Here is a 207643-nt window from a genome sequence, read left to right on the forward strand (position 1 = left end):
ATGACGTAATACTTTAGGAAGAGAGCTCTGTGGGTCAGTCAAAAATACAAGGACATCATCCGCGAATGCTGAAAGTTTGAGCGTTTGACGCATGTGAGAGAAACCATGAATCGTTGGGTCTTGTTCTATTTTTCGTAATAAGGGATCAATTGATAAGATATATAATAGAGGCGATAATGGACATCCTTGACGTGTCCCTCTGTATAATTGAAAATTTTCCGATGTTTGTCCATTCGCAAGTATAGCCGACATTGGTCGTTGATATAACAGAGTTATACTCTGCAAGATTTCCCCTTGGAATCCATATCTTCCTAGTACAGAGAACAGGTAAGGCCATGAGACTCTGTCAAAAGCCTTCTCCGAGTCAAATGCTACTATCACTGCCCCTTGTTCTCGGGCCTTGCATTCTTCCATTGCAATGAGCAGTTTTGTCAGGTTAATAGAAATAGAACGGCCTCTGACAAATCCGACTTGTTGTTCTGATATAAGAGATGGGAGGACCAAACTTAGACGATCCGCTATAATTTTAGCAAATAACTTCGCTTCACAGTTGAGTAGAGAGATTGGCCTGTACGATGCGGGAGAGGCCAAATCTTTCCCAGGCTTCTCCAACACTGTGATATACGCATTTGTTATTCCATCGGGAAACTTGCGATTCTTTTGGACTGCTTGAAAGAATTTTAAGAGAGCCTCGGCCGCATGCGTTTGCAAAATCTGATAGTATTCTGCACAGAGGCCATCGGGACCTGGTGCCTTGTTGGGTTTACTACTTTTTATTACTGAAAAGAGCTCCACTAATGTTATAGGAGCATTTAACATTGTCAGTTGTTCCTGAGTAAGTCGAGGAAGTGTTATGTCCGCCATAAATTCCTCTTCTTCCATCTCGCCCCCTTTCCTGTCTTCGGTGTATAGGGATTTGTAGAATTGGCGAAAAGTGGCACACACCTCTGCTCCTGAAGTAATGGGTATACCCTTGGAATTTTTTAGCTTGTCAATATAGGTTTTCCCACGTTGTGCGCGTACCAGATTTGCCAAAAGTTTTCCCGCTTTGTTACCAAAACGATACAATTGGTGTGATCCCCGCAGTAGTACTCTTTGCGCCCTGACATGTAATGCCGCATTTAAGGCCCGTAAGCATTCATTATATTTGGCTAAATGGGCTCTAGACTTAGAAGAGGCCAATTTTCTCTTGGCATCCTGCAATTCCAGTTCTAATGTAATTATCTGTTTATGCAAAGCCTTGGAGCGGGCAATCGTATAAGAGGTTATTTCCCCCCTTAATACTGCCTTACTCGTTTCCCAGTATAAGCAGGGGTCGTTTTCATGTTCTTTGTTGCTCTTGGCAAAATCTTGCCATTTTGCTATCAGAAATTCCTTGAATTTAATATCTCCCGCTAGAGAATGTGGGAATCTCCATAGCTTTGCCCCGGAATCCTCTCTTTCTCCCAAGAGATCCACCCAAATCATGGCATGATCAGATAAAGCCACATCTCCGATGTGAGCCTTTTGTGTTCTAGCAAAGAATATATCGTCAATAAGTATATAGTCTATGCGTGACATTGTAGCGTGAGCTCTTGACACATGCGTAAAGTCTTTTTCTGTTGGGTGTAACGTTCTCCAGATGTCCATTACTTTAAGTTCAGTACACAGGTATAATATCCCTTTAGGGTTTGCTGTTTGACTCACTGTAGGTGGGTTTGATCTATCCAAGACAGGATCATGTACACAATTAAAATCGCCTAGAAGAATCAGGGGGCCACTTTGCACCTCTAAAATCTGACCAACTAGTTGTTGGAAAAAGAGATGGGAGTATTGGTTCGGCGCATAAACTGAACAAATAGTCACATCCCTGCCATTCAGTTTACCTGTTACAATAAGACTCCGGCCATTTGGATCAGATACCTGTCTCTTGCATTCAAATCTGACATTTTTGTGGATTAATAGAGCCGTGCCTGCTTTCTTTCCCAACGCTGGAGTAAAAAAACATTGGCCGACCCAACCTCTTTTTAGTTTTTTGCTTTCCCCCTCTGTAAGATGTGTTTCTTGAAGCCCAATAATATCGATACGTTTTCTATTAATGGCGCTCAATACTTTCTGCCGTTTAATTGGGGAACCCAAGCCCCCCACATTCCACGAACTAATCCGAAGATTATTCATCCAATCATCCGATGGTAGCCTTTGTGATACTGTAGCTCTTTTCTCGCTGACAGACCGCCCAGCTCAGCCCCCAGCGGGAATCCTCTCAGCCGCAATAAACAGTATGTCTCTAGTCCTCTGTTTGTGCTTCTTTTTCCAGTGATCTGCGATTTTCCCCTCTTTCTCCATCCTCTCCTCATGTGCCGTGCCCATATTATTTGTTCCTTTCCCCTTCCCATCCCAGTGAATGTACTACGAATAACCATCTATTCCAGTATCCCCGGAACCCTAAATCCCTATCCCCTCCCCTTATGGAATCACTCCCTAATAAGGAGTAGCCCCTCTCTTTAATAAAAAAAACGGGGCTGGAGATCCGTGTAGATGCGTTCGGGTGTGGACTCCCGCTGTAAGAGAATGTTGCCGGTTAAATAAACAGAGCCCATGCCAAAACGGGGCGTATGCCACTGTCCGGAGCCCAGGATGGCGTATGTCCTACTAGTGTAGTATTAAGACAGCTTAAATGCCGTCTGAGCCATGAAAAGTATAAGTGAACAATCTCCCCTTTAGACAAGTCCCAGCATGTTAAAAGGAAGAAAAATTAATAATAAAAAAAAAGACAAAAAAAAAACCCCACAGACCGTAACAATAGAAACTGAGGCATTTCTGCATGCCTGTATAATAACTTTTATCTCTGTAAAGAAGAAAACCCACGTGGCAATGGGTAACCTTTAGTCTTCATGGGTTGGTATTATTCAGCCAGGCGACTGCCTTTTCTGGCGTATCAAAATTATGTACTTTCCCATCTTTCCAGACCCTTAGATTGGCGGGGAACTGCAGGGCAAACCGTATATTTTTGTTGAACATATCGCTACACGTGGATGAGAAAAGCTTTCTTTTGGCCGCAACAGCCGCCGAGAAGTCTTGAAATATAATAATTTTTTGGTCTTGATATTTTAGGCCCTTCGCTTTTTTAAAAGCGGCATGAATTAAGGATTTTTGAGTCCAATCCAGAAATTTTGCTATAACTAAGCGGGGTCTTGTCTCAGAATCCTTTCTCGGGCCAAGTCTATGCGCTCGTTCCACTGTTAGTTTCCCCCGTAAGCCCTCCAGTTTCAGCGCCTCAGGCAGCCACTGTTCAAGTAGGGATTTTAATTCCCCGTCCTGTATGTTTTCGGGGAATCCCATAAATTTTAAATTATTTCGTCTCGCACGATTTTCAAGATCTTCAATTTTACTCACGGCCGTTTTGACTTCCTGCTCTAGCACTCCTAACCGCGTGGTTGCCGCCATCACATCTTCTTCCACCGCGGAAATGCGCCCCTCTGCAATATCTATGCGGTGTCCTATATCTCCCAACGCTTCTTTTATAGTCGTGTAATTTTCTTGTAGAGTGGCGAACTTTGGATCCAATCCCCGAATCACCGCTTCGGTAAGGCGCATTACCGCGGTCTCATCTAGCCCCATGCAGTCAGGCTCTTCACGGGTCTCCGCCATCTTAGCTGCCGTATCAGCTGCTTTTGGTTTTTCTTTCCTCACGAGACGTGTGGTCATTGTTTGCAGTAATGGGTCACCGTCGGCGATCGCCGGCCGTCTCTAGCAGGAGTGCCTCTGCGGTGAAACGACAAGATAAAGGTTGTACAGTCTATTTGTTAGCTTTTGTAGGGGCCCACACCCGGAACAGGGAACTGTGCGACCGTCCCCGATCACCGCATCACGTGGTCTCCTAGTCTACCTTCTTAAGAGAAAACTTTTAAGGTTGCCACTGCATAGCCAGCGTTGACCAAGGTAATCCAGCTTTTAACGGGCACTTAAATTAGGCGCTCCTAGGTCTAGAGCTTTCCCAAAGATGGTTTTGAAACCTGTTTTCATGCGTCTGGGATCTTCAGTGAGGTTGAAATGCATTTGAGGTGACCTGCACCTTTCTACCACAATGGTGGAGGTTTCTTAAAAAAAGCTTGGATAGGCCACTGCATACGCACTTCAGATTAAATTTGAGGGAAGGCTGAAAGCACTGCTTAGCTAAGGGAGTTTAAGAGTGAGTGCAGCGTCTTAAAATGCGCCCGCCCTGGCCTCCCAGAAGACCTCAGTGTTTCACTACTGCCATTAATTTAAACTTTTACAGTGCAACGGAGAAACATTTACTGGTGCACAGATTTACGAGAACCGAAACACCAGGGAATCATCTCTGAGGAAACCAGGGAACATACCTTATTAATGCCTTTCTGAGAAGCCATGAACTCTTCTTTTAAAAGGAAAGAAAGAATCACAAATAGCTGCTACACAAAGAGCTTTAAAGGGCGTTAATAGCTGAATGCTTAAATCATTCTCAGTTCCAGATGTTTACTTTTGTAGACATTCCACATGTTATATGACACAATCTGCAAATTAGGCCATCTACTGGATACTATTGATCCCATTTCTGACACACTTTCTGTTCAAGATTTGATTTTTATTTCTACTTTTGAATAACAATATGATGTTACACTTTGGTGTTTTTTGAATATTTGTTAAGCTTTGAATATTTCTTCTTTTGAGCCATTGCATTTTCTTCAATAAAAATTAAAAAAATAAAGCTGAGTACTGAAGAACAGTGTTCTGATAAAAGTGAGATGGGTTATGTATTTTTTCCCTTGAGACATTCAATGTCCTCATGTCCCATGGAACAGAAACAGAGGTTTAGGCATAGACTAAGCTCTCTCCTGAAAGAAAATTTCATTTTTAATGCTCCTGTTGTTAATTTTCCCCATAACACGGTAGTAAATCAGGAACACGCATATTTTAAAGTTAGACTTAATGGATTCCTATTGACCTTCGAAACAGGAGGATGCCCCATCTTCTGAGCAGACCTGTAACATACAAAGAAACTATTAGTGCATCCTGACTGGGCAGAACCTCCACCTCACTGCTGAATTACCTCCAGATGATCTCCTCCTCAGCCTGCCACGCGGGCTGAGGTTTCCTATGTAAAAAAAAACTCTTCCAAGTTGCTAATTCTGGATCCAGTGTTCTTCATCTAACACCGCATGCAGAATGGTGGCAATAGTATATACTTACTCTAGACACTTTCCAGATGTTTCCCATCAGGACCGACATCTCCACTTGGCATCAGACTTGCGTTTATTGATCGGATGAGGAATTTTTTTTTTCTGGGAAACAGAGAGTGTTCTGGTGATCCTCAGAAGATGAAACGGGAAATGTTATGAAGTGCTGACCGCCGCGCGCCAGGAATGTTGGGCAGAAGACACAATCGTTAATAATCTCCTCCACATACCATACAGTTGACTATATGCAAATACTGACAACTAATCCAGAACAGAAAAAAAAAAAATGGCACGGACGAAGATTTCTCTAATTTTATCTTCTCCGAGCACCAGGTAACATTTTATTTATTTATTTATTTATTTATTTAACAGCTTCTTTTTTTTTTATACCGATGTTCGTGGGTACATCTTATTGGTTTACATAGAACTAAATGAAAAACAATAAAACAGGGGAGGGGAAGGGGGAGCAGATGGTGAAAAAGAAGATATGCATAGGAGGAGAGGCCAGAAATAAAAGGGAAGAATAAATTAACAATCGAGGCAAACAGTAACTGCAATAGAAACATAGAAATGACGGCAGAAGAAGACCAAACGGCCCATCCAGTCTGCCCAGCAAGTTTCACACCTTTTTTTTTTCTCATACTTATCTGTTTCTCTTGGCTCTTAGTAACCTTTTGGTTCTATTTCCCGTCCACCCCCACCATTAATGTAGAGAGCAGTGTTGGAACTGCATCTAAGTGAATATCTAGCTTAATTAGTTAGGGGTGGTAACCGCCGCAATAAGCAATAAACAATAAGCAATAAACAATATAAAATAGAGAGAATAACTTAATGGGGGGATAGAAGGGAGAGGGGAGCGTCTAAAGTAGTTAGTAAATGGGGCGAACAGGAATCTGCATTACACAATGTATCACGATAAATATTTAATAAGGGGGAGAGAGAAGGTACTAAGGAAAGAACACTAAAAGGAAGGTAATGGAAAAAAGGAAGGTAAGGAAAGATAAAAAGGTGAGAAAATATAAGAAAGCAAGGAAAAATGTAAAGAGGTAAAGGGGGAGATAGGAATATGGGAAAATATATGAAAGTGAAGGAAGAGTGTAAAGGGCAGAAATGAAAAATGGAAAGGTGAGAATAAGAATGTAAAGGCACAAATGGAGAGGTTGGATGCAGGGTGGAGTCAAAGGGTGGGGTGGAGGGGTAAGCTGAACCGGTGAGATTAATGTTGTAAAAGCACAACTGGAGAAAGTGGAAGCAGGGATAGTCAAGAAAGGGGGGGGGGGGGAGAATAATAAGGAAAAGTAAGGAGTGTCTAGAATCAGGTGAAGAGGGAGAAACGCCTTAAATAGGATAAACTTAGAAGCCCTATTCTGGATATGCCTGGCAAGCCCTATTCTGGATATGCCTGTTTAAAAAGCCAAGTCTTAAGCTTTTGCTTAAATTTCAATATGCAAGGCTCGAGGCGGAGATCCAAGGGCATGGTGTTCCAGAGGGCAGGGCCAGCGACGGAAAATGCTCGCTCCCTGGTGGAGGTGAGGTGGGCGTTCTTAAGGGAGGGAATGTGGAGGGCACCTTTGTGGGCAGTTCTGGTGGGGCGGTTGGAGGGGAGGAAGCAGAGCGGCCCTTCAAGCCAATGGGAAGTGTGATTGTAAAGGGTTTTGTGGAAGATAGTGAGGGTTTTGAAAAGGATACGAGAGGCTATGGGGAGCCAATGAAGTTCTTTGAGGACAGGGGTTATGTGGTCGGATTTGCGGGTAGTAGTTAAGGATTCTAGCCACAGCATTTTGCAACATTTGGAGCGGTTTTGATGGTGGAGTACGGGAGGCCTAGGAGTAAAGAGCTGCAGTAATCTATTTTCGGGCAGATAATTGTTTGTAAGACTATACGGAAGTCTTGAGCCTTGTAGTAAGGGTTTGAGTTTTTTAAGACCATGGAGCTTAAAGAACCATGCTTTTAGGATTGTATTAATATGTTTTTTAAAGTTTAATTTCTGGTCAAACAGGACACCAAGATAATGCACAAAGGGCGAGATAGAGTTGATGTGGAGGGCTGGAGCACTGGGAGGGAGAGGCGTTGAGTTATGGTGATTAGAAATGTAGTTCAGTTTTAGTTGAGTTGAGAGCTAGGTGGAGATTTGTGAAGAGGGAATTTATGGATAAGAGGCAGTTTCCCCAAAATTTTAGAGATTTGGGGATGGATTTTTGTATTGGTATGAGGATTGGACATCGTCCGCAGTTATGAAAAATTTGAGTCCAAGATCAGAGAGATGTTGGCAAAGGGGCAAAATGTATATGTTAAAAAGGGTGGAGGATAGGGAGGAGCCTTGGGGACACCTTGGGTAAGATGGAAATGTAAGGATTCAGAATTTCCAATTTTGACAGAGTAGTCTCTTTTGGCCAGGTAGGATTTAAACCAGAGGAGGGCTGTGCCTGAGATACCTATTTCAGATAGCCGAGAAAGGAGGATATTGTGACTTATGGTGTCGAAAGCTGCAGAGATATCGAGGAGTGCAAGGATATAGCATTGCCCATGGTCAAGGCCTTTGAGGAGGGTATCTGTAAGAGAAAGTGAAAGGGTTTCCGTATTGAAATGCTTGCGAAAGCCAAATTGGGATGGGTGGAGTGTGTTGTGATCGTCAAGGTAATCAGAGAGTTGGGAGTTAACCACCTTTTCCATAATTTTACCTAAAAAGGGAAGGTTGGAAATAGGGCGGTAGTTGGCTGGGTCAATGGGGGTCGAGGGTGTTTTTTTTTTAGGAGAGGTTTGAATACGGCAAGATTTGATAACTCAGTCTCTACCATTTTGACACTCAGCAAATATTGGGTTCAACTGCAAGGCAATGTTCTATCACCCCCTTCCCAAAGTTTGCTATGCTAAATTTCAAGAGCCTTCTTTTCCAAGAAGACAGGGCCTCGCATTCTTCTATCACCTAGCTCAAGGACCTGGATGTCGATGGCCATTTGAACCTCAGGAACCCTTTGAACAACTAAAGAAAAAAGAGCAAATTGGAAATTTAGAGTCTGATTTACAAAAGCATTTACAAGCTTAAGCCTGAGTTTTACAAGTGTAAGTTGCTACGTTTGGCCGGCTGTGGGACAACCCTGTGACCGGCTGCGCTTACCCCAGACGCCGCCAGGCCACGTGTTTGTGATGGGATGCTGCCGGACTCCTCCTGCGGTAGAACACAGCCAGTGCTGCCGCCTCCTAACTCCCTCCAGAGGCACGCGCGTGCCAGGTGTTGCATCATTTATAGGGTCTGCTGAGGAAAAGACCACAACACCTATTGGTGACATCACATGCCTTGGCCATATATTAGGGCTTGCCTGATGTCCATGTCTCGCCTCAGCAACGGGTCCCCTGTCTAGCAATGCATGTTGCAGCATTCCTGATTTCCTGCCTTGTCCAGCCTGGTCTTCTCATCCAGTCTTGCCTTCCTGCCCAGTCTCGTCCAGCTTTGCCTTCTTTATTTGTCCTTTCCAGTGTGTCTTTGTCCACCCTTGATCTGACACTCCAGACTTGGCCTCTTGCTTGGACCTGACCCCTCTTCCTGGATCTCGCTCTTCTTACCTGCAGCCTGCCCCGACCTTGGCCCTACTCTGACTCTGATGTGTCTCTGGACTCCAGTTACTACCTCTGCCCTAGGGACCTGCTTAAGTCCTGCCGGAATCCAAGGACTCAACTTGCGGAGGAGACAGCTGGAAAAGGTGAACTCCAGAGTGTCCCGCTACAAGGTGTGTTCAACAGCTGCAGGTGTGGGCCTCAGGGTTTCACCCTCGAGGCTGCGTCAACTATGCCGCAGCACTAGGGGCTCACATACCCGCTACTCCTTACATAAATGCACTTTACCCGTATATGTGGGCTTTTGAAAATTGCTACAGTCTATGCCATTGAATTGTCAATAGGTCTTACTGCATTATGTGCTCTTAACGTGGGTAAATGGCTTTTGAAAATTGCTGCAACAGTATGTTACATTTACATACATGACTTCTTTGAAAATTCACCTTTTTTTTTGTGACAGCAGCATGCAAGGATATAATCTGAAATGATAGAAACGTCACTTCTATGGATTTTTCTATTCCTGGAGCTGACATCCTGCAACAGTGATCAGCTTCTTGTCCGATGCTGGCACGTAAGAAAAGGCCCGTCCTGGGTTTTCCTATCTGCTGTCATCCTTACATAAATGGTTCCCAGGCAGCTACCCAGCTCTGGCCCGAGGTAGGGCAGCAAGACAAATCCACTTCTTATATGCCTGCCAAAATTCAAAAGCTCACAACTGTGACATTTTAGGAAGTACAGTAGGGAATTGGGGGGGGGGGGGACATCTCAACGTGTGTGTGTGTGTAAGAGGAGCGGGTAAAATGCACTTTGCATATATAATCTGCCGCTTGTATAAAGTGCTATGTGAAAAGCTTGAAGAATAATAATAACTAAATCCCCCACGTCTGTAAACGCTGCACTTCTTGTTTACCAAAACTGATGATTGCCAGCGGATGGGGCCCTTCCTCACTGAATACCCTTCACTCATTCTTTCCTAAATCTCACCGCCAAAAGGCAGGCTTTGCTTTTCTTGAAATCGATTACTGCTCTTAGGCTTCCTCCTGCTGCTTCCGAAATCTTCTGTTGGAATAGCACAGACCAACAGTGTCTCCCAGTGGATGTTACGGGCACTGTTTCTTTACTGCTGTTGATTTATCCAAAGACCATACAGTAAAATTTTATTTTTATTTGCTGCCCAAGGAACAACTACTACAAGGTATTGAAAGGTACTTGTGGTCAATATAAGACATGTTTAGTTATCCAAAATCTATTTCACTTTTTATGACAGGAATTGTGTGAAAGAATCCATCCCATACTACAAACGACCTGGGGAGGTGGCGGAGCCAGGCCTGGAGAGGGAGGGATTGGTGGTTACTGCTACTGTGCTGGCCCCTAGTGGCCAAAAATCAGTACTGTGGCTGTGTATTGAAGGAGGCGTCCCACCATCCCCCCTCGGGCTGGAAAGGGGTTCCCAGTGCTGACCAGATGTGGCTCTGGGGAGGAGTTTGGGTGGAGTTGAAGATGGAGGATGATTAAAAGGAAAAATAAATAAGCACCAACATGCCAAAGGAAAAAAAAAAAAAGGGAGATTTATACAGAAATTTTGCATTTCAACACCATTCCAGGGTGTTTTTTTTATCATGATGAAAAATTGCTCAGAGGCTCTGAAAGCTTTTAATCAAGACAGGGCATTGTCAGTAAAAGACCCATCAAGAAGGGACTATTGTTATAAGCTAACGTTTATTTCACAATGTTTTAGACGTAACCCTCCTTCTCATGGCAAGGGCTTAGCTTGGGGGTACACTCAATACCAGGGCTTAATCCCAACTCAAGTCCTGAATCCTGGTATGGATTCTCTGAAAGGGGGGTGGGGGGGAAGAGTTTAGGCTCCAGGACTCAAGGAATATTATATGTAATATATTTTATTGAATGAAACCGCACAAGTTATAGATGAACAAAGGCAGCATATAAACAAAAAGATACAAGAAGTCACAACAAAAATGCACAAACTGCTGATTAAAAAACTGTCACTTTTTTTGGGGGGGGGGAATGATCAATCAATACCTAGATTCCCCTCAATCCAACCCCCCCGAACTACCTACCCCTATCCCCCCCACCTCTTGGAGACGTAGGCGAAACACAAAGAAAGTCCATGTACTCTCCAAAAATACATTGTCAATCATTGAGAGCCAGACTCCTAGCTCTGTGGGGCAAAGTCTGTAGATAAGATTCCCAGGTGTGAAGAAAAAATTTTCGTCGTTTGGGCGAACCGCGGGCGAAGAGCTGCTCCATCTGCATGATTTTGTGAAAGTGGATCCGCCAGGTCCAAAAAGAGGGCGGTTCGATGTCACGCCAATGGATGAGAAGGACCTTTTCCCCACCAGCCCAGCCTTTCTGAGCAAAATTCATAGACCTGGATTCACCACTAGGTAACGAGTGACACAGTGAAACAGTCAAAGATATGGTGATAGCGGTAAACGCACCCCCACTAATGGTTCTAAATAGCCAACAATTTGTCACCAATAATTTTGAATTACAAAGCACTCCCAAAAAACATGAGACAGGGTCCCCGTCCACTTCCAGCAGCGTATACATTTATCAGTGTTGCAATGCCCGCTTTAAAGGCAATCTGGGGAGAAAGATAGGCCCTAGCAAAAATTTTAGATGCATCTCCCTAAGATACATATTGCCAGTAATAGAGAGTATACTCCTCATACTAAAGGAAAAAAATGGGAGGAGTTAACTAGAATGCAGCAATGCAAATACTACACCAGGCCCTAGAACATTAATACATCACCTACGGGAATAACAGAACAAGCTGGACTACTACAGAGAAACTGAAGATCGGTGTATATACAAAGAGCCCTTTATTGAAAATAGCCTGACTCTGGCTGAGTTTCGATTTGCGGCTGTACCGGTAACAATACAAACCACAGTCATATACATTTCTTCAGTGCTCTGAAGATGTAATTGGAATGAAGTACACTTCACTAATGGTGATACATGTCTTTACTACATGTTTAAAAGAACAGGAAAACAGGCAAAAGATCCTGTATAATTGTGACCTCAGCCCTGCAGGCGTGTGATTAGTCCTGCTACAATTTATTGCCCCTGAGGCAGCTCTTGACTACAGGGCGAAACTCGGTCAGAGTCGGGCTATTTTCAATAAAGGGCTTTTTGTATATACACCGATCTTCGCTTCTTTTACTGCTATACAGCCAACTGGATCGGCTTCCGATTTGTTTTCTGGGTCCATCCCTACTACAGAGAAACTACACGCTAGCAGAAATACTGCATTTCAGTCACACACACAGGCAAAACAGAGAAGAATCTTTACCTAATATAGAAATAAGAGACCACAGATTAGAAACAGAAACATGCAGATAAAACCAAAATAGAAAGCCTGAGAAACTAAAGTCTCTGAACAGTGGAATATTGAAGAAAGAGCAAAATACAAAATAAGAAATGCACATTCCCAAAGATGGCATATCTAACATCTCAAAATAATTTTTTTTTTTTTTTTACATTTGTTGTCTGATCTTTGTATTTTTCTAATCAGTTGGTCCTGGTCTCTTTTTCCTATTTTTTTCCCTTGTCGCTCATTTCCTAATTCCTTTTCAGTGTCTTTCTTCTACTATTGTCTTCTTCCCTTACACACACACACATACACACACACACAGACGCTTTCTCTCACAGACTCCCTCACACACTCAAGCTCTCACTCTCATATGCTCTCCCCCCCCCCCCCCCCACACACACACACACAAACTCACATTCTCTGCAGACACACATACAATTTCTCACCCCTTCCCAGGCTTACATTCTTATGCACACACAGACGCACATTCAAGCTCCCATTCTCACCCACACACACACATTCAAGCTCCCATTCTCACCCACACATACACACATTCAAGCTCCCATTCTCACCCACACATTCAAGCTCCCATTCTCACCCACACATTCAAGCTTCCATTCTCACCCACTCACAAACCCAGACTCCCATTCTTACCCACACATACACACATTCAAACTCCCATTCTCACCCACACATACACACATTCAAGCTCCCATTCTCACCCACACATACACACATTCAAGCTCCCATTCTTACCCACACATACACACATTCAAGCTCCCATTCTTACCCACATATACACATTCAAGCACCCATTCTTACCCACATATTCAATCTTCCATTCTCACCCACTCACAAACCCAGACTCCCATTCTTACCCACACATACACACATTCAAACTCCCATTCTCACCCACACATACACACATTCAAGCTCCCATTCTCACCCACACTCCCATTCTCACCCACATATACAAACATTCAAGCACCCATTCTTACCCACATAGTCAAGCTTCCATTCTCATCCATATACAAACCCAGGCTCCCATTCTCACCCATATATACACACATTCAAGCTCCCATTCTCACCCACACATACATACATTCAAGCTCCCATTCTCACACACACACACCCAGGCTCCTGGTCTCACCCACACATACACATTCAAGCCCACGCACAGCTTCCGCTTCCTCCCCCTCCCAAGCAGGAAGATCAGTTGGCCTCTCCTGCTGCTACCAGCCTCCTGCTATCTTTGGGCCATACAGCCCACCTGATCTTCCTGCTTGGGGGGGGGGGGGTAGAGTGAGGAAGCAGGATCTGTGTGCAGTGCTTCTGCTGTCTCCCCCCAAAATAGGAAGATCGGTGGGCCTTAGGGCCGCAGGATTGCTTCCCCATGTGTGCCGTGCAAATGTACGGAATGATGCGCCGGCCCTGGGTCCTCCTCTTTGCCGTGTGGAGATGGGATCCCATGACGGCCTTGCAGGTTCAGTGCTCCACTTCCGGTTCCAGTCGGGTGGGCAGCTGCCCACCCAATTTGGACCCAGGCCCACCTGAGGCATAGCCACGGGTGTGTGTGTATTCGTGTATCTGAGCTACTGGTTGGTAGTGTAATTGCCTCCTGCTTGGCAATTGGTTAAAGAGCAAGTTGGTTGGCAACACCAGGCCACAAATCTAGGATTTAAATTTATACATGAAAGATTTAACCAAATGGATATGGGGCCAACCAACTGAATGGATGGACGGGGGACTGAAGTTCAGTTTGCTCAGCCCTGGTCTAGGGTGTGCTCTAATTCTTACTTATTTAGGATAAAATGTGAAATTTATGATAGAGATATTTTGGTTCCAGGTCACATGATGGACCTCTCAAAGGTTGGCTTGGCATGCTTTTGGGAATTGTTGAAACATGTGCTGCATAGAAAACTCACAAGGGTATCAGACATATAATCCGTGGGCCTGTTTTGAAAGAAGCCCCCAGGCCCATATTTTCCTATAGCCCACTCCTGCCTCCAGCTGTTCCTTTGAACTATTAGCTTGGTGTGCTTTTGGGAGTTGTTGAAGCACATGCTGGACAGAAAGTGCTTGAGTGAGTCACAGATACCCCCTGGGCCAGTTTTGAAAAAAAATCCCCTGGGCTATTTGCCCACAATCCGCCCCTGTCCAAAGCCCTGGACTTGTGGCATTGTGCTCAGTCCTAGAGGGGAACGCCCTTAACAAATGGTTCAGACCACTGAATAATTTATATATGTCCTGTGCTGGGAGGAGCATAGAACCAGTGAATGGACCTTAATATAAGTTCAGAACAACAGGAATAAGGCGCCATTCAATTCACCTTTCTCTCAGATGAACATCCCATTGTAAATAATTATCATCAATTGTACTTATAAGCCTCCCCCCCTATTCCAAATATACAGTATTCAAGATGAGTTTACAACATTATAAAATTAATTATCTCAAAGTCAGAGTGGTCTTAAAGCATGCAAAACCAATTATGTTTTTCTTGTTAAATTTTTGTAAAATATAACAAATAGCCACTTTGTGACTACATCTTTACTCCCAAAATAATGAGTTTAATGCACATAATAAATGTACACACAAATGCGTGTAAAGAATTGTGTGCGCAATTTAGCATGCCGCCATACAAACCACAGGGGTTGGGTTTTCTTTTTTTTAATGTGAAAGAAATGTTTATCAAAGATTATATTGATAAAACAACAATGAAACATTTTAGTAAAACATTTAACCTTCACATCACAATATGACATTAACACTTCCCCACCACACCATCATGCTTGGAGAATTCACGTTAAATAATAAATCAGTTAAAAAGTGAACACAAATAGATATAATTAATTACGATAGGATACAATTTCCTCATATATACTCAGTCAGAAAACTTTGATCCAGAGGAGCTATACTCAAGCAACTAGGACAGAGACTCCCATCTTGCTACTCCATTGTAAAAATGGCTTCCAGATTTCATGAACTTTCCTTGTATTGTTCAGGTTTACACCATTACAGAGAGGTGCGTAGGCTTCAGTCAGGTTTTCTTAATGCTGGAAATGGAACTCCTGGTCAGAGGGTAGAGTAGAGTTTCTGGGGCTAGTGTTAGCCTGTGGGGGCTGATCCTGGGAGTTTGTGGTGTGGGAGGGGGTCCTGTAATCAGGATTCGTATTTGTGCACAAATTCTGATAGAGACCAGTCGTGCCTGGGAAAATTGCTACATCAGCAAGCGCCTGAAGTCAGTCTGAAAACTAGGGATGTGAATCGTGTCCTCGATCGTCTTAACGATCGATTTCGGCTGGGAGGGGGAGGGAATCGTATTGTTGCCGTTTGGGGGGGTAAAATATCGTGAAAAATCGTTAAAAATCGAAAAATCGAAAAACCGGCACATTAAAACCCCCTAAAACCCACCCCCGACCCTTTAAATTAAATCCCCCACCAAATAACTTAAATAACCTGCGGGTCCAGCGGCGGTCCGGAACGGCAGCGGTCCGGAACGGGCTCCTGCTCTGAATCTTGTCGTCTTCAGCCGGCGCCATTTTCCAAAATGGCGCCGAAAAATGGCGGCGGCCATAGACGAAAAAGATTGGACGGCAGGAGGTCCTTCCGGACCCCCGCTGGACTTTTGGCAAGTCTCGTGGGGGTCAGGAGGCCCCCCACAAGCTGGCCAAAAGTTCCTGGAGGTCCAGCGGGGGTCAGGGAGCGATTTCCCGCCGCGAATCGTTTTCGTACGGAAAATGGCGCCGGCAGGAGATCGACTGCAGGAGGTCGTTCAGCGAGGGTTCCGGCGCCTCGCTGAACGACCTCCTGCAGTCGATCTCCTGCCGGCGCCATTTTCCGTACGAAAACGATTCGCGGCGGGAAATCGCTCCCTGACCCCCGCTGGACCTCCAGGAACTTTTGGCCAGCTTGTGGGGGGCCTCCTGACCCCCACGAGACTTGCCAAAAGTCCAGCGAGGGTCCGGAAGGACCTCCTGCCGTCCAATCTTTTTCGTCTATGGCCGCCGCCATTTTCGGCGCCATTTTGGAAAATGGCGCCGGCTGAAGACGACAAGATTCAGAGCAGGAGCCCGTTCCGGACCGCTGCCGTTCCGGACCGCCGCTGGACCCGCAGGTTATTTAAGTTATTTGGGGGGGGGTTCGGGAGGGTGGGGGATTTAATTTAAAGGGTCGGGGGTGGGTTTTAGGGGGTTTTAGTGTGCCGGCTCACGATTCTAACGATTTATAACGATAAATCGTTAGAATCTGTATTGTATTGTGTTCCATAACGGTTTAAGACGATATTAAAATTATCGGACGATAATTTTAATCGTCCTAAAACGATTCACATCCCTACTGAAAACCCTTTCCAATCGCTGGTCAAAAGATGCTAGACGTAATGCTGTGGACGCTATGCTACAATCTACCTTCCTTAGACTTCGAGAGTGGTCCGGTAATATTTTGTTGCTAGAACTACACCACAGCTTTTTGAGACGTGCTTCTATTTCTCAGATTGAAGCAGCCCGGGCTGGCTTGCAGACTCTGCTTGCTGCATCCTCTGCAGAACGGAGGCAGGAACTTTATTTCATCCCTTCTGGTCTTCCAGAAATCTCTCTCTTTTTGGTCTCGATTGATTGGAGGTGCTTCTACTCTTCTGGGTTACTCAAGTCCAATGCGCCCAGAGCTTGTTCTTTTTGAACATTTCCCATTATCAACCTTTAAAAAATAGGGGAGAGGCCTTATTTTTCAGGAACACCTGGCTGCTGGGTAAGAAAGCTGTTTGATTGACCTGGAGGGAATCTAAAAGAGTAAAACAATAGGAATCAGATGATCACACGAAGCCCTTTATTATGTGCCCGACTCTGGCTGAGTTTCGCTCATAGAGCTGCCTCAGGGGCAATTCAATTGGCAGGATTTGAAAAAATGCCTGCTGGGCTGCTGTCACATATCACACTGTCACAAAGTCACGTAAAGATATAGATTAGTTCCTGCGCTTATCTTATAAAATCCGGGATTGGCGTGCGCAAGGCTGCCGATTTTGGGCAGCCTGCGTGCGCCGAGCCGCGCAGCCTGCCTCCGTTCCTTCCGAGGCCGCTCCGAAATCGGAGCGGCCTCGGAGGGAACTTTCTTTCGCCCTCCCCTCACCTTCCCCTCCCTAACCCACCCCCCCGGCCCTATCTAAACCCCCCCCCCCCTACCTTTATACATGGATTTACGTCTACCGGAGGCAGATGTAAATCTGCGCGCGCCAGCGGGCTGCTGGCGCGCCAAGACCCGACCCAGGGGCTGTTCTGGAGGGCACGGCCACACCCCCGGAACGCCCCCGGGCCGGCGCCATGCCCCTGGGCCCGCCCCCCAAACACCACGTCACGCCCCCGAAACACCGCGTCATTTGGCGAGCCCCTAACATGCCCCTTTTTAAAAGCCCCGGGACTTGCGCGCGCCAGCGGCCTATGCAAAATAGGTGCGCCGGCGCGCGAGGGCCCTGCTCGTGTAAATCCGGCCGGATTTACGCGGGCAGGGCATTTAAAATCCACCTGTTATTGCACTTTGTTAGGCATGAGGTGTGTAAGAAAACAACACACTTCGCTTGTTTGTTTTCACTTTTGTGAATGCTAAAATAAAAATATATAGAACACAAATTATGTTTTATGCACAGAACACTGTTTGTACACAAAGCATGATTGTTATGTGCATAATCCGTGTTTTATGTGCACTAAGCATGTCCTTTTGGGTCAGCATGCTTTTTCTAACCTCCTGGTGCATTAGCAAATGCTTAGGGGCTTCGGACTTTAAATTTGAACTGATAAACACCCCCACCTCCTCCAACCTAATGCAAAAAAATAAAATAGATGCTTATTGGATAAACATTGGAAAAACACCACGTGCCCTAGTGCTTTCTCACCCCTCTGTTTACTTGCTTCCAGATGGCACAAATGTATGCATTTAATTCAACCGGCAAAAAGTAGGCAGCAATAATACCTGTGCTACAAAACCCCTAATTGTTTGGGAAATAAAGACCTAAATTTACAATTTATAAGCAGCTAAGATTATAATAGAAGCCCCACCTAATATTAGCTTACAGCATCAGCACTTAACTCTTTTTTAAGTGAGCAAGTAAAGAAAGTTCAGTGTGCCTTTTACTCACATCTTGTTACAGAAGTTAGATCCACACTCAATAGTTATAAAAAAAAACAAACAAAACAAACAACCCACAGAATTCTAAAACACATACATAAATATTTACGCTAGCCATGAAACTACCTTGACAAATACAAACATGTTTGATAGTATTTTGATTATAAATTTAACACTGCATATTTAAGATAAGGCTTCTCACCTCTGACGCTGGGCAACAGAGGGATGTGGCATACCGCACTATCTGCGCCGTGAACCGTGGCACGCCTCGCCACGCTGCAGTGTGCGCAGGGATCAGAAGTGATCGGCCGGTTAGATACCACAGATTTATTTCTGCCCTTTATCAGCCTTTCCTTCGTTTGCATCATTTGCAGGGAAGCGAGAGAGATTAATTTCATCCTTCTCAGCTGGCCCTGTATTGCTCGCAGTATAAAAAGGGATCTACACACAGGTTTATGACACTGATGTAGCTCCAATGTGAACCATGCTATTTACTGACGGGCATAGAAAGTGATTCATATGGGCACGCCAGCTGACTCTGGTAAAGATAACCATAGGGACTGCCAGTGGTGGGTGATATATAGGCACGGTGGCTTCGTAAGTCGTCATAAAGGATAGCAGTTCCCTGGAAGCTCCAGCTGCTGTTTCGGGGTGGAGAAGGGATGATCCAATGACTCACTGACAGTGCTGGCATTCAGGCTGAATTCAAGATCCTGGTTTCTACCCCTCAGGGTGTTTGGAGATCCGGCCGAAGCAGCATTCACCAACCCCAGGGTGGCATGGGTAGGGGAAAGAGGAGGTTGTTTCAGCCCAATAGTGACAGCTAGGGGCCAGACTCAGAATGGGCATGGACCAGGTTCTTCAGAGTGGTGCAGAGTAGCTACAATGGCTGGGAGACAGGGCCTGGGAAAAACTGAGAGACGAAGGAGGCCTAACATCCTAGCAATAGAAGCAAGGTGGAGAGAATGAGATGCTTCCAATATTAACCCTATAATGGAATGCACGCATAAGAAAGATGAAATCTATCATAATTCTGGGGGGAGGGGGTGGAGAAATGTAATTTTAAGACTCGGCTCGAATGAATTCACTTTTACTATAGCGATTCTGAGTAGTTTGTTTCACATACCAAAGAACTTAGTGCTCGGGGTGAAAGCCTCCAGAACGTTCTTTTTTGGCAGGGGTTCCCGTGGAGCTGTTACTCACTGATAGATATTTTAACACAACACTGAAAGTATGCTTTTGTAAGTTATAAAAGAGACCGCACTCCAAAGTGACTCACAGCTCACCCCGCCCTTGCGACCAAGGTTCGGGAGCGCTGGTAGGAATCCAGGTTAGCCTTTGGCCCTTGGCCTGCTTTAAAGTCAGAGACTGCAGCTGGCACCGGCCCATGTGAGCAAATGGAAGCAGTGCCAGGAACCTTTTGCCCGATTCTTACCGTTAAGAACACTGGCATCTACTCCAATGTTTGTACTTTCTACTGCTGTCCTGAAAAATTCCAGAAAACAAAAACAGGCATATGACCTGCTACTTCAAAATCTGAGCAAGGACTTCCTTTGCCCTAAATTTAAGTCCGATCCTGGCAGCATGCAACACACTGCATATATTAGATGAATGTGCGCAAAATGCTGCGCTCATAACGGTAACTTTTAAACAGCCGCATGGGTGTACACGTACGTGCATATGATATAAAATCGGTGTACGCATGTACCCGTGGGCACAATTTTGTATGGACGCGGGCTTGTGCGAACAAATGCCAGCTCTACCACATAAGTGGGGGGGATTTTATTAGATAGGTGCGCTGACACATTTACCAGTTTTCCCAGTCCACCCAGATAAAGGTTCCCAACTTCCTAACACCCTCATTAACTTTCTTCTTTTTACCCTATTAGCCCCAACCCTTCAAACCCCACTAACTAGCCCTGATTTTATTTTAAAACTTACTCGGCTCTGCATAGCAGGAGTAAAGTTATCCAGTAGGGGGCGCAGGAGTGCACTTGCCTTTCAAGTGACCTTCCCGGAACACCCATGTCCCGCCCATGCTCTGTCCAGACCACACGCAACCCCTCTCTTAACTTTTTGATTTGTGTGCATACTCGGGCCCTTCTTAAAATCCACACCACGTGCGGCAGCCCAAGACCCGCATGTATCTCCCAGCTTTGGTACATGTAGGACTTTTAAAATTCATCTTATAGGTGCCAGCGTTGAGGGTGCTTGAGCACCCCCACTACATTTAGATTGTAAGCCCTTTGGTGAGAGGGAAATACCTACAGTACCTGAATGTAATGCACTTTGAAGTGCTTAAAAAAGTGCAAAAAGTGGAATATAAAAAAAAAATCTAAATAATTATTGAGCAAATGTTAACTGTGCCTGTTTTCATTCTGAGTCCCCTCCCACCCCTTCTGTTTCAGAGTAAGGCATTTGTAAGACTTCTCCCATACACCCCAGGGCTATACCTCATGCAGGGTTTGCAACACTATCTGTGAACTTTTTTTTTTTCCTAGAAGAGAGAGGGATTAGGTCACTGAAACTTAAGCAAGAAAACCAGAGCCCTGCGCAGCTCTGCAAAAGTGAAATCCAAGTTGAGAGTCTGCAGAAGCCTCCGGCTTTGTGCCGCTTTGTTGGCTACAGACCTCGGCTGGGTAAGCCCTTGCATTCAGAAGGGGAGTCGTGCCAGGACGGCGCACAAGGAGAGGCGCTGGCTGAAATACATGCTGCGTACGCCCTCTGCTGGAGGAGGTTAGGCTTAGATGCCACAAGGTCTATTTTGGTCCTTACTTTTAAGGTTTTGTCAGGCCAAGGGCCTAATTATTTGTGAAACAAGTTAGTCCAGTCCGTTTCCACATACAGTGTAAGATCCTCTCCAAAAGGAGTTTCTAGTTATTCCGAGCTCTTCGAAAACCCATCTAGTTGCAATTTCAGAGCAGGCCTTTTCAGTAGTGCCCTCCATCATAATTGAATTCCCTTCCGGATGAAGTCTGTTTACAAATGGACTAGATAGCCTTTAGGGAGTCTCAAGGCAGGGCTATTTAGAAAATATCCGATTACATGGTTAATTGTTATAATGTATGGTGGCAGAATTTATTTTATCATGAAGTTATTAGGTGGTTTTATTTTATATTATATATCTGGAAATTTATGATTTTTTTGTATTTTGAAAGTTTTATTAATGTTTGTATTATTTATTGTATTTGTTGCTTTTCTATATCAACATTAGTTATGATATATGTGCTTAATATTTGTAAATTGCCTCAGGCTATTTTTGGAGGAGATATATAAATCAATAATCCCCACCCCCAGGCAACATCTCCTCACTGGGTTTTTTGTTTTTTTTATTTAAACCACTTCTCCCAACAAGGTTACAAAGCGATGCACAAATAAAACACCTCAGGAAGAGCACAGACACCCTGCGCCTGCACTTCTACCCAGTATAAGATAAGCAATTTTCCTAAAGCCATTTTCCTCTGTTTTATCTGTGGACAATGGCTTTGAAAGTTACATTCTTCTAGACTTTGTTTTGGGAGCTGACATTCCCAGCTCCTGAAAGTTACTCAAGAGGGTTATGTGCTTCGTTCTATCATAATGATTGGGGGAGGGGGGGTGCTAAATACAACACTGATTACCCCTCCAAGGACACAATAAAGGTGTAGGCTCAGTATGGGGGGGGGGGGGGGTGCTCAAATACCCACAGCGCAGCTGGCACTCGTCAGTCCTAGGGAAAGCTCTTCCCTGCAGCTCGCTTCTTGACCCCTTTTTTACATCTATCCAAGTAGGACTACCACACCAAGCAAACTACTTTAGATAAATTATATGTAAAGAATTTTATTCTATGGAGACGTGAATATGGGAGAGAGACCACGCATTCGTGCTTTCACATTCGGCAGCTCGCATACCTTGATCAGGAGTAAAGAAAAACCACCAACAAATCCTCTGCCTTTTTTTTTTGTACAAATTTAATCAAGAACTTTTTTTCAAACAATTTTAAAAAAACGTGGACAAGAACAAATATTTCACAGTTAGTATGGCAGAATATTTTTTCTTCTCATGTTGTGCTGACATTATAACTTAACTGGGGGGTGGGTAGGAGGGAAATAGAAAACGAAAAGTCTGTAGAGAAGCAGAGGAGAACGTACAACACAGATTCATCTGAAATGCATGTAAGTAGCCAAAAGAGGCCATGTGCTCTGTTGGCATGGCTAGTAATATTGCTTAACACCCCCTTGTGCATTCCACTTATATCTCTTTACACAGCATACAGTTCAGTCAGTGCCAAACACTGGGGTCAACGCAAGGGTTAAAAATGAATTCTTTAAATGCCATGAGATGCTTGACCAGAAGAGTGGTTTGCATTGGGGTAGATTGGAAGCAGCTTTGGTAGTGCATTGTCTCTCTAAACAAGAATTTTGCAGATCCTTTGTTTTCAATGATCATGCGTATTCCTAAATTCACAAAGGGGGGAGATGTGAACCTGTGGTTGCTTTGATGTAATGTTACATACATGAGAAAGGCACTATCTTAATAAATGATCTTGACAATAACTCTCTAATGATTTCAGGACTCTGTTTTACTATGTGTTATTCGGGGGGCCTATATTAATTTAAAATAATTCTCAATTGCACCCTTTTTCTTTTTTTGCATCATTTCCAGCAAGTATGTCCTTTATGTTCCTGAATTGTGCTGCTTTTTTTTTTTTTTTTTTTGCAGGGGCTGGTTTGAAAGATACATGCGCCACAATGCTCAGGAATTGTGCAATTCACTGAAGTCTGAGGAGTGTTGATACGAGGCTACGATTATGTAAAGGTCTTAACTGCAAGAACTTGGCATTATCTTAGGTACCATGTTTTCTCTTTTTTTTTTTCTTTCAAGGACCATGCAGAAGTTTCATTTAAGAACTGAGACACACTGAATCTTTTCTCCTTTGCTTGGAAGTTTTGGAGCCCTGTTGAGAATATCTATATTATATATGCGGGTTGATCTATCTTGTTCACTTCCCTTATTGTAAGAGACAGACATACTGCTCAAAAATTGCATATCGGTCATTTGCAAGATTTTAAGAATATACATTTTTTTGAATAAAAATACCTCAATGGACTATTTTTAAGGATGGATGATCAGAGCACAGTGAAGCACAGTCTAAAATGGAAAGTGTATGGAACGCAGTATGACCCCCTGTTTAACTGTATATGGCTTTTTCCCACATTTTGGAAATAGGATCTGTGGATATGGGTTAATAATGCACTTTCCTCAATGTGCTCTTTTCGGAAACCTGCCGTTTTAGTGTGCTCTCTGAACCTGCTTATAAAAGGGCTGTAGAGAACCCCTTCAGGTTTTTATAAAGATCCTCCTCCAAGGTGCCTGCCAGGGATGAAGCTAAGCAATGTCCTTTTCAGACCAGGCAGTACATACAGGGAACCTCCCAGCTGCCATACTGAGCACAAGACAAGTTGCTAAAATTACTATTCTCCCGTTACAGAAGGGAGACCCCAATGGCTGCACACTGGTTTTAATGCTTTTGCTGCTCCATCTTTAACAATGGAAAAACAAAAATGGATTTTGAAGGGAAAAGAATTATGAACCAAGCTTCCTCTTTCCCCTTCTTTCATACCCATAATTCATTCGCATTGTGTGAAGATTTAAACAAAAAAAAAAAGAACTCGCTCAAACGCCAAGCAAGTTTCTACCTGCTGGTGAAGATTAAGCCATTAACTGTATCCAGTCCAAGGTAAATTGATGGAGGCGCCACAATTAGGCCCACTACACTAACCTTACTGAAAATGTTTAGTAGTAGAAAAACAATACGTTTTTTGGTTCATTGGTTACACTCATCGTAATCCTGCCATTCTCTTAACATACAAGGTGCAGCTGGCAATAGGTAGAGGTTTAGTCCACTGTAATGGTAAAGATGATCGGAGATAATCCAACTGGCACCATAACAGGTGAGATGCAGGTGTAATATTCCTCATTTTGCATTTTTCACACTAAATTGAATATAAAAACTCCCCTGAGAACATTAAACCAATTTCACTGGAAATAGATTGTGAAGGCTTTGACACATAGCAGTGTTCTAGACATGACACCTTGAAGCCCAGAGTTCTCCAAGGTAGCTGGTGAATATCGATATTACACAAAGTCCAGAGCACTCTCTCTCTGTATGTACACACATACACAGCAACTTGTTTATATTTTGCAAACTTTAGATTTCAATTACAAAATCATTTCCTACAGAGGAGAGGGCTCTGTTTCTTAGACTTCCACAATGTATTTATGACACAAATTTCAGATCCCACAGGCTGTGAAGAATTGTTTCAAACTGAAAATGTAGGGCCCTTATACACTAAGCATTTTTGGTCTATAGACAAAAATTGAAGGAAGAACATAAGTTCCTTACTGCACAAAAGGCTGCTCTGAAGGTCAAAGAAACCCTTGTGTGTAAGGGACAAGGAATGATCTACCTCAGGTCTGGTAATACCTCAAAACAAAAGTCCTAGTTACATGGCTCCCAACGGCCATCAGCCTGGATGGGGGATCATTTGCTTTAGACAATAGCACCCCAAGGAATTCAACTGCATTGCACTGGCCCAACACATTTGGCTGGCTGGAATAGAAAACTTACTACTGTTATTTGCAAACTATTGCTGCTCTGGCCCTTATAAAAGGGGCTGAGTGGAGAACACTGTATTTGCAAATATATTTTAAGTCCTCATCCTTTTATCCCTTTCTTTGTTACACAAGGGTTACATTCTTTCTCAGCCTTAACACAGACTTTGAAATGCTCTGGAGGAAACTAGGTCCTCCCTTAGCTTTTGGGGTCTTTTAGGACTGGTCAGTATAGAGTTCTTTATTTTTCATCTTTAGTGTAGCTTCCTCCCCATTCCCCCTTTCTTGGGATCCCGTTCAGGACCTCTTATTCTCTGAGCCTCCCCTGTGCTCATGGAAGCCTTAAGATGATGGCCTGTCATGATGTCACATCAGAAGACGTCAGAATGCCAAGATTGATCAAACACACAATAATCAGCATTGACAGGACTGTCCCAAGAGAAGTGGATTGGTCTCTGATAATGGAGAGGGCTTGTTCTGTGCTACTTTGCTTTGCAGTATCATCCCCCTGTATATCTGCATTTAAAAGAAATGCAAAAAGAAAAAAGTTATGCACAAACTCAGCGTAATTACAATTTTAACACAATTAAAGAACTCTTTCTGTGTACCCCACTCCAGCTGGTATGAGTGTCCATGAAGCAGACACAAAGCTTGCTTTAAATATTTCACCCACAGCAGCATGGGTCTCCCTAATACCATGGGTGCAGCTTGGCTCAAAGGAAGGGATCCCTCATAATAAATCTTTTTACATAAATAATCTGCTCACTTCAAAAAAAAAAAAAAAAAAAAAAACCCCAAAAAAAAAAACCACCCCACAGGTTCTGACCTAAGATCTCACAGGGCCAGAGTTCAAGATGGTGTGGCTGCGGGCTTTTTGTATAGAACTTTCATACCATCCACAAAAGGAGAGCTGTACTTTTGGACTTCTGAGAGAAAATTAAGTGAATCCTAACCTTACCTCATTATACAGCTAACAAGTAAAAAGGTTAAACTTGTGCAAGAAATGTGTTTTCCCAGTCACTAACAGGTTTTAAGCTCACAGCCAGCAGTCCAGAAAATTAGTGCAACACCAGAGTCACTTGATGAAGGTTAGAAGAATGAGATGACGTGGAAATGAGACAGTGAACAGACAAAGAACATGAGCATTGCATCGAAAACGTTATCTAGCTCTCACACCGAGCCTGACGTACCAGTCAAAGATCACCGCTCAGCAAGTCATTTGCAAAGTGCAAGTAAAGAAAACGTTGAATGAAACCCCAAATTTATTGGTTCAAAGACCTTCGCTGCACTAACTTAAGAGCTAGAAGAAACAATACTGCTATACCATTTGATATTGGAAAACTAGAGTAACACTACGAAGGTGCATCCATCTTTCAAGCAAAGAGTAGGGTCTACAGAATGGCAGGAAAAACCACAAGGAGCATAAATCAATAAAGGACATGGGTGGAGGAAAAAAAAAACCAGGGAGAAGGTACGGAATTACAGCCAGCAGCTGAGTACCAAAATTAGTAACGCCTGGGGTGGTCTACTCCAGTCTTCAGGATATCCATAATGAATATGCATGAGATTGATTTGCATACAATAGAAGCAGAGCATGCAAATCTCTCATATGCATATTCATTGTGGATATTCTGAAAACTAGGCTTGTTTATGGCTCTTGAGGCCTGGAGTTGGCCACCCCTGAACTAGGCCTATCAACATTGCAAGAGCAATATTCCATACCATTGGCATTATTCTGGCTATGAAGCACAAGTTACTAGGGCACATTTTATAGTCTAGAAGGAAGTGTGCGTTAGGGCTGTGCATGCTCCCTTTTTGTCATTTCATTTGAGCTTAGGAGGTGTTTTTTTTTTCTACCAGTGCACACTAAAAATGGATTAAGCACTGCTATTTCAAAAAAAGCTAAAACAATGCCCACCCCTCCCTAAAAAAGGGTTGGTGTTTTTTTGTCTAGTTTCAGAAACACAACATTTGAAATATTGTTGATGTTTATGTGGCTTCATATGATTGGACAGTCCTCTTAGCTCTGCCATCTGAAGGTGCGACAACCTATGCCAAGAAGTGCAAAACTGAGGGAACTATAACTTAGGGACCTAAGTTTTCCTAGATTGAGGAACCAAAGTTATGTACTTTGCAATAAAAATCTGTGCTGGGCACCTAACATTTTCCTCCCTGACCTACCTCGATCCTCACAGCTGCCTACATTTTAGAGAGCTACGTTCTGTTTCCTAATGAAAAACCAGGAGCCTAAAATCTAGTGACTCAACTTTAGTGAGTTTTCAAAAAAGGGACCAATTGGGGTTAACTCCTAAAAGTTAGGGCACTTAACCCCTTTGAAAACTGATCACACATTTTTTAATATTGGGATGATCTCAGGATAAGCATTAAGAATGAGGGGTCATCAAGACCTAAACATGATTTTGTTAACAGCTGCATTTACTCTGATGCATGCTTGCTTGGGCAGGTGTCCTAATCCAATAAAAGAAAGAACAGGATGACCTGCTGAGGCCCATTTCCTAATTCCTGTTACCCTTGTTGCTGCAGACTTCATGAGCTGCATATCTGGGAGATCCCCTAACAGCAGGCGAAGCAACAGGTATGGGGCGGGGAACAGGGCAGTTCTTTTACGCTGCAAAAATGCGATTCGGCCCAAGTCAAGAGAAGCCGGGCTGCGTCTACCAAGATTTATTTTCCCCACACCTCTGAATTTTGCTGATTTGGAGCTTTTCTAAACACAAGGTGCCTTACAGGCCCGCATAATCACTGACTTGCCCAATGAAGTTTTGTGACGGCATGTGTGCACAAGACGGTAGCAAAGTTGACAGCTTGGCACGTGAGCAACATGTAAAGATAAAAATAAAAGCTTGCAAAATATGCTATGTAAACTAAGTTACATTAGTAACTGAGCCGCGTTAGTATGACAAAACAAAACAAACTTTAGCACTAAAAAACGAATGTTAGTGTAAACTGGAAACAGCTTATATGTATCCATTTCATTAACAGATCAGAAAATGTTTTATTTAAAAGTTTAACCAGATATTTTAATAAAAAGAAAAAGAGAAGCAGTGATTATAACATTTAAAGAATTTACTGTTTAGAGAGCGTTCTCTTGAGTTTTACCGTATACCCACCTACAAACTGGCTTCTTGTAGCACTATCCCATTAGGTGCAGAAATCAGATTTTCCGAATGGGGCTGATTGACCTCCTTACTTTCTTTGCCCTTTTTATTATTACTCCAAAATAAAAAGTTTCTGCCCTAGAAGACAATCAGGCTAATTTAACTTATACAAAGTGAAATTGTACACCAAAAAAAACAGTTCACTTTAAGTCGCCATTTAAAAAAAAAAAATCCAAACGCTTCATTTTCTTACCATTAGGTGATATTTCTATGGATTGGTACTGGTTCAGTATTTTTAAGATTAATTTCTGTATTAATTAGGATGCACTTCCCAATCTGTAGCACTTTGGTTGTGTTGATTATCTAGTTCCAGAGGAAGTTTATTTTCATGTTTAAGCATGAAGACAACTCTTCAAATTGTTGATCTGCATCAGCTGCACAGTCAATTAAGCAATATTTTGTTTTAAATATATATATTTTTTTAATTTAGTATCTTTGTGCACATGCAAGTGCTTATGTAGAACAGTGTTCTTAGGGGTCTATCTAGTCAAAATGTTGTGCAAGGCTCTACTTACATGATCACTACATTCTTGCCCAAAGCCAGGCAGAAAATGGAATCAGTGACACTAGTAGACAGTCTATGACCTCCAATGCCGGGGCATGGACAAAGGCTTTTATTGGCCAATTTCAGCCAATCAAGCAAATGGAGAAGGGAGACTAGATAGGAAAATTGATTCTTACCTGCTAATATTCGTTCCTGTAGTACCATAGATCAGTCCAGACTCCTGGGTTTTGCATCCCTACCAGCAGATGGAGACAGAGAAAGTTTTACTGCCACTGCTACTTAACATGAAGTGCCACCTGTAGTCCCTCAATATTGATCTGCACCCAAGCTAAAATAGAAACCAATACCAGTACAATAGCTAACATCCCCTGAACAAGTAGTGGGAAGTGGAAACCTGGAACAGATAACCGCACCCACACAAAAAACGTGTAGGCCTAACAAAACCTGTGCCATTCTTCAGAGTAATTATAAAACACAGATCAAGCAGACTCTCCGAATATCCCTTTCCTCCAGTGGGTGGGACTCTGGACTGATCTGTGGTACTACAGCAATGAAAGTTAGCAGGTAAGAACCTATTTTCCTTTCCCAGTATGTACCCAGATCAGTCCAGGCTCCTGGGAAGTACCAAAGCTTCCCTAAATGGGGTAAGGACTGCGAGAGTCCCGTTCGAAGCACACTTTCACCAAAGCCCATGGCCTCTGGAGTCTGGACATCCAAATGGTAGTGCCTGGCGAAAGTGTGCAATGATTTCCACATAGCCACCCTGCAGATCTCCTGCAGCGAAACTTGCTAACACTTGGCCCAGGAGGCCGCCTGAGAACGAGTAGAATGAGCTCTTAGCCCCTCTGGACAGGGCGACTGACAGACAGATATACACAGAGCCAATAGCCTCTTTCAACCACCTTGCAATTGTGGCTCTTGACGCTTTATGCACCTTTTTTGCACCACTCCAAAGCACAAAGAGATGATCCGACAAGTGGAAGCCATTCGTGACCTTCAGGTACTGCAGCAATGCACGCTTTACGTCTAGATGCAACTCCTTTGCCTGAGGCGCCGAAGGATCCAAACTTGGGAAGGACGAGAGCTCCACTGACTGATTTAAGTGAAATAACACCACCACTTTTGGCATAAAGGAAGAGACCATCCTCAAGGAAACTCCCGAATCTGAAAACCTCAAAAAAGGCTCCCTGCAAGACAAGGCATGAAGCTCCGAGATCCTTCGAGCCAAACAAATTGTCACCAAGAAAACACCCTTCAAAGTGAGATCCTTCATGGTAGCTCTTCTCAGAGGTTCGAACGGGGCCGCACACATGCTCTTTAGGACTACATTAAGGCTCCAGGAGGGACAAGGCTTCCAGACCAAAGGACACAAATGCTTTGCTCCCCGGAGAAAATGTACCACATCCGGATGTGTAGCTAAAGATGCCCCTCAAACCTTACCTCAAAGACTGCCTAAAGCCACCACCTGAACCCAGAGGGAATGAAAGGATAAACCCTTTACCAAACCGTTTTGTAGAAAGACCAGAATATGAACCACTGAGGCTCGCATAGGATCCACTCCTTGCTCTTTACACCAGGTCTCAAAAACTCTCCATACGCTCACATATGCTAAAGAGTTGGAAGTCTTCCTAGACTGTAAGAGTAGTGATGACCCCTTCCGAGTAACCCTTATTTCTCAAACACCGCCTCTCAAAAGCCAGGCTGCTAGACAAAAGCAAGCTGCCTAATCTAAAAATAAGGGACCTTGATGCAGATTTGGCAGATGAGCTAGCCACACCAGAGCATCCACCACTAGGTTGATTAAGTCTGCAAACCACAGACATCTCGGCCACACTGGTGCAACAAGGATCACATTGCCTGGATAGACCTTTATGCGTCACAAGACCTTGCCCACCAGCAGCCAAGGCAGAAACACACACAGCAGGACGTCTGTCAGCCAAGGTAGAACTAAGGCATCTACTCCCTCTGCTCCTCATTCTCTTCTTTGACTGAAGAACCACAGGGCCTTGGCAGTCCAGTAAGTTGCCCATTAGATCCATGTACGGCATGCCCATCTGCATCTGATGAGGGACATCGCTTCCTCTGACAGCTCCCTCTCTCTGGGGTCTAGCTGTGGGCTCAGAAAATCTGCTTGCATACTGTCCATTCTCACTATGGGAGAGGTTGCTAACAGTGCTAGATGCTGTTCTGCCCAACTGATTAGGTCCAGGGCTTCTTGAACCATGCCAGATTCTTGGTTCCACCCTGTCGGTTGATGTAAGCCACCATTGTTGCATTGTCTTGACAATGCTCTCACCGGCTCCCCCCTCACCAGGGGCAGAAAAGCATGAAGAGCCAAACTTACTGCTCTTGTCTATGCGATTGATGGACCATAAGGTTTCCTCCATTGACCACTGGCCATGTATGGACAGGTCCTGACACATCGCTCCCCAGCCGAAGAGACTGGCATTGGTGGTGACAATAGTCCAGACTGGGATATCGAGGTCCCACTCCTTGTCTCAGATTGTCTGGAAGGAGCCACCATGAGAGACTGGACCTGGCAAACTCTGTAAGTGGAAGTGGAAGCTGAAACTGCTCTGATATCGGGTCCCAGCGGGTAGTAAGGCCAACTGTACAGGCCTCATATGAGCAAATGCCTATGGAACCAACTCCAAAGTGGAGGCCATAGACCCCAAAACTTGCAAGTAATCCCAGACCTTGGGAACCCGCTTCCTCAATTTGTGAACTTAAGCTTGCAATTTGGTAATCTATTCTTCGGTGAGGAATACCTTCCCTGCCTTGGTATTGAAATGCAGTCCCAGGAATTCTAAAACCTGGAAAGGGAAAAGAGGATGGATAGTCAATCTATCCAAGAGTCATAACGATCGCAGGCACCGGAGGACCAAGTCCACTGCCTCCCGGCAACAGACTTCTGACTTCGCTTGAAATCAACCAGTCATCCAGATAGGGGTGAACCAAGACCCCGTTCCTCTGGAGGACCGCAGCCACCACGACCACCACCTTGGTGAAGGTCCTGGACGCCGTTGCCAGACTGAAGGGGTAGGGCGCAAAACTGAAAATGTTCCCCCAGAACCATGAACCTCAGGTATCTTTGATGATCGGGCTGGATTCCTATGTGAAAGTAAGCTTTGATCAAATCCAGAGATGCCAAGTACTCCCCCTTGTGAACTGAGGCAATCATCGATCGCAGAGTCTCCATACAAAACCAAGGAACCTTTAGAGCCACGTTCACCTTTTTTAAATCTAGGATCGGGCGGAATGTGCCCTCTTTCTTGGGAACTATGAAATAAATGGAATAGCGGCCTGTCCCCTGCTCCTCCAGTGGGACAGGAACAATGGCTACTAGCATGCAAAGGCGACAAACTGTTTCCCATACTGCCAATTTCTTTTCTTCATTAAGTACACAGGGAGACCAAAAACAAATCTTAGTGGCCAAACAAATTCTAAAGCGTAACCTTGTTTTATCACACAAGACCCACTAGTCTGGTGTGATCCTGGCCCACTCCTTGTAAAACAGAGCCAACCAGCCTCCTATGACTGGCATCAAGGAATGGCCCAGCCTGGCATTATTGGGCGGACATGGCTCCATCATCACTCTGGGAGGAGCCATCTGTTCCCGGTCTCCCTCAAAAGGACTGGTTCCAGGACATCTGCCTTCCCGAGGATTGTCGCTAGGTGCTTCCTAACACTCTGGTAGGCTGAAAACATCTATTTCCTCTGAAACGGGAACGTTTCCTTTCCCCTTCAGCTTATCTTCAGGCAGTTTATGAACCTTGCTCTCCCCGAGAAGTTTGATCATCTTCTCCAATTCGCAACCAAAGAACAATTTCCCCTTGAAGGACAAGGCTCCCATCTGAGACTTGGATGAGACGTCGGCCACCCAATTCCTCAACCAGAGGAGCCTGCACCTGAAACCACCAACATCATTGTCCTAGAAGAGGTCCTAACAAGATCATATAGTGCATTAGTGCCATAGGCCACCACCGCTTCTAGCCGCTCCACCTGCTACATTTCAGATTCAGACAAGGACCTGTCTGATTGTAACTGTTAAACCCAGCACAAGCCCACTCTCAACATGAAACTGCTACACACAGCAGCTTGAATGCCAAGAGCAGACACCTCAAATATCTTGAGGTGCACTTCCAATTTCCTATCCTGAAGGTCTTTAGGGCTGTAGAACTGGTAACTGGAATAGTAGTCTTCTTAATAACAGCCGAAATTGATACATCCATCTTTGGGACCTTCAGGAACTCAAGTGTATCCTCTGGCAAAGGATACAATTTATCCATGGTTCTGCTGACCTTCAGGCCTGTCTCAGGTGTATCCCACTCCCTAAACACCAACGTGCTGACTGGTGAAAAGTAAGAGACCTTGTTGGATCCTGGAGGCCAGTCATGACCAGGTCCACGTCTTCCAGCCCCGATTCCTCTCATGGGATCTTTATACCCAGTTCTTCCAGAACCGTGGGAATCAAAGGATCCAGCTCCTCCTTGTGGAACAGCTGTACCTCCTTGGAATCATCCTCATCCACCACCTGGCTTTTGGTCCATGCCTGATCCAGATCCTGGTCCGCCAAACCCGTATCTGACCCTGATGGACCCTTTGCCTGCAGATTCTCCAGTTCTGAAGCCTCAGAGAAGGTGTCCGGAGTGGTAGTCCATATTGAGGCCCCTGGGACCCACCGGACCCTCATAGCTCCCTCAGCCTGGGAGGGCCTGGCCCTCTTTGCCGGTCCTGAGCGTACCAAAGTCACCTGCGCATTTTAAACTGACCCACGGCTTTCCTGGCTTTATAAGCTTTGTGCAATAGGAGAACAAAGTCAGATGAAAAAGTAGAAGCATATGAATCTTCCTCACCTCCTGTTGATTCTCACTAGCCTCTGGACCTCCCCCGGAGGCCCTAACCACTGGGGATAACAGAGGAGGGAAATCCCCCTCCCTGGCTCGTGAAGCAGCTGAAAATGTGGACAAAAAGGCCACCATTCCAGCACTCAGCGGGAAGGGGTCGTCCATAGACTGCCTCGCTGAAGAGAGCCTCCCAGGCTCATGGCGCCCGGTAGAAGTAGCTGCCACCTTCCCCGAGGTTTCCTCTCTCCTGGAGCGGGAGCATAGGCCATCACGCTTTCTACACCAACTGAGCAGCACAAACCACTCGGCATGAAAACGTGGCACAGAGCCACAACAAAATAAAAAACCTCCAAAGAACAGGAAATTAAGATCAGAGGCGCTCGATTGCCTGTGAGGAAGAACCAGGGCAAAGTTTGCCATCCCACGGCAACCCCTTTTCCTCTTAAAAAAAAACAAAACAAACAAAAAAACCAACTTTAAATAGGCAGATAAATAAAATAACACTTCTCTTGAAAGAAGGCCAGCAGCAGGCTCTGTTCCTCCTTCAGGGTGAGGGAACTGGGACCCCCAGCTTTCTATCCTGTCTGGCTATTGCTTTGTCCTCTATTAAGGATCCCCAACCCCCTGCTCATCCGCCTCACAGACCAGGGGGGATGGCCCCACCAGGACCTAACAACCCCCTGGGAGGCAAGCAATCTTGGATGTTCTAGGCTTTTAAAGCTTTCTTTTTTTTTTCCCCCAGAACCTCAGACTGCAAGCTTTATACCTCCACCATCTGCTGGAGACAGAAAAATACTGAGCGACTGCAGGTGGCATCTCAGGTTAAGTGGCAGTAAAACTTTCTCTGTCTCCATCTGCTGGAGGGGAGGCAAAACCCAGGAGTCTGGACTGATCTGGGTATGGACAAGGAACTGAAAAAGCTTTTTTCTCTTTTAAGACTCCAACTTTCAAAAATGCACATGGAATACCATTTGCACATATAAGGGAGCCAGTGGAGATTTTTGCTAATATTTTATAAAACCATGTGGCAGGAGCCATACAGTTTATAAAACCACCACATATTTCAGCCCCCAAACCATGCACATACATTTCAGTATGCATGTACATTTGTAATGCACACCCTCTCTACCCATTTTATAAAACTGCACACGCATCTTAAGTGCATATTTTAAAAAGTAGGAGTATACTCCACTTATGAAAAAATACTTGTGTGCAGACTTGGAATCATCAGCTCACGATACCTCCACCAATTAAATACCCAGCACGTCATCCTGAGCTCCCACCAGTTTACCCGGACCTCCCACCCAAGAACTACAAACATAGGATAAGTGCGATTATAACAGCGCACGTCAGTTAGCAGGTATAAAATCATATGGACAAATTCGTAACATACGCGCATATCCCACGTACAAAATGGCAACTTGGGCACAAACTCTTGAACCCAGCCCTCTGATGCGCCCCCCCCTTTAAATATTTGTGCATGACCGTACTGGTACACATAGGCTTCCTGCTTTTCCAAAAATACTACTTACGTGTACATATGCCATTTGCACATGTAACTTCCGTTTGAAAATTCACCCCTAATGCAGGATTAGAACAAAAATATGGAAGGCAAGAAGCCTTGAAATGACATTAGGAATTTAGGTATAACTGAATCACAGGTAAACCTAATCTACTTGTAGAAGATGTAAGATAATTATTCAGTGGGAACCCCCTCTCCCACCCCAATGCAACTCAATTGTGACAAGCAATACAGCTTGTGCAGTCTTGGGCCTCTTCTGAAATGAATCAGCCCTACAATTCTAGTTAACAGTAGTTTTGCTTGCTTGCTACTGCTCTAAAGGGTTTGGTCTTCCCAAATCTGTCCTGGGGCTCCACAGCCAGTCGGGTTTTCAGGATATCCACAATGAATATGCATGAGATGCATTTCCATATACTGATATGCAAATTGAGCTCATGCATATTCATTGTGGATATCCTGAAAACCCGACTGGCTGTGGAGTCCCCAGGACAGATTTGGGAAGCTCTGCTCTAGGGCCTATGTTATGACTCGTACCTATGTCAGAGTCCCATCCTTCTGTCTAGAGTTGAAATGCTATCATTCAACTTCATTGGGTGTCTCAGAAAAGTTCTGTAAACATTTTGTCAGTGTTTTGGAATTGTGGAGGTGCAACAAAGTGCATCATCGTATCTTATAAGCAGAGAAGTTGCATCTTATGATGTATAAAATGCCAATAGTGACCATAAAAATCACAGGGGAAGTGTAGGGTTTCAAACTGAGCAAATCAACAATTTAAAGCATGGCTCCAAATTTACTGCATAGAATTTAAATTATTTATTTTATCAAATATTTATTATGCATCACTTGAGTTTAACTTTTTAAATTACATTTAATCATGGTCTAAAAACAATGAACAGGAATACTCATGTGAGCACACCATATGCATAGTTAATTGTATTTATTCTGGAAATGTGGTAAGAAGCTTTTGAAGCTGGTGGAGCTCTTCGGTGTTTTACTTAGGAAGCTCAATATATATATATTTAGATTCTTTAACCACTAGAAAAGGTGTAAAGGAGAGTGAAAAGAAGAGAGGTTACACAGATTAGGGCTCTTCAGCTTGAAAAAAAAGAGACAGCTAAGAGGGGTCATGATAGAAGTTTATAAACTCATTACTGGGGTGCAATGGGTAAATACTAAAACAAGGGGATGCTCCACGAAACCAATCACCAGCAGATTTCAAACAAATTGTAGAAAGTACTTTCACTCAGCACACAATCAAGCTGTGGAATTGGTTGCCAGAGGATATGATGAAGGCATCTAGCATAGTAGGGTTTAAAAGTTCCTAGAAGAAAAGCCCAGAAGACATTAGAGAGATAGATTAAAGGCACTAGGCTATCCCCGGGAGTAGCAAGAAATAGATCTACTTTATAGGACTGGCCAGGTATTTGCAACTTGCATTGGGCACTTTTGGAGACAAGATGCTGGGCTCGATGGACCTTGGTCTCACCCAGCCTAGCACTTATGTTCTTTATTAGTACCTGCTTCTGGTCTCTGCATATGTGGCTCTGACGGCGACCAGATATCATTACGAGTCACAGAATATTGGCTCCTGGTATGCAAGCTGGAACTTTTGACATGTAGGCCATCTTCTTTATGTAGTTAAGCATACGAGAATCCAAAGAGGTCTAGAGAGCTAAACATGCTTTTGAAATTTGTGGCGAGAAAGAATGGGCATGGGGGGGACGACGACACACAATCCCTGGTATTTTATGGTGGTTTATTTTTAAGCCTTCTTCCTGAGTATTGTAAGGTTTCATTTTCTCCCGGCTCCCATCCTCCATTCCGAATGCTCCACACTGTTCATCCTCCCCCATCCCCTTTCACCTATGCCGAATGGAAGAGCACCCTACTAGAAGCTATGCTGTTTTAAGATACAAGAAATACATTTCTTTTGGCTTTGCTTCTCTCTTTTTGAAGTCCGTTGAGTTGTTTGATGGGGTGTTTATCCTTTCTGGAAAATTTGCTACACTTTGTAATGTATCCATTAATTTTAAAGGAATTAAAAAATTTGTAGTCCGTCTTTCTTTTCGACTCTGCTTTCATGTTTTTCCTACTTTAATTTCATTTCTTTATATTTTACAATTTTTTGGTTATTAAAAAAAACAAAAAAAAAAGGGGGGGGAGGGGGGTGCATCTTATTAACACCACACCACCTGTTTAGAACAATCTCCTTCCCTGAGTTCATGCTGATGTAACCATGTAGTATTCATTCTCTACCCGACTTGGTGCGGTACCCGTATGGGGTCTGCGGAGCAGTCTCCAAATTTACCAAGACTTATCGGGGGTGGTTAAATAGGAGGAACTTTCAAACATCCCAACACCTTAATATCAAGGATAGGCAACCTCCAGCTTACAATCTGCTCAGAGATTCAGGACATCTCTAATTAAATAGCACAAGACAGGTTTGCCTACAATTGAAATTGAGTGCCTGCAAATCTTAGGCCTATTCCTCAGGAATATCCTGAAAACCCAAACTGATTGCTGTCAGAGGACTGGAAGCTGCTCTCCCCTATTAATTTTACCCTAGAAATTAAATTTGAGCCAGAAAACGTGGAATGTCAATGCTTCCGTTCAGCTGAATCTGCGGCATTGCAGAAGGTAAAGAAAGGCTCCACGGACTGAAGAAGCGATGATCTGCCATCGTTGTCCGGGCTCCTACAATTTAAATGCCAGCTCAGTTTTCTAAAGGTACTTCTGCTGATACTGCTGCTTTTCTCTCCTCTCACCCTAACGCCCCTGGAAGAAGAATGCTCTAAGAGAACCTCCACAGCAGACTGCGGACAGGAGTTGAGATGTAAAACCTCAGGTTCTCTAGTACTGGCATTACTCCATTTGTTATCTATACAGCCCTAGCCAAAATGTAAAGAGACTCAACAAAAGCTTAAGGATGAGACACCAATGAGTAAAGCATGAACCCACAATGAATCATGGAATGATAAAGGATATGAATTCAGGTCAAGTGAAGTTATCAACCTTTAAGAGAATTGGGTCAGGAAAAGTAAAACCACTTTATATCTCTGATCTATGGTAAGTATTCTGACAGCAGGCTCTCTTTAAGGATTGAGGCTTCTCAAGCTAAAGTTAAAAAAAAACAACCCAAAACCCCACACCTCAAGAGCCATGCAAACAGTTGAACAGTTTGGGAGAATTACTAAAGTCTCAGGCTTGTTTGTTGGTCTGGTTTGTTTATATGTACTATCTTCTGTTTATTTATATTGTTAGGTTTTTAATTCAGTTTTTATTGTACATTGCTCTTGTTTTTGGACAGAATTTTATTTAAAATATACTGCTTATTAAATAAAACTGGTTACCTGACTGAGGGTTTTCACATTGTTTAAATCTACAGAAGCCTGAATCCTCAGCAGTTCTACCTTGATTAATAAAGAGCCCTACTACATGCAATTAAACACATCCTAGCCCTCTCTTCCCCTAAAGGGAATGCTTGGTCATACACTAGCAGTTCTGCTTGGCAATGGTACAAATGAGAAGACAGCAGGAATAGCACTAATTATAATCATTAGGGATGAGCAACCCACAACAGCAGTCGTATGATCGTACTGCGCTTCCAAGGGGTCAGGGCCAGCTTTTGGGAGTGTGCTATTCAGAACGATGCAACATCGGCGCGCATTAAACGGGCGTTCATGTTTGAGCATCCGCTCCCTTAACATGCGCCGATCCACCTCTCCCCAGGTGCCCAAATTTAATATTTAAATCAGGTGCCGCAGTAAAAAGGAGGCGCTAAGGGGAAATCGCATACCCCAGGGCCTCCTCGGCCACGGGCGCCTGGGAGAGGTGGCTGTACACGAGTTAGGAAAACGGACGCTCAATTTTAGGAGCATCTCTTTTCCTAACCTGACCGCCAGCATGCTTTTTTTTTTTTTTTTTTTAATTCTATTTCGGTTCCTCCGACTTAATATCGCAAGGATATTAAGTCAGAGGAACTGATAAAAGGGACAGAAAAGCAGTATTTTCCGCTCTTGTTATCCGATTGGACTCTTCAAGAATTAACGCCTGCTCCGAACAGACGTTAATTTTTGCAAGTTAAAATGTGCGCGTTGGGTGACTTTTTTTTGCTTTGGGACAGAATAGCTAATAGTCTCATCGACATGCAGCGCTATTACCTTTGCGGGGGGGTCGTGCAACGGGTGCTCGATTTAGTGTGGTGGGCTCAGTATAGGAATATCCCATCAGTTCTTCTGACTGACGCAAAAAAAAAAAAAAAAGCTTTTGATATGGTTCATTGGGACTTTTTATTTGCAGTGATAGGAAAAACGGGCCTGGGAGGGAATTATTAAATTTGGCTTAAGAAGCTTGCATCAAAATCAACGGGGTTCCTCGTCAACTTTCCCTCTCTGTAGGGTACGAGGCAGGCATGTCCCTCAGTTCCCCTTTAGCAGCGTGGATTAGACGCTCACCAGAGATTCAGGGTATCCGAGTAGGGGAGGGGGGTATTCAAGCTATCATTTGCAGGTGACATTTTGTTCACGATAGTTCACCCAGAGGCTTCATTAAATCCATTGTTACTAGAAAAAGAAGTTTGGCAAGGTATGGAGTTATGAAATAAATGAGAAGTTTCCTGTTCAGGAACACCACATGGCAGAGATCAGATATAGGTGGTGCCCATTTAAGGCAGTAAAGGAGGGGGGGGGGGTAATATCTTGGGTTTCAAATTGGAGCGCAGATGGATCAACTATTCAAGCTGAATTATATGGCTTTATTGAAGAGAATCGAACAAGACTTACATCGCTGGGATAGAGGAGAGAGACTTCATATGTTTTGGCAGAACAACAATTATAAAAATGAATATTCTGCCAAAATTCAACTCTCTTTCAAATGCTCACGATAAGTATCCCAGAAGAATCCCTTCAACTATGGCAGAAAAAATGGTTTAGATTTGGGAAAATAACAGGTGAGGAGTAGGAGGGGTCTGGGAGTACCACATACTTTCAATGGTATTATGTGGCAGCTCAACTGCGAGCAAGTGACTGGCAGAAGAGAAAGGAGATTAAAAGGTAGGTCCAACTGGAAAAAGATATGACGAGAGGAAAGAAAGAAAAATGGTAAAGAGTCGTGTTGTAAGCACCCGATTTATATCAAATCATTTATTTATTTTTATTTATTTAAAATCTTGTCTATACCGTCGCTAAGTCATATACCATCGCAACGGTTTACATGTAGGCACATAAATTAATGGAATCAGAGAATCACGAAGAGGAAATATATTTAGTAATACAAGTAGTCTTACCTTCCCCGTGACTTTGACAATACCAATCACAATCGGAAGACCACCCAGGGCAATCCCTCAACTACCCTTGCATCCCGAAAAAGGCTAGATATCCATCAGCGGTGATGCCACCCCTTCTGGTCTGACATTAGAGATATGGGATAAATGGAAAGCTGTAATAATAGAATATAAGAAGTGTTCTCAAACATCTTTCCATTTTAATAGAGAATTTGAACCAGGGACCACCATGTCTGCTTTTGCTAGATGGAAGGAGAGGGGATGTACCAGGCTAGAATAGATGTTGGAGAGTAAAGGGATGAAACAGTTTGATTCAATCCAAAGCACATTTTCATACTTTCTGGACTTGAAATGTTTAACCTCTGTTTAATATGCACATTGTTATACTTTTTCCACAATTGTTAAGAGAATTACAATTTAAATTTTGTAAACCGTTATGATGGCTTTACCGAATGACGGTATATAAAACTCAACAAATAAATAAATAACACTATATGAAGCAGAAAGAGGTAGATAGGGACTTATTAAAAGGAAAACTTTTTGAAGTGTTTTGTGATCACGCTGAATGGATCAAGAGGGTAACATCCAAGATCTTTACCATCCTTAATGCTGCATTTAAGGAAAAACCTAGATACATGATAGCATAAGAGCATGGCCTGGGGCAGATACCGGATAAGACTTGGGAATATTGCTTCCAGTATACCAGGAAGAGTTCTATTTTGGCTCTCTTAATGGAGAGTAGTTATAAAGTAAAGTACTGTGTCATTGGTATACGACACCAGAGCAGACGCACAAGCTATATCCAGAAGTGGAGGATAAATGTCAGAGGCAATGTGGTGTAAAGGGTTATTTTCTACATATTTGGTGGGAGTGTCTGGAGGTGGTAGTATAGTGGGACACCATATTAGATTTAATGTACGATATAACCAGGATAAGAATGGTACAAGACCCTAAGTTTTTGTTATTAAATGTTCCTATCACACATCAGGACTCATCCAAGATAGCACTATTGTAACAAATCAAGGTGATGGCCAGGTGCAAATTAGCATATAATCGGAGGAAACCCATAGTGCCTCAGGAAGAACAAGTATGCAAGCGACTGGAGAGAATATACTACCTGAGTAAACCAATAGTGTTAGAGACAGGAAAGAAAGCTTTGAAAAGATCTGGAAACCAGATGAAGTCATCAGCTGGGTTCACTCAGACTGAAGAACAGTGACCCAAGATATTTTTTGGTCATAAGTAGACATTTTAAAAGAGGAATATGGTAGGCTGTTAAAGTGAGGGTATAGGAAAATTACAGTAAAAAAGTGAGCTAAACATGCTTTTGTATTACTGTTTGGCAATATGTATTGGTTCATTGTATATTGTAGTCAAGGTTGTTGGAACGCTATTATGTTATGTTGTGGTGTGTAATCATATTGTTGGTTCAATAAAAATTACAAAAAAAAAAATTGAGATATTCCAATGTCACTCTGCTTGCATTTCATACATATCTTAGCTTATTTGCTACCATTAGACCTTAAAACACAATGAGGTTGTTATTCTGAGGGCCAGCAACTGGTAAAGTTACTCAGGTAACTTTAGATATTCAGTGGTACTTAGCCAGACTTACTCAGCTAAGCTGAGTATCGGCACTAGCCAGATGCATTTTAGCTATGCCATACCTCTTTTTATCCGGTTAAAAAACTGTAGCCTGGTCATGACTTACCCAAAGTAAAAAATGTCACCCGTGAGAGGAATGGGAAATTGAAATCTCAGGGTTTGTCCAACTAATTTGAGAAGTTACCCAGATGAACCCTTTGAATATCAGCCTCTTGGATTGTTTTCTTAAAAATGGTATGTCAATGTGTGTAAAGGCAAGTGTACAATGGAAGATTAGTCCATCACCAGGAAAGAAAGAAAAAAAGGTACAAAGCCTTATTGAAAGCACCCGATTTATATCGAATCATGAAGAGTAAATATATTTAGTAGTACATGTAGTCTTACCTTCCCTGTGACTATGATAATGCCGATCACAATCAGAAGACCACCCAGGGCAATCAGGATATACTGAAGGTATTCAAAAATGGATGGCATCAACACCAGTTGAGTATAGTAAGTAGACAGGATAGGGCCGTCAATGTATCCACTCTATACAGAAAAGAAAGGAAAATTGGTTCTTACCTGCTAATTTTTGTTCCTGTAGTACCACGGATCAGTCCAGACAGTGGGGTTGAGCCTCCTGTCCAGCAGAGGGAGACAGAGAAAAACTGAAAAGGTATCCTATATCAGGACAGTGCTCACCCTGCATCCCTTCAGTATAATAGATATCAAAGCAGCCAAAATAGCATAGAGAACCAGGAGAAGATCAAGTAAACTGTAACTATCAAAATCAAACATGCATATATAGCAGATACCTCTGGTGCCTTACAATTCGGATGAACTTCCAGTGTCTTAAAGCTCAAATAGGAAGTAGAAAATCCCAAAAAGAACCTGTGAAAGAAAAACTCCGAGCGGACGTAGCAATGTAGATGTAGTCAGGGCGGGAGTCTGGACTGATCCGTGGTACTACAGGAACAAAAATTAGCAGGTAAGATCCAAATTTTCCTTTCCCTGTACGTACCCGGATCAGTCCAGACAGTGGGATGTACCAAAGCTTCCCTAAACAGGGTGGGACCGAGACAGTCCCGTTCAAAGTACCTGTCTGCAGAAAGAGCCAAAGACTGGCGCCTGAACAAGGAGGCAATGACGCGCAAAAGTATGTAGGAATTTACAAGTAGCTGCTCTGCAGATTTCTTGCGACAAGTCTGACCGACTCTCCGCCCAAGAGGTAGCCTGAGAACGTAAAGAGTGAGCTTTTAAGTCCTCCAGAACAGACCGGCCTTGACAAATATACGCCGACGCAATTGCCTTTTTTTTAGCCAGCGAGCAATAGCTTTAGAAGCCTTATTCCCTTTACTCGGCCTGCTCCTTAAGGCAAATAGATGATCAGAGACTCGAAAATCATTCGTCACCTGCAAATATTGCAGTAGGACCCTCTTCACATCAAGGCACCGTAGATCTACGCCAGGCGTGTTCGCAATGTCCTCTGGAGAAAAAGCAGGGAGCTCCACTGACTGATTTACATGAAAGGAGGACACAACCTTTGGCAGGAAGGATGGGACTGTTTGGAGGGAAACACCTAAATCAGAAAAGCGAAGGAAAGGCTCCCTACAAGACAGGGCTTGGAGCTTGGACACTCTCCCGGCTGAGGAAATAGAGACCAGAAAGACAGTCTTAAGGGTCAGATCCTTAAGTGTGGCTCGCCAAAGGGGTTCGAAGGGCACCTCGCAAAGAACGAGGAGAACCAAGTTAAGGCTCCATGACGGACAAGTAGCCCGGACAGGCGGGTTCAAGTGCTTAGCCCCCCCTGAGAAACCGAATGACATCCAGATGGGTAGCCAACGCGTAACCATCGACCCGCCCAAGTAGGGAACCGAACGCTGAAACCTGTACCCACAAGGAATTGAAAGACAAACCTTTGGAGAGACCATTCTGCAGGAAGGAGAGAACCTGGGACACCAAAACCTTATGCGCCGGAACTCCGGACTCAGCGCACATAGTCTCAAACAAACACTCTCCATACCCGAATATAAGTCAGAGAGGTAGAAGTCTTATGGGCCCGCAACAGAGTGGAGATAACCTCCTCCTTATAACCCTTCTTCCTTAGTTGCCACCGCTCAAAAGCCAGGCCGCTAGACAAAAGCGATCCGCTTGATTGAAAAATACTGAACCCTGTCAGAGCAGGTTTGGCAGATGGCCGAGGCGGAGAGGACCGTCCGTAGCGAAGTTCACCAGATCCGTGAACCACGGTCTTCAAGGCCACTCTGGCGCCACGAGGATGACTGGCCCCCTGTGGAGTTCTATTCTTATGAGTAACTTTCCCAGCAGAGACCAAGGAGGGAACACGTAAAGGAGGACATCGTGAGGCCAGGGTAGGACCAGTGCATCCACTCCTTCTGAGCAGTGCTCCCTTCTGCGGCTGAAGAATCTGGGGGGCCTTTGCATTGCTCAGAGTAGTCATCAGGTCTAAGTGAGGGACCCCCCCCCCACTTGTGCACGATCAAATCCATCGCCTCTCCGGACCACTCCCACTCGCCGGGGTCTAGATGCTGACGACTCAGGAAGTCTGCTTGAGTGTTCTCCTTCCCCGCAATGTGGGAGGCCGCTAGCAGTTCCAGATGGCGCTCCGCCCAGGCTAGCAGCTTGCTGGCTTCCAGGGCAACCTGACGACTCCTGTTGCCCCCCTGGCGATTGATGTTAGCTACCGTGGTGGAATTGTCGGAGAAGACTCGCACAGCTTTGCGATTGATCAAGGGCAGAAAAGTCTTGAGAGCCAGAAGGACCGCTCGGGTCTCCAGACGATTGATGTGTCACTGAGACTGGATTGGGGTCCATTATCCCTGGGTAGACTGATTCTGACACACCACTCCCCAGCCAGAGAGGCTGGCATCTGTTGTCACAACAATCCACTGAGGTATCTGCAAAGGTATCCCCTTCAACAGGAGGGCGAGAGAGAGCCACCACTGCATGCTGTCGATTATAACATCGGAAAGTGGTAAGGGTGTCAAACTCCTCCAAGACCGGCTTCCAGCGGGATAGCAAAACTTTCTGCAAAGGACACATATGCGCAAAGGCCCAGGGAACCAAATCTATAGTTGAAGCCATAGTGCCCAGAATCTGGAGATAATCCCAGGACGTGGGGACCATGAGAGATAATAGATGTTGGACTTGACCCATGAGCTTGAGAGCACAGGCCTCGGGCAACAGAACTTTGCCCACACGAGTGTCGAAGCGTGCTCCTAAGAATTAAGAGGACCTGAGAGGGCTTAAGGTTGCTCTTTGAAAAACTGACTATCCACCTGCGGGAGGTGAGAACCGACAAGACCCGGTTGGCCACTATCATGCACAGGTCCTCCGACTTTGCCCAAATGAGCCAGTCGTCCAGGTAAGAGTGGACTAGGACTCCCTCCCACCGGAAGGCCGCCACTACCACCATGATCTTGGTAAACGTGCATGGCACGGTGGCGAGACAGAATGGGAGAGCTTGAAACTGAAAATGTCGTTCCAGGATGCTGAGACGAAGAAATCTCTGGTGTTCCTAGCGGATCGGGATGTGAAGGTAGGCCTCCATCAGGTCGAGAGAGGCAAGGAACTCTCCTGTAAAAACCGTCGCTATGACCGCCCCTCAAGGTCTCCATCCAAAAATTGGGAACCTTGAGGGCCTTGTTGACTCTTGAGGTCCAGGATCGGTCGAAAGGAGCCGTCCTTTTTGGGGACGACGAAGTAGATGGAATACTGGCCAGATCCCTGTTCCTGGAAGAGGACCGGGACTAGGGCACAGAGTGCTTGAAGCCTGTCGAGAGTCTGGCACACCGCTGAGCGCTTCCAAGTTCCGCAGGGAGAGATCAAGTAGAGGTCCGGGAGATCCCGAGCAAACTAATGCGTAACCTCTTTCAATTACTTCGAGGATCCACCGAGCCAAAGTAATTTTGGCTCATTCCTCGAGAAATAGGGACAGCTGACCACCTAAGTCTGGAACAGAGGAATGGGCCAGCCGTATCTCATTGTGAGGACTTTGCGGCGGTGCCTTGATGGGTATTTTTTATCTCTTATTAATTTTCTCATTTTTTATCTGTTATTTTTTAACTTTGTATTTTTATTTTAGTGTATACATCCCTTATTCATATATGGCACCCAGAGATGTACCCTTTATTTAGCTTGAATTAAGGCAATGTTTAAAGTCTTGTCTCTGCTCTTGAATCTATTATGTAACCTGTCAGCCTCCTTGCTCATTAATTTTTAAATGTATTTAACTATTTTCTTTAATTCAATTATTGATGTTTAAAACATCCCCTAACTGTTATCATTGTTTTATACTTATTACAAGCCGTTAAGCCCGTCACAACGGGCTACATTACATTTTTGTTTTCGGTCCATTTTCGAAAACAGCACCCTCCTACACTTTTTCTCCCTCATTCCCCCTTCCCCTCAGTCACTCACCCCCTTCCCACCCCTCAGTCTTACTCACTCTCTGTCTCCCACTGCCTCCTTCCCCTCACTCTCACCTCCCTCCCCTTCCCTCAGTCACTCCCACCTCTCTCCCCTTCCCTCAGTCACTCCCCACCTCTCTCCCCTTCCCTCAGTCACTCCCCACCCTGTCTCAATCCCATCCCCTCTCCCTCAGCTCTCCTCCACTCCCTTTTTCTCTGCTCCACAACTTCTTACCCTTCCACCTACTCACATCCCTGTCTCTCACCTCTCCCTCATTCTCCCTCTCCCCTCACTCTTCCCCACCCCCTTAGTCCCTCCCCCTCACTCAGTCCCTCCCTCCCCCTCACTCAGTCCGTCCCAGTCCCTCCCTCTCCCTCCCTCCCCCTCATTCTCCCTCTCCCCTCACTCTTCCCCACCCCCTCCCTCCCCCCTTAGTCCTCCCCCTCCCTCAGTCCCTCCCTCCCTCCCCCTCACTCAGTCCGTCCCAGTCCCTCCCTCTCTCTCCCTCCCTCCCCCTCCCTCAGTCCGTCCCAGTCCCTCCCTCTCTCTCCCTCCCTCCCCCTCCCTCAGTCCGTCCCAGTCCCTCCCTCTCTCTCCCTCCCTCAGTCCGTCCCAGTCCCTCCCTCTCTCTCCCTCCCTCCCCCTCCCTCAGTCCGTCCCAGTCCCTCCCTCTCCCTCCCTCCCCCTCCCTCAGTCCATCCCAGTCCCTCCCCTCTCCCTCCCTCCCCCTCCCTCAGTCCGTCCCAGTCCCTCCCCCCCCTCAGTCCCTCCCTCCCCCACTCAGTCCCTCCCACTCAGTCCCTCCCACTCAGTCCCTCCCTCCCTCGCTACTGGCCGCCGCTGCTCCTCGTCGTCATTCGCTGCCGCTGCCACCCGCCGCCATCGCCACCCGCCGCCACCATGTTTTGTTTTTTTTACGCTGGCTAAGACCGACGTCCTTGCCCGCGCATTTGCGGGCCGTCGGTCATGGCCCATTTATAAGGTAGATTATTTATTTCTAATATTAAAAACCTTTACTTTCCTAGAGCCCCTGATGCAGCCTTAAAAAGGCGAAACTTTGGCCAGAGTCGGGCCATACACAACCAATCAATAAATCTTCTTCTTTCCAAGGCTCCGGTCTTGCTTTGTTTTTTCACACCCCCCCTGGAAGGCATCTCGAGCAAATCCCAGTCCTAGAAAGCCGCACGGCCGATTCCCCACATGCTATACACCAGGATGGCCGCAGCATGGTGGGGGGGAAAACGGCTCAAAAAACACAAAGAAATCGGCCAAAAACGCGGGCAATTCAGGTGATCAGGGGTCCTGGATTGCAGCTGACCAAAAAAGAAAATTTTTCAAAAAAATTTTTTTTTTTAAACACAGTGCTCAGACACACACAGGTGAAGAGAGGGACTGGACCACCAGTAATCACTTCGCCAGCTGCTTACCTTGCTGGAGCCTGCAATGAAAAGCGTGGGTAAGCTTATGGTCCCTTTTTTTTTTCTTCAAAGAAACAAGCAGAGGAATGAGAGCCTCTCTGTTAAAAGACCTAAGGCAGGCACGAAAAGAGGGAGTGACTGGACCACCAGTATCACCCCTTTAAGCCAGGCAAGTGGTCACCGGGAAGAGGGGTCCCAGGCTGAGTACTCAAGGGTAAAATCCCCCTGGGACCCTGTAAGAGCTGTGAGACAGAGCTGTCTTACATAGACAAGAAGTTTGATTTCCTTCAAATTCTTTTTTTTTTTTTTACATATAGAAAAAAAATCAATACCAACTTGATCCTGGAAACAATCAGAAGGAGAAAGAAAGAAATCATCGCAGTGTGGAAAACAGAGAAAGCTAGGGAACCACAGGTTCAACTGTCTGCCTCTGCTGGGAGATAGAGAAATACTGGAGGGACGCAGAGTGAGCACTGTCCTGACATAGGATACCTTTTCAGTTTCTCTCCGTCTCCCTCTGCTGGACAGGAGGTTCAACCCCACTGTCTGGACTGATCCGGGTACATACAGGGAAACACACAGAATCTGAAATTCAAAAGAAATTTCAACTAAACGACCTTAGTGAAATCTGCAAAAAGACAAATTTTTCCTTCACTGCAATATCAATCACGAAGATACTGAACAGAATCAGCAGCAGGACAAACCTCTGAAGCATACCATCAATCACCTCACTCTCTTCAGTATGTAAAGATTTTCTCCACCATTTTTTTTTTAAAATGAAGTTTTGATGTCACATGAAGGAAGCCAAGCCAGTCAGGATATGGGCAGGCATTCCGGGGTCAGCATTGAAAAGGGGAGAACGGGGGGGGGGGGGGGGGGTTTGTGAGCTGAGGAGTGCTGGTGAGATCGTGCTGGCAGAGATTTGAAAAACTGAGCAGCTGGAAAGAATGTGGTGAGCTGCCCCTCCCCCACCCTGAGATCATCAGCGAGGGCCCGACTGCCGCATGGCGCAGCTTTGTTTGTATGGGAAAGAAGAGAAAACCTAAAAGATTTTTACATAGTCTCCAGCTCCTTCTTTGATTCGTGGCCCTATGGATAGTCACCTTTTGAGAATAGGTACATTGCCACTGAATGACTGCAGTGGGGGGGGGGGGGGGAGGGGTGTTCTTCTGGAGCCTCTGAGCCCTTGCACAAGCCAATCACCTCCACAACTGATGGGCACTACGTCCTGTGAGCAGAGACTAGTGAAAGTGCCAGAATCTACTAGTGGGACTGAGTCCTCCACTAGCACCTGTGACTTTTACATCACATTCCGTGAGTAGTCAACAATTGTTAGACAAACTCACCATTGGTGATGAAGAATTATTAGAACCTGCTAATGTGACTCAGACCTTTGGAGGTTAAGAACCAAGCTAAATAAGAATCTCTCTCAATCAATTTCACAGCAAAGTTCCTTCCTGCTAGAAGCTCTCTCTCTCTGAGGGAAAGAAACTGGAAGATGTGGAAAAATCTGAATTCAAGTCTCTGTTACAAAATGCAGAGCTAGCTCGCATTAAAGATAGTTTGTCTATGCATAATAAAGTTGAATTATTAGAAAATTTACTTAGAGCTAAAAATCTATGTTTTGTTAATTTTCCTTGTACCAGGTTAATGTCAGCTGTTGAAATGCTTCAAAAATTCTTAAAAAAAGAATTTAGCCTTTCAAGAAGAGAATTTGCCATCTTTACCTAAAGTATTCTACTTACCTAGTCATAGGAATTTGGATAATATAGATCAGGGTAGAAATTAAATTCCAGTGGATAGTCCTGTATTACTAAAAACTAACAGCTCTACGCCAATGTATCTCGCTGTGCAGAACAAGATAAAAATCTAATTTTCTCCAAATATTTTAGAAATAAAGAAGTTTTCTTTTTGTGGGCAGAAAGTCTATGTATTTCCTGAAGTCTCCAGTGCTACTCAAGCTCATAAGAGACATTTCCTTTCTTAGGAAATAAGACATCTACAGGGAAATTTCAAAAAGAGGCTCCGAGAGCCAACACTTCACTTTTCAAAATCAGTCTAATAAGTTTGTCTTCATACATCCACTCACTTGGAGACTTTTATACTAAAAAAATTGAAAAAAAAACACTTCGCGCTGAAACTGAGAATGCTGTGAACTCAGGGATGAAGAGACCCCCCCCCCCCCCCGACGTCATCACGCTCAGCGGCGAGCCGGTAAACGGCCATATTCCACCAGGCGTTGTGTGCCGAAGAGGTGCGCCAAAGGGGCACTCACCTTTGTGCACCCCTTCGTGCAATCCTTTGTGCTACGCTTATTTTAATTCCCTTAAGTTTTCCTTTGTTAATTAACCTTTTTCATAGTGTTTAGTAATCCTTTGTTTATTAAATATGTTCAATGTATTTGACTTAGGAAAACTATTTTCCTGCATACTCTGTTTTTAATGTAAACCGGTATGATTTGTATCTGATACAAGAATGTCGGTATATAAAAATGCAAAATAAATAAATAAATAAAAATGTAGAGCAGGAGTTAGTAAGCTTAGCTTTTAGGTGAATCAATTTAGACTAGAATTGTATTTAAACCGAAGAACGCCTTGTTTTATTATATTCTTGTTTTGATTTTTTTTTATCTTCTCCTATGAAACTCTCCCTACTATCTGATATAGGATACATGACAGCACTGATTGGTTTCCTTTATAAATATATGTGATTGCTGTAAATGTAAATTTCTTATTTTTCATTAAACATGAAAAATGTAATAAAGATATAAATTATAAAAAAAACCAAAAGACAATGAAGAGGGAACAAATAATTCTTTTGGGTTGAGAAGCGCACATGCCCATGATAAAGTAACCAAAAATGCGTGGCGTGTTGGCTTGCGTGCGCCATCTGTGATCTCAGCTACCGCCAACATGAGTTTTTCTATGGACAGCACTCACCCACATCTTTGTACTCCAATTATGAGATAAGTTGTTTCAAGTTTTTAAATATCCAGCAAGCATTTGCTTCTTACTTACATTTCAAAAAATTAGTTTAAAAAAAAAAGTTGCCTATAATAATGAGACTGATTTAAAATTTTAGCTCAAATCATAGGGGCAGTTAGTTACTTTTTTTCAGTAAAGTGACTGTGAACTGATGCCCTATTCTATTGTGCATTTGTACGAAAGTCTGCTCTTGATTTTGGTGGTTCTTGACTATTTTGTAATTTAATAAGCCACCCATTATAGGGTTTTCCTTTTCAGTTTTCATACACCCATTCACCTTACCTCTGTAAACCATAGAACAGGCAGCAAAACAGGCTTGATCTTGCCGGTTTGTCTAGAAGAAAGCAAACAGCAAGGGATTAACCTTGACGAGACATTTTAAAGCCTTCTCCGTGCTCAGCCTGAGGAGATGTCTTCCAAAACAGTTTCTGAAGGTGAGCACGTGTTTACCTACGTACGAACTCCTTTTGGAAATAAATAAACAAACAAAACCTGTCCCTGTCCTCTCGCCCACGTATACGGCTTAAAATAAAGTGGATGTGCTGCATGATGGCGCGCACGCTAACCATGCCAGTAAAGCAGCGTGGAAAGGAAAATGAAATCCCACACACGCATTTTATCCACATATGGTTTGCAACCGTGTATTACAGGGGAATAAAGAAGTATCTGCATTACATGCCTGACCCCCCCAAATTTTCAAAGAGAAACCCCACCAGGGAGGTTCTCTACTGAAATCTCCATGGAGACACTGAAAATCACGTATCCCCCCTCTCCCCTGTCACGGAGAGAGACTTTCAAAGCCCCAGGGCATTACCCGTGGAAAAGCGGCTTTTAGAGACCTGCCCTATGTGTGGGTAAACCTATTCACCTACTGCCACTATCAAGAGGCAGTCCAGGGGAGGAGCTAAAACTTTCATGCATATTTTTGTTTATTTTAAAATACTTCTATCCCACCTGCTCCAGGAAAAATTCGCAGCACTTTACAAAAATAACATGCATAATAAAAAGTGCAGTCTGTCAAAATCTGGGGGCAAGGAGGGAAAACATTTCCTGCTCCCCCTGCATGCCTTGCAAGGCTCTCCTTCCATTGCTGTTGCCACTGCCTCCTCCCTGGACCTCGGATTTAGAGGTGACCTCAAAAGACTGCAGCAAACCTCCAAGATATGAGCAGTGCCTCCTGACCTCGTCTCTAGCAGCAACCCTCCAATTCACAGTGAGTGCTGCTCTAAGCATGTGTTGACAGGTCCTGCCCCCCCCCCCCCCCAAGGAAAACAGAGAGGGGGCGGGGCCTGTGAACATGTCTAGAATGGTTCTTGCTGTGCTTTGAAGGATGGTATGTTTTATTGATTTTTATATATTACTGTATTGTTATTTTAGTACTATTTTTTTAGACCTTAATTTTTAATTTTTCTGATCAGTTAACAAGCATATACTTGGCAAGAAATGATATACGGAGAAAGAAAACTTTCACATATTATTCAATACATAATAAAGCAAATGTCATATCCCTAACATTGAATCTCTGTAATATCCTGTCAGACCACATAGTTAAGGGTATTCCAATTGCAAATATGTAGGAAAAATATTAAACTATAAATAACTAGGAATAAACCACAATAGCTAGTGTTACTTATTCTTTTCTATGGTCGGTTTACTGGGAGCTAGTTCTAGGGATTGGAGAACCCAAATTTACTTTACTATTCAAAAAGGAATTTAACTGAAGGGGGGGTTTAAAAAAAACCATTTAATCCCAGCATGTTTAATCACACACTTGCAAGAATAATACAACCAAAAAGAAGTGCATAAGTCAATAACAGCCAGGCGCATCATTAGGAAATGCTTTCTTTTAGCTTGTGTTGATTTAGCAATATCTGGAAATATACAAAATTTTTTTCCCCAGAAATAGAATATCTCTTTTCCTAAAAAACATTAAGAACAAACTCCCTATCCGAGTCCAGAGCTAATGAAACAATTAAAGTTGATGTTTTCGCTTTTTCTTCTGTTGAAGTCTCTAGAAACGAAGAGAGATGTGAAGTATCTATAATGGGAGAGTCTGCCAGCCTTGTATTCAATTGTATAGATGACTTTATCGGCAAGTAATAAGCTTTAGAAATAGGTGGTAACATTTCTTCTTTTATTAGAAGTATTTCCGAAGCATCTCTATTGGGGAGACTAACTTCTTCTTAGGAAAGTTCAACATCCTAAGGTTACAGTGGCGTATGCTGTTTTCCAGATTTTCCAGCTTATTTTGTAACAATCGTGTCCACAGATTTTTGCATGTTAATTTCCAAAGCTTCATTTTGAACTTTCATCTTGGAGATTTGAGATTTTATAGTATTAACTTGACCAGTTAATTCTTGTTGTTGAGAAACAAAACAAGATAGCTGGCTTGTGAGATTTGTAATTGCCTCCCATATATTTTCTAAGGTTATTTGTGAAGGTTTTAAGATCTTGAAATTTATTACCTCCATTCCAAGTTGTAGACATGTTTGTGATTCAATTGTTTCAAATCCAGCGCTCTCTCTCCAGTCTCTGTCCGGCTAACAGCTCCAGCAGTTTGCCCTTCCATCACGGCTCCACCCGATGCTGAGGCAGCCGGCTGCCTCCGATCATCTGTGTGTGACGGACAAGGGCTGGTCACATCAGCGCTCTCCGCGGGGGGGGGGCAGGTTAAGGAGGGACCCGACTCAGCTCCGGCGATAGCAATGATTTCATGTCCGGACCAGGCTGCGTTGGAACACCACACGTCTCACTGCCCATGGACTTCATAATGGTTTATGGAAATTACTTGAAATAGGCAACTCTTATAAAAGTATTGAGGAAGTCCGGAGCTCCAGACACTAGCGTGCGGCCATCTTGGAATCTTAGCACTATTTTTTTTTTTTTACACTATTTTTTCTTTTTATTGTACATGAATTTGATAAGACCCCATGGGCTTTGCAGCAATCGGGACAGCTCTGATAAATACCCCAACACCATCTTTCCCAGGATTGTTCCTGCACACTACAGGGATCTCCTGTTTAGTTTCTCTTCCAGCTGCCTTCCCCCTTCCCTTTTGGTAGAGGATCAGGACGTTATTTGTCCCAGTAATCCCCTGCCTAAAAAAAAAAAAGTCTCAGATCTTGCTTAAAACCTTTATCTTCAGCTTCTTGCTTTTCCAGGTCCTCTAAGCTGGGTTTCTTCAGCAAGTTGCCACTTCCTATCTATTCTATTCTTTGTTTTGATCTACAGGAAAAAAATCATATATCATCTACATGTTATACCAAAAATCAATTACCTGATTAAATACAAATCACATCAACAAAATATAAAATACTACAACACAAAAATCATAATCCCAACCCATATACCTATTTGTAAAACAATACAACTATTTTAACAAGATATGGAAAATCGATCTAGATTTCTTCATTTTTCAAAAAGAAGCCATACAGCAAAAAAATAAAATAAAGTTATAATGCAAGTAATTTTAATATTTCATAAGAACTTTATGGCATTGTAAAGTAGCAAGGTCTTCTATTTCTGGTGCATTGTAAATGCTGACAGGGGGAGGAGGAGTGCCCTTACCGCAATAAAATGGAGAATTGCAGGCACCTTTTCCATAATCTTTTTAAATTGAATATCAACCAAGTTGTAATAAAACCCAAGTGGAAGGCAAGGAGGAGGTAAATGAGCAAGTTTTTCTCCCTCTGACCACCAGCCAAGTACCACTTTCAAAACAGAAGTACAAAAACTCGTAATCTTGAAGTGTCATCAAAAGCAGAGAGAAGATTTTTGGTTAATCCCATGACTAGTATTACAGTAATACTGCACACTGGCAGTTCTGTGATGCCGTGTACTAGTGATGGGTCAGGGGAGTAGTGGTTTCACATTGCTAGTTTTTGGGTTTTTTTTTTGGTCAAAATCATTTTTATTAGTGGAAACGTGTGAGTACAAACACAGCAGCCTCTTAAAGAGGTCAACAATGGAAACAGAAAACAATTACACAATGTCAGACAGTTCAAAAATCTGGTGTATAAACCGTCATGTGGTTGCTGTAGCCTGGAGGGTGTTACTTCGTTGTTCATGCCACTCCTGGGCAATAAGAAATTCTTGCCTGGCTTGGACTGCTGGGCCATTTTTCGTGATTGGCTCCAAAAAGGACTACCTTTCATCTTCCACTTTTACCTTCAGGATGCTCAGACTGTGATTGACTTTACATCTTTAGCCCGGGATTACAAACTCCCGTCCAAACACTTCTTCGCATATTTACAAACCCGCCATTACCTCCAGTCGTTTAAGTGGATAGCAAACAGCTTTCGTCGGAAGTCCAATTTCGCCCAACACTTCTTTGATACTGCTCTTCTTAAAAACTCTATAAAAGGATGACTGAGATCTATGACCACGCCCCCCCCCCGACGTCACTGGGAGCTCCGGCGACTGTTGAAGAGCGCCTCACCATCAGGCGCCGTGCGTCGCGCGCCCTCCCCTTTGTGCAACCCTTGTGCTTGTGTAAAAAAAAAAAACTTTTATATTTTTCTTTTATTTAAACTTTATTCCAATTCTTTACCTTTCCTTTTCGCTTGTTAATAATTTTAATTAGAAATGTTCTTTGTATTAGACTATGGAAATTTATTTCCTGCTATTCTGTTTAATGTAAACCGGTATGATTTACATCGGATGTAAGAATGTCTGTATATAAAAATTAAAAATAAATAAATAAAGGATGGAGCATTCTGGGGAAGGGATATAGAGATCCTCGACATCTTTGTTCAATGGCAAGTTATTGGACGGAGGCTTGCGGGCAGAATATCTCTCCTGCTGACATACTTACTTGTTTCAAAACTATGTCTAGATCTGTGCCGGATCTTACACTGCGTGAACTTCAATTCCGGATTTTACATCATGTCATTTGTGATGATGTTTGCCACTACCGTATGGGTCGCCTACCCTCACCTCTGTGCGTTAAGTGTGGTGGAGATCTTGGCATGCTGGCTCATCGGCTGTTTCAGTGCCCCACTCTTCAGGGGTTCTGGGACGGCGTTCTTGCCCATATTGCTTGATGTCTAACTTCCACCATATCTTGGACGGGCAGATTGCTTGTCTGGAATGCGAGGCAACATGTCCCACTACACTGCTGCTGATCGATTTGGTCATACTGCAATCCTGTTGGCCTGCCGAACGATACTGACCTCCTGGATTGAGCCCACGGCACAGCCCGCCTTGCAAGCTTGGTATTATAGACTTGCGTCTTCTATGCAAATGGAACGCTTGGACACTCTTACGAATGCTTGCACCTTGGACGCCTCCTATTGTGCATATTGGGCTGCCTGTTTTGCTCTACTATCTCTGGACATACAAACTCAACTCCTGACTACTGGATACCACCCCACATGGAAACGATAGTGAAGTTTCGACTAACCTAGTGCTATAATACTCTCCTGGATTGGAATATATCTCGGTTTTGAGTCACTGTCGAAATCTGTATAATCTATGGTTGCTCTCAATGCACTATCCCTGGTGGTGAGGGGTGTGGAATTGTAAGGGGAATGTATGGCTGGGTGTGCTTGCGTGCGTATGGGTTTGGTTCGAGTGATTGGGGTGCTATGCAGAATAAATTCTGTAAAAATGGAGGCATGCGTGCAGTTACAGCAACCACACACTGCTAGCTTTAATTTTGGGGGATTAGAAGGGATGTTATGTGGCCACAGAAACTAGCATGGCAAAAGTTTAAAAATAGTTTGGATGATTTGCTGAAGGAAAAACCCATTAAACAGTTATTAACTAGGCAACTTGGGGAAATCCAGTACTTGTTGCTGGGTGCGAGCAACGAGAAATTTTAATCTACTTTTTGTGATGGGTTACCAGAGAGACAGGATGCTTGGTCTGACCCAGCATAACACTTCTTATGCTCGTGTCTGGCAGTTAGGCAACTGTTTTGATGACTATATTACTCTGTAACACTGTTTGCAGTTTGAACAGCTTTGGACATTAAGAGACCAATTTTCATAAGCATTTACATGCTCAAAACTGGGAATTTACAAGCGTGTACAGTGCATTCAGACCCCTTCACTTTGTCCACATTTTGTTAGGTTACAGCCTTATTCTAAAATGGATAATATGCATTTTTTTCCCTCCTCAATTTACACAATACTCCCTTAATGGCAAAGTGAAATCAGGTTTGTACAAATTTGTGCAAATTAATAAAAAACTGAACTATCACATTTACATAAGTATTAGGCCTTTTGCACTCAGAGCTCAGGTGCATCCTTTCCCATTGATCATCCCAGAGACGTTTCTCCAACTTGATTGGCGTCCACCTGTGGTAAATTCAATTGACTGGACAGGATTTGGAAAGGCACACATCTGTCTACATAAAGTGCCACAGCTGACACTGCATGTCGGAGCAAAATCAAAGCCATGAAGTCAAAGGAAATGACTGTAGACCTCTGGGACAGGATTGTGTTGATGCACAAATCTGGGGACGGGGTCAAAAAAAAATTGTTGCACAATTGAAGGTCCCAAAGAATACAGTAGCCTCCATCATTCTTAAACAGAAGAAGTTCGGAACTACCCGGAGGACTCTTCTTTGAGGTGACCACCCGCCCAAAAGGAAAATTGGTTTTTACCGGCTAATTTTCATTCCTGAAGTACCACAGATCAGTCCAGACAGGTGGGTTTATGCATCCCTTCCAGCAGATGGAGGCAGAGAACAAAACTTTGAGGCACTGCTACATAACAGAGTGCCACCTGCAGTCCCTCAGTATTAACCTGTACCCAAGCCAAGATGTCCATCTTAATAAACCTTGGGCGAACAGAGACAAAGCTGGAGCCCCCTACAAAACTAAGCTCCCTTGATTTTAACAAAACTTATAACCCCAACTATGTACAGTTTTAGTCACTCTGAGCAAATCAAATGCTGACTCAATCAGCTTAACCATATCCAGAAGCAAGGAAGTCTTTTGTCAGAAGGGGACGGGTCTCTGGACTGATTCGTGGTACTTCAGGAACAAAAATTATCAGGTAAGAAACCAAATTTTCCTTTCCTGTTCATACCGTGGGATCAGTACAGACGAGTGAGATGTGCCCGACTCTGGCAGAGTTTCGCTCACACAGGAGCTGCCTCAGGGGCTACTGTATAGATGGATTGCTGATTACAGATACTTCAGGGCAAAACCATCATACTTTGTACGTAGTGATTCTGTGTGTAGTCAGTTTTAAAGATCAGAGCAGAGACAGTGTGTGCCGGGATGGTGATACAAGGAAAGACCATAAAATATAATCTGGCATACGAGACTGATCTTGATGGACTTGTTGGACCCTTGGTCTGACCCAATATGGCAACTTCTTATGTTCTTAAGTGGCTTTTGAAAATTGCTACAAGAGTGTTACATATGTAAATGTAACTCCTTTGAAAATTCACCTGTAATTGAATAAAATAATCATTTTCAACAAATTACAATTGGTGGCTACTTTTCTCAGTGGATTACAACTCTCAAAGCATTAAAAAAAAAGTATTTACTCATGAAGTAGGGAAAGCAAAAGAGAGGATACTTACGCTATGTGTGAAATGCTCTTTATGTATATGTTCAGTTGCAATTTGATGGAACAATTCATAGGAATACCGGTGAGCTGCATTAAAAGAAAGGTTAAGATTACATGAAAAAAAAAAAAAAGCAATGTTCAAGGATAGTGCAGACTTTTTTTGTTGCAGAGTTCCTCCCTCCTACTGCTCATTGCAGCGATGGTCCAGATTTACATTTATTACAGTTTATGAATCGCCCAACACATCAGGCCTAGGCGATGAACAAAGGGTATATATATAATAAAAACACAAATAGACAAATTCATAAAAAATAGCCAAAACAATAAAAGTAACATTATAACACAATAAGATAAAAGAAAAATCAAATAAAAATTGAGCATTACAATAAAAAAAAAAAAAAAAAAAAAAAAAGGATAAAATGAAATACAAGGAAAAAAATTGCTCTGCACCTCAAAAGTATGCTAATTTAAATACATAAGTCTTAATTTGCTTCCTGAAGCTCTTTACTGTGTCAATCTCTGATGCCAAATGGGAAGGAATTCCATAAGGTCGGCCTAGCAATGGAAGATGCACATTCATAGGTTATGTGTGTTCGCGCAGCTTTTGGGGATGGGATCTCAAGAAGCCCTCATTGGAAAGAGTGAAGAATTCTAGCTGGTGGATAAAGCATCAAGATTGAATTAGCCCAATGACATGATTGATCGTTTAATAACTTGAAGATTAGCTTACCTACTTTATATTTAACTCGTTCTTGTATAGGTAGCCATTGCAGCTCGATTAAAATTGGTGTAATATGATCATGTCTCTTTAAACCTGAAAGCAATCATGCAGCAGCATTTAGCAATTATTGTAATGGGCGTAAGGAAGTAGCCGGAATACCTAAAAGAAGGCTGTTACAATAATCAAAAGGAAAGATGGAAGCTTGTAAAACCACTCGAAAATAGTCAAGAAAGAGAAGCTTTTTGAGACCAGCAAGAACACAAAGCCTAAAGAATCCTTGCGAAATCATGTGTTTGATTTATGGACAAAAAGATAGCGTGCTATCAAGAAGACTTTTGATATGGGTATTGGTTGAGAAGGAGGAGGAGTTGTTCAGGGTAATAGTTCTATTGGTAACGGGCGAGAAAGGACTGTGAATACAGAGGAGTTTTGTTTTAGCAATGGTTAAAACGAGTTTGTTGTGGTGTAACCACTTTTGAATGGTGGAGATGCAAATATTCAATAGTTTCAAAGTCTCTTGCCATGTTGGGCGAATATGAACAACAAACCTAATATCACCAGCATATAATTTCTAACAATCTGTTAAGGTTGATAACATTTTGCAGATAGAGACCAGATAGATATTGAAAAGTGTTGCTGAAAGCGCAAAGCTTTGGGGGCATTCCAGTTGTAACAGAGGAGGATGAAGAAACAGAATTCTTAAATTTGACCCACTGGGTATGTTCAGCGAGGTAAGAACTAAACCAGTTTAAAACAGTGCCAAATATACCACATTCTTGTAGATGAAAGAGAAGGACGTTGTGGTCAATGGTGTCGAAAGCTGCAGAAATGTCAAGAAAAATGAGAAGAAATTGTTGCCCTGAGTCAATACCTCTTCTGAGAAAGTCAGTAAGGGAGAGAAGTAGAATTTCTGTGCTTAAGGAGCGGCGGAACCCATATTGATGAGGGTTTAAAAGTTCGTATTTTTCCAGGTGGTCATTCAATTGAGATAAGACTACTGATTCAAGAATCTTAGAGAAATAAGGCAAGAAGAAAATAGGCTGGTAGTTGCTTGGGTCTGTGGGGTCAAGAGAACTCTTTTTCAGGAATGGGCACACCACTGCTTTCTTCAAACACGGAGGAATAAGACTCATTTAGGGAGAGAATAATCAGCTTGGAAAAAATAGATGCACACATTTCTAGAAGATTTAAAAAGTGAAGAAGAGCAGAGAGATAGAGGGGAAAAAAGTATCGTTCGATTTGACAATTAATTTTTCAACCTCTGGAGGAAATAGATTCAAAAATTTCCCAGGGTGAATTGATATGACAAACTGGATTAAAGAACCAATCAGGAAGAAAGACAAACAGATGTTTTCTATTTTCATGTTAAAGAAAAGAGAGAAAGATTCAGCAATAGGAGCATTCAGAGAGGTCTTGTGGATGGAGTCTCTTAGTTAATCTTTGATATATTGAATAAAATCCAAGAAATCCAAGAAAATTTGCGTACTTTCATGGTTAGATTAATAAGATTTTGAAATTCAAGGAGCAAACTCTGAAATTTTTGAGTGTGCTCAGAAGTAGGGGACTTCTTCCAGCTTCATTCTGTCTTCCTAACAGCTTGTTGAGCAGTTTTAATAGTAGGAGATTTAAGCCAAGAGGAGGAAGTTTTCTTATGAAGGTTGATGTATTTCAGTGGAGCTATATTATCAAGAACAGAATTAAAAATAGAGATCCATAACTCTAGAGCATCAGAGAAGTTATCTATAAAGTTTGATCAACGAGGAGCAAAAGAATTATGGAGTAGAGAGGTATCAATGAATCCTCAGCAAAGACAAGATAGAGAGTCTTGCGGGGAGGGCTCATGGTCCTGAACAATGGGGAGACAATTTTATGTAAAAATGGTCTGACCAAGGCACAGGTGATATGTCCATGACTTCTCAGGCCCTAAGCATAATAGAATTGTTGATGAAAACTAGGTCTAGAGTGTGGCAGAGCTTGTTAGTGAGCGCAGTAATACTTTAAGATCAGCCAAGTGAGGATAGAATGTTTAGAAACATGTAACATTGAGAAGATAAAGGAGAGGCATCTATATACAGATTAAAATCGCCTCTCAAACTGAGAGGAGATGTTATTCAAAGAAGAGAGAGAGATTGGAAGATAAAAGTTTGGGTGGGTCATAGACTAAGCATATGGAAAACTGTTTTAAAGGAAAAAAATCTATTTCTAGGGAAGCCTCTCAAAGTACATTATTAAAAAGTGTATTAGGCTGCATGAATTTTATAATGTGCAATGCAATGTACTGCATAGATTTATAATGTTAAGATGTTAAATGAATAATTTATGTGTTCTGATGTGAATTACATAAGAACATAACATAAGAACATAACATAAGAACACGCCATACTGGGTCAGACCAAGAGTCCATCAAGCCCAGTATCCTGTTTCCAACAATGGCCAATCCAAGTCACAAATACCTAGCAAGTACCCAAACATTAGACAGATCACAAGCTACTGTTGCTTATTAATTACCGTAATAGTAGTTCATGAATTTAACCTTTAGGAACTTATCCAAACCTGTTTGAAACCCAGAAACACTAACTACTGAAACCACTTCATCAAAACTAACTTCATGGAGTGCCCCTGGTCCTATTATTTGAGAGAGTAAATAACCGATTTACATTAACTTGTTCAAGTCCTTTCATGATTTTGTCGACTATCATATCCCCCCCTCAGCTTATCTTCTCCAAACTGAACAGCCCTAACTTCTTTAGCCTTACCTCGCCCCTTATTTTGGTCGCCCTTTTATATAAACATTGGTATGTAATGGGGGAAAAAAATATTGTGGCCAATTAAAGTAAGATTTTTGATAAGTTGATTTAGGGTTATATTGAATTAGTTAGTGGTGATTTTTATTTAGAGGAATTTCAAAGAAACTCCTCCCACAGAGGATTGTTTCAGAAATAATCCATTGCATACCACACCTTTTTCAATTTAAACAGATTTTCACCAATAAACTCCCAGGTTTTTGCAACGGTTAATTCCGTTTAAACTGATTTTCATCCTAAATTACAGAAGCCACAGCTGCTGCCCCGTGGTGCTTTCCAGAATCTCCTCCCCTAGAAGGCGAACAGTGCGGCATGCACAGGGATTGGGCCCGGACCATCTGGGCAGCAACAAAATTTAAGAAGAGCAAGCCCATAGCCGTGTGCCCACACTGCAGGAGAAAGAACGGACCATCGCCAAAACCGGAGTCGCTGATGGAGACGCACCGGAGGAAGGAGGCCAGAGCCGCTGCTACCGCAGTGGCTGAAGGAAAAACTCAAAACACTAAACTACCAGAGCTGCGCCGGAAGGCCAAAGCTAATCGCCAAAGCTGCTGCTGAGTGAGGCAGGCAAAGGGTACTGAATACCCTTCTGGGAGGAGGGGAGACAGCTTACGTGGCCCTCTTCATAAGAAGCTTGATAAAAACCGTTCTAGGATTCCAATCTGCTCAATAGGAGGTAGATTTTAAGCCTTGCTCGTGCAAAAAAAAAAAAAACGGCCACATACACGCACGTGAATTTTAAATAGCCAGGACGGATGCACATACATGGATATGCGCGTGTCCAAAAAAAAAAAAAAAGGCGGACAACCCCTAATTTTCCTCTGCCAGCGCGCATATGTTACTGGCGTAACTTTGCTACAGCTCCTCAGTAGGCGAGAGAGCAGCTGACTTTATAAGGCTCAGCCTGATACTCAATATATGCACCATTGTAAGGTGGGTTGGGTTAGGGGGGGTGTCTTACAGACACAATTAGAGGTATTCATTGTAAAATTGACTTCATTAGAGAATTTGAGACCTTAAAAGCAATGAAAATTCTAATAAGAGGGGTTGATTTGTACACTGCAGTCTCTGCTAGCTGCATCCTACAAATCAACTCCTTTTTATCGCTTTTAAAGTCTAAAATTTGTTAGTGATGTCAATTTTAGAATGGATACCTCTGAATGTTTCTGTAACACCCCTTCCCTAACCCAACCCTCCTCCAGAAAACTCACCCCAATTCAAAATGCCCCCTTACAATGGTCCATATATTGAGCATCAGGCTGAGCCTTATAGAGAGGAGCTCTCGCTCCCCCCCCCCAAGTGTGTAAGATGTGCGTAAAGGCTGCAGACATACGCGCGTGAAGAGCATTTTAAAACCTACACGAATACTTTATAATACAGAGCGTATCTTGGGTGTTTATGGGCGCACGTGCGGCCCTTTTAAAATCTACCCACAAGTTTGTTTTTACTGTCCTGGCTTCTGTCCAGCAAAATAAACTAAATATCTAGCCAGAAAAATGCTAAAGTCAGCCACTGATAAATTCCCAGGAAAAAAAAAAACAAACCAACCCAAAATAAAGGTCCCTACACACAGTCCAGCCATTAGACCTCGAGGCGAGAGGGGTCAGCAGAAAGTTAAAGGGAAAAACCAAAACAATTCTACAAAGTCTAACCCTGAACTGGGGGGGGGGGGGGGGGGAATCCCTTAAAATTCACAGGGTCAGTCACAAAAGATATGGGGGGATAAGCCACAATCCACTCTTCAAGCTGCATACAGTGGATTCTTCATTGGTGGGATTTCCTCCAGGACCCAAGGTAAGTATCAACCCTGCCTGTTGGAAGCCTTTCCTCACTTAAAGGCTCCTCCGTCCAGCATCCCTTTCTCCCACTTCCATTAAAGCCCCCCACCAAGCATGTAATCTTTTCCCTTCTCCCATCCATTCCTTTCTCTTGCTTCCACCCCCCCAGCATCATGCCCTTCCCCCATCTCTCGCTCTACTCTTTCCCCCTGTCCCAGAGCTGTGAGCTTGCCTCCCCACTCGTGGCGCAGAGTCCGTGTTACACTAACTGGCGGCACTGCTACAGCGGAATTCCATGGTGCTCATGCCGTTATACTGGTGCCACACGGTCATGATCCAAAATTCCCCAGTTTCGGCCTGGTGCCACAGAAACCGGTAAGGAGGACAAAAACTGCAGGAATGCAGAAAGGTGTCGGCATTTAAAATCAGGACTTCTGCACATATGTGGGACCAACTGCTGTTGAGTCACCAAGAGGGACCTCTTAACTGAGATCAGGCTGCTGGCAAGCGGCACCCTCAAAAATAAATATCTGTGCCTGTGGGAAAATCCTGGCCTCTCTGCATGGCAGTGTGATTACTGAGCCACCGGGCCCCCTAGTGCAGAGTAGCTTTCGAAATATGAACATTCAGAAAAGGAAACATTCCTGGCAACTCGAAGGCTGTCCAGTTCTACTTCTATGGAACCTGGGCCCTCGGGCTTGGCCACATTTGTCTAACTTGGCCCTGCTTTGCACCAGGACCGGCCTGGCCGCCTGCAAATACTGAAGCTTGACTCAATGTGTTAGCTACTAGTTCACTATTGCTGACCCATTTCCCTTGTTCACTGAGCAAGTTGCTCTTATCTGTGCCCATTTTCCCCATCGCCAACTCTCAACTCAGTGCTTTCCACCTTGCTGTGATATACGCCTGGAACAGGACTTCCCAAGTCGGTGAGTCATGCTTTTCCTCTGGTGTATTCAAATCCATTCTAGGCTGGATGAGGCTGCTTTCAAATCCTAACCACTTCCCTACAATAAATGTACTTCCCATACTCTTGCTCAACTTCATTAGAGAGATTGCAAGCCCCATGGATAAGAGACTATCTGTACAGTGCTATGTATGTCTAGTAGCATTTTAGAAATGAAACTAGTAGCAGTATTAGTTACGTTATAACTCAAACTAAAGTCCTACATTCGTACCTGGCCTGCTTGTCTGGTTTTCTAGTAGTCTGAGAGGCCACCCCACCAGCAGGCCGATTCAATAAAAGATGTGGGAGAGCCGGCGCTCGAATTGAGCACCCGCTGTCCCGAAGCATGCCCAGGTACCTTGCCTGGGCGCACGGTTTTCTATTTAAATGAGGCAGTGCGCTAATAAGGAGGAGCTAGGGACAATAGCGCGTCCTGAGCACCTCCTTATTAGCAGAAGAGGCGGCTGCCAATGGGTGAGACAACAGACACTTAATTTTACCGGTGTGTTTTTGAATCCGCTGACAGCCACGGATTAGAAAAACGGATGCCGGTAAAATTGAATGTCCGTTTTTCTACCCCGCTGACCGGTGGGCTGATTTTTTTTTTTTTTTTAAATTTTTATTTTTGGTGCCTCCAACTTAATATCACTAGCACAAGTTGGAGGGTTTACAGAAAAGCAGTATTTTCTGCTTTTCTGTACACTTTTCAGAGTTGCTTAGAACTTAACGTCTGCCCTTGGGCAGGCGTTAATTTCTGAGAGTAAAATGTGAGGCTTGGCCACATATTTTATTTTCTGTAATTTGGGTGACTAATAAGCTCATCAACATGCATTTGCATGTGATGAGCGCTATTAGTTTCGGCGGGAGGGGGGTGTTGGCCGCATGTTTTCCACACGCTATTACAGTATTAAAGGGTAATAAGACCACATCTAAAACGCGCGGCCAAACAGGGGCTAAATGGTACGCTTGGCGGAGCACACCGTTCGTTATAGTCCTGCAGGTATTTTACAGGCATGTGTATTTGTTTCAAATAAAAAAGGAAGTCGCAATAAAAGTGTCCTATTTCATTTTTTAAATGAAACTAGAGAAAACTAAACAAAATTTCATTAGTTTTTCATTTGGTTATTAGGGATATCCATTTGTTGCTCCATTCGTTTCAGTAGTAGGCACACATCTCACAAATGGGTAGTAGATGGGCCAAAATGAATGGTTGGTGCAAACATACATGCACACCATAAGATATGCACCTACTGTCGAAATGAATGAATAGTAGGCATTCCAAAATGATTGGTGTACGTGTATGTATGTACACACCATTTGTTTTGGTGTGCCTACTGCCAAATGAAGGAAGCAACAAATGCACATCCCTAATAGTTCTAAAAAGTAAAGCAGCACGTCCTGGGTCAGCTCCTCCCCCATCCCTGCTGGAAATAACATGCCACTATCATTTTAACATTACCTACCTGGGCCTGCTCCAATTTCTTACCCCATCTGTGGGTCTAAACGGGACAGATGCAGTCTCAAGTACCATATTTCAAGATGGGCCAGGGGACTGAGGGCGGAGGAGAGCAGGATGGCAGGATATTAAATATTGCCAGCATATTTTTTTTTTTTTTAAACGGCAGGCTGGTGACCAGTTTTTAGTGAACACTTGAAAAATACTATGCACTAAAAAAAGCAGCAAAACAAAAAATACAAACATCAAATACAAAATATATACAAAACTAAAGAAATTAAACACAAGAAAACCTCCCCCCCCACAAAAAACTCTGCTCACCTGTACATAATATTGTGTGTACACAGTGAAGTCAGATATAGAAATGGATGTTAAAGAAGCATCAGGGCTGGGATGCCAAGACAGATGGGGCGAGTGGGGTGTAGAGAAATGCCTCCAGGCTGCCCTTTTGATTCTGTCTAAAAGCCTGCCAGCATGCAAACCCAAAAGGGAACTCGGCAGGGCGGTGCTGAAAGCAACCCTTGTCCTGGGTGCCATTTTATCCCGAGACTGCTCTGGAAAGCACCAGTATGATCATAAAACAATTTTTTTTTTATTGATGTTAACTTATTTAGTTTAAATCATCATAATATGCCTGATCGCAGACTGGGAGAGAACTTATTTTATGGGATCTTATGTACAGTGTTTTTCTTTGCAAATCTTTCTACCTCTTATCAGTCATTACTGTAGATTTATTTTTTAGATACAAATGAAAAACAAAACACAAACAAACAGAACCTTTGATTTAAAAGCTGCCTGATTATTTTATGGAGCCTCCCTTTAGTACTTTCCTGGTCTGACAGCAAGACCAGGCCACCAGCATGGCTCCATCCTGAGGCTGCCTTAATCAGGCTAAATGCTGATTATCCTGGAAAACTAAGGAGCAGATATTCACTCTAAGCTCCCAAGGATATTAGACAAATGATGATCCACCTGTCTGATGTTGGCTAGGAGTTTTCTCTGCCTTTATTTTTTCATGTGCGGCCATCTGTGTGTGCTTGTGTTGGGGGAGGGGAGGCAGCTAGATCAGAGACTTGCCCAGGCAATGCAAAGTACAATGAGGAACTTGATCTCTTGTGGCTCAATAGCAATTTAACCCCCTTCCTCTTCTTTCCCCAGAAACGTTTTCCTCAAGTTTCTCCAAAATGATACCTACTTTACGGTTGATCACATCACTCTTGTAATCTAACTACAGCACCAAACATCTGGGGAATGCAGACAATATTTATTGGTAAAACATCAGGCTGCCAATATTATAAAGCCTAGGGACAATCACGCCTAATTAATTTATGACTTTACTGCACTCTTATCTAACCCCTTTATGGGAATATAATTCTATTGGAAATCTTTGTACTATGGAGTTTGCTGTTGCAACAATTAAAAGTAGCTCAAACATGCAAGTCACTTCATTGGCAAACTTTGGTCATGACTGCCATGAAATGCCAAATAGCTCTTCTACCTCTCAAGCTTAAAATAAGAACAAGACCTTTCTCCTTTGGGCATGGGAGTTCTCTCAGGTTTATCCAGTTACCTACACCTTCAGAGCAGTGGCGTAGCCAGAATTGATTTTTTGGGTGGGCACAAGGTTCACATAGGTGGGCACAAGGCATGCAGGTCTACTACCGTATTTCCACGACAATAACCCGCCCACGTATATAACCCGCCCACACACATAACCCGCAGGTTTTCAAGATTTATGAAAAAAAGTTTTAATATACCCCGCCTCCTCATATAACCCGCAATTCAAAAAAAAAATAAATTTTTAAATACCTGTCGGAGGGCCGCGTGGGTCCAGGCGGGCGGCGGGAGCCGGGTGGTCGCGTGTTAAATCTAGGCCGCGGGCGGGTGGGCGCTTGTTCCAGGCGGGGGCGGGTGGACGCGCGTTAGTTCGAGACGGCCGGCGGGTGGTCGCGTGTTAAATCTAGGCCGGGTCGCACAGGCGCGCATTCATTCACTGCCGGTGGGGGCTGCGGCAGCCCCCACCGGCAGTGAATGAATGCGCGCCGAAAGCAGCTTGTTCCAGGCGGCGGTGGCGGGTGGACGCGCGTTAGTTCGAGGCGGGTGGTCGCGTGTTAAATCTAGGCCGGGTCGCTCAAGGCAATCTAGGCCGGGTCGCTCAAGGCAGTCACATGCCGTGACGTCACGGCATGTGACTGCCTTGAGCATCGAATCGCAGGGGTCGCATTCATTCATCCAGGCGGAGGAGCCGGCTGCTTTCGCCGCTACTGCCTTGAGCGCCGAAAGCAGCCGGCAGCGGCAGCTGAAAGCAGCCGGCTCCTCCGCCTGGATGAATGAATTCATTCACTGCCGGTGGGGGCTGCCCCAGCCCCCACCGGCAGTGAATGAATGCGACCCCTGCGATTCGATGCTCAAGGCAGTCACATGCCGTGACGTCACGGCATGTGACTGCCTTGAGCGACCCGGCCTAGATTGCCTTGAGCGACCCGGCCTAGATTTAACACGCGACCACCCGCCTCGAACTAACGCGCGTCCACCCGCCACCGCCGCCTGGAACAAGCTGCTTTCGGCGCGCATTCATTCACTGCCGGTGGGGGCTGCCCCCATCGGCAGTGAATGAATGCGCGCCTGTGCGACCCGGCCTAGATTTAACACGCGACCACCCGCCGGCCGTCTCGAACTAACGCGCGTCCACCCGCCCCCGCCGCCGCCTGGAACAAGCGCCCACCCGCCTGCGGCCTAGATTTAACACGCGACCAATCAGGAAGCGGCCGGGCGCAGGGATAGGACGGACTCCTCTCAGCTGCAGCCTATTCAGAGTCGGGAAACTTTATTGGTTGTAAAATTTTTTCTGGATAACCCGCCCACGTTTATACCCCGCGGGGGGCATGCGGGGTAGGTAAAAACGCACATTACCCGCGGGTTATATGCGTGGAAATACGGTAGTTGTTTTCTTACTGATAAATAATGCCATATATACTGCACCCTAGAATGGCTTTCTAAGTAGTTTGCAACAGCCATTATGTGTCATGTATGAAACTTTAAAATAATTTACTTCAATTATTTCAAGTATAGAAAACAATCAAATCCAATCATATAATAAAACAAAAATTAATGTATTCTTTCATGAACCATCTTTGCAGAAACCCAGAAATCTTCATAAACACAATAAAATATAATTAATCATCAGAACAGGTGCAGCGCAGAGCTAGGGCAATTCACATTACAAGTAACATGAAAAAAAAAATTCAAATTCTGGTGTAATCTCAGCAAAAAATAACCCTCCACTGCTATTTTGTGAAGTAACAAACTCTTGCAAAGAAAGAGGCATCTGGAACCTTGCCAAACAATCACAGCACTGACTCTCAGGATTCAAACAGCAACCTTATGAAAAAGCAGCAATGCAAATACTACACCAGGCCCTAGAACATTAATACATCACCTACGGGAATAACAGAACAGGCTGGACTACTACTACAGAGAAACTATATGCCAGAAATACTCATTTCTGTCACAAACAGGCAAAACTGAGACCGACCCTTACCTAATATAGAAATAATAGACTATAAATTAGAAACAGAAACATGTAGATAAAGCCAAAATAGAAAGCCTGAGAAACTAAAATGTCTGAACAGCGGAATACTTAAGAAAGAGCAAAATTCAAAAATATAAGAATGCACATTCCCAAAGATGACATATTTAAATTGCTAACATCTCTCTCTCTCTCTCTCTATATATATATATATATTTATTTTTTTTTACCTTTGTTGTCTGATCTTTGTATTTTTCTAATCAGTTGGTCCTGGTCTCTCTTTCCCATTTTTTCCCTTGTCGCTCATTTCCTAATTCCTCTTCAGTGTCTTTTCTACTACTGTCTTCTTCCCTTCCACACACACACACATATATACATAAATGCTTTCTCTCACAGACTCCCTCACACACTCAGGCTCTCACTCTCATATGCTCTCCCCCCCCCCCCCCCCAAGCTCACATTCTCTGCAGACACACATACAAGCTCTCACTTTCTCACCCCTCCCCAGGCTTATATTCTTATGCACACACAGACGCACATCCAGGCACCCATTCTCATCCACACACACACAAACCCATTCTCCCATTCTCACCCACACATACACACATTTAAGGTCCCATTCTCACCCACACATACACACTTTCAAGCACCCATTCTTACCCACATATTCAAGCTTCCATTCTCACCCACACACACAAACCCAGGCTCCCATTCTCACCCATATATATACACATTCAAGCTTCCATCCTCACCCACATATTCAAGCTTCCATTCTCACCCACATATTCAAGCTTCCATTCTCACCCACACACACAAACCCAGGCTCCCATTCTCACCCATATATACACACATTCAAGCTTCCAACCTCACCCACATATTCAAGCTTCCATCCTCACCCACACACATTCAAGACTCCATTCTCACTCCCATACACACCCAGGGTCCGATTTTCACCCACACACACACACAACAAGGCTCCCATTCTCATCCTCACATACACATTCAAGCCTGTGCACAGTTTCCGCTTCCTCCCCCCAGAGCAGGAAGATCAGCTGGCCTCTCCTGCTGCCACTAGCCTCCTGCTATCTTCGGGCGTATGGCCGACCGATCTTCCTGTTTGGGGGGGGGGGGGAGGAGAGCGGAAGCGCCGCGCACAGTTTCCGCTTCCTCCCCCCAGAGCAGGAAGATCAGCTGGCCTCTCCTGCTATCTTCAAGCCATACGGCCGACCGATCTTCCTGTTTGGGGGGGGGGCGGGGAGGAGAGCGGAAGCGCCGCGCACAGTTTCCGCTTCCTCCCCCCAGAGCAGGAAGATCAGCTGGCCTCTCCTGCTATCTTCAAGCCATACAGCCGACCGATCTTCCTGCTTGGGGGGGGGGGGAGGAAGCGGAAACTGTGCGTGGCGCTTCCACTCTCCTCCCCGCCCCCCCCCCCCCCCAAACAGGAAGATCGGTCGGCCGTATGGCTTGAAGATAGCAGGAGAGGCCAGCTGATCTTCCTGCTCTGGGGGGAGGAAGCGGAAACTGTGCGCGGCGCTTCCGCTCTCCTCCCCGCCCCCCAAACAGGAAGATCGGTCGGCCATATGGTTGTAGGACCGCTTCCCCACGTGTGCCGTGATGGCGTGCCAAGCATGGGTTCTCCTCTTCACTGTCGCGGGGATGGGATCCCGCGACAGCCTTGCAGTTCTGGTGTCAGTTGGGTGGGCCTGGGTCTAAATTGGGTGGGCAGCTGCCCACCCAGGCCCACCCGTGGCTACGCCACTGCTTCAGAGGCCGTAGGGCTGCAATATCTAAGTTAACAGCACTGTAGAAAAACTCACTCTCATATACCCTAGTGAATTTTGAAATGAGAAAATCCAGGAGTGCGAAGCTGCAGTAACCATGTAAAGGCTTTTACCAAAAGACAGAGTCCTGATCCAGGTGTGACGGAGCTAAAGGGGAGCAGAGGGTGGCTCCATATCTCACCAAGTCCCTAATCAACTGGACAGACTGACAGAATGCTCAATAGTGCTACGCAGTTTTTCGGGGTTTTTTTCATGTGAACAAACAGGCATCAACTTATCAGTTGTTTCAGACCTTTGTTCCTCTTTCCTCTTGGTCAGCATCTAAAAAAGGTTCTGCAGGGAACATTCCCCAGCAGCCATTCCCAGGTTCTTACTGTCCTAAAATGCTGGGCATTCAGCAGTGGTGCCCTCTGGGCACCGGATACCATGAGCGCAGGAAGTGAAGAAGGGTTTCTATTCCCAAGCGCATTCTTTCTATAGAAAGAGAGCCAAAAGCAATTTACCTCGCCCAAAAAGCTTTGAGCAGCAACAAGGTTGGTTGTGCAGTCCAATCTCAAATGAAGAGGAGAAAATACGAGAACTTACTGGATGCAGGTCAAGGAAGAGGGCGTGCAAGGAGGCGCTGGGATTTATGCCCTTCACAGCCTGCACGAACACCGGGTCAGCGTTGTAAAAATGGGGAAAAGACATAAAGACTGGAGCATCTAGGAAAAAATTATTAAAAAAAAAAAAAAAGAGTGGATGAGAAGCAAATCGAAAGGAATACAAAAAAAAAAAAAAAATTATCCAATTTAATTCCATAACACATTTGCTATACACACAAGTCACCGATATGCCACATTAGCTGTTAAAATCAGTTAAAAAGATAGCAAAATTAGTCAGGTAGGCAGGGTATCTTCAGTGAGCCAATGAATGAACGTTTAACAGATGCAAGCTTTAGGGTTACGACTGCTCCATGCCCCGACAGAGTACCAGACATAGGCAAAGGACAAATCTTATTCAAAGACGGCCACGTTTTAATTTTTAGGGGCTTTGTATTAAGAACTGCAGGAACCAAAACCATACGAGTACAAAACACCCACAAAAGGCTGACGCAGAATCACTGAACTGGATACTTGAGATGGTAAAGATGAGAAAATGGAGTTGCTTAGTTTTAAATTTCAGCATCTAAAACAGAAATTTCTTATGAGGATGAGTTAAAAGAATTTCTGGCTGCATAAACTCTGGAGAAGGGCTCAGTGCACCAGAAAAAAGGGAAAAATCAGCCAAGCCGATTAAGCAACCCGACTCTTTACCACATTGAGTTGTTCAATAGGGGTGGGGGTGACACGTGGAGCCAGATTAGACACACGGCATCCAAACTTGAATTCCCACGGCGGGGCGGTCAAAACTTTGTAAGCCAAAAGTGTGAAGTAGACAGACAAGGGGGGGGGGAGGGGAGGGGGGGCGCTACTAAAAAAAAAAAAAAAAACCAAAACAAAACAACCCACCTTCTGCCTAAATTCAAGTTTTCCAAATTGGACAAGAAGAAAACCAGAAATAGATCACAGGTAACATGCAAGGCTCCTAGTGCCAATACAATACCAGCAAGTTAAATTTCTACAAATCCACAGCATTAGAAAACATTTATAACTAGCATTCCAAGAATAAGACCCCCCCCCGGCACTCACATGTATTACTATCCTGGGGCTTGATGGTGCCCCATCACTTCCCAAAATAAAAATAATGGGATTTGACAACCGAATGGAGGAAGAGGTAATGAGAAAGCTCTGCAAACTGCACAAAACTTCTGTTTTAGGAAACCAGAAAGAGGACTTTTTCTAGCAGGAGCTGTTAGGCCCCCCCCCCCCCCCCCAAGTCCTACAGATACTCTGTGAAAAGTAAAATCATTAGAAAGTTAATACAGCCCTGCCTCCCAACTTACTGAAGCGACATGAACTGACGTTCTGGACTCCCGATTCCAAGCAGGGGCAGAAACCTTCGTTGGGAGGATAAGACGTCCCATTGGCAAACAAGGTGTTAGGGGCCACGAAGCGGTACGTCGGAATGCCCTTGAACTCGCCAGACTTCTCGTATACTAAGCTCATGGACCTGTCATCATCAACAATAAAATACAAAATTTAAAAAAACAAAACAAAAAACTTGTTACGTCAGGGGAACGCATCTCCCACTTCAACATAATGCATCCGCCCCACCCCCGCTATGCACATCACAGGTGCATACGCGCTACCGTGGCTAGATAAAATTCAAAATAAGTCTGCACTCATTGCACTCCACCAAGACCAAAAAGAATAAACAATATTTTATGCCGGCTTTCTGCAGATAAAAAAAAAAAAAAAAAGAGACAGCATTTACCCCACCGAGCTGTTATTTTCCACAAGCTAAAGACCAAAATGACCAGCAGTTTATCTGCCATTGTTTCCAAGGTTACTGGGATTTTCTTTCTAGGAAGCCACATACATACAAACATAGCATTTCCTGCACTGTAACGAAGAAGGGTGTGCAGGGGGAAAAAAAGGCTTTGTTTACACTTCTTTTCCATTGCATTTGCTTTGTTTTACATGTGCTAAAAGCATTTGATGTGTGCTAAACAGGTGAAGCCAGCAGAGTCTGCATGCTGCCTGTGGATACAGAGACATTGGAGGCTGTTGTGCCGACGAAACCCTGCGCCGTCCACAACCCTGGGATCCTGGCAATGCAGTATGCAAACTCCCCTTCCAATAGGATATCCCCAGCTACTATGAAGCAGAGGAGAACAAAAGCCCTTGCTCACAACCAGCTGAATGAAAAACAGCCTTGCCATGTCGATGTAGGATGTTAACACCTTAGCAGGCCATAGGACCCGTCCGAGAAGGCTCAATCAAAAACAAGCAACACTAACAGGTCGGTATAGTTAATTGTTTTACTAAAGGCAACAGACCAAAACATTTGCCCCAGGGGAGAAAAAAAAAAAAAAAAAAAAAAAGGTCCATATTTCTAGGTGGCCAGAGACCCTGTCCTTCCCTGATAGAAAACTTTAAATATAGTAATGTGTGCAATATTAAGAAAAAAGATTCTAGTGGTATACAGCACTGTATTTTAGCATTATTCACTCACAGGCCACATTTTAAGCCCAAAGAATTTCAGATCACTAGGCTGAAATGCACAGATTGATCTTCTTGCATTTTGAAAGAGCTGCAAAGCTGAAAATAATCTTAGCAAACAATCAATCGCTATAAAAAAATATCTTTAGCAGATAAAACAAATTGTCAGGTGACAATAAATCCTGAAGCCATTTACTTTCATGATGTGTCCTTTGCAACACATGAAGCAGGGAGATTGCATTTTGGTTTACAGCCCTCACAACACGCAAAGAAAAACAACCCCAGGGCCATTGAAGGATATGGAAAAAAAGAAAAAAGGTTTCTGAACTCTGAGATGCAACATGTCCTGACAGTGAAAAAGTCAGCATGAGCAGATCTAAAGGTCTGTCCAAGACTTGCTTCAATAGGCAGAATCCCTTCTCTGGAACTCAATGAGTCAGCCAGATAACTTGTCCCGTATAGTCAATCCGGCTAAAATCAGCCAGTTATGATTTAAAAAATCATCGAGATTGTCCAGATAACTTAATTCCTCCTCAAAACACCTTTTTGTCTGGTTGAATTATAGCCAGATGACTTATCCGGCTATGAATATAGCTAAACTTGCCATTTAGACTATCCTGTGAGTTATCCATCCAAATGGCTTTTGAATATTAGCCAGGGATGTTCCAGCTGTTTCCCTCTGTGAGACCAGGTCAAGTGTGGGTCCAGCAGCTCCGCCCAATTCCTCGCTAGCTAGGGTCTGCCTTGGAGGACTGGATCTAGGGGGGGCGGGGGTTGGATATTATGATGTATTTATTTTGCTTATGCTTTAAGTTCAGCCTTTTGGTACCATGCCAACTAAGGAAGGAGTAGCCTAGTGTTAGTGGAGTGAGCTGAGAACCAGAGAAGTCAGGGTTCAAATGCTAATGACACTCCTTGTGACCTTGGGCAAGTCACTTCAGCCTCTATTGCCTCACATACAAAGTTAGAGCCCGATTTACTTTTCTCCTAGTCTGTGTCTATAGGAAAACTGCTTACTAAATGAAATACTCAGATTGTAAGTCCTTTGGAGACAGGGAAATACCTATAGTACCCAAATGTAATGCATCTTGAGCTAAATCTAAAAATAAAACTACTTAAAATACAAAACAAAACAAAAAAGTGAAAAAACCTCTTATCCTTAAAACAAAACACATCAGACCCTAACAACACCACTTCATAAGCAAGGGCCCACTTTTGGGACCTGTTGGGGTTTTTTCTCCCTCTTTCTTTAAAAGCATTGCACATATTGAGCTTCTATCAACCCTACATCAAGCTCTTGATCCCAACCAATCAAAATTTTGTCATATCCAATACACTGGTTTTTCCCCATCAAAACACGGTACAAAGAGGACAATGAGTCGGATCTTCCACATCAAACCTATCTGATAGAGATTCGCTGATGCACATAAGCAAAGACGTGCCTTTAATCCAAACCAAATGCAGTTAGACCATCATTTCAGCACATATTATGCGTCCCTCATCCAGGAACTGTTAGATCACCTTCAATCCCTGTAGTACCACGGATCAGTCCAGAGGCCCACCCGTTGAGTCTGTCAGATAAAGGAGAGTCTGCTCGTTTAGTATTATTTTTGATTCACAGAATTCAGTGGTTTTCTACTGGTTCTAATGTGGGTTGAGGAGCCAGTTTTGTTATGGTGTTACTATATATAGTTAGTTTGGTTTTTGAGCCATTCTGCCGGACTGTAGGTGGCACCCTGGTATATAAGGCAGAGTTTTGTTTAAAAAACTTTTGTCTCCATCTGCTGGAAGGGAGGCAAAACCCAGGAGTCTGGACTGATACGGGTACGTACAGGGAACCGGTTTTAATCTCCGGATATAAAATATTTCCCACAATAGGCAAGAATTTAGAAATGGAACTACTTAATTTAAGTAGACACCATAAATATTTCCAAGTTTGGACCAAGGGAGTTACCAATGGACTTGCTCTAAGGTTACCAGGCAAGGTAGCCAAAGAAAAATAAAAAATATATTCCGGATTAAAACAGAAAGAGAAGCCCCTTCTCTAATTAGTGGGGGTATAAAGAGGAGTCCCCAGTAGCCAATCAGCATCATGACGCAAGTTAACATGCAATGTTCTATATCCTCCCCTTCTTCCATTTACCTATCAGCTTAGCTAAAACTATTCTCTGTTTTGTATTCTTCCAAAGATACCTCCTTAAACTGGACCAGATCTTTCTTCGATAGCATGCATCATTTGAAGCATATACAGCCACTTGGGTAAAATCATTTGAAAGAGATACACCCTGCCCACTGGAGATATTGGAATTAATTGGGTGTTGGTCCTTATGTAGCACTATCCCCAAGTAGGTAAATGAGTCCATTACCCATCTCATTGGAAAATCTGCCCCTCACATGGTAGCGCTTCAGATTTATCAAAATTTAATTTCAATCCAGCTAATTGACCAGACTGGGTGTCCAAATGGCAGATGAAATTTAATGTGGACAAGTACAAGGTGTTGCATATAGGGAAAAATAACCCTTGCTGTAATTACACAATGTTAGGTTTTATATTAGGAGTTACTACCCAGGAAAGAGATCTAGGCGTCATAGTGGATAATACATTGACATTGTCAGCTCAGTGTGCTGTGACAATCAAAAAAGCAAACAATGTTAGGAATTATTAGGAAGGGAATGGTGAATACAATGGAAAATGTCATAATGACTATCGCTCCATGGTGAGACCGCACCTTGAGTAATGTGTACAATTCTGGTCACCACATCTCAAAAAAAAAAAAAAAAAAAGATATAGCTGTATTAGAGAAGGTACAGAGAAGAATGACCAAAATGACAAAGGGGATGGAATAGCCCCCCATGAGGAAAGGCTAAAGAGGTTAGAGCTGCTCTGCTTAGAGAAGAGGTGGCTGAGAGGGGATATGATAGAGGTCTTGAACAGGTAAATGTGAATTGGTTATTTACTCTTTCAGATAATAAAAGGACTAGAAGGAATTCCATGAAGTTTGCAAGTAGCACATTTAAAACAAATCTGAGAAAATTCTCTCACTCAACACACAATTAGGCTCTGGAATTTATCGCCAGAGGACGTAGTTAAGGCAGTTAGTGTAGGTTAATTTAAAAAAAGGTTGGGATAAGATCCTGGAGGAGAAGTCCATAAACTGCTATTTTATCAAGCTGACTTGGGGAATAGCCACTGCTATTACTGATATTAGTGGCATGGGATCTATTTAAAATTTGGATACTTGCAACCTGGATTGGCCACTGTTGGAAACAGCATGCTGGGCTCGATGGATCCTCTATCTGACCCCCGTAAGGCAACTTACATTCTGTTCTTATTCTTCCATAAGAGCTTGTAAAGAAGCTACTGGGTTCGCTTTATGAAGGAGCTATTTTCTCTGACAATATTCTATCTTGAAAAAAGTGTGGGGTCGGCACACTCATTGGGATTCTCTTAATATGGACATTTTCACTTATTTTTAATAGAGGCTCCAGGGGCAAAATAAAAAGTAACGGGGATGGGGGCGATCTCTGTCTGGTTTCCCGTACAAACCTGCATTTTTAATCAAGTTTATGACTTGACTTTTGTCATCTGTCAGGGAGTTATATTCATTACTGGAAACTGTTGAATGAATAAGCACAGGAAATTTACTTTTTTTGGTTTTACATTGATTTAACTCCTGCCTTACTGAATGCAGGTTAGTGTTTTATTTCTTGCTAGATTTTGTATTTTGAGAATTTGATTTGCATCATATAGTTTTTATTAGCATACGCTGCTTTTTATTTATGGCCTTTTATGCTTGTGCCTTTATTTTCTTTTTTTTTTATTATTATTAACTAGGTTATGTATTTAATTTACATTTAGGATTTGGGTTGGGTTTTTTTTTTTTTTTTTTTAATTCTTTATTTATGAATTTCCATTACAAAGTAAATCCACTCATTTTGTATCCAATTTTACATTGAATTCTTTAGGAAAAACTAGGTACATAAGATGAACAAATTAACAAATAAAACCTTTATTCTTAATTTTCCTAGTTTATCCAATTACCAAACTATATTGGGAGCCTGAAGAGCAAGCCAAAAATCAGGAAACAAAGGAAGATCCTTATATACACTTATATACAACTTATATATATACAACTTATATATCCTTATATACACTTATATACAACTACACCTTGGTTATCCATTCTATTGTTTTACATATTTAAATTAATAACCTATCCTTTCTCTTCCTTCTCATCCAAGTTCTTATCACCCTGTTATATGTAACTGCCTTTTCAGCACCTTTGTTATAGTTATGTTTACTATGCACCCCTGTTTTATGTGAACCAGCATGATGTGACTGCTGTCTCGAATGCCGGTATATAAAAATTTGAAATAAATAAATAAATAAATAATATAACTATATGACAGAAGTAACACAGACTTTTTCAATATTTCCAACTAAATTCAGTTTGAGGATTCCGCCCCCCCCCCCCCCCTCCCTGGGTTCTACGTTCTTCCAAGAACCTTTCTAGATCTACGGGGTCAGAGCACACATATTTTATACCTTCCACCTTCATAATGCATTTGCACAGGAATCTTATAATAATCTGTATACCAAACATTCTGGCCAAGCTAGCTAACGTAATACATTTCTTTCTTCTAAGTTGAGTATCCTTTGCTACGTCTGGATAGACCCATAATTTCTGACCCAGATAGAGAGCGGATCTATTTTGCATAAAATGTTTTAATACTTTATCCCTATCCGAAGAGAGGGCAAATTTAACAATTAAAGTTCCTCTTCTCTCTATCTGGGCACTGTATGACGTTGCTATCAGATCTGTAACATTCAAAGTTATTTCTTGTGGTGGTAAACTTAAATTCACATTTTGATTTCCTTCACTCAAAAAATATGCACTCTTAATTAACGGGAGATTATCAGAAGGAAGTAGCAAAACTTCAGTAAAATAATTTCTAAGCTGTTCTATTGAAGAAGTCATCTTACATTTAGGAAAGTTTACAAATCTAAGATTAGAGTAGCGAACTACACTTTCTAAATTTTCAACTTTCCTAGATAAAATATTTTCCCCTTTTATTATTGATGTCTAAACCTCTTTTATCTTATTTATATCTGTTTCTACTTTAAGAGTTACCCCATTATTTGTTACCATAGGACTTAAACTCAATAATGTAGACTGCATATCTTTGATATTAACATTCAAATTTTCAACATTTTTCTGTAAAGACATTATTGCTGATCATAGCATTTCCAGCACTGCAATCTTTTTACCATGAACTTCCTCTAACGGGCTCACCCCTATAAACGCAGTCCGTAATATTGGTGAGCCTAGGACATTGGTATCTGCAATGCTCATTGGTGGTGCGGGTATTGTTGGGACCCCGGGACTAAGGCTTACATCTCCCGACAAGGGGGATACTTGCTCAAAATCCCCCATTGTAATGGGACACTCCGGGGTCATATTGTCTGTGAGTGAGTAAAAACCAGTTAAAGTTGTTTGAACAGGACCCGGCCTTGCAGGGGTAGAGGCATCCTGCCTGACTTTACCTTTTCTCTTTGTATGAGGCATAAATGTTCACTCAATAAACAATAAAACACTTTAATGGCTTTACTCACGCTTCCATCGCTAAAGAATTAAACCAGTTTGAAGCAGGAGGGGATCTCAGTCCATTAACCAAAATTCAGTGGCAGCCTTCCAGCCTAAGCCGGCCTAAGCCGGACCAAGCCACGCGCCCCTTACGGAGCGAGCGGCTTAGGCAGCGTGCCGTCCGCTACTCAATTTGTAGGAGCGGACGCTCTGTTGACGTCACTCCAGCCTCGTTCTGGGTCCCGGGAGCTGGGTCCCCTCTGTTGTTCCGGGGCTTCAACCCACGATGTCACAGGGTCTCTGGGAATGGTGGCAGGCCTGGTAGCCCCTCTCACCTCCAACTCAGGCTCTCTACATTTAGGATTTGTATCTTTAAATATTGTTGGTATGGCATACATCTTTCCACATATTTGCACAAGCTGCATGCCAAACAGTTATATTATGTAGGCGATGGGAAACTATTGCTACACTTGGTGCAGAGGCCACATATTGTAAAACTGATGTGTGATGTTATCCAATTGGGAAAAATGAGAAGAGCAGGAGATTAAACAGGGGAGGTACAGTCTTGATCTTTAGCGAGTAAGTTTCCAAAATGTTTCTGTGTGCAAATATTTTGCAAGAGCTTGAAGCATGCATGCACTAGCAGCATTGCACAAAATGTTAACATTTTAAAATAATTAAAGGTGGGGGGGTTTTGAGAAGTTTTGTGCACTAGTTACTATTTTGTCAGCATATATCCTCTGACTTGTCCACAGGCTTTTTCAACCTAATTAAGTTGTGGAAGTGAAATTGTATTTGTGTCTGCAGTTTTTGGGTGGGAGTTCTGGGTAAACCGATGGAGCTGTTTGTGACCTGGTGCTTGCATGCACGTGCACGAGTATTTCGGAAGCAGAGAACATGCTGTACAAAATACCTGCCTCCACGTTTAACTTGTGATTTATTATGCACGTTACAATTTTGTGTGTGTAAAATACACACATATACTTTTATAAAATGGCTAAGTATACAGTTTGGGGCAGCAATGTAGGGTATTTTAAGGAACACTGCATCTTTCATCACACAGTTTATAAAAAAAAAAAAAAATTCTGCTGTAATTTTAGATGCACTGACTCACGCAGCCTATTGAAAATGACCCTCTTAGAGCTAACTTTGATTATTTTGATGTTTTGAGATCAGAGCTGCAAAGCTATTTCAATGGGTTAGGCCTTTGGAACCACCATTGTCATAAAAAAAACAAAAAAAACACCCTTCTGAAATTCCAGGATCAATGAACATGTTCAGATCTTTCAGATAGGTTTAGGTTCCCCATTTTTTTGCATTTTCCATGTTCTGTAGAATGTGTGTTAGTTTTTAAGAGGTTCTTTATTTCATTTTAAATATGTTAAGTGCCCACTGCTGTTCCCTTAAGACTAAGGGAACAGCAATGGGCGCCACTATGGCACCGTCCTTAGCTTGTTTATATGTGGGTTAGTTTGAAGAAACTTACAATTATCTGTCGGAATATTGGGCCCATACAGTGCCATAGGTCCAGTTCATTGATATTTTTTCTTATGGAAAGGATCTCAAGACACGGTAAGTTTGTTTTCTACTTAGCTCAATACATACAACCTAATCTCCAATTTGCCATTTAGTTCCACAGTCATAACATTTCCTTTTTGGATTTAATAGTTATTAAGAATCAGGGCATATTAAGCACTTCAATTTTTACTAAAACGTACAGATAGGAACAATTTGCTACATTTCCAGAGTTTTCATCCACAGAATTTAAGGAGCAATGTACTAGTGGGCCAGTTTCTTCAGCGTAGAAGACTTTGTGACTCGGTTGATGAATACAAGAAACAAGCAGTTTTCTTGTTTAGCAAGTTCAAGGCTAGGGGTTATCCCCATGTTATTCAAGAGAGCTTATAAATGTGCTCTATACACCAATAGACAATTCTTGTTGCAGACCAGTCATCATCCTACTGATCGTGTGGTTTATGTTCTACCATTTTCCCCATACGCTCTAACCTGAGAGCGCAAATAATTTTGAAATATTGGGCACATTTTATCTATCAGGAATTCAAGGACAAACCCATATTCGCATGTGCCAGGGGCAAGAAACTCCAGGATTCCTTAGTCTCGATTACCCCTCATATGCAACACACATTTAGTATCAAAGGACAGTACAGATGTAATACATGCTCTGTTTGTATCAATGAATACATGATTCAAGCGTTCTGACACTTTACCTATTAAACCTATACTAAATGGTTATTTTGAGTGTAAAACCACTCAGGTAATTTATGCGATCTTGTGTCCTTGCAATAAGTTGTACATTGGTCAGACTTCTCTATTAAAACCTGTATTGTTCAACACAAAAGTTGCATTAGAACTTGTAAGCAGGAAGCAACCATGTTAAACATTGGCTTGAACAAGCACATACTTTGGAACAGTTAAGATTCTTTGTTGTCCAATATGTAGACATCGGGGGGGCAGCAATCTGTCTTTACAATTACGTCAATGAGAACAATATTGTCTCTGCAATTGGCAGACAGTATCCCCTGAGCGACTGAATTCACCTATTGAATGGGAAGCCTTTATATGATATCTAGCTGCATTAGGCTTAGCTTTTCGGTTTACACATTGTTGATGGTAGCCCTAAATATAATAGTTATCTGACTGGTTTTTGTGGTTAATTTTTATGATGAGTACTGATAGCCATAGATTTGGCTGTTGTGAGTCACATATTTACACTAACTTTGCACTTGGCAAGATATGGGCTTTGTACAATACAACACATAGGGCAACATTATTCAGCATATAGAGTGTTCTGTCTGATTTTGTTTTTTTTGTGTATCTGGTTTACTGGATTGTGGTGGGCAGTAAAGGGCCATGGCAATATTATCTACGCTGTCTGTCCCTTCTTTGGTGATTATAGGAAAATTGGTTCTTACCTACTAATTTTCGTTCCTGTAGTACCACAAATCAGTCCAGACTCCTGGGTTTTGCCTCCCTTCCAGCAGATGGAGACAATGTTTTACTAATGCTGCTACTTAACCACATGTGCCAACTGCAGTTCCTCAGTATTATCTGTACCCAAGCCAAAAGAAAACCCAAGCAACCAAAAAATCTATTCAAAACTTCAAAAAAAAAAAAAAACAAAACCCAAAAGAAAAAACCTCTTCAACTAGTTAGCTTTATTTAAACAATCCTATATTTCATATTATACAAACAGATAGAGAGGGAGAGACTTCCGCTCAACCAAATGGGCGGGTTCTGGACTAATCTGTGGTACTACAGGAATGAAAAATAGCAGGTAAGAACCAAAAATGTTCCTTTCCCTGTACGTACCCAGATCAATCCAGACTCCTAGGACATACCAAAGCTTCCCTACTCAGGGCAAGACCTGGAGAGTCTCACTCACAGAACACTTTCACCAAAAGATGGGGCATCCATGTCCCCCGCATCCAGCCAATAGTGCCTTGCAAAACTTATGCAACGATTTCCACGTCGCCGCTCTGAAAATCTCTTGCAGAGAAACTAGTTGAGCCTCCACCCTCAAGGCCACCTGAGGACGCGTAGAATGAGCACACAAGCCCTCAGAAACAGACGACCCTTAGTAAAGTAAGTGGATCCAATAGCTTCCTTAAGTCATCGTGCAATAGTAATCTTAAATGTCTTCAAACCTGTTTTCAGTCCGTTCCACAGAATTGATCAGACTGAAGTCATTAGTCGCATGAGGAGTGGAGGCATCCACCTCAGGAAGAGCCGGCTAGCTCACTGTCCGATTTATGTGAAACGTGGTCACCACCTTAGGTAAAAAGGAAAGTAACGTCTGCAACGGTACCTCTGAGTCCAAAATCTGAAAGAATGGATCATGACAAGATAAAGCGTGCAATTCAAAAAATTCGAGCCGAACATATAGCCACCAGAAAAACCACTTTGAGTCAAGTCCTTAGGGTAGCTCTTCTAAATCTGTTCAAAAGGATCCTCACACAACCCTCTAAGGACCAGATTAAGATTCCAAGTTGGACAAACTTTCTGCACCGGATGTAAATTCTTCGTCCCCCGAAAGAACCGGACCATATCTGGAAGAGCTGATAAAGTAGGGCGCTCCATTTTGCCCCAAAGACTACCCAGAGTTGCCATCTGGACCTTAAGCGAGCTCAGACAATCCTTTCACCAAGTCTTCTTGCAGAAAAGATAAAGTATTAGATACTGACGATTTGAGAGGCTGAATCGTCTTAGAGCAACACCAGGACTCAAAAACCTTCCACACATGCACATTGAAAGATTAGTAGATGTTCTCCTAGCTTGTAAAAATGTAGAAATGACTGACTCCGGATAACCCTTATGTCTCAAAATACCACTTCTCAAAAGCCATGCCACTAGACAAAAGCAAATGGCCTGGTCTGAAAATATGGGTCCCTGACGAAGAAGGCCCGTTAGAAGATCAAAGCGAATTGGGCCGTCCACTGCCAAGTTGATCAGATCCACGAACCACAGGCGACATGGCCACTCCGGAGCCACTAACACCACCTCACCTTGATGCCTCTCTATGCGCTGCAACACTTTGCCCACAAGCAGCCAAGGAGGTAAAACAAAGTAGAATCTCCCAAGGCCAAGGCATTACTAAAGCATAGAAGCCCTTGGCCCCGTGCTCCCTTTTCCAACTGAAAAACCGAAACGCCTTGGCATTTTGACAAGTCGCCATTAGATCCACATGAGGGAACTCCCCACATTTCGTTAATGAGCTGCATCACAGATTCCAACTCCCACTCATCTGGATCCAATATCCTGCGGCTCAAATAATTCACTTGAACGTTTTCGGCCCTGGCAATGTGCGATGCCGCTATCCTCTCCAGGTGTTGTTCCGCCCAAAGAATAAACTCCTGTGCCTCCTTGGCTACTGCTCAACTCTTGGGTCTGCCCTGCCAATTTATGGACACTACCGTTGTCGCACTATCCAAAAGGATCCACATCGAACAACCTCTTACCAATGGCAGAAAGGCCTGTAAGGCTAAGCAGACCGCCCTGGTCTCTAACAGATTGATAGAACATGCAGACTCTTTCATGGACCAGCAACCTTGAGCTGACTAATGCGGACAAACTGCTCCTCAACCATACAGACTGGTATTTGTAGTAATTACCACCTAAACCGTGACTTCAAGGTCTATCCCCCAAAGGAATCATAGAAACATAGAAATGATGGATAAACAGATAAAGGAGATCGAGAGTTAGAAGCCACCATGACAGACTTTTATTTATTTATTTAAAAGCTTTTCTATACCGTTGTTCATAATCACACTTCCCCACAACTCCCTCAAGTGGCAAAAGAAAGATAAAACTCCTGGGATCGGGTTCCACCATGCCAACAGAGCCTCTACAAGGGTCTCATATGAGCAAATGCCCATGGCACCAAATCCAGGGTCGAAGCCATAGAACCCAGAACCTGCAAATAGTCCCAGACCTTGGGCATCATCAACTCTAACAAGCGCCGAATCTGCCCTTGCAGCTTCTGAACACACTCCTCCGAAAGGAACACCTAGCCTATCAGAGTGTTGAATTGAGCTCCCAGATACTCCAGGAACAGTGATGGCTGTAGGTGACTCTTTGCCAAATGACTTGAGAATATCAATAACCTTCTGAACCAACTGGCGCAAAGAACCTCTGACTTTGTCCAGATAAGGATGCACCAGAACTCCTTCCTGACAACGCATGGGTGAAGATGAATGGAACCATGGCCAACCTGAAACTGGAAATGTTGACCTAGAATCACGAACCAAAGAAAACGCTGAGAGTCTGGCCAAATGGGAATGTGCAGATAAGCTTCGTTTAGATCTAGAGTCGCCAGAAATTCTTCCTTGTGAACCACTGCAACAGACCTCAATGTCTCCACAAGGAAACACTGTACCGAGTGCTACATTTACTTTTTTCAGATCTAGAATTGGACGGAAAGTCCCTTCTTTCTTTGGAACCACGAAGTAAACAGAATACCTTCCCAATCCCAGCTGCTCGTGTGGAACCGGAATTACCACCCCCAGCTGTCACAGAGGGTTCAGCGTATCTCGAACCTCCACTTGTTTGTCTACAGAACCGCAAAGGGAAACTAGAAATGAATCTCGAACCGGCCGAGAAAATTCTAAAGCGTAACCATCTCTTACCACACTGAGAACCCATTGGTCCTGAGTAATCTTGGCCCACTCCACTTAAAACCATGCTGGGCAACCCCCTATAATAGGAATGATGGAGTGGACCAGCCTCGCCTCATTGTGATGACTTAACTCCTGCTGCACTATCCCCAGCAGTGTCTCTGAAAGGTCTCCAGGTGCCCTGAAAGAAGTGACCCCGCATGGAAAACTGCTTTTGCGGACCTTGTGCTGCCCTTGCTGGACGAGACCTTCGACCATCCCAAGATCGGACCTGAAAAAGTCTCTTGCCCTCAGGCTTAACTTCCGGAAAACTGAGGACCTTATTATCACCTAGAGACTGCATCAGCCGCTCCAGGTCCTCAAACAGGAGCCAGCCCTTAAAAGGAAGATAACCTAACTGAGAAGATACGTCCGCCGACCAGTTCTGCAACCAAAGCAACCTTCTAATGGAGATAACAGACCCCATAATTCGGGACGACATGCGAACCAAATCATACAGGGCATCTGCCCTGTAAGCCACTGCTGCCTCAACCCGTTCAGCCCTGGCCACCTCGCCTGATCTCGGGAGACCTTCCTGCATCTGCTGTACCCAGCGCAGACAGGCACGCACATTGCATAAAGCTAGTACATATAGCAGCGCACAAATTTAGGGCTGAAACCTGAAAATTCCTCTTGAGGTGTACCTCCAGTTTACACATCTTTCAATGCAGCAGAACCAACCACTGGGAGGACAGTCTTTTTAGTCACTGCCGAAACCGCAGCATCAACCTTAGGAAGGAAAAAAAGCATCTGCTCCAGCAGTGGTAGAGCTTTGCCATGGCCCTTCCCACGTTTAAACCTGAATCGGGAGTCTCCCACTCTCTCTTAACCAACCTCTTTACCAACTTGTGATAAGGGAAGGCAGTCTGGGGACCCCACAGCCCATCAAGGACCGGGTCTACCCCCTCCAAATCAGAATCTTCCTGAGGGACTTTAACTCCCAACACTTGACTAGCCTGAGGAATTAAGGAACAGAGTTCCTCTTTTCTAAAAAGATGGACTATCGTCGGGTCATCCCCCTCGGAGGCAAGGAGTTCTTTCGCATCATCCCCCAGGCCCATATCTCCTGCTGCCTGACTGACAAGTCATCACCTGAAAGGTCCCCTGTCTCCATACGGGCCTCCTCCGCATCATCTCCACCTGGTCCAGAACCCAAAGGAGGACCCAATAACTTCTGAACAGAGGGAATGTGTTTTCTGACAGAGCCATCCGGCTTGGTCTCCAACGCATGTCTATTCAACGACTGGGAGCGGGAATCCAGATGAGAAAATGCTGCCTGCTGCTTGGCTAAATAAGCCTCATGCAGCAGCAGCAGCAGCAATACAAAGTCAGCCAAAAATGGCTTAGATCTCCTGGCTCCAGCAGCAGAGGAACTAGGACCGGGCAGCAATGGAAAGCTTTCCTCCTCTGAGGCTCCCTGATCAACCCCGGAGCCTGAACATGCCAGCGACAGTTGCGGAGGGACATCCCCCCTCCGTCGATAATGCGGGAACGGCCGAAAAAGAATTCAAAATGGCCGCTGTTCCCATGCTGAGCGGGAAGGGGTCTTCCCCCCCAGAAGCGGAAGCCCTCTGTGCCTTTTTCGCTCCCACTCAGCCATCCGATGAGCCCTCCTTGCCCGCTAAACAGCCGGAGCACAAACTACGCCTATTAAGGCGCAAATGCGCCGAAGAACATGCCAACCCCTGGCCCATCACTAAAGGCAGGTAACCTACCTCAAAGCAGGAGACAAACTGGCTCTAAAAACTACAGCCAAACAGCCCAGCCATCAATTAGAAGAGGAGAAAGTCGCCCGCATAGCAGAGAACTATGCTGCTGCTGCCTGAGACTTTTTTTACCCCCAACTTTATTGAAAACTCCTCTAAGGCTGGAAAACACAGCCAAAAACAGAGGAACAAAAAATAGTGTCCCTCAGAATAAAAATTGTTACCCTAAGCCTGCAGCCACCTGAGCAGCCTCATGAAGGGGAGAGATCTGGACCACCAGATTTACACTCTATGGGCGCAAGGAGCAAGCGTACTAAAGGGTCACCAACCCCCAGCTCGTCCACCTCAACCAGTAAAGGAAGGACCCACCAGGATCCAAAAAACCCCCGAGAGGAAGGCTCAAAAACACAAAAAAAAATTGTGCTGACTGCAGGTTTTGCACCATTTACTGGAGACAGAAATACTGAGGAACTGTAGGTGGCACACGTGGTTAAGTAGCAGTATTAGTAAAACTTTCTGTGTCTCCATCTGCTGGAAGGGAGGCAAAACCCAGCAGTCTGGACTGACCTGGGTACATACAGGGAAATTTTATTTGGTTATTTTACATCTTTCATGCAACACCCTAATAGTGTCATCTAGTGTACCCCTATTTTAGTTATGTGAATAATTTTCATTTCACATTTTTATCAGTTATCAAGCCGGGGCTACAGTGAAACCCTTATGGAAGGTGTGCTCACAATTTATGTTTACAACATGCTACCATGAACTTAGGGCCAGACACGCGCATTACATATTGTAATATAAATAACAGGATGAGACTGTGCATCACACGCCTTGTTTCTGGTTCCTGTGAAAGTGGCCAGTCTGGTGACAGCAGGGAGTAAGGCAAGGTAAGGCAACTTAAATATAAGAAAATTATTCCTTACCTGCTAATTTTCGTTCCTGTAGTACCATGGACCAGTCCAGACGGTGGGTTATGTCCCCCGTCCAGCAGATGGAGTCAGAACAGAGCTCGAGAGTGGCACCTCATAGGCTAGATGCTGGAGCTCAGTATCATGAATAACAAAGCTGAAAATAGCCAGGTAAAGAAACAAGTTGGATCAAGAACCTGAAGTGAAACATCAAGAACAATAACAGGTGCGACCAGCAACCCAGGTCGCAACAGGCAAACTTGTGAGGAGCTGCAACCTCGAACAAAACAAGGTAGACGAGGAAAAATAGACAATAAGACAGTTATACAGTCAAAACCCGAGCAGGAGCTTAAAATCCCAGAGTGGTGGGCGTCTGGACTGGTCCATGGTACTACAGGAACGAAAATTAGCAGGTAAGGAATAATTTTCTTTTCCCTGTACGTACCAGGACCAGTCCAGACGGTGGGATGTACCAAAGCTTCCCTAAACCGGGTGGGCCCCCGAAAGCCCTGCTCGGAGGACCTGATCGCCAAAGTGGCCAGATCCCGAAGGAGCCAGGTGCAACCGATAGTGCCTGGCAAACGTATGCAGCGACTTCCATGTCGCCGCCCGGCAGATCTCCTGTGGCGAGACGGAACGAGGCTCAGCCCAGGAAGTTGCCTGCGAGCGAGTAGAGTGAGCACGGACGCCCCTGGGTGGATCCCGACCAGAACCAATGTAGGCCGCCGAGATGGCATCCTTGAGCCAGCGGGCAATGGTCGTCTTTGATGCGGCGGCACCCTTCTTAGGTCCCGACCAGAGGACAAACAGATGATCGGAGACCCGGAAGTCATTGGTAACCTCCAAGTAGTGGAGGAGCACTCGCTTCACGTCCAGGTGTCGGAGAGCCCGAGACTCCTCTGGAGAGAATGCCGGGAGTTCAATTGTCTGGTTCAAATGAAACGGAGAAACCACCTTCGGCAGGAAGGCAGGCACTGTACGAAGCGAGATCCCGGCATCCGAAATACGTAGGTAGGGCTCCCTGCAGGATAGCGCTTGCAGTTCCGAGATACGATGGGCGGAGCATATCGCTAAGAGTAAGACCGTCTTCATGGTGAGATCCTTGAGAGTAGAACCTTGGAGAGGTTCGAAGGGAGCACCCGCCAGGGCCCGGAGCACTAGATTAAGATTCCACGACGGGCAGGGATCCCTGACCGGAGGCCGGACATGCTGAACTCCTTTCAGAAATCGGGCGATGTCCGGATGTTGAAGGAGAGAAGTCGTGGTCCGTACCAGGACATTCAAGGCCGCCACTTGCACTCAGAGAATTATACGCGAGGCCCTTATCCAAACCATCCTGTAAGAACTGAAGGATTAGAGAAACCGTCGCCTCCGTGGGCCGGGCCTCATGAGTGGAACACCAGGACTCGAAGACTTTCCACACTCGAACATAGGCAACCGAAGTGGAAGCCTTGCGGGCCTTAAGCATCGTCGAGATCACCGCCTCCGGATAGCCCCTGCGGCGGAGGCGGCGCCGCTCAAAAGCCATGCCGCAAGACAAAAGAGTTCTGCCTGGTCGAAAAATACCGGACCCTGGTGCAGGAGCCGGGGAAGGTGACCCAGACGAATCGGTCCGTCCACCGCCAGGAGTAGCAGGTCCGCGAACCAGGGACGTCGCGCCCATTCCGGAGCCACGAGAATCACGAGGCCCGTGTGGTTCTCTATCCTGCGAATGACCTTGCCCACTAAGGGCCAGGGAGGAAAGACATAGAGCAACTGGTCCGCTGGCCACGGCAGCACGAGAGCATCTACTCCCTCCGTGCCACGCTCCCGTCTGCGACTGAAGAAGCGCGGGGCCTTGGTGTTGGCAGCCGTCGCCATTAAATCCAGTCGCGGCGTCCCCCAGCGGTGAACAAGGAGTTCCATCGCGTCGTCGGAGAGAGACCACTCGCCGGGGTCCAGCCGCTGCCGACTGAGGTAATCCGCTTGGATATTGTCCACCCCGGCAATGTGCGAGGCCGCGAGCCGGGCGAGATGGAGTTCCGCCCATGCCATCAGGAGAGTGGTTTCGGCGGAGACGTGCTCGCTCCTCGTTCCGCCCTGACGATTGATGTAAGCCACGGTGGTCGCGTTGTCGGAAAGAATTCGCACCTCCCTGTTCCGAATCAAAGGAAGAAAACGCTGGAGAGCTAGACGTACCGCCCTGGTCTCCAATCGATTGATCGGCCACCGAGACTCCTCCGAGGTCCACAGTCCCTGTGTGGCGCTGCGGTCGCAGACGGCGCCCCAGCCCATGAGGCTGGCATCCGTGGTCACCACCACCCAAGTGGGAATTTCGAGCGAAACGCCGCGAGCCAGGTGGGCCGGCACCAACCACCACTTGAGGCTGTCCCGAGCCGCCTGAGGAAGAGGCAGAATCACTTGATACTCCTGTGAGACCGGTTTCCAACGGGAAAGCAGCGACGCCTGCAGGGGACGCAGGTGTGCAAATGCCCAGGGCACCATGTCGATCGTGGAAGCCATCACACCCAGGAGCTGCAAATAATTCCAAGCGGTGGGGTCCCCCAAGGACGCGAACTGACGTATGTGCTCCCTTAAGGAGAGGGCCTTGTCTGACCGCAGGAACACCATGCCCTGTTGTGTGTCGAAGGTCGCGCCCAGGAAGTCCAAGCGTTGAGACGGCACGAGGGAACTCTTGTGGAGGTTCACGACCCAACCCAGGGAGCGCAGGACGTCTAAGACCCTGGCCACCGAGGCCTGTCCATGCGAGAAGGACTTTGCCCTCACCAGCCAGTCGTCCAGGTAGGGATGCACTAAGATCCCCTCCTTTCGAAGGGCCGCCGCCACTACCACCATGATCTTGGTGAAGGTCCGAGGAGCCGTCGCAAGTCCGAAGGGTAGGGCCCGAAACTGGAAATGCTGTCCGAGAATCTTGAAGCGAAGGTAACGCCGGTGGTCCGGACGTATGGGAATGTGTAGATACGCCTCCGTCAGATCCAAGGAAGCCAGGAACTCCCCCCGATGCACTGCGGCAATTACCGACCGCAGTGTCTCCATGCGAAAACGGCTGACCCGCAGGGACCGGTTGACCTCCTTCAAATCCAATATGGGCCGGAACGATCCGTCCTTTTTGGGAACTACGAAGTAGATGGAATAATGTCCCGAGCCCACCTCGGCGAAGGGGACGGGCACAATAGCCTCTATATCCTGGAGTCGGTCTAGAATCTGCTGGACCGCCATTCTCTTGAGCTCGGAGCCGCATGGGGAGAAGAGGAACTTGTCCCATGGCGGACGGACAAACTCCAAGGCGTAGCCGTGCTGGATAGTGTCCAGGACCCACTGATCTGCGGTAATATTTGCCCACTCCTCGAAGAATTCCGTGAGTCGACCCCCGATGGGTGGACCGGAGGAGTGGGCCGCTCTGGCATCATTGGGTGGATTTGGCGGGGGGATTCCCCTGCCCCGAGCCCTCTCTCGCGGGCCTCCGCCCGCGAAAGGACCGCAACCAAGGCTGTGGCCTGCTGGGGGCTGCGCGAGGGCCCGGCTGCCGGTACGACCTGTAACGTCGCTGTGCCCTAGCTCTGGTTCTGGTGGAGGCAAACGCCCGATAGGGTCGCTGTCTATCCTCGGGTAAACGATGCACTGAGTTTTCTCCCAGCGATTTGATGATTTCATCCAGATCATTGCCAAAGAGAAACTTCCCCCGAAAAGGCAGGGATCCTAAACTCGACTTAGAAGAGGCGTCCGCCGACCAATTTCGAAGCCATAACAACCTCCGAGCGGCCACCACCGAGACCATGGACCGGGCCAGCACACGGAAGAGGTCATACAGAGCATCCGCCCCGTATGCAATGGCAGATTCTAGACTGTCGGCCTGAGCGGCCTCATCCGGAGGCAACTGCTGAGACGTCAGGAGCTGCTGAACCCAGAGTAGACTAGCCCTCTGAGTCAACGAAGTACACATGACGGCACGCATGCCTAGGGCCGAGACTTCAAACACTCGTTTGAGGAACGTTTCCAGCTTGCGGTCTTGCGTGTCCCGCAGGGCCGTCCCGCCAGTGACCGGGATCGTCGTCCTCTTCGTCACCGCTGATACCGCCGAGTCCACCTTAGGAAACCGGACGAGATCCAAGAAATCCTCCGGCAGCGGATACAATTTTTCCATGGCACGGGAGACCCTCAATGACGCTTCGGGGGCGTCCCATTCCCCCGTAAGTAGCTGCAGGAAGGATTCATGTACCGGGAAAGCCTTCGCCCGAGGCCTGAGGGCGGCTAGAACTGGATCTCCTTTCTTGGAACACGTCGCAACTGCCGGAGCCACCGGTGCCGGAGGGTCCGGCGGCGGATCCAAATCCAGCTCTTGCAGAGTCTGTTGGAGCAGATCCTGCAGCTCTTCCCTGTGGAAGATTCGTAGGGCGCGCGGGTCGCCGCCTTCCGCTTGGCCATCCAGTTGCGCCGGATCCGGAGGGTCCGAGGGGTCACATGCCGTCGAGGGAGCCGCTCCCACAGCACGAGGCGGGGATGGTAGAGCAGAGGTCCCTGGAACCGCCCCAGCCGGACTCCGAGGCCCGGAGGGTGGTAAAGCTAGCTTAGGGATCTTGGGAGGAGCCGGTCCTGCTGCAGCGCCCCCCGGATCAGACAGGCCCTGTAAATATGCCATGTGCATTTTTAAAATAAAATCTGGTGAGAAAAACGGCAGACCGGGGGGCGCGCCCGAAGTAGATGACTCTTGAGGCAGACGCGCCGGCAGGCCCTCCTCGGAGCTACGAGGGAGGCGAGGTACGCCCCGAGCTGCAGAATTCTCCTCCTGGCCGTTTGCCGCGCCAGGGTCCCCCTCCAAAATGGCCGCCATTCCCGCCCTCGGCGGGGAAATGGCCGGCCCACGCTTCCCGGGCTGCGGGGAGGGGGGCGTCGGGAGAGACCCCGAGCCGTGCGCGGCGTCTTCCTCTCCTGGAAGGCAGCGCGGGCAAACCCCCTCCCTCGAGAGACGCGACCCCTGCTCTCCGCAGGACTCGCAACGAGCGAAGCGCGGCATCGGAACGCCGCGACGAGAAGGACGCCTCGGGGGGGGGCTGAAAAAGGATCGCACCGCGGGGGGGCCGAAATGGCCTGCACAACCCGCCCAAACAGTCCTCAGGCACCGGCGGGAAAAACCCCCTGCCGGCGCGCCCAGGCCCGAGAGAGATGTGCCGGGCCGCGGGACTGACAGCAAAAGAATGCCGAAGCCGGCTCCACCGGCTGAAGAGCGCTGAAAGGCAAAAGTACAAAAATTCAACCCTTACCCAAAACGTGAGTAGAGAACAGCAGGAGGAGGCAGAATAGAAATCGGAAGGCACGCCTCCTCAAAAATTTGCAGTGAAAACTTTTTTTTTTTTTTTTTAAACTTGATCCAACCTGTTACCAGAATAAAGAAATGACAGGAAGAGAACTCAAAGAAGAGCAAAAACAAGTACGAAAACCTGTCACTCTGGGGAAGCTCTGGTTTCCCCAACTCACATCTGCTGGAGTCAGAAAGATACTGAGCTCCAGCAGAGGGTGCGCTAGCCTATGAGGTGCCACTCTCGAGCTCTGTTCTGACTCCATCTGCTGGACGGGGGACATAACCCACCGTCTGGACTGGTCCTGGTACGTACAGGGAAATAATCTTATCCTCTGATGGGGTCATTTTTCATGGTTTTACTATACATCTTGGTCTTTGATGAATCAGGTTCAGTTGTTTGTGAACCATATGGTATTTAAAAAGAGCTGAGTCAGTTGACCGCCAGAGGAATGCCACATCAAGTGAAGTTATGAGCGTTCAGACAAACTTAAGGTATTCGTTTGGGTTACAAAGTAAAATAAATAACTATATATAAATAGAATGTTAAGCATATGTATTAAGTAGTTGAGTGTGGTTAGTAATTTTTGTTTTGGTATAGTGAATATCCTGTGCATTACATATTGAAAGCGCTCTTGGCACAAGAGAATTTTTTTTGAAATAAACATATTTCACATCATTTAAGTAAGTTCGCTTTTTATAATATTTAAACTGGCTATTGGGTATCTATTAACATTTATTTTTTATTTTTAGAAAAATCAGTTATAAAGATTTCTTCTGGTTTTGTACAAGTACAGTTTAAGACAGACCGCATTTTTCTAATCTCGTTCAGGTAAATTGTTTAGATTTTTTGAACAAACATACATATCAAGTAGTTGTTAAATATGTTGTCTTTTCTATATAGAACAATGTCTCTCATGTGGTTACAGATTTGACACTTCTACATGTTCAAATTCCCCCCAGAAGAAGCCATCAGGTGAAATGAGGATCCTTGTCTGGGTTTTTCATGGTTGAATTTCAACATTGGGTTATGTAATAAAAACAACATTTTTTGGTGGAGTTTGCTAGCTTTATTTCAGGTTTGTTAAAAAGGACACGTTATCTTTAATATAATTAGAAAATGAGTGTGGTATGTGTGCATCTTATGCTGAAAAAAATCCTGCATAATGCTTGCAAAAAAGTTTAATTGTATGTATTTAATTACTTTGGGGCCGATACAGTAAAGCGCGGCTGTGGTTACCCGGTTTTTAACCCGCTTTGGACGCGTAAGGCGTACCAGAGATTCAGTATCGGCTTTTACGCATCCTTACCGCTTGCCGAAAAGGACACGTATCCCTTTCCGCCCGCCGCATGTATACGACATGTTAATGATCGGATTAGCTATTTCCTCCGATACAGTAAAGTGCACCCAAATTATCGCCGTTAACCAGCTCATTTACCGCGTCTAACCTGAATATTTACCGCCTACCCTGTCCCTGGCATTAGTGTGGTGTTCAGTCAGTTTCGTACCGGACAGCGGTTGAAAAATGCTCGAAATGCGAGGCCCGCCTGTGTGCGTAGTGGTGCGTGAGCATGCCGACTTGATCGCCCAGCATCCCTAATACTTTTATAATAGAGAGAGACTAGCGGATTCGCTCGCCAACCCTCGGCTTGGACGTCCGAGGTCGGGCGCTCAAGGCAGAGGTGCCTACAGCGGTGCCTACAGCGGCTTGGATGTCCACTGCCTTGAGCACCTGCCAAGGTCACGGCTTGGACGTCCGGCCGGGCGCTCAAGGCAGCGGTGCCTACAGGCGGGAAAGGTCCATGAACGGAAGCCACGACCTCGGACGTCCAAGGTGCGGCATCCGTTCATGGACCTTCCCGCCTGTATCCAGGCATCCATGATTGAAGGCACCGCTGCCTTGAGCGCCCGGCCGGACATCCAAGGTCGCAGCTTGGACGTCCGGCTGGGCGCTCAAGGCAGCGGGGTCTGTAGAAAAGAACCATCCACTTACCTGGTGGAATGACATTTCAAAGGACAGGTACCAGAGCACCCTGGATACTGTATAGGCGCTGCATACCGCTCTATGTAGTAAAATGGATTGAGAGCGCCTACCGCTTCATTGACGTATTTTGGACGCCACTTGGATTTGCGTCTAATTTGAATACTGAATCGAGCGGTATGTGAATCAAAATAAATGCAATTTATATATATGTTATGTTATGATTTATGATATTTTCTCATTAGTTCATATTGTCTGTAAAGCCTGTTGCTATTTACTATTCATAATGATATATATGTGTCACTGTATTTCATATTGTCTGTAAAGCCTGTTGCTAATTTACTGTTGATTGTGAACCGAGGTGATGTTATTAACGTGCCGCGGTATATAAAAAACCACTAAATAAATAAATAAATAAATGCGTGCGGCAAACGAGCGGGCGCCCAGCATTGCCGCACTGTTTCTTATGCGTCCTTACTGTATCGGCCCGTTTATTGTATAATATAATTAGTTCATGCATTTTTAAGTAGTGTGCTCTTTGAACATGTTCTTAATAAAGATTGAGTTATGTTTTGTGAACGATCTTGGAGTACTGATTTACTATATATACATTAATAAGGCTTACAAAGATATACCAATAACCTAAGCATAAGACAAATCTATCTGAAGATGCATTAAAAACCAGCAGGACCTTACCTGCAAGCATCAGGGCTATAGAACGCCAGATCGGTGGAAGGGGTCACGAATGGAGCCCACATCTCTCCAGCTGTGCCATTAATCATATTGCACTGTTTGGAGTTCCAGAACTTCAGCTATAGCAAAGTATTAAAGGAGGGAGGAAAATAAGAAGATCAAGAACACCCTCATAACTGAAATCCAAAAGTCCACCTCAAAGGGATGAGTAATTTTGGGTACTCTATGTCCCTTCTACTGCCATTCCCTTTCTGAATGGCTTGTGCATTTCCATATTGTTGGGTTATTTCCCTGTGAATGTAATATAATATATATCCTTGCACAATACTGACACCTTGTCGCTTTTATTAGCAGTACTGACCTCTGACACAAAGAACATTTTACCTTGGAACAATCTGATATTTGTTACGGTGCAAAAATTGTTGTCCTGCTTGTTGGATACTCTGGGGGCAAGTTTTCATTAAGGCATGGAGCAGCACTCTAGCCCGCTACGTCATAACTGGCAAGGCTTGAGCAGATTTACAGGATGAAACTTAGCCAGCTAGAGCTGAAAGTGTTGACACGAGTCCTCCCCTTCCCCCGGGGACTGCTCTGAATTTGTAAACTAGGTGGCTGTAAGTCAGTCCCTCAGCGGCATGGCTTTCACACCCTCTGCTCTAGCTGGCTAGCTTGGGTCCCACTACATGGAGTTAAAAGATGCATCAGGGCCGCTGGCTGTCCTTGTACACAGTCGATGGAGTAATTGGAATGTCACCAGCCCTGCTGCCAAATGAGGAGCTGGGCATAGCTGTACAAAGCTGGTTTTCGACACACTGCTTGTGCAAAAGGGGTCATTATCAGTGGGACTATGACCTCAGGCAATGTTTGCAGTACTGGATCTCTGCCCTGGGAGTTTGGTTTTTTTTTTTTTATTCTCCTTTCCCCCTATTTTTTTTTTTTTTTTGCTTATTTTCCATGTGTGGCTTTGGTGTGACCCCCAAGCCTGCATTTCTCTGATCTTCCTTCTCACAGCCCACTACAAAGTCCAGAATCTTGACTCGTGTTCTGACCACTACATCTCAGCATGCCAGACACACCAGAGAAATCCGTCTGCCTGCCATGAACTCCAGACTTGAGCTTTCAACCACACGAGCACCCACACTTATGAAAAAGGACAGAAAAAGCTACAAAACCAGTAAAGAACTCTAGAGATGAGCCTGACATGGGCAACTGACCAAAGCAAAATTTAGGCCTCCTGAAGTAAATGTTCTAGTTGAACAGAGTTAGAATATTAACTGAGCAGGGGCGAGCATGACTTCCCGCCCTCTTAATAGCTGCATCGCAGAACCCAACAGAATCTGGTGGTCCTAACTCATACCTAGGATTTGGAAGTCTAAATGTGGATTCAGTATGCTGGGACTGGAAAAGCTTCGCTCTACAGGGAAATTAAGTCATATGCATCTCTTGATGGAAGATACAGGGTTGGATACGAAGAGAACTGCAGAAAATGCAGTAATCTTTCAGTATGATTGACCACGCAGTGCTTCACAAGCTAGAAATGTATTAAAACTCGAACCAGACCTGCCTTTAAAAAGATCAAGCTACTCCCAGCAAGTCTGACAAATAAACAGGTTTGCTTACATTCTAGAAGACCAACCGGGAATTAGCAAAGGGGATAAACAACTGATAATTGCAAGGCAGCATCCTTGCAAGTATGGGAGTGCCACAGAACCAAACAGCGGTTCACTTCCAGCTGTAATAAGGGGCTTCAACGTTAAGAAAACCAGGAACAACCCACACAGAGGTCACAAGCTCAAATCCCAGTCCCCTTCCCGGTGTCACAGGTCTGTGTGCTGCTCTGCTAAGGGCCAGGGCCCTTATAAAGCCCCACCCTCTCCTATGCAACGTGTCCCTCCAAGTAACACCCCCCCCCCCCCCACAGAAACGACATAAATAGAAGTCATCCTGGAGACAAAGTTTCCCCGGGGAGTCTCCATCCACTGCTTTCACCACAGGATGCTGTTTTAATGGAAAAAATGTTTCTGGTTCTGGTGGCATTTTGTTGCATAAGCAATTTAACAAAAAAACAAAAAAAAATCCAAAACAAGAAGTTAAAATTAATGGTTGGGAAGTGGTGAATCCTGAGGAATTTAAAAAAAAAAAAAAAAAGCATAGAATTCCACTGTAACAAAAACTTACAGTAGAATTTGCTAATAACAGGAAGAGAAAGTATTCGCTGTATCCGTCATGCACTTCACTGCAGTAAACCTCTTATTACAGAGAGAGTCTCTGTAATATTATAGTAAGCCATTTCAGGTCATGATGGGCTGTTTTTATGGAAACCCTGTTTGCCAGAGCCAGGGCATGGGTTTTCAAGTATAATTATATCTACAGCAGAAGAAAAGTTTGCAGATATCACAGAGGACAAATGCCTGCACCTATTTACAAATGTTTTCCACTATTCGTGCTTCACTCAGAAGACAGCAATGGTTCACATCAAAACTAAGGGAGTTTTGTCTCCAGGAATAAAATAACTGACTTTATTAGGAGGGTCACCCCTTTTGAGCTGAGTGTCCATTTTCTCGGTACCTCTTTCTGTCCGTTCCAGGAATCCACCATGTGCACCTTCTTAATGTCATCCATCCCAGTGAAGACCGAGAACAGTCCTGTGTTGGAGTTATTAAACTGTGATGGGATAAAGAAAGACACCCAGTTCGTTACCAGTACTGGACCTCTTAGCAAAAGTCACTTGGACTAAAAGTGCAGAAGACAGTGGCAGGAAATGTAAAAAACAAAACAAAAAAAAAAAAAAAACACAAACCAAACCCAAAAACCCACACAAACCCAAAAACCCACCATACAACATTTTGTGCAATTCCATATTTCAACCCAAAATATTGCACTTGTGCATGAATACCATCCATTGCTCTGTGCACTAAGGGGTCGATTTTTAAAGGCGTTTAAGGATCCCGGCGCACGCACGTTATAAAACAGATGATACCCGCGCGCACATGCATGCCTGATTTTATATTGGTGCAAGCATATGTGGGCGGTTGCGACTCACTCGCGCAAGAGAAGGTGATTTAAAAAAAAGAAGTGCTGCAACGCAAATCTGCCCATTCCCAGTTCCCTCCTAATCCACACCAATTAAGGTGCAGACTGGGAGGGAACTTCCCTATCTTCTCTTTACCCCTCTCCTCCATCCTCTTTTTTTTTTTAAACTCACCTGCTGCTTTGAGCCGCAGCCGGCCATCGCATGCTTCCCCGGGACAAGGCCCAATGGCTGCTGTCCCGGCCGGCCCCCGTCTTGCCCCTTTCATAGAGCCCGGCACTTCCACGTGTGGCCAGGCTGTTTTCAAAATGTGCTGGGCGCGCACCCGGCCACACACGTATCTCCCGGTATTTGCGCATGCTGGGCTTTTAAAATTAACCCTTAAGAGCACAGATGCAATAGGCAAAGTGGGAGGTGGCGAGGTTCAAAGGAAACCCCACAAGGACACGAAAGGAAAATGGAGCAGGCCAAAGAAGTCTTCAGCACATAAGAAATTGCCATGCTGGGTCAGACCAAGGGTCCATCAAGCCCAGCATCCTGTTTCCAACAGTGGCCAAACCAGGCCACAAGAACCTGGCAAGTACCCAAACACTAAGAAGATCCCATGCTACTGATGCAATTAATAGCAGTGGCTATTCCCTAAGTAAACTTGATTAATAGCCATTAATGGACTTCTCCTCCAAGAACTTATCCAAACCTTTTTTGAACCCAGCTACACTATCTGCACTAACCACATCCTCTGGCAACAAATTCCAGAGCTTTATTGTGCATTGAGTGAAAAAGAATTTTCTCCGATTAGTCTTAAATGTGCTAATTGCTAACTTCATGGAATGCCCCCTAGTCCTTCTATTATTCAAAAGTGTAAAGAACCAATTCACATCTACTCGTTCAAGACCTCTCATGATTTTAAACACCTCTATCATATCCCCTCCTCAGCCAACTCCTCTCCAAGCTGAACAGCCCTAACCTCTTCAGCCTTTCATCATAGGGGAGCTGTTCCATCCCCTTTATCATTTTGGTTTCCCTTCTCTGTACCTTCTCCATTGCAACTATATCTGGAGCCTCATTTATTTATGGAAGGGAGGCTGCTGTATCCCTGTTGGGGGTGCGATGCTTTTTAAACAAAAAGACCAACAAAGCGTATACGTTCAGGTCCTGACAGGCGTCCCCCTTCTGTTCTGTTGGTCCGTTAACAAAAACAACCTCCTACAAAGAGTGCAGTTTTCTCTAGGAACAATTCCAAGAGAGAGAGGATTTTCATGCCTCAGAAGTGCAAAATATCACACACTGAAGGTGCAACACAAACCGGGCAATTCTGGCAGGTAAGGCAAGGCTTCCGACGGAGCTTGGCTCCCAAGTCTTTCAGCAGAGATTGGAGTCTCGGGTCTGCGCTATGAACAGAGGATGCCCTCTTCCTGGTCTTTTGGCAGCGTGAACTGAATAACTGGACAAGCAGGGTGGGCAGTTGCCTTACGACTCATGGGGGGGTGGGGGGGGAAGAGAGGGGACAGACATCCTGCCACCCAACCAGAGACAAAGCAGGAGAACCGAACCTCCTGCTAAGAAAACAAAGCTACCAACCCATTTTCCCTCTAACACTTAATCTTCGGGATGCAAAACAAGTTCGCTCAAAATAAAAAAAACAAAAAACAAAAACAAGTTTGCCCTAAAAAACCACTTTCCATTCTTGTTTCCTACATTTGCCTCAGTTGTTACTTGGCCCTTTACCGTGCTCTCCCCCATGAACTATGACTGTATTTACTCAGCATTTACTTATAAAAGAGGATTAAAACATTTTATTTCAGTATAAATTTTTGTTTAGCATGATGGGAAGGTTGTGGCCACCAATTTCTGCTGCAGAGTTTATGGAGGTCTCTACTCGATGACCACTAATGCTGTCTCGGACAAGATTTCATTTCAGGGAAATGGATTCGCTTACCTCTGAAAACAGCCCAATTTTCCCCTTAAAAGGCAGGACGCCTGGCAGAATGCTGTTCAGAAAGTCGACAAGCGGGTCATTATATCCCCAGAGCATCTCGCCCACTGTCCGATTCATGAAGGCTTTCTCACCGAAGGTGCTGAATGCTCCACTGAGGAGCCACTGCAGGGCACCGCTGGAATGCTCCACCATTGAAGACGCAGTCTACAAGGAAACAAAACAAGAATTAGAACAAAGCAGAACTAAAAACGTCACGAGATGCCACCCCTGGACTCAAAAGTGCTAGAGATGGCAAAGCAGATCTTACTATTGCACCTCAGAAGGGTGTAATGCCAGGTTCATTGACTCTTACCAGTTATGAGCTTGCTATCTGTTGCCAGCACACCTCATTCTTTCCTATTAAGTGTACCAAATATCCAGATTTTCTTAAAAATTGTTTTATTAATGCACATTGTGGCAACTATTGATCCCTGATGCAGGCATTATTGCCAAAATATGGCCATGTCAAGTCTTAATGTGTTCTTAAAATTAATATGCATATATTAAAACCTTATAAAGTAGTGTGTCTTTATCCATTTATTGTATATTTTTATATATTTGCTTTTTTTTTTTAATTTCTTGAATAGCATATTTTGTCTATTATTCCTCATTGCCACTAGCATCTACCACAGTCCAACACTCTGCCTGTGTTCCTGCACATGCTACTTCTATTTCATGGCTGGAAAAAAAAATGGAGTAGACAGCACCAGCAGAGCCCTTTTTTTTTTTTTTTTTTTTTTTAATAGAAAATGGGAGGGGGACCCCACTTTGTACTACCGACATGTATGCCATTCATCAATGGCAAAACTAAGCCTATACCATTTTTTTCTACTTTCATTATGCCATCAAGACCTGGCACCCAAAGTACTCTACAGGCGAATGGGGCCTTCCCTAACATGAGTCTCAACATCGAAGATCCTGGTGCAATTTACTGCAGAAGAAATTCTACATTATCTTAACTAACGCCACATCACCTGCATTCTTAGATGCTGAGAATCGGGACATGAGGCTGGCTGAAACTTTTCTTTTTCCTGGATTTTTTTACCCTGCTCTCTGATGCCCCATCAGCTCTTGATGATCAGCAGTACCCAAGGCTCCTTCGTACACGTGTGAGCTACCTCAGGTTCAAGGCAGAGAAGGCATTCAGACAGCCAATATCGTCCATCGTGATTTACAGTCACAAAAGATATGCACAATGAAGACCATTCTACACCGTCTCCCCAAAAAAGGTAATGTCATTTTTATGAAATAGTGAGCATAAGAGGGTAAGCGGCAGTGCATTACTCTTTGAAGGTAAATTGATTTTTGGTGCACGCCTGCAGATGTGGTCTGATTGTTCTTACCAGCACCAACATGTTTGGGACAACAATGTAATCCTGCTCCGTTCCATTAGACTTCTCCGGCACAAAGTAAAAATGACGGAATCCCAGGAAGGAAACAGTGTCATTGTGGAAAGAAATATTTGTTTTTTGCTTGTACTCCCTGTCAAAACAAGAAAGAAAAATAAAAAGGTGGGTAAACCCAAGGTTAGTGCATTCTTTGCCTCGTGTCCACATGCCCAAGGTGTTTTCAATAGCAGTGGTCACATCTAAGGACCTGTAGTGAAAGGGGCACTAATCGGACAACTCTTTGCTCCCTGCTCCTGCTATACTGAAAAAGTATTGCACACAGGAGTTGAGGAAAGATACTGGAACTTGGTTCGTAGACGGGGCTGGGGTTTAAAGCCCATGAATTGTGGAGCTCTGGTAACCATCTGAGCCTGGAGATATTACAGTTCTCCATAGGTTGTGGTCCCTTTGAAGGGCCAATGAAAGGATTATCCAGAGATGGTATATACGAGCTAGCAAATCCATGAGGCCCATGGGCACATCTGAACAAAAGGAGCCACAAGGTCTCATATGGGCACAGAGCCATACTGTAACTTTTTCTTTTTTATGCATAGAGTCAGCAAATGCACACGTAAAATTTATACCCATTTTCAAAGTGGACTAGCACGCATAAGTCTGCTCTGGAAATTATTCCACCAAATCTACCCTGCACAAGTTACACCTGCTAAATTCATCTGCAGCAATGTTCCGTGGGGGGGGGGGGGGGGGGGGGGGGAAGTGTTACATGCACACTTTTCAGAAATCAAACACATTTGTGTGAAATGTGCAGAACACCTCCATTGAGTCTGGGTAAAAGTAGATGCACACATGACATGCGCATGGAAGTTTAATAGTATATCGGGCAGAGAATTGTGTAAAACCTTTTGCATGCACAAAAGTTATCCAGATTAAAAAAAGAAAAAAAAAAGGGCATTGATGGGATGGGTTCTGGCTAATTTTTAGCCAGCGAGCACACATGTGCTCTCCGGATTCAGATATGTGCACAGGTCTGGCTGGAAAAAAATCAGAGTCCTAACTTTATTTACATATACTCGGCAGATTTATCTGGGCAAGTCCTGTTGAATATCTGTGAAAAGTTATGTGCGTACCCTTTACCTGGGTAAACTTACCACCATCAGTTTTCTGAGAAAAAAATGCTTTACTGAGAAGGCAGTAGATGCCTGGAATAACCACCAAGAAGAAGTGGTAGAAACCATTCCTATGATGAATCCATACATGCTCGGGTCAGATATGCATTAGATATAGAGGAAGCAGGCTGGGAGGCTGCAGCATTGCGTGCAATTCACGCTTTACTCCCCAGAGCAGAGGCAAGGGGACAGGTGATAAGGATCAGATAAAAGGAAGCTCAACCTAGTGACGCCACAGGCCTAGAAACAGATTACAATTCTCCAGAAACTAACAGGTCCATGCCGGCAGGCTGGTGATAGCAGAATAATTGTCCAGGAAAGCCATGGTGACCTAGATGGCTGAATGTTCAAGCAACTGCCTCTTAGTAGCTGTTTCAATTATTACAAAAGCTTGGTAGTAGGGGGAAAGACAGGAGAGGAGTCGGATTAACTATGGGAGCTTGTATGCTCATCTGTTCAGGATAAGAGAACAAAAAAACCAAACTACACGTGACTTAGATAAGGAGCAATATACAGCTTAGCAGTGCAGACTGAAATAACTAGATGGGCTAATTGATCATTACCAATTTCTACTCTGCTGTATGCTATACTTGTGATGTACATAATACATAATGTACATAATAAATATAACAGGGAGTGGATGAGATGGGCCATTTCTAGCTTCATAAAATGCAATATTCTAATACAGTACCACAGATTGTGGGTACCATCGCATGTCTGTGTGAGCATGACCAGCTGAGACAAATAGAAAGAAATCCAAGAGAAGTCTGGAATTAGTTATTTTGTGGATGATGGACTGGTAAAAAAACATTCGCTCTTTGCTCCTTTGGGACGGGGGAACGGTCCAATCAGCAGTAACCTTAAGCATGCCAGATTCCCGCAGACATGGACAGATACGGCAGCGAGAGTCCCGGTAACGCCACAGCAAGCAGCGCAGTGAATGCCCTAAGAAGCACAATTCCAGACTTCATTTGTACATGGGACTGTGACTTCAACTCCTGATTTTGTTTCATGAAACACTAATCTCATTCATCTGGAGAAAGAGAGGCATTTTTAAAGTTTCTTTCTAAAATTCATAAGCATGATCTTCAGCGGGAGGAATGTACATTCTGCAGAGTACAGAAAATCACAACCCACTTTACCTAGAAGGGCAGGCAATATTATCCAAGCATAGTATGCACAAAGTTAACAATTTACCTTTACTTAAACAAAAAAAGAAAAAAGAATCCCCTTATCTGACAATCTGTGGCCTAATGTCCTACACCGCCCTGCTCTTCTGTAAACCTCATTCTGGGAATTTTGCATGGGACCCTTTCATCCCCCTGACACAGGCTGCAGGCCTCACTACTGCAGCTTTTGATAGCCAGTAACCGGTAAGCATTTCAAACAACAAACTACTCCCTCCCCCAGCTAGGGGTTTGATTTTGCAATATCCTCTGGCTTTTCAGCCTGGAACGGAGGGGGGGGGGGGGGGGGATGCAGCCCAAGTTCTCCCTGGGACCTTGAAAGAGTGGAAAGTAAGGCCCCGACCAGTGAGTATACAGGTAGGCAGAGGGCATTCCTGCCCCAAGATGCCTATAAACCACAGGAGGCACATGGATGCATATCCATAGAGTAAATACTGGACCTGTAGACGTAGGGACCCCGCTGGGCAAGGTGTGGCTTTTCTCCTGCCAGGATCTCCTTCTCGTTCAATATCTCAAATACATAGACGGAGAAATGGAAAGGGACGGGAAGGTCTTTCCACATCTCAAAGGCGAAGCCGGATGGATCGATCCGTACATTCTGCAAAAAAAAAAAAAAAAAGGAGGGAGAATGAAAGGGAAGCCTTCAGCCAGACCTGTATTTCTATTGAGGAAATCTCTCCGCTGCCACCCATTCCCTCTCTCCCAGCCACAGTCTTGTATATATTTGCATTATAATGCATCTGATTTCATTCTAACAGTACTTAAGACTTTTTTCCCCCCCTTTGCAGCAAAGGGTTTTCTCTTTCTGGACAGCAATCCTCGCAAACAATGCATCCAAACATTCGGAACGTCAGCAAGAGAGAAACACACAGGCCCGCGCCCAGTGACAAGTTAACAGTTAACGTTCCAGTCAGCTGTGGGGAGGGTCTACGAGGGGGCCACGGAGCGGAGCCCCAGCGCTCTTCAGCAAAGCTGGGAGGAGAGCTCCTGCTGTTGCTGGCCAGGAGGAGAAGTTTGCGGATTTTAAGAAAACTCGTTGTGCACAGCTTGCCTGCAAGGGGTTAAGGTGAAACAGACTGCTGCCTTTCTGCCTGCAGGGTGCTATGCTGCCATTCCTGTGTAATATTACACAATCATGCCAGCTATAAACCATGCCAGCTATAAATCAACCGGATCTGGAAGTGACACAGGTTGCTAAATCAAGAAAAATTAAAAAAAAAAAAGCACATTAAATATTTAAAAAACCCTCTATAGCGATGAACATTCAAAAACTTTTATTCACGCTGACCAGGAAAGCGGCATCAAGACCCCACTCCTGTCACTGACACTGAGGAGCACCCTAATGAGCGTTTCAGAGGCGTTTGTCTCTCTGTGCTGTCCCTTTTTAGAGAGGCTGAACGGTCAGTGAGGTGCCTTCAGGGCGAGCAGGGCCTATTTGGGTGGGGTTTGGTTTGCCCTGGCCATTCAGGCTTGCGTTTTTTGGGTTTTTAGTTTAGAGCTTGTATCATGCTGATAAACTGAATTCCAGCTTTTCCAAGCCCCCGTGAGTAACGAGTGTGACTCAGTTGGGGGTTATGGCTATTTATTATTGATTTTTATTCACACTGTAAATGTGATCCCCACAGTAAGTTATTTGAACTGTAATTGATTGAATTAAAGTTTGTTGCAATCCACCTTCCTAAGCAGGTCAGATTCAAGTACTGTAAGCATTTCCCCTTCCCCAGGGGGTTGGGTCCTGATTTCCTAAGGCTTTTCTCCCATTCTGTGTCTATGGGAAAAATGCTTAGTAAATGAGGTCCTGAGTTTGTAGCTGAAGCAATGGAGGGTGAAGGGAGGTGCCCAAGGAGAGTCAGTGGGATTCCAACCCCTGCTGCTCTAACCACTTTGCATGGTGTTTTGATATTGTATTTCCGATTTATTACAATGTACTATATTCTTATAATTTGGAAAACTGCTTTGAACAGGTCTACATCTAAGGAAGAAGATATACCAATATAAAACATTGGGCAGGTTTGCCCTTGATAAGCTGGTCATTCCCTTGTCTAGATGCTGGAAAAAGGTCAGTGACCTCGGCTATCTAATCTTACCAGTTAACCTGACATTTTAGTCTTTTGTTCCCTCTTTGATATCAAAAGCAGACCGCACCATCCATGCTGCTGCAGCTCGAAGTCTCATCACAGCCGAGCTCCCGCATCCAGGGCAGAATTCCACCAGTTAGCAGTGGTGAAGCGACACGTTACAGTAACCATCTCATTTACGAAGCACTAGATCTGTCAAGCCTGAAAATGGCTGGCTTTTAGAAGAGAGTTTTAAGCCACAGGAGGAAACACTATTAGGAGAGTCTGCGGCTAGAAGATCAACAACTGCTTTTTATTTTAACCTAAATTAAAAGCTTTCCAGCTCTAGCAGCAGTGCTGATGGAACGCCTAGAAGGAGCTTAACGGTATTAAGACAGCTGCTAGGAAGGATTGGTTGGTTGCGAGGTCCTGGGATTCTCTCAACTTCAGTTATGGGCCCCCCTCCCCGAAGAGAACCAGACCGTAAGGTCCAAGTGTTGAGGATTCAAGTGCAGCAACGCTGTGGGCAATGCCGGATCTTTGGATGCACAGAAGTCGCAGGACACGGGACCTCAGAAGGCAGCAGAGCTCAGATGGAGAAAGAAGCTGGGGGTAATGCAAAAAAAACACAAAACCCACCACCTCAAGTAATATCATTCTGCAGGGGAGTTTGAACCATGAAAAAGGCAATTACAACCCAGGTGAGATCGGTGTACAGGATACAGACTTCGAGAACAGGACAAAGTTTATACAGTTGGACGTTGGAGAAGCCTGCCAGCCATAAAGAGAGACTTCCATCAGGATGCTTAGCTCACAGCGCTGGGCAACAAATTGATACCTGAGAAAAAAGGGAGCTGGAGGACGTTGTACTTTGCAAGGCTCTGGTAAAGCCCTATCTGGAATATGTGGTGGCGTCTGTACTGCAAGGATAGGAGTAAGGGACATTAACATTTTAAAAAGGTGGATGAGGCTAGAAAGGCTTCAGAGATATTTATTTAATGAGTTTTACATACAGTCATTCGGAAACATCAAAATAACGCCATAACGGTTTACAAAATAAGGTTACAGGGATAAGGGGGGGGGCGGGTTAAACAAGGGATGCAAAGTGGAAACTTATTAAGCATAGGGGATAACATGTGTAAGGATTTAGTTCAGTTTTTTTTGTTTCATTTCTTATTTATGAAAACCTGGATGTGATGAATGTCATTTATTTATTCATGAGGTTGGATTGGAGGGCGATGATGTTGTGTCGTTCACTGGAAGAAAAAAAGATGCGGAGGGGGCAGGAGATATATGAGGCATTTAAGTTTCATTTAGGATTTCAGCCACTCCGAAGCAGAACTTGCAAGTGTTCAAAGTTTGCATAAATTCACAAAAATATCACACAAAAAAAAAAAAACCTCTCACAAACAGCCTAACAGGGACAGGATTACAAATGATCCCACGTGCTAAACCAGCATTTAAATGGGCCATGCAGAGAATGCCATAAAGACAGCCGAGGAAAGAAGCTGGAACTAGCACCGGATTTTCTGGAGCAGAAAGGGGAAGACAGATCCCCCCCCCACCTTGTGCAACACAGCCCAGCCCCTGTCCCATGCACAGAACACGAGACTCAAGATTTGATACTATAAGGGGGTGCCCGATTCTCTCTGAAGCCATGAACTACAACAGCGCAGAACGAAAGGCCCGTGGAAATATCTTCAGGCCTGACTCGGTGCTACGTGACAGCAGCCCGGTTACTCCCCCGGTACCTTCACAAGCAGCAAGTAACAGGAGACGGCGACCAAGGGACATGGGAAAGGAGGTAGGACTCACTTCTGCAACCCTGGCAGGGATTCTCCAGAAGTGGGGGGGGGGGGGTTTTTTAGCCTCCAAGACCCAAGGATTATTACTGGAACAGCTCCAAGGAGAAACTCGACACAAGGTCTGGTGTTCCAAAATTAATTAAATAAATAAATAGAAGTTTTACTGAACAATTGTGCAATACAGCCTGTAAGCAGCTGAGAATCCAGAGAGGTGGGCAGTGAATTCTAGCCAGGGGTTATTGCTCCTTGCTGTTTCACTCGCCTGGGATCCCCTCCCTCTTTTGGAGTTTAAGGCTCCCTTGAAGCCACACTCTCCACTGCTTGAATCTTCCCTACCTATGCTCCGACTCCTTTGGGCTCCTGAACACTGCATGCCGAGCCCTGGATAGGCCACTCTCCTCTCCACATGCTAGTCACCTCTGGACAAGTAGCTGACACTCGCTTCTTTGTTCATCATCAGGGGCTTCCTTCCCCCATAGGACAGACTCAGGGTGAGAGGATTAATCCCTCGCAGCAGGGATACTCTCTACCCCACTCCTGGATTCCCCAGGAAGTTACTTATAATGAACTGTCTGGGGAGGGAAGGCCCTCTATACTTACTATACAGTGAAGCAACAGGGGAAAAAAGCAGGATTTACCCTTTCCCAAAATCATCACACTGTCAGAAAGAGACCAGAGGCTTGCTCCCTTCTCAGCTTCTTGACTCCTAACCCTTCTGAACAGTCCAGCGCTCTCCAAATCCCTGGACTGCACCACTGTGGCCATTCCTATTGGGATACACAAATGGTTTCATCCACTCACTACTCTACCAACTTCGGGATGTCCTGCACGGAGAAGAGCGCACCCACTGGTGAAAAGATCCTAGGCCCCCGTTTACGTGTATATAAAACTAACAAGGCTGTCTAAATTATCTGTCAGTCTAAGATTCCCTCTGTGGCTCCTCCAATGTGTGCAAGACCCAGACGCCAAAATAAATACAGAGCCAGCACAAAGCCCTTGACCACAGCAGAATTACAGGGGGGGGGGGGGGTGATAAGAAAGGGAGAGCTGCCTACCTAAAAGATACTGGATCCATGAACTGTGCTTTTCATTACAAGGATCTCATTTTATATCAACTTTCATCCAACCATACACCTACCCCTCAACTCTTCACCTATGAAGCAGACGAGCAGCCTCTTGACGAAAAAGATAGCCTTGGGGGTTTATCTTATTGCTTGCATAGTGCTAGAGGGCTGCTTGTGTGTGTGTGGGGCAAACCAATGCCATGTGCGCTACCGAGCCAGAGGCGGTCAAGGTGACCCTCCCAGAGAGCCAATGGCAGACCAGGGACTGAAGGCCACAGGGCTCCCAAATTTACGGTACTGCCTTTTTTTCCCCCCTTGTCATAAATAATTGCTCCAGACATTTCCAGGAAAACTCCACAGCCTGCATGCATTCAGATAAATAAATATCTCTCTCTCTTCACCAGTTCAAACACCTCAGGAAAAATGGCTGCATTTGATGACTCCTATCGGGGACTGGTGGTGCGAGGTCCATAAAATGCTGTCATTTTGTCTGGGTTTGATGTTTAGCAAAGTCCTGGAAAACAGAAGGGAAACAGCAGTCTACTATTTATGGGGTCTCCTTAAAAGAAGAGAGAGACACGCAATGCGTATTTTAATTCTAACTCACCCCCCATAGCAACCTTTATTCTAGTGTCCAGCAGTGGAGGGCTGGAGAGGCCCAGCCTATGCTTCAAGCAGCTGGAAGTGGCAGACTTTGTTGGACCCAGCTAAGTCCCTTCCCAAGTCGTCACCGTTCCACTTCCCCATACCCCGCCAGCCCTGAGGACCAAGAAAGCCAAACTCTGATCCCCTGCGCTGTCACATAGCAAAGCATTGCAAATCTCAAGCTTTCCCCTTAAATTCTGAAGATAACCTGTAAAAAGAAATTCTTCAATTCAATATAAAACTCATGCCACATTTATTTGAAAAACACTTGCGCAGATATCTTTTAAACTCTCCATAATCCACAGCACCTGTAATGAGCATGCATGAGATATTTCCATGCATTGCCTCCACAGTAGGCAAATACAGTCTCAGGCATAGTCATTGTGGAGGTCCTGAAAACCAGGCCTGTTTGTGGCACTTGAGGACTGAGTTGGCCATCCCTGCTTTGTGATGTGGGAGTTAAAAGGCTGCAAGACTGATTCACCTGAGTTACCCAGACAAACCCAAAAGATTTGAATATTTCTCATCTCTCCCCCACCCAGCTAAAGTTACCAGATTAAAATGGGCGGTGATGGAAACATTCCAGCGCATGCTGATATTAGTTGGGCTGGGCAAGTATCTTTACCCGGTTATATTCAGCAGAACATTAAAGGGCAGTAGCTTTAGACATTTTCTTAATGCTGGAAATTTAACTCCTGGGTCTGAGATGGAGTACACTCACGTTTCTGGTGCCAAAGTTATTCCATTGCTGTGCCCATGCGGTAGTATCTAGCTTCTTCTACACAAGAAAACAAAGGCACCAGAAATTGAGTTTACTCCATCTCAGAGCCAGGAGTTAAATTTCCAGCCTTGTGCCAGCCAAAGGATAAACAGTGGGATCATCATTGTAGGGACCCCTGGCGATGGCAAAGAGGCGGGTGGGGTTTCTAGGCCCCACCAGCAGAAGAGAAAAAAAGGAGCAGCAGTGGTAAACACCACATGCTACCCCCAGACACGCTAGCACATTCTCCCCTACCCCTCCCACAGGTGAGGATAGAGAGGCCAAAAGTGGAGTGCGCAAAGTCACACACAACCCCACCATGCCCCTTCCACACATCCTGCACCAATGAGGTTAGTGAATGAAGCAAGAAAGGGTACAGCTTCACGGTAGGTCCCCAGTTGTGCCATCCACCCCCTCGACCCACCTGGTCGGACGGACGACCCACGCAGGCCTCAGCCCAGACCTACCTCCACAGTAGGCCCCAGTCGCGACACCCGCCTCCCAGACACACCCAGACAGACGTACCGCGGCCAGGAACGCTCGGTCTGCCTGCTGCCGCCTCTGGACCGCTGCACCCTCCTGCCGCCGATGGACCGCCGCCACCATCGACCGCCGCCACAATGCACCTGCAGGCCCAACAGAGAGCCACTGAGCCCTCCCATCGCCAGCCCTCCTTAGACTCTGCCCACCTACGTTCCCAAGGCGGTGATGTGGGACAGGACTGGACTGATCCTATAAAAGGCGACAGAGCGCCTCTGGCGCCGCTTGCCTAAGGAGCACAACAAAGGGGCCTGCCCTTTTGTGTGCCCCTTCGTGCTGCCACTGAAGGGTGCCACAACCTCACCATCCCCTAAGATCCCCCGCATAAATCTCCACTCAGGCGGCCTCAATAGCACCTTCGTTACTGCACACAGCAATGAACAGGACTGCCTCACCATCCGACTTCATCCGCAGCGACACCGCCAACACTCTCAAAGTGAGTCCCTCCTTAAGCCTGGTCATTTCTTCACCACTCCTTCCAGCCCTCGCCTCGACACTCCACGCTTTCGCCGCCCGACCCACCGGGGTCAGGAGCCCTGCCGGTCCCAACTGCCGCCTCCCCAACACCTTCGTGATCGCCCTCACGTGACTTACAGGACCGCCCACAACATGAAGTACACCCAACCAATCCCAAAACTGTTGTATACCAATTTCGACAAAAGATCTTACCCATACCTTCTCACACACCAAAGCTCCCCCTCCTTCATCCCTATCAACCTCAACAACATAGCTGCCCTGACAGTATTCACCCTTTTCCTACTTAATGCCCAATCCATAACGAAAAAAATCTCCATTCTTCACGACCTCCTACTGGACCAACGCCCTGACATATTCTGCCTAACTGAACCCTGGCTCAAAAGCTCAGACACTGCCCTCAGTCAACTTCCCAAAGATATCTACAACAACTTTTACTCCATCCACAGACCAAAAAAGAAAGGAGTTGGACTACTTTTCCTGGCCCGAAAAACATTCAGATTTGCAATCCAACCACTCAAAGTTTCACCCCCTCTCGAGCTTTGTCTATTCGAATCAAAGAACCTCCAAATTCTCCTGCTATATTCTCCCTCGACTGCAACTTATCCCCCCTAATCGAAGCTAACACCAACCACACAAACTCAACCACCCCCACAATCATTCTAGGTGATTTCAACCTTCACTTTGACAAAACACCCCCCTCACCCACCTGTGAGCTTCTCATCAACACCATCGGATTCAATCAAATCATCAATTCCTCCACACAGAAGGCAGGCCTAACCCTGGACCTAATCTTCATTAATCAACATCTCAAATAAAAACCCTCCCACAACCACAGCCATCCCCTGGTCCGATCACAAGCTCATCCAGTCCGAGCTTTTTCTAAAAAAAACCCAACAGTTGCCGACCCCCCCCCCAAGAAATACATACATTTCACCAATCCATGCACATCTGAAGATCTCAGAATGGTGCAAACACCACAGCCGACTCTTGGATCTCAACCATTGCTGAAACAGCAAAGATCATACGCCCTACCATTATAAAAGAAATCAAAACCCCCAGCAAAACCAAATCCCCATGGTACACACCTGAGCTGAAAAACTCTAAACACATTCTTAGACAAACAGAAAAAGCATGGAGAAGAAATCAATCTACCGAACTAAAAAACAAATACAAAACCCTCCTCCACACCTATAAACGCTGACATTAACACCACAAGTGCCTCTTCTACGCAAAAAGGATCCACAACTAGCAATACAATCCCAAAAAACTATTTGCCTATGTATCCAACCTAACCAGCCCCACCCACAACCCTCCCCCAAATGACAACCCAGACAAAATCTGCGAAGATTTAGCGCAATTCTTCAGCAACAAAACCATCAGCCTGATTGCAAACATCCCTAACACCAACGCAAAAACATCCGAACCACCAAACATATCCTTTCCCTCCTGGGCTCATTTCAATCTCATTGCATCAAAGGAAGTGGAGCCAATCATACGAAGATCAAACCCAGCCACATACCCCCTTGACCTCATTCCAATAAAATTCTTTAAAACAAGTCTCAATCATCATTGCCAAGCCAATAGCCGACATCATTAACCTCTCCCTGGAACAGGGCATCTTCCCAGACAGTCTCAAATCTGCAATCAAACCTATCCCCAAAAAACCGAATCTAGACATCTCAGACCCTGCCAACTACAGACTAATCTCCAACCTGCCCTTCATTGCCAAGATCCTGGAAAAAAAAAAAACTGTCAAACATCTCTCTGAACATCTAGATCATAACATTCTAAACCCAGCTCAACACTGTTTCAGAAAACTCCTCAGCACAGAGACACTCCTTCTTTCCCTCACCGACTTCATTCTCAGAGGCCTGAACAAGAACACATCATACATCCTGATACTCCTTGACATTTCCGCCACATTCGATACTATCAACCACAACACCCTGCTAACCAGACTAAAAGAAATTGGTCTATGTGACACCACACTCTAATGGTTTGACTCATATCTCTCCGGCAGATCCTACTAGGTAAGAATAGAATCTCAATCCAAACAAATCCCCCTACCACACTGCATATCCCAAGGTTCATCCCCTCTCCTCCACCCTGTTTAACATCTACATGCTGCCCCTCTGCAACCTTCTTTCCAAAAAAGGCCTTACATATTACATATATGCAGATGACGTACAGATTCTGCTCCCCCTCAAATCATCCTTCAAACACTCTAAAAACCTGGGACACCCACCTGTCTGATATAACTCAACTCCTCGCTTAGCTGTCACTCTCCCTCAACCACAAAAAAACTGAAATCCTACATATCACCAACAACACCAACCGCAATCTCAAACATCAAAGCACAACAACCCTCCCAAACCAACAACTAACCCTTTCAGCAAGAAACCTCGGAGTCACTCTGGATACGGAAATCAACCTCAAAAAGCACATCAACACCATCAAAGACAGATTCTTCAAACTCCAGACCCTCAAAAGACTCAAACCGCTCCTCTTCCCTCACGACTATAGAACAGTCCTCCAGACCTTACTATTCTCAAAGCTTGACTATTGTAACTCCCTTCTGCTCAGCCTCCCTGCCGCTGCAACTACTACAAAATACAGCAGCCAGATCCCTCAAAACAGAAAGAAAATCGGACCACATCACTCCCATCCTCAAGGACCTCCACTGGCTACCCATTATCTTCCGAATACAACACAAAGTCCTATCACTCATCCATAAGTCACTCCACAACGACAAGTTGAATTGGTTAAGCACGCCCGTACGATACCACACACCGCAACGAAACCTCCGATCCATAACAAGAGAACGCGCACTGTCCATAGCCAGACCCTCACTTTGGGACAACCTTCTAGCACAACTAAGATCTGAACCCTCAACACAGCTCTTCAAAAACACACCTAAAAACCTGGCTCTTCAGACAAGCCTTCCCTCAATGATCCTATCCCCCCCCCCACCTTTCTTTTTAGCACCATATTCCTGTCCGACCCTTGTTACACATTTTTCTGCTTTCAAGTCCCATGTCGCATGCTGATTATGTTCATTACTTTTCGTTATAAGAACTCAAGTCTCATTAAGTTGCATTAGAAGAGATTCATATCAACTTATATTATATTTTTTTATCATGTTGCCTCGTTAGAAATACACAAGAATTTAAGTTTCATTACTTCGACCAACAGATATAGTTGTAAAATCTGGACACATTTCCATTATCCAGCCATGAACCCCTTTCCACAATTGTTGGACCAAAGGACAGTACCACCACATATGTATATACGTACCGACTTGCTGACACCCCTTCCAGCAATTTTCAGACCTAGACGGATATATTTTATGTAAGTATGATGGGCTTCTATGCCACCTGTATAATAACTTGTAACAATTTTCTGTTAAGTGTGAAGCTATCAACCCTCTACCCATGCGTGAATAAATGGCTTTCCAATCATCCAAGTCTCCTGTCGTTCCTAGATCGGTTTCCCAAGATTGAACAAAATGGGGTTTTTGTGTCATATCGGAATTGAAAAACCCATACATCCTAGAGACTGCTCTTTGTACTTTGTTGGCTCCCCTGCAAAGTCCCTCAAAAAAGGTAGCCCCTGTCCGCAGGTCAACTTGAGGAGCTCTTTCTCCTAAATTATACCCCCCTGTTAAGTAACATCTACAAGGACATGGAAGAATGGGACAGATATCATATTTCCTGGCTAGGACGAATAGCAGTGGTGAAAATGAACATCCTACCCCGTATATTATATCTTTTTCAAACTTTACCACTCCTGCTCCCATAAAGGCAAATCGCAAAGTGGCAAGTCCGATTGCAGAAATATATATGGCAGGGGCGCCACCCCAGGGTATCTAGGGCCATCTTGTATAGATCCAAAGGGCAGGGGGGCCTGGGAGTTCCAAATTTATCATGGTATTATGCTTTGGCTCAGCTTCGAGGTATTTTGGAATGGCATAAGACTCCTATAATCAAGACTTGGGTGAAATTGGAACAAGCAATGGTGGGGATTATGCCATTAACGGCTCTACCTTGGCAACCTGCTAGTACATGGCTCCCTTTCAATTTGCAGCCCCTCCCTCTGCAGACCACTTTAGCTATATGGGATAAGTGGAGGAAGCTTTTGATAGGTGGCAAGAAATACTCCATATTATCGCATCTTTTTTCTAACCTTAAATTTTTGCCGGGGTTAGGGACACGGGCTTTTACAATGTGGAAAGATAAGAAAATATAGAAACATAGAAACATAGAAATGACGGCAGAAGAAGACCAAACGGCCCATCCAGTCTGCCCAGCAAGCTTCACACATTTTTTCTCTCATACTTATCTGTTTCTTTTAGCTCTTGGTTCTATTTCCCTTCCTCCCCCACCATTAATGTAGAGAGCAGTGATGGAGCTGCATCCAAGTGAAATATCTAGCTTGATTAGTTAGGGAGTAGTAGGGGTAGTAACCGCCGCAATAAGCAAGCTACACCCATGCTTATTTGTTTTAACCCAGACTATGTTATACAGCCCTTATTGGTTGTTTTTCTTCTCCCCTGCCGTTGAAGCAGAGAGCTATGCTGGATATGCGTGAAGTATCAGTTTTTTCTTCTCCCCTGCCGTTGAAGCAGAGAGCTATGCTGGATATGCATCGAAAGTGAAGTATCAGGCACATTTGGTTTGGGGTAGTAACCGCCGTAACAAGCCAGCTACTCCCCGCTTTGTGAGTGTGATTCCTTTTTTCTTCTCCCCTGCCGTTGAAGCTATGCTGGGTATGCGTGAAGTATCAGTTTTTCTTTTCCCCTGCCGTTGAAGCAGAGAGCTATGCTGGATATGCGTGAAGTATCAGTTTTTCTTCTCCCCTGCCGTTGGAGCAGAGAGCTATGCTGGATGTGCATCGAAAGTGAAGTATCAGGCACATTTGATTTGGGGTAGTAACCGCCGTAACAAGCCAGCTACTCCCGGCTTTGTGAGTGCAAATCCTTTTTTCCACATTTCCTCTTGCTGTTGAAGCTTAGAGTGATGTTGGAGTCACAGTAACCATGTGTATGTTTATTGAATAAGGGTATTGTGTCCAGGCAGTAGCCATCATTCTGGCGAGTCACCCACTCTTCATTGGCGGCCTCTTGACTTTATGGATCCACAGTGTTTATCCCACGCCCCTTTGAAGTCCTTCACAGTTCTGGTCTTCACCACTTCCTCCGGAAGGGCATTCCAGGCATCCACCACCCTCTCCGTGAAGAAATACTTCCTGACATTGGTTCTGAATCTTCCTCCCTGGAGCTTCAAATCGTGACCCCTGGTTCTGCTGATTTTTTTCTTATGGTAAAGGTTTGTCGTTGCCTTTGGATCATTAAAACCTTTCAAGTATCTGAAAGTCTGTATCATATCTCCTCTGCTCCTCCTTTCCTCCAGGGTGTACATATTTAGATTCTTCAATCTCTCCTCGTACGTCATCCGATGAAGATCCTCCACCTTCCTGGTCGCCCTTCTCTGTACCACTTCCATCTTGTCTTTGTCTTTTTGTAGATACGGTCTCCAGAACTGAACACAGTACTCCAGGTGAGGCCTCACCAAGGACCTGTACAAGGGAATAATCACTTCCCTTTTCTTACTCGATATTCCTCTCTCTATGCAGCCCACATCTGGGGATCCCAGAAGGTGATACCTTTCTCTGACTTATGCAGTAGATATGATCTTCCCCAAAGTGAATATTACCACTACTTACAAATTAGACACTTTTTGGCTACCTCAGAGATCCAAGAGCTTGCACTTCTATTGTACTTAGAGATCAGTGAAAATAACTCCTACTTTAATGCATTTTGATTTGTATTTTTTAGACACCAGTACAAAAATGTTCCAGGGTGTGAAGACATTTGGAAGATACTGTAGTTGGTTTGTTATGCATCGTATTTTTTTGAAACTTATTTTAAGAGCTTTGAGTCATATTTTTAAGAATAAGGTAGTCTATCAATATGGAATGAGAACGAGACTACTTGGGTAGTTTTGCTTTGTGGTAAAACCTACCCATAGGATTTGACAGACCCTCCCCAAATGTAAATAAATATATATTATATGCACCCAAACCCCACACTGTTGGGAAAAATAAATAGATGTACGGCCAATAATCAATATGGCCCAGTGGGGACAGGTATGATCCCTACTCACTCCTTTGTCCTGCACAAGAGGGGAAAAGGAGTGCATAGGAGGGGTAGCAGGCATCAGCCACCACCATTTTGAAAGATGCACTGAAAGGGGGGGGGGGGGAATCATTCCTGCCTCCAATAGCCCACAGAGATTCAAAGTAAGCCTTGGCTGGGGGGGGGGGGGGGGTGTCTTTTTTTTTTTTTTTTTTTTTTTTACACAATTGGTACCAGGAGGGGTCACTAAGCCCTGCCCCTTTAAAAGGTGGTAGCACCAGATCGAGAGGGGGAGGGGGAGGGCACTTCCATCACGTTACCACAGCTGATAATGTGCAAAGTCCTAGAACCAGCAATGCCAGCATAAAAAAAAATGTACTAAGCCGCAGTACTTGGCTACCACAGTTTAGTAAATCCTGCGGTAAAACAGCACTGAAGTATGTGGTTTTACCACAGCTTACTAAATCGGTCCCTTAAAAGTCAATTAAAATCTCATTATTGTGCACCATTCTGGACGGGTTGGTCAGGGAAATGGCACAAAAATTGATTACAATTATGGACTATAACCTTGTATTACATTAAATATGTGCTGCGTACATAAATATGCACATGGACGCCCACAGGGCTTCATGTAAAAAGGTCTCTTGTAGCTGATGAGAAGCAGAGCAAAGTGTTAAATCTTGAGAAGGCAAATCAGGCCTGAGGTGCACCAAGATCCTTTTCCCCCTGCAGTCTGGAAAAAGCCACCCCCAAGAGCTTGGCTCCCTCTTCCTGGCACTTTGGGCCACTCAACTCGAATCCTTCCCCTCCCAGATGGCCAGCAGCCACTCCATTTACTTGGATTTGTTTTTTTTTTTATAATGGATATCACATTTTGGGCAAAAACAAATCTATATTATTTATTCGATTTTTATATTCCTCTTTTCGGCACTCCAAAGCAGATTGCATTCAGGTGCTGTCGTTATTCCTCTGTCCTCAAACTGCTCACAATCTACACGTTCTGTGCTGGAATTTGACATTTCAGTCATACGATTATGACAACAGTAAGCGTCCTATGACATGATCCACGTATAACCCAAGTTTGCTAATAGTATATAGATGAATGGGAAGGGAGAGTGAGATCTAGGAGTCAGGATTCAGTAGTATAACTGCTTTTGAAATAGCTACTGATGAGCCAGCCAACTATTTTTTTGCAAAGGCTGGAAAATACCTTAAAAAACCCTTTTGGATTCTTGCTGCAGTATATTTAACTGACCTTGCTTCAGGGTAAGAACTGGAACCCCATTATTTTTGGTAAGCTATCTGCAGTGCAGGCAGCCCTCATTTATTTATCTATTGCGTGGATTGGCCACTGTTGGAACAGGATGCTGGGCTTGATGGACCCTTGGTCTGACCCAGTATGGCATGTTCTTATATACCGTCTGTTTTGCCATCACAATGGTTTACAAAAGTTTCAATGTTTAACAGAGCGTTCAAAAGATTCGTGCGAGTGTTAACATAGTTATTGTAGGCATTATAAACGTAGTTCGGATATATTACGTGCTTACATTGGTTCCACATGATTGCATAATTACTCAAGATTATTGCAACAGAATTAACCAGGTGTACTGCAATCCAAAAATCTGCTTCCAATTCTACAAGAAAAACAAACCTATGGCTCCTTGTCTGGCAAGTCTTCATCTACCCTAAATTAGCTTATGAGTTTTGCAAGACTAGAAGATTTGCCATCAGGGAAAGTTAAACTTGTATTGTTTACAAACCCAGAAAAGAAAGTAAGATCAGATGAGTGGAGAAAAACTCATACTCGCAGTTTATCATCCACAACAAGGCTTAAACCGGAAAACACACTACATGAACTCGCCAAACGTTGATGTAGTAGATAATTTTTAAACAAAATGAACCTCTTGGCTAAAAAACAGACTTAAAATTACATGAACTTAATTATCAATCAGTATATGTTTAAACTACTGTTATCGTTGTCAAAAGCCTTCAGAGGGATAGCCATATTAGTCTGGTGCAGAAAAAAACAAAAACAAAAACACGACATGAGTCAGTTGACACCTTATAGACTAACAAATTTATTGGAGCACAAGCTTTCCAGGACAGCGTCCACTTTGTCAGATGCATGACTACATGGATGCTGTCCTCGAAAGCTCATGCGCCAATAAATTGGTTAGACTATAAGATGTCACCCGACTCCTGTCATTTTTCTATGTCAATTTAAAAAAAAAAAAGAACATTATTAACATAAGAACATACTGATTCAGACCAAGGGTCCATCAAACCCAGTCTCCTGTTTCCAACAGTGGCCAAGCCAAGTCACAAATACCTGGCAAGTACCCAAACATTAGATAATTAATAAGCAATAGTAGCTTGTGATTTCCTGTAATAGCAGTTGATGAATTTTTCCTCTAGGAACTTATCCAAATCCAGTTACACTAACTGCTGTAACCACATCATCTGGCAATGAATTCCAGAGCTTAACTATGCGCTGAGTGAAAAACAATTTTCTTTGATTTGTTTAAAATGACTTACTTGCTAACTTCATGGAGTGCCCCGTGGTCCTTCTATTATCTGAGAGAGAGTAAATAACCGATTTACATTAACTTGTTCAAGTCCTTTCATGATTTTGTGGAGATCTATCATATCCCCCCTCAGTCGTCTCCTCTCCAAACCGAGCAGCCCTAACTTCCTTAGCCTTACCTTATAGGGCAGCCGTTCCATGCCCCTTATTATTTTGGTCGCCCTTCTCTGCACTTTCTCCAGTGCAGCTATGTCCTTTTTGAGATGCGGTGACCAGAATTGCACACAGTATTCCTCCCTCCTAACAGTCACAGCTCATTCCTTCAGTACAATACACCCTCATTCCTCACATTGCCGACATCCCCCCCCCTCTTCCCCCCCCCCCATGTCTCTGTCTTTACAGAGTCCCCTCCCACCCTCAACTGATTCCTCCTAGCCCAGCTATATCCCCTCCTGCTGATACCACCAAGCTTCACTTCCTTCCTGATCTGAGGTCAAATTCAATATTTGCACATTTTTAGCTGTGATTAATACATGTTGCATGGTGTCTGTATGTGTGTTAATTCCATTCAGTTTAAAAAAAAAAAAAGAAAATAGTTTCTGTAAATGAGTGTGTTTGATAATCTAGTGTTTCTCTTTAAATATTGACATAGGAAACATACTAGGAGATGCATCAAGCTGTGGTTAATGCTCTAATGCATAAAACATGCAATATTTTGCATGCTCCTGCCTGGCACCCTTCCCTATTATAATGACATTCTATACATGCGATTTGCAATTTGATACAAATAATTTATCATGGCTGATTGAGATTGTGGTCAGCTGCCATAAAATAACACCTCTTTGAAATGCGGTAAATGTCCAAGACTCTAACATGGGTTCCAAGACACCCGGCCAAAAAGAAAGTCCTGTGGTAAAACGAGAAAGCCGAGTGGGAGGTCATCTTAATTCAAAATTAAGACGAGAACTATAGCTTGCTCCTTAGACGTTTGTGCCTGAAGCACTAGCAGCCGGTCATAGAAGAGTGAATTTACGACTGGGCGTCTCAACTTCAAGGAGTACAAAAATACATTTTAGAACCGCTCAACCCCCAATCTGTTTTCAAACCACAAGGTGCCTGCACACATTGCACTTGAAGATCGGCTTATTAAGACTTACTGCCACTTAACATTTCTATAGTACTTGTAGGCAAGTGTACACAGCACTGTACAGATACATAAATACAGGCCCTGCTCCATGGAGCTTGCAATCTAGATGTGAGATCAACAAGAAAAAGTTTTCTAGCAAGAGCTTACAGTAAAACATGTTTTAATGTGAAAGGGTCATGACCAGGAAGAGTCAGGGGTTTTTGCCTGCCAAAATATTGTTTGAAAGCCTTACGAATATTACAAAATTCTGCGGCTCATCCAGTTTGCGATCATATTATGCCTGCTCAAAAGGAGCTTCACCGGTTACCTGTTGTCCAGCAAATCTTTTTGGTTTTACAGTGTACCACAATGAGGGTCCTTCTTATATAGTGGATCGGTAAGCATTCTTCTCGTTGTCCTCTGCAAGTGGCTGCTAAGCATTTGCTTGTAGCTCTTCCATTTAAAGAGCTACATCTTCTCTTGACCCGTGACTGAGCTCTTTCGGAGGCAGCACCGCCGATGTTATGGAACGCACTTCCAATGGAGCTTTGTGAAATTAGTGATTGCGTGATCTTCCATAAGACTCTAAAAGCCTTTTTTTTTTTTTTAGAATGGCTTTCAAATGATTTTATTCCTGTTCTTACAGTTGTGATGTGAGAGTGTCACTCAGTTCATGTCAGTCCTCTTTTATGTGTTTTGTTTTCCATGATGTAAAAATTGTAAACCGCCTGAAAGGGGGTTCTCCATGATAGGTGGTATAAGAAACCAATCTCAATCTCAGAGAGGTGGGCCTTAAAACATGGCCAGAGATGGAGCAAAATGCAGCAATTCAGGAAGGCCGTTTTAGGCACAGGGTGCCACCCGATAGCGTCTGGAGTTAGCCTTGGAGGAGAAGGGCACAGATAGGAGCAACTTGCCCAACAAACACGAGGAGGGCGATAAGAGATGAGCGATAACGTAGAGCTAGAGAGCGAATACACTTGTAGGTGAGGAGAAGTCCTCTGAACTGAACGCAGAAGCAGACAGGGAGCCAATGTAGAACCAAGAGAAGAGGAGGAGGGCAACATGGTTGTAACATTCAGAGGTGTTGGAACAGGGTGGATCACCTGAGCCCTAACCCCACTCTCAAGCTACAGCCATGTGGGTGCCTGTATTCCCATGCAGTGTCTTACCAGAACAGTGCCAGAGTACAGGCCCCAGCGCGGCTCACACCTGCAAAGACCTGTGTGGTGTCCGCAGCAGCACAACGAGTCACTTGCTAGGGCAGAGGAAGGAAGCAGGCTGGCACGGAAGGTGTCAGAGACTCAAGGTTAGGAATCTGAGGTTGGAGGGGGGGTCAGAGAGTGGATCAAGGCTGAAAGTGGAATTGGACAGAGCTTGACTGCTTTGTCCTGACTGAAGGAAAAAAAAAAAAAAAGTGTTCCACTGCCCCCAATGGTGCTGGAGGTATATAAAAGTCACGTAGCAGAGAGGCAGTTTAGCAGCAGAGCTGTGAAGAGGCTGAATAATCCAAAACGAGAGAATGGCTATGGATCAGACTGACTCGGCTATAGTAACCAGCCTCTTCCCTATTTCCAGCAAGGGACAACATTTGCCTGTTTCCTAAGAATAACTGAACATGACAGTCCGAGTAGCCTCCAGAACCTCTAATTATTCCTTCAGATCCTGGATACCTCCCATCCGGCTCACAGCCTTGGCCACCTTCAACTTTGCTAGTTCTGGTAGCTAAATTTATTTATTTATTTATTTATTTATTTAAAGTCTCTTTTATACCGATGACCGTTCACACATCGCATCGGTTTACAATTAAACAGTAACAGATGGGCGGAAACCCTTACATATAACATTGTAAAACAGTGTAACTTTTGGGCGGGGCCCTTACATGTAACTGATAAAAAGGAGGCTAAAACTTGGAAGGGTATAGAGCTGACTATACTGGGCAGAGTCCATGTAGTCAATAAATAGATACAGCATAATCACTATATACATATAAGAACAAAACTATATACAATAGATAATGACATAAATAGCAGATTCAAAAGTACCAAATCGAAGGGCATAATACAGATTCCACAGGGTCGAATTCCTTAGTCATATAGTAGGATTATTAGTTAAAAAGAGTTTTAGTAGAACAGGGGGGTTTAAGTAATGGCTGGTGAAATCTGGTAAGCTTGCTGGAAGAGCCATGTTTTCAGTTTTTTTTTGAAGGTAGGAGTGTATGTTTCCAGGCGTATATCAGAGGGCAGGGAGTTCCAAATAGATGGGCCGGCGAGAGAGAAAGCTCTGCTTATGGTGGAGGATAATTTAAAAGATTTGATAGGTTGGGCGCGTAGGGTTCCTTGGAGGGCTGTACGTGTTGGTCTATTCGAAGTACGGGGGAGGAGTGGGGGGTTAATCCAGTTAAGGTTAGAGTTCAGCAGACTTTTGTGGATGATAGAAAGGGCTTTATAGCGAATTCGGAAATGTATAGGGAGCCAGTGAAGTTCGATAAGTGTGGGGGTGATGTGATCTCTTTTTTTTTAATTAGTTAGAATCCTAGCGGCAGCATTTTGTAATAGTTGTAAGGGTTTAGTATGAGTAACGGGAATGCCTAGCAAGAGTGCATTACAATAGTCTACCTTAGATAAAATGATAGACTGGAGTACAGTGCGGAAATCAGAAAAGTGTAGCATAGGTCTAAGTTTTTTTATGGTTTGGAGCTTAAAATAGCATTCCTTGATGATGGATTTAATAAAGGGTTTGAAAGTAAGATGGTTATCAATAAGAACCCCAAGGTTGCGAACGTGTGATGGGAAAGATGTGGAAGAGTATGCAGGTGGGATGTCTGGGAGCGGGGGCCCATTTGATATGATTAAGAGTTCAGTCTTACTGGGATTTAGAGCTAGTTGCATGTCGTTTAGTAATGTTTTGATAGAGGAGAGACAGGATTCCCATTTAAGAAGAGCAGTTTGAAGAGAGTCAGAGAAAGGGAAAATGAGTTGCACATCGTCCGCATATATGAAATGCTTGATGTGGAGGTTAGTGAGGAGAGTAGTGAGGGGGAGCATGTATATATTAAAGAGGGTGGAAGAGAGGGAGGAACCTTGGGGAACACCTTGGGGCAGACTAATGGGGTCCGATTCATTGTTATCAACTAAAACAGTGAAAAGACGGTCCTGGAGATATGATCGTATCCAGGATAGGGCATTGCCAGTGATCCCGATACTCCTGAGGATGTCGAGGAGGACATCATGATTGACTGTATCGAATGCCGCTGAGATGTCAAGCATGGCAATCAAATAGGAGGAGCCTGAGTCAGTTCCTTTAATGAGGGTGTCATGTAGGGAGAGTAGTAGGGTTTCAGTACTTAAGTGCTTTCTGAAACCGTGCTGTGTAGAAGGGAGAATATTGTTTTGTTCCAGGTGATCGGAGAGGCGTGAGTTGACTATTTTTTCAAGGACTTTAGCTAGGAGGGGTAGGTTGGAGACGGGTCTGTAATTAGATAAAGTGTCAGGGTCAAGATTAGGTTTTTTGAGTAGTGGTTTAACTACTGCTTGTTTAAGAAATTTAGGGACCGTGCCATGCTCTAAGGAACAATTAAGGATATTTGAGAGAGGTTTGGAAATCACTTCGGGAATGGCTAGCAGGAGTTTAGTGGGGATAGTTTCGGAAGGATGAGATGAGGGTTTTAATTTTTTAAGGATATTTTGTACTTCAAGGGAGGATGAAGAGTCAAAAATTGAGAGGGAGGCTGTCGAGTTGATGGCGGGCAGGCAGATATTGATGTTCTTATGTGAGAAATGTGCAGTGATGGAAGAGACTTTGTTTTTGAAAAATTGAGCTAATTCATTGCAGCGATTTTTAGAGTGATTAACTGGGAGTTGTGTGGTAGCAGGAGAGGTGAGGTCCGCAACCATAGTGAATAGGGCCTTGGGGTTATCTTGCATGCCATGTATTTTTTTAGCATAGTAATTACGTTTAGTATGGAGGATAGAATTTCTATATTCATGCATTGTTTGGTAGTATAAGGTTTTATTTGCAGGGGATTGGTCTTTGCGCCATAACCTCTCAGCTGTCCTGAGTTGGATTTTGAGATTCCTGAGATCAGGTGTGTACCATGGTTTTCTGTTTCTACAGTTAGGGTTGATAATTTTTGTTGTAAGTGGGCAATGTTTGTCAGCAATGCTAAGGGTAAGGTTGAGCCAGGTAGAGAAGGCATTGTTTGGGGATGAGACGTCGATTTGGCTGTCTAAGTCAGCGCATGCTTGTGAGATGGTATCAATATCGCATGGTTTGCGAAATTTAAATGAAATGGGCTGTTGTGGCGTGGTGGGGGACATTTGCGGGAGTGAGAGTTTTGTCTGAATCAAGGAGTGGTCAGACCAGGGTACTGCAATGCATGAAGGGGGATTGCTTATGCTAACGTGGGAGTTGACAAAGATCAGATCAAGTGTGTGACCTGCTTTGTGTGTGGGCGAGTTCACGATTTGTTGGAAGCCCATAGCTTCAAGGGAGGAGAGGAATGCTTCACATGCTGGGGATTGTGGGGAGGTATCCACGTGTAAGTTAAAGTCTCCTAGTAGAATTGTGGGTATGTCAGAGGATAGGGAGTTTGCAAAAAATTCAATAAGTGGGGATGAGTCTTTCTCGAGGAGACCTGGGGGTGTATAGATGAGACACAGTTGGAGTGAGTTAGATTTAAAAAAGCCAATTTCGTATTGGTTTGGAATATCACATTTCTGGGATAGTAGTTTAAATTCCTTTTTTACAGCCAAGAGTATGCCGCCACCTCTTTTCTTTTTCCGAGGGATAGAGAATACATCGTAGATTTCTAAGGGTAGCTGGTTGATGAGGGGAGAGTCATGTTGTTTGAACCAAGTTTCCGTTACAGCACATATTTCTGGTTTAGAATCTGTAAGGATGTCATGTAAGAGATGTGATTTCTTTTGGAGTGATTGTGCGTTAAATAAAATAATGGAAATGAGTGATAAACTGATGGCTTGAGTGCGTGTGAGGGTGTGTATTGGGATAAGCCTTCTTTTGCTGAGGGTGGACTTGCGTTGTGTGGCCTGATGGGAGAATGTCAAGGGAGAAAATGGGTTGTGTCCCAGGTGGCAGGATAGAGACCAGTTGCCATTTAAAGGAGGCATAGTTGACCTACAGGGTATTGGGAATATGGAGTTGGGTGAGACAGATGTAATGCAGAAAACTACCAAGAACTAATATTATGTACTTTACCGCCAAAAAACACTGATCTAATATAGTTTAAGGCAAAGTGATGAAGCAGGATTGTACAGCCGTTGTACAGTGATGACAGAGTATAAGTTATTTTTAGGGTGTCTGGAACGCAAATAAGGTAAACAGATATTTCTAACATATATATACAATGACATTTAGCAAAAAAGGCATGGTGGTGGTTTGCTCCTGAAAAGGTCCTGATGAGGCGCATAACACACTTAAACCAATTAAAGTACCGAGAGTTAGGGACACTTCAGATATTAAGCAATATTGATAATTGGCAATTCAAGAAATTCAGATTACCAGTGAATCACTGAACAGCATTACATACTTTTCTAGTCTTATTGTTAGGTGTTGTTAAATGCCCGAAATGTTAAGCTTGCCTAGACTTGTGTTGAGCCCCGCCACACTAAACGTAGTTCTTTTGGCCTGTCGAACGGGACTGCTCGAAGGGGCGCTCAAAGGGGCAGGCCCCTTTGACATGCTCCTTAGACGCGCGACGCCGGGGAGAGCAGGGTTTTAGACGTTACGGGGACGCCCCTGGATGACGTCAGCTCGTGGCTCGGAGGACGCTTCGGATGCCGCTTCGGAGGAGGGCCCTGGGGATCGGCGAGGTAAGAACTGGACCTCGTGGTCGACGGTAGGGCCCGCGGGGGGCAAGGGTGAATTTAATGGCCTTACCCCAACGGGCTTTAGCGCCGACCGCGCAGGCCTTCACCGACTTCCCGTGCCGTCTGCAGAAAAGAGAAGGAGCCGCCGGGAGGAGCAGGCTTTTAAACACTGCACTGCGGGGACGCCCCTGGATGACGTCAGCTCGTGACTCGGAGGACGCTTCGGATGCCGCTTCGGAGGAGGGCCCTGGGGATCGGCGAGGTAAGAACTGGACCTCGTGGTCGACGGTAGGGCCCGCGGGGGGCAAGGGTGAATTTAATGGCCTTACCCCGACGGGCTTTAGCGCCGACCGCGCAGGCCTTCACCGACTTCCCGTGCCGTCTGCAGAAAAGTCATAGCTTGTGCATTAAAAAGAGAGGGCCAGTGCCTCTGCTAAAAACCTGTAAGCACTGATGATGCCAGAACGTGTGACGGGCTGCCCTAATTACACTACTCCAGTAGAACATCCTGGGCCAAAAAGGTACGCGCAGGTTTTTCCTATTTCAGGTCTTATGGGCAAAAATGCCCACCATGTAGGCCCCGGTATTATTTCATATTAACAATGAAGAGGTGAAGCAAAAAGCAAGAACAGATTCAATAAACTTAACAGAGAGCAGCTGGAGGAAAATGAGTTTTAGGACGAGATGTCTATCTGCTTGACGTATGGTGCAGAGAAACGGATGGTTTTCTGCAGCTCTCTAAGGCTTTGGGTAGGCTGAAGCTTGAGGGCAGAACATAAAAAGCCGGCTACCAAAGAACATGAAAGAGCTGGGAGGGAAAAAAAAAAAAAAAAAAGGCAGAGGCCTGCGAGCAAGCTGTAATCTGAGGCCTGCAGCCACCGGCTTCTGAGAGAGACTTCAGCTTTGTAGTTGTTGTTTGGCAAGCGCAGACACGTGGGAAGTTAAATAACAGACTAAAACTGTGCTGGCACAGGCGTAAGGCCTGACCAAGCCCAGTGTGAAAATAAAGAGCAGACATGAGATCTGCAAAAAGAGAAGAAGAAGTCCCGAACACATCACAAGGAATTTTTAATACACAGCTAAGCTACTGAACATCTGGTCAAGGCAGGTAGGTAAGGTACATACAGCACCTGTTCCCATTCTGCGGGCGCATTGCTCAGATTTCATTACACAGGCAGCCGAGCCCTTTACTCTCCCCCTGGCTTGTTCAGGCACAGGAAAACGGACACTCGACAACCTCGTGCCTACACCCAACTCTTCTGCCAGCCACCTGGCCCTATCCATGTTCTGAGGGAAAAGCATCCCCTCTGACTCTCTTGCCAAGGTCTCACGCAAGCCCTGGCCCAAGATCTTCTCTTATCGCCACCTTTTGAATGTTTAGAAATGGGACAGAGGAAATAGAGAAACACAGAAATGATGGCAAAAAAGGACCAAAATGGTCCATCCAGTCTGCCCAGTGTCTGCCGCACTGTGCAGGTTACCCCATGTTTCTCTTACCAACTGCTGCTCTGTGCAGTTATCCCCGAGCCTTATGACAACCCATAAAAATTTACTGCTAGCAACATTTGTATTGGGTGAGGAGCCTTCCTGAAAATTTGGACAGTGCTGCCTCACGTGCTTTGCTTATGGACTTGGCCATAGAAGCAGTCCTGTGTTTTTTTTCCCTTTATGTCTGCACATCAGCTCCAGACCGTAAAAGTCGGGGCCCTCGTTGGTTGCTGTACGAATCCAATTCCCCTTTTCCCCCTGCCATTGAAGCAGAGACTAATGATGGAATTGCATCAACAGTATCAAGACTTATTGGTTAAGGACACCAGCAAGTTACTCCCATGCACTCTTGTCTTCATTTTCATCCTTTAGCCTTTAGGGATCCATAGTATTTGTCTCATGCCCCTTTGAATTCTTTCACTGGTTTGATCTTCACCATCCCTCCAGAAGTCAATTCCAGGCATTCACCACCCTCTCCGTGAAGAAATATTTTCTGACATTGGTTCTGAGACGTCCTCCCTAGAGTTTCATTTTTTGACCCCTAAATTCTACTGATTTCTTTCCAATGGAAAAGGTTTGTTTGCAGATCATGAAAACTTTTCAGGTATCTGAAGGTCTGTATCCTATCTTCCAGGGTATACACATTCATATCCTTTAGTCTCTCTTTGTAGGTTTTCTGATACCCCACAGCATTTTGCTAGCCCTTCTCTGGATCACCTCCGTCCTGTCTCTATCCCTTTTGAGATAAGGGCTCCAGAACTGGACACAGTACTCCAAGTGAGGCCTCACCAAAGACCTGTACAAGGGCATCACTATCTCCATTTTCTTACTGGTTGTTCTTCTCCCTATGCAGCCCAGCATCTTCTATCTTTAGCTACTGCTTTGTCACACTGGTGATCTGAAGATGGCAAAGTAGACACTATCACCCCAAGATACCATTCTTGATCTGTGCGCATCAGTTTTTCGCTCCCCATCACATACAGCTCTTTTGGATTACCACATCCCAGATGCATGACTCTGCACTTCTTGGCATTGAATCCCAGCTGCCAAATCTTTGATCACTCTTCAAAGTTTTTGTAAATTACTTTTCATTCTCTACTCCTTCAGGCATGTCCACTCTGTTGCAGATCTTGGTATTATCTGCAAATAGACAAAACTATCTATCCCTTCCACAATATCGCTCAAAGACATTGAGCAGAACCGGTCCCAAAACTGAACCCTGTGGCACTCCACTTAACACTTTTCTCTTCAGAGTAGGTTCCATTTACCATTACACACTGTCTCCTATCAGTCAACCAGTTTATAACCCATGCCACCAACTTGGCGCTCACTCCCAAGCTTCTCATTTTGTTCACGAGCCTCCTACGTGGAACCATATTGAGTTTTGCCGAAATCCAAGTAGATGACAGAGTGCTCTTCCTCAATCCAATTCTTAGTCACCCAATCAAAAAAAAAAAATTATCAGGATTTGTCTGACAGGACCTTCCTCTGATGAATCCATACCGCCTGGGATCCAGCAACTTACTGGATTGTAGACAGTTCAGTATCCTTTCTTTCAGCAGCATCTCCATTAATATTCATACCACAGAGGTGAGACTAAACATGAATGGCAGTTCATAAAAATGTATTGCCTTCTACCCACAGTGGTGGTCTTTGTCTGCTACTCATTCCCTTATCCTCCAGTTGGACATTGTGGACAGCATCTTAACCTCCCCTTGACTCGTGCCCTTGAATTCTAAAAATCTGCCATCGGGCCGTGCTAAGTTACTCTAAGGAAGTCCGAGCTACTCGAATATACACTGCAGGCTCCACACTCTCCACATGCATCACTAAATCATCCCTATCGGCAAGACCTTTTCCACCACAGGAGTGAGGCCATGAGATTGGAGAAAAGCAGCTGTGGGCCTGTTTCATAAGAGTGGTAGTAGAGAGGGGGCTGGAAACTACAGGCGGTTAGATTTCACCTTGAGCACCCATTAGTATGGCAAGGGATAAACAAATAAATATAATTTCATTTCTGGAAAAAAAGGTTAATTCTAATGATCTGCTGTGTACAGATATCTTAGTCTCCCTACTCTTGGCACATCCCAAGTTTTGGATTTACCAGTTGTACCTCACTGTTTCTTTGGCGCAGCAGTCATTGGGCCTTACTGTTCTGAACATGTACATGTCTTCAACTATACTAAGTACCAAAATTAGCAATACACAGCCCCTCTCCTGGGAATAGGGGCTCATGGCCTAGGGCAAGCCCCATGACTTCCCGGAGTTCCTGCTTCTCTCTGGAGCAGGCAACTGTATCACAATGAATGCTCTTTTGGGGCAGGCACTTACAGTAGCACACCTATCATGCTTCTCCAGATTCATCTGTGTGCAAGAACTGAACAGCAAGCTGCAGAACCTTTCACCAGGCAGGCTGGCCCACCGCAATGTGATTAATCCAGAGAAGCTGGAGGTGACCCCAATGGACAGCTGTATATTGGAGACAACTATGCTACTGTAAATGCCTTCCCCAAAGGGTTTACACAATGATAGACAGTTTCACATACAATTCTGCATAGCTGGCTTGGGGGTCCTAGAGCAGAGTCCCTCTGGCTTGGAGGACCAGACTTTGGTACCCCAATGTTTAGCCTGCTTTCTTGGGGGGGGGGGGGGGGGGGGGGGGGGGGGGGGGAAGTTTGGTTGGCTTGCTAAGTTTACTCCTAGCTCCTAGGTCAGAGGTGGAGTAAAATTCACATTTCTAGGGCCACTCTTTTACTCCCAGACCTGGGTTTCCCAGATGGAATGGTCCACCCTAGACCCCAGGAGACCAGAGTCTAAAACCCTGGCACCAAGAACGTGAGATCCACAACACAGTACAACAATAACCCTATAAATGAGAGCCAAACTGTCACTCTACTTCTGACCAAGAATTACATTTCCAGCATTTAAAAAAAAAAAAAAAAGTGTTTTGCTAAGCCTTCAGGGCTTGAATACAGTGTAACAGCTAATGCCTTCATTAACATGCGATTTGATGGAGGCATGCTAACATGCAGGCATATATTTCTGTGCAACATTCCTCGTTAAATCAGGAGTAAGGTTATAGCATGTGTGTACAGTCAGACACACCTCATTACGTCTCTGTCCAAATTAAGCTTCAGCATCAAGAATACATCGAAGGAAAAAAATTTACAAAAAACTGAAATTAGACTATCTTCCCAATAAAGCTCATAGAAACATGACAGCAAAAAGCTAAATAGCCCATCTAGTCAGACCATCCACACCTATTGCTCAGCTCTACAATCCCTACAACTCTCTCAGAGAAACCCCCAGCCCAGACTAGCATACAAAGAGACAGAAATAATTTAAGAAATGTCAAAGACTAATAACCATGCATCACCACAAAAGAAAGGGAGCAACTAATGAAAGTGGAGTGGGGAGGAAAACTCTGAAAATACACAAATCTCAACCCTTCACGCCTTCCAGTTGGGGCAGCTTGATCTTTCCGCAAACTCCCCATCGGTTCCAGCAGTCAAAAGGGAAGTCCCACACGTACACCAGGCATCGCTGGGGTGCATGCTGCTACCACCAGCACGTCAACCTTCAGACTCAGTGTACTAAAACGTTTCCACGCGAGAACTTAAGACCAGGAGGGAAAGGAGCCAAGCACTACGAAAAGACCCGAGAGCTTCCCTTGAGCCGAGGCAGAACCTTGCAGCAAATGGTTTCGGCTTCTATCGCTTAGTAGGCGGAGCCATTTTAGCTTTGATCAACTTTATAATTAGGTGTTCCTGCACAACCGTAGCCCATAGCTTCCTACCTGCAATAGACTTAGTTTCTGGGTACCTGCCAGGTTCTTATGGCCTGGATTGGCCACTGTTGGAAACAGGATGCTGGGCTTGATGGACCCTTGATCTGACCCAGTATGACATTTTCTTATGTTCTTATGGCTGAACTAGGCAGCAGCAACAGCACGAGGATGAAAAGAAAAGCTGCCAGGGCCATCAAAATCTGTCCCACTTCCTTCCCTACCACAATACTGCAAAGCCCACCTGATCTCAGACATCCCCTTCACCTCCTTGCATCTAAGGAGCCTCAGTGCTTATTCTTGGATTCTGATAGTCAAAAAAAAGAAAAGATTAACTGAGAGTCAATCATGGAACCCAAGCATTGCTATCTTCAGGGATCTCAGTAGCTTGACACTGAAACTACTAAGCCTTGGGAACCTGAAAGTGTTTCAAAGGACCCTGCACATCTTGCAAAGAAATCTGAGTGCACAGATCTCCTGTAATTTTCAGTAAGTGCCCCTCCCGCCAAGAAAGTTATAAGAAATAGCCAAAGTCTGAAGCAACAATATTAGGGTTGGTATAAGATTATTTCATAAGAATGATCGTGGTCTCTGTAATGTCCTTTTGAAAGCATGCTTTATTTTTAGCATCTGGAAGGTGGGGGTTTTTTTCAGTTTTTGAAATACATTTGAAGATGTTGCTAGAGTGAAATTAATTAATTTCATCATCAAGAGCATAGTCATCAATCCTGAAAATTAATAACCCTTTATTCCCTTCTCAAGCTCTAACTAGCAGTTTTATCAACCAGATAGAATCAAACAAAAATTTTCCAGTGTGCTCAAGACAGACAAAAATGCACTAGGGACTGGTTAACTTCTAAGGGATTAACAGACTCTAAAGGGCATTTAGGAGGACAAAGGCAGCCTGCCTGGAGCCTGGCCTTGCACCACACTTGCAGGCATTTCGTAACTATTACAATGGCCTCCTGTCAAGCTAGGGATAGGCTTTTCACCCAGATGCCTGTTCTGGGACGGCACATGACAGCACACTGCGTCTGTTCTGGGAGAGGGCGAGCAGCTCAGCTCCATCACAAATCTGATCAGAGAAACACAAGAGGAGAAAGTGTGGGGGTGGTGGGGGCCCACACTGCACAGAGTGCATTGCTGTTTGATGTGGTTTTTAAACTGCTTTTGGTTATAGAATTAACATAATAGGAAACAAAAAAAAAAATGATATGCATACACACACCTCCAATCAGTACCCGCAATGTAGCTCCATAAGAAAAATAGCACTCAGATTTAAAATATGCCTAGCCCCCGTCAGCAGTAACACGAGGAAGGGTTAGTCGCGGATTGTTCCTTAGGACTTGTCGGCTTTTGCATGCACAAGCGAGCACATTTTAAAACATGCAACACGTGAATGAAATGACCAGTTTCACCAATTAGTCCACTGGTTTGCCCAGTCTCTCTCTAGATTCTTTAATCTACACTCTCCCCCCCCCCCCCCCCCCCAGTTTACCCCGACCCCTCACCCAGTCAGCTTTCGGCTACAATGAGTTTTATTCCAACTTTCACCTGAAAAAGGAGCAGCAGAAGTAAATATGCGCAGGTAACAGCCCAATGCGTGCTGGGTCCCTGGTTATAACATTGGGATTTATGCATGTAAACGTAAGTCCTGCCCCCGAACCCATCGGGTTTTATTTTTTAGGAAAAAGACATTCATGCATTGGTACTTGCGCGTTCATGCATGAGGTTTACAAAATAGCGCGCGCATCTGTGACTTTCTGCACACACATCAACTTTATACACTTAAAGGTGAATTTTAAAAAGTAACTATGAAACGCATTTCAAGAAAATTGCTAAGTCCAGATGGCTAGGAATAAAGATGAAGATGCTGCTTCCAAGATCAGGTCCAATCCAGGGTCTTTGTTCGGAGCCTAATGTTGACATTCGGCCTGTGGCACGTTCCTACAGCAATGGGTCTCAAACAATCGTAAAACACAACCGGGTGTACATTTAAGGATTGCGACCTTAGCATCTGCCTTGAGAACCAGAGAAGAAAAGCAGAACTCCTTGGATATGCCCTGGATTGTGCTTTTGTTTTTATAAAGTGTCCCGAGAACAAATCTGCACTTTTGGTTTAAAATCAAAGCTAACTTTTAGAATCCCATCCCCACTGTTTGCGAGTGTCCTTCAAACAAAAGTCTCAGTAAGGATAAACTCATTGTGAAAGCTGCCTTGCCAGTGGTCAACGAGATGGGTTAAATCGATCAATTATTTATGGCAGACTTATCCAGCTTAGGGGCCAATGCAATATTTGTGCGTGGAAAAAAAAAAAAGTACCCATTTTCCTAACGCGCACCCAGTCACCTCTCCTGGGCGCGATGCACTATTTAAGTTAGGGGTCATGCAAAAAAGGCGGCACTAGGGAAAGAGTCTGTGCATCCCTAGCACCTCCTCAGCATCGGGTGCACAGAAGAGGAGGCTGTCAAGAGGGTTGGGAAAATAGATGCACAATCTACGAGCACCCATCTTCTCCAGCTACCGGCATAGACACAATCAAGATGCACGGCCTGCACCATGTATCTTGTGTGTATTGGGTGTCCAGAATTTTCTCTAAAAAAGCTGCTTCATTTGGTGCCTCCTTCTTAGTATTGCAACAATAGCCTCATCTACGTGGAATTTACATATTATGAGCACTATTAGCTACACGATGATTTGGACATGCTAATTCCTGTATTGCATCAGGGGATATGGATGCGCGTATTGCGTTGGCCCCTTAGAGAGCTCAACAACAGCAGGTCGACATTTACATTCTTATGTCTCACAAGTAGATGAAGGCGCATTAGTCACCTCAGGAATATAGCACAAGGGCAGCAAGATAGGTAAGAGAAAATACAGACGCACGTTAGGGTAAAGCACGGTGGGGCAAAGCGAAAAAAGAAAAGCATACAGATGCTAGGTTAACAGCCTTTGATATCTATCAGGCTCTTAAAGGAATTTCCTGCAGTATTTTAATGAGTACAGCATGAGAGAGGGGCTAACTTAGGTTTAAGCACAGTAATTTTATGAAGATTTTATTCTTAGCTGCCAAGAGTTGCTTGAGCAGGATATAAAGTTTTAAATAAAGAGTACATGATGGCAAAAAGACCAAACAGGTTTTACTGACAGTACAGCAAATCCCCACGTGGAACCCAATCCCCAATCTTACTGTGTCCCCTTCAAGGTTGAAAGTGGGGCTGTCTGCAGGTTACCCCTGGCCTGAAAGCCACCTCAAACAGCTAGACTTTTGGTTACAAGATGTGGCCTGATAAATCAACAATTGTCTTTCTCTAAAACTCTCAGGACTACATCTTGATTGCCCAAATGAATGAACTTTTTTTCTGAGGCAATTGAACTATTTTGAGGTGTCCACGGGCTACTGTAGTTCAGCTCTTTGACATCCTATTGCCAGAACTTCCACCAATTGTTCATGCTTCTTGTCAATCTGACCTAATTTCACAAACCTCAGACTATATACTACACCTTGCATTTTTATCCCTGTTTCCCCAAACTACTGCCACTAACATCAGCTATACTGCGATATGCCCTTCCAGGCACATTGCTGAAGTTCATAACTTATCCCAAATAAACTTTTCCACTGATCATTTGTACACAAGCCCAACGTGAACAAAAATAGGAATGTTTGTTTGCATTTTCTCAATCTCTAATCTGTTTTTAGTCTGCACTACCAATTTAAAAAAAACTTTTCATGTTGTCATCTGACAGACTTTCATGACTCATTGGTATGATATTAAAATAGTTTCCCCACTTCACAGATGACTTCTGTGTAGCCTTATGACTTCCAAATTCACAAAAATAAGGAAGTACCCCCCCCAAATAAAACCAAACACAACCCACTCACAATCATGCCTGCGCCTCTGAACAAAACTGAATCCAATATGACCCTATAAGGAAGTTACAAACAGGTACTGAAAATGGTAACAGTCTTGTAGGTTTGGACAAGGTTAACTCTGTAGGTGGCACTCTCTACTGTGTTGATTTCAAAAATTAGAGAAAAAGTCCATTGGGGTAGGTCTTACAAGAGTTTTCTCCATTGTCACAATGTATGGTACAAGAGAATGTCTTTCATCTTCAGTCATATCCGTTCAAAAATGCACAAAATTGTAAGCTGAGTCGGACCAATGGTCGATCTAGCCTATCCTGGCTCCAACAGGGGCTCTGGTGTTCTTAAGTAACACAAACTGATCAAACCAGAGTTGATCCAAGGGCTACCTGTAGATACACAGACGCATAGCATTCCAGACCCCATCCAAATCTCTAATATCTGCTTATGTCCTTGTCTCCTAGGCATGTGTCGAGATCCTTCTTGAATCCCTGCTATAATGTTTGCTGCTACTATATCCCGCAGCAACAGACTGGAAATGCAACTTTAGTGTGTTCATCTTAAAACTTCTAGCATGTACATATAGCCATCGGTGCACACATCTACCAGACATCCAAACAAGGCTTGGCTCAAAGAGATAAAGATATAACATTTCGGTATTATACGATTAATGTTAAAAAAAAAAAAAAAAAGGCCCGGGGGGGTTGTTTCAGTAGGCATACTAAGGTCAGGGAGGACCCCCCCTCCAAGCAGCCTCCATAAAAGATCAGGTACAAAATATGCAAGAGTTTTAGACACTGGCCTGCTCCCTGCGTTTGTAAAGATTTTAGATTTATTACGTTTTATATACCATTACTAAGGGCCCATCGTAACTGTTCACAACAATCATAAAACATCATGCTATAGAGTAGCAGAATTTCTGAAGGAAAACGACACGGGTGAAGTACCACTCGCACAGCTGGGAGCTCTTTGAAAAATGTTTAAGCCCATCATTCCTCATGCCTTTCTTTCGATAAGGAAGATTGGAAAGGATATTGGAAAGCTCTGTGGCCAGTTTCCTCCAGCACCATCGCAGAACTTTAAAAATCAGAGTTCGCCATTTGCTTCCTAAGGCTTTTCTACCTTTCTGGCTCTATGGGAAAGATGCCGAGTAAATCAGGTCCAGAGTTGACCTTTGGCACCAGAGGCCTGATCTACTCTTGCAAGTAAACTGAAAAGGATTTGGGAGGAGAGAGAATACCTACACAGCTGTGACAGTGTGGAGGGACGAACCGGCTGAAGAACAAGAGTCATCCCCTTTGAAAGTAATTCCATCTGACAGTGTTATGCCAATGAGCACAGAGGCTGAGAGGCTTTGCAGACAGAGTAACCGGATTTCACTGTGAATCCTCCCAGTCAAGAGACTCCGAGCCAGTCACTGCAGAAGACAAGAAAGTGCTGCCTAAGGTGTTTGGATTTCATGTTTTATTGGCAGCAATCAGGTCTTTACTTTAGCACACATTGCCTTTAAATATTTATGTCAGCGTGTGTATATGCCGGTTCTCTTAACCTTACCTGAGCTGAAGGCTCTCAAAAGCTCGTCGCAGATGTATTAAGTTCTTGTTTATTTGTCTCTCGCCTACAACTTTCAGGCCTATTCAGTAAAAGTCGCGGGAGAGCGCACAGGCCACTCTCCTGTGCGCGCGATTCAGAATTTAAATGCGGGCCCGCGGTAAGAAGAGGTGCTAGGGACACTAGCGCGTCCCTAGCACCTCTTTTTTGGACAAGAGCGGCGGCTGTCAGCAAGTTTGACAGCCGATGCTCAATTTTGCCAGCGTCTGTTCTCAAACCCGCTGACAGCCACAGGTTCAGAAACCGGACGCCGGCAAAATTGAGTGTCTGGTTTTCAATCCGCGGACCGATTTTAAATTTTTTATTTTTTAATTATTTTTTACTTTTGGGACCTCCGACTTAATATCGCCATGATATTAAGTCGGAGGGTGTACAGAAAAGCAGTTTTTACTGCTTTTCTGTGCACTTTCCTGGTGCCGGCAGAACTTAACACCTACCTTTGGATAGGCGCTAATTTCTGAAAGTAAAATGTGCGGCTTGGCTGCACATTTTACTTACTGAATCGCGTGGGAATAACTAATAGGGCCATCAACATGCATTTGCATGTTGCGGGCGCTTATTAGTTTCGGGGGGGGGGGGGGGGGGGGGGGGGGGGGGGTTGGACACGCGTTTTCAACCCCTTACTGAATAAGGGGTAAAGCTAGCGCGTCGAAAATGCACGTTCAAACGCGGGCTAATAGTGCGCTCCACCAGAGCGCACTGTACTGTATCGGCCTGTTGGTTTGTTGACCCCTTAATATTTCCTGAGAGGACATGAATATTTCTTCCCAAACATGTACACTGAACTTTGTCACAGTCACTGTAAAAGTTGTACATACAGAATTCTATGTCGGGCATATTTTCTATATGTAGTTTGAGCCTAAGCTTGTACAAACCTGCATTTATCCCCAAATTCTAACTTCTCTTCCCACTGGACTCCAGAAGATGTTTTCAAAGAGAGAGAGAGAAAGAGGGAACTTAGACAAGCAGATCTCATGGAAAAGACTTAACCCTCAACATAATATAAAAGTGTTAATTTACGGTTTGTCTTTTCATTGGCAGACAAAATATTTGTGCCAATTTTAAGCCTTCAAAAGGCCCAGACCAGTGCAATTACAGAAGGGATATATCCACGTTGGCAGATGGCTGGGTAAAACGCAAACCATCCAGAACTATATTTTCATTACATCAAAACAAACATCAAGCAAAGAACATGGTATCACTTTACAGTGAACGCTGTGGCCTGGTGGAGGACCTCTGCAATTCCCACTGTGGTTGAGATTACTTGGGATAAAGGTTGTCCAAGAACTAAATGTAACCAGTACCTTTCCCTGAAAGGAGGAAGCAGCTTTTGGCATAGGCATTTATAGTATCTTCTGGTATTCATGACAATGCCAAGTCAGAGATGTGCCTTACCCTCAAATATTTGTCTAGGGCATAGTCAAACAGATAAGGGAGCTGGCAAAGACCGCTGGGAGTCCTGCACAGTTGGCGAAGCTCTTCCTGTTCCCTTAGCTACTGAGCAATTTGCTCTGGATGAAATAGGAAAGAACAGAGATATCTTTCTTAACCAGCCAGTTATCAAGCACACCTCTCTATGGGAAAAAAAAAAAAAAGAGACCCCCGAGACCATAACAAGGGGAACAAAATGTCTCGACAATTTGAAGCAGAGAAATACTGCATTATGATTTTCTAACAGTTTACCATGTTTGCATACTTCTCCACATTAAGTCAGACCATCTGCGATGATTCACTGCAAACAGAGTGTGAAACTCTAGTGTGTGTCCTGGAGACAAGAACACCGAAGCCTTTGAATGTTGGTTTACCCTTTCAAAAAGGAGCAACGTAAGAACGTGCAAGATGAGCTACTGAAACCATGACATCTGAAGTAGAGAGATCAGAGTGCCCTTGAAAGCCGATGCACTGCAACATCCTTTTTGTTAGTCCTTTTAAAAAAAAAATGTAATCACCACCTACAAAAGTCTTCCCTGAAAATATCAAATATTTGCTCCATGGTTGAACAGCATTTCTTTAACTACGGAAAGACTATACAGAGAAAGATCGGTTATTCCTCATCTCATTTCCACCTTTGTGTCTAAGAGAAAAAAATGCTTAGTACAACCGGCCCATACTTAAGTCAATCTTAGGGCTACTTTTTTTTTTTTTTAATAATTCATAAAAAGTCTGCATTCCATTAATTTTGTGGAATTTGGATTTTTCTCTTCCATAATCTCTAGCATCCATTCGCTGCTTTACCCAAATGTATCTTAAATCACTAGACAGATTTTAGACCAGCATGAGCCAGTCTCAATTGTACAAACTGCAGTTCCTTTTAGATGTGAAGCTTTAGGATGGTATCACACCAGCTTTGAAACCTTTACTCTCGCTCCCTGCAGAACATTTGGTTTAAAGATCTCGAATATCCTTGGGCCCTGTTATTTAAAAGGAAACATCTGATGTTCTGCAAAAGCAAAAGAAGGAAGAGGCCATCTTTGCTTTTCTCAGGCACTTCTTGCAGAGGCTCCCCATTTAAAGGGAGCGAAACCCATGGAAACATACGGAAGGCTTTTTCTCGTTTGGGAGCTGGTTATGCATGCAACTCTAGGCTGAAGAAATGCCAGGCAAAGAAGGCGGGAAAGAGCGCTTCTAAGTTATTTTGCTTGGGAATTTCTGTGTTATAATAAAACAATTTTAAAAAGTTGGTGGAAAAATGATTTTGATATAACATACAAGAGAAAAATTAGTGGAAGAGTCATTTTTCTAGCGATTTCTTTTTTTGTTCTAACACTGACATTCCCAGGCAAAATAAAAGTTGAAAAAGAAAGTCCTAATTTCTGTAAAGCCGAATGGATTCGTCAGCTTTTTGTTGATCTTAGGCTGCTGCTTGGGACTTATTTTTATTTAAATTGTTTATCCTTTACTGTGCTCATTCAGTAGTTTGCGGCTGCTCCAATTGATATCTTTGTAATTAATTTTTGTAAATATCGTAGCCCACCTGGAGCCTTTGGCCGGAAAGAATTGCAAGAAATAAGAAGTGTGTGCAGGGGAGGCAGGATTTCCATTTCATGTCTTTATGTGGAAATGCCTAAATAAGATGCTCAGAATAGAACACTCCCACAAAAAAGAAAAATATAGGATACACAGAGGATAATGAGCCCAAATGCTTATAGCTATAATTATTACTACAGCAATGGAGGCACCATGCAAAGAATTCATCTTGGCAAGCTAGCCTGCCTTTTCAGGGCTACCGCTCTGGCTCACATCCCTGGGATGATTATGATTAAAAAAAAAAAGGACAAAATAAGCAGTCATGTATATGTAAAACAGAGTAAAGACAGACTGTAAGGAAATGAACCATGAACTGAATGTAGGTGTTCAAGAGGCCCACACCTTATGGATACAGCACAAGCTGGTTTAAGTTAGCGATTTGGGTTTCTCTCTTACAAGTGACCAGACCGAGCTAGCCAATGCTAGTGTGAAAATCAGAACTACATCTCCCAGCATCCAATAGGGTAAAACCAGGTCTGACTGTACCTTAGGATAGGGAGCTATCTGATCACTAATTATTTCCTACCTTTTTTTTTCTGCAACCACTCTGATCACATGGTTTCCTCAAAAAAGCCGTACTTACTGGCAGGACTTATGTGCGTGAAGGAAAAAGCAGGTCCAACTCACTTTATCCAATGGTCTAGGGTTGCCAACTGTCAGTACATTTACTGACAGTCAGTAAACATATGGACCTTCAGTAAAAAGGGAATTACAAAATGACATGCCTATAAAAACAATCAGGAGGGACAAGGCCTGCTTTTCTGGTGCCATAGGCTCAGGGTTTGCAAGGCTGCAGTTCTTGGGGACTACATACTACATTGCCAAAATTATTGAAAAAGTCGTCCACTCCCAACTCAGCGACCACTTAGAAAGGAACATCCTACTCCCCATGCAATTCGGCTTCAGGAAACACCTGAACACGGAGTCACTACTCCTATCATTAAACGACACCATGCTCAAAGGCTTTGCCAATGGCCACAGCTACCTCCTAGTCCTACTAGACCTTTCAGTCTTCGACATGGTAAACCACTCAATATTGATTGACCGTCTCTCTGAAATTGGTGCAAATGAAAAAAATCCTACAATGGTTCTCATCCTATCACAAAGAACCTACCAGGTATCAAAGATACCCTTTCAAAGAAAATAAACCTAGACACCGGAGTTCCCCAAGGCTCTGCTATCTGTGACACTCTTCAACATTTATATCCTCCCGATATGTCACCTCCTCTCAAACCTGAAACTGACCCACTTCATATATGCCGATGACATCGAAATATTAATCCCAATACACACCACTCTGGAAGATACCTACAAAAAAAAAAAAAAAAACAGCCACTTACCTCACCAAAATAAAACTATTAACCAACATGAAACTCATCCTAAACATTGGTAAGACAGAAATAATCATGCTGGATAGAAAGAACATCCCTCCGCACCTACCACCACTCAACATAATGAACCAATAGGCGGAAATCTCCCCCGTCACCCATGCCCGCAACCTAGGAGTCATAATTGACAAGAACTATCCTTCAAGAACGACATCACTGCAAAAATCAAAGACAGATATCACAAACTCCTAACCCTTCGACATCTAAAACGTTTCCTTTCCCCCAAAGATTTCAAGAACAGTCCTTCAACTCCTCATCTTCTCCAACCTGGACTACTGCAACTCCCTGCTATTCAATTTACCTCTCCCCACCATCCGACCACTCCAAATCCTTCAAAATACAGCCGCCAGAATACTCACAGGAACTAAAAAAATACGATCACATACTCCAACACTCATATTGCTACACTGGCTCCCAATAAAATACCGGATAGACTACAAAATACTATCCATAATACACAAAATAGTATACAAAAAACAAACAAACAAACTGGCTAAGTACATCTATAAAACTCCACTCACCAAACCGAAACCTCCATTCAGCTAACAAAGGTCTATTAAAAAATTCCACCTGCTCGCCCCAAACAACTTACCTCAACTCGGAAGAGAGCCATATCTCTAGGAAGTCCCGAACTCTGGAACAACCTCCCAACCAAACTGAGAACACAGAAAAATTTAAAAACCTTCAAAAAGGATATTCACCAAAGCCTAACAAAACACCCAATGACGATGTTATAATTTCCCTCCCTACTGGCCCATAGAAACATGTAGAATCAACAGAAGCAAGTAATACAACCAGTACAGCTTGACAACCGAACTATGTTTATAATGCCTTCAATAACTATGTTAACAAGCGCTGGAATTTTTTGAACACTCTGTTAAACATCGAAACTTTGTAAACCATTGTGATGGTGAAACTGAACGACGGTATATAAAACTCGATAAATAAATAAACACTGGTGCACAGAGGGGCAAATCTCAGTGCAACAAGTCCAGCTGTGCCCAAAATGGAGATGAAATGTCCATAAAAAGGTTTAGTTTATGAATAAAAACCTGGTAGACTGTCAGCAGAAAAACAAAACAAAGTTTAATGACTTGCAACCCTGCAACCACAAGTTGTGTGGGTCTGGTTTCTAGCTTAGTTTCCTAATCGCAAAAAGAAAACTGGACTCTTGGGGATTTCATCTGTGCCCACAAAAGATAAGAAAACCATCCCTTTCCAGTCCCAGAATACCTGCCTTATGCAAGCTTTTGCTTCATCTGAAGAGGACTTACAAATGCAGCCAGGAGGGGGGTGTGGGTGGCTTTAGTTCTAGGAGGGGCATCATTCCTGCTGATTTACTGCCTCACGGCCTATTTCCTCTTTCTAGCAGAAAAACAAAAAACCCACAGTATCCCAAGAACAGCTTTGTGCATGCTGAAGTTTTCTTTAGAGAGTTTCTTATGCTTTGTCAAACATACATGCTAAGGGCATGAAAGACTGTTATACAAGCGTTGTGAAACCAAAATTTAACTGCCATCTCTGGTGACTAAGCCTATTGCAACCCCTCTACTACTGTCACACCTCTCTTCTCCTCTACCACCTTAGCACAGTCTAAGAGGCAGTGTCTCTTACTACCACCTGCTCCTCCCATCACCTTATCCTTCATTACCCCTCCCATCATGTGCCAAACCCAAATCTTTGCTCACCCCCAAAATCCATTTCCTCCATTCAATCTGTAGGGCATACCTGCCTAAAATCCTATTTACATGCCAACTTCCTACATTTCAGATTCATGCTCGCTTCCTTCCAGACTATCACATTCGCTAAACTGGCCTACTTTGTCCACCCGACCATAGATGACTGAATGGGCTGGGCTATTACACCCCAACCAACTCGGAGACAGGGAAGGGCCGCAAAATCTGGCCCTTGCCATAGAATCGCTGCAGGAGACCCGGAGCAGAGTTGAGCAGGCAGCAGCACGTTTTAACCACCTCCCTTGCTAATCAGCAGCAGGAGAGTAGTTGTGCATCCAACTGTCCCCCCCTGCCCCCCTCCATGTCCTATCCCTCTGTAGTTCTGGGCCCAAGTGCTGCTCTGAACCACAGGAGACACTGTACTGCATCGCGGCTCAAAGGGGTAGTTGAACCAGCTGGCAGGAGGAAATGGATGCAGCCGAGGCACCTCTGCTCTCCCCCAGCCACTGACCAGTGTGAGGGGCAAAAAGGGGGAGGTGACTAGACAAGATGGATTTTAAAAAACTTTTACATACTACTTAATCAATGTGGGTAGGCCTAAGATGTTTACATATCGAAACATTCCTAATAAAAACACAGTGTAACATAAAATAGGTAGGGGCGGAGCTTGGTTGGCTTGGACCTTCCCCCCCCCCCCCCCCCCCAAATGAAAAGTATTGCACTATCCCTGCATCTGTCAGATCGGCCACCAACCCTACCATCTTCATGATGCTTGCCTCAAGCCCCTTTGCTCTCTGCCCAGTCAGTGGCAGATTTCTTTCAGGACGAGGGTCACAAGATTAATCTTTAATTCATCACCAGAACCACCCCCAAATCATTCTTTCTGAAGTCGCAGACAAGAAAAAAAAATGCTCATCTCTCTGGACTCCCAATTCCCTATTTCTTCCATTGACCCTCCCCATTTCCCCATCTCTGTATCTCTCCTTCACTGCCAATTCTGGACTCTGTCTTGTGAACCATAGGTCTGGAACAGCCTTCCCCAAGTAGGTTCATCTTGCTCCCTCTGGCTATATTAGAGTTCCATCTAAGAAGCCACCTTTTTGAGAGTTAGAACTCCACTTATATTAGAAATCTATTTTTAAAGCCAAAACCTTCCCAACTCATCTGAAATATAAAGCCTTCGCGTGTTAAATGTGTTAACTGTGATAGTTACGTGATTACTAGAAATATATTAGTAGTGTCTGTTTCAACCAGGCTGCAACCTCCACGCAGGAGGAACCGTCTCTTGTGTTATAGGTATAGCACCTCATACCCTAGTACTGCCAATGTCAGATTTGGCACCCCAGAGGGGACAACAGCACCAACCACTCCCTCTTTCCTTCTTCCACCCCTGAGGTTGAACAGGAAGCAGAAGGTCTAAGGCACATTCCCTAGTTTCCTGTAGCAGATCAGGGGGTAGATCCTGTTGCAAAAAAATAAAAAATTCTTAAGCAAATTGGCAAACATTTCCATCTTTTATATTACATTATAAAAATTGTTTTAGATTATAATTAACTGTGTGAACTCAAGTACCAGTACAGAGGAGAGAGGCGGATCGGGAATGGGATGAGGAGAGAAAGAATTGCAGTGGGTAGGGAGCTAGTAGTGTTAGCCATTCCCCATATTCTTTTATATCCCTTGTTAACAATCCCCATATTTAAATGTTTAATGTATTTGCCAAAGGTAACGCATAAGTTCCTGCAAATTTTGTTTAAATGTAAACCGATGTGATATGTAAAATCGAACACCGGTATATAAAAGTAAATAAATAAATGCTCTGGTTCTGCTCCTCTTTGCATCCCTTTCTAAGCATCACGCCCAAACCCACTTATCACACATGAACACTACCCCCCAGCCAATCCCCCTCTCTCATCCTCCAGCCTCTCTTCCCTCCCTCCAATGATGTCTACTCAGGCCCTCCTAATTTCCCCAAAGTGATCTCCCTTTTCTCTGTCTGCTGCAGGCTCCCCTGTTCCCTCCATGCTGCCTGGGGAAGAAGGACTGGATCAGGAAACACAAGGCTGTTCTCTGCTGAGTGAGATTCAACATAGCTGAAAGCCAACAAAACTTCAATCAGTCTGCTGCCCCCCAGGTTTCTGCAGTCCTAGGCATAGGCCTAGTGTGCCTACTGGCAACTCCAGGCCAGATTACTGTTATCAGAAACACTAAACGAGTAGAATTAGTATTGGCACATTAACTTAAGAAAATACTCTCATCCCACTGAATGCTGCTGTACAGGACTTACTTTTAGTCTAGGTCCATAGGACCATTACGAAGTGGAGAAGTAGCCTAATGCTTACTCTTAATTCCAACTCACTTAGCAACCTAAACTTAACTAGGAACTCAACAAAATTAAGATGAAGGCAGCAGTCTAGAAGCAAGAGGGGGGCTTTCAAGTCTTTTGCATCGAGTGCCACATGTATGATTTTTTACCCACCAGCGAGAGATTGTATGTGCGTACCCAGTGCAAAGAGCTCCTGGCGCTCATAGAATGAGTCAGATCTCTGGAGGCTAGAGTGGCAGATCTGGAGGAACTGAGGCACATAGAGAGGTATATTGATGAGACCTTCAGGGACATAGTAACCAAGTCCCAAATACAGTCTGGTAGCCCTGGTGCTGCCTTGGATCAGAAAGGTCTCCCGGTTGGAAAGCATCACCCTCATGTAGCAGGAAGTGATCCTGTAGTAAGGAACTGCTCTCCGGGAGGTGCATTGTCCTCTTGCACTGCACCACACATTTTCCAGGGCTACTGCCCAGGAAGGAAGGGTTAGGTTGGCCATGATAGTTGGCTGATAGACATGAAGACTGCTTTAACTTGCCTGCCTGGTATGACGCTGGTGGACTTCAAACATCACCTAGATAGGATTACAGACAGTGCTGGGGAGGAGCCAGCTGTTGAGGTACATGTGGGCACCAACGACATAAGAAAATGTGGGAGAGAGGTTCTGGAAGCCAAAATTTACGATTTTAGGTAGAAAACTAAAATCCAAAACCTCCAGGGAGGCATTCTCTGAAATGCTCCCTGTTCCACGTGCAGGTCCCCAGAGGCAGGCTGAGCTCTAGAGTCTCAATGCATGGATGAGAATGGTGCAGGGAAGAAAGATTCAGTTTTGTAAGGAACTGGAAAACCTTTTGGGAAAGGGGGGAGACTTTTCCAAAAGGACAGGCTCCCACCTTAACCACAGTGGAACCAGGCTGCTGGCACTAACTTTTAAAAAGGAGACAGAGCAGCTTTAAACTAGAACAAATGGGGAAAGCCGACAGTCACTCAGCAGTGCATGGTTTGGAGGAATGATTCCCAACAGAGCGGTTCCAATAAAAGCAAAAAAAGTAGTCCATGTGACTATAAGTAAAGAATCACCCGAGTTAAAGAATTCCAAATTATCCTTATTAACTGAAAAGCAGGTTGTTCATACAAACAAAAACAATTTGAAATGTCTGTATGCCAATGCCAGATGGGAGAATCTACCTTATAAATGGGCTCTGACCGACGGCCCGCAAATGCGCAGTAGAGCGCAGCTCTACTGCGCATGTGCGGGCAAGGACGTCGGTCTTAGCCAGCGTAAAAAACAAAAAACATGGCGGTGTCGGGCGGCAGCGGCGATGGCGGCGGGTGGCAGCGAACGACGAGGAGCAGCGGCGGCCAGTAGTGAGAGAGGGAGGGACGGAGGGAGTGGGTGGGGGAAGAGTGAGGGGAGAGGGAGAGGTGAGAGACAGGGATGTGAGTAAGTGGAAGGGTAAGAAGTTGTGGAGCAGACAAAAAGGGAGTGGAGGAGGGCTGAGGGAGAGGGGATGGGATTGAGACAGGGTGGGGAGTGACTGAGGGAAGGGGAGAGAGGTGGGAGTGAGGGGAAGGAGGCAGTGGGAGACAGAGAGTGAGTAAGACTGAGGGGTGGGAAGGGGGTGAGTGACGGAGGGGAAGGGGGAATGAGAGAGAAAAAGTGTAGGAGGGTGCTGTTTTCGAAAATGGACCGAAAACAAAAATGTAATGTAGCCCGTTGTGACGGGCTTAACGGCTTGTTAGAGTATATAGCACTAAATGAGAAAGACATAATTGGCATCTCAGAGATCTGGTGGAAGGAGGATAACCAATGGGACAGTGCTATATCAGGATACAAATTATATCGCAATAATGATCAACTGGGTGGGGGTGTGGCACTTTTATGTCCAGGAGGGTAGAGTGTCCAACAGGATAAAGATCAAACAAGAGACTAAATGCTCAGTAGAATCTATATGGGTAGAAATCCCATTTGAGTTGGGTAAGAGTATAGTGATAGGAGTATACTACCGTTCAAATAGCCAAAATGTTCAGATAGGTGATGAAATGCTAAGAAATCAAGGAAGCTAACCAATTTCGCAGTGCAGTAATAATGGGAGATTTCAATTACCCCAATATTGACTGGGTAAAATGTAACATCAGGACATGCTAGAGAGGAAAGTTCCTGGGTAGAATAAATGACTGTTTCATGGAGCAATTGGTTCAGAAACAAAAACGAGAGAAGAAGCTATTTTAGATTGAATTTTTAGTGGAATGTAGGATTTGGTCAGAGATGTAACTGTGGTGGGGACACTTGGAAACAGTGATCATAACATGATCAAATTACAATATGTAAATTTACCGCTCTAACACTAAAATTTCAAAAGGTGAAATGATAAAAAGAGGAAAACAAAAAAATGAAAGGTGCAGCTGCAAAGGCTAAAATGTACAACAGACATGGACATTGTATTTTTAAACAATCTTAGAAGCGCATTAAGAAAGGTGGAAGAAGGCAAAACAATTACCAGCATGGTTAGAGGTGAAGTGAAAGACTATTTTAGCCAAAATAACTCCAAAACATCCTTCAAAAATTGGAAGAAGAATCCATCTTAAGAAAATAGGAAAGCATAAGTATCATCAAGTTAAGTGTAAAACATTGATAAGGCAAACTAAGAGAGAATTTGAAATGAAGTTGGCCATAGAGGCAAAAACTAATAAAAACTTTTAAATATATCTGAAGCAAGAAACTTGTAAGGGATTTGGTTGGACCATTAATGACCGAGGGGGTTAAAGGAGCTCTTAGGAAAGATAAGGCCAATGCAGAAAGATTAAATGAGTTATTTGCTTCTGCATTTACTAATGAGGATGTTGGGGAGATATCTGTTCTGGAGATGATTTTCAAGGGTGATGAGTCAGATGAACTGAACCAAATCACTGTGAACTGTTGCGACTGACGCTGCCCGACGTCTCCACTCCGCCCACCTTACCTCTTTGTTTGATGGAAGTTTGGCTGCCGTGGAGTCATCTTGCTGACCTCCTCCGGCGTTCCCGGACTGGCTGGACACTGCCTTCTGCCATGCTTTCCTGAGGCCTAAGGGTGCGCGCGTGGCCCTGACTCAAGTACCAGCTGTGATGCGAACCTCAGGGGCGTCCCCCTGAGATGACGTCATCATCGCCAGATATTTAAGGTCTCTTGTTTTGCTAGCTAATCGAGTTAGCAAAGGGTTTCCTACCTAGCTGCCTCCAGGTATCACTGCGAATGGGATTCGCTCTCCGCTTACCTTGCTACTCTGCCTCCTCAGACTTTACCAGGGGTACCTGCTCCTCTGGGACCTCGCTCTCTCTCTTGCTTTCAGGTCGCAGTCTGGAACCGGTGCTCGCTCCTTGAGGGCCCACGTTCCCGGACCTGCTACTGAATATAACTTCTTCCAGGAAGTCACTGCTGCCTACAACACCAGTGAGTTACCATCTCTCTCTCAGAGCTTTCCCTGGAACCAGGTACTCGCTCCTCGAGGGCCTACTTCATTCCAGCTCCTGGGCTGTTCCAAGAGACTGTTGTGTGAGTGTTCCTGAACTCTGCATACTCTGCCTACTCACTATCTCAGTTTCTCTACAGCTCAGCCATCCTGGGATCGCTGTTCCTGTGCCTGAGGGACTACAGCCCAGCCGGGCTCTTCCAGCTCACTACTGCCATCTCTGGTGGTTCTCTAAAACAGTTTAATAAAAGAATGTGTGTGTCTGTCTCCCAACTCTGAGCCTGACCGGTGGTCCCTCTCGGGATCTTCCCCCATGGACGTGGTCATCTGCCACCGGCCCAAGGATCCACCCACAACTATCACAAATAATAATATGAACTTGGAAGATGTAGTAGGCCAGATTGACAAACTAAAAAGTAGCAAATCACCTGGACCGGATGGTATGCATCCCCAGGGTTCTGAAGGAACTAAAAAATGAAATTTCACATCTATTAGTTAAAATTTATAACCTATCATTAAAATCATTCATTGCACCTGAAGACTGGAGGGTGGTCAATGTAACCCCAATATTTAAAAACGGCTCCAGGGGCAATATGGGAAACTATAGACCAGTGAGCCTGACTTCAGTGCTAGGAAAATAGTGGAAACTATTCTAAAGATCAAAAATCACAGAGCATATATTTATTTATTTATTTTTAACTTTTATATACCGACATTCTTGCATTAAATGCAAATCATGCCTTGATATATATATAGAAAGACATGGTTTAATGGAACACAGTCAGCATGGATTTACCCAAGGGAAGTCTTGCCTCACAAATCTGATTCTCTTTTTTATTTGAAGAGGTTAATAAACATCTGGATAAAGGTGAACCAGTAGATGTAGCATATTTGTCAGACACCTTCTGAAAATCAAAAATCCCACATAGGAGGCTTCTAAGAAAAATTAAAAAGTTATGGGATAGAAGGTAATATCCCTTTGTGGATTACAAACTGGTTAAAAAAAAGACAGGAAACAGAGAGAGTACGATTAAATGGTCAATTTTCTCAGTGAAAAAGGGTAAACAGTGGAGTGCCTCAGGGATCTGTATTTGTACTGGTGCTTTTCAATATATTTATAAATGATCTGGAAAGGAATAAGACGAGTGAGGTTATCAAATTTGCAGATGATACAAAATTATTCAGAGTAGTTAAATCACAAGCAGATTGTGATAAATTGGAGGAGGACCTTGCGAGACTGGAAGATTGAGTATCCAAATGGCAGATGAAATTTAATGTGGAGAAGTACAAGGTGATGCACATAGGGAAAAATAACCTATGCTATAGTTGCATGATGTTAGGTTCCATATTAGGAGCTACCACCCAGGAAAAAGATCTAGGCATCATGTGGATAATACATTAAAAATCGGCACAGCATGATGTGGCAGTCAAAAAAGCAAACAAACAATGTTAGGAATTATTAGGAAGGAAATGGTGAATAAAATGGAAAATGTCATAATGCCTCTGTACCGCTCCATGGTGAGACCACACCTTGAGTACTGTGTACAATTTTGGTTGCTGCATCTAAAAAAAAAAAAAAAAAAAGATAGTTGCACTGGAGAAAATACAGAGAAGGGCAACCAAAATGTTAAAGGGGATTGAATAGCTCCCCCTTGAGGAAAGGCAAAAGATGTTACGGCTGTTCAGCTTGGAGAAGAGCAGCTGAGGGTGGATATGATAGAGGTCTATAAAATCATAAGAAGTCTAGAACAGGTAAATACGAATTGGTTATTTACTCTTTCGGATAATAGAAGGACTAAGCGGCATGACATGAAATTAACAAGTAGCATATTTAAAACTGATCAGAGAAAATTCTGTCACTCAACGCACAACTAAGCTCTGAAATTTGTTGCCATAGGGTGTGGTTAGTGCAGATGGGTTTAAAAAAAGGTTTAGATGAGTTCTTGCCGGAGAAGTCCATTACCTGCTATTAATCAAGTTGACAGAGAATAGCCACTGCTGTTACTGGCATCAGTAGCATGGGATTTACTTAGTGTTTGGGTACTTGCCAGGTACTTGTAGCCTGGATTGGCCAATGTTGGAAACAGGATGCTGGGCTTGATGGACCCTTGGTCTGACCCAGTATGGCGATTTCTTATGTAACCAGAGAAGTCAGGGTTCCAATCCCACTGATGCTCTTTGTGACCTTAGGTAAGTCACTTCACCCTCCCTTGATCTAGGTACAAACTTGGGGGCTGATTTACTAAAAGGTTCTCTCTTTTTGTGTCTATGGGAAAAAATGCTTAGTAAAAGGAGTCTCTTATAGGCCAATACTGTAAGAAGTGCAGGAGAGCCTGTGTGCTCTCCCAAAGTGCCCAGGCACCTTTCCTGGGCGGGCAATTCCCTATTTAAATTAGGTGTCACGCTAATAAGGAGGCGCCAGGCACAATAGTGCGTCCCTAGCCCCTCATTAGCTGTAGAGGTCGCTGTCAGCCGGTCCGATAACAAGACGCTCAATTTTAATGGCATCGGTTTTTGAATCCACTGACAACCACGGGTTAGGAAAAGCAGACGCTGGTAAAACTGAGTGTCCATTTCTCTAACCTGCTGACTGGCGGGCAGATTTTTTTTGTAATTTTTGGTTCCTCCGACTTAATATCGCTAGGATATTAAGTCAGAGGGCGTACAGAAAAAGCAGTATTTCCTACTTTTATGTACACTTTTCCGAGTTGCTTAGATTTTAAACGCCTGCCCTTGGGCAGGCATTACTTTCAGTATCCCGGGTGACTAACTAATAGGCTCATCAACATGCATTTGATGAGTACTATTAGTTTTCGGGGAGTTGGCCACACATTTTCGAAAATGCGCGACTAAAATGGGTGCTAAACAGTGCGCTCGGCTGAGCACACCGTACTGTATCCGCCTGTCAGTTTGTGAACCCTCTGGGGGACAGGGACCTACCTACAGTACCTGAATGTAATCATTTAAGCGGCCAACCAGTCACAAAAAAGGCAGAATATAAAAATCAGAAATGAAATTTTAATTAAGGATCAAGATAACAACAGACTTTGGTACAAACTGTGGGCAAATAAGGAGCTGATTTTATAGATGTCATTACATTGTACCCTGCTGGGTTCAAGGTCTAAAGCAGTATTAAAGCTACAGAGAAGAACTTCCAGGTTCCTTGTGCTGATACAGAATATGCACTAAATGTCCTTATTAACATTCATAATACCACACCCCTTAGTTGTGTAAAAAGGTGTTAGTCTTGCACGATTTATTCTGACAGTCACTGATAAAATTATTCAAGCTTTTATATCTTCTCCTATACCATACAAGTTGTATAGCAAGATCATGTGTTTATAGAGCATAGGTAAGGTCCTATATGCTGGGTGTAATAAACCAGCTACAACCGACACATAAAAAGCCAGTGAACATATTGGCAGCTTAGCACAAAATGTAACTGTAGCACAGTCGTCATCCTCATATCAGGGCATGGAGAACAGACTGGGCAGTTATCTGGTTTCTGGGACTGCAGTGGGGTAAGTAAACTGTCCTACAATTCACAGCAAGAGAAAGTGTATTTATTCCATATTACAAGGAAAAAAAAAACAAAAACCCCACACAAACACACCATGCATGCTGATGGGATTCTAAGTCAAATCTATTTTCAGCTACTGGTCTCTTCTACTATTTTATAAAAGTATGCAAAAATTTGGCAAGCATGCAATTTTTAGAGGAAAAAAAAAAAAGACAAAAAAACAACCCACAAACAAAAAACCAGAAAGCCACAAATTGGGACGTCCCCCCAGCCCATTGCTGTCAGAAATCAGCCTGAAGATGCATGAAATAGCATTCATTCTGTCCTTCAGTGACAAGCTCTGAGCAAACCTGAACAACTAAGGAAGCTCAATCAGAATGCCTGCCCTGCTCCACGAGTCTTCCTGCAGGCTTCGATGTTTGAGATGTTCGATTTGTGCTTTCAAAATCCTCACTAATTTCCACACTGCCTCATCGTTTTATATGCTTGGGCCATAAAAAGCAGTAAGGAAGAAGGAGAAATTACTATTTACCTGGAATTAAGACAGGTTAATCCATGACCGGTGAGTTATGCACTTCTACCAGCAGATGGAGACAGAGCAAAGCTAATGTCATGGTATATATACCCCTGCACTGACATCAACCCACCAGTATTCTCTACAAAAACCAATGGTGGACAACTAAATACATGATCGCAACTATTATGAACAGACAACCATTAAAGTACTCAGTTAACAAGAAAACATTGAGCTCAAAGAGTGCAATATCACTAATCTAGGGACTGGATCTGACACTTACCAGTAGTCCCCAGAAATGCAGCCACTCAGGACAACAGTACCACCATCTGGCAGCCAAGGGCAGGAAGATAATTTCCTTTTCTTTAATGAAGACAGGTTAATCTATCAGGTAAGCAGTAATTTCTCCTTTCTTAGCATTCAGACAGGTTAATCCACGACCAGTGGGATACACCAAAGCTACTCCCAAACAGGTTGGGAGGCTGCCTGCAGTGTGTTCAACACCACATGTATGAAGGCGGTGACCTCCCGGACCTGCACATCCAGGTGGCAATGCCTGGAAAAGCTGTGTAAGGAGGACCACGTCGCAGCTCAGCAATCTCAACGGGAGACAATCTAATCTCCGCCCAATGCACTGCCTTAGCCCTGGTAGAATGAGCCCTAACCTGACTAAGCAATGACTGCTTAGCATCCACATGTGTGGCCGCAATAACCACCTTAATCCAGAAGGCTATTGTAGCCCACAACACTGGCTCACCCTGTTTACCCCCACCGTGGAGTATAAACAGCCGGTCCGTCTTCCTGAGAGATTTAGAAACCTCCAAATACCTCATATGATGCCGCTTGACATCCAAGGTCCCTAACAGTTGACATTCATCTACATCTCTCCCCCTGTCCAGTGATGGCAGGGAAAGTAACTGATGCAGAGAAAATCCAAGACTACCTTCAGCAAAAAAGGACAGAAGAGTTTCCAGCTGGACCACCCCTGGAGTCATGTGCAGGAATGGTTTCTAGCAAGACGGAGCTTGCAGTTCGTAAACTATGCGCAGAACACAGTCCTCAAGTAAGTAGCCTGAAGGAGAGGCTACACAGTGATCGAAAGGTGGGACCCGCCAGAAAATCTAGAACCAGAGTAAGACTCCACTAGGGAACCAGCAACCGTCAGAGGGGACAAAGATGCTTCACCCCTTTCAAGAACCGGGCCACATCTGGATGGGCCACTAAGGGATCACCATTCAACTGACCTCTGAAATAGATAAGAGCCGCCACCTGTCCTTCAAGGAATTAAGGGCCAAGCCTTCACTCAATCCATCCTGCAAAAAAAAAAAAAAAATCCAAAATGAGCGGGATCTTAACTGAACGAGGATGAACCCCTCGTTCCTCACACCAAGCCTCAAACACTCAAACAGAACAGAGGCTAAGGAAGTAGAAAATGCACTTGAAACAAGGTGGAAATCACAGCAGTGGAATATCCACGCTTCAGCAACAGAGCCCTCTCAAGGATCATATCTATAAGACAAAATAGAGCCTGATCTTTGTCAAGAATAGGCCCCTGCCATAGCAGATCCCTGTGGACTGGAATTCAGAAAAGCGTTCACCAGGAATCTTCGCAATCTGCATACCACGGTCTCCTGGGCCAATCTGGCACCAACAGAAGCACCAACCCCATGTGCCTCGATCCTCTGAATCATTCTGCCCAACATGGGCCACAGAGAAAAGGCATATAGCATTTACCTTCCAGCCACTCCTGCATGAGGGCATCGATGTCCAAAGACATCATATCTCTCCTGCAATTGAAGTAAGGAACCTTTGGATTGTGTGATGTCACCAGGAAGTCTAGAAACGGGAAATCCCAGCAGCCCACTACAAGCTGGAATGCTTCGTTTGACAATTCCCATTCTCCTGGATCCAGATTGTCTGCTGAGAAAGTCTGCTTTTATATTGTCTTTTCCTGCCATATGCGAGGCTGAGATCTGCTGAAGATGCACTTCCACCCATTCCCTAAGTTGGACTATTTCCTGCGACACTTGCTGGCTCTTGGTTCCTCCCTGGCAATTGATGTAAGCTACCATTGTTGCATTGTCCAACATCATTCAGACCTCTCGATCTTGCAAGTGGCCAATGAAATCGCAAGCATGCCAACCAAATGGTTCGGGCTTCCAGCAGAATGATGCTCCTGAGACTCCTCTATACTTCTGCGCCGCTGCACTGTCAACTAATAGTGAGTACTAGCCAGTCTGATGTTCGTAGGAGAACGCCCTTCCTTAGATTATCCGCTTGCAACCACCACTACAGTTGCACTTACAACCACCACTGCAGCTGTACTGAGTCCTGAGACTGTGTGCTCTAACGTGCAAGCAGTGTGCGCTGAAGAGGATGCATATGTGCCCTTGCCCACAGAACCATCTCTAAGCAACTGTAGATAAGACCATACCGTCTGGCAATGAAACTAAAATGGGATTTTTCTTTGGCTCAGACATGGAATCAGCACCTGGCACCCCCAGCATCTTCAGGGTCTGGGAGATCAGAGCAAGCAACTCATCTCTGTGAAAGAAACACAACATTGTTCTATATGGCTCCAACACCAGAGGAATTTCCTATCCTCCAGGGAGTAAGGATCGGCTTTATTATCCGTGCCATCTGGGTGCCTATCAGCGTGAGCCAAAGCAGACGTGCGGGGAGCCACAGTCTGCAATCCTGAATTCTTAGAAGTGGCTGGCTCCTCCAACTGTGCCTGAAGAAAGGACTGCAGCCCTTGAAAAAAAAGGTTTCACCCAAGAAAGGGTAGAAGGATCCATACCAGAAATCAGAGGGAGTCAGTCCTGCGCCCACTGAGTTGCCTTCCCCTGCTGATGAACCAGTTAGGGGAGTCCCAAAACCAGGCGAAACCTCCGACAGATCCCCCACCGGTCCCATTCCTGCATCATGTTGGGAAGGGCCGGGCTCGGCAAAGTCAGCCAGGGATAACCCTCCCTGAGCCTCCAAGCAGCGCTGACGCAAGTTAGGAGGGGACACCAGGCTAAGATGACCGAATATGGCAAGCAGCACAGAGGGCAAGGCGCTTAGGCTTCTTTGCTACCAGTGCCATGGATTAACACCCACTAGCAGCAGGCTCCCAAAGGCGTCTGACAATTGTGTGCCCAACTGCGTGTCCGCACAAGTAAGCCTGGACAGGACGCCCAAACACAAGCTCTGCCAACAAGCACACACTACAGACCCCCCCCCCCCAATTTAGGTGCCCACGCGACATCAAACTGTTTCATGGCAGGCTTGCGGGTAGAAAAGCGCGCAAATGCTTCCGCAGCCTATCCCTTTTTTTTTTTTTAAATATATATTTACTCTTTACCTGAGCTCAGCCAGTCCCAGCCGAGTATAGAGTTGGTCTCCGACTGCAGGAGGAGAGGGCAAAGGCCTTCACCACCGCGCTCGGCTTCCTGCATCCGCTAGCCTCTCACCTATTTCTCTGTCTACAGCTAAGTCCACACTGGAAAACCAGCTACCAGACCGAGGCCCTCAACTGAGGGAGGGATCCACAGATCCTCGGGAAAACTCAACTGAGGGAGAGACCATGAAGTTTCACCACAGGAGAGTGGAGTGAATTAATTTCCTTCTTTTCTCCTTCTAAAACTTCTTTTTTTTAAGCAGTCCCCAATAGGGAGAAACATGTCCATCTGTTGGACACAGAGAATACTAGCAGGCTGATGACAGAGCTGTGGTATATATACCGTGACATCAGCTTTGCTCAGTCTCCATCTGCTGGTAGAGGTGCATAACCCACTGGTCGTGGATTAACCTGTCTGAATGCTTAGAAACAAACAGGATTATGTCAAAAAAGTGTATATGGATTTTTTTTTTTTTTTACCACATTTTCTATAGTGCCTGCCATTTCAGAATGGCAGATGCCAAAATTTTAGGGAAAAAACAAAAAAAAACCTCACAGCCTTACAACGGTAAAGCTTGTGCTGAATAGCTGGGGAAGAACAAAGCTCCAATTTCAAGCGACTTCTATAAGAAAAGCAGAATTACATCTGCTTGCATGCAACAGAGTAAAACCAGGTCTAGACCAGCTTGCTCCCCTGTACAGCCCACTGTGATGCCACATGAGCACCTGAGAACTCTAACCCTGAAATCATCCTCCTGCGTATTTTTCCCTCTATAGCACTTAGGAAATCAGAAGTGTGGCCTGTTCCCAGAGGGCACATACAGCAAAGGAATAGCAGAGGTGTGCACAGGATTAAATTGCTTTAACAGGCCAATTGCCATGCACGTTAGCTTTCGTGCCCTAGTCCGGTACAGACAGACCGCCCCCAACTCCCGCACCCCGATTATCCAGTGGCACATTCAGACGTGGCAGGATGGCTTATACTGCTGCCGAAGAAATTGGGCTTTTTTTTTTTTAAAGCAAAGTTTGTGATGCTTAGGGCTACGGTGACCTGGCTGGTTTTATGGGATGGGTACAAGGTAACTTTTCGCTGGCTGGCGAGCTGTTGGATGTGCAGCTAAGGAGGTGGTTGCAGGTTGTTTCAGGCAGGATCTTTTGTTAGGGTCGGTTTAGGAGTGGAGGGAGGAAGAGTAGAGAAGTAGCCTGGTGGTTAGAGCAGCAGGGTTCAAATCCCACCACCTTGGGCAGGTCACGTCCCCCCCTCCAGTGCCTCAGGTACAAACAGAGGGCTGAATTTTGAAAGAGAGTTAAAGGCACATATACCGAGTATCTGGGCTGAGCGCAAGCAACTTGTAATTTTTTTAAAAAACGGCCCAATTATGTGCAAGCAACCCAAAGTGCGGCAGAGGCGGGGCCAACATTTACACAGGTGAATACGGATTTTTAAACAGCCCAAGGTGCGCTGCACGTGTGGGGTTTATCTGCGTGCATTTACTTCTGCTCACGGACGAGGGGCAAGTCTGAAGAAAATTCATTTTAATCCTAAAGAGACTGAGTGAGGGGTCTGGGTAAACCGGGGGGGCAGGCAGGCTGATGAACCAGTGGGGTCTGGATGACCTACAGATAGAGACTGGGCAAACTGGTGGACTCCGTGGTCCAACTGGCTATTTCCTCCACACGCACGGTTTAAAGTCGGCTTAGCTGTGCGCGATAAAGCCAGATTCGTGAATTATACGTGCACGCGGGTGCACGCACACTCGCCAAGGTTACTGACCCTGATGGTATGCCCTCCCTGGAATAGGGAAATACCTACAGGACCTTAATATTATCCATTTTCAAGTGCCATAAAAGGCAAAATATAAAATGAAAATGAGGATGTTTAATTGTAGGAGGCGAGCTGGTCGGCTGATATGGCACGGGAGTTCTGCTGGAGTAGCTGGGTAGGTGCGGGGAGGGGATGACATGGTAGTTGGACACTCTGGCTGGTTCTTTGAATAATGTATTTAGTTAGGCAAGATTGCTTTTTCTATGTAGTTGATTTGTTTGTAAGTTTGAGTGTTACAGCTCTGGTCTCAATGTGAAAACTGCAATTTTATGTTTGCTGAGATTTTTACGGAGAGAGAGAGAGAGAGAGAGAGAGAGAGATCCAATAGATAAAAACTCTCCTTCTACCACCACCCCCATTTATACAAACACCCCTCCTCCCAAAAAAAAAAAAAAAAGCCAACCCAGAAGAGTTAATCATTCACAGCTCCTCTTACAAACTAAGAAACGTACCTACAGCACACTGGGAATATTTGCGGTTTGGACCAACAAATCAGCAGTCAAGCTACTCACAGAAAAATGCTTGTGCATATATGAGACACATGGAAGCAGACACGCAAAGGGATTATTTTATTTATTTAAAAAATGTTCTATACCGTCGTTAAGTTAAATACCATTACAACGTTTACAGAAGGGCACAATAAAGAGAAATATGGGTGGTATAGATTACAAATTACTCATGTGCCAACATAGTACGGTAACAATTTAAAATAATAAACTAGGTGTGTAAGTTAGCACAAAGCATCCAAGGCTGTGCCGAATGCTTCTGCCAAGGACCCATTCTATAAAGCACCACGTTTGACCCGCAGCTCTGCCAAGTGACTGCTTCTTCTCAGAAGAAAGAAGGAAAGGAGCCTAATTTCTTAAAAATTACCTTTTAAGTGCTCTGTGCTTCCTAGGTTTAATGTATAACCTGTCCCTGGGAGAATGAGGCAGAACGCCAGGATGGACCATGGAAAGTGCCAGGGGCAGAAGAGACCTCTCCTGCCTCCATCCCCCTCCCCCCCCCCGAAGTCACTGTCTGGGATTTCATTGAGTCCCAAGCAATGTGGGTGCCTTGCATAGGCAGAAATAAAGATCAGGTAGAGTGACCCTATTTTGCTGGGCTAGTCTAGGAGAAATGCGCAGTCAGGCCCCTGTAGAGTGGTGCTGGAATATGCCAGAAAATGATAGCGTGCGGTGGGGATGGGGGCTGAAACAAGCTACGGCTCGCAAACAAAAGGCCAGGCCACCTCTTTCCAGCCGAGCACAAATGAAGAGTAGCACTCATTTGATTTGCACTAGAGCACAGACTGCCAGTTATCCCGATCCCTAGGGTTGGAAAGTTAAGTGATGGGTAGGGGCAATCTGCATTTTGAAATCAGACACAAACAGGGACTTAACGCCACTAGTTTCGTCACCCAGTAGGAGACCTAGCTGTCAAAAGTCTGGCACAAACGTAACTTAAAAAGGTATCGCGTACAGCTTGTTTGTTGACCTGCCTCCCTACGTTTAAAATTACAATGCCCTGGCACTGCTTAAAAAGAGCCACCAGCTCCTTTGACTTTGCCTGTGGTAATCCTTGTCCTCATGCTCTGCGCAAAGGATAAGATGGGGCTATGTTAAAGCAGCAGAAATAGGTTTTCAGCCATGCTTTTCTGCTCCTAGACTGCAGCATCTGAAAACCTTCTGCTGGGTTTTTGTTTTCCCCGTGCTGGAAATAGTGTGTGTTTGTGCCAGCTCGGGGGACACACAGCTCTGGCTCAGAGGTTTACTCCTGCAAAGAACTTTTCCCCACACACCCCAAGTTCTGCATATTTAAATCTCACTGGCCAAGGCTTGCCAAATCTGTCCTGGTACTCTGACAGGTTTTCAGGATATCCTTGGGATGGAGACCAAAGATAGGCCTTGGGCATAAATCACTGCGACACAGGTCAGCCCTGATCCAGAACACTGTCCAACGTCAGTTTGTAAAAATAAGTCACCCCATGTGATGCCACATCAGGACAGTGCTAACGGGAAGCCTGAACGAGCAGACAAATCCCATTGCTCTCACTCAGGCTGGAGGGAGCGAGCTGTTCCGCGAGTTTGATAATTATACAGAAGCCTTCGTGCTCCCTTGCATGCCACAGAGAATGACTCCAGTCATTCTGCTAAATTGAAGCTCATGCTCTAGTTCTCAGGCAAGCAAATCTCGGATGCTAACCCTCAGGTTTTCCCCTGAAAGGATCCTTTATAGGGAGCCTTGTTGGCGTCTACAGGCAGGCCTGGGATTACAGGCACGGGGGCTGCTCCACGCCGAAGTCCCATAGAGCATTTCTAATGGTTTGTGCTGCCCACTACAATTTTCTTATCTAATCTTTTTAAATGTAGGCTTTGTACATGTCGCTGAACTCCACCAAATGTTGCAAAAGGCTGGAGGAGATTTAGCTAGTAACAGAAAAGGGTCTGAGCTAGCATTTCTGACGGATTGCACTACTTATGTAAATTCCGGACACAGTTTTCCTAACTTTTTTTTAATTTATTTTATATTTATTGAAGTTTCCATTTTAATACATTGAAAAATCCAATGCATACAGAAAAAAGGAAATTAAAACTGAAATATTACATCTTTCAACAATTAAACAAAGAAATATATATAACTAGCTTTTTTCTTTCCATATTATAAGTATAATGGGAGATCCAAATTACATAGCGGTTCAAAGGCAAATTATCAAAACAAATTTAATTAACACCATGCTATGCAGCCTTAATTTTAAACCAACACCGCTTGGATCCTATTGGGAGTGTGAGTCCAGGTACACGCGTAGTAGTTCTATCACTGTGATATATCAGAATACGACGACAAGGAATCCGTAAAATTTGGCTCCTCTTGAAACTACATCATTCTTCATTGAAAGAAAAGCTTTCCTTTTTTCCTGCATCCTCTTTGTTATGTCTGGGAAGACTCTGATTTGATATCCATAAAAAGACAGACTGCTTCCGAAAGGATAACCTCAATATATTGTCTCTATCTGACATTTGCATAAACGTCACTAATAACGTTGCTCTTTCCTGTATTTTTCCTTCATACGACTTCTCCAGAAAATCTGTAAGATTATCAGTTGGAATATTCTTATCCTGTTCTTGTAAATTTACTTGTCTTCCCGGTAGATAGTACAATTTTGAAAACAATGGAATTGATGTTTCAGAAAAGGCTAAGATATTTGTAAGATAACTTAAGTAAATCTTTCGGTGTCATCCATTTTTTTGGGGGAAATTCAAGAATCTTAAATTATTTCGTCGCAAATCATTTTCAAAGAAGTCTATCTTCCGTGTAGTCAGATTCTCAGATTTTATTAAGTTAGTCTGCACATCTTTTATATTCTTAATCTTTTTCCACCTTTTCAAAGAATTTTCAACAGTCTGAACTCTATTTTCCAACTTGTGAGTCTTTTCCATATTCTGTTTCACTACATTTGTTAAAATCAACAATAGCCATGTTCATTGTGGTTAAAGCTTCCCAAATTTCCTCAGGGGTTATCTTTTCTGGCTTTTTCAATGGATAGTTCAAAACCACTTGTATACCTTTCTAAGAGGCCTTCCTTATCTGGCTCTACTTGCCGCGTTTCAGCTTCTCCCCTCCTGGAGCCTGAAATCACCAGGCTCTCCTAAGAAGACAGATTCCATGTCTCTACTCTGGAGGTCAAGAGATAATGCCGTTGGCTGATATTCAGTCCCCTCTTCCATCGGGGGCTTATAGATTAAGGAAGGAACTGTTGGCGCTCCGGGGCTCAATGACGCTTCTTCGGCCTTGGCGTGTGGCATCTGCTCTCCGCCATTCACGTCACCGGCCACGCTCTCCGGTGTTTGCTGCACAGCTCGGAAAACTCTCTCGATCCAGAAGTGCCTTTGCGGCAAACATGGAGTTGAGGTAAAAATCTCGCGGATCCTTGCCTCTTTTAGTGTGCGGCATGTGGAAAACAGAATAGAAAATTTAGTAAAGAATGGCAAGGCTTTAGAAATCTCACGGAGCTAGGTTGTTTCCATGTTCATGGTGCAGCAGCCATCTTGGATCCCCCCTCCCAGTTTTCCTAACTTAATTCTACAAGTTGTGGTCAAGTGGACTATGGTACCCTCCTCAGTCAGTGAAACCACTCAAATCTGACTGTTCTTTTCTTAAAGAAAAAATATAATTTTAAGAACAGGGAGAAAGCAAGTACACAAGATCCACAGTGGTGGAGATGTGATGGTAAAACTGGAAATCAAGTAGAATCTGTGGTATTGCAGAAGGGAGGGTGTGGTACTTCAAGCAGTGCGTGGCTTGGCGACCACCAGAGAAAACAAGTAGACTGGCTGTGGCTTAAGTGCACTTTTATTTAGATTGGAAAACAAAATGGCAGCAGATCTTCACTTCAGATATTTCAAAACAGGCAGTGTAAACAGAAAGCAAGCTTCAGGCAGTTCACTTTTATCTCAGGCAACACAGTCTTTAAACAGTAAGTCTTTAGGAGGTCATGTGATGTGGTGAGAGCGTGCAGATGTGGTTGTGTGTTACTCCGGGGCCCCACTCCCTTAACTTACCCCCCCCCCCCCGCGACAGCGACCACCGTTATTGCGGTGTACTACCTCATTAGTGTCAGTTGTGGACATGCTGGTGGCTCTTCTGAGCATTAATAACTGTGGATGGCAACAAAAACGATTCGCAGAAACAAGCAGAAACCTGGCCTAGTAAACAAGATGGCTGACACCATGAGCACTCCCCCCGTCACTGCAGAAGGCCACAAGCGAGTCAGGAGATCTAGCAGAAGTCATCTTAGCAGCCATGGATGACAAATTGGGTAAGCTGCATTCCCTTTTTGATGAGATCCGGTCTCTACTTACTAGCACGCGGAGGCTGAATTGCGCATCGACGGTGTGGAGGAGCGGGTGCATGCCCTTGAACGCAACTTGGCTGCGGCTCAAGTAGAGGTGGCGAAGCACGAATCTAATTAGATGATTTGGAAAATCGTTCTCATAGGACCAGTCTTCGCTTTATTGGTGTTGCGACCATCGCTGCCCGTCTCCTCCACACCACCCACCTTACCACATTGGTGACTCCCTCCGGGGTTGATGGAAGGCTGGCTGCCGCACCGTCTTTCGGCCGTCCTCATCCGGCGTCCCCAGGCCAGCTCAACGCTGCAATCCACCATGTTGACCTGATGCCTAGGGGTGCACGCGCGGCGTGGCCCCGCCTCAAGTACCAGAAGTGGTGCGAACCTCAGGGGTATCCCCCTGAGATGATGTCATCCGCTTCAGATATTTAAAGGTCTCTGAATTGCTAACAACTCAAGTTAGCAAGCATAACGGATAAGGACAAGGATTCGTTCTATCTACGCTACTCTGCCTCCTCGGACTAACCAGGGGTACCCGCTCCTCGGGGGGCCTCGTTCTCTCTTACGTTGTAGGTTGCAGTCTGGAACCGGTACTCGCTCCTCGAGGGCCCTCGTTCCCGGACTTCTTCGGAATTCACTTCTGCCTGGAAGTCATCGCTGCCTACTACATCTGTGAGTTACCATCACTCTCTGAGCTTTCCCTGGAACCAAGTACTCGCTCCACGAGGACCTACTTCATTCCAGCTCCTGGGCTTCTATGAGACATTGTATGAGTGTTACCATCCAGTTCTGTCCATGAACCCTGTATACCCTGCCCACTCACTATATTTCAGTTTCTCTACAGCTCAGCCTCCAGGGATCGCTGTTCCAGAATCTGAGGGACTGCAGCCCAGCCGGGCATTCCAGCTCACTACTGCCACCTCTGGTGGTTCAGTATACTGTCTAATAAAAGAACTAGTATGTGTCTGTCGCCTAACTCTGAGCCTGACCGGTGGTCCCTCTCGGGATCTTCCCCCAGGGACGTGGTCATCTGCCACCGGTCCAAGCATCCACCCACAACTCTCCTAAATAATAATTGGGTTCCCCGAGGAACACTTTGGAGTGGTGGCTACCACGAGCTCTGGATTCCTTGGAAGCACTAACAGACATCCAAGCTGAGCATGCACACCGCATGGAGATATGGCCTAGCGGGCAGGGAGGCCTAGACCTATACTTGTCAAGATTTTACATTTTCAGCATAAAGATGAGATCTTGCGGGTGTACTGACAGCAGAGGGCCCTGGAATATGAAGGACAGAAAATTTTTAATATTCCCAGACTATTCCCTGGCGGTCTCAGCACTTCTATGATATGGCTGCGGAGGTACAAGCTTTCTTTCATGCCAAGCTAGCAGTACTTAAATACAGAGAGAGGCACTATTCTTTGGCCTTCTAGGGTTGCGATTATGGCAAATCCTAACCAACTTTCTGCTGAACTGGCGACCATGCGTTTGTACTTTTTTGTTGTGGGACTCCTTCGTGACCTATCCCAGGCTTGAGTGGTGGGGAGACCAAGGGAGTGTTAGATATGCCTGATTTTTCTTCTCCTTGCTGGGGGAGTGGGGTCCTAGCACATAATACAGTTGTCCTTCATAGCTCATGGTTAAGCAAAAGTTACTGGGTGTTTGGATGTTTCTTTTGAGGATGGGAGGGGGAGAGAAGGCAAGGGAGTATATAATGGAAGACTGTGGAGGGTATTTTAATCAGGTTATATTTCAGGTCCCATTACCACAGCTTGGACAGGATTTTATTGTGGAAGGAGAGGTGAACCGTCAGGGTTTAGGCTGAAAGGCCTTGACCAGCATGCAGTTATGATAGGGAAATATTCTCATTCTTTTATGTATCTATTTGAAGACGAGTAAATGGCTACCCCACAAGATGTACCACGTGGAGTGTGTGTGGTAGAGGATAAGTGGTTAAACGTTTTAAGGTACTGCAAGCATTACAAAGATGGGGGTTACATATAGCGTTGCTACAGGAGACTCATCTTGTTGCCACTGAACATAGCAAGCTGGGTAAGGTGTACGCCACCCAATCGGACTCTAAGGAGGCAGGGGTAGCTGTCTTAATTGGCAAAACTGTTCCTTTCCAGGAAACTAAGGTAACCTCCGATAGTGATGGCTGTTATGTAATTGTGGAAGGTGTCTTGTTTGGGAAGCCAGTTGTAATATGTAATATATATGCGCCCAATGATTATGATCATACTTTCTTTGTGCATCTTGTAAAAATTGTGTCACTACTTTCAGGTATCCCATTGGTAGTTGGTGGGGATTTTAATTGTGTACTAGATGACAGTTTAGACAACTCACATCCTGGGGCAAACACGTCACAGGATTCGAATAAGGGGATCCCATATTTGTGCCAGGTACTAGCTCTGGTGGATGCCTGGCGGAAACTACATCCGTTAGGGAATTTACACGTCTCTAGAGCTCATGGCACACAATCTCGGTTAGATAGTCTCTTCATGGATGGGGGGGGGGGAACCTGACTCTCTCTAGGGTCTCTGCATCACATATTGGACCTTTGCTAACCTCTGATAATGCACCTGTCCGGTTTCACCTGGAGGGCTTCTGGCCTGATGAGATGAGGCATACTTGGAGCTTTCTCAAATTCTTATATAATGAGCTTCACTTTAGGGCCTATTTGCTAAAGAAATGGGAAGACTATGCGCTATTTAATTGGGACCATTGAGCTTCCCCTGTAGTATCCTGGGAAACTGCCAAAGAGGTGTTTGGGGGGATATTATTTCTTATGTAGCTGCTAGAAGGAAAGCCCAAACAATGGAAATAGTCTCTATGGAAAAGCACCTCTATACCGCCAAGAAAAACTGTGATCAAAGCCCAAGTGCAGATACTCTGTGCCAGTTCTTTGAAATACAAGTTGCTCTAAATATGCTCCTTCAAAGGGCGAAAAAGGGCCTGATGTACTATAAAAGGGAAATTGTTTTGGCATGGAAACAAATTGGTAGAACACTGGCCAACATGACAAAAAGTTGGGTGGGCATGAAATATATATCCACGCCGTGAGAGAAGGCTGGGAAATTCTGGGAAAGACATTAGTAATGTTTTTAAGGCGTTTTATCAGGAACTTTCCACAGCATCTCCGGGTTCTGAGCCAGAGGTTCTGGATTATCCTCGCTCTGCGGGACTGTCCCGCTCAACGGAGGGGCAGCTGCAACAGCTGAACCAACCATTCAGTTGCAAGAAATTAAGGAGGCCAAGCTTCTAAAGGTGCCCGGACCTGAGGGGTTTCCGGCCAAATTTTACAAATTGGCGGCGATGAAGCTGGTTGTAACTCTGGGAAATATATTGATACATTTAATTAAGCTACAGAGATTTCCTTTAAACAGCAAATCATGCCACAATAACTGTACTGCCAAAGGCGGGGCGTGATTTGACTTCTCCTACTTATCGTCCCATCTCTCATTAATTTTTTGACAAAGCTTTTAGCAAAAATCATGGCTAACAGGCTAGCGAAATTTCTTCCAGGGCTCATAGGGTCAGAGCAGGTAGGTTTTGTAACCGGCCGTTACACTACAATGAACATTCGTAAGATTATTGCTTCTTTAGTCAGCAGTAAATCTAAGCAACTTCCTGCCTTACTTCTGAGTTTAGTTGCTGAGAAGGCATTTGACAGGATAGAACGGAGTTTTATGTTAAGGGCCTTGTAGTTTTTTGGGATATTTCCTTCAGGTGATACGTTCCTTATTTCATGACCCATGGGCTTATGGGTCAGTTTATGGTTATAATTCGGAGGAATTCTGTCTGGTCATGGGGACAAGGCAGGGATGCCCTCTCTCTCTCCGCTGGTATTTGTCTCTTTAGAAACTTTTTTGTGCAAGGTTTGGAACAGTGGGGATATTGTTGGTATTCCTGTTGGGGACCGCTCGAGAGTATGTTTTAAGCTGTCTGTTTTTGCAGACGATATTTTCCTCCATATTGCTGACCCACAAGAGTCTGACAGCTTTCCTCCGAGAAGTAGAGGTCTATGGGAAGCTAGCGGGTTTTAAATTGAACCTAAACAAAACATGAGGCCCTCCCGATAGATCAGATTGCAAGACAAATCTGGGGAGGGAATTTTCCGATGCGGTGGGTCAATGACTCCTTTACGTACCTGGATATTATTTTAACCAGTGTGGTGGCAAACTTACACAGGGTCAACTTTCAGAAGATGCTCCATTTCACTAGTACCTTGTTGCAGGCCTAGAGGGATTCTCCTCTCCCCTTGTCGGATAAAATTAGTTTGTTTCAAATTATTCCTTTCCCAGAATGGCTCTACTTGTTCCAAACCATTCCCTGCTATCTGTCGAATCACGAGGTGTTTCAGCTGAAATTTTTGGTATGATGTTATCTTTGTGGAAAAATAAGAAACCCCGAGTAACCTGGGTTAAGTTGATGCACAAGTGGGAACATGGGGGACTAGATTTAGCGGATCTGAAATGATATAACGTGGCATGCAATCTACGCCATGTGGCAGACTGGCTGCTGGGGACTAGATTCTATAGTCCCTTCGAGTTCAAGCAAGAACTTGGGATCTCTCTCTTACATTCCTCTTTGATGGTAATTCAAAAGTATTTCAAAGAGGGCTTCTTGGTCACTCCTTTGATTTTATCTTGGCGCTATTTCTGTACCTCTTTAAAGCTAGAGAGCAACATTTCCCAAATTTTTACCTTTGATTGGTAATGAGACGTTTCTAACGGGTGTCCATAATGTGACTTTCAAAACATGGGCAACCAAAAGGGCTAGGCGCGACTGCACAGTTTTTAGAAGAAGACTGAGATATCAAAAACGTTTCCAACCTTGGTTGAGGAATTTGGGCTAGATGATAAACATTGTTTTGCTCATTTGCAAGTTACAAGTTACATTAGATCCCTAAAGGTACAAGACTGGGTTGGGGAAAATAGAGCATGGTTATCAGATATTTTTGATATAGAGGACCCACCTCGCCATTCCATTTCTTATTTTTACTGATATATTTTAGGTCTAAAGCCTCCTATTGATTTTGGGCCCATCTTGTCTAACTGGAAGACTGAAATTGTCTTAGACCTTTACTGAGCCTCAATATGCTCTTTGCTTTAAACGCATAAAACCTATTACCTGTAATGTCGATTTAAGGGAGGTGCGTAACAAGTTTCTTATGCAATACTATTATTCTCAAGTGCAGGCCTTCCATATGAATATTGCTTTATCTGCAGTTTGTGAAAAATGTAACCAAATGCCAGGCACTTTGTGGCACCAGTTTTGGGGAGGTCTTGAAATAGTTTCTTTTTGGAAATCTGTAATCAAATATATTCGACAAATTACAGGCATAGAGTTGCCACTAGATACAAGCGCACTCCTATTTGATAATATGCGAGAGACAGCCATGGGGCAGAGGTTTACAGGACTTTGGTTGAGGAAGGTTTTGCTATTTGCAAAAAACTCCATCCTGCAGTATTGGATGGGAAAGGATCTCCTGAATTAGATGCACTGGAAAAATCAAATACATCTGATGTGTATTAATGAGAAATAAGTTGATTTGGCCAGGAATTGAAAACAATTTTCTTGCTTATTTGGAATGCATTCTTGCAGTCGTTGTCCCACCAGGCTAGGAACTTATCCTGAATGATTGCTAACTTTAAGTTGACTTGATGTTCAGTTGTTTGATTGGGACAAACAGGATTCTGGGAGGGGGGAGGGAGTAGGTTTGTCTGATTCTGGGAGTGTTACAGTACATGGTCAATTCTGGGGACACTGGGAAGAGTCAATCAGTGTATCCTTTTTTTCTATTTGTACTATTGTATATTTTCTTGTTCCATGTACTTTTTGTTGAAATTAATAAATTAATAAACAGAGTTCTTTAAGCAGAGAGTCTTAACCAACCTTAGACGTAGCAGGTCTTTGCATAGAAGAAAAGATCTTAACATATGCAAATAGTATTTTAAAACAAATATCACTCAAGGGTTCCTTCCTTTGGTGCATGCCCTATGCAAAGTGCTTCCACTGGACTCCCCCTTCTAAAGATAAAAAGCCTTGATACAAGGATGAGCGGCGGTATATAAAAATCAATAAATAATAATAATAATCTTCCCTGGCCCCTTAACTCGCCAGAGATCTAAAACATAGAAATGTGGCTATTTCAACCTCCCCTCACCAACTCCAAGCATTACTATGTGCCCAGTAGATGCAGTGTATATCGTATTGGCTTATGCATTCCCTGCCCAATCATTTCCCCGTCTTCAGGGTATGATCCCCGTTTTATCAGACCAAGATGAGTCACACAAAAACTTGCAATATAGTTGATATTTTCTGGATCAATTTCTCTCTCTGAGAACAATACAGTCTGGTCTGGTCAATTCAATATTATTATTAATGAACATCTGATATTCTGCTTTGTCTCCCAAAGTTGGATATAGAACAAGTATATTAAAAAAAAAAAAAAGAATTTCTACCAACAATACAATGATAACACAAAAAAAGGCTTGTTTAATTAAGGCCATGAAGAGCACAAACGCCACTTTCCCCCCCCCCCCCCAATGTTATCAATGCTCAGCCTACCATTAAACTCAAAGTAACAGACCAACTCCGATACAAATCCAGTTTTGTGCAGAACCAAGGAAGCCCCTTGGTGTGATAATTACATTTTTTTCCAATTATCTTTCATATTATGATAAGGATTTGGCAACTGTGAACAACTACACACAAGTGCTAAGAATATCAATAAAAGGTTTATCAAAACACTTTTTGGATAAAGCATGGTAAATTCCTCTATCATTAACAACAATTCAATGTAGTCAGTTGAATTGAGACACAAACTTTAAATTGACAAAACATTTACTTTGGCAACATACAAGCAGATGTAAGCTAGGATTGGCAGTTATTGTAATTTATTTTTAGGGAAAGGAGAAAATGCCTAATGAGTAGATTGTGTCTGCAACCTCATTCCTACAGTTACAGCAGAAAACCGGTCTCACCTGCTAATAGAGGAGTGGGGAAGCCCATAGATTCCAATCCGACAGGTGAAAAGGCTTGGAAAGGGAAGGGTTTGCCTTACAATTGGGTTCATTTTGGACACAATGACAGACATTAATGCCCACTGCTCTCTGGAGCACTTTGCAACCCATTAATGGATGGGAAAATTATTTTGTATGTGCTACACAAGAGGGAAGCCAAGGATGCAAAATGCAATTCTTCCACATAATTCCAGCAGGAGAGGACACCTTTTAAACGTTTTTATTTCATATCTTGAACTAAATTTTACCTATTCTACCTATTTGCAGGATATTTTAATGTAAAATATAAATGCAGCTGACAGGGAGGGTAAGCAAGCACAGTGGGGGTAGTCTCCAGTAGTGTTTAGGTGCAGCATCCATGGGTATCCTATGTTCTTATGTTATTCATGGACTTAGTAGATAATTCTTAAATAAAGCTATGCAGATTATTTTTCTTTTGAAAATTCACTTAAAGGGGTGCATAGACAAGAGCCCCCAGAGACTCTGCCCTGTTTGTTTCTGCTAAGCACATGCACAAATCTGAACATGCCACTCTGCCTGGGCACTTTACTCCCCCCAACCTAAACATGGGAACGCAACTAGAAGTGCCGGCAGTATGAACCCAATGTGAACTCTTCAGGTGCTTTGAGGTGGGAGATTTTCTGACAGACCTGAGCAAATTGCTTTGAAAATGGTCCCTAGAACATTCAAACAAGATTCAGTCTGAAAAACTACTGTGGGTGCCAGCTTTGTGTATGGATCCTCAGCACATTCTTCGTGGACACCCGGAAAACCAGAGCGGTCCTTAGCCTCCAAGGGGACGGAGAGCCGCTGCACTCCCAGACCAGGTATTCTCTGCAGCTGGAGAGGCAGAAACCAGCCCAGCATTCTGCTTTAACTTGAAAATCCATTTTTTTTTATTTTGTTGTATTTCAGGCACTCGAGAGGGCAGGGGAAAAAAAAAATCTGTAGAAGCAGTCCTTTGACATCACGAAGGATAAGGGAGATTCTTTACTTTATAGAATCCCTTACCCAGCTGATCCGAAATGAAAGGAAAGCTCAGATCTGCTTATTGACATAAGTTTTACAGAGGTTTAAAAGTAAAGTAGTTATTTTTTTTTCTTTTTAAAGACAGTGACAATAAGAGTAACTTCACGGTCACCCAGGAAACTTGGCATAATGTTTGCACAATATTAAGGAATTAAATTGAATCCATCAATAAAAGAAGCAGCCCAGGCACATGCCAGCACTCCGGCTTCGAGTAGCCTGTTTGCTAGTCCAGTTCAATTCACGGAAATAAAGAGTAACACAAGTTAAATTTATAAAACACAAATTAAATTTATAAAACTTAGAAAAAATAAATAAAACGTTGATCACTTTTTATTGGACTAACAAGACATTTCTTGAGCAGATTCGGGAGCCGAGCTCCTCTTACCTTCTCTACCTGATCGTTGATAATCTTTGGTAACAAGAAGACCAGGAGGGTTCCGAAGGCGGCCAGTATCAGCCCGAATCCCACCAGAATGATAGTGGCCCTGCTCTGCTTTGACACCGCCATGGGACACCCGGCGAAGACGGATAGGAGGAAGGCTCGGGGGGGCTGCGATCCAACAAGAAAAGCAGCCAGCAGGCGCCCCGTCCTCCAAGCAGCCTCTCGGCATCACTCGTCCGCTTTTATTTGGCAGGATCCGCCCCCCCCCCTCACTGCACCGCCCGGGCAGTAAGGAAGCGCCGCTCTCCCCGGGAGCAGAAAATCCCCCCTCCCCATCCCGGAGTGTGGGCAGCCGGGAGATGTAGTTTCTCGCTCCGGAGCTGGAGCTAGCCTGCTCCGGGCGGCCGCTAGAGGGAGAAGTGCGCGAGAGTCGCTCCTATTACGGGGGGGCGGTGCAGGCTTCTTCAGAGTGAGGGGAGGGAATCAATTCCCCAAAGGCCCAGCACTGAACACGGAGAGCAGAGTCGGTGCACATCTAGGACAGTTTTTCACGTGGAATCAAAACTTGGAAGAAAAAAAAAGCTGCACCTTTGCTGAACAGTTCATAGCAAAGCGCTTTAGCTTTGTGGGGGAATTTTGTTGCAAACTCCAATGCGTTTTAGCAAGGGCGATTCTACCGTTAGGCAGTATGAGGGCGGCGCGGGGTGTTGACGTACCTGGCAGGGAGAGTTCCGCGCGGGTGCGGCGGCGGCGCCATTTGATGTCGTAACAAGAGGGCGTTCCTAGGTCCCACGTCAAAAAGAAAAACGGCAAATAAGAGAGGGGGAATATGTGAGAGATGGAGGGAGCATGTGTGTACATCTGTTCGAAAATGTGAATATAAAATGTGTGCATCCCCACCCTCGCTCATAAATCCACAACAGAAACCAAGTTCCCACGTATGGATAATATTTTTTATCATTATTAGTTTTAATTATGGGGGATTATTTGATGTGGTTGCTGTTTGGAAATTTAAAACAAATTTTTATGAGTCACCTGTTCTAAAATATGTATTCTTTGTTGGTATGGTTTTACATTTCTTTATGAGGAATAGTAATGTTTAAGTTCCCTGTAGTACCCACATCAGTCCAGACCGTGGGTTGAGCCTCCTTTCCAGCAGGTGGAGACAGACCAAAACTGAAAGGGTATCCTATATGAGGACAGAGCCTACCCTGCAACCCTTCAGTATTTGTCTGTCTCCAGCAGGTGGATCAGCTTACCCTTGGGTCTCCTGATTTAGGCTAGTCAGCATTCTTTTTTCTTCTGGGATCAAGCAAGTACTTATTCCTTAGGGATTAAAAAGAAAAAGTTTAAATTTTTAGTCTGTGCAGGAGATGGTCCCATCTCTTGACTCTTGCCGGACTCAGGGGGGCTTCGCCCCTTGTGCTGTGCATAAGCCTGAGTCTGTGATTGCTTCCAGGTGTGGGGACCGAGGCTGGTGGTCCAGTCGGTCTCCCCCCCCGGCTGCCTAAGGAGCATAGTCCTCCATCGTTGTGCTCAGTTTTGGGTTTAAAAAAAATAAAAAATAAATAAGAATACTTAAAACCTCCCTGGGATTTGAACCGGTAGCCAGCCAGACAGAAGCGTGCAGGCTTCACGCTCCTGCCGGCAGGGCTGCCAATCATTTCTATTTTTAACTTTTTTTTCTTCAGTGTGCAGCTCCTCTTCACAGCGGATGCTGTGGCCAGCAGCCTGCCTTGCTTGTGGGGAGCCCTCGTTGTGCCTATCACGTGAGGGGCTGTGCTCAGCCTGCTTGCCGGGTGAGGAAGGCTCATCCTCGCAGGGCAGGCAAATTTGGCCTGGGGACGGAACCCCCAGTGCGTGGCAAAGCCCGGGAACGGTTGTCAGTTTGGGTTTTTCTGCAGCTCCCAATTCGGAGCTGTCTGGGGCCGGGAAGCTAGAATTTCGCGATTTTCCCCCCACGATGTGGTCCCTGGACCCCCCCCCCCCCCTCAGGAAACCCAAAGCTCGTTTTTCCTCAGAATTTGTTCCTCCTCCTCCATAAATCCTATTTGACTAGCTTGCAGGAGGAGGAGGAGGAGGACCCTTCCACAGGCCCCCCCCTGCTGAAAATTCCACGCCCCACGCCGTTACCTGTTTGCCCTGCCGCAGAACCCCCGGGGTCTGTTCAGGTGCGGGTGGTTCTGGGGGTGGCCCCCATCCCTGACCCCAGTTATTCCGGATCCCGATCCCACGTCAGATTTAGCGAGCACCCTCCCGCCCCTGGAGGGAGACGATCCTGGAGTTCTCCGCATGTTTCAGCGTGAGGAGTTGGAGCCCCTCATCCCCTTTGTTCTCCAGGAATTGGGGCTGGAGGGGCCCCCTGCGGATACCCTTACAGCCTCCTTGCCCAAGAATTTTGACCCGGTCCTGGAGGGACTCAGGGCTCCGGCAAGCACTTTTCCCCTTCATCCTATGCACAAGTTGCTGCTCTTGCGTGAATGGGAGGCTCCAGAAGCGGGACTCTGGGTGGGGCAGGCTATGGATAAGCTATACTCCCTCCCAAAGGAATGCTTAGACATGTTGAAGATCCCCACCATGGACTCCTCGGTCTCGGTGGTCACCAAGCACACCACTATCCCTGTGGTGGGATAGACAGCTCTGAAGGACGGACAGGACCATAAGCTCGAGGCCCATATGAAACGTATATTTGAAGTCCTGGCCCTGGGGGTCCAAGCGACTATCTGCAGCAGTCTCATGCAGCGAGCAGGTCTCAGGTAGGTTCAACAATTACTCGGCACCCAGGACCTCAGTCTGCAGAGGCAGAGGAGGCTGAACGGCTGGAAGCCGTCATCGCATATGGGGCTGATGCACTTTACGACCTACTCCGCGTCCAGGCGAAGGCGATGGTCTCGGCGGTAGACTGCTCCTCTGGCTGAGCAATTGGTTGGCTGACCCGTCCTCCATGGCACGGCTAGGCACGTTGCCTTTCAAATGTAAGTTGCTTTTTGGAGAGGACCTTGAGAAAATTGACTCCTTGGGAGAAAATAAGGTTCATAAGCTTCCAGAGGATCGTCCGAAACAATCTCGATCCTTTACGCCCTCCCGTCCTCGCTTCCGGGGACAGAGGAGATATACGGCCCACAGACAAAGTGGCTCTTCTAGGGGCTATTCTTCTTGGTCTCAGCCCTTTCGTGGGTGTCGCTCCTTTCACGAGGGCCAGTCTCAGCACCCCACCCCAAAGCCTGCCACACAATGAAGTTCAGTTGACCCATTCCTCAGTCCCCTTTCTGGTCAGTCGCCTCTCCATGTTCTTCGAGGAGCGGGTCAAAATTACGTCGGACCAGTGGGTCCTCAACATTGTGCAAGATGGTTATGCTTTCAAACTTGTTCACAACCTACTGGATCTCTTCGTTTTCTCCCCTTGCGGTCGTCTCAAGCAGGACATGGTAGAGCAAACCCTCATCAGACTACTGAGTCTGGGCGCAGTTATCCCGGTTCCGAAAGAGGAGCTCGGCGCAGGCCAGTATTCTATTTACTTTGTGGTTCCCAAGAAGGACGGGGCTTCTCGGCTGATCTTGGACCTCAAGACGGTCAACCGGGCCCTCAAGATCCCACATTTTCGCATGGAAACCTGGCGAGCAGTCATCGCGGCGGTTCAGTCCGGAGAGTTCCTCGCCTCGCTCGATTTGGCAGAGGCATACTTCCATATTCCGATTCACCGCAATTACCAGAAGTATCTTCGCTTCCCCATCCTTAACCGGGATTTCCAGTTTCAGGCGCTGCCTTTCGACCTCGCAACCGCACCACGCACCTTCACCAAGGTATTGGTGGTGGTGGCAGCGGCCCTTCACCGGGAAGTCCACCCCGATCTGGCGACTGGCTTGTAAGGGCCAAGTCGGAGGATCTTTGCAGACAGGCGGTGGATCGGGTATTAATTCTCCTTGCTTCTCTTGGTTGGATAGTGAATTTTTCCAAGAGCAAGCTTCAGCCCTCCCAGCTGTTAGAGTTCCTGGGAGCCTACTTTGACACTCAAGTAGGCAAGGTATTCTTACCTTGTGTGCGGGCCCTCACCTGCTCTCGCTGCCTCTCCCAACGGCCTGGGACTACCTGCAGGTCTTAGGTTCCATGTCTTCCACAATCGACCTAGTTCCCTGGGCTTTTGCTCATATGCAACCATTACAGAAAGCTTTACTATCCCATTGGCAGCCAGTGTCTGAATGGTTTCACATAATCCTCCCTCTTTTGGACTCTACCATCACCACCTTGCAGTGGTGGCTCTCGCTTCCTCATCTTCTCCAGGGAATGCCCCTCCAATCCCCATAGTGGATGATAGTAACCACGGACGCCAGTCTCCTCGGGCTGGGGTGCGGTCTGCCTGTCCCAGTCCACTCAGGGAATCTGGTCCCAGTTCAGACTTGCTGGCACATCAATCGGTTGGAGGCCCGGGCGGTGTGTCTGGCTCTGTAGGAGTTTCTGCCCTTAATACGCGGCAAAGCGGTGAGGGTTCTTTCCGACAACTCCACCACCGTGGCTTACATAAACCGTCAGGGCGGCACTCGCAGTCGCCTGGTGGCCCTAGAAGCCAGCCGTCTCTTCGATTGGGCGGAACGACATCTGGATTGCCTGGCAGCCTCCCACATCCCGGGCAAGGAGAATGTTCAGGCCGATTTTCTCAGTCGTCAATCGCTTGATTGGGGAGAGTGGGAACTCTCAGAAGAAGCCATTGATCGGATCGTCGACAGGTGGGATCCCCCTCACCTGGACCTCATGGCGACCTTGCGCAATACCAAGGCCAATCGGTTCTTCAGTCGCTGGAGGGAGCACGGCTCGGAGGGTGTGGATGCTCTGGCTCTCCCTTGGCTCACGGACGTCTTTCTGTATGTGTTCCCTCTGTGGCCCCTGGTGGGAAAAGTTCTCAGGAGAATAGAACTACACTGAGGGCCTGTGGTTCTGGTAACACCCGAATGGCCTCACAGACCATGGTTCGCGGATCTAGTCAACCTGGCGATGGACGGACCCCTTCGGCTAGGCCTTCTTCCTAGTCTACTTCAGCAGGGGCCTGTATTTTTCGACCAGGCCGATCGCTTTTGTCTAGCAGCCTGGCTTTTGAACGGAGACGCCTAAGGAGTAAGGGCTATAAGGAGGAGGTTATCTCCACTTTGCTGCGAGTCGGAAGCAGTCGACTTCTTTAGCGTACGTGTGCCTTTGGAAGGTCTTTGAGACTGTTTGTGAGGAGTCGGGTGTTGCAGCATGCTCCGCCCCGGTCTCGTTGGTTCTTTCTTTTCTACAGAAGGGTCTCTCCAAGGGCCTTTCCTTCAGTTCCTTGCGTGTGCAAGTTTCCACTCTTGGCTCTCTCCTTGGATGGGTCGAGGATCATCCCCTAGCGGGCCAACTGGACGTGGTTCGGTTCCTGAAGGGAGTCCAGCACCTGCGTCCGCCTGCTCACATTACTTGCCCGTCGTGGAGTCTTAATCTGGTCCTCCAGGCCCTCTGTGCTGCCCTGTTCGAACCTCTCCCTCGGGCTACAGTAAAGGACCTCACACTCAAAACAGTCTTTCTGGTTTCTATCTCCTCCGCTCGGTGGGTTTCCGAGATCCAAGCATTGTCCTGTCGGGAACCTTTTTTTGCATTTCTCCGATTCTGGTGTTTCTCTCAAGAAAGTACCTTCTTTCTTGCCGAAGGTTGTCTCCACCTTCCATGTCAACCAGTCGGTGGAGCTTCCAGCGTTCTCCCCAGAGGAGATTACAGGTACCGCTGGAGGTGATCTTTGTAAACTAGATGTCAAACTGTTTTTGTGTAGAGATCTCCGCAAGAATTCAGCATTGCTGCTTGAAAAACTTTCTTACCAAAGTCATCTAGGTATTTGTTGTCTTTTCCCGGTGCTGTATTCGAATGAAGGCATGTCTTCTTTGCTTTTTTCATGGCTGACTCGATCACTACTGATGCGTAAAGTAGCTGTACCAATCCATAGTGTGAAGATTTGTGCATCCTGTATTTCAAATCAGACTTCCCTGCAATGGGAGGACCCGAGAAAGGAGATTCCCATGATTTGTCCATTAGGCCATCTAGGACTCCATGAGATGGAAGTGCCGTTGGCTCCTCCGGGATGTCAAAGATCTTGAGGAATGCATGAACCTCAGACTTTGGACCTGGCAACTTTTTCATCTTTATTTTTAAGAAGGAGCCCACCTATTCAATGAACTTTGAATATAATAAGTCTGCTGGAGGTGAGGAAGGTACTAGTGATGACTCCCCACCAAGTCTTTATCAGGTTCCGAAGGTCCTGGACTTATGCCTTGGCAATAGTCTTCCTCTACCTCCACATTTTAAGGGGGGAGAAGGGAATGAATGTAACAAATTATCTTGCAAGGCAGTAGAAGATAGCCTAGCAGGGTGGGAAAGAGGCAAAGAAGGTCTGTAGAATGTCTGAAATGTGGTACATGGCCTGTGAGGCCTCACTACCCAATTTAGGGTTGGGAGGAGAATGTTTCTTTGGCAGAGGCGGAATTATATCTTCACTCTTTCCTGAAAGGGCCGACTTTCTAGTTTTGGAGGATGGTAATGTCTCCAAAAGAATGGAGGAGTCCAGTCCCCTGATTCTGTCTGCTTGAACCTGGACCTCATGAGACTTTTGCCTCTTGACCAGTGGCTTCTGGAGTTGAAGTTGCTTCTGTCCACCCAGGGAACCTGGTCGCCGGCTCAGTCTCGCTGGCACATCAATCGACTGGAAACCTTGACGGTACGCCTGACTCTTCAGGAGTTCCTTCCCCTAATCCGCGGCAAGGCGGTAAGAGTCCTGACTGACAACTCCACCACTGCTTATACATCTTCATCATATTCGTTTTTGTAGTATTCCCGCACAGGTTTCATCTACAACACTTCCACCTACTGCAAAGATATAGTTGGTGCCTACTGAGAAGAGAGATGGTACAACTGCCACTAATCCCCAATATTCACATTGGTACCGATTTATCTGCTCTACTGGAAGAGTCAGGAGGAGCCCAACTAGAGTATAGAGATACATTTGTGAATTTTGGTTTTCCTCAAGACCTTGATTTAGTATTGAGGCTTTTTCTTCAGAATAGGAATGTTATTCTATGAACAGAAAATATGGATTATACCCAGACATAACCAAATCTCAAGATCGTAGGAGAAAATGTCTATTGATGCGGCAGAAGCCTTGGATTTAGGGGCCCAGTTCACTGTAAGAATACAGTTGCATGGATAATGTAAAATAAATAACATTTACTTTGAGCCAGCTCAGTTGAGATTCCTTTTAGATTAATTTTTCTTTTTCACTTTTTCCTGTTTACTTCCTCTTTGTAAACCTTGGATCATTCCCCCCCGCCCCTTTCCTATTACTGACTATGTTATTTTCCATTATTTTGTTTATTTAATGTTGTGTTAAATCTCATGAAATTGCAATTTAAAAAAAAAAAAGAACTGCACGCTCCCCAGACCTTATCCATGATCACCTGTTAATATGACAATTGTAAGTTCCATCATCGATACAATTCCAATATCTTGTTCAACAAGCAAGAAGAGAATGGACAGAAGAATCTAAGGCACTGCATGACAGGCCCAATGGTTCTTTCCATGGTTTCAAAAGACTGAAGGCTGTTCTGGGTAGAACATAGCATCTGCCTTTACATAAAAGGATGCAGCAACTCTCTCTTGGTGTATGGAAAACAATGCTATGGCATGTTAAATCAATTAGCAGCTAATCATCAGGCACCTCCTTCCCTCTAACCCAACTCCTTAAATTACACCAAAACAGATTGTCATGCTGTAAGTGTCATTCCTTCTCACTGTTAACATACCTCTGATTTTACATATCAATCGTTACAACTAAAGTAATGGTAAGCCACATCTTATATGGTTTATATAATGAGTGTAGGAATAACCTAGTGGTTAGATGATTCAGGGCTCAAATCCCGCTGTCACTCCTTGTGACCTTGGGCAAGCCACTTTACTCTCCATTGCTTCAGGTACAAAGTTTTTATCTCCTGCGGGATAGGGAAATACCTATAATACCCGAATGTAATCCACTTTGATGTACACTTTGAAGTGCCGAAAAGTGGAATCTAAATTAACCAAAACTATTTAGCACTTTGTGAAATAGGCAAAGATTCTGGAACTGCACTAACTTTATTGAAAATAATACAAAGAAATCTTAAATTTAAATGCCAGCACTGCAGTTACCCCCTCAGTTGTGGACAGCACAAATGCAAGGTGGAACTCTCTGGATAATGTAGTAAGATAAGGTGTGACCATCCTTCAGCCGCTGCCAACAAAATCAAACTCTGGTGATTGAAGACCAATCAGGCATTCTATCCAATCTGGTCCTTTACCTCCTCAAATGTGTCACTGAATTTAACTTCCAGTTTGAAGGTCTTGTCATAAGTCTGTATAAATATGGATTGTCTAAAAAAAAAAAAAAATGTAAAGCAGAACATATTTTAGATAGATTTGCCAGGAAAAGTGCTACATCTACCATGGTCCTTACAAAGTCTTGGAGAAATCAAATCCAAATTAGAAGCTAAGGACCTTGGATATATCAGACATCACCCCTTGGCATACTGGTATAATTTGCTTGGATTTTAGTCATAAATCTATGCACTAATTAAGACATCCAACCTGCATACCAGATGGAAAAACAAAAATCTTTAAAAACAAAATCCTACACCTAACTTCATGGGGAGAAAAGAAAACAAAAACAGCAACTGCCTAATAGGTGGATTGTGTCCCATTTGCAACTTCATTCCTGTAACAGCAGAGAACCCGTCTGACTTAAGAACATGCCATAATGGGTCAGACTAAGCATCCATCAAGGCCAGTATCCTGTCTCCAACAGAGGCTAATTCAAGTTACAAGTACCCAACCAATTTCTGTTAGAGGAATGGGGAGCTGGTAGATCCAGTCTGACAGGTGTAAAGATTTAGCCTTCCAAATGGGTTCATTTGAACCAGTAAAAGGTGTTAAATCTATGCTATTCTACTGTGCAGGTTGCAACCCATTAATGGGTAGGGAAATTTTGAACACGCTACACAGGAGAGAAAGCTCAGGATGTCAGAGGCAGCACTTCCTGGACAAATGCACTACACTTTCACATAATTACAGAAAGTGAGAGGATGCCTTTGTTGCATCCGTCGCTGCTTGACGCCCGCACTCCGCCTTCCTTATCTCTGTGGCAACTCCCTCCGGGTCTGATGGACGGCTGGCTGCCGCAGCGTCTCCATGCCGTCTCCCTCCGGCGTCCCCGGACCGGCTCGACGTTGCAGATCCGCCACCTTGCCTGATGACCTAGGGCGCGCGTGCTCAGATTGAAGTACCAGCAAGGGCGCGAACCTCAGGGGCATCCCCCTGAGATGACGTCATCCGCTTCCAATATTTAAAGGTCTCTAATTCACTATCTAATCAAGTTAGCAAGGAGAGGATTCGGATATGGAATCGGCTACGTTTCCTCCAAGCTACTCTGCCTCCTCGGACTTACCAGAGGTCCCGCTCCTCGGGGGCCTCGCTCTTTTCTTTACTTTCAGATTACAGATAGGAACCGGTACTCGCTCCTCGAGGGCCCATGTTCCTGGACACTCTGAAGATTCTCTACTGCCTGGAAGCTATTGCTACTACAAACAATTGTGAGTTACCATCGCTTTCTCAGAGCTTTCCCTGGAACAAAGTACTCTCTCCTCGAGGGCCTAAACCTTTCCAGCTCCTGAGCTTCCTTGAGACCTTATGTGAGTTTGTCATCTAGTTCTGTTCATGAACCTTGTCTACTCTGTCTACTCACTTTCTACAGTTTCTCAACAGCTCAGCCATCCTGGGATCACGGTTCCAGTGCCTGAGGGAATACAGCCCTGCCGGGCATATCAGCTCACTACTGCCACCTCTGGTGGTTTCAAAAACCTGTTTAATAAAAGAACTAATGTGTGTCTGTCTCCATACTCAAGCCTAGCCAGTGGTCCCTCTCAGGATATCCTCCCGGGGGCGTGGTCATCTGCCACCAGCCCAGGGATCCACCCACTCTATATCAGATTTAACAAATTGCTAACTCCCAGCTCTAACACAGAGCTTTCACATCAGCCTTTTAGACTTATTTCACACCTTGAACTAAGCATTATCTATCTGTTTACAGAATATTTTAATCTGAAAAATAATACCATCTGATTGGTGGTAAACACAGAGGAGGTGATTTTCAAAGGAGTTACACATGTAAATGTAACATACTATTAGGCTGATACAGTAAAAGTTGCGGGAGAGCGGGCGAGCACTTGCAAAGGCCACTCTCCTGTGCGCAATTTAGTATTGGCCCCGCATGCAAATGAGGGCCCCCGGTAAAAAGAGGTGCTAGGGACACTAGCGCGTCCCTAGCACCTCTTTTTTGACAGGAGTGGCGGCTGTCAGCAAGTTTGACAGCCAACGCTCAATTTTGCCGGCATCGGTTCTCAAACCCGCTGACAGCCACGGGTTCGGAAACTGGATGCTGGCATAATTGAACATCTGGTTTTCAAACTGCGAGCTGATTTAAAATTTATTTATTTTTTTATTATTTTTAACTTTTCAGACTTCCGACTTAATATCGCCATGATAATAAGTCTGAGCATGTACAGAAAAGCAGTTTTTTTCTGCTTTTCTGTACACTTCCCCGGTGCTGGCAGAAATTAATGCCAGCAAATTTCTGAAAATAAAATGTGCTTCTTGGCCTCACATTTTACTTACTGAATCGCGCGGAAATAACTAAATAGGGCCATCAACATGCATTTGCATGTTGCGGGCGCTATTAGTTTTGGGGGGGGGGGGGGTTGGACGCGCATTTTCGACACAGCTATTACCCCTTACTGAATAAGGGGTAAAGCTAGCTCGTTGAAAACGCGCGTCCAAACGTGGGTTAACAGTGCGTTCCGCTGGAGCGCACTGTACTATATCAGCCTATAATCTTCAAAAACCATTTGCCCACGTAAGTGCACTTAATGCGGGTAAATCCTATGGGCAATTCGATGGCATATATTGTAGCAAGTTTCAAAAGCCCCTTATATGCCTAAAGTACATACACATGCAAAACCCAGGTTTCGATAAGTTCTTGGAGGAGAAGTCCATTAACGGCTATTAATCAAGTTTACTTAGGGAATAGCCACTGCTATTAATTGCATCATTAGCATGGGATCTTCTTGGTGTTTGTGTAATTGCCAGGTTCTTGTGGCCTGGTTTGGCCTCTGTTGTAAACAGGATGCTGGGCTTGATGGACCCTTGGTCTGACCCAGCATGGCAATTTCTTATATTCTTATGTTCTAATCGTGTAAATGCTTTTGAAAATCAGGCCTACGGGGAGCAATTTCCAGTAGCGCCTTGGTGCAGAGTCTGTTGGTAGTAGCCAATTCTCAAACAAAGCTATGCAGATTATTTTTCTTTTGAAAATGTTCTTATGGAGGTGCACAGACACAGGAGCCCCCAGAAACTCTGCCCCTGCTTTTTCTGCTGAGTACACACCTAGATCTGAAAATGCCACTCTGTATGGGTACCTTATTCCCCCGGCACACAGCTAGAAGCGCCTGCGGTGTGAACAGGGGCGAATTGACCTATCGGGGGATCAGGCTTCCTCCAGTGGGCTGGTCACTCCTGTCACGTGATTTATTTTTTTTTTGTATTATAAAGTTTCCAGCCAAAGTGAAGTGGGGCTTCTGTGGCCCGAAGAGAAACTTGTGGAGCCGGGAGAATGGCCTGCAAGGCCGCGGCAGAGCCCATCTTGCCGTGGCAGAAGAAAGCCATGCAGGCCGGGAGAGAACCTGCAAAGCCGCGGCAGAGCCCATCCTGCCGCGGCCAGAAGAAAGCCATTCCGAGGCCAGGAGAAAGGACTGTAAGGTCACGGCAGAGCCCATTCTGCCGCGGCCAGAAGAAAGTCATTCCGGGGCCAGGAGAAAGAACTGTAAGCAGGGCCGGTGGAAGCACTAGGCCATTGCCTAGGGCGCTGAGCCGCTGATGGACCTCATCCCACTGGCAGCTGAGCGGTTAACTACTGCTGTGCTGTGTGCCGGATACATACAGCAAGAAGATCGGCAGGGCCATGGTGGAGCTCACGACACCACGGCCTGAAGAAAACAGTCACGTCTAAACATGCAGGTGCTCCTCCTCCTTCCTGCCCGCGCGGCCCCGGAAGAAAAATGTTGCCGGAGCCGCACGGGCAGGAAGGAGGAGGAGCATCAGCAGCATGCAGAAGAGGAGCAGTGCGGCCCGAGAAGATCAGGGCCACTGCAGAGCCCATCCTGCGGCGACCCGCGAAGAGGAGGCCCAAAAGTGAGAGAGAGGCTGAGGGTCTGTAGAGTGTGACTGTGTGCGTGTATGAGATGAGTTGAGAGACTGTGTGTGGGAGTGAAAACCTGAATGTTTGCAGAGACAGCATGTGCTAGTGAGAGACTGTGTGTATTAATGATTGTATGAGAGAGAGAGCATGTGACAGTGAGAGCCTGTGTTTGCGCAAGATAGCATGTGGGAGTGAGAGAGAGCCTGTGTGTGTGAGAGTCAGACAGTATGTGCAAGAGAGACTGTGTATGAATGATTGTATGAGAGAGAGCATGAGCCTGTGTGTGTGTGTGTGAGAGAGAGAGAATGAGAACCTGACTGTGTGTTTGAGGGAAGAAGACAGATGGAGAGAAGAGAAATAGAAAAAAAGACAATATAAAAGGAATTGGAAAAAAAATAAGAAAGGGAAGGTGGGAAAAAAAAGCCTGTGACCAACCAATTAGAAAACTAAGATCAGACAGCAAAGTTAAAAAAAAAAAATAGATTACTTTACACGGATTGGCACATGTAATCTTTGGGAATGTGCAAGTGTAGCACTTTCTCTATGCGGATCTCACAATGTATGAGATCAGCATGGAGGAACTGGAAGCCCACGGGGCCTGCACAGGGGAGGCAGCAGAATGGGCTTCAGTGCCAATAGCAGCAATCAGCACCTCCCCAATAGCCACACAGCAGCAGTGACAGTGGCAGCAGAGGAATGAGAGAGGCTCTGAGGTTGCTGGCAAAAGAAAGAGAGGGGGTCTCTGCCTTTAGTGCGTGCATGTGTATGAATGGGAGTCTGCCTGGGGGTGTATGTGTGTGAATGCATGGGTGCCTGCCTGAGGGTATGTCTGTGTATGAGAATGAATGGGTATCTTCCTGGGCTTTGTATGTGTGAGAATAGGTGCCTGCCTGTGTGTGATGTGTATGTGTGTGTGTGTGACTAAATTGGTGCCTGCCTGGGGGTCTGTGTGTGTGAGAATGAATGTGTGCATGCCTGGGGGATGGGGAAGGAGTGGTGGGAAAATGAATGGGAGCCTGCCTGGGGTTCAGTGTGAGAATGACTGGGAGCTTGCCTGTGTGTGTATATGTGAGAGAGCCAGTGAGAGTGAGAGCATGAGTGTGTATGAGAAAATCCAGGGGAGTAAGAGAGAGAGTGTGTGTGGGGGGGGGGGGGGGGGAGGAATGTCTTACAGCCTGAGAGTGTGTCAGTGTCTGTGAGAGCGACAGGTTATGGCTGCATATAAGAGCATGAATATGTATGTATGTGACAGTGTATGTGTGAGAGAGAGAGAGGATAACCTCCTAATCCTCGACAATATCAGGGTGACTGGAAATCAAGAGCTCCCATGTATGGACAGCAGGGGCTTTTTAAAATCCTTATTAGTTTTAATTGGTTGTGTGTTATTTGATATATGTGCTGTTTTGAAATATTTTATTGGTGTTTGGGAAATTGTAAAAATGTATATGATTTTAATTAATAGAAATTCTATTTATCAGTAGTTTTAAAGTATTCTTTTATTAGTATGGTTTTACTATTATAACTGATGCTTTATGTTTCTTGATTTTATTTGTTTTATGAGGAATGGTGGTTCTGTTTTTCCATTGTTAATACCCAGAGTCTTGCTTCTTGGTTTCCATTTCAGTTTTTTCTAATTTGTGCTCCTTTATTTTGTATTCTGTATTTGGTGAGAGTCTGTCTCTGCTCTGAGTGTGACCATGATGAGAGATTCTGCTAGCATAGGGATCTATAGCAATCGGGTTTGTTTTGTTTCCTCAGTAGGTGGTGTATTGTTATCCTAGGACCCAGTGTAATATTTACCCTTGCATATTCACAGGTAAGGTTATTGTTGTTTGAGTTCTTGGCGTTATTACTGTTATGTTGCGATGGGATTGCAGTATAGATTTTGAGTGTCTTTTTTGCGGGGTTTTGTGTTAGTTCACAATGTGTCTGGCAGTGGAAGGTGTTTGTGCTGCTGTTACTGTGAGGTGACACCAGAATTTGAAAATATCTTAGTATGATGAGCTGTAAGGGAAACATTCAAGCTCCATTGTTTGGGGGAATTTCAGTGGATGCACAGAGTTACAGAACTGGAGGTGCAGGATTTATATTGACATTCTGTCCCTTCCTATATATTCCAGACTTCACTCTCATAGCCATATAGAATTAGTTGAATGAGGCTATCAAATAATTATATAGTGTGAAACTGGCCAGCTTTTTAAAATTACACAGAAGACCCTTTGGACTTTTTTATAATCAATTTTAAAGCAGGATCCATGCTATAGAGGTGGGTGTGATGAAAAAATGTCATTTTGGCTCCCCCCCAAATTCTTCTGTCTAGAGACACCACTGATTTTCGGTGACCTTAAGCATTAGTACAAGAAGGATTATGGGGGGAATGCTGGAGAGGCACACACATGCATTGGCCCCCGGGCGCCGGAGACCCTTGGTGCACCACTGGGAGGGTGTGAGTCATATGGGGCCGCAAGTGGTGGTAAAGAGGAGTGGAGAACCTGCTCACGACCCAGAAAACCACACAGTCAGCGGGCGTGATCGAGAATGAGGTAGGAGTCGGGGCCGAGACCGGGGGGGGGGGGTGGCGGCGCAAGGGTGAAGGCTCGCCTAGGGCGCCAAATCCCCTTGCACCGGCCCTGACTGTAAGGTCCCGGCAGAGCCCGATCTGCGGGGCTGCTGAAGAGGACCTGCGTGCAGGGCCGGTGCGCCACCAGTCTGGGGGCGGCGATAGCATGACTTCTCCTTCTTCCTGTCCGCACAGCCCGGAAGAGGAAGGGGTGGGTCCACGTGGGCGGGAAGAAGAAGAGCGCTGGTCGGTGCAGGAAGAGGCAGCATTGGCTCAAAGTTCGCGCAGCGTCCAAGAAGCAGCAGCAGCAACAGCGCCTCAGCCTCCACCTCTACGCAAGCGCATCCCCCGGGCCATCTCAGGAAGAGGCATCAAGGGCCAGAGGAAAATCAACAGCGATACCTCCCTCTCCCCCCACGGCCTCAAGAAAAATTAAGAGGTCCTCTGCCATGGGGGCTGAAAGAGGAGGCTGCTGCTGTACTTCTACTGGGGAGGGGGGAGGAAGTGAATGAGTGAGAGCATGTATGTGTGGGTGAAAGAGCATATCTGTCTGTGAGAGCATGTGCTTGTGCATGTGTGTGTGAGAGCATGCATGACTGTGTGTATCTGTGAGATTATATGTGTGTGTGTGTTGCTGTGCCTGAGAGCATGTTTGTGTGTGTGTGTGAGAGCATGCGTGTTTATATGAGAGAGAGAGATTGGGAGGAACAACCCCTCACCTCTCCCCTGCTAATCCACAACAATCTCAGGGCATCTGGAAATCAAAAGATTCCAGGTATGAACAACCAGGGATTTTGTTATCCTTTTAAAGTTTTAAGTATTGCATAGTGTTTGAAATATTTTATTGGTCTGGAAAATGTATACGAGTTTTCAATTATTAGATGTTGTTCTATTTGTCAGCTGTTTTGAAATATTCTTCTTATTAGTATGGTTTTACTTCTATTGATCCTTTATATTTACTGATTTTGATGTTTTTTATGGTATTGTAATATTTCTGTTTTTCCGTTGTTGCACTGCACAATGGTCTGGCCTGTTGCGGTTAACAGTTCAATTTTTGTCTGAATGTTTGTAATAATACTTTATGGTTACTTTATTCTGCATTTTTGTGAGGGTCTGATTGTATTTTGCATCTGTGACTGAGCTGACCTATTCTTCTAGTGTGGAAGCTCTGTGTAGGGATCTGTAACAGTTTGGATTTTTCTGTTTTCCTAACAGTAGGTGTATTGGCTTTTTAGGGTCTGGTGTACTAATCCCAGTGTTGCCTTTTCATAAGTAGGGTTGTTACTGTTTGCGTGCTGGCAGTTATTGCAGTTTTGATATGGAGATTTATTGTATTTAAATTGTAATCCATTTTACTTGTGGCTTTCTGAGGGCAAAGCTCATACCCAATGCACATTACAATAGACCTAATACCAATTCCAAGGGTCTTTTTTTTACTTTTTTGCAGGGTTTTTCAGCACTCCATACAAGTATAATATACATGTTGTAAGCAATATTTTTACCTCACAAGATGTTTATTTTGGAGATATTTTAGCTCAATTCCATCAGGTTCCAGAATTAATATGGCATGCTTTTGGGAGCTGTTGACATGTGCTGCAGGGAAAGGGCTGGTTTTGAAAAAATCCCCCAGGCCTATATTTTCCTGCAATCCACCACTGGTGCATATATATGTAAATTATAATATGTGTGTAATTGGGTACCCAAGGGCCAGTTGGAGAAAAATCCCTCGGGCCACTACTTTCCCACAATCCGTCCCTGGGTGTGAACCCCACCTGGAAGCTTCAGGTGCTCTGAGGTGGGAGATTTTCAGACAGGTTAATTTGCCTGAGCAAATAGCTTTGAAAATGGTCCCCGGGACATACAAACAACATTCAGGCTGAAAACTTACCGCGGCGCCACATTTGTGTACGGATCCCCTGTGCATGCATCGCAGACATCCGGAAAACCAGAGCCTCTAGGAGAGGGTTGGGAGCCGCTGCATTCCCAAACCTGAAATTCTTTGCAGCTGGAGAGGCAGAAAACCACACAATATTCTGCTTTAACTTGAAAATCCATTTCTCTTTTTGTTATATTTCAGGCACTTGCGAGATGGGGAGGGGAGAAGTTGCAATCAGTAAAATCGTTTCTCTGTCATACGTCTAATCTTTACTTAATCCCTTACCCACCGGATCCGAAATACAAGGAAAGCTGTTTCCCTTATTGGAACGTCAGTTTTTCCATATTTTGTAACCCCTGGAAACTTGGCCTTATCTTTGCACAAGATCATGGAATTAAATGGAGTCCATGAATAAAAGTAAAAGCCCAAGCATGTGCCAGCACTGTGTGGTTGCATTGGTCCCCTTTATGGCAATAAAGGAGAACCCAAGTATTAGAGAGAGAGAGAGAAATCTCGAGATAGAGCTGAGCTGATCCTTTTATCTGCACTTTCCGAAGACGTTTCTTGTCCATTCTTTAACCCCCCCTCTTACCTTCTCTACCTGACCGCTGATAATAGTTGGTAGCAGCAGGCGCCCGGCACCGGGAGACGCTGCTTGGAGACCGCCGTCCACCCCCGGCAGAAACGGATCCGGGGGGGCTGTGATACAACTGGAAAAGCAGCTTCTCGGCATCGTTCGCCCGCTTTTTATTTGTCAGGGAATCGCCCTCCCCCGTACCGCCCGGACAGTGTGGAAGCTACGTTCTGACAGAACCGAGAAGATCCACCCCCAGGTCAGAGAGGGGGCAGCCGGGAGATGTAGTTCCCAGCTCCGGAGCCGGGGCTGTCCTGCTCCCGACGGCCGCTAGAGGGTGAGGGAGAAGCGCGAGAGCAGCTCCTGCTGCTAGTTTTAGATCCCAGTAGCTAAGCGTGAAGAGTACTGGAGGAGTTCAGTTTAGGCCACTTGAAACTGAACTACAGATCGAAGTTAATGCAAAACAAGCAGCCAGTATCTTCTGCCCCCCCCACACGCCGAATCAATGCACTCTGTTGGTAACCCATCGACCTCTGCATTTAATTTGTTGATTTTTAAACTACCTTTTCGCATCGATGATTTATTTATTTATTTGTAAACATTTATATGCCGCATTATCCAGTGTCCTAGGCAGTTTATAACCAATCATGAAAAAAACACAGTAAAAATAAACGATTACAATTGACCCGATAATGTGGTTAAACTAAATTCCTGGTACAGTAGTATATTCTGACACGAAAACAGTCTCATGTTATTTATAACGGTGTCTATGGTCCTTTTTTTTCAAAATAAAAAGCTTCTCTGAACAAGTGAACATTCAATTGTTCCCTGAATGTGGATCGACATGCCTGCTTTCTTAATGTTATTGGAATGTGATTCCATAATAGTGAACCTGATACTGCTAACAACCGTTGACATATCTAGTAAGCACTGATTTTCGGATCTTAGGCTCCTAGATGGCCAATAGATTTTTAAGAAAGTGCTAATGCATAGTGGAGTAGCATCATTCATGGCATTATGTACCATGCAGATGATTTTGTATTGCATGCATCGCTCTGCTGGGAGCCAATGCAAGGTGCATAGCACTGGACTAATGTGTTCAGATCTGCTGGTACTGATTAGAATCCTGGCTGCCTAATTTTGGATCATTTGTGATGATTGCAGAACATAGTGTGGTAATACCAAGTAAATTGATCATCTGTACTCGATATCACGAGAGCCTAAAGTATTGAGCAAAAATCTGGAATGTCTAAATAAGGTTTGAGACTGTGTAACATTCTAACTTCCAATATGATTTTTGAATTATCCCTTTCATGTGAATCTGAAATGAGAGCATTCTATCAAACACAACTCCTAAGTTTCTTGCGTGACTCAGTATAGGAATATCCTGTGTATGAAAGGAAAAAGTGGAAGGAATTTACAAATTTGAGTTTCTACTCAGATATACTGTTTTGATTTTGGAAGCATTTAATGCTAGTTGATTGTGGGAAAGCTCAAGTATTAATTGCTAATAAGTTATGGAAAGTAATCCCCAGGTAGTTGAGGGATCTGATGAGACAGGGAAGAAAAACTGTATCAGCGTAAATGCGATATTGTAATTCTAAACCCGCCAGAAGTTTACGTAGCGAACATAAATATATATTGACTAGGAGAGCAGAGAGAGAGGAGCTCTCGGGAACTCCTGTCTCTAATGGGAACCATGACTTTAGGGTTATGGACCCTTGGGCCGGCTGAGACAGTGGATGTTACGCTGTGGGAACCCACAGGAAGCGTCACAACCGGGAGACGGCACGGAAGAGACTCTGGAGGAGCTTCACCACTGGAAGCCCGAGGTGAAAAAGTGAACAAGCTGTGTGTCCCTCAGGTCCACTTTTACTTTATTTATTCATTTATATTCTTATTTCATTTTTTAATTTCTTAAAAATAGAGTTGAAAGAAGTGTTTCTGCTGACAAAGCTATCACTTTACAAAGGATATGCTGCAGAAGATCCAATTTTCCAGCCAGCATACTTTAAATGTATACTACAGACATATACAAGCCAATTAACATACCCTAACGATCATGGTCATTTAAAACTCAGATTTGACATTAAACACCCAAATACCAACCCCACAATTGTGTTCAAATACATTATTAAGCTCTCCCCACCATCCCATGCAAGGTCATCTGTTACAATGTGGACTGTGGGTTCCATCATAACTTCAGTTCCAAGATCGTGTTAAACAAGCAGGAACAGAATGGGCAGACAAATGTAAGGCACTGCATGACAATCATTGGTTATTTCCATGGTTTCTAAAGACTGAAGGCTGCTCTGGGTAAATCGATTTTAAACACAAACATCCCTGCCATGAACATAACCTGCACCTTTACCTAATAGGATGCAGCAACTTCCACTTGGTGTCGAGAATATGAAGATAGACCCAAAAAACAAAGCGGAAGCCGATCCAATATTGCTGGAGCAAAAAACCAAAAGAGATGATCGGTGTATCGAATGACTTTTACTAGACTTGCCTGACTCTGGCCGAGTTTCGCTCACATAGGAGCTGCCTCAGGGGCTACTGAGAACAAAATTAAAAACAAAATCAGACCACACATATATAAGACATATCAAACATAAATGTATGTACACCTATAAAATTAAACTGTCATGTCTTTATTTATTTAAAATCTTTTCTATACCGTCATTCAGTATATTACAGTCACAACGGTTTACATAGAAGCACATATAGTAAATTGTACATGCATCTGTTCCTATTATTAGTAATGGAGGTGCCTGATAGGCTTGGTAACATAGTTTCACAATAATGGCTATGTGTTGAGTGTTGTCTAATCTGACCTGTGACTACAATAAAGACAGTTAGATTAGACATTCAATTATTTATTTATTTATTTATTTTTAATTCTTATATACCGACATTCCTATATGAGATACAGATCACACCGGTTTACAGTAAAACAGAACAGACGCGAGTGAGCGATACATTAAACAATAAGTTAAACATTAAGTTAAGTTACATTAAACAAGAGAAACTTTCAAAGGAAAAACAATTGGGAGTTCCAATTAAAACATTAGAAACATTAGAGCGTTGAAACATGGGGAGATTAAATCTTGGATCATTGAACTTTAGAGACATTTGTTAACTTCAGCGATGGGTTAAAGGAATGATAACAATAAAATTAGATGTGAAAAACAAGGGGAAAATTAAACAGGGGGTCAGGGAAAAAGATGTATTAATAAGAGCAGGAAGAAGGGGAAGGCATGGGCAGGAAGTCATGAGATAGGGGGTGGTAAGCACGAGTAGAAGTTTGAGCCCTGGTTGAGTCCTTTGAACGGTGTCAGGGAGCTCTTATGTTTCCGGGAAAGCTTGTCTGAAGAGCCACGTTTTTAGGTATTTCTTAAATGTTTGATGGCAGCGTTCAAGGCGTAAATCCGGTGGCAAGGTATTCCAAAGAGTAGGCCCTGCAGTCAATAATGCCCGTTTTCTTAGAGTGGACTTGGCTGGAGGGGCATACAGGGAGCCTTTATACGCTCTTCTAATTGGTCTATCTGAGACATGTGGACGTAATTGAGAACTAAGTTTAAGTGGGGCGATGTTATTTAAGTCCTTGTGGATCATCATGAGGACTTTAAAAGAGATCCTAAATTTGACGGGTAGCCAGTGAAGGGAGTGAAGGATGGGAGTGATATGGTCTCTTTTATTTGAATTGGTAAGTATCCTAGCAGCGGCATTCTGGACCATCTGTAAGAGTTTGATAATTATCGCAGGGAGGCCAAGTAAGAGCGATTTGCAATAGTCTAGGGAGGAAGAATAGCCTAGTGGTTAGAGCAGTGGACTATATACCAGGAGACCTTGGGCAAGTCACTTTACCCTCCATTGCCTCAGGTACAAAAACTTAGATTGTAAGCCCTCTGGGGATAGAGAAATACCTACAGTACCTGAATGTAAACCGGTGTGATATCTTGATTGAGATTGAATGTCGGTATATAAAAATAATAAATAAATAAATAGTCTAATTTAGCAAAGATAATAGATTGTAGTACCAAACGGAAATCTCTAAAATGCAAGAGAGGTTTCAGTTTTTTAAGTACTTGGAGTTTAAAGAAACATTCTTTCGTAGAGTTGTTGACGAATGATTTTAAGTTGAATTTGTTGTCAAGCCAAACCCCTAAGTCTCTGACAGAAGGGGAGAGGTTGATAACTGTTTTGGCGAATTGAGAAGCGCTGGGTGAATTGAGGAGAGCTTGGTTTTCATCTGGTGAAATGATGAGGATCTCGGTCTTATTTGAATTGAGGATGAGGTTTAGGCTAGAGAGAAGAATGTTGATCGATTGTAGACAACTGTTCCAGTAGGCCCAGGTTTTTTGAAGTGAATCTGTAATTGGGAGAAGAATCTGGACGTCATCAGCGTATAGGTAAAACGTTAATTTTAGATTGGATAGTAAATGGCAAAGTGGAAGCAGATAAATGTTAAAGAGGGTGGGCGAGAGGGATGATCCTTGTGGGACTTCCAGTTTGGATTTGATGGCGTGTGATTCCTTATTATTGATCCTGACCTTATACGATCTATTCTCAAGGAACGACTTGAACCAGCTGTGTGCCACTCCTTGGATACCAATGTTTGATAGATACTCCAGAAGGATAGAGTGATTAACAGTATCAAATGCTGCCGATAGGTCGAGTAATGCCAGAAGGTATGTTTGTTTTCTTTCCAGATTAAGAAGGATGGTGTCCGATAGAGAGGTTAAAAGGGCTTCAGTGTTTTGGGATTTTCGGAATCCAAACTGGAATGGGGAAAGAATGTTGTTCTTCTCCAGGTATTCTGACAATTGTTTGTTTACAATTCTTTCCATGATCTTGGAGATCAGAGGTAGATTCGCTATAGGACGGAAATTTGCAGGGTCAGAAGTTGGAAGGTTGGGTTTTTTTAGTAAGGGTTTGAGGATGGCTAATTTCAGTTGGTCAGGAACCCTTCCTTGTGTAAATGAGCAGTTAATGATATCCGCTATAGATTTTGAAATAACGTTTGGGATGGAGAGAAGAAGATTGGAAGGTATTGTGTCCAATGGGTGTGATGAAGGTTTGAGCTTCTTAAGGATATTTTCAATTTCCTTGGAAGATGAGGTCTCGAAGGAATTTAGAGTGCTGTTACAAGTGAGTGTTGAAATGCTGGGGGGGAGGCATGTCGGTACGGAGGTAGAGAGGGGCTTGATGAGGTTAGCTATCTTGTTCTCAAAGAAGATAGCCAGCTCTGTAGCTTTATTAAGTGCTTGCTCTTCAGGTATGGTAGGGGGAGAAGGTTTTGTAAGCGATGAAACATAAGAGAATAGGGCTTTAGAGTAAAAAATGAAGTGGTGAATTTTTTTGGAGAAGAAGTCTTTCTTGGCTCTGAGTGTAGCATTCCTATAGGCGTTAAGGTAGTCTTTATAGATTGATAGATTTGTAGTGGAAGGTGTCTTGCGCCATCTATGCTTCTTACTACGTAGCTCTTGCTTGAGTGCTTTTAGTTCCGGGGTGAACCAAGGTTTCCTATTGTCATGGGGTGGGTGAAGTAATTTTGTGACAGTTGGGCAAGATTGTTCTGCAACCTTGGTAGTGATCCTGAACCAAGAGGTGGTGGCTGAGTGAGCGTCCGTGAGATCAAGCTGATCCAGATCTTTTGAAAGCAAATTGCTAAGTTGTTCGGTAGAGCATGGTTTCCTGAACTGAATTGTTGTTTTAGGGAAGACCGGCAAAGGGTGATCTTTGATTTGTAGCTCTGATGAGATGATCTGATGGTCAGACCATGGAACTGAGACCCCTGTCAGGCAGGTGGCGGTTGTGATGCCTTCATTAATGAAAATAAGGTCTAACGTGTGGCCCGCTTTGTGCGTGGGACAGCTGACAATTTGTCTTAGGCCTAAGAGGCTGAGTGCATTTAGGAGGATATCACAATTGGGGGATAGCGGTGTTGCGTCCACGTGAAGGTTGAAATCTCCCAATAGAATGGCTGGTTCGTCCATGTTTAGATGTTTGGCCGTAAATTCGATCAATGGGGAGGGGTCTGAGTCCAGATTTCCTGGAGGTGCGTAGACTAATACGAGTTGGAGATGGTCAGATTTGAAGAGGGCTAATTCGATGTTGTTTAATCTCTTTACTCAGATCAATTCCATAACGTTTGGACAGTCTGCTCTTGTGAGAGGTTCTGGGGTGCCATGGGTGAGAGGTTTGTGCCAGCCCTGTGCCAATGTGCCAAGGAAGAGATGTTGCCTTTGTTGGAGGGTAACGCATTAATGAGCCGCACGGCTTTTTCCTTCATTGTTCTGGAGGGAGGAAGAAGTGTTAGTGCAGCATTGTGCATTGAAGAAATGCTGGTGCAGGCAGCCTGTGCAACAGTGCAGACGCTGTGAGGGCAGGGGAGAGCTTCCTGAGATGCTGGAGACGTTGTATAAATGCAGGAGGGGCAGAGCAAGCACCACGCAGGGGGGGATGTTAGTACATTGGTCTATGCAAATGCTGAGGCGGAAGAGTCAGAGCAAACGGAAGTAGAGAATGACGAGCTGAGAAGCAGGAAAACCGGCTAGTGGTACGATTGGGGCAGAGAAGAGATAAAGTATTGGGGTATTCAGAAAGGCATGGAGATTCAGTGTACAGTTCATTCAGAAAGAATTCAGACACCTTCATTTTTTCCACCTTTTATTAGGTTACAGCCTTATTCCAAAATAGATAATATGCATTGTTTTTCTTCCTCAATCTACACACACAATACCCCATAACAACAAAGTGAAATCAGGTTTCTAGAAATTTGAGCAAATTAATTAAAAAAAAAAACCTGAACTATCACATTTACGTAAGTATTCAGACCCTTTACTCAATACTTTGTTAAGGCACCTTCTGCAGCCACTGCAACCTCAGGTCTTCTTGGGTATGAAGTTTCAATCTTGGCACACCTGGATTTGGGAATTTTCTCCCACTCTTCTCTGCAGATCCTCTCAAGCTCTGTCAGGTTGGATGGGGAATGTCAATGCACAGCTATTTTCAGGTCTCTCCAGAGATGTTCGATCGGGTTCAAGTCCAGGCTGTGGCTGGGCCTGGATTTGTCAATAGGCACACTAGGAATGAGTATCTTCCTATTATTTTTGAAGAATACTAATGAAACAGGAGATTTAGGGGCATCCCAACAGAAAGGTTCCAATAAAAGCAAAAGTAACCCATGTGTTGCAGTTGGATACTGCTGGCGAGATAGTGGACCCTTGGGCTGGCCTACCTAGGGTGACAGGATAGGCCAGGAGGCAGAGCTACTAGCAGGAGGTGTTCACCCGGGAACCAGGAACCCCCCGGGAGGAGCCCGTAGGGCACTGGGACCTCGGGACTTGGAACAGAGGCTGAAAGTCCAGGGGCTTGAGATAGGCTAGACCGGGACCAGAGCAAACAGGAAGGATAGGAAGTCCAAGGTACCCGGGAAGCAGGAGACCGGCTGTACAGGGCCGAGGGCCGGCTGAAGGCAGGGCAGCGGGCGGCAGCGGAGTCTGTAGCAAACCGGGGGCTGAAGCAGGCTGTAGGCTGAAGCGGAGTCGGTAGCGAACCGGAGGCTGAAGCAGGCTGTAGGCTGAAGCGGAAGCAGGCCGGGGTCGGGGCTGGCTGCAGGCTGAAGCGGAGTCAGAGGCAAACCGGGTTCAGAGGCAGGCAGCAGGCTGAAGCGGAGTCGGAAGCAAACCGTAGTCAGAAGCAGGAAACGTGGAGATCACCAGGAACGCAACTAAGAACAACTATGGAGTTGTGAACCTCGTTGCAAGGCGATGAGAGAGAGTTTGGACGCCGGTTATATCGGGGCTCGGGCGTGATGTCAGCAGCACGGGCGGGGCCAGGCTTCCGGGGGTTGAGCGCTCAAGACGGGCGTCCTCGCACGCGCAAGACTGACGAGAAGCAGGCACGTAATGGTGGCCGCCACGTGGAGTGAGAGAAGCCCCCGGGGTCCAGAGCAGGCGGAATGCGGTGATTCCTGAAACGGAGGTAGGCGGGTTTGAGCCCTAAGCGGAGGGAAGCGGTAGAGACCGCAACACCATGTGCCTATAAGTAAAGAATCACGAGCTAAAGGATTCTAAATTATCCCTATCAACTGAAAAGCAGGTTGTTCATACAAACAAAAAACACACTTTGAAATGTCTGAATGCCAATGCCAGAAGTCTAAGAAGTAAGAAGGGGCGAGTTAAAGTGTGTAGCAGTGAATAATGAGATTGACGTAATTGGCATCACAGAGACCTGGTGGAAGGAGGATAACCAATGGGACAGTGCTATATCAGGGTACAAATTATATCGCAATGATAGGGAGGATCAGCTTGGTAGGGGTGTGGCACTTTAAGTCCGAGAGGGTATAGAGTCCAACAGGATAAAGAACATTCAAAAAACTAAATGCACAGTAAAATCTTTATGGGTAGAAATCCTGTGTGTGTTAGGTAAGAGTATAGTGATAGGAGTATACTACTGCCCACCTGGCCAAAATGGTGAGACAGATGATGAAATGCTAAGAGAAATCAGGGAAGCTAACCAAAGTGATGCATATAAGGAAAAATAACCTATGCTGTAGTTACACAATGTTAGGTTACATATTAGGAGTTACCACCCTGGGATCTGGACGTCATTGTTGATATTACATTGAAATCGTCAGCTCAGAGTGCTGTGGCAGTCAAAAAAGCAAACAAAATGTTAGGAATTAATAGAAAGGGAATGGCGAATAAAACAGATTTATTTATTTATTTATTTTTAATTTTTATATACCGGAATTCCTGTATACAATACAAATCAGTCCGGTTTACATTAAACAATAAGATACCCTGGATGGGATGTTCCACCCTGGGCTTATTACAAGAAACATAGAACCATAATAGTTAACAATTGATATAACAGATAATGTTATAATGCCTCTGTATTGCTCCATGGTGAGACAATAACTTGAGTACTGTGTGCAATTCTGGTCGCTGGATCTCAAAAAAGAAGGGCGACCAAAATGATAAATGGGATGGAACGGCTCCCCTTTGAGGAAAGGTTAAAGAGGTTAGGGCTGTTTAGCTTGGAGAAGAGATGGCTAAGGGGGGGGGATAAGGTAGAGGTCTGTAAAATCGTGAGAGGATTAGAATGGGCAAATATGAATCAGTTATTTACTCTTGCAGATAATACAAAGACTAGGGGGCACTTCATGAGGTTAGCAAGTAGCACATTTAAAACAAATTGGGCAAATTCTTTTTCACTCAACGCACAATTAAGCTCTGGAATTCATTGCTGTATGATGTGGTTAGGGCAGTTAGTGTAGCTGGGTTTAAAAAAGGTTTGGATACGTTCCTGGAGGAGAAGTCCATAAACTGCTATTAATCAAGTTGACTTAGGGAATAGCCAATGTTATTACTGGCATTAGTAGCATGGGATCTATTTAATGTTTGGGTACTTGCCAGGTACTTGTAACCTGGATTGGCCACTGTTGGAAATAGGATGCCTGGCTTGATGGATCCTTGGTCTGATCCAATATGGCAACTTCTTTTGTTCTACCACACAAAAGATAACAGATCGTTGTTCCTCCCCAGGCCTTGCTGGTGATTCTGGCAGGGCCTTGGCATTGCTTCTCCTTCTCAGGCCCCACTGGCAATTCCAGCAGGGCCGCTGCATTGCTGCTACTCCCCAGGCCCTACTGGTGATTTCGGCAGGGCTGTCGTTTTACTCCTCCTCGGAGTGACAGCTCCGGCAGCACAATTACACCCTTCAGGTAGCAGTGCCTATGGCCGAGGCCATATTACCCATAAGCACGCTACGGCTCTACGCTCTGCCAGGAGAGCTGCTGCAAGGCCTGGCATCGATCGCAGCAACTCCGCAAGCAGGGGGCTGCTGTGATCTAGGCCAGTTATGTGACTGACCTGATCAGCCCACTGGGGCATGCCCGAAGCCCTGATAGGCCAATTCACCTCTGGTTCCAGGATCTGGAGAGAAGGGAGAGGAAGGAAGGAAGGCTTTAGGATCTGGGAGGTAGAATCTGAGATCAAGGAAGCGAGAACCTGAATTGCAGTAGGTGGGGGAAGGAGAGGGAGTTATCCCTACTGTGCTCTGGTCCAGCTCCCCCTTACAACTCCTCCCTAACCTCTCAATCTGGCATTCACACACCAGCACCAATCCCTTCTCTGTCACACACATATACACTTCCCCCTTTCCTCCATCTGATTCACTCTAATCCCTCAGCCTCTCTTCTCACCCCCAAAGATCCCCATTCATTCCTTATCTTATCATAATGATCACCCTTTGCTCTCTGTGCTCCACGCTCAAACCCCCCCCCCCCCCCCCCCCTTCATCCTATTTTGTTCCCTGCCTGGGAAGGGAGGGCCTGAATCAGGAAGCAGAGGGCTATTCTCTGGCTGAGTGAGATTCAGATTTTTGCTGCCCTAGGCACAGGTCTAGTGTGCTCATGAGAAATCCAGACCTGGCTTCTTCAGAGTTGGGGGAAAGGTGCAATTCACCAAAGCTTTTTCCTCCAGGCCCAGTGTTTTCAGGGAGAGCAGCGGAACTGCACCTCTGGGACATTTTTCACTCTGGATCAAAACTTGGAAGAATAAAAAAGCTCCCCCCCCCCCCCCCCCCTGCCAGGCAGTTCCATAGCAAAGCGCTTTAGCTTTGTGGGAATTTGCTGCTGATTTTTTTCAGTGCATTTTAGATCCCAGCACCTGAACATGAACTGTATCAGACAAATTCAATCCAGTCAATTTGAAACTGAGTTTCAGATCGAAGTTAATACAAAGAAGCAGCCAGTGGCCCCCAAAATCAATGCACTACATTGGGCCCTGCCTAGTTTTGCATTTCAGTGCACCACTGCTGCATTTAAGTTTTTTATTTCTAAACCACCTTTGTGTATCACTTATCCGCAAAAACAGAGACGTTTGGGGGCTGATGTACTAGAGTAGGGCCAGGTTTGCTTCTGGGGCACCCCATTCAAAATCAATTAATTCTTGAATAGTTTCCATAATAGGGAAGCATGAGGCTTTATGCAAGGAAATCAAAATATGACCTATCTTTGGCTAAGACAGAGTCAGCCCCAGGAACCCCCAGCATCTTCAATGTCTGGGAAATCAGAGCCAGTAACATCTCTCTGCAAGAACCTTAATATAGTTCTACATGGCTAATTCTGGAGGAATTTCCCCATCATCCAGGGAGTCAGGATTGGTTTCATTGTACATGTGATCTGGGTCCCTATCATGAAGGCTGGATCCAGGCATACCCCAGCATTTACCCGCAGCACCAGGCGTTCAGGATTTCACTGCTTGCAATCCTGAGTTGTTAAGATTGGCCGGGGGGCGGGGGGCAGTTACTGCGCCTGAAGGAAGGAGTGCAGTCCTTGAAAAATTCTACCCAAGAAAAAGCAGAAGGATCCATGGCAAAACCAGGGGCCAACTGACCTGCGCCCCCAGAACTATCTTCCCCTACTGAGGAACCAGTTAGGGGAACTCCAAAATCAGGCGACCATTCTGGCAGCTCTTTTTCCATTCCTGCACTAGGCTGGGAAGAACCATGCTTAGTAAAATCAGAAGGAGGTAATTCTCCCTGAGCCTCCAAACAGCGCTAACACAAATTTGAAGGAATGCCCAGGTGAGATGCCCAAAAATGACAAGCAACACATAGGGCAAGGTGCTTAGACTTTTTTCCTTTGTGCACCATAGTTGGTCAATACGCTCAACAGGCATCTCACAACACTGTACCTATATAAGTGCCCAATCTGAGCTCCCTCAGGACGCTCAGACAATGCGCACAAAAAAGGCACATGCATGCATAAATGGGCACCCTGGTAGGTGCTTCTTTGTGCTTAACCAGGTGCCCAACTAGGCGCTCAACTAAACGCACAACAGGCCGCACTAGAACGATGACGGAGCTGAAGAGGGCAGTCTACGGCGCACAAAACACACAAAATTGCCGCCACGACCTACTACACTGTGACCCAGCAGAACCTTGCAGTGGGGCCTAGCCGCAAGAGCTGCCCCCGTCCCCAGAACTCCAATGGAGGCGGGAAAAACCATCAAATCGTGCGCTGAGCATGGAGACTATGATTTGGGAAGGGGGGGGGGAAAGAATCCCTACTCAACTATCTTTTTTTTTAAAACTTTACCCTTTACCTGAACTCAGCCTGCACCGCCACACTCAGCTTCCTGCACCCGCTTGCTTTTCAGCTGGGTTTTTTTTTTTTTACAGCTAAGTCCACGCCAGTTGAAAAACCAGCTACTGGACCAAGGCACTCATCTGAGGGACCATGGAAATCACCTCAGGAATTCTCAACTGAGGAAGGGACCATATGGTATCAGCATAGGAGAGTGGGGCAAATTAATTTTTCTCTTTTCTCCTTTAAAACTTTAAGGCAATCCCCACTAGGGAGATGCACGTTGACCACTACTGGAGATAGAGAATACTGGCAGGCTGATGTTACTGCAGGGATATATCTCTACTGTGCTGTCAGCTTTGCTGTCTCCATTTGCTGGTAGAGGTGCATAACCCAATAGAGATGTGAATCGGAACTGGAATCGGTTCCAATTCAAATCTTATAATTTTTATCGTCCAGCCCGATTGGTTTTTTGTTTATCGGCTGCGCCTGATCCAATAAACAAAAACCCCACCCTGACTTTAAAACTGACCCCTTAGCCTCCCCCCCCCCCAAAAAACATTTTAAAAATTACCTGGTGGTCCAGTGGGGGCGCGGGGAGCAATCTCCCGCTCTCGGGCCGTCGGCTGCGCTAATAAAAATGGCACCGATGGCCCTTTGCCCTTACCATGTGACAAGGTATCCGTGCCATTGGCCGGCCCCTGTCACATTGTAGGAGCACTGGATGGCCGGCGCCATCTTTAAAAATGGCGCGAACCATGGTCGCCTCGGCCACTCCAGGGCCACGAGAATCACCAGACCCCGATGCGATTCTATGCGCCTTAACACCTTGCCCACTAGGGGCCACGGAGGAAACACATAGAGGAGGATGTGACAAGGCCACGAGAGTACGAGTGCATCTACTCCTTCCGATCCGTGCTCCCGCCTTCGGCTGAAGAAACGCGCCGCCTTTGCATTTAGCCGAGTCGCCATCAAGTCCAGACGCGGAACCCCCCAACGCAGGGTTATGAGAACTATCGCCTCGGCCAACAGCTCCCACTCTCCGGGGTCCATGTGTTGTTGACTGAGATAATCCGCCTGAATGGTGTCTACGCCTGCAATATGGGTGGCCGCGATGCGGGATAGATGACGCTCCGCCCAGGCCATTAACAATGACGCCTCGTCCGCCTTCTTGTGCCACCCTGCCGATTTATATATGCCACCGTGGTCGCATTGTCCGACAGAACTCGTACTGCCCGACCTTGTACCATCGGAAGAAGGTGGCGCAAGGCCAGACGTACCGCTCTGGTCTCCAGACGGTTGATGGACCAAGAGGCCTGGCGAGGAGTCCACTTCCCCTGCATCGCTCTGGATTGACAGACCGCTCCCCAGCCTGACAGACTGGCATCCGTCGTCACGACAACCCACGGAGGAGGATCTAGGTCCACTCCCTGCAAGAGATGGTCCGGGATCAACCACCAATCTAGGCTGGACTGGGCCGGCTCCATCAGTGGCAACTCCATGCCGTAATCCTCGGACCTGGGATCCCAACAAGAAAGAAGAGCCCGCTGCAAAGGCCGCATATGCGCAAAAGCCCACGGCACCATCTCCAGAGTAGAAACCATATGTCCAATGACTTGTAAAAAATCCCAGGCCGTAGGTAGCGGGAGATCCAGCATGTTCCGAACTTGAACCATCAGATTTTCCATTCGCTGGTGAGTCAGAAATACCTTACCCACCAAGGTATCGAATCAGGCTCCCAAAAACTCCAAATGCTGACTTGGAACCAGCTGGCTCTTTGCAAAGTTGACTACCCAACCTAACGACTGAAGTTGCTTCACTACCAATTGGACCAACCGCTTGCACAACTCCTCCGACTTTGCCCGGATGAGCCAATCGTCGAGGTAGGGATGTACCAGTATTCCTTGACGGCGCAGAAAAGCCGCGACGACTATGAGAACCTTGGTAAACACCCTCGGGGCCGTGGCTAACCCGAACGGAAGGGCGCAAAATTGGAAGTGGTCCCCTAACACCATGAACCTCAGGTACCTCTGATGCCGTTCCCGGATTCCGATGTGAAGATACGCCTCGGCTAGATCCAAAGAAGCCAAAAATTCTCCCTTGTGGACGGCCGCAATAACAGACCGCAGTGTCTCCATGTGAAACCGAGGAACGCGCAAAGCCTTGTTTACCCGTTTCAAATCCAAGATTGGCCTGAACGTGCCTTCCTTCTTTGGAACCACGAAGTAAATGGAATACCGGCCAGTCCTGGTCTCGGCCAGCGGAACGGGCAATACCGCCCCCAGGGTCCGCAACCGGTCCACAGTTTGGGTGATAACCAGTTGTTTTTCCCGAGGACCGCAAGGTGATATCATAAAAAGATCCCGGAGGGGCCGAGCAAATTCCAACTCGTAACCGTAACGAACGACGTCGAGGACCCATTGGTCTGAAGTGATTTTGACCCATTCCTCCCAAAACAGGGACAACCGACCCCCGATGCGCGGAAAGGAGGAATGGGCCTGCGCGCCTTCATTGCGTAGGTTTGCTGGCGGCAAAATTCTGCGAGGATCCCAATCGCTGAGGCCGCCTGCCCCGAAAGGAAGGAGTCCAAGATTGAGACCTGGACCCCTGCTGTTTTGGGGGAAAGGAACCACCCCTCCCCATACGAAACCGGCGCTGCCCCCGAAACCGAGTCCGGGAATTCCTGAAGGAATGATACTGACGGGGCTTATCCTCCGGCAACTTATACACCTTGTTGTCTCCCAAGTCTTTGATGAGTTGATCCAACTCCTCACCAAACAACAACTTCCCCTTAAAGGGAAAGGAGCCTAAACGCGACTTGGAAGAAGTATCCGCCGACCAACGACGGAGCCAAAGCAGCTGCCTAGCTGCAACCGCCGACGACATAGTGCGAGCCGAGGTCCGCAGCAAATCATACAAGGCATCCGCTGTGTAGGCGACTGCTGCTTCCACGCAGTTGGCCTGTTGCGCTTCGCCCGGTGGAAGCTCCTGTGTTGTAAGTAATTGTTGAATCCAGCGGAGAGTGGCCCTCTGCACCAAACTGCTACAAGCCGCTGCCCGGACCCCTAATGCCGCAACCTCAAAGATGCGCTTCAATAAGATCTCCAACTTCTGGTCCTGGAGATCCTTCAACGCTCCCCCCCCCCCCCCATGACGGGAATGGTAGTATGCTTAACCACGGCTGTGACCGCCGAATCCACTGAAGGGACCTTGAGGATCTCCAAGGACTCCAATGGCAGGGGATACAACTTATCCATGGCCTGACTAACTCGCAAGGAGGCTTCCGGAATGTCCCATTCCTTAGAGACGATCTGCAACACCTTGGAATGTAAAGGAAAGGTTTGTGGAGGGGCCCTCAGACCCACCATAACTACATCCCCTGTGGAAGTATCAGCTTCCTGATGCGGCGCCGGGATTTCCAACTCCTTCAAAACCTGAAGGATCAAAAAGTTGAGCTCATCTTTACGAAACAGGCGCAAAACCTGGGGGTCATCCCCTTCGACAGACCCCTGACCATCAGCGACATCCGCTCCGGTGACATCCAGCAAGTCCTGGGCGAGATCCGGGGCCTCTGGAACACCTGCACCTCCCAGTGAACTCGGGCCACCAGCCCCGGCTTTCTCCTGAGCCCCGGCTTTCTCCTGAGCCGGAGCCGCCTTTGGACACTTTGTAGGAGGGGGGTCATCCGGCTCCCAACCTGCCTCTGCCTCTAAAAATGCCTTGTGCATCAATAGCACAAATTTAGATGAAAAAGGCACTGGCCGTTTAAATGTGCCCCCCCCGTGGGCCGGGCCGGGGGGGGGGCTCGAGGGGCTTCCAAATCGGAGCCACTGTGCGGGCTTAAAGCAGGCAGTGAGTTAGAAAGTTATAAAAAAACAAAAAGGGATGCTGTTTACAGACATGATGACAATACTTTTGTAAGATGAGTAATCTTTGGGGGGGGGTTCTTCCTATTGTGCTTTTATGGTGCCTCTTGCTGTAGTACCAGTCAGAGCTTATTTAATATTTATGTCAAGATAAGCACAACAGTATCTGCTACTTTTTCTGGTTTTGCCTCATGATCTGGCATCACCTGCCTGGGCGTTGAAGAGCTGTAATGGTGCACATAAAAAACAACTACAAAAACATCTTTGACATAATCAAATAGCGCTGTCTTGGTATTTCAGCCCTGGGCCTCTGAAGTGCCCGAGCAGTATTCAGTCCATGCTCGAGCAGAGCTCTCCCACCCAAGCTGGGCAGCACTACAGTCCCACCTGACCTCCCAATCTGACACTGAAAACAACCCCCCCCCCCCCCCCCAATGCAGCAGGTCTGCCATAATCATCAAGTGGTGGCCAAACAATGCAAAGCGATAGTAGTGCGAGACGGCTGCTCAGCTTGCTGTGCAAATCAGAGACTGGCGGGCACCATCCGCTCCAGAAAGGAAACTCGAAAAGGGTGTTAAGATGCTCGCTTCTGGGGCCAGGCTTATGGCACAGCTTCTGCCATACAACCTTTACTATCTGGGATGTAACAAATCAAATACCAAACATACTGAGAGACAGGCAAAGCAATCGAGGTCAAACACTTGTAGGAACATAAGGCCTGGACAGACAGGCACAGCATTCGAGGACAGAGTCAATCCCACATAGGGACATAAGGCCTGGACGGACAGGCAAAGCAATCGAGGTCAAACACTTATAGGAACATAAGGTCTGGACAGACAGGCACAGCAATCGAGGATAGAGGTCAATCCCACATAGGGACATAAGGCCTAAACAGACAGGCACAGCAGTTGAGGACAGAGGTGAATCCCACCTAGGGTCATAAGGCCTGGACGAACAGGCACAGCAATCGAGGACAGAGGTCAATATCACGTAGGGACATAAGGCCTGGACGGACAGGCAAAGCAGTTGAGGACAGAGGTCAAGCCCATGTAGGGACACAAGGCCTGGACGGACAGGCACAGCTGTCAAGGACAGA

At 44.9% G+C, this 207643-nt stretch overlaps 1 protein-coding gene across 4 annotated transcripts; it reads right to left on the reverse strand.

Moving 5' to 3' along the window:
• Positions 1-22847: 22847 nt before the first annotated feature.
• SCARB1 (scavenger receptor class B member 1) lies at positions 22848-190790 on the reverse strand. 4 transcript variants are annotated; one of them, XM_029619707.1, is made up of 15 exons: positions 190597-190618; positions 190017-190133; positions 181622-181694; positions 105648-105805; positions 102849-102987; positions 101467-101670; positions 99065-99160; positions 96500-96615; positions 72995-73161; positions 71656-71774; positions 58069-58142; positions 50814-50865; positions 42104-42247; positions 27912-28037; positions 22848-25296 (listed from the first exon to the last, which is right to left on the reverse strand). In XM_029619707.1, the coding sequence occupies exons 4-14, from the start codon at positions 105767-105769 to the stop codon at positions 27912-27914; spliced, it is 1359 nt and encodes a 452-aa protein (XP_029475567.1). In that variant the 5' UTR covers positions 105770-105805; positions 181622-181694; positions 190017-190133; positions 190597-190618; the 3' UTR covers positions 22848-25296. The 4 variants fall into 4 exon arrangements, with proteins under 4 accessions (XP_029475567.1, XP_029475566.1, XP_029475564.1 ...); XM_029619706.1 differs by lacking the exon at positions 181622-181694 and having other exon boundaries at positions 190597-190735; XM_029619704.1 differs by lacking the exons at positions 181622-181694; positions 190017-190133 and having other exon boundaries at positions 190597-190790.
• Between the last annotated feature and the right edge of the window lie 16853 nt (positions 190791-207643).

Source organism: Rhinatrema bivittatum, chromosome 11, assembly GCF_901001135.1.
Source record: "Rhinatrema bivittatum chromosome 11, aRhiBiv1.1, whole genome shotgun sequence".
Classification (NCBI taxonomy): Eukaryota; Metazoa; Chordata; class Amphibia; order Gymnophiona; family Rhinatrematidae; genus Rhinatrema; species Rhinatrema bivittatum.

Bases quoted from the DNA above. Each gene is read 5' to 3' on its own strand.
- SCARB1 (XM_029619704.1), bottom strand. From the start codon at position 190,737: ATGCCGAGAAGCTGCTTTTCCAGTTGTATCACAGCCCCCCCGGATCCG. The intron at 73,162-96,499 runs GTAAGGTCCTGC...TGATGATGACAG, and splicing joins TATAGCCCTGATGCTTGCAG to GTCCATGAGCTTAGTATACG. The intron at 58,143-71,655 runs GTAAGTTCTCGT...CTTTTAATGCAG, and splicing joins TCTTCCTTGACCTGCATCCA to CTCACCGGTATTCCTATGAA.